This window comes from Mesocricetus auratus, unplaced genomic scaffold, assembly GCF_017639785.1.
Source record: "Mesocricetus auratus isolate SY011 unplaced genomic scaffold, BCM_Maur_2.0 Super-Scaffold_100031, whole genome shotgun sequence".
Taxonomy (NCBI): Eukaryota; Metazoa; Chordata; class Mammalia; order Rodentia; family Cricetidae; genus Mesocricetus; species Mesocricetus auratus.
The window spans coordinates 17,305,664-17,567,006 of NW_024429212.1; the positions used below are offsets into that span (position 1 = coordinate 17,305,664).

General features: G+C 46.7%; 8 protein-coding genes and 2 long non-coding RNA genes across 19 annotated transcripts; 5 read left to right on the forward strand and 5 right to left on the reverse strand.

The window, feature by feature from the left end:
• Positions 1-6,672: 6,672 nt before the first annotated feature.
• On the forward strand, positions 6,673-17,298 carry Dr1 (down-regulator of transcription 1). The gene is made up of 3 exons (XM_005077401.4): positions 6,673-7,163; positions 12,467-12,630; positions 15,310-17,298. Exons 1-3 carry the CDS (start codon positions 6,944-6,946, stop codon positions 15,454-15,456), a joined length of 531 nt encoding a protein of 176 aa, XP_005077458.1. The 5' UTR covers positions 6,673-6,943; the 3' UTR covers positions 15,457-17,298.
• Positions 17,299-26,287: 8,989 nt separating this feature from the next.
• LOC121135121 lies at positions 26,288-30,339 on the reverse strand. Its single transcript, XR_005872301.1, has 2 exons — positions 29,748-30,339; positions 26,288-26,633 (listed from the first exon to the last, which is right to left on the reverse strand). It is a non-coding gene; the product is annotated as an uncharacterized LOC121135121 (long non-coding RNA).
• Positions 30,340-30,437: 98 nt separating this feature from the next.
• On the forward strand, positions 30,438-59,694 carry Pigg (phosphatidylinositol glycan anchor biosynthesis class G). Of its 4 annotated transcripts, XM_005077402.4 has the most exons (13): positions 30,438-30,727; positions 31,680-31,885; positions 33,306-33,515; positions 34,801-34,989; positions 35,923-36,064; positions 41,448-41,660; positions 47,127-47,344; positions 47,790-48,071; positions 49,754-50,211; positions 52,164-52,355; positions 55,051-55,360; positions 56,916-57,079; positions 59,002-59,694. In XM_005077402.4, the coding sequence occupies exons 1-13, from the start codon at positions 30,574-30,576 to the stop codon at positions 59,216-59,218; spliced, it is 2,955 nt and encodes a 984-aa protein (XP_005077459.1). In that variant the 5' UTR covers positions 30,438-30,573; the 3' UTR covers positions 59,219-59,694. The 4 variants fall into 4 exon arrangements, 3 of the variants coding, with proteins under 3 accessions (XP_005077459.1, XP_012974086.1, XP_021087083.1); XR_001196910.3 differs by lacking the exon at positions 55,051-55,360 and having other exon boundaries at positions 59,002-59,141; XM_013118632.3 differs by lacking the exons at positions 47,127-47,344; positions 49,754-50,211; positions 52,164-52,355; ... (1 more) ...; positions 56,916-57,079; positions 59,002-59,694 and having other exon boundaries at positions 47,790-47,964.
• A 16,049-nt stretch (positions 59,695-75,743) lies between these two features.
• On the reverse strand, positions 75,744-77,940 carry Tmem271 (transmembrane protein 271). The gene has a single exon (XM_040733480.1). It carries the CDS (start codon positions 77,893-77,895, stop codon positions 76,771-76,773), a length of 1,125 nt encoding a protein of 374 aa, XP_040589414.1. The 5' UTR covers positions 77,896-77,940; the 3' UTR covers positions 75,744-76,770.
• Positions 77,941-77,959: 19 nt separating this feature from the next.
• Positions 77,960-81,639, forward strand: LOC106021712. 2 transcript variants are annotated; one of them, XR_001196905.2, is made up of 2 exons: positions 77,960-78,533; positions 79,754-81,639. It is a non-coding gene; the product is annotated as an uncharacterized LOC106021712 (long non-coding RNA). The 2 variants fall into 2 exon arrangements; XR_005872309.1 differs by lacking the exon at positions 77,960-78,533 and adding an exon at positions 79,102-79,181.
• Positions 81,640-94,397: 12,758 nt separating this feature from the next.
• Pde6b (phosphodiesterase 6B) lies at positions 94,398-136,551 on the forward strand. Its single transcript, XM_005077404.4, has 22 exons — positions 94,398-94,983; positions 111,468-111,620; positions 112,129-112,218; positions 124,325-124,465; positions 124,548-124,622; positions 125,101-125,165; positions 125,811-125,877; positions 126,082-126,129; positions 127,631-127,780; positions 128,059-128,202; positions 128,907-128,972; positions 129,862-130,008; positions 131,222-131,329; positions 131,567-131,676; positions 131,876-131,963; positions 132,348-132,448; positions 132,550-132,657; positions 132,979-133,042; positions 133,251-133,325; positions 133,911-133,994; positions 135,198-135,354; positions 136,321-136,551. The coding sequence occupies exons 1-22, from the start codon at positions 94,516-94,518 to the stop codon at positions 136,380-136,382; spliced, it is 2,571 nt and encodes an 856-aa protein (XP_005077461.1). The 5' UTR covers positions 94,398-94,515; the 3' UTR covers positions 136,383-136,551.
• Positions 136,552-137,925: 1,374 nt separating this feature from the next.
• On the reverse strand, positions 137,926-139,122 carry Atp5me (ATP synthase membrane subunit e). Its single transcript, XM_013118595.3, has 4 exons — positions 138,968-139,122; positions 138,663-138,717; positions 138,382-138,480; positions 137,926-138,006 (listed from the first exon to the last, which is right to left on the reverse strand). Exons 1-4 carry the CDS (start codon positions 139,001-139,003, stop codon positions 137,987-137,989), a joined length of 210 nt encoding a protein of 69 aa, XP_012974049.1. The 5' UTR covers positions 139,004-139,122; the 3' UTR covers positions 137,926-137,986.
• Positions 139,123-146,555: 7,433 nt separating this feature from the next.
• On the reverse strand, positions 146,556-154,808 carry Slc49a3 (solute carrier family 49 member 3). 4 transcript variants are annotated; one of them, XM_040733485.1, is made up of 10 exons: positions 154,164-154,806; positions 151,300-151,458; positions 150,842-151,079; positions 150,585-150,661; positions 149,987-150,124; positions 149,770-149,886; positions 149,199-149,351; positions 148,781-148,938; positions 148,384-148,493; positions 146,556-147,528 (listed from the first exon to the last, which is right to left on the reverse strand). In XM_040733485.1, exons 1-10 carry the CDS (start codon positions 154,311-154,313, stop codon positions 147,251-147,253), a joined length of 1,578 nt encoding a protein of 525 aa, XP_040589419.1. In that variant the 5' UTR covers positions 154,314-154,806; the 3' UTR covers positions 146,556-147,250. The 4 variants fall into 4 exon arrangements, with proteins under 4 accessions (XP_040589419.1, XP_040589420.1, XP_040589421.1 ...); XM_040733486.1 differs by having other exon boundaries at positions 150,842-151,055; positions 154,164-154,795; XM_040733487.1 differs by lacking the exon at positions 150,842-151,079 and having other exon boundaries at positions 154,091-154,808.
• Positions 154,809-168,954: 14,146 nt separating this feature from the next.
• On the forward strand, positions 168,955-206,613 carry Pcgf3 (polycomb group ring finger 3). Of its 2 annotated transcripts, none has more exons than XM_005077407.4 (11): positions 168,955-169,146; positions 180,325-180,364; positions 180,628-180,768; positions 181,689-181,806; positions 182,922-183,018; positions 185,834-185,889; positions 189,497-189,604; positions 190,765-190,853; positions 200,090-200,227; positions 201,830-201,910; positions 202,546-206,613. In XM_005077407.4, the coding sequence occupies exons 4-11, from the start codon at positions 181,698-181,700 to the stop codon at positions 202,591-202,593; spliced, it is 726 nt and encodes a 241-aa protein (XP_005077464.1). In that variant the 5' UTR covers positions 168,955-169,146; positions 180,325-180,364; positions 180,628-180,768; positions 181,689-181,697; the 3' UTR covers positions 202,594-206,613. The 2 variants fall into 2 exon arrangements, with proteins under 2 accessions (XP_005077464.1, XP_012974094.1); XM_013118640.3 differs by lacking the exon at positions 168,955-169,146 and adding an exon at positions 173,209-173,300.
• Positions 206,614-223,392: 16,779 nt separating this feature from the next.
• On the reverse strand, positions 223,393-248,031 carry Cplx1 (complexin 1). 2 transcript variants are annotated; one of them, XM_005077408.4, is made up of 4 exons: positions 247,884-248,031; positions 246,458-246,560; positions 228,687-228,862; positions 223,393-225,171 (listed from the first exon to the last, which is right to left on the reverse strand). In XM_005077408.4, the coding sequence occupies exons 2-4, from the start codon at positions 246,486-246,488 to the stop codon at positions 224,974-224,976; spliced, it is 405 nt and encodes a 134-aa protein (XP_005077465.1). In that variant the 5' UTR covers positions 246,489-246,560; positions 247,884-248,031; the 3' UTR covers positions 223,393-224,973. The 2 variants fall into 2 exon arrangements, with proteins under 2 accessions (XP_005077465.1, XP_012974113.1); XM_013118659.3 differs by having other exon boundaries at positions 247,862-248,011.
• Positions 248,032-261,343: the final 13,312 nt, after the last annotated feature.

Here is a 261,343-nt window from a genome sequence, read left to right on the forward strand (position 1 = left end):
GCTGGGAGGTGGTGGCACATGCCTTTAATCCCAGCACTCAGGAGGCAGAGGCAGGCGGATCTCTGTGAGTTTGAGACCAGTCTGATCTACAAGAAAGAGACAAAGAACTTCCAAAGATGTAGTTAAATTCATTTTTGCATTGCCCATCTATTTGTGTGTATGCAGCCTAAACTTTAAAAAAATAATTTATTTTTATTTGCATTGCATTGCATTTTGCCTGCATGTATGTCTGTGTGAGGGTTATCAGATCTTGGAGTTACAGTTGTGAGCTGCCATTTGGGTGCTGGAAATTGAACCCAGGTCCTCTGTAAGAGCACTCAGTGCTCTTAACCTCTGAGCCATCTTTCCAGCCTCTTGGTCTACTCTTAAGAGTGGTTTGTTTGCCCAGTGAGACTCCCTTGGATAAAACTTAAGGTTTTCATTTGCAAGTGACTGGAGATAACTTCTGGGTTAGGGATGAGGGTGCTGTGTCCATTTCTTGTTTCAGCTCTAGATCTACATTTAGTGGAGACCTGTGCAGGCCAGTGTGTGCTGCCTCAGCCTCTGACTGCTCATATGTACATCAGCCCTGCTGAGTTCAGGAAGCCCTGCTTTCTTAGTGTCCGCCATCCTCTCTGGCTATTGCACGCTTTCTGCCGCCTCTTCCAAAGAGTTCCCTGATCCGCGAGAGGAGGGCTGGATGGAGACATCCCTTTTACTGCCTAGTGTTCCAAGGTCCCTCACCCTGCATGTTGTCTGGCTGTGGGTCTATGCGTTTGTTCCCATCTGCTGTAGGAGTACCACGTCTTTGATAACGGGTGAGCCAGGCGCAGATCTATGCGTAGAGCAGAATGCTGTTAGGAGTCATGTTATTGCTGTATTACTTTAGCAGAACAGTGGTGTTTGATCCCTGGACTATCTAGTTTCAGATTCTTGGCCACCCAAGCAGCAGTAGGTGTGGGCCCCGTTTTTTGGAGTGGGCCTCAATGGTTACCCCCACAAGCTTCGTGCCACTATGGCACTGGTGTGTCTTGCAGGAAGCTCACACATGTGGACTGAAGGGTGCGGAACAGGGTTGGTGTCTACCTCTCTCCTTTGGTAGTGTGCAGAGTACCTTCCAGTACACAAACCTTAGCTAGGAGGGATGAAGGCTCTAGGTAGGTACCGGTTCCGCTTTTCTGTGTCCAATGAGTTGTGTAGGTGCTGTCTTCAGCAATAGGGCCTTGCAAGCCGTTTGTAGAGAGCCTTGGCAATAGCCTTAAACCAGGGTTGTAGAGACAAACCTTTTTCTTGTCTGCCACTTTGGTTTTTCCCCACCAGTTGCCTGGGCTCTGCCGAGTTGTAGTCCCCAAATAACACACAAGATGCTATATTAATTATGAAGCTGTTGGCCTTGCTTGTTTCTTACTGGCTATCTCTGACTTAATTATTTACCCCATAACTGCCAATCTAAGTATTTCTCTTACCAGAGAAAAGTTTCCGGGCTTCTTATCCCTATGGCGGTTACATCTTGACTCCCTGTGTTTCTCCTACCCAGAGTCCTCCTGGACTCCTAGTCCCACCTATCTTGCTTCCCTATTGGCCAACAGTGCTTTCAGATTGACATATACACAGGACTTCCCCATCACAGGATGACTTATAACCAAAGGTAATCTTCTGTTTTCTGAGTGTTGGAATTAATTACATGTGGGAACCATCAGCCCCAGCTGGCAAAAGTTTGGGTTTTTGTTTGTTCGAGACTAAGCCTTCAGGCAGACTAGTGTAGAAGGAGACTTTTCTCCATCTGGTGTGGGTCCTACTGGACTGGTTTTCTCTCTGCCCACCAGATCCCCTCAGCTGCTTAAGGAAATAACCATTCTGAGACTTAAAATCAGTTATAATTGTTTGGCCAATGACTTAGGCTTCTTATTGGGTAGCTCTCTCTTATAAATTCTATTCATCTGTATATCACCTCGTGGCCTTGGCTTACCAGTGATGCCCTGTATCTTGCCTCCCTAGTGGCTATATGGTGTCTCTCCTTGACCCTGCCTGCTTTCTCTCTGTATCTTTGTTTGGATTGCCGGCCTAGCTAAATTCTGCCTGTCTATTAGCTGAAACAGCTTTATTCATCAACCAATAAGAGAAGTACATAGTCACAGCATACAGAATGACGTCCCCTATCATTTCCCCTTTTCTGTCTAAAAAAAAGGGAGGTTTTAACTTTAACATAGTACAATTACATATAACAAAAGTTACCAAGCAAGAATTATAGTTACAATCTTTAGTCCATTTAATTTAAAGAAAATTATCACCTATCTTATCTTTGTGAGTTTAAAGTTTTATATCTAATTTATCTAAGGAAAACTATAACTCTCTGCCTTCAACTCCATCCAAGACCCCAGAAAGATACACTATTTCCTAAGCAAACAGGAAGTGTGTTGTAAGCAATTTTTAAAACTCTAGAATTGAGGAGGCATCTCGCTGCCTGGTCACCCAAAGCTCCTCTGTGACGTGGGGCATCCATCTTCAGCCCCTAGGCCCACAGCATCTTCTGGCAGGCTTCTCAGAGAAGCAGGGAATTTGAAGATCTGTTCTGCCTTGTACTGGCAAAGTTTGTCTGTTGTTTTCTTCTGTGACCTGTAGAATGTTTGGCCAACTCTTCTGTGAAGCAGAAACCCTGAAGGACCATCCAATCTTACCTTGGCAAGTATAGCAGTTACTTTTCTATGGGTCCTGTATGTCCAGTTTATACAGCATTCAGTCAAGCAGTCCAGGCAAGAGCAGTTTCTTGCCCAAATGGCTATCCATGCCACATTGAAGGCAAACTCCATAATGAGTTTCTTCGATGCCCATCATCTTCTCTGATGCAATTGGTGTTGCCAGGGGCAGATGTGTCTCATTGTCATGAAAAGCCCAAAATTAACAGACCATGTTAAATGCCATGTTCTGTAGGTCTTTGAAAGGTTTTGAGGACTACCTATCCATCTGAAATATGTCTCTGTATATCTAATAAACTTAACTAACATAACTATAAGTTTTGAACATTATAGATGACTATTAATCTGTATTTCTTAATTATACATTTTTAAATGAGCTATCTAAACAAAAGTAGAAATATACATATAAAAACTGACCTTAAATTGGTATCAATAAATCAAAACCCATATATCAATGTAAAGTATTCATTCTGTATCATATTTATCCCTAGATTGACTGAGATCATCAATCATTTGTAATCAACCCTGTTTAAATGAAAACAAACATTTATAAACAATATTTGGGAATTTGGGTGTAGTTTTCTCCAAACTGCTTCCTGCTGTTTGTTGGGCAAAGTATTTAGGGTTCAGAGACCTTTGGGAGGTCTTGGGCCATCAAACCACATTAGCCTGGAAGGAATCCACAGGTTCCCATCCTCTGTGGAAACAAAAGCAGAACCTCTTTTCCAAAACAACAAATCCTAGAGCTAGCCAGTATGAAACCTGAGACATTGGACAAACCATTATAAATAGATACTAAATTTCTGAATGGTTCTGTTTTGCCAGTAAGAAACCTGAGACATTGGACAAACAATTATAAATAGATACTAAGTTTCCGAATGGTTATGTTATAAACTGCTGCAGGGATCCCAGAGGGCAGAGAAAATCCAGTCTAGACCGGAGAAAAGTCTGTATCTATTCCAATCCTTCTGTTTCTACCTCCATTACAGTGATGAGCCACCATTTCTGACTCCTACTAGTTTGTTCTGCCAACAGTTATTTCTCTGACATCTCTCCCTATGACTTCATTTACAATAGACCTTTAATTGTGAAAAGTCTTTACTGACATATTTGCCTTTATGTCTTTGTATTTCTTTTCCATCCTTAAAAGTCTTTGTGCACATTCAAAGTTTAAAATACTGTATTTGTCGGGCGTTGGTGGCACACTCCTTTAATCCCAGCACTTGTGAGGCAGAGGCAGGCAGATCTCTGTGAGTTCAAGGCCAGCCTGGTCTACAGAGCGAGTTCCAGGACAGGCTCCTTTCAAAACAATACAGAGAAACCCTGTCTCGAAAAACCAAAAAACAAAACAAAACAAAACAAAAAACTGTATTTCAGACCTGGGATTGAGCCAGGCAGTGGTGTACTCCTTTAATCCCAGTATTCGTGAGGCAGAGGCAGGCAGATCTCCAAGTTTGAGGCCAGCCTGGTCACAGAGTGAGTTTCATGATAGCCAAGGCTACACAGAAACCCTGTCTCAAAACAAACCAACCAACCAACCTGGAGCTGAAGGTATAAACGACAGTGGTTTTGTGATACTCATCTCTAGAGATGGCTCCCATATTTCCACTCTTACTTTAGATTGTTATTTATATTTCTTCATCCAAAGCTCCCTCTCCTTAAAGCTATCATTTTTCTCAATTATTTATGCACGATTCTCTGATCTCGCTGCAAATTCAATACAAAGATTAACCTTGTCAACTCTGATCTCAAATGCCTGATTTCTTCCTCCCAGCCTTTTATTACTGCACACTCTTTTGTCTGTATCACTAACTTATTTTTGGGATAGCTTAATAACTAGGTTTGTCTCTTCCTATTCCATTCCATTCCATCTCACATGTCAATCCAAACTAATCTTTTTAAACATAATTTTTCTTATGGTAGTGGTGTCATGTACCCTTTCATCCTAATAAGGTCTTTTTCTACACATTTCACATTACTTATACTACCACAGAATCTGTGGTAATGAACCACTACTGGAATAACAATATAGCAGTGTTCTGTTGATCTACACCATACAACTCTAAAAAGCATAAGTGTTATCTGAAAAAGAAGAAAAAAATACTTTTCAGAAACAAGATTTGGATGTGACAACTCTGATGATAATTTTTGCTAGGTAGCTTTTTTAGACTGATAAACTAAGGCCCAAATAAATTTAGGCAATATAATAAATCTTTTAAACAAATAGTAAACTAACAACACTTTATAAAGATGCTACATCTGAACCAAGTTTCACTTATTTTGAAGAAAAAAGTTTACACTTTATATCAAAGATTAAGCTGAATAGCACCGATAATCAAGAATCTATGCTTCCTCGCAAGCATTTTGGAGACAATGTTGAATGAAAAAATTACGGCTGGTTGGTGTTCAAGCTCAGTGGTGGAACTATATCTAACTGTGTGGGCAGAAGAAGGTGGCTGACAGTCATAGTCTCCTGGAAACCACATACCTTATGAAAATACTGAAAACCTCCCACCTGCCAATCTATCAACAAAGAATAAGATGGACCTTAAAGGGGCTTAGCCCTTTTAAAAGTTACAACGTTCCACTTTTCATTAATATAACAGTTTTTCTTTCTCGTTTTATAGTTTTTCGAGACAAGGTTTCTCTGCGTACCTGGCTGTCCTGGAAATTTTATAGACCAGGCCGGCCTTGAACTCACAGAGCTGTGTTCGGAGTGCTGGTATTAAAGGCTTGTGTCCGCCGGGCGTTGGTGGCGCACGACTTTAATCCCAGCACTCGGGAGGGAGCGAGTTTCAGGACAACCTCCAAAACAATACAGATAAACCCTGTCTCGAAAAAACAAAAAACAAAACAATAAAGACATGTGTCACCATGCCCGGCTGTGGGTTTCATTATATTTATTATAATACATATATATACATATATGTATATATTTAGTAATGCAATTTCTGTGATGAATCCGGCACTAGTTATTATTAACCACCCTAGAAGGAAAGAAATATCGAAGTTGCTTGAGACAACCCAATTTTGTTTGTCTTTTCCATCCAAAAGTCGGCCAAACACTTTTCAGTCCATCGGATCTGACTACTGGTTCCCAGCTTAGCCCGAGCCACTTCCTTGAAGGTTTCATTTCTGTCATAAACGAGGACAGGGAGCTCTGACCTGAGCGCCGTTAGCTAGTTACAAAAGCCTTTCCTCCAAGCACACATGGGACGATCCGCTTCCCCAGGTCCCATCCATCCAGAGTCCGCGTTAGGCGTCACTCAGAGCCCCCCGATCCCGACAGCTGAGGAAGCAGGAAAAGGAGGAAGTTCTCAGTAGTGAGAGGGGCTCCTCTGCCACGTGGCCCTGGGCCGAGCAGAGGCGAGCTCCCCTAGGGCCAGACGGAGGAAACGCCGGATCGGACGGCGCGCGGGGCGAGCGCAGCGACGGGCGGAAGCTGCGGGCCGCGAGGACCGGCGGTTCCCTCCCGCCTCGGTTGGGTGGGGAGAGGGGGGAAAGGAAGGAGAGCACACACGGAAGCCCGTCAGGACGGAGGGTGGGACCTGGGGCGCGCGACTTCCGGCGGCGGCGCAAAGCGTGCCGGGATCGGCTTGCGGCAAGCCTCCTCGGCCGGCCTGGAGCGAGCGAGCGAGCGAGCGAGCCAGCCCACCGTTAGCGCTGCTGCGGCTCCCACAGCCCGCTGTCGCCGCGACCTCGGCGGCTTTCGGCCCCGTCGGCTCTCGTTCCCCACCAGGGCAGCCGGCGCTCTTTCGGCAGCGGCCTCGGCAGACATGTTGTGAGGCGGCGGCGGCGGCGGCGGCTGCGGGTGCCCGGAGGATGGTTGGGCCGAGGCGGCGGCAACCGCTACTGGTGGCGGCGGCCGCGGGGGCTGCCCCGGCGCTGTAAAGCCGGGCCTGCTGCTGGGTATCGGTGCGCCCGGGCGGGCGGACGGGCGGGTACTCGTGCGTCGTGCGTGCGCTCCCGTGCCGTCCAGGTCCGGTTAGACGACCGCGTCAGTCCGTTGGAGGCGACACCTGAGGGTGGCTCCTCCAGCCCCGGGGAGCGGCTGTCCCCAGAGCCCTCGGCACCCTGACCGGTCCGCCCGTCCCCGCGGGCTCGCACTGAGTAAGGGACGCACGCAGTGGGGTCTCCCCGGCCCCGACGTCTCCCTCTCCGAGAGGGGCAGCCCCTTTTTGGAGCGAGTGGGGGGTGCCCAGAGTCTCGAGGACTTTAAAAAAAAATAATAAAAAAGTTGGGGCTCGACCCGACAAGGAAGGGGTGCGATGGCTTCCTCGTCTGGCAACGACGATGATCTCACTATCCCCCGCGCTGCTATAAATAAGATGATCAAAGAGACTCTCCCCAACGTCCGGGTGGCCAACGACGCCCGAGAGCTGGTGGTGAACTGCTGCACGGAGTTCATTCACCTCATATCTTCGGAAGCCAATGAGATCTGCAACAAGTCGGAAAAGAAGACGATTTCGCCGGAGCACGTCATACAGGGTAAGCCGTCTGCGTTGGAGGGGGCAGGGGGAGGGTCCCGGGGGTTGTCACAGAGCCCTCGTCCCCTTTCACGAGTGAGCACTGCTCATGGAGAAGTCACAGAGGCACAGCGACAGCTCGTTTACCTTAAGGAAATACCTGTGTGGCATTCTTGGGACACTGCACCCAGCTACCGCGAGCGAGGAATGCAAACGTTAGCGTCAGCACACACACATCCTCAGCCCCTAACTTGTACGGTTTGCGGTCAGGTCTTAAAAGCAACAAGGATTGACTGCCTGCAGCTAAACTCGGGACAGTGACAACCGAGAAGGGAACCAAAAAGTCCTCTCTCGGCAAGTTAAATTTTAGACAGACCTTCAGGCATGAGCTGAGTCAGGGAGCAAGCGCTCTTCCTCGCCTGACCCTTTTTTTTTTTTTTTTAAACCAGCGTGGAGAGAAAGGTTTCATTTTGAACACAGGAATAGAAGAAATAGTCTTGGGCTGTGGATTGTAGGTCAGTGCTGTATCATTTAAATGTCAGGCGCAGGTCCTGGGTTTGATTACCAGCACTGAATTTAAAAAATAAAAATAAAGGCATTAATGTGAGTAAGTGTTCGATGTTGTAAAGTTTGTTGCTTTCAAAAAAAAAAAAGGGAGTCTAATTTTGCTTTTAAGAAAGAAATGGTAAAACAATCATCACCAAGTTACCAAAGAACTCCTGTAGTAATAGAAAGTCAAGTGCCACGTTTTCTCTTTTTGACTCCCTCAGACTTTTGACTGTTTCGTTCTTTGACAATGTTTGAAAGCTTGCATTGAAAGTTTTGCAAAAGGTGACAGCTCTCCCTTTCCCGCCCCGCCCCACCTGCACTGGGCCTTGAATCCACGGTCTGACATAGGCTAGCCAGCACTTCTCAAAGTTTCAGCAGTTTCTTCCTTATATTGGAAAAAGTTTGCAGTAGGGATTTGAGAGACTGCATTTTGATGGTTGCAGGGAAGGGAAAAAGTACTTTTAGGAAGTGCCCTCTGTGGCTTTTCATGCACTCTTAAGAGAAAGTCAATTCCGTTGAGACAGTAACTTCTATTTTGTAATAATCTAACGAAATTACAACAATTTCATGATTACTTTTGAAGTTAAGAAAACAAATTTAACAAACAGTGCAGGTAGTTTATCATTGCCTTTTTATAATTTAACTTTAAAATTTTTTACTTTCAATTTCCTGTTAAGGTCAAGTGGAGAACACATTTGTTCAGATTGACCATATCCATTTTTTCACTGTCTGGATTGACAAAAATATCAAGTGATGGCCGGACGGTGGTGGTGAATGCCTTTAATCCCAGCACTCAGGAGGCAGAGACAGGCGGATCTTTGTGAGTTCAAGGCTAGGCTGGACTGACAGCCTCCAAAACAATACAGAGAAACCCTGTCTCGTAAAACCAAAAAAAAAAAAAAATCAAGTGATTAATTTTGAACCTTTATCCTGTGATGAAGGTAGATTTAAAGTATACCCTGCTGTTTTTAGGATGTCTCTTAAGGCTGAGTACTTATCATGCCAGAAGTCAATCCCAGTAGGGAGTAGAGCCATGAGATGTGTGTGTGTGTGTGTGTGTGTGTGTGTGTGTGTGTGTGTGTGTAAGTAAATAATTGTATTACATACACATGTACTGTGCCATTTCAGTACATAGTAGGTAACCCCTAAAAAAGCAACATTTTGTTTTGATTTTTTTTCTGGGTTAGGAGAAGCAAGATGCTAACAGGATCCTATTGTGTAGCCTAGATCTATGTGCAAGACCGTCTTCCCTCAGTCTCTTGAACACTGGCACTATGGGCATGCTGTAATCACCATTCTCTGCTGCATATTTGAGTGTGTGTGTGTGTGTGTGTGTGTGTGTGTGTGTGTGTGTGTGTGTGTGTGTGTGTGTGTGTGTGTGTGTGTGTGTGTGTGTGTGTAAAACTTAGGGCCTTGTATGTGCTAGGCAAGCACTGGACTACAGAGCTATGTCCCCAACCCACCTTTTTGATTCTTGAAACTGCCCCCCCCCCCACTGGTTTGGTTTGCTGAGTGGTAAGGAAAGTGAAAGCCAGTTGTCTGTTTTTATTTTTATGTTGTATATATGATTGTTGTCATAAGTCTTTGAGAACATTATCTAACAAATAGCTAAAATTCTTTTTTTGCTGTTTTTTGTTTTTTGAGACAGGGTTTCTCTGTATTGTTTTGGAGGCTCTCCTGGAACTCGCTCTGTAGACCAGGCTGGCCTCGAACTCACAGAGATCCACCTGCCTCTGCCTCCCGAGCGCTGGGATTAAAGGTGTGCACCCCCAACACCCAGCTAATAGCCAAAATTCTTAAAGGAAAAGAAACCTGCCTTTGTCAAACATCCACTTTTTAGTGAAAACTGCAAAAGATTTTAGTAGGATCTGCCGTAACATTTGTTTGTACTGGAAGTGGTGATTGTTCCAAATTCTAATAACACAATCTGTCTCCTTGGGGGAAGGTTCGTTTTTTTTCTAGGACATATTTAGAGTTCTGATTGACATCATGATTGAAAAGAAGTGTAACTGTAGCAAGGAATACACTAAATAGTTCAGCTTTGGAATATGCTAGCTTCAGTTTAATACAAGACTCAGTGAATGGCTATTTTCTGTGATGGTGGCAATCTACTGATGTTAAAAAAAACCTGTGAATTGACCTGTTGGCACTTACAAATTTACCTTTTTCTTGTAATGTTGCCATTAAGTGTATAAGGAGTGGAGAGAGTGCTCAGCAGTTAAGAGCACTGACTGCTCTTCCAGAGGACTAGGACTCAATTCCCAGCACCCACGTGGTGGCTCATAAGTGTTTATAACTCCAGTTCTAGGGGACCCCACACACAGACACACATGCAGGCAAAACCCCAATGGGACCAGGTGGTGGCGGCTTATGCCTTGAAGCAGGTAGACCTCTGTGAAGCCAACCTGGTCTACAGAGTGAGTTCCAGACCAGCCAGGACTACACAAAGAAACCCTGTCTCAAAAAAACAAAAGTATGTAAGAATATCTATAGTTTTGCTCCAATTAGTATAAAATTTATGCATTTGTAATTTCCTATTATGTAATCACCTTAAGGGTTTTTTTTTTTTGGTTGTTTTTTTTTTTTTTTTTTTGGTTTGGTTTGGTTTTAGTTTTTGGGGGGGACAGGATTTCTCCGTATAGTCTGGGCTGACCTTGAACTCAAAGATCAGCATGCCTCTGCCTCCCTAGAGCTTTTTAAAATATGCTTTTCTTGCCTATATGACTGTGCAGTGCCCACAGAGGAGGGTATTGGATCCTCTAGAACTGGAGTTGTTACAGATGGTTGTGAACCACCTGGGAATTGAACCCAGGTCCTTTGGAAGGACAGTCAGTGCTCTTAACCTGAGCTATCTCTCCAATGTCCAGAATTTGCACTCTTAACTGTTACAAACAACAGCCATTGTAACATCCTCTGGCACAAGTACTTGAACCATACTTTGAGTAGTTTTGTTCTAACGTCTAAACTACAATGTATTTGGAAAGTAGATGTGAAGTACCTTTGAAATCAGAGAAACTGAGTGATCGCAGAGAAGTAACAGGAAATAAGAATGGTTCATTCTGTGTTGCCTAAGTAATACCAATATTTGAAATTTGCGTTGTAAACTATTACATATTGGTTGCTTTTTACAGTAGGATTCTTTTTATTTTCTGGATTTTACTATTTTAACCCCACTCCCCTTTCCTCTCTCTCTCTCTCTGTCTCTTTGGAGACAGAGTCCCACTCTATATTGCTGGCTGGCATGGAACTCAGAGATCTCCCTGCCTCTGTCTGTCTTGGGCTCTGCTTCCTGAGGGCTGGAATTAAAGACGTATGCCACCATGCCTAGTTTATTATTTTTTTTAATGCTACTAAAAACTGAACCCAGAGCCTCATGCATGTTAGGCAAGTTCCCTGCACCCACAACCCCAGGCTTTCATTTTCCCTCCACTGCCCCACACTTGCTTGCTGAATATTGCTAAGCATTTAGCATTGTGGTAGAAACTGGTTAGATTATAGAAATAGATAGTTCTCAGTCCTGAAGTGTTTCCCAGTTTTCTGGAGTACTATACTGTGAATGTCATGGTTGTCAGGGGTCTTCATGTCAGGCCAGTGAGGCAAGAATCTACTTTGACCTACATTGTCTTGCTGTATTTTAAGTGAAAAATGTGACATTCTTCCTTCCCACAAACAAGGAACTAGAGATTGCTGATTCGTATGTTGTTTTTAATCCAAAATGTATTTGTGGACTGATTCCTTACATACTCTTCGAGGTGCTTTCAGTGCTACTGCTTCCTGAGGCAGCACCCTTCTGTCAGCCTTCTTCTCTGCCTCTGGCTAACAGAGAGGACAGTGGAGCAGCCAGCACACACGAGAGACTAGGATTTACACATGGCTAAAGATGGACTTTGTAACACTCTGGGCGTTTCATATCTGTGACTTAAGAGTTGGGGCTCTCTGCACCAGGTGGTTTGGTTGTGTTTTGTCTCCTCTGGTCTTCTAGAAGCATGTTCTTGCAGGGAGGCCAACCCTGCTGGGAAGGCTGGTTTGTGTACTGAAAAGAGATCTGTACACTTCTTCTTGAATCTCAATTGCTCAGATGCCTACTTCAGCCTCCTCAGCACAGGGACCACACTCTGTTGGTACACTGGAGGAAAGAAAAACCTAACTGTTCTTTCAGCCTATCTTTCTGTACCTTGTTCCTCGCCTACTTGTTTGTATGGGACAAATTATGCCATTAACCAGTAGATTCCAAATATTTGCCTTTTTTTGGTATTCTTTAAGAAACTGACAGACTTAATGATGCTTGACTTACTGTGAGTGGCACAGGAAAGATACTTTTCTTATTCAAAGCGTGTTACTCTTGTAAGCAATTTTAAAAATTAAAGAGGGAAAAAAATAAAGGCCCATGCCTTGAAATGTTCCATTAGCTTTTACCAGTCTGTAGTCAAATATTAAGGAAGTAGATGAGTACAGGGTTGGAAACATAGCTCAGAGGTTAAGAGCATGGTGCTGTTCCTGCAGAAGGATTTTGTTCCTGCACACCCATCAGGTGCTCCTGGGGCATGCTATGCCCTCATGTAGCCTCTATGGGCACCACACTCACACACACGCACGCACACACACCTAAAAATAAAAGTAAAACTTAAAGAATAATGGTTGATAAAAGCATTTTGTCTTAGCCACCTAGTAGTTGCTAAATAACTGCCTCCCAAGAGGAAACTAACACAAAAAAGCAAATGTTACACAAGTGAGGGAGAGCCATAGTTTTCACCTTTCACACTTTCATTTCTGTAGCACTAGAAAGTTTGGGCTTTGGCTCTTACATCAGTGAAGTAAAAGAAGTCTTACAAGAATGCAAGACAGTAGCACTAAAAAGAAGAAAGGCCAGTTCTCGTTTGGAAAACCTTGGCATTCCTGAAGAAGAATTGTTGAGACAGCAACAGGAATTATTTGCAAAAGTAAGTAATATGTTTTAAATTCTTTTCATTGGAAATTGACCAAAATCAAGGGTATTTTGAAAATCACTTCATAAATCAGCATATCTAGAGGATTCTTTCTCCAGCTCATTGCTTATTACAGTCTAATGTTTAGAACTTGACCAGTTTGACTCTGGTTCATGTAAGTGATTGCAACAACCAATTTTCCAGTTTTCTTTCTTTCTCTCTCTCTCTTTCTTCCTTCCTTCCTTCCTTCCTTCCTTCCTTCCTTCCTTCCTTCCTTCCTTCCTCTCTTTCTTCCTCTCTTTCTTCCTCTCTTTCTCTCTTCCTCTCTTCCTCTCTTTCTCTCTTTCTCTCTTTCTCTCTTTCTCTCTTTCTCTCTTTCTCTCTTTCTCTCTTTCTCTCTTTCTCTCTTTCTCTCTTTCTTTCTTTCTTTCTTTCTTTCTTTCTTTCTTTCTTTCTTTCTTTCTTTCTTTCTGTTTTCTTTTGTTGTTGTTTTTAACAGTTTGTGTAGTCCTGGCTGTCCTGGAACTCTATCTGTAGATCAGGTTGGCCTCACCTGCCTCTTCCTCCCGAGTGCTGAGATTAAAGACATGCGCTGCCACCACCCAGCTGCTACTAGATTTTATTATGGGTGGAATACAAGGAAAATCTGATTGACATTTTCTGTGTAGCAAGGTATAGATCTGATCTGTGAAGCTGGTTTTGAATTTAATAGGAATTGCAGTACCAAATGTCATTGCATTTGAGCCTTAACATTATTAAGCACAAGATACAAGTGCGGTTTGGTAAGAATGCATACTGCTCTTCCAGAGGACCTGAGTTCAGGTCCCAGCACTCACATTGGGAGGCTCCCCTTTGAGGGTACCAGTACTCATATGTACATGTTCCCTACAGACACACACACACATAAATAAAATCAAACTAATAAGAAAAAGTTTTACAATATTTATTGAGTTTGAACCATTTGTTAATGATATTACCAAGCAATTTGTATATATTACCTCATTTAACTCTCAAAAAACTATAAAGATTATATAACATGGGTTGGCAAGATGATTTAGCAGATAAAGGGGCTTGCTTGTTTATTTCTGGAATTTTCCACTTAATATTTGATTAGTACCAGGTAACAGAAATCATAAAAAACCAATGAAACTACATTGTACTGTGCTGTGTACTTTGCTGTCTGAAATCCTCATTGGATTCTCTTACCAGTATGGGCTAGAGTAAGTAAACAGGCCTTGCTCTTTTCTTTCCTCTTCCAGGTCCTTTGACCAATCCAGGAACAGTTAGGTATTTATTATGTCTTCTGAGACAGGATTTCCCTTGTAGCCTAGGCTGCCTGTCTTCCAGTGCTGGGATTATACGTGTGTGCCATCACACCCATTGTCCAGAAACACTCTGTGCTGGCTGTACCAGTTTGTCCTGTAGCAGGAACTGAATCCAATGTGCATTTTCTCTGTTACAGAACCAGCCTGAACCTGTACCTTTCTTGGGTGTAGGTCCCCACAGGTGGGTTCTCCCTGCTTTCATACTGTAGCAAATACACCTGCTCTTCAGAGGTCTGAGTTGGGTGCCACTTGATTGTTCCTCAAACAAGTTTTAAACGTTCACTCTTCTTTTGTTCCCAGGTTAGACTGATGACTGCTGCTTGTAGTTGACATCTAGTGTCTTAGTGTTCTTTTGCTTTTTCAGTTGCTTGTTACCGGTTTTGTGTAACAGTCTTTTTTCTTCTTTAAATTAGTTCCCAGAACTAATGTTAATTCTCTTTCCTGAAAACACCTTGACTCATGCGGGAAGGAGAAAATGGTATTTCACTTTCACTTTAAGTATTAGTACAGTTTCATCAGTAAGTGAAAATTAGGAAACTCCCAAGTAGACTAAATATAAAGAAAGACAATGAAAATGTGAAAGTATAGCATACATTGAGAAACATTTTATGCTCTAGGGTTCTTTTGCACCATGAGGGTAGAGAATTATAATAGGAACTCAGAAGAAAATATCAGGGTAGCTGTTGTATTTACTATGGTATTTTTTCCTAACTGTACTGGAGACCTTTTACACCACAAATTATGTTCATATGAAAATTATAATTGAATGGACAGAAAAGAAAAACACAGCAAAAAGAGCCAAAGAGTGACTAATGTGATTCCCCCCCCCATCAGTTTTTTTTTTTTTGGTAGCCTTGGCTGTCCTGAAACTCCCTCTGTAGATCAGGCTGGCCTTGAACTCAGATCTGCCTGACTCTGCCTCCCAAGTGCTGGGACTAAAGGTGTGTTCTAGTGCCTGGCCCTATCAACCTTTTTTTAAAAATGCGTATTTATTTTATTTTATGTGCATGGGTGTTTTGCCTGCATGCAAGTCTATATAGCACATGTGTACATTGCTTGCAGAGGCCAGAACAGGATGCTGGATCCCTTGGAAATGGAGTTGGCAGACAGTTGTGCGCTGCCGTGTGGGTGCTAAGAATTAAACCCAGATCCTCTGAAGAGCAGCCAGTGCTTTTAACTGCTGAGCCATCTCTCCAGTCCCTCTGTAACCTTTTCAGTTTCCTCAACTGAACTAAAAGTATTAAGAATTCTTGATTTCTAGTTATGTCATAGTTAAATAGTACTTGGAAAATTCCACATTTGATAGTAAGTCTGTTAGTTACACTTAACCATGATGTGTACATTGCTTTTTTGTGTTTTTAATTCTTAGGCTAGACAGCAGCAAGCAGAATTGGCCCAACAGGAGTGGCTTCAAATGCAGCAGGCCGCCCAACAAGCCCAGCTTGCTGCAGCCTCAGCCAGTGCCTCCAACCAGGCAGGGTCTTCTCAAGATGAAGAAGATGATGATGATATCTGAAATTCACCATCTCAACTTTTGTTTCCTCTATAAGAAAACAGTGAAAGAAATGCTATCTGTAATTGTGTGTGCATCTTGGTGGACTTACCATTGGTATTCTGCTATACTTGTACAACTGTCTCTTTGAACTGTTGAAAATTTAAAGTTCAGTATAAGATCAGCTTTGAATATGTAATGGTGTTTTTGGAATCTAAGAGCAGTGTGAACCCTTTATTTGGTCAATAAACAGTATTACAGAAAGCGTCAGGTTTATAAAAATACAGTGACATTTACACAGATCTCTTCATCTGTATTTGCGTCTTCTCTGTCCCTTTAGCTGAACTAAAACTGAGAATTTTATATTGAGATGAGGCATGGTGTGAGGCAGAATACATTGAGTCAGGTTGGCGAAAAAGTTCAGTTCCATGTAGTACCTAAATGTTTTTGTCTTTTAAACTGAGTGTATATACAGGCAACAGTTATATATGCTCAAAGAAATATACTTGCTAAGAGAAAAACTCAAGACATTCAAAAACTAGGAAGGAAATATGTTCACTAGTAGTTGTATAAATTTGATGAGTTATGTTTTTGATTTTGTTACTGTTTTATGTAGCAGTAAAAACTAGTTTTATTATAGTATAATTTATCCTGAACTATACTATGCCATTTCAGAGACTGGCTAATCTTGAAGATTGTCATGATTCTTACTATTTCACTCCAGTTCAGTAATTGTTCATAGTATTACTTGCTTCGTTCATTCATGTTTATGTCATTGAGTATATAGGTAGGACTTGTGAAACAGTTGCTTGGGTTCCGTTGGTTTAACTGAGGCTCATGGATATTCAGACCTTTGCTAGGGGAAATAAATGAAAGCTAATGAGTGTGTTTGCTATGAAAGAGGGCTTTAAAAATATTATTTAACATGTAGTTTACTTATTGTTTGGTTTTAGCATAGCATTTACATTTTCTTGACTAGGTAGCCTAAAGAGCCCAGTGCTAACTTTTGATATGACATCATTGTCCCCATCATCATAATTGAGTGATAGCTTTAAAATTTTTGTGTTTGATTAAAAAGTGTCATAACTGACCAGCCCTATATGAAGTGTTAACTTGCTTTGTTAAAAGTGAGCAGCTTTCCTTTGGCTTCAGTGACTAAAGTGTGGTAGTGTTTTGTGAGAGGGACCCAGTGGATCTGTAGAAATGGTGTAAATGCCACCTAAGGTAACAGGAAGTCACTGTGTTTCTATGTCAGTTGCCAAGTCATTTAAACTTCTGTATTCACCAAGCCCCAGAAGAGATTCTAGATGCCAGGATTTTAATTTTATTTGGAGAGCTAAGTAAAGTTTATAAGTATTAGATTTCTTAATATTCATATTTTGCAGTTTTAGAAAAAGGGAAATATTGTTATGCATTAATCAGATAGATATTCTTCCCCAGTATAACAGAAAAGGTAGTAAAAAGGATAGTAATTTTTCTGAATGCTTTACATTGATTATTTCAAGTTATTTCATGGATATGCCCATGAAGTGTTTGGAAAAATAGAAGGAATTTTTCTTTTTTTAAAGGTTAAGTACCAAAGGTAGGTAGGTAGTTTAGTCTACAAAAATAAGTTAGTCACTGTTGGCTTTTCTAATTTGTACTGTAACATTCTTTTACATTGTTTTAAGTGTATGTTTCTCAAGTAAACAATTTAGATATTTTTCCATACCTTTTTCTTTCTGATGCAGACTTCAGGTTAATTAATATTTTACTGCATCTGGTAATGTATTCTATGTTTGAAGCCTAGTGACTTTTCATTTTGATGTTCTTGTGATTTCATATGCTGTATTCTCCAAGCAATAAAATTCTGATGTGTTTTATAAATTGTTTTTGTACTTAATGATTATGGGATATACATTGTTATCATTTTCACTACTTTTGAGAATAGTAAGTACAGAAGACATTGGTTGGCCGTTTAGTATGTAGTACCCCTTTCTCATTACTGCTATTTCAGAAAACATAGTTTACCTTCTTTTTGTAATGTCCAGATACAGGCACAACAAAGCTCATTAAGCAGCACCTTGTTTTAGCATTTAAAAGTCACAATTATTTGTTTCTCTAGTCATGAGAATGGTTTAGTCTTAGAGAAATAAAATCCCTAGTTTTTGAGAAATAAAGTTATTTAGTAAATATTTTCCCATCATAATACATATTTTTTTCCAGCAGATTGTAAAATTGTTATATTAGAAGGTACTTTTTTTTTAAAAGACAAGATCTTGCTCTGCAGGCCTAATTGTCCCCAGAATGGCAATCTCTTGCCTCAGCTTTCCAAGTTTCAGAGTTATGTGTACCACCACATAGTCAAAAGCGGACCTATTTTTTTTGTTTGTTTGCTTGTTTGTTTGCTTGCTTTTTTGAGACAGGGTTTCTCTGTATTGTTTTGGAGGCTGTCCTGGAACTAGCTCCCTCTCGAGTGCTGGGATTAAAGGCATGCGTCACCAATGCCCGGTTTGAGGGGACCTATTTCTAAAACTTTGTATACCATATATGCAGGAGAGGGCACATATTAAAGTTTTGCAAACTAAACATAGTCTTCAGGACATTATGAATACCTTCAAAGTCCTTCCTGTCTGTCTCTTTATCTCTGGTTTTTCAAGACAGGGTTTCTCTGTGTAGCCTCTTTTTAGTGTGTTTGTGTAGGTGTTTTCCCTACCGGTATGTCTGCATCACACTTGTGTCTGGATCCTAAGAACAGTTACAGAAAGCTGTAAGACACCATGTGGATGCTGGGAATCAAATCCAGGCCCTCTGGAAGAGCAGCCACTTCTCCAGACCCACAACTTTCTCTCTCTTTTCTTTTTAGACATGGCCTCACTATATAGCCCAGAATGGACTTGAATTTACAAAAGACCTATTTGCATCTGCCCCACAACTGCTGGGATTAAGGACATGCACCACCCTGGCTGGCTCTCAGTAGGCCTCTCCTTTCAGAGCTATGAATTGTTTTTGCCTAGAAAAAACTTTAAGGTGAATGTATGATGGAGGAAAAGCCTTCTGTGTATATGTTGTCCTATTGGTTGATAAAGCACTGTTGGCCAATAGGGAAGCAAGATAGGTGGGACTAGGCATCAAGGAGGATTCTGGGAAATGTAGTCAATAGTAGAGGGTTGCCATGTGATCCTGGGAGGAGAGGACACATCAGGATGGCATCCTCGGAAAGATAGGTCCTTATAAAAATACATATTAGTAATTATGGGTTAATAATTAAGTCAGAGCTAACCAATAAGAAAACATAGCAAACAGCCAACAGCATTATAATCAATGTAGTGTCTCGTGTGTTATTTGGGGGCTGAACCAGCTAAGGAATCCCGCAACAAATGCAGCCATATATAATCTCTTTGTTTTCCATTTTTTGTGATTGTAGACTTTTATCTGCAACAGGTACTTAGTGACTTAACACAACCCTACAGACCTGAAATCCCAATCCATTTCATTAACCCAAAATCAAGATATCAGCAGGACTGGTTGCTTCCACAGGAGTTTGCTTTGATGCCTTGCCACCGTCTGCTGACTTCCTTCTTTACTAACAGACTCTTCCTCCATGTCAAAAGCCTGTTTTTGCCACCACACTGTTTTTTATAGTCAAGTCTTCCTCTACCTCTGTATATTCCAAGATGATTTTCCAGTCACAAGGTCATTAATTACATATTTAAAGTCTTGTTTCCCAGATAAAGTGATACTCAAGGTTCCAGAGATTAGGACCTGGGATACTCTTGTTCAAAATTTACCCATATTGCTGTATGTAGTTGTTTCATTCTTAAATTGCTATATAGTATCTTCATTAAAAAAAATCTTGCAGAATTTATTTTACCACCGATGGGCAGTCCAGTTTCTAATTCTAGATTATTAAAAATAGTGCTATGGAGGACATTCTCATCTTTGGTGAATGTTTGCATATACTACCATTGAGTATATCTACCTAGGAATGGAGGTGTTGTATCACAACCTGTGTGCATTTCAGTTTAATCTGTATTGTCAGATAGTTTGCAGAGTGCTTGTAATTAGGTACCATCTTAAAGTAGACTTTAGTAATTAGTTACCCTGTAATGGTTTAGCAGCCTAAGAGTATTTCTCAAAACACCTAAATTATAAATAAGTGAATTATACTTCTAAAGCAGGTCTTTGCTATTTAGCACCACGTAAGCGGAAAATAAAAGCAAAAGTGAGCTGGAGAGGTAGTTCAGCAGTTAAAAGCCCTGATAGCTTTTGCAGAGAACCTCCATTTATTCTCAGCATTCACATGGTGACTCACAGCCAACATTAACTACTGTTCCAGGGGATCTGATGTCCTGGCCTCCTTGGGCACCACGTATGCATGAATACATACAAACATGCAGGCAAAACATTAATACACATAAAATTAAAGTGAATACATCTTATAAAAAGAAAAAGCAGGGGCTGGAGAGATGGCGCAGAGGTTAAGAGCACTGGCTGCTCTTCCAGAGGTCTTGAGTTCAATTCCCAGCAACCACATGGTGGCTCACAACCATCCATAATGAGATCTGGTGCCCTCTTCTGGTGTGTAGACATACATGGAGGCAGGATGTTGTATTCATAATAAATAAGTAAATTTTTAAAAAAAATCATGGGTAGTATGGTTCCTTGATGACTTGCGTTATGCAGATATCAACAGACTCCTCGAGAAGCAGCAGCTTCCGACAGTTATGCACTCCTGGGTGATCCTACTAATTCTTTTAAGCCTTCCAGCCCTCTCGGCAATTTTGTCCTTGAAATACAAGTGGTTTCCAGTTTCTTGATAAATCACATTATTATCTCACTTCCTGAATATTAGAAGGCCACTTATTTGGCTCTTCACCCAAAACATTCTTAGTCTGTGGGCGAGAGCAATGTAGAAAGGGTAGAGAATTGAATGGAACTTAGAGACCAAAACCTAGAGACAAAGATTCGAAAGTAAAAAAGTCAGTGCTCTTAACCTCTGAGCCATCTCTCCAGTCCCCACTACCCATGATTTTAAAAGAGATTGCGCTCCCCTGGGTCCACTATAAGGAACCACTGTTAAGCTGCTGTCCAGGTATAGAATCCAACTGTTCAACAAGCTGATGTGGCAGTCTGCTGGCGTTCTTCCCTGAATGCACCACAGGATTGTTTCTTGGTGTTGACAGCCTGGCGTTATGCTGACCCCGCCCCCTGACAACTGGCAGGGTAAGCACACCAGCATTCAGGCAGATACTTGGACGGCTCAAAGGGCCCTGCGTGGCTGTGTAAGGAAGGACTCTGTGTGAATGGGCAAGCTTTCCCTTTTAAGCGAGCGCCTCCCACCTGTTCCCCCCTTCCATCCCTGTTCCCAGCTGGCCAACACTTACCCTCCCTTTGTTCCCTTCCCCCATAAACTCCACGTGGGTTTTGTTGAGTTTTGTGGCTGGTGTTTCATCCCGCAGCTGCAGCGAACAACAGCGCTTGGTACTTTTTTTTTTTTTTTTTTTTTTTTTTTGGTTTTTACGAGACAGGGTTTCTCTGTATTGTTTTGGAGGCTGTCAGTCCAGCCCGGCCTCGAACTCACAGAGATCCGTCTGCCTCTGCCTCCCGAGTGCTGGGATTAAAGGCGTGCGCCACCACCGCCCGGCAACCCTTGATACTTTTTAAGGTTTTCACACTCATGGGTGTTCTGCCTGCGTGCATGTATGTACCACTTGCGTGCCTGGTGTCTGCAGAGGTCAGAAAGGACATGGCATTCCCCCCTGGAACTGGAATTATGGGTGATTGCGAGCCTCTACGCGAGTGCTTGGAATTGAACCCAGGCCCTCTGGAAGAGCTTTTTTTAATCTCTAGTATATGCCTGCAGTTGGCAGAACCCCGAACTGAAAAAGCATTACTGGTAAGGATGCCTGAAGTAAGAAACGCCCGGCCTTCCTACATTCTTGCCATTCATACGTTTTATAGTTCGTGTTGGCTTCTCTGATGCCTGCTGAGGTGTGACTTCTGGCAACAGGTTTTTCAACATTCATGACACTCAGAGGGTCTCTCTTCTGTGTGGGTTCTCTGACACACAGTGAGGGCTGACTTCTGGTAGAAAGAGTCCCCACACTCATTACCTTCGTAAGGTTTCTCTTTGGTATGAGTTCTCTGATGTAAAAAGAGACATGATTCCTGCTTGAACAACTTTCCACATTTGTTGCGTTTGTAAGGTTTCTCTCCCACATGAGTTCTCTGATGCCTGCTAAAGTTTGGTTTTTTGATGGAAAGATTTTCTACACCCGTGAGGTTCATAGGGTTTTTCTCTTGTGTGAGTTCCCTGATGAACACTGAAGTCTCATTTACGGTAGAAAGACTTCCTACATTGGTTATATTCGTGGAATTTCTTTCCTATGTGAGTTCTAGATTGAAAAGTGAAGCTTCTGATCGGGGATGGGCCTCTTTGAGGCTAGAAATTTTTCCTTGGCCTCCGAGTTCTGAGCATTTCTCACTGTGGAAAGTTGAGGCCCCCACACATTACCACTGATGGCACAGACGGGAAAGCTGGTGAGAATCGTAAAGTATGCACGGGTCGGAAGGGTAGGAATGCAAACACACACACCTCCTAGCTCTCAAAGTGCATAGAACTTCCTAGCCCGCTCTCAGGGTTTCTCGTGGCACAACTGCCTTCTAACAGATCTATTTTACAATCCCGTCTCCCCGTCCCTGCCCCGCATCCGGGGGAACCCTCTAGCACACAGGCTCCAGTTCGCACCTGCATTGGAAGCCCCTGTCTGCAAATCATCCAGGTTTCAGCTCCCAGGATCCGCTGAGGTGGGGGCTCCTCTGACAACCTCGCAACCTGAAGAACACACAACTCAGTCCCGGCAACCAAAGACAGTGTTGGCAAGGCTGGCGCACGCGCAGGAGGAGGCCAGAAGAGACATTCCCAAAGCCTGATCCACCACCAGCAGTAACAGCATTTCCCGGAAAACTCTGCCAGGTCAGGTTGGTATCCAGGAGCGGAAGTGTGTTTATGTCGAAGAATTGGGTGCCACCCCAAACCTGATCTCTAGATGGACCTCTGTTTCCAGGAAAGAAAACATGGCTGTGGGAGACACCAGAAAATGCAAATATGGGCAAAGAATTCGACAATCTTGCTTTTTTAAAGTTTTAGTTCTGTTCATATAAACACGACTATATGGTGATTAGATTTATAAATTTTTAGTTACTTCTAAACTGATGTCCACAATTGCATTTTCATTCCCACCAGCAGTGAATCAAGGGTTCCTCCTCCCTCACATCTTGTCCATTTGTCAGATTTCTTGATGTTAGCCGTTCTGACTGGGGTGAGTTTTTATTTACATTTTCCTGCTAACTAGTAACATAGAATATTTTTGTAAGATTTTTTTGTTTGCTTTTATAAAGTGGTCCAGTTTCAAAACGTGCCTTGACCAGCCACAAATGGAGAGAAAACGCCAGACCCCTACTAATGCTTGTTAGTCTAGCTACAGTTCCCCCCCAAAAAAACCTGAATATTAGAATAGAAAATTATTAACAGAAAAGCTTGCTAGCAACCTGCACTCTTGATTGACTTTGAATAAATAGAATGTAAAATACAGAGATGAATCCACATACCGACTTTGTTAAGAAATAGGATAAATAGAGGAAAAGATAACCTAGATGACATGTAAGAGTGATTACTGAGGCATGGGGAAAGTGAGCAAGAGACCTGAATCCGGGTTATTAAGAACTGTTCTCTGTGTTCAATCCGTGTGCCTGCCATTCTGGGCTGGTTCCCAGCTTTGCGAATTCGTAAAATTAGCTATTTTACCTTCTGTGCTCCGAGTCCCCAGCGCTCTCATTATGAAGTGAGGTCCCGCATTTCTTACTTTCTCCCCAATGCATTTTTATTGATTCTTTGGGAATTTCACATCATACACCCCATCACACTCATTTCCTAGTCTTTCCTTGTCCAACCCCCCCCCACCTTGTAACCTCTCCACGTTTCAGTTTGTGTTTCTTCTTTTCAAAACTGGTAATTTCATTCACCCATTTATAGACTGGTAGTTTTATTTCTTTGGTATTTAATTTTTGCAGTGTGTGCACGCGCATGAAAATTCTGAATGTTAGTCCCATCTGAAGTACAGCTGGTAAAGATTTTCTCCTATTTTGTGGGCTGATAGTTTCTTTTTTCTTTCTCTCTCTTTTTTTTTTTCCTAAGACAGGGTTTCTCTGTGTAGCCCAGGCTGTCCTGGAACTTCCTCTGTAGATCAGGCTGGCTTCAAACTCAGAGGTTTGCCTGCCTCTGCCTCCCTGGTGCTGGGATTAAAGGTGTGCACCACCACAGGTGGTTTACTGGTAGTTTCTTTTGCTGTACATAAACTTTTAAATTTCTTATAGCCCCATTATTTCTTGGGAAAAGATCCTATACTGTTGGGAGTTCTGTTCAGAAAGTTCTTGCCCATACCAATATTTTGAAGAGTATTTCCTATGCTTTCCTCCAGTTACAGTATTTTGGGTTTTAAATCAAGGACTTTGTGTTTTATACACAGCAAAAGATATGGATCTAATTCCATATTAGTCCAGTTTGCCAGCACCATTTGTTGAACAGGTCTTTTCCCATTGCATATTCATTACATTTGTCAAAAAAAAAATAGAAAATCACTCCAAAGTATGGGAGTGGGCTTTTGAGCATATGCCTTTCACAGATCACTAAGCTATCCATTAATGGAGTATATTTTCATTTTCATTCATTTCAATGAATTTACTAACGTCCTTTTTTTGACACAGCGACTCACTGTATAACCCTGGTTGGAACTCTTTCCTAGATATATTTGTGTTATTATTTTCTGAGATTGGTTCCTTGTGGTTGGAGCACTTACTGTGCATTATTTCTCTTTTGTACATATATTCTGATTCATTTACTGTTTTAGCACCAAGGTGTTAACGAGGGGCCCGAGGAGATGGCTCTGCGGTTAAGAGCACTGGATCTTCTTCAAGAGGACCCAGGTTCAATCCCCAGCACCCACATGACAGCTCACAACTGTCTAACTACAGTTCCAGGGGATCCAACACCCTCATACAGACACACATGCAGGCAAAACACCAATGCACATGAAAAGAAATAAAATTCAAAAAAAGTAAAGGTGTTAACAAAATACTACATAAAAACACAACTCTTACCTCAAAGGGTATTACCTCAAAAGGAGTAGTTTATTCTGGAACTATATTTGAGTGGCCTGGGAACACATATTCTTGTTACTCCAAATTCCATATTCCAGTGAGGTAGCAATTTTAAGAAGTTTTTACAGAAACAGAACAGAGACTATCATAAACCAGCCAGCACACTTTTCAAAACATTGGTGTATTTGAACATTGGGCAGGTTCGTGTCCTAGTTTATTTTCTATTGCTGTGATAAACACCAGGACTGAAAGTAACTTGGGAAGCGAGAGGTTTGTTTTGGCTTACATATCACTAAAGGACATCTGGGCAGAGGCAGACACAGGAACTTACAGAAGGGAGCTGAAGCAAAGACCATTGAGGAATGTTGCTTACCAAAGACTAACCAGGCCACAGGTCACAGAAAATCTCAGGTGTAAGCCTCAGATGTTATTATCTGATGAATATTCTTAGACTTTGGGTGGTGTTGGTAGGTGTCTGCACATTCCAAAACAGTCACCTGATTGCCACAAATATGTTAGCTCACATCACAGAGGAGGATAATAAATGCTGATTAAGGAGACACCCAAAAAAAAAAGTCCCAAATAATATGGCTCTGGACTTGTGTCCTCATTGGTTGTGTCAACTTGACATAAGCTAGAGTTTTCTGGGCAAAAGGACCTCAGCTGAGAAAATGCCTCTATCTCTATCCATATTGCCTGTAGGCTCGCTCTCTCTCTCTCTCTCTCTCTCTCTCTCTCTCTCTCTCTCTCTCTCTCTCTCTCTCTCTCTCTCTGTGTGTGTGTGTGAGAGAGAGAGAGAGAGTGAGTGAGAGAGAGGGAGAGAGAGAGAGAGAGATTGAGATTTTCTTGATTAATGACTGATGTGGGTTAGTCCACACCACTGAGTGTTACCAACTCTGGGCAGGTAGCTCTGGGGTGTATAAGAAAGCAATCCGAGTAAGCCAGAGGGAGCAAGTCAGTAAGCAGTATTGCTCTGTGGCTTCTACTTCAGTTCTAATCTTCATATTCCTGCGCTGCTTGAGTTCTTGCCTTGACATCCCTCAATGGTGAACTATTACCAAGTAGTTTAAGATGAAATAAGCCCTTTTCTCCCCAAGTTGATTTTTGTCATGGTGTTTTTAACATAGCAATAGCAACCCTTACTAAGATGGGAATTAGTTCCAGGAGTGGGGCATTGCTATGACAGATCTGCCATATTGTTATGAGAGGATGGTGAAGGGTTTGGGAACTTTGGGCTGAAAAGGCCATTGATTGCTCAAATCTTCTTGGAGCAAATGCAGACAGTGTAGGTTTGGCTTGTGGAGTTTCAGAGGGCAGCAAAGACTCCACCGGGGCTGCTTGTGTAATATTTTGCATTACTAATCTGTGGTGTTTGTTGGGTGGTTGGGGTGCACACCTTTAATCGAAGCACTCAGGAGACAGAGGTAGGTGGATCTCTGAGTTCGAGGCCACCCTAGTCTGCAGATAGAATTCCAGGACTGCCAGAACTCTGAGAAACCCTGTCTTGAAAAAGAATAGAAAAGAAAAGAAAACAACAACAGAAAAAAAATTTTGGTGTCTGGTTAACTAGGGCTGAATAATAAGCTATGGTTAACAAGAGACAGGAATGACTGAAGCGAAACCTTTGCTTTATTGCCTTTTAATGATATGATCGATGCTGGTTAGCTAGAGCTGAGAAATTGGTGGTGATTAAGAAGAGACCAGCAGCCGGGCGTTGGTGGCACATGCCTTTAATTCCAAAAACAAAAACAGAACAACACCCGAAAGGAAGGAAGGAAGGAAGGAAGGAAGGAAGGAAGGAAGGAGAAGAGAAGAGACCAGAATCATTGAGGTAAAATCTTCTGTGACTATTTCCTCAGGGTCAGCACAGAGAAGCTGTGATCCAGAGTGGCCAAGGCTGCATCTCATGTTGTCAGCCAATCTTGACAATGTGTGAGATTCAACCAGATGGTGTCCATTTTGAGAGCCCGAAGTCATGAAGAGCAGCTGATGTTGTGGCGGGACTGAAGTCCCTGAAAAAGGCCATTGTTGCGGGTGCAGCCTCAGTTGCAGTGGAGACCCTAGTGTATAGAGACACTAACTAGTACCATGAGACAACCACCCAGAACAGAAGTAGGGTGTGGAGGAGAGTCAGCCTGAGTATACATGCTGTGTGTGCTATGATTGGCAGAGCTGGAGAAATGGAACCTTTAGAGCCCAGAAGACTATGAATTCACGATATTAGATATTGAAGTATTTATACTTTTGGACTTGGGCCTTGCTTTGATTTTGACTTTTTCCTGATTCTTTCTCATGGAGTAAGAAAGCATATAATTAATTTTGATTTTATTAGTCCACAGTTGAGATACTTTGGATTTTTAAAAAATTAGTATAGCATCTTAGGGTTTCAACTGCTGTGAAGAGACACCATAACCATGGTAACTCTTTTTTTATTGGTTTGTCGAGACAGGGTTTCTCTGTGTAGCTTTGGCTGTCCTAGAACTCACTCTGTAGACCGGGCTGGTTTCGAACTCAAAGAGATCTTCCTGCCTTTGCCTCCTGAGTGCTGGGATTAAAGGCGTGCATCATTGACACCTGGCGATCATGGCAACTCTTATAAAACATTTGATTGAGGTGGTGGCTAACACTTTCAGAGGTTCCCTTCATTATCACCATGGTGGGACATGGTGGCATGCAGGCAGACACAGTGCTGGAGTAGTAGCTGAGTTCTACATCTTGCAGGCAACAGGGCGTGAACTGAGACACTGGGTGTGGCTTGAGCATATATGAGACTTCAAAGCCTGCCCCCACAGTGACGCACTTCTTCCAACAAGACCACACCTACTCCAACAACGCTACACTTCCTAAGAGTGCCACTCCCTTTGGGGGCCATTTTCTTTCAAACCACTATAGTGATTTTTTTTTTGCTACTATTTTTTATTCTTCTCTCATACATTACTTCCCAACCACATTTTCCCCTCCTTTCACTCCTCCCAGGCCCTCCCCCAGATCCACTCCTCCTCTATTTCTCTTCGAAAAAAGATTAGGCCTCCCAGGGATATCAACTGAACAAGGCATAACAAGTTACGGTAAGACTAGGCACAATCCCTCATGTCAAGACTGTATGAGGCAACCCAGTAATAGGAAAGAGTCCTAAGAGCATGCCAAGTCAAGGGACACCCTCACTGCCACTGTGAGTCCCACAAGAACACCCAGCCACACAATCATAATGCATGTGCAGAGGACCTAGCTCAGACCCATACAGGTCCTGTGATTGTCGACTGAGTCCCTTGCTTAGTTGATTCTGTGGGCCGTGTCCTCGTGGTGTCCACAATCCCTCTGGCTCCTACAATCCTTTGTTTGGCTGTGGGTCTCTGCCTCTGCTCTCATCAGTTGCTGGATGACCCCTCTCTGATGACGACGGGGCTCTGCACCTATCTATTAGTATAGCAGACTATCATTAAGAATCATCTCATTCGAATTTTTTTCCCAGTCACGCTTGATTCTATCCTGGGTCTCCGGGCTGTCGGGTCTCTGGTTCCTGGCCATCCAGGCAGTGTCCGGTGTGGGTTCCCTCTCCTGGCATGGACCTCAAGTTGGACCAGTCATTTTTTGGCCACTCTCACAAGTTCTGCACCACTACCCCAGCCCATCTTTTTGGCAGGCCAGATCGTGCAGGTACGTCAAAGGTTTTTGGCTGGTTTGGTGTCTCAGTCCCACTGTTAGAAGCCTACCCTGGTTATAGAAGATGGCCAGTTCAGGCTCCATATCCCTCACTACTAGGAGTCTCACAGATGCCAGGGAGTTTCTGCTGCTCTAGGTTTCCACATCATCCCCCAAATGCCCCTCCCCCCCCAACTGCAATCATCTCTCCCAGTACTCTCCCTCCTCCACCCCACCCCTACTGGATCCCTTCCCTTCCCAGCCCCACCAACCCCTAGTCCACTCGCAAAATCTATTCTATTTCCCTTTCCCAGGGAGAGCCATGAATCCCACCTCGAGCCCTCCCTGTACCTTAGCCTCCTGGGTCTGAGGATTGTATAGCATGGCTAACCTTTACTTAACAGCTAATGTTCACTTGTAAGTGAGGACATACCATGTTTGTCTTTCTGGGTCTGGGTTACCTCACTCAGGATGATTTTTTTTTCCTGGTTCTACCCATTTGCCTTCAAATACATGTTTGTTTGTTTTTTAAACATTTCTTTGTGTAAACGTATCGCAATTTCTTTATCCATTCTTTAGTTGAGGGGCATTTAGGTTGTTTCTTGCCATGCTTTCAACCATGATGATAATGGAACAAACCTGTGAACTGTTATAAGTCAGCCCCGACTAAATGTTTTCCTTTTTAAGAGTTGCCTTGGTAATGGCTTCTCTCCACAGCAATAAAACCCTAACTAAGATACTATGTAACAAGGCAATAATATTCTTAGCAACACTTGTGGTGGATAAATATGTAGAGGAATGGAATTGGACCTTTACCTTGTACATACAGAAATATCAAGTCAAACGGACTAGCCAGTAAAATCTATTATCTGAAGCTATAAAACATCTAGAAGAAAAACTTGAGAAACCTTCCTCAACACTGATGCTATTTTTATTTTTAAACATATAAACAACAAACCCACAAAGAAGCCGGGCGTTGGTGGTACAAACCTTTAATCCCAGTACTTGGGAGGCAGAGGCAGGTGGATCTCTGTGAGTTCGAAGCCAGCTCTGGTCTCCAGAGCGAGTTCCAGGACAGCCTCCAAAACAATGCAGACAGCCGGGTGTTGGTGGCACACGCCTTTAATCCCAGCACTCGGGAGGCAGAGGCAGGTGGATCTCTGTGAGTTCGAGGCCAGCCTGGTCTACAAAGTGAGTTCCAGGACAGCCTCCAGAGCCACAGAGAAACCCTGTCTCGAAAAACCAAAAAAACAAAAAAAAACAAAACAAAACAATGCAGAGAAAAAACAAACAAACAAAACAAAAAACCCACAAAGAATGTTAAAAGATTGTACGTGTGATTACATCAAGCTAAACAACAACAAAAAAAACAAAACAGAACAAAAAAAAAACTTCTTGGAAAAAGAAACCTGAATTATATGAAAACAACTTACAAATCAAATATAAAGGTTGCTATCCAAGATATTAAGGAATCCATTCAACAGCAGCAAAAACGTTAATAGGATCCTTGTATTTAAGGCCAGAAGACACACCTCAAAGTTCACCCTGGTCCTAGAGGAAACGTCCTCAGGAAGAAAGAATTCGCGCAAAGCAAGACGAGGCAGGTGTGCCGACTCCATTCGAAGACTGCTTCCACCTTTGTCGCCTGAGCCCCTGCGTCAAGAGTTTTAGTAAGACTCGGCCCTTCACAGTCCATCTCCCATCGGCACCTGTGACCCCCGACGGTGTAACAGGTGCCCACTTTGCGAAGGGCATCTTTCCCAGGAAGGGGAGCTCACTGATCACCAGTCACACCAGGCTCGCTTAATCTGCAGATTAATTTGCCCCAGGAATGGGACTCGAGAGCTGCCAGAAAACTGCAGCCGTAACACCGGGTGGAGGCGAGGGAGGCTTAACTAATAATACACGTGAAAGCCAGCAGGCTAAAAACCGCACGGACTTCGGGAGACGCCAGAAGCGCTCGGCTCAAGGGTCGAAGGCGTGAAAACCGGAAGTCCTGGGTGGGCGGGGCCGGTGCGTGGATCACTGGGTGGGCACCGGAAGCGAGGCTCCCGAGAGGGACCCAGAGGGGACCCTGTCCAGTGGGCCTTTGGGGCGGCCCCCCGAGTGGGCGGGGACAACAACGTGGGCGGGGCTGCTCCCAGGCTCCAGGGCGGAGTCTCTTTGAGGGCGGGTCATCAGGGAGCGACCGCGGGCGCTTACCACCTGCTACGCATTTCCGGTTGCGCTAGCGCGGGTGAGGCACGCCGGGAGGCCGACTTTGACAGTCCCCGGGCGTGGTGGGCTCGGCTGAGCGGTTCCGTCGTCCCTGCAAGTCCGCCAAGTTTCAGGCCACCTCTGCCTAGCGGCTTGGGCAGGATGCGGCTGGGCTCCGGGGCCTTCGCTGCCAGCTGCGTAGCGATTGAGGTGATCGGGGTCGCGATATTTATTCGGGGATTCTTCCCGGCTCCTGTTCGTTCTGCTGCCAGACCGGAGCCCGGTGTAGAAACCCCGGCGCCCGAACCCATAGCAGGTACGGACCCCTTTCCCAGCGGTCCTCGCTTCCGTGCTGCCCCCACATTCTGCCCCCCGAAACGACTCGTCCTCTTGAGCATCGTTTCTGTGTCGACCTTCCACTGCGATATTCAGAGTGACTCTGGCTCCGCACCCCATTCTGCTATGCACCGATCCCCATCCCTTTTCCTAAACATCCTTCCAGGCACTTCCAAGTTAGGTTCCCAGTTCTGACCAATAGGACGTGAGAGGTAATATTTCTTCAGACCTCCTCCAGTTTTATATTACTCCCCAGTTCACCTCCCTTACCCCCCCCCCCGGTAGTTAAGGCCTCTTTCTGCGTTAGAATTTTGTTTTACTATCCTCACCTAGACAGATATAAACACCGGCTTAAAAAAAAAAACAGGTCCACACAATCCAGTCACTGGACATGTAAACAATCGGCAGACCCACCATTTCACTGCCTGCAAGGCTGTGTTTTAGGCCAAGAGATCCCAACGGTTAGATCTCTTTCATAGAGGCTTCCCTATCCCGCGGACTCTTCACTATGCTAAGAGCAATTCACTATATATTCCTGGGATACCTACTCATTGTTAACATACACTCCAGCCTAGCCCAGAAGATGCCCCTCTTAGTAGTCTGGCATCTGCGGATTAGTAACAACCCTTGTTGTCTCCTCTGGTCTCTTAGAAAATTAACTCAACACTGGCTACCAAAACTAGGTATGGTATGAAAGACATAGGATGGCCATTGAGGGTTTTTTGTTTGTTTGATTTTTCGAGACAGGGTTTCTCTCTGTATTGCTTTGGAGGCTGTCCTGGAACTCGCTCTGTAGACCAGGCTGGCCTCGAAACTCACAGAGATCCACCTGCCTCTGCCCCCTGAGTGCTGGGATTAAAGGCGTGCGCCACTAACGCCCAGCTCCTAAATAAAGTTTAAATTTTAATTTCCCTTTTTCTAAACACTTTTAGGAGCCAGCTCGAACTGGACCAAGCTGCCATCACCTCTCTTCAATAAAGTTGTTATTATGCTGATAGATGCCTTAAGAGATGATTTTGTGTTTGGGTCAAAAGGTGTGAAGTACATGCCCTACACAACTTACCTGGTAGAAAAAGGAGCATCTCATAGTTTTGTGGCTGAGGCAAAGCCACCCACAGTTACTATGCCTCGAATCAAGGTACAACATTTAACTTGGTGTTTTATGAATCGTGATTTGGCTCTTTTGAAAGTTTAGAGAGATTATCTAATCTACCTGGGAGATCCTATTTTAATAACATGGAAAGTGTTTTTATGTTGTCGGTTTAACTGGGGTGGTGGGATGCTGAAGTAACCCAATAATAAGATGGAGCCTTCTTTTTACGCCCTGTGAAGCAGCCAGAGTTCATACTTCATGGAAAGGAGGAAGGATTTAGAGCCAGATTGTCCAGGCCACTGTAGGCCAAGAGATACCTTCCTCTTTGGTAGCCTGGTGTGTTCCTTAGTCATCAGGCTTGAGGGATAGTCAGTCTAGTTCATAAATTGTATACATAAGAAAACAAACTCAGGTTAAATTGTGTGTGGGAATTATACAAAATGATCAAACAAATATAAACTGCCCTCAACAATTGTTACTTCTACATAATTGTCTACTTTGGTGAGGGTAGTTTTGAAGCGCATAGTGCTTTATCCAAGAACCGTGGCTTGGAGACTGCTTACTGAGTGACTACTAAGTGATTTGTATTTATATATTTAGAGTGATAAAACTCAACAGTAGATCATTTGCCTAGTATATGTGTATCACTGAGTTCAAGCCCTAGAGCCTAAAAATGAAGAAGTTTGCATTTATTTGCCACTGAAGAAATCTTACGAGAATTCTGTAGGCATCACAAAGATTCCTGTTTGCTTTAACCACAAAGTCATGACTCTTATCTTAGGTGGTGGTATAACTCCAAATCATGACGGTTCACTACCATTACTGTCACCTGGTAGGGTGTGTGATAAAGGTGGGGAGAGTATCGACTCGGCTCTGTATCAGAAAGATGGGCTATCTCACACCAAACGTCTGTTACACGGTGCAACACTGTGGGTGGGGTCTGATGTTCCATCGACGTTCCTGACCCAGCTCACTTTAAGAACTGTATATGGACAGTGTTTCCTCTTGTTTTTTTGAAAAAAGCTCAGATATTAGATTTGCTGGATTATTAGGGTTTGTTTGTTAGAGTTAATGAGCTCTCTCTTGTCCCATAGAGCAAGTTAAATCTCACGTGGAACCCTGACAAGGGGTCTGAGTATACAGATTGATGTTTTTAATGTATAGACATACACATTAGCATTAACCCATAGCTTCTGTGACTGGCACTATGTCTACCTATTATTGTCTCCTCCTTTACTGTCTTACCAGTGAAAGCAGTGCCTGAACCATGTTCATTACATAATCAAATCTTCATTATCGAGTTTGATGTTTCTTGTCCAAGGTCTGTGTTCTGTCTTACCCACTATGATTGACTCAGTCAACAGTACCGGCCTACTGTAGGTCTGTATCCATTTGTTTGACCCCTAAGCGATCTTCCTGTCTTCGGTGCTGTACTTTTTTAAGTCTTGAATGTTTCTTCCTGCAGGCGTTGATGACAGGGAGTGTCCCTGGCTTTGTTGATGTCATCAGGAACCTCAATTCTCCCGTGCTCCTAGAAGACAATGTGATAAGGCAGGCAAAAGCCGCTGGGAAAAGAATGATCTTCTATGGAGATGAAACATGGCTTAAATTATTCCCAAAGCATTTTGTGGAATATGACGGAACGACATCATTCTTTGTGTCAGATTATATAGAGGTCAGCCTGATACTACCATTTTCCACTTAGAGGTGATGCTATTTCCTGTGTGGTACTTACTAATTTATGGAGTGGTATGGCAAGGTTGTAAGAATCATTCATTTATATAATCAGTTTGTAAGTGGAGATACAAACCCTGCTGCAGGTGTGAACCAAGGTGTAGGCCCCCCCAAATACAAAGCAGTTGGGTAGATGTTAAGGTCACAGACAGTCAGGAAGAGTGCCAGAGCAGAGGAACTAAATCACTGAATGAGTGAGGATTCTCCACATGGCCAAAAGGAGAGGCAACAGTGCCAACCTGCAGTTCTTTAACTGTTTGGATGGACAGGGGAACAGAGCCTTTCTCTGGAGGCCTGTGGTGGGTGAAGTAGAGTCTTATCCTGAGAGGCATCTGCCGGTGTTGGGGTGCAGGCTCCAGCAAGGGAAAGATAAGGATTAGATCCAAGTGTGTGAAGGTTGGGCCTGACTGAGGCAGAAGTGATAATCCACAGGTGTTAATCTGTTAAGCACTAGAATAAGAATCTCTGCATAGTTTAGGGTCTGGGGGGCCAGTCCTTGAGTGTGTATAGTTTTACCAATAACTTTTCTAGAGTGGCATACCCTTTCCACAGTTCACCTGGGCAGGCACAGTGTGGCTTTTCGGTAGTAACAAGTTTTCATGCTGTATCATCAAGTGGAACACTTTTCTTTGCGGTGCGTGCTTTAGTGAGGGGGAAATGGGCTCACTGAAGACTCAGGGCTAAGCAGGCTACTGGCCCTATCAGGAACTGTTTACCTACTCACATCGTCATGATGTTGCTTCAGAAATGGAGATAAATGCTGTTGTCTTCCTTCCAACAGTAGCCTTTATGTAGGACTGTTACTTATTCCTAACTGTACTGCATACTGTCTTGGTTGGCTGCCCTTCATTATCCCTAAACAGGCTTCTTGGGCCTGTTTAGCTTGCTAATTTGTTCAGCTTTAGTTAAGACAAGCAATGATCCCATGGGTGTGTGTGTGTGTATGTATGTGTGTATGCCAGAATAGCTTTTTACTCCTTTAGATTATCTGTATAATATATTTTGTTCACAAACTAGAGACATTAAAAAGAATAGGCATAATAAGAGCTTAGTCTAATCTTAATATTCATTTTTTAAATAACTTCGGGACTTTTGTTTTATTTTGTTTTTGTTTTTGTTTTCAATTTTCATGAGTCCTGTTACCTAAGATTGACTCCTGGTGATCCGGGAAAAAATTGGATGCACTGTTTATATGTATGTCCTCCCTCCCTGCTCCCCCTTTGAAGGTGGATAATAACGTCACAAGACATTTGGATAAAGTATTAAAAAGAGGAGACTGGGATGTGTTAATCCTTCACTATCTGGGGCTGGATCACATTGGCCACATTTCTGGGCCTAACAGCCCCCTGATTGGTCACAAGCTCAGCGAAATGGACAGTATCCTGATGAAGATTCACACGTCACTGTTGTCGAAGGTAAGTCTCACTGTTTGTTGTACGTTGGGTGGTGATGGGATTTCATGTTGCCAGTATTTCCTAGAAGGAACAGAAATGGCTGAGAGAGCACTGCCCATTGTCTGTCAGCCAGTCATGCTTCTGCCATGGGCACCTTCTAGATCAATGTTCCTTTGTTGGTGACTATGTGTAGAGTTACATTCTGGGGCACCTTCTAGATCAATGTTCCCTGGTTGGCAACTATGTGTAGAGTTACATTCTGTCCGGAAAGGAAACATGAGAAATACAGTAAGCAATGTAAGTGTGCCAAAACGTAGATGCTGTCTCAGGAAAGCACAGGGGGGAGGAACTAACCCCTGTTCTAAGGAGAGTCTATAATTGTAAATGGTGTATTCAGGACAGTTGTCCTGGAAGAGTATTCCATGTGAACGGAGGCTTGAAGGGAGGAAGGGACAGATTCATACTATCTGTGTGCGTGTGTGTCAGGTAGGGAAGCATTGAGGGTCAAGAGCCTGCCCGGTACTATTGGAGCAGATAAGATCAAATGGCTGGGGTCTGGTTCAAGAAAGCCCATGACCTGTTTAGTTCACTCTCTGGATTCTGTGTGATTCCCTTTAAACAGTCCTGTAAAATAAATGCCTCTAATACCTCTCTCGACAGGGAACCTAGGCAGGAGGAATCATGTGCCCACGGCCTGGGAATGACAGATATTCTCAGAGGTCATAAACACAACCCTTATGTACTCTGTGAACTATGTATTGTTCTCTCTTCACCCGTAACAGGATTGAATTGGCCCCTTTGATCTGACTGTAAGCTTATTGGAAGAGATTAAATGCATTAAGGAGAAGGTCCTATTTAGGACCTAAAGTGAAGTTCTACAGTTACGTTCCCTTCCAAGACCATATATGTTTTTGCCAGACATATACAGCTGACAGGTTCTCCTTTGTCTTACAGGAGAGAGAGACTCTCTCACCCAGTTTGCTGGTTGTCTGTGGTGACCATGGGATGTCTGAAACAGGGAGCCACGGGGCCTCTTCCACGGAGGAAGTAAGCACACCTCTGATCTTAGTCAGCTCTGCATTTGAAAGGAAACCTGGTGAGAATTAGGAATGATTAGCACTTAAATTTTGTTTTGTTTTGTGGTTTCTCTCTGTAATTGCCCTGGCTATCCTGGAACTCGCTCTGTAGACCAGGCTGGCCTCCAGCTCACAGACATCTGCCTGCCTCTGCCTCCTGAGTGCTGGGATTAAAGGCGTGCACCACCAGCCCCTGGAGATTAACATTTTAAACTATAGTTTGATATAAGTTATACCAAAACAATGTGAAATAAAAATTAAAGGGGAGTTGGGCAGTCAGTATTTATAATTCACATTCTTTCCTCTGATTCTCAAAAAAGAAATTCTGTAAGAATTCTATTGCAGGAATATTGCTTGTCTAGGTATGTAACTCCTCAAAATTTGCCTCCCGGGCTGCTGAGATGTCTCAGTTGGTAAGGGAAATGCTGGCCAAGCATGACTGTTTGGATTACATCTCTGGGACCCACCTGGTGGAAGGAAAGAAATCACTCTCACAAGTGTCCTCTGACCTGGCATGCATGTGCCCATACATGTACATATATACACAAAATAAATAAATACATAAATGAATAAGTAAGGGAATATAATACTATTTGCTTTCCTTTGGTTTTTTGAGACAGGATTTCTCTGTGTAGGCCTGACTGTCCTGGAACTCACTCTGTAAACCAACCTAGCCTTGAACTCAGAGATCCGTCTGCCTCTGTCTCCCGACTGCTGGGATTAAAGGGGTGCACCACCATTGCCTGGCTATAAATATTTTAAAAAACGAAAACATGCCAGCAGCTAATATTTAAATGTTTTTAAAAGTGCTCACTATTTAAAATTGTATGATGACAGCAGAGTCAGGTTCAGAGAGAGCACAATGGACCAGCTAAGACCCCATTCCTAGATCAAACATAATACTTTTTTAACCTGTACCTGACTGACCTGGCCTGTCATCCCCTCCTCCATCCCTTCACAGCTGCATGCCCGTCTGCCACCACAAGACTAAAACATGGCTACAGTAGTGTTTCTGCAGAAAAGTTGACACCTGTAGATAATCTCTGGTTCTGTGGTCCTGTAGCCTAATGCATTGGGTTTGCATCTTGGTCAGTGCAAAGCCAAAACAAGTGCAGCCAGGACATGAAGGAGTAGAGAAAAGATGTACCTGCAGTTGGCAAGACCGTGAGAGTCATTTCCAAAGCAATGATCTTTTGGACAGAAGCAGAGGTTTTAGTTAGGGAACCTATACATATTCATATAGAGAGGTTGGCCTCTTATAAACATGCACAATTAAACTGTACACTCCTACTGGCTGGTGGTGGTGTATTCCTTTGATCCCAGCAGTCAGGAAGCAGAGGCAGGCAGAGCTCTGTGAGTTCCAGGACAGCCATGGAGGTTACACAGAGAGACCCTGTCTGAAGAGACTTTTTAAAAAGGCATACAGTCTCGAGCATGCTTAGTTTAAAGTCATGAAGCAGTATGTAGAAGATTAAAGTGATGGGCAGAAATTTCTCTCAGTATGCTCATCTTATCCCATGAGGTTTTTAAAATAAAATTTCTAAAATTAAAATTATATAATCCCCCTCCCTTTCCTTCCTTCAATCCCTTCCATGTACCTTTTGCTTGTTCCCCCTTGAAATAAATCGTGGTCTCTTTTTCTTCATTGTTGTTTTACCCTCTAAAAAGAGAAACATATATATATATATACATATATATATATATATATATATATATATATATATCTTTAGTTGCTTGTAGTTCTTTTCTGAGGAGGCTGTGAGATTTACCCCTTTCATGTTATCATGTCTAATGGTGTTTTACTTGTTCAGGTCTTGTTTAGGCTGCCATATTGTTGAGGTGTTAGGGGTGCAAGCCCCTTGTCATTTCTAGGAAGCACAATATTATAGCAGATTTCCTGATCCTCTTAAAAAATTTCAGCCTTCTCCATGAAGATGTTTGCTGAGCTTTAAGTGCATGGGTTACGTTGCAGATGTGCAGGAGTTACGCTGCAGGTGTGCAGGAGTTATGTTGCAGGTGTGCAGGAGTTACGTTGCAGATGTGCAGAAGTTATGCTGCAGATGTGCAGAAGTTACACTGCAGGTGTGCAGGAGTTAAATGCTGCAGGTGTGCAGGAGTTACACTGCAGGCGTGCAGGAGTTACGCTGCAGGTGTGCAGGAGTTACGTTGTAGGTGTGCAGGAGTTACGTTGCAGGTGTGCAGGAGTTATGTTGCAGGTGTGCAGGAGTTACACTGCAGGCGTGCAGGAGTTATGCTGTAGGTGTGCAGGAGTTACACTGCAGGCGTGCAGGAGTTATGCTGCAGGTGTGCAGGAGTTATGCTGCAGGTGTGCAGGAGTAACGTTGCAGGTGTGCAGGAGTTATGCTGTAGGTGTTCAGGAGTTATGCTGTAGGTATGCAGGAGTTATGCTGCAGGTGTGCAGGAGTTATGCTGTATCAATTGCAGCTGGGTACCTCTTGTTGCCTGCTTTTTGACCAGTGTTCTAAAATGGTCTCCATCTGTTACAAAGAGAAGTCTTTCTGATGAGTGGTGACAGCTACATTTATCTGTGGGTATAAGAATAAATATTTAGGATGCACTTAGGAATTACCCTGGTTTAGTAAAGTGGTGTTATTAAGTTCTCTTCTAAAATCCATGAGCCCACCAGCCCTGGAGAGTTGGTTAGTTTTCCAGTACCAGGCATGATTTCCATCCTGTTGAGTGGGCCTTAAATCCAATTAGAGCTGTTGGTTACCACTAATATATGAGGCCACTATTGCACTCGTAGGGTTATCCTGCTGTGCTGGTCGTCATAGGTTGTCAGTAGTTCATAGGCAGTACAGCTGGGTGGAACTATTGGTTGCTTCCTTAGTGGTGCCCTTGTATGCTGCTGTCTCTATGGCTGTCACCACGCTTGGAAGTTCCACTTTTGCCACCAGATTGCTCTTTTGTTTGAAACACAAAAATAGGTGATAGATGGCCTGTTTTTACCTTGGGGGGCAGACACTCACTCTGTACAACAGAGTGACTGACACTCTTGTGGAGCTGCTGTCTTCTGGAACCTGGGTTCCGGCAGGGGAAGGGAGGTTATAGATTCATGTGCCACAGACTCTTAAAGTTCTTACAAAGCTGCTGTCATGAATGAATGATTCCTCATTTGATAAATGCTCTTAGATAATTCCCAGACTGTAAATGTGGCTGTTGTTTTTATGAAGTTTGGATTATTTGCCATGTGATCTCATAGATTGCTCAGCCTGAGTCTTCAGGCCCCAGTGGGAAGCATGGGTATGGGTCACTCCAGGAGCTGGGGAAAAATAACATACCTCCTCCTGGACCACCATAGGGCAGAGCAGATATGTTGGTTTGGCTGACACACCACTAGGTAGGACTTGGCCTGTTTCATAAACTTGTTTTGTCTTCTAAGCCTATAAAATGGTGCCTGACATCTTTTTCATCAGTATTTGTTTATTAAAGATTTAAAAGATTGCTGAATTAGGGGTGTCACGGGGCAAATGGAAGTGTATATAAGTAGTGGGAGAACTGAGAATAGTTCTCTTAAAGACTGTAGGATAAAAACCTTTATAGCCCGTGTTCACATTGCAAAGCTATAGTTATTAAAACAGTTTGTGCTGGCAAGATTGGTCAGGCCTATCAGTGGAGGAAAATAAAGAGGTTAAAAATTGATTCCAGCCCCCCCATGGAAGGCCTCACCCGCCCTGGGGAGCAAAGTAGGGATTGGGCGGGGGGGTTGGGGGCTTGGAGGGGGAGCGGGGTAGGAGGAGTGGGAGAGGGAGCTGGGACTGACATGTGAAACAAGCTGGTTTCTAATTTAAATAAAAAAAGCAAAAGAATAGATTCCAGCATAAAAGATTTGTTGATAATAGTAGCATCTCACATTAATGAAAAAAGACAGGACACTTAATACAGGATGTTAACATAGTTAGTCTGCCCAGGTAACCTTCTGGTAAGCCATAATGCTGGTTACCCACCTCACTTTTTAAACTAATATAAATCCCAGACCCAAACATTTTAACCTTTGAAAAGATTCTTTATTGTGGAAAATTTCAGACCTGTTAAAGGTAGCCAGTGTAAGTTTCTAGATGGTTCACCCAACTTCAGTAGTTAGTATCCACCCAAGTCCTTTAGGTAAGACCTCAATGGCCTCTCATCCCTCTCTTGCCCTCTGAACAGTATTCCTAGCTGTCATGCCTTTGTCTTTCTCAGGCTCAGTTAGCTTCCCCAGGATACCCTGCTCCTTCAAGTAGAATTGGTTTTATATACTGTCTCAGAGCTAGAAGTGTGAACTTATGCTGGGTCCTGTTAGGTTTCTGGTCAGAACAAGGAAATCTTTATTGTTGTTTTTGTTGTTGTTGTTTGAGATAGAACTCTGTGTAGTCCTGGCAATCCTAGAACTGGCTCTGTAGACCAGGCTGACCTCAAACTCAGCGATCTGTCTGCCTCTGCCTCCCAAGTGCTGGGATTGAAGGTGTGTGCCATCACCACCTGGTGGAAATCTTTTAATATAAGGTAATCTTGAGTTTGAATTGATGCTTCCAGCTCACAGTCAGAACTATGAAATTGCCTCTTTTCTACCTGAGCTTAGAGTCCTGATTATCAGTATTTGGTAGAGTTCGAACCTCACAAGGAGTATACTGATGTGATCCCACAGTAAACATGCATCAGTCTTAGGAGAGTATCTGATAGAGTGAATTTGTGTTGTATTTGCTTCTGTTTCACATTTGTTTTTCAACTCAAAACAACATAAGCCCTGTAAACCTGTCCTGATGGTTCTGGGGTGGAGGTAGGGTGGGGTTGGGGGGTCACATTCTTTACAGATGAGGAATCTCTACTAGGTTACTTTTCACCCAGGGTTGTTTGGTGTACCAGGGCCCTGCATCTGGTGTCTGAACACGACAGCCATTCTTCCTCTAAGGAGCTGGTAGTGCAGGCAGCTACTGAAAGCTTGAAAAGATTGTGTGGACAGGCAGAATCTTACTTCTTAATTGTCCTCATTGTCCTAGTCAGTGGCCATGCCTGTTCAGCTGAGCCCAGCCTCATCCTGCTTTCCCAGGAAAAGATCCTGTCAGAAACCACTGCTAATCCTAACTCATGTTGACTCAACATCATCCAGGTGACCATCCCTTGACTGTTTGTCACTTCCATGTGCAGTGCTACAATCACAATAACTGTATTTCTAAAATTAGATTCTATCCAGTAGATTATAAGTCACTTAAGGGAAGGTAATGCTTGGTCACTTTATTGACATAAAAAGCAAGCAGGTGGTTTCTGTGTGACTCTCTAGTTGAGTGGTTTGAAGACATGGTAGTTTTGACTTACATTAGCTGTAGTTGCTTAAATTCAAGAATAGCTACCATTTTCTACCTTGTAGAAATCTATTGCTTACAATGTTTTCTTTTTTTCCAGGGGATATTCGACACCCAAAGCATGTCCAGCAGACTGACTTGGCTGCAACACTAGCAATAGGCCTTGGTTTGCCGATTCCTAAAGACAGTGTAGGGCACCTCTTATTTCCAGTTATAGAAGGAAAACCAATGAGAGAGCAACTGAGATTTTTACACTTAAACACATTACAGCTTAGCAAACTATTGCAAGAAAATGTACCATCTTATGAAAAAGGTAATACAATTGTAATTCTAACTTCTGTAAGGTCTTCATGATTCCATGGGCCTTATGTTTTCCAAATGTTTTTCTGGTGTGTGATTTGTCATTCAATACTTTGTAGTTGTCACTCTTTAACTATGAATGTTATATTCCTGTTTTCTTAGTCCCTTAACTGTCACTATTAGCAACACCACAAATATTATTAAGCTATTTGAAATCTTTTATACATTTATTAATTTAACAAGTATTTACCAAGTTTTTGTTTATGAACAAGGGGCACCATATTAAAAGTACTGGAGATAAAGCACTGGTATCTCTGTTCTCACAGAATCTTCCAGCATGAAGAAAACAAAAGTATTGTGATAGATGACAGATGGTGACCAGAACCCTAGGAAAAGATGGGAGCATAGATGGGTTGGTATCCTAAGACAAGCCTGGCTTTAGAGTTAAGAGGTAGCTTTATATTCTGAAGGTCAGAGGTCCCAGAGATGAGGTCAGAGATGTCATCAGAGGGCTTTTAGACATTAGATGAACTTTCTCTTTTGTCTAGGTGAAGGAGGATATGACCGAGTTTTCTGGATTTTCAAAGGTTCTTCTTCTGGAAGTTCTGCCTTGTACTGTAGCAGAGCAGGCAAGAAGTAGTGACAGTGTTTAGGTGAGAGGTAAGGCAGCATGGGCCCTGCACAGTGATGGAAGTTATATGTAGTTGCATTGTAGATGTGCTTTTGGAGGCGGTAAAACTACTTTCCGGTACAGTGGGGTATAAGGAGAAGATGGCCTGAGACCAAAGGCACAACCCCAGATTTTCAGCTGTGCAGTGAAAGAATAGGTGACCATGGCGTCTTGGCTATTTCTGTGATAAGACATCATGATTGAGCCGGGCGTTGGTGGCGCACGTCTTTAATCCCAGCACTCTGGAGGCAGAGGCAGGCGGATCTCTGTGAGTTCGAGGCCAGCCTGGTCTACAGAGTGAGTTCCAGGACAGCCTCCAAGACAATACAGAGAAACCCTGTCTCAAAAAAACCAAAAAAAAAAAAATAAAAAAAAAAAAAAAAAGAAAGACATCATGATTGTTTTAGGGTTGGGATTGGAAGGATGTGTTCAGACTTAAGCATCCTTTTCAGATAAGTTTAGAATTTAGGTGGAATGGATATGTTTAGCTTAGGATAAGTAGATTATAACTTAATTATCACCCTCTATGTATATATGTTGTATATGTTTGAGTTTGTATCAAATTTAAATCTTCTATTTAGACTAAAAGGGGAATTGTAGGAGTGAACCCCATAAAGCTATCCGCCCATGAGGGCGGGGACATGTAAACTGACACAGGTAGATATAAAAGGAAGTGAAAGAAAAAGGAACCTCCCGTTTTTCTCCTGGAAGCCAGCCACACTTCTAACTCCTGGTTTGTGTGACACACACTCTCTCTCTCTGGTAAATAAATATATTGTTTTCCTATAGCATTGACTATCATTAATATTATAGATGAAAGTTTATTTGGGACTTATAGTTTCAGAGGCTTAGAGTCCATGGCTATTGTGGCAGTGAGCATGGCAGCAGGCAGGCAGGCAGGCAGGCAGGCAGGCAGGCAGGCAGGCAGGCATGCTGTTAGAGTTTACATCATGGTCTGCAAGCTTGAGAGAGAGAGAGCTAACTGGGGATGGTGAGGGGCCCTGAAACCTCAAAGCCACCCCTAGTGACCCCTCCAACAAAGCCACACCTTCTAATCATTTCTAAACAGTTCTACCAGCCAGGGACCAAGTATTCAAATATATGAGCCTAGGGGTCTACTCTTATTCAAACAGCAGGGTATTGAGAGACTCAGGGACATGGGGCGGAAAGCTATGAAAGTAGAAAGTAAGCATCTGTTGATGCTGTAAAATTAAGGGGAATTGGGAGCTAAATGTTGGTTCTGAGGACATGGAGTCATTAGTGATTGCTGGAGTAGCTCCTGTGCTGGGGACAGCCTGGGTAGTATGGGTACAGGTGGACTGTGGTCTAAGCAGATGTTTGTCTTTAAGCTGGAGACACTAAGGACAGTTCCTATGCCACTAGGAATGATCCCAGGAGAATTGTAAACCTCTGTGAGCCCCTGTATAGATACCGGAGTCTCACTTACAGCTGATTTACTCTGGTATGCCCAGCACATCACAGACGAACACGTCTGTCGCTGGTCTCTTTCACAAGTCTAGAGGAGGTGCTTGTGTGTGAGGCAGTGTTTGACTGGGAAGCTTTCTTCTTTAAGTTGTGATATACAGCTAGCAGGATAAGGAGCATGAGTGTTAACCTGTGGAAAACAGCCCCTGCCTGCCCCTGGGAAATGACTGGGAGTCATGTACAAGGGGAGTAAGCACTCCATATAGTTTTCAGTCTAGATTATACATGACTGTTATTCTTACTTTTTTTTCCCCATAAAATAACTTTTAGTCTTGTAAGGTCTTATTTTCAGGGGTGGGAAGGTGTTAGTTGGTTGGTTGGTTGATTGATTGATTGATTTAGTTTGGGTTTTTTGTTGTTTTAAGTATGGTGATGTTTTATTGTTTTATTTTGGTGTGTATATGTGGTGGAGTTTTCTGTTTTTATTTTTTGGGTGGTTTTGTTTGTTCGTTTGGTTTTATTTTATTTTTGTTTTGTTTTTTTGATTGGCTTTATACTACTGGGAATTGAACCTTATTCTTTGCATATGCTAGGCAAATGCTCTCTCACTAAACTGCATCTCCAGTCCTGTTTTGGTTTTATTTTGAGACAGTCTCACTGTTATTGAATGCAGACTGCCCTTGAACTCTGTAGCTCAGGTTGCCCTTCAGTTTGTGACCCTCCTGACTCAGCCTCTTGAGTAGCTGAGATTATTGGCATTAGCCACCAGGCCAGGCATTGCTTGGTATTTTTGCATATTTTGTTGCTCTTAGAAAAATTCTAGTCTAGCAAAATTGCCAACAAAAAACAGCTACTAAGGATTATCTGCTGTTTCAGAAATGTTAGGGTAGAAAAAAATTAGGAGCCATGTTAATTGGAAAGGAAACAAGCCATCAGGGATTAGGAGACATTCTTGGGGGCCCTTCAATCCTAGGAGGCCTACCCATGTCTACACTGTAGGAGTGAACCCCACAAAGCTATCTGCCCATGAGGGTGGGGACATGTAAACTGAAACAGATAGATATAAAAGGAAGTGAAAGAAAAAGGAACCTCCCTTTTCTCCTGGAAGCCAGCCACGCTTCTAACTCCTGGTTTGTGCGACTCTCTCTCTCTCTCTCTCTGGTAAATAAATATATTGTTTTCCTATAGCATTGACTATCATTAATACTACACCATCAGTACACTGTAAATCCCATAGCAAGGCCAACAGAATCTTCCATAACGTCTAGCCAAATCTGATGCTCTTGCCCTCTGTCTTCGTTCTGATGGGAACAGCCTTTTGTTTGTTGTGTGCACCTTAGGAACTTGAACAAGATGTTCATAGTGACTGGATGTTCTTTCCTAGTTAATTCCTGGGCATCCTTTACAGTCAGTTATCAGACTGTCCTTGCCTTATATTCCTCTTCCAGTCAAAAATCAATTATTCTCCATTACCGGAAATCCCTCCTATCATCTCTTTTCCTTTATAGCATATTTTGTGACCAAAAAAATCTTTTATATGTATAGGTGTTTTGTTTGCATGTTTATATGTGTGCCCTGTGTGTGCATTGCAGAAGCCAAAAGAAAAGAATGTTGGGTCCCCTGGAACTGGAGTTGTGTATACGTAGATGGATGTGAACTACCATGTGAGTTCTGAGAGTCAAACCTGGATTCACTGAAAGAGCAGAGCTCTTAGCCATCTCTCCAGCCTCCAGCCTCCACAGTTTATCATATGTGCCCATGCCTACAGCAGTGTTTAGTTTACATGTGTTTGTATTTGTGAATACTTCTGAATCAGAGCATAAGCAGGCAGGAGTTGTACCTATTTATTTACCATCGTATTTCTTTTTGTTTTTGGTTTTTTTAATTTGCAACCCATTGTGTTTCTTATTCAAGATTCAGTATCTAGGATACAGTCAGTTCTTAGGAAGTGTTCATTTAGCTGCATGAACAGGAACCCCAGGTTTCTATGACTCATTTTATAGAGGCTGTAAGATGTAACACAAATATCCTGTGTTTCTGTGGTTCATTTGTAGAAATGTGTAAAACTGTTGAGTATACACAAAGATAAGCCAGATCTTTGTAACTTATTCATAGAGGCTGTGCGCTAAAGACACAGCTCTATGTCTTTATGACCCTTATGGAGGCTATAGGGATAGATAGAGGTTCTAGAGTTCACTTATAGAGCCTGTGGGGTATAAGCATAGGTGGCCCAAGTCTCTGTGGCTTGGGGTACAGATACAGATACCCCTACTTTGGCATGATGTAGCAGTGAGGGCACCAGCCTTTGACTTACTATCAGAGTTTAGAATAATGCTTTCTGTCACTCACTCTATGACCTGAGCAAATGCCTTAATTCTGTCTCTATTTCTCATCTGGAGAACAGGCATAATTGTTGCAGAAGTGAGTAAGCTGTTCAGAGTGATGCTGGCCAGTCTTTGTCTGTGCAAGTTGTAACGACTGGCAGTCAAGAGAGGTGCAGCCTGAAGTGTTCAGGTTCACATTAAATTGTGCACCGAACCCTTGTCCCCAGCAATGGTGCCTAAGTTCTTTTTCCGCTGTGAGGGTGAAGCTTGAGTTGTAGTCGCAGATCACTGTGCAGCACTGTTGGGGAGTGAAGGCATCTGGCACTGCTGGGGTGTGAGGTGCATTTTAAAGAACAGAGCATCTCAGGAAGAAAAGTCTTGGTCTTTAGACCCACTTAGTCACAAGCAAGCACAGCACAGTAAAGAGTAATAGCCAGGTCTGGAAAGAGGACTGCCGGCTCCTTGCTCCAGCAGCACACCATGCAGAGCTAGAGGAAAGGGGTAGCCTGGGGCACACCCAGAAGCCAGGCCTTCCATGCCAGTGGCATCACCGGCCATTGTAAACAGGAGGCCAGAGAATGCTCTGCCTTAGCAAGGAGGACTGTGAAGAAGGGTCTTAATTAAGGAAGGGAGTGGGAAGACGCAAGAATCAGCCTGTGCAGCGTATGGGCAGGGTTCCTCACACATGTCACGACGAGAAGGGCTCTGTGAAGCCAGGGCCTGCTGATGCAGGACATTTCAGAATTGCTTTTGTGTTTCGCAAGAAGAAAGTATGGGAAGAGACAGAAAGAAGAGAGGAGAGAGATAAGATCACATGAGAGATGTAAAAAAAGTGTCTGGGCCAAGCCGTGGGTGCTTATTTCTGCCTATACTAAGTATGCCGAGTACCCATCCCATGTCCTGGCTGTGTTGACAGTGGGTGGATATGTACGCCATCAGCTGTTACAGTATTACCATAGTGTTGCTGACCCTTCCTGCCTTCATTAGGTATCAGTTCTAAAGAATATGCCAGGAATAATGTGGTAGAATTGTAAGTATGTATAATCCTTCTTTCTAATAGATCCTGGATTTGAGCAGTTTAAAATGGCAGAAAGGTTGCATGGAAACTGGGTCAAACTGCACTTGGAAGAAAACCATTCAGACATTCTGCTTGGCCTGGGGACCAAAGTACTCAGGCAATACCTGGGTGCCCTGAAGACCCTGAGTCTGTCTCTGAGCACACAAGTGGCTCACTATGACATCTACTCCATGGCAGTAGGGACTATCGTGGTCTTGGAGGTACAGACGCTTATGTTATCATGGTTTAGGTGTTAAATTGATTTGCAACTCAGCCAAAACATGATAGTTTTAAATATATATCATTACTGCTGGGCCTGGTAGTATTTGTCTGTAATCATAGAATTCAGGCTACCAAGACAGGAAGGTGTCTAAGTCATGCCAGCCTGGGCTATAATAAGACCTGTGTCTAAAAAGAACACTGGTGTAACATGGAAAATAAGAATTTTTTTATTCTTCCATTGTGCATCCTGATGTGTCAAATGACTTGATTCAGCATTGCTATAAAAAATAAAACTATAAATCAAGCTATACAGTTATAGCAAAAACTAAAAATAATTTTCCCTTGGGTCTTTTTGCTGTTGCTGTTCTTGTATGAGCAATGGGATGGGCTCATTTTGATCGTGCCTGGTCTTCCATAGAGACCCTTGATTTTCTTCTATTTCAGGTTCTCACCCTGTTCCTCCTTAGCACTCCGCATGTGCTGTGCAGAAAGGCTGAACTGGATGTTCCTCTGTTGTCACCTGTGTTTTCTCTGCTCTTTTATTTGATATTTCTGGTTCTTTCGGCCATCCATGTCCTGGTATGCACCTCATCCGAGAGCTCATGCTACCTCTGCAGCCTCCCGTGGCTGGCAGCAGGAGGTGTGATGGCGCTTGTTTCTGCGCTGCTCTGTGTAGTTTTGTCTGCTCTTATCAGGATGGTCGTTGACGGCACTCTGCTGAAGAAGGTAAGGCTGGCTGCTCTTGTGCAAGTGGTCCTTATGGGTGGGCCTTTGCCTTTTTGCCAGATAATCTTTCATTAATAGGAAATTGGTTGAAAATCTTGTGTGGAAACACCACACACCAAATGGACTGGAGGAGAAGGACCTATGCAGTCCTCCCAGGCTTCTGGGCATTTTGGCCTGTGATACTGTGTTGTGTAGTCAGGTCACATGCTTTCACTCTCAGCTGGGGAGAGCTGGACCGGGACAGAGGTGATAATAGGGTTTCTGGATGTGGAAGACAGGAAACATGTGTACTTGAGTCTTAGAAAGGGTTTCTAAGCTGCAGCTGATGGACAGGGAGCAGGTGGACACTCGGGAGGCTCCCAAGGACGCTTGGTCCCTATTAGTCTGTCCTGCCTCACAAAGCTTTCTTTTCAAGGCTTACATTTTCCTGTGGAATGATTGAGGTTTGGCATGACACAGTTGTTTACTAGGTAGGTGATGGTAATGGAGGAATATGAAAGAGATGTGTGGTTGCAGTAGAGTCCACAGCATCTAGAGCCTGGGATACTACTGCCTCTAGCTCTTATCCAGCAAACGCTTTCCTTCTGTCCTCCTTCCCATCACAGGGCCTCCAGAGTCCCCCGTACTGTGCCTGAGTCTAGGCACACACAGTCTGTGTGTGTTTGCCTTGTTAGGGTCTTTCTGGGTTTGTGGTGTTTCTCTGGGTGCCTTACTACACATAGTTGTGGGTTATCAGAACAAAAAGTGACAAGTACTTCATATTGAACTGCTGTGTGTGCGCGTGCATGCACATGAGCCTGCGCGTGTGTGTGTGCATGTGTGTGTGTGTGTGCGCGCGCACGCGCGTCACAGTGCACATGTGGAGGTCAAAGGACAACGTGTGAGACTCAGTTCTCTCCTTCCACTATACGGGTCCTGAGAATAGGATTCAGGTCCACAGGCTTGGCAGCCATCTCATCAGCCCCTGAGCTGTTTCTGAGTTATTAATTTGTGTTGATCAGTCTTTCATCACTGTGAGATCAACAGTTTAAGGGAGGAAAGGTTTGCAGCTCACGATTTCAAAAGTGTCCGTCCATATCTGCCTGGCTCCATTACTGTGGGCCTGGGTTGAGATGGAGACATCGCAATGGAAGGACTTAGCTGAGAAGCTGTTTCCTCGTGGCAGCTAAGCAGTGAGAGGAAAGACAGAACGGAAGAGTTAGCATCTTCTGACCACCTTCATGAGTCCCCACTCATAGCATAATTGGAGAGGTACTATTCTGTTGCCATCTCTTTGTCAGCAGAAGTAGCTGTTATAGTGGGAACTGTGTAGTTCTGTGGAGACCGATGTCATGCAGGGAACGTGACAGCTAGGCCAGTGTATTCTGGGCAGTTTTTTGTGCTCAATCACTGTATTGAGGGCCACTTTCAGTCTCTGACACTGAGCTTGGGGCTTAAAGTCTGGGGTGAGGTATGTCCATGTCCTCATGGTTAGCATGAGAACATCTTGACCTCCTCTAGGCTCTGCTGCAGGAAGAGGGGCCAGTGCTTCCGGTGCAGAGGTCCCCTCCACAGCGGGCAGTTTGGATTAGGGTGGAGGACAGCAAGGCCTTTTCACTGTGAACAGGGGACTCCGGTAAGAGCAGGGTGTTGGGTGTAATTGTCAGGTTATCCTTCAGAAACTGTTTTTTTCCTTTTGACAGAGAGCAGCTCATCCCGGCTCAGGGTGGTCAGAGGTGGGCCTCCTCCTTCTTCTGGGCACAGTGGGCCATGTTCTGAGCCTGGGAGCCAGCAGCTTTGTGGAGGAAGAGCACCAGACCTGGTACTTCCTTGTTAGCACCCTGTGTCTGGTGCTGAGCCAGGAAACCTGTAGGAGTTGCTTTGTGGGAGATGAGTGTGAGCCTCAGCATCGCTTCCACGTGAAACAAGGATGTGTGGACATGCTTCCCGGCACCTGGCAGGACAGTGCAAGCTATAATACCCCTGAGCCTGGCAGGACTGGTAAAACGGTCTCCCTTCCTGAAGCACAAGGAAGCTGCAAATGGTGGGCAGTGCTGGCTAGTCCATGGCTGGTGCTGATCTGCTGCCGGCTGCTGAGGTCCTTGAACCAGACCGGGGTGCAGGGAGCCCACAGGCCTGACTTCAGCCACTGGCTCACCAGGTGAGCATGACCTATGGACTGAAACCCTTGGCGGCTCAGCAGTCACACATAGTCTTCTTTCTCTACAGTTTGTCCTTTAAAAATATCTATTAAGCTAAGGTAATACTTGAGATCTGAATAGAAAATATACCCCATGAAGTTGAAAAGAGGCTAGCTTAATAGATTTGATTTATCAATGCTGTGAGTTTTTAAATGATCATTGTGATAGATATGTAATTCTGGGGTAGAGTCCTTGGTGGCTCATTCTACACTGCTGCCCACGGACAAGGGAACAAGGTCAGGAGGCAAAAGGCTCTGACCTCTGGAGCACTTTCGCCTTCCCTCTCTTCACCCTCAGAAGGCAAAGTATATAGCCCATCTCTCTACATCTCCCGAGCCTTCTACTGAGCCTGCAGAGCCAGGAAGAGATGTGGATGGAGGGTTTTAAGAAGAGTCTTGATGTAACTGGAGGAAACTGAGTCTGACAAAGTCAAGACCAGACTGTTTTAATGTTTAGTTGTCTGACAGCAAAGACTCGAGCTAAAGTAAAAGAACAGCAAAATGAGAGTGTCCAGAGGAACAGGCGGTTGCAGAACTGTAAAATGGCAATGCAGAGGGTAAGAGGTACTCTTACTAGTGCTTGGGAAGTTCCAGGGTGATGCTGTGGCACGGTTTTAAGTCTGTGTGGTGGGGAAACAAAAGCCAATGGTATCCCCAAGACCTTACAAGTGCACCGTCAGCCTGGATGGGGACATCAAAGGCTGCTTTCTCTAACCCAGAGACTCCCATGGAGAATCCCCCTGAATACTAACTAAGCTGTCAAGCTTTCATAGTCCCACAGTTACAGCTGGCGTCTTTGTAATACCTGCCGGGTGCCTGCACAACAACCATGAGAAACAGCACTGTGTCCTCATGGGAGTTCAGGAAACAGAGAGGACAGGGTCTTGTGATAGGCCGTACCACCTTAGCCCAGGTCTATGACGTGACTGACTGTTAGCTGCAGGTACGGACACGTGTTTTTTTCTCTGAAATTGAAGCATTTGGTGCATTTGTATCCTGCATGCCTTCTTAGTACTGCTTCCTGCACCTAGATCTTTTTTTTTCTTAAATTGCTGGGTCATTCAAGTTGTAAAGAGCCATTTTTCAAGTCCCATTAGCTGCCCACTCCAAAGCAGTTTCAGGTAAATACCACTTCTCTGTGTCATATACAGCAGTCCAGAGGGTGCCTAGGGTGTGCATTGTGAAGCACAGCAGAGACCTCTGGGGTGAGACCTCCAGGATGAGACCTATAGTTTCAAATCATCTCTTCCCATTCTGACAGCCGCAATTGTCTCCTGCCCTTTTCTGGTTTGTGTTTTGTTTTCCTTTGTGTTTTTTTTTTTCTCTCTCTCCTTCTCCTTCTCTCTCTGTGTATTTGTTCTGACACAAGGTCTTGCTCTGTACCCTAGACTGACCTCAGACTTGTGGTCTTATATCTAAGACTCTTATTTGTTGAGATTACAGATGTATATCACCATGCCCAGTTTCATTCGCATTTTCTGAAGTCCTCACCATTTCTATGCATCTCTTTCCCACACATGTATCTAACAGCGTTAACTATCTGAGCTGCATGAGCATGGACTGTGTAAGTAATACAAGGGCACCCACCTTGCCCAGAGCTCTTCACACACAGCACTGCTCAGCAGGACAGCCACCTGTCAGAGCCCAGAGCCCAGAGAGTGGGCTGTGTGAGAGAGCAGTGGAGCCAGGGGAGGACAGAACTGTTTGTACCTGGTACCCGCTTCTGACACTGCCGTAGGAGCAAGAAGCGAGACCTCAGCATGCAGCATGGCAGTCTTTGGGATACCTTAAGAACTTTTTTTTTATTCTAGAAAAATTGTCTGATTGTAATATAATTATTTAAAAACTCTTTAATATAATTGTAAGTCACCAGTTCCATTGCAGTAATTTGGGCATTTTCTATCTTATTTCAGCTCTGACCACAAAGTACAACTGTCAGGCCTGGCTGCCCTTTCTCTGATTGTGATCTTCATGTTGGTTCAAAAGGGGTGCTCCCCTGTATCCAAGGCAGCCTTAGCGCTGGGGCTGCTGGGTGTCTTCTGCTACAGGGCAGCCATTGGGATTGTGCTGTTCCCATGGCAACCAGACAACAAAGTCATTTCGAAGTAAGTGAACTGGTGACACCAAGTTTGCTTTTATATGTTTAGTGTTCTCTGTACTAAAAAATGCCTTGCCAATCCTTCTAATACTGAAGATTAGTCTGGACACTCCCAGCAGTTGGGAGAAGAAGCCAGCTTCCCTGTGTTACCCTTGTAAGGTCCAAGAGTTCCTGTTGTGCAAGCCAAAGACTCAACTATGAATCTGGTATTTGTGATAGAGCTGCTGGGGTAGCTGGACAGGGCTGCAGAGTGTGGCTACCATCTTGTACAGTTGTGTCTATTCTCAAAAGTTCCTTCAAGAATACAATCAGAGGGGCTGTCAAAAATAAGACACCCTCATGTCCTTTGAAACATCATTTGTAGTTGAAAAAAAATTGTTCAGCAGCAGTGGCAATTGTCCAGCTCTGTGGTAGGATCTTTTAACTGTGAGACAGTAAGTTTTCATAGAACACAGAAGGGTATTGAGAAGCAATAGGCAAACCCTTGCACGATGCCAGCTTACCAGACGTGTTCTGTGTGTGATCAAGTTTCCTTAACCATATCTAGAACTAACAAGTACTGAGAGCCATGTGCTGATGGGTGTGGGGTGACAGATGGTTTTCAACTGAGGCAATTAAGCCACAGGGGACATGAAGAAGATGGCGATTGAGACTGGGAGCATTTTGTAGAGACACAGCCTTTTCTTGGCTTTGGAGTCTGGAACTTTGGGCAAATGGTTGTATATTACATGTGAGGTTTTTGTTTAATCTCCAAGTGCAGCGTGTGAATGCATTTCTTGTTTCCACCAGATCTGTACACTTGATTTCTGCATTATTCTTCTCAAGACTATGATCCCCTTACTTTCTTCTCTGCTTATAAGCAGCTGTCCTTTTGATGACTAGAAGATAGCCAGTGTGCCTTTCCTCCAAGCTTGCTCCTTCTTCCTACAGAATGCGTCCATCCCTTACCCTGTATCTGGATATTAAAAATGCACTGGTTTCAGATCCACCTGGTTCCTAAAGTGCTGAAGTCTTGAATTCATCCTAGATCCTGACCTATCTGGTTCTGCATCTACTGTGACTCTGTAGTCATCAAGTATCTAAGACCCTTTGCCTGGAAACTTCCTTTCCTCTCCACTCAGAGGCCCAACCTTGTGCAGGGTTAAAGTCGGTTTAAAGCCCTAGCAATGAGAAGCACTGAGTGGTTGGGTCTGGGAGCCTATCTGGATGCTCTGTCTACTGTTCTTTCCTGTCTAGTGCCTAGCATGTCTACTGGGCCAGGGATTCTCTGAAGCAGTTTGATGGCGTTGACATCTGCTGTATTCTGCTTTATTGGAACCCACATGGACCTGTCTTTAGACTTTATATTCAGACACATATGGTCAGGGGTATGCTAGGTATTTGACCCAGCTCCTCAGCCAGCGCCACACTGCCCCACATGTAACACAGTGTCAGCACTGAATTAAATTAATCATAATATAAGAGAATGTTTTTAATGCATAAAATGTTAAAAGACTGTGATACAGGAAATTCATCTTTTAAAAGATACTGCTGTGTTGCAGTTTCATTTAAAATTTATTTATTTTAAGTGGCCATCTTTTCTTTTAATTAATTAATTAGTTTTTATGTGCTTTGGTGTTCTATCTGCATGTGTGTCTATGTACCACGTATGTGAAGAGGGCATTGGATTCTCTGCAGACAGTTGTGAATCACTATGTGGGTGTTGGGAAATCAAACCTGGGTCTTTTGTTTTTGGATTTTGTTTTGTTTTGTTTGTTTTAAACAGGATCTCAATATGTAACCTGGGTCTGGAACTCACTATGTAGACCAGACCAGCCTCAAACTCACAGACTGCCTGTCTTTGCCTTTACCTCCTGAGTGCTGAAATTAAAAGTATGCACCACACACTCCAACATTAAGTGGCAATCCTAAAGTATACAACTACATCATTTATAAAATATATTTAAATATTATGTTTCAGGAATATATAATTAAAAAGATTAAATTTAGTCTATAACAGTACTTAATATTACTAAGCATCTACTGTGTGCCAAATACTCCATGTCTACTTTTTTTACACATATGTAATTCCTAGGATAACCATGTGATATGTAGGAAATACTTTCTGCTTTCATGAATAATGAAGTTGTCAGAGTGTTAACTGTCCAAACAACAGAACTAGTGAGCCACAGAGCCCAGACCAAACAGTTTGGGACACTGCGTGCCATCATTATCCATTTTGTACATGTCAGCATGCAAGTTCTTTTTAAATCCATTTAATTGCAATTGAACGTGCTGAATTGCAGTTAACATTTTGAACTTAGGAAATTTCAGGTACTCAGGTCTTTAACTAGCACTGTGTTTTTTTTTCATTTAACTGTACAAAGTGGATTGGTGATTCTCTTGACACGTTACAAGGGCATAGCTCTCTCTCGTCTTGCTATCAGGTGATCCTTGGACCATATAAGCAAATTTTCCTCAAAGTCAGCTTCATCAGGGCAGTACATTCCAGCATATGCCTGTTGACCTTAGTGGCTGCTCCTTAGAAGCACGTGTAGAAGTAAACATCTCTCTCTCTCTTTTTTTTTAATTAGGCACAGCTGTTTACCTATACTGTCACATTTAGGCATTCTCTAATTAGATACATGTTTTAAATGGAAAAATATGTACTTGAATTTTTCTAGATGGTACAAATGAATCTAACATGTTTTGCTTTTTTTTAGGGGTATTATTGAAGCTCGTTTTGTTTATGTATTTGTCCTTGGCATTCTGTTCACGGGTACCAAAGATTTACTTAAAGCACAAGTCATTGCAACAGACTACAGAACCAAGACGATAGGTTTGTGGGAGATACATAGTGGATTAGTCCTTCTGGCAGCTTTGCTTTTGCGACCACATAATCTTCCAGTGTTAGCATTTAGTCTCTTGATTCAGACTATAATGAGTAAGTTCATCTGGAAGCCCCTGAGAAGCGATGCAGCCGAGATCACTGTAATGCATTATTGGTTTGGTCAAGCATTCTTCTATTTTCAGGTAGGTTTTCATTATTATCAATGGGTAGAAGGCTGGTAACTTTCTTATGTCATGTATCTTTTAGTTTTTCTTTCCAAAAATGTTGTAAGATGGAAAGTTAGATGTGTTCAGTGAAAAAACTGAAAATATATGGAAAATTATACTTAAATCTTATATGGATTTTACTAAAGTACAGTTTGTCATTTTAAAAAAAGGCATCCTTGACCAGGTATAGTGGTATATTCCTTTAATTCTAGCACTGGGGAGGCAACGGCTGGCGGATCTCTGTGAGTTATAGGTCAACCAGTAGTATACAGTGAGACTCTGTCTTAAAAAATTTAAAAAGACATGCTCTATGTGGATGCATCTGTATATCCATAAGACAATGGGTTGTTGCTTTGCAGGAAGGATTGGATAGGAATTGATTTATTACAAACAGTAAAGGAAACACATTAAGTCTTTCATGTGTTTTGTTTTGGGATTGTAGTAATTATACTTCATGTGCCTTTGTTCTTGGTGTCAAGGCTGTTCACACTGGGAACCATTGGGTGTACCCACAGCTAGTAGTCCTCTAAGGCCTGGAGGATCATAGGACTTCTTGTATTCAAAAATCCATCATCAGAAATCCAAGCCTGCCTCAGTTTTGTTGTGTAGAAGAATAGCTGAGCAGATAATGGACCTTAGAAGAATCTGGTTTCTCCTAGCAACCCAAGGAGAGTATCTATCACTGTAGTTTCCTTCACAATTCCACTTTATCTCTTCTTTGTGCACTGGGCTCTCTTCTTTATCTTGTTCTGATAGGTCAGTCTATCTCTTCCCTGTGTTTCTGTTTTGTTCTTGGTTTCGTATGTCCCCAGCCTTACCCATGAATCAACTCTAGGTTGTATGGCTTGCCTTTTGTCCTTTTGTTCCCAAAGGCCAACAGCAGTTGGATTAAATTATAGGAATCTATAATACCTTAAGTACTGTGATCAGACCAAGACCAGCCCTGGGCTGTTTGCTGTGGTGATCTGGCCCTCCTGACTCTTTCTACCCTGGTTTTCCCCATGGACCAGCAGAGCTCGCCCGTAATAGACTCAAGACCTGTGGCTAGTTTGGGCACATGGATATAATTAGTAGAATGTAGGTAGTCACCAAACTGTATACTGTGTGTCATGAATCCCCATGTCCCATGTTGCATTTCAGCAGGGCTGGGCTGTGGCTAACCTGGCTTCAGTAGAAAAGTGGGTACTCAGTGAGCAGTCACCAGCATGGCAGTGTCTAGATGTGTTTTCTGGGCTTCTGAGGACCATATGCACTGTCCTCAAGGAAAGAAAAATCCATGCACTTGTCTTGAGAGCAGGTGATATGTCTGCAGGAAGGAGTGAGATGCCTGTGGTCAGTCAGAAGATTGAAGTATGCAGAATTCTTCTAAAGAGTCATTCTATGTAGGTACTTTTCTGCCACCTCCTGGGTCTGGAGAAATATGACCCATCCAGAGCCAGCCTGGTGGCCTAAGGAGCAGCAGATGAGTGCTGTGACCAGTGCCTCTAACTCCTCTGATCATGTATCCATGCTCACTGTTCTTCTGTTCCAGGGCAACTCAAACAACATTGCCACCATTGACATTTCAGCAGGCTTTGTGGGCTTAGATACCTACATGGAAGTTCCAGCCACTTTCCTCACTGTGTTTGGAACCTATGTCGGGCCTGTGCTCTGGGCCAGTCACCTTGTGCACTTCCTGAGCTCAGAAGCAAACAAGTAAGGCACTTACTTTGTCCTTCAGAACAAATGTGACTGCAGATTATTGGTTTTTAGGAATAATAACATTATTTTATATTCAAGGCGTCTGAACTCCAAATGTTAGAGAATGTCTTTATTGATTTTCTTTTCCTTAAATAAGAAATGTAGCTCATGAACCGGGCGTTGGTGGCGCATGCCTTTAATCCCAGCACTCGGGAGGCAGAGGCAGGCGGATCTCTGTGAGTTCGAGACCAGCCTGGACTACCAAGTGAGTTCCAGGACAGCCTCCAAAACCACAGAGAAACCCTGTCTTGAAAAAACCAAAAAAAAAAAAAAAATGTAGCTCAGTCAAGTCTGAGGGACTCTATTGATCAAATTCAGTTTTTCAGTTCAAACCACACAAGGAGAAAAAAACCCATAAAAAAAGCACTGTAGCAAAACCCGATGAGGAGCAAAGCCAGATGCCACTGACAAAAAGGCAGGAAATGTGCAGTCTGGAGATCACTGAGGTCTGCAGAAGGCGATGTCCCATGTCAAGAGACACTCTTCTAATCAGTCGGGAAATGGGAGTAGGGACTGGGAAACTCCATGCTCGGCTCTGAGCCGCTTAATGTTTTCCTACTGGTTCTTCCATTCTGAGGGCAAGGAAACAAAAGGCATGGCATGGCCTCTTGCCCCCCAAAAAGCTTTTGGCGATCCAGGAAGAATATGCTAGGAGGAGTTGCTGGTGTACAGGTTCTGAGTAAGGCAGTCACCATCTGCCTGAGCCTGTCTAGGCTCTTTTACCCTCCAGCAGCATGGAGGCGCTTCCCAGGATACCGCTTGCTTGAGGTTGCCACTGTCAGGATGTATCCATCCATCCACACATCCATCCACCCATCCACCCATCCATCCACCCATCCACCCATCCATCCACCCATCCATCCATCCACCCATCCATCCATCCATCCATCCATCCACCCACCCACCCATCCATCCATCCACCCACCCACCCACCCACCCATCCACCCATCCATCCATCCATCCACACATCCATCCATCCATCCATCCATCTTCAGGCTTGCTCAACATGTCCATCCTGTCCATGCCTATTTTCTCTACAGCTTCCTCCTATTTCATTTTTGCTTCTAGTTATGTTGTGCCTCTCTTAAAGAAGGCTTCACGAGAAGCTCAGAGTGGTCCAGAGGCTCACAGCCACTGCTGGTAGCTGTACATTCTTGGACCCAGCTGTGCCAGTTTACTTCTTAATGTGCCTAAATCATGGAGAGCTAGCCTCTCTCTGTGACACTGGACCTGCCTCTCACATACTGGACGGGCACAGCTCTGTCAGCCAGAACCTCTTCTATCTTACTGTGATTGGAGGTCCCAGTCTTTTCATGTCCTGTATTCCCAGACTTAGAGGTGAAGTTGAGGCTTTCAAGTCCCCATTCCCTCTTCCTGTTTGTGATTAGAAGAGCGTGTCCTCCTTCATCTGGTAGGGATCCACAGCCAAGCACTGGGCCCAGCTCCTGGAGTCCAGCTGAAGAGAGGGAGGGGCGATTAATATGAGCAAAGAAGGGGTCAAGACTATGCTGGGGATCCCACAGAGACAGCTGACCCAAGCTAGTGGGAGCTCCCAGACTCTGGACTGACAGCAGGGGGGCCTGCATGGGACCGAACTAGTTTCTTTTTCTGCTGTGTGGGTCTTAGGGATTGAACTCAGATTGTCAGGCTTAGCAGCAAGTTCCGTTCTACCCACTGAGCCATCTCACCAGCCCCGTTTTACCCTTCCTGTACTCCCGTAGGGCAGTTATCACTGTGTCTAGTGACCCAGTGAGGACACAGAAGAGAGATTGCGGTATGTTCTAGTCCAGAAGCAAGAGTGTTCGTTGTTATTTTCCAAGTAGAAATCTGAAGTGTTCTTGGGCCACTCTGACATGTGTTCTCTATTTTGTTAATAGTGGTTCAGCACTGAGCCGTGCTTGCTTCTGCTATGCGCTGATTGGTTCCGTTCCAGTGGCCACATACATCGTTATGGTGACATCTCTGCGCTATCACCTGTTCATATGGAGTGTCTTTTCTCCAAAGCTTCTCTATGAAGGAATGCATCTGCTCATCACGGCTGCCCTTTGCGCAGTATTCACTGCCACAAGCCACACTCGCCACACGAGGGCTTAGGCGGAGACGGATACTTGGAGCTGATGTACTTTACAGTCACTGTTGGTACCGTGGATTTGAACATTGGAACTGCCTCCATTCAAGATCATTCTGAGGGGGTGAGGGAAAGATGTGAAGCCTATGAAATTAGTGCGCAACTTAACTTTACTTTGATTGAAATTAAGTAGTAGATTAATAAAGGGCCACTTTAAGTACTTAAATATCACACTTTCCCTCTTGACAATCACTCTGAGATTTCTGACATTTTAATTTCCTCTCGGTGGATTGTGACTATATATGTTTAGATGGATGGAAACAAGGGTTCTGGACCACGTCAGAGAGCCCAGAAGTCCTGTGGGAAGAGGTGTGCCTGCTACAGAGGCTGTGACCAAAGATCTCACACTCCTAAGAGCTCTTAGATCAGAGGTCCCCAAAATACTTATGTGGGTTATGTTTATTAATGTTGAAAAATTTGAAATGAAAACTAAATAACTTTTTTAGGTGTTTGTTTTTTGTTGTTGTTGTTTTGTTTCTCTTAGATTTATTTATTTATCATGTATGCAGTGCTCTGCCTGCATATGTGCCTGCAGGGCACCAGATCTCATTACAGATGGTTGTGAACCACCATGTGGTTGCTGGGAATTGAACTCAGGACCTCTGGAAGAGCAGCCAGTGCTCTTAACCTCTGAGCCATTTCTCCAGCCCCCCAAAACTAAATAATTTCAAAACATTATTCATTAAAAAATAATCTGTTGGTGGACAAGGTGGAATATACTTGGATAATACCAGTAGTCAAAAAGGCAAAATCAAGAATATTATGATTCCCAGACTGCCTGGGCTATATAGGATGACCTTGTCTCAACTCCCACCCACCCCCAAAAACCTCTGCATATTAATATAATAAAATAACTTTATTTTCCAAAAAAATTAATGAGAAAATAGCATTGTTTTTATGTTTTTCAGATGTCTTAAATGACCCACTCAATTGGAGATAATTGGAGTCTACATTTGATCTATTGTAATTTATGTTTGAAAAATAAGAAAGCCAGCCTCACTCAGCCCTGTAGTTAGAAAAGTGTGGAATATACTACTACTTCTCTGTCAGCTTAAATATCAAAGCACACTTTGATACCAAAACAAAAATTAGCAAATGTATATATTTGTTTTATTATTGTTGCTTTTTGAGACAGGATCTCTGTAAGCCCTAGTTGGCCTCAAATTTTTGATCCTGCATCAGCCTCCCAAGTGTTAGGATTATATGTGTCCATCGCTGTGTCTGATTTCAGATGTTAGCTCTTCCAAGTTAGTTGGACTAGAACAGGGGATGTAAGTTGTCTCTGTGTGCAGGTTAAACTGCTGATATGGCTAGGGTCTTCTTTTTCACAGTTTAAATATATTTCAGTCATGTCATATTTAATAGGCCTAGGCTTGAGTCAGTAGAGTTGTTTCTACATCATCGTGGACCCTGCTGACACAAAGTTGATCTGCCAGGCAAGATATGCCTCTAATACAATAGTGGCATGAATGTTATGGTGGTAAGCAACCACTTTATGGTTGGATTCGAAGCCTCTTCTACATCTTGCTGTAAACCTGGTCAAGAAGCCCATGGCCAGAGAGGTCTTAGGCTCCAAGAGAAAACCTACTGTGTTTTGTAAAGTGGATGTGTTATCACACTGTCTTTTAAGTATTTATGTTTATATGCACAGATTAGGACTACTCTCAACGTGGGCTAGAGACGCTTCCATATTTGCAGTGAGCAGTAGTTAATGCAGAGACTTATAACTGGTCCAACTGTGGAGGACAATTGATTGTTGAATGCTCAATCCTAAATGGACCTTCTGTAACACACACACACACACACACACACACACAAACACACACACACACACACACACACACACGAATCAAGTGACACCATGGAAGAACAAACAAAGAATGCAAGGGCTGGAGAATGGGGAGGGGTGTTGTGAAACTCTGTCTTCTGGACAAGGACATAGCTGTTACACCATGAACCGTAGCAGCTGTGGCCAAGTACAAGATTGAGTCCCTCAACATCCTAACATGGATAGGGAAGGGACACTAGAGGAGCTGTTGTCAGTTAATGGATGCTGGAGGAGCAGTCATTTTTCTTCAGAGATACAGCTACTCTGCTAATTGACCGTGATCTGGTATGTAACCACGTGCACATGTATGCAACCCTAATTAAACCCTGTGTGTTGGGGGGAAGAGACATGAACAGAGGAGGGTGTGCTGGGAAGAAGAGTTCCAGAGAAAGCAGGGGGAGTTTGAGAGAGGATGGCAGGGGTAAAAATGACAAAAATACAGTAAATAGATGTGTGAAATTACTGAAGACCACAGTATTTTAAAAGGGTAAATTGGGGTAAGTCTGTGTATATACTAAGGTATATATAATGTAGCTTGGGAGTATAAAGGGGAAAAGAAAGGTCCACAGTATATTTGCTTTATTTAAAAAAATATTATAATTTCACTGTCTAGTTTATTTTCTAGAGGAAACAAGTAATACAATTTTTTATTTAGACATTAAAATGTCATAGGTACTTCAATAAAAAGGCTGCATAACCCCATGACATTAACTTTTGTCTTTTGGCAAATGTTAGGGGTCAAACTCAAGGCCTTGCCCATGTTAATCTCGCAGCAAGACCTGAAGCCAGGCCCTTATGACCAAGACCTCCAAGAACAGTGGGATAACTGGAAAGTTGGAGAAGGCTTTGGTGCCTCAGTCAAACATAGCTGTTCTGACATGCTCAGGGTCTAAATCCACTTCCTAAAAGATCCATGTATCCAACCAACTTGGTATTTTAGCAAGGACAGGACATGGATATCTCCTTGTGGGTCCAATAGACTCCTCTGCCTTTCCAGCCTAATCAGGCTGGCTTTCTTCTCCTTTTCTGATGCTTTGGGACCCTTGCTTTTTCCTCATATTTCTGCTTCCTTTTTCCATCACTTTACCTAACCCAAGGCTTTTGGAAACAGTAGCAGAGAAGTTCGTTTTTAGGTAGGAGGAAAAGGTAGGTGAAAAAATACGAACAGGTATGATTCTGATTTTTTTTTCAGTGTAGTGAAAAGGAAACAAACACATCTCAGTTGTCCTTTAATATACATCATGAATACACTCTGTGTTTAATCTTGTGAACAGTGATGTATAAAAATTCTAAAGCTGGGTGTGGTGATATATGTCTGCAATACCAGGACCCACTCCCGAGAGTAGCTGGGCAACACAAATTCAATAGGTTTTTAAAAGAGCAGGGTAGAGGAAGAGGAACAGAACATGAAGTTGGGTGGGAAGGGAAGTTAAGTGTGGAGCTGGGGTGAATATAATCAAAATACATTGCGTGAAATTTTTAGGGCTGGAGAGATGGCTGGCTGCTTAAGAGCACTGGCTGCTCTTCGAGAGGACCTGGGTTCAATACCCTGCACCCACATGGAAGTGTGTAGCTGTTTATAAGTCCAGTCCTAAGGATTCAATACTCTCTTTGGCCTTTGTGGTACACAGACATGCATGCAAGCACAACACCCATACACATAAAAAATAATAAATTTGCAGAGACTTACATTTTGTTATATTAATTATTTTAGTTTTTCATGACAGAGTTTTTCTGTGTAGCCTTCTAGAACTCATATAGGCCAGGTTGATCTTGAACTCAGAGATCCACCTGCCTCTGCCTCCTGAGTGCTGGGATTCAGGGTGTGTGACACCATTGCCCTGCCTGAAATACTCTTTTAAAAAAAATCAGGCCTTAGGCAATTTTTTCATGAATGTCATCACTAGAGAATAAATTGTGCCTTTTCATTTTTCTGTTATTATAAATACAAAATGACATCCAAATCCATTAAGCAAAGGAATGGAGGGATGGCAAAGTCAGTAACGCACTTGCCCTGCAAGCGTGAGAGCCTTAATTTGGTCCTCACAATCCATGTAGAAACACTTGACATGGCAGTGCACATTTGTAATCCCACTGGAAAGGAGCAAACAGGGTCTCTGGGGCTTCGTAGCCAGCCAGTGTGACCTAACTGATGAGATTATTAAAAAGAAACTTAGGTTAGGCTGCTTAGGAAGTCAGCACATCAGGTCCTTGATAGTTTTCAAGCGAGTACCAAGAAAATACAAAATGTAGCAGTGACTTAAGTAGCTGCAGATGCACCCATGGGGGGGGTTGAATTGTCCCACAGCAGCTCAAAGTCTGCTCAGTACCAGGCCATGCAGGCAGAGCACCTTGAAGAATGAGATAGTCTTACCTATGCAGGGATGTGCCAGGAGTCTAAGAACCTTGGAAAGTGGATAATATGGGATTTCATTAGCAAGAAGTACGGCATGGACATGGAAAATGGTGCTATGCACAGCTTAGAAAAGTTTTTTTTTAATAATGGTGATAAGGTCACAAATGACATTTATATGCAGATGCACACCTAGGCATATAATAGTGAAGAATAAATGAGAGGCGTGCTCAATTATAAAAAAGTAAATTCCTAAGTGAATTAAAGACCTAAAAAAAAAATCCAAAACCAAAAACTGAGTTTCACAAGAAAGGAAACTTCAGCATGGGTTAGTTATTTCAGATGGGCTAGTTATTGCAAGGGTGAGTTAATTGTAAGGTGTGGGGTTTACTTATAGGGTATGAGTCAATTATGACAGAGCATGGGTTATTACAGAATGGTTAATTATTACAGGATAAGTTAGTTGCTATGAAGTAAGTTAGTTCTTGAGGAGTGAGTCGCTGATAATAGCAAATTGGCCTCTTGTTGGCTTGCCGTTCTTCATTCTATCATGGAATGGAACAGCGTGATGGCCCTCTCCAGGAGCTGGTGCCTTGATCTAGGATTTTCCAGGCACCAGAACCATGGGTTAACTGTTTTATAAAGTACCCTATCCTGAATATTCTGTTACAGTAACAGGAAACAGATTGAGATAAGTGGCATATAGAATGTGCAATGAACCCGTGGTGGTATGAATGATAAATACCTCCATAGACTCACATATTTAAACACTCAGAAGGGTTTGGAACCTTTATAAGGTGGAAGCTTTCTGGAGGAAACTTGTCCTGAAAGCAAACTTTCAGGCGCGCTCTCTCTCTCTTTCTCTCTCTCCCCCCTCCTTCTCCCCCTCCCCCTTCCCCTCCCCCTCTCCCTGTCCCTTCCCTCTCCCTCCCCCTCTCCCTCTCTCATTCCTGTGTGCTTATAAAATGTGACCAGCCATGTCTGCTCTCACTGCTACGCCAAGCCTCCCTGCCGTTATGGACTCTAGCCCTCTGGAGCTGTAAGCCAAAATAAACTCTAACTTAAGCTGTTTTTTTTGGCCATGATATTTTTTTAAATAACAGCAACAAAAAGATGTAATTAATACAGCAACTTCCGTAACTAATACGGAAGTCTTATTTATCAAGTGGAAAGAAGCAATTTTTTTGGAAACTAGGAAAAGAACAAAATACACTGAGTGCTCAGTAAAGACACTTCGACAATTACAGAATGAAAGTGAAGACAAGATACCACTTCACAGCATCAAAAAGCAAAACAAAGCAAAGCAAAACTGCTAAGAGAAGTAGGACACACCCTTTTCTGTCTCTATGTAGAAAGCACGGTAATCCCGCAGGACCTGGTGGAGCCCAAACATACACATCCTGACCCAGAAGAAAGCTTGACTGTTAGCAAGACCACAAACAGATGCCTTGGTGTTTCCTGTTGCTGTGACAAAATACGTACAACTGGGTATTTTATGCAGGGAAATGGCTCATTTGCTCACAGTTTTGCAGACCCAAGAGCATGGTACTAACATCTTCTAAACCCTGATAAGGTTTTCATGACCACATCATAATGTGGCAGATGGCATCATAGCAAGTGGACATACAGGAAGAGGTCCCATGGTAAAGCAAGAAGCAAGTATTGGCATCACTATGGTAGACCAGCATCAATCTCTTCCAAGGGTAGGAAATCCCCTAGTTATTGTGCACTAGCCTCACTCTTAAAAGTCACACCACCTCAGCCTCACCACGCTCAACACCAAGCTTCTAACACAGAAAAACTGTGAAAGACACTCTAAACACATCCAAATCGTAGTGATCACCTACAGCTTCTAATATCTTATTACTAAGTTCCTTAAGACTAAAATGCATTTTGAAACAATTTTAATGAATTTCTATTTATTTAGAGTTAGTTGCCCAAGATTTAATGCATTCTTTTTGAGTATCAGCCAGTATTCTGTTAAAAATTTTTGCACTGGGGCTTGGAAGATGTCTCAGTGGCAAAAGCTGTTGCCAAAAGAGCAAGAGAGCTAGAGTTCACTTCCCAGAACCCTTGTAAATACCAGGTGGGTATGGCAGTCTTCCGGCAATCCCGCCCTTGTAAGGAGACAGAAGCTCTGAAGCAAACTGTTTAGCAAGATCCTACCTCAAAGAACAGGGTAGAGGAGTGAGTGAGGAAGATTCCCAACCTCAATCTCAGATTTCCACATGTGCACGCACATGCATGTACCCATACGTAAAAACATGCATGTATATATGCACACATGGCACATGCATACACCTGTAAAAATAAATGAATTTTTGTGTTGATGTTTATGAGTTACACAGGTGTACAATTTTTCTCTCTTGTGATGTCTTTATTATGCTTTGCTCTCCAGGTAGTGCTAGCCTCAAAGAACATGTTGGGTAGTGTTCTCTATTCTGAGATGGAGAAGAAAATCAAACTTGGTTTCTCTCACAACACACAGTGCTTCTGTGAACTCCAGATGTTGGAGGAATTTACCCACACCCCAGCAAGCAATCCTTCTGCATCAGACCTCAGCAGAGTGTCCTCTGATTCAGGTCAAATGTGACACTGCTTGCTTGGAGACAGTCAGATCACACAGGTTGGGGACTCAGTCCCAAACATCCCATTTCTGGTACAAATGCCAAGCCCTAGTCTATTTTACCAGGGTTTCCAACAGACCAGCTGTAAGGCACCTGTATCAGTCTTTTTTTTTTTTTTTTACTGGTATGACAAAATACCAGGGCTCAAGAGATGACTCAGTAATTAAGAGCACTTAACAGCTCTTGTAGAGAATTCAGGTTCAATTCTCAACACCCATATTATTGTTGGCTCACAATGGATTGTAACTTAATTGCAGGAAAGCTGACACACTGGTCTGGCCTCCGTGGGCACGTGCATGCAGGTGGTATATGCAGACATACACATATACACGTACAATTTTAAAAACCCTAGACTAAGCACCTTACAAAGAAAAAGGATTTATTTAGCCTAATCATGGGAGTTCAAGGGCATGGTGCCAGTTTCTTCTCATCTCTTGTGAGGTCCCCCTAGCAGATGTCCTCACAATGGCAAGAGTGCAAGAATGGTCACATAATGAAACAGGAAGCAGCAGAGAGGAACCACTTTTCCTCTTTAATGATAGCTCACTCTGTGGGAACTAATTCACTCTGCAAGACCAGCATTAATCCTTTTGAAGGGCGACATCCCAATGACGTCCTTATCCTGCAATAAACCTGTCTCTTAAAAGTTTCACCATCACTTAATGCTGCTATTTTGGGGACAAAGCTTCTAACACATGAACCTTCAGGGGATGCACTCAAGCTATATCCAAACCACAGCAGCAAGTAAAAGGGCTTTCCCTACACCACTGACTATAATAGTGAGAGAGAAATATGAGCATCTCAGTAGAGGAACAATAAATGGGCTGTTGTTTTACCTATACAATAAAATAAAATGTCAGGAGAAGTGTGTAGTAATATATTATTTATGATTTATTAAAACTTGACTGATGATGCAGAAAATCGAAATCAGCCATAGAAGCCAGGCACACACCTTTAATCCCAGCAGCCAGAAGCTAGGAGGTGGTGATACACACCTTTAATCCTAGGACTCAGGATTCAGAGATAGATGGGTCTCTGTGAGTCCCAGGCCACACAGATCTACAAAAGAGTGAATCAGTCTAAAAGAGAATTATAGCTCACATCGTTAATCATAACATAGGAAAGTATATAAGACAAGAAGCAAGGTTTCAGAGAGATTCATTCTCCAGCCACACTGAGGAGAGGTTATAGTCTGGGGCTTGGTGAGACTCATGGAGACAGGACCAGCCCATTTAACCTGAGGTAGAGGTAAGAAATTAGTGACCAGCTGCTTTGCTTTTCTGGTATTTCCCAATATCAGTCTCTGGATCATTTATTTTTTCATGTTACAAAGTGAGCCATATTTAATGTATTGTTACAAATGAATCTCAGAAACATGAGGAGTACAGAAAAGCATATTCACAAAGACTAAATGCAGTATGCTTATGTAAAAAAATTAAACGTACAAGAGAATCCAACATATGTATGGGGACACATGAAATTATGTACTATCTAAAAACATGCTTAGGGATTGTGTTAGTCACCATTCTATTGCTGTGAATTGACACCATGACCAAGGCAACTCTTATTAAAGGAATCATTTAATTGGGGGCTGGCTTATAGTTTTAGAGGCTTAGTCCATTATTATCATGGCAGAAAGCACGGCAGCAGGTACAGTGGGCATGGTGCTGCAGACAAAGCTGAAAGTTCCATCACGATCTGCAGGCAAAGCTTGGCATGGGCTTTTGAAACCTCAAAGCCCACCCCCTAGTGACAAACTTCCTCCAACAAGGCCACACCTCTTAATGCTATCAAAGAGTGCTACTCCCTGGTAACCAAGCATTGGAATATATGAGCCCATGGGGACCATTCTTATTCAAACCACCACAATGGTAGGTTTATTTACAGTTGGTCACCAGTTGGTGGAACTGTTTGGGAAGGGTTAAGAGCTGTGCCCTTGCTGGAGGAGGTGTCTCACTGGAGATGTGTTTTGAGGTTTCAAAAGCCCTCACCATTCCCTGTTTGCCCTCTCTGCTTCATGCTTGTAGATGAGATGTGAGCTCTCAGCTACTGCTCCAGTGCTGTGCCTGCCTGCCTACTGCCATTCTCCCCACCATGATGGTTATGGACTTACGCTCTGACACTATAAGGCCCCAGTAACTTCCCTCTGTAACTTGCCTTGGTGACATATCTTCACAGCAATAAAAGGGTAACTCAGACAGGGATGACTTACCAGCTTCATAATTAGTATCTCAGAGGGTCAGAGGGAAGACTAGGGAAGAGGAAGAATTAGGGAAGAGCTTTAGATATCATGTAGGGATAAAATAAATAACTAATAAAGGAAAGGTGGACTGAGTTGGGGGAAGACATTTAAAACCGTTTTTAATTTTTCTTCTCCATTTTTTCAGTTTAAAATTTTTGTGCCATAATTTTGATGGCAATATAAATATGTCTCAAACTGTAGATATATACGTGGTTTAATATGCTCCAACTTGTCCTGATTTTCAATACAAAAGGCATGCATAAAGAGTTTGTTCTAAGTTCAGAGGCTGACTAGCTGACACTGCTAACCAGGCCTTGAGAGGTCAGTCGAAATGTCGTTTTTCTAGATTAACATGTGTTCAAGATGCAAAACACAACCAGGTTCTTTGAAACGAAGACCCTGAAACCTCTTTATCCTACATGCCTCCCAAGGAGTGGAGCACACACTTGGATTAGGGAGCAGCAGTTGCAGACACAATAGCCAGCAGGCATCCAAGGCACCTAATAGTGCTAGAGCTGGCTGACACCTTCAGGTGAAGAGAGAATGAGCTCAATCAGAGTGTACCACCCTGGTGTCGGGCACCCTGGAAGGGGTTTTGAGGCTAGGTGAGCGCCTCACTGGCAGAGAGTAGGTATGTAAAGAGAGAAGGGCACATTTAGAACCCTGCGGGGAATCCAGAACAAGTGATGAGGAGACATCTGAATGTCTGTCTTCAAGAATAGTCAAGGCTATGTTTACCTGCATTCTGGGCTGTAAAACTCCCACACATGCTATACAAAGACAAGCTTAAAGTTCTACCTTGTCCCAAGCCCCAGGAAGACCACTGACTCCCCACTTTCTCTGGAGGGAGCAGACAGCTCTGATTTGAATACAGAAGTCGTTTAAGGCTCATCTCCCCACCTGAAAGAGACCATTTTCGAGATAGAGACTGGTTCACATGCCCCCATGTACGCACTCAAGACCAATTAGCCTTGATGCCCCATGCAAGGCCCACCGGTTAGATCCACATGTTGATCAGGTGATAAGTACCAAAGGGCACAGCCTTTTGTGCCAAGACACGCTTTTGTCTCCTGAGAACCTTGAGATGGTTCAAGGTGGGAACACACGAGCCCTGAGCTTGGCAACACCCTGCAGCAGTGTGAGTAGGTGGCTTGCACAGTGGCAGCTGAGTTTCAGCGTGGGAGAGGCAAAGTCACGCATTTAAGGAAAAAATAACCTGAATTACACTTTAAAAAGCAGGAGGGGCTGTCACGGGCAGGCCCCCGCAGACCCTCCCCCAGGGCATTTCCTGTTCCTACTGAGGGGTAGGGTGGGGTACAGTTGGGAAGTGCTGCAGCAAAGGGAAATTGAGGGTGTGGCAATTCAGAGACCTCTGCTGGGGAGGGACTGGGGGTGAGCAGGACAGAGAACCTCCCAAGGTCCTAAGGAGAACCATCTGGGGGTGGTGAGGTTCTGAAGGTCCTGACAGAGCAAGTGGGAGACATAGGAATTTATGTATCACTTCTGTAGATTCCCTAGGGTCCCCTGGCCTTGGCCACTGAAAATGAGTCTCTCATCCAGACCAGGAGCCCTTTGAAGGCCATGTAGGACAGACCATCTAGAAAGAGGGGTAGTAAACGCCAGCCTGAGCTGTAAAAGCACTCAGTTATTTGTGGCTGTCTTTGAAAGAAAAGAAATGAAAATCCTTGCAAATAAGAAATTCCCAGAAAGCTTTTCTCCTTCTGCAGTTACTTTTACTGTTTCATATGTTTCTTCATTTGGCATGTCTTTTCAGACATATGAGCACACACGGCCTACTGTGTTCTTGGTCTTATTGCCCAAAGCTGGGACAACTTCATTCCTGTCCGTACCTGAGATCTCGGGAGCTGGCTGGTTCTACTACTGGAGGGAAAGAATGTTTTCCCTGGAGGCCCTGGGCCACGGGCCACAGGGATGAAAGCAGACATCTATTTCCTGGAGTGACTTTGGTCATCTCTGCACTCCCATACAACACCGAGTCTGCACGCAGTGAGTGCCCCCTCGCGAATGAACACAAGCGGATGCTGCCAGCAACAACAGTCCCCAAGCCCACTGGACCCTTGAGAGCATCACAAAGGCAAGTCCCACCCATTTCCTCCAACCAACACCCACATCCTGCTGCGCATCCTTCTGCCGAGGAATATCTGTTTATGTAAAGATGTGTTGCATCTGTTTAACTATGCAAAGCTGTACTGCATTTGTTTATGCTGCGGAGTATTTGTTAAACCGTGTTTAAAGGTGTGTTGCTGTCTTACCTTGCCTGCCTAAGGCACCTGAATGATCTAATAAAAAGCTGAATGGCCAATAGCAAAGGAGGAGGGTTAGGTGGAACCTCTGGGCAGGGAGAGTAAGCAGGAGGAGGAATTTAGGCCTGGAGGAGAAAGAAAAGAGACACCAAGGGGATGCCAGGGGCCAAACAGACAGACGCAGAGGAAGCAGCAAATCTACAGAATGATAGGTAAAAAGCCCTGAGGCAAAACGCAGATGGATAGAAACAGGTTAAATTAATTTAAGAGAGCTCGTGGGACAAGCCTAAGCTAAGGCCAAACATTCATAACTAATAATACATCTCTGTGTCTCTACTTGGGAGCTGGTTGGTGGCCCAAAGGAAATGCCAACCACATCCTACCACCTATATGTTATTACAGGTATGCTATTGTGTGGATGGCTTCTATCTGCCAGTCATTGAAAATATTCTAGATACATGGCCAGTTCTGCCCGTACAGAGCAGAGGAGGCCAGGCCTAACCCCACAGGTTCAGGGCAAGTCAAATAGCAGGCCAGGGGCTCGGCAGTTTCTATCTATGAGGGAGTAACCGCTGTGGTGACTGCAGGATGGGGTGCAGGTGTATGTGAGAACACAGAGCCTCAGGAGGCACGCAGGCTGAATTTGGGCAAAATGTTCGTATTTCCCAGATGAAGACCATGAAAAGGTACCCTGAGTTGAACAAGAGGCAGGGGAGAAGGGGCTAGACATAGATAGTTTGGCACAGGTTCTAGGAACCGCCTTAGGAAAGGAAGCCAAGCAAGCCTGGATCGTGGTCCTGCTGTAACGGGTGGACAGTGATAGGGACCTCATCTCTGCCTCCTTGAGGGGCGGTGTGCTGGGGTCCTCTGTCTTCTTGTCTATAAACCATATATGTGTTAACAGTGGGAGCCTTGAGAGAACGAGGGATATAAATGGCATGAAGCACCAGGAGCAGTGTAGGGGGTCTGTCCACTGCTGTTTATCATCGCTGCTATTATTACTGCCTCGTTCTCAAGGCCCTCCCTTCTTCCTCTCTACATATTCTCACCTAGGTAGTCCCCCTTCTCCCTAACACATGCGCCTCTTAGAGGAAGATAAACACTGGCTCCCTTGAACTGCCCTCAGGGCTCAGCCATATCTGATAAAAGTCCCTCCCTCCGCACGGGCTTCCCTCACTTGCACTACAGGCCCTTCATTTGCCTGGAACATCATTGTAAGTCCTCACGTGTACTAAGTCACTGGGTTCCCCATTGGAAACCCTCATCAGCTCTTCCCCGTCCCCGGACAAATCATAGTAAAGGTGTTCCTTTCCTTCCGGACTCCTTTCTGGGTAAAACAACACAGTTGGCCAAGTTTCAAGAAAGTGTTGCATCCATAGTACAGATGAACGCCAGGCGGTGGCGGCACACACCTCTAATTCCAGCACTCGGGAGGCAGAGGCAGGCAGATCTCTTGTGAACACAAGAATAGCCCGGTTTACATATCGAGCTCCAGGCCCACTAGAGCTAAAAAATGAGATCCTGTCTCAGAAAAAAAAAAAGGAAAGAAAAGAAAAGAGATGAAGAAAGAGGTCAGTGGGCGACTCAGAAACCATTTCACAGGGAAAACTCTGGGTGGGCCCATCAGGAACAGTAGGGGTCTCACAGAGGTTCCATGGAACCTGGCGGACGGGAGGAGAAGCAGAAGGCCTTGTCTTGCTTCTTCCCTGGCCATAGTTGGCCATGAACAGGAAAGTGGCCACAAAAAAGCGTGAATTTTGCGATGTCTCCTGTGTTTTAAGAGATTTTATTGATCTGACAGTGACATCCCATTGAGGATCAGTGGCTGATAAAGTGAAACATGATCAGGGACTCTGAGAGAGAAACCCACAAGTGTAAAATTTAGAACACAGGGACTGAGGATACCGGGTTGAACGTAATCTGCCACAGGACTACTGCTCATGACTGTCCTCCTAGCCAAACGGCTTCCATCTCTGGAAGTTTGGCCATTCCTGCTTGCAAAAAGTCCCAGCTGGGTTGTTGATTCACTCTCTCTGCTCACTCCACACTACCTGCCATATGCAATTCTGCCTTAATTGCACAGGGGCCTCAAGGAGAGGCTAGAGTATGCATTAGCAGGGGATGATCCATCTATGTGACTGTAAGAAAGCCACCACCCCTGCCGAGTAAAGATTTTCTCCAACGGTGCCTTTTGGTCAAGAGCGCCCATACCCTTACCCTTATGCTTTATTTTTATTTATTTTTTTATTTTTTTGGTTTTTCGAGACAGGGTTTCTCTGTGGCTTTGGAGGCTGTCCTGGAACTCGCTGTGTAGACCAGGCTGGCCTCAAACTCACGGAGATCCTCCTGCCTCTGCCTCCTGAGTGCTGGGATTAAAGGGGTGCGCCACCAACGCCTGGCTACCCTTGTGCTTTATAAGTAAGCTCAGTAAACTCATTGGCTCCCCAGAGTGAACGCTAGTGGAATCACACCTTGGTTTGTTGTTGAACCTTAGGAAGAGGAGACATTGGTTTACATCTCCCCCTGGGAAGGGAGTTTAGCAATAGAATCACCAGGCTTCTCTTCTTATCCCAGGAGCTGCTCAGATCTCAATTTTGAGAACATAAGGAAAGTTTGCTAGCTCCTGTCCTAAATTAATTTCCTTCTCCCCTTTGGGATTTTTTTTTCCTGTTGACTAAGCAGTAAAGCAAGCTGGGACACTGGGCCCTGGAAATCACAGCTGTTGACACAAGACCACAGCAATGCTCTTGGATACTGTGGAACAGGTATATAAGCCACTGGTGCTTATTATATGCCAGATCTTTCTTATGGTCTCTGCCATTTATTACTTTTCTCTGAGATCTCCATGAGAAGAAATACTTTGGGGTGATGACGACTTTGGGGGGTACTGTAGGATGAGCCCAACTTCACAAGGATGTACCTGGTGGTCAACACTAGAATTACTTGTAGCAGGCTCTAAGTAACATGCACAGAGCCTGAGGATTTAGTCTAACAGCCTACCCCTTGCCCAGATCCCAAAATATCTCACCACAAACCCACTGAAATGCCTTGACACTGGTAATGGTACTTAGATATGGCCTCAGAGGCTCCTGTATATTCATTCTATGCCATAATACTGCAGCAGGAAGATGGCAGTGTAATATTGGGGGCCCACAGCCAGGCTACAAAGCCAAGAATGGATTCTACTTGTGTCCCAGGTACCCAGACTTCACTTATCTGGCCTGGCCCCTCAAACACCACAAGAGATTATGTGTAGTGTCATCATGAACAGAACATACTTCTAAACAATGAATGGAAATGTAGGTACTAGTGTCCACTGATTCTATAATCAAACATTGCTTTCTGGGCAGGTTCTCTGTTCCAGTCCACGCCATGTCCTAATCCCTTAAAGCTAAGCTTCCAGCCCTAAGGACAGTGAGCTCCTCCTTCTGAAAAAATAATGCCTTTACGGAGAGTAAGTATTTAGCATGTAAAAACACTAAGATGTGTTTGTGTCTAATTTTGGAAGAAAGGCCAACAAGTGACTTATTTCCCAAGTGACACAAAGAATCAGCTTGAAAACTACTTAAAGCCTCAGGAAAGAAGAGTGGGCACAAATGAAAACTGCTGTGAATTTGACTGCAGAGTGGGGTGGTAACAGTCTTGTGACCCTCCATGCCAGGTTCCCTGAGAACCGCTGATCTTTGCAGGAAACCAACAATAGTGGGATTCTTTCTCCTCGGTAAGCTTTAAAAGTAAAACTTTGCAACCCCACATCTCATACTCACCCCTGTAAAGGTGGAGCCAATAATAACATTAATGAACTTGGGAGTTAGGAACGCCAGATCTCGAAGCATTCATTTAATCCATTGGTCTCGTGGAAGAGGCTTAATTCGCCCAAGTCTAGGGGAAAGCCCCCACCTTCCACATCCCAGGTTCCCCCTGCTGTCCTGGTCAGACAATACGCATAATGCCAGCATCCTCTTCCTTCCCTGGCCTCTGGTCTGGCCCACGTCAGTCCTCCCTGCAAAACTTATTCCAAGAAAAATATGAACTGTAAAAAGGCCACTGACCTTGATAGACAGTTTGAAAGACTCATGAGGCATCTAACATTTTGAGCTATGTGAAATGCACAAGACTAAATAAACACCTTAGGAAAAAAAACCAAAGGTCCAAGGAGGATGGACTGACTTGTTACATCCATGCAGCCTACAGATTGTCTCCACCCAGGCTGGTTGCTTGTGCTCACCCGCAAAGCTGCTGAGTGGACCCACAAGAGTGGCCTAATGCCTACCCATGAGATCTCTGTTCTCTGTTGGAAACACCCGGCAATGTCAAATACTTGGATTTGAGTAGATGGGAGAAAGCATCTTAAGTCAGTCTGTGCTGCCATTTGTAACATTTTTGTTTAGGCTGACGGGCAGTTGGCTACTAACGAGGCACAAGAAGACTAGACTGAATACCAACAGCAGGACGGGTGAAATCACACTTAATCTTTTTTTTTTCACCTTGCCCCCAAGACATCAAATGTCTGATATAGGTGAGAGCCAAGGATCTAGCCATGAGTGATGACTTTTCCTTGGGTGGTTTCAAACAGTTGTCAGGACTGACTCTTTGATCAGATCCTCAAGCTTCAGAGGAAATGTCTATGCATAGGTAAGACCAGTTATCACCACCACAGCTTGGCCCATAGCTGGCGATGGACCTCGATGTTCTTCATGGAAATGTGATTGGGGCACCCTCATCCTCTAGTGCCTTTGCTGTAGAGGGCAGCTAGCTAGGTTCCAGCTAGGGTAGTATGCCAAAGATACAGGAGAGCTCTGGGCAGGGCATTTGGGAATTAGGGAAAGGTGCCATCACACACCTGCAACTGGGAACCCTGCCTCCTCCTTAAACAGGAGGCTTCTTCACAGTTGGAAGCAGTGTTTTGTACATTGAGACACTACCCAGGATTCCGTGCCTCTCCTGGCCTCTGGCGATGGTATGGATATTTGCACTTGAGAGGAACTTCTCCTATCCTCCACATGAAAGAGGCATACCTTTTGGGCCAGGGCTCTGCTCCCAGCTGGTCTGTGAGTCGCCACCTGCCTGGTCTCACTAGTCCAGGTACATGAAGGTCAGATCACCTCATTTCCAAGACTTAGATAAGAGCCTGCTTGACTTTAAGCCAACCCACCAGAAGGATGGAGACACTCTGATCATAGAGAACTCATTTCATTTGTGTGTAAATGGTTACACGTATATTAAACTCACTTAAAGATATGTCCTCCACATTCATTAAGGCTATTAAAGTGGTGTACTTTAAATGAAATGCTATATAATCAAAATTACCAGATTATTGAGTTAACAGGAAATTTATCTTTGCAGAAAAACTAGGACTTTGATTTTTCAAAATAGGATTAAACTGTTCATATGTGTTAACCAAAAATAAAACATACTGCTTTGCAGTAGAAACCACACAGCCAGTTTCCAAAAACAGAAATGCAGGGGTCTGGCATCAGTGACTCCACGCACGCACACACGCACGCACGCACAGCAGTTAGCTCGGAGACGGGTTGGACCGAGTCAACCAGCGAGCAGAACACAGATGTTCTAACTCAGCATTTGTCTGTCCCAATTCAGCCACTCTCCCCCATGCTGATCTGAGCGTAGGCATCCTCTAATTCCAAGCTGATGAAATTCTCCAGTAACATAGCAATCAGTTTAATAAAGGAACTCACCAATGTCAAATTGCAATAAATTTACCAAACATTTTTTTTCACTGTTTATGGAGAGCTTTACAGTAAGAAAGTGTCGACAGAAGCAGGCACATCCGGGTACAAAGTGTTGCTGTTGGTTTGTTCTTGTGTTCCTACAGCTCCAACTGCTTTGTACTCTCAGCCGAGGTCCTCCACACGAAATTCGCCTTCGATAAAGAGTTCTGTTCTTGCCCATTCGACCCAGGACCTCCGAGCGCAGTCCTGGGGTACGGACTTGTCTTAAGAGGAGTGTGATCCGCAAGCCCACCACCCCAACACATTTATTGTAAACTTTAAATGGAGTCCGGATACGAATGACACAGAGGGGAGACACCTCCTCACACAGAAAGGAGAATACCGGAGTGTCCTAGGGTCTCGCAGACCTCACTGGGCCGGGCCAGAAGAGTGCCAAGCCACGCACAGGCACAACGCCAGGCAAAGCCCGACCGCTGCCCTTTCAGGTGTCCCAGGCCGCTCGGGCCTGGACTCAGCAGGCCCGGCTAGGCTCCCAAGGGCGCGCCATCTCACAAGGGGGCCGACAGCAATAGGGGTAGGAGGCATTGAGGTCCGGGTCCGAGGGCGCGTACCCCGGCAGCTCCACCGACGGGTGCCCGCCACAGCACACCTCCACGCCCGCCTCGTCAAACGCATGGAAGACGCCCACGTTGATGTAGGACACAGCGTGGTGCGCCGCGAAGCTCGCGCAGTCTCCTGGGGTGGTGAAGTCGGACTCCTCCGGGGATAGGATGGAGGCCTCGCTGGGCCGTGGCTGCAGCCGCCGCCCCCTTTTGCCCCGGCGGCCGCGCCTGGTCCGGGAGGCTAGCGGCTGGGCTCGGAGCCCGGGTCCGCCCCGCGGCCGCGCCAAAGAGCGGCTTGCCCTCCGCCGGCCGCGCCGGCCGCGCCGGGCCTGCGACGACTTGTAGTTCTTGACCAGTAGAAGGCTGAGCAGGCCCAGCAGGCACTCGAGCGAGTTGAATACAGTGGAGAGCACCAGGCCGCGCTGGTAGTCCTTCAGCTGGCGGCATTTGGCGGACGTGGCGCTGTCCAGGGTGCTGCGGGCGCGCGGCGTGCCGGAGCCCGGGGCTACAGGGCCAGGGCCCGGGCCGGGGACAGCAGCCGGCGCGCGCGGGGGCAGGCAATAGTGGGAGTACTTGCGTTCCACCAGGGACACTGTGTCGCCGTCGATCACTGCTCCCGCAAAGGCGCTGAGGACCCCGAGCATGAAGACCAGGACGCCTAGGAGCAGCAGGTTCTGGCTATTCACCCGCCCCAAGGGCCCGGCAGCCGGCCGCGTCTCTCCAGGAGAGGGCTCCGGAGCGCCGGTTGGAGATGCGGGGACCCCGAGTCCCGGGCCCGGCCCAGCCCCTGACCCGGCAAGGGGCGCCTCCCGGGGCCCGCAGCACAGCAGGGCGGCGCCGAGCAGTGAGAGGCCGGCGGCCAACAGCAACCCCGAGTAAAAGGCGCCGGCGGCCGCCCCTAGCCGGAACGGCTCCCCGCGCAGCTCAGAGCCCAGCGAGAAGCACTTGAGGCCGACGGCGGCGGCGCTGAGCGCGCAGGCGAGCAGCAGGCTGGAGGAAAGCGCGGCGCAGGCCCCGCGGACGCTCCACTTCATCCTCCGCGCCGGAGCCGGCCCGCACCCGGCGCGCCCGCCGCCGCCCGCCGCCGCCCCCGCCGCCTGCGCCTCCTCCCGGCGCCGCGCGGCCGGACCGCCGGCCTCCTCTTCATCCTCCCGCGTCCTCCCGAGCTCGCGCCGCCGCCACTGGAGCCCGCATCCTCCGCCTGCCGCCGCCGCCGCCGCCGCGACCCCGCACCGGGAACCGAGCCGGTGCGGAAAACCGCAAGGCGCGCGCGCCCCCTCCCCAGACCGCGGCGCCGATCCCCGGACGCGCGGCCCCCCCACCCGCGGCTCCGCGCACCTCGCCCTGACACCACCCTCCGCGGCCCCCTCCCGACCCTCCTGTCCCCAGGACTCCCCTCGGGTCCTCCCTTAGGAAAGGGGCCCCTCGCCAAGTCTCCGCCTTCCTGTCCTCCCCCTGTCAATGTCGCTGTCCAGCTCCTGCCGCCTTAGGAATGCCACTCCACCTGGGCCTCCTTCTCCAGGGACCCCCCCTGGGCCCCACCCCCGGGACCTCCCACCTCTGGAAGCCCTGCGTTTGCTTTCCCCAATCCACTCGGCGGAGGCTCGTCTCCACGCCCACCTGACTGGACCCGGAAGCTCGAAGAAGTTAGCAGGGGGTTTCAGCGACAGGGGTGGGTATGAAGAAAGGAGCCCCGGAGAGGAAAAGGAGGAGGAGGAGGAGGAGGAGGAGGAGGAGGAGGAGGAGGAGGAGGAGGAGGAGGAGGAGGAGGAGGAGGAGGAGGAGGAGGAGGAGGAGGAGGAGGAGGAGGAGGAGGAGGAGAAGGAGGAGGAGGAGGATGAGGAGGAGGAGGCAAACGTCCAGAAGGAATAGGGGAGAGTGAGCAGGGTACCCGGGGACCGGAGGACGAAGTGTGTTTCTTTGGGAATTGTTGGCATGTAGGGGTGTGCGTTGTGTGCATGTGTGAGGGGTGTGCATAGGGCCTTACAGTATGGGGTGCGGGAGGGTGGTGTGCGCATACGTGTTGTGCGGTCGGCGGGTGGGGGGGGAGCGGTGTGTATTCCGAGATGTGCGTAGGGCGAACACAGAGTGCAGTGTAGCGCGTGAGGTGTCCAGGAGTGGAAGCGTGGTGTGTGTATTATTATCTGGTGTATGTGCAGGGAAAGGTGTGTTACCTTGGGATTTGTGACGAGTATTGTAGGGGCTTGGGGGTTGTGCCTAGGGTGTGCGAGAGCAGTGGCGGCGTGGGGGGGGGGATTTCTCTCCAAGGATCTCAGCCACGGAGCAGGGCCCGAGCATGAAGTCTTGGGGACAACCTCAGGTGAGTTTCAGCTTTGGGTCCAGTCCCGTCTCCAGTCTGGCTGAAAATTTCCTCACACGCAGGTAAATGAATTCGTCCTGCGCTCAAGTGCGCCAGGGAGAGTGCCAGGGTAGCTCAAATCCGGACCCTCGAGGCCTCCCTCCGGCAGCCCCGCCCCGGCCCGCAGTCCCGGGTGTGGATGATTCAGGCCGCCTGCGCAGCTTCTGAACTGAACGTCGGGCTGCGGTGGTTGTGCCTGAGCCTGGGGTGGGAAGAAGCAGGGTCCGGGCGCAGGGATGGGTGGGGGGTGGCGGTAGAGAGAACGCGCCTGCGCGCCGGCCTTTAGTACAGCAGGTTCCCGTCCGTCAAAGGCCCAGGGGCTTTCCTATTTATTGCTAAAGAACCCTCCCAAAACCAAGAACTGTAATTGCCTGGGGAAGCCGTGCCTGTGTGCTGGGGCTCTCGCCCACCCCTCCTAGAAGCCACTTGCTGGTGGGCGTATGGAGGCCTTCCAAAGACTCCCGGACGTTTGCGTGGGTTTCACTTCGGCCCATGGCTTCAGAAAGAGCGAACCAGCCTCTCTGTATTTTTAGCAGGAGGAGCAGAATTTGAAACAGCATCCTACCGGTCCTGCGCCTGGTGAATGATGACTCGCCAGAAAGCAAAGACGCAACCCTGCTTGGCTCGTGGCCCAGGAGGCTCCGCGAGCCTGCGTAAGGATCGTGGCGCCCACGCTTGAGAGCAGAGCTCAGTGCAAACTTCCACTGGTTCTTCCAGTTTCCAGGGAAACGAGATTTGGAGCTGCTGCGAGTTGCAGAGCTGCCCCTTTGCTCCCCCCCCCATGGGAGCCCTGCGAATGTCTGGGCTTGGGGAGAACGGGGCTGAGGACACCTTCTCCATGAAGAATGAGCTCCGACCTTATGGTGGAAGAATTGAGCAGGGCTATGGAGATTTCTTCTAACGTCAGAGGACTCACAGGAAGCAGTCTGTTCTGGGTTGCTTCTCCTCTAGATGGGCACTGCCAGCTCTTTAACAATCTTTACATTTCTTAAAATCACCACAGGACCCTTGTACATGACGTTCCCACTCCTTAGGGTATAGCCACACTCCACGGTGATCCTCACCTGGCATTGCTTCGTCATTTCTCAAAATGTGTTGTCATTTCCTGGTTGCCTCAGTTTTGTCTGAAGCCTGTCTGTACCAAAAGCCTTCAAGAACTTTCTTGTATTCACTCCTCACAACAAGCGGTGTTCCCTGTTATCTCCAGACGGGCTTTCCATGAGCAAAATCAGCAACTGCTGGAATTGGGCTCTGTGCACAGGCTATGCTCCTCCGGCTGCCTTCTAGACTCCAGCCCCTGCAGCGGATCCCCATAGTACAGGACTTCCCTGTAGTACACATATGTGTTCCCTCTCAGGTGGGTAAGGGAGGCTCCACCTGCGCCTTGGGCTGGCTGTTTGAGCATGTGTGTGTGATGCACTAACCGTTGATCTGGTTCTGCTGAAGCATAGGGCCAGGAGCCTGCATGCAGGTGTCTCTTCAACGTTGGGAATAAGGAAAGTCTTTCAGTAAGAGCCTAACTGAGCAGCAGCAGCAGCAGCAGAAGGGAGAGGGGAATTCTACCGAGAAGAATCCGTAAGCTCAGTCAATTCAGCTTTATTCTGAGGGCGGGGGCACCACAAGATTTCAGGAGAGCATCCTGGTGTGTATTGAGAAGGAGCTCTGCTGGAGTTTGGGAGAGTTAGAGGAGCTGCCTGCCCACTTGCAATGTACTGGACCACTTACCATCGCCCTGCAGTTTCTGCCCAGCATGGAGTCAGCAGGGAGTGTGTGTGTGTGGGGTAATCTGTGGTCGACATCGAAACTAACCTATGGAGGATTTTAGAGCCTATTGAGTTGCTTTGTATCAGAATCCTTTCCCCAAGGAAGAGTTCTACTATGAGCCCTCCTCAGCCTCTGCTTACCGAGTCTGCTTAACTTCCCATGTTTGCTGTGGAGGGGGCCCAGGGTAGTTGCAGTCTATTCAAGTGACCTGCGGGGCTCACAGGCAGGAAGGACAGCAACTCCAGAAAACACATGTAAGAGAGGAATCACATCAGCTACTGAGCAAGTTCCCACAGAGCCTGGACGGGTCTGGCATCATCCTGGGGGCAGTTATCACTGTCCCACACTGAAAACAAGGAAGAGGCACTAAGCCCAGAAAAGACACGGCAGAAATACAACAGTGACTATAGATTAAGTAGTATTTTCCTGTCGCCTTTGAGTTTCAGTTTAATATTTACATGTTTGCTAACATTTAAAACTGCACCTCCTAGAATATTGATTCAACTAACTGAGCTCTTAAATCTTCCTACTCCACCACTGTAAAGAGCTTTTTTTTGTTGTTCTTCATTTTATAATCTATGTCTTAGTCCATCTTCTTTTACTGTAGCTGAATACCATAACATCTACAAAGAACAGGTTGATTCAGTTCACAGTTCCAGAGATGCTTGCAACTGCGAAGTTCTTGTGTTGTACTACGGCATGGTGTGGGGCATCATACGGAAAGACACATCAACCAAAGAGCTCCTCCCATTACAAAGCTACTCAACTAATTACATCCCAAAGGTCCCACCAAACCCCATGAACCTATGACTTTGGGGGTTGCTCTCTAACTCGTGAATTCTGAGGTCAAGCATTCACACATCATACTGGCCAAATAGCTGAAATTTCCACTGTTTGTTCTCATCCCCCCCCCCCCCGCCCCGTGCGTGCCCAAATTTTTCCAAGAATAACCCCAGTTAACTTGTCACTTCAGACAGGCAGTACAGGCAGCTCTGTGCAAAACACCCTGTGAGTCTTCCAAAGAACTCATGAAACCGTGGCCATGAGTTTTCAGAGATGGACATAACAGTGTTTATTATCTTTCTCTCTCTCTATATATTTTTTTTTGGTTTTTACGAGACAGGGTTTCTCTATATTGTTTCAGAGGCTATCGGTCCAGCCTGGCCTCGAACGCACAGAGATCCGCCTGCCTCTGCCTCCCGAGTGCTGGGATTAAAGGCGTGCGCCACCACCGCCCGGCTCTTTCTCTATATTTTTTGCAGGAAGTTTCTTATGTACACTGGTATTTTGCCTGCATGTATGTCTGTGTGGGGGTGTTGGATCCTCTGGAACTGTAGTTACAGACAGTTGTGACCTGGCATTCAGGTACTGGGAATTGAACCTAGGTTCTCTGGAAGGGAAACCAGTGCTCTTAACCACTGAGTCATCTCTCCAGCTCCATAGTGTTTATTGTTTTAAAAGCTGTGTTTTGCCAGGTGGTGGTGGTGGTGGCACACATCTTTAATTCCAGGACTCGGGAGGCAGAGGCAGGTGGACCTCTGAGTTTGAGGCCAGCCTGGTCTACAAAATGAGTTCCAGGACAGCCTCCAGAGCTACACAAAGAAACCCTGTCTCAAAACAAAAACAAAACAAAAAGCTGTGTTTTATGGAATACAATCACAGAAAATATTAAATCTACACATGACATCTTCACGACATTTAAATAAGAATTTATCTAGCTTCATCCAAGATACGAGACTTAGATGTTTGTTAGGAGGAATGCATTCCTAGCCATTATAGGCTTGGCCTGGTTTTGCTTTTGTTTTATTGTTCATTTAACTTTGTACAGTGAATCACAGACTATGGTTGTCCATGTCTGGCTTCTTTTGTCCCACACTTTTCTGTTTACTCTTTTTAAAATTGTATTTATTTATGTATTTTATGTATGAGTGTTTTACCTGCATGTATGTTTTTACGCCAGAAGAGGGCATCAGACACCATTATGGATGGTTGTGAGCTGCCCTGTGGTTTCTGGGAGTTGAACTCAGGACCTCCAAAACTGCAGCCTGTGCTCTTAACCACCGAACCATCTCTCCAGCCCTTTACCACACTTTCCTATGACCTATTTTCTGAAATTGCATCAAGCTAAGCAAAAAATGTTATAGTCTGCTCTGTATCTCCCAACCTCTTGCTCAGTAGCTCCAGGTGATATAGCTTATGATGATTTACCATAGCAGGAAAACTTATTTGCTACAGAAATTAGCAAATGATGCAACTCTGACAGGGGCTGCTTATTTTGCTTGCTTATAAATTGAAGGGAAATATGAATGATGCAGACTGGACTTAAGATGGATTGTGGCCTTAGTCATCATTTTAAGAGCAGAAGGTGTTTCTTCTAGTGTTTGGGAGCCATCACCTGTGCAGTAATAGTACGCACACTGTATACCTCATCACCTGTGCAGTGATAGTGTGCACATCGTTTGCCTCATCTCTAATGAAGAGCATTCCAACATGATTCCCTCTCGTCCTCCCTGGAGCTCATCAACTTATGTGAAGACAGCATTCAAATCAGAGCAGCACCCTCTTGCCAGTGACGGGAGCAAGCACTCTGCTGAGTCAGATGTAATCAGGGTTTATTCATGTCCCAATTTTGCAAGACTGTTGTCAGTGATGGCGTTACAAAAACAGTGGCTTTTGCAAGAAATAGCAAGTCACATTGAAGTCATAAAGTAAAAAGCATATAAATGCTTTCATTTAAAATGTTATTGCCAAACATATAAGGAAATGATGCTTTTTTTTAGTTTTATAATTGCATTCATTTGTTCACTGCGTACATGCATTTGCATGTGGGAATGTGAATGTAGGGGGAGGAAACCTGTGGAGGTCAGAGGACAACTTGGAGCATTTGATTTTCTTCTTCCACCTTACGGGTTCCGGGGACCAAACTCAAGTCATCAGACTTGGTAGCAAGCGCCTTTACCTGCAGAGCCATTCCGATGGCCTGTTAAGTTGCTAATAGAATTTTTATGTTAGCTCAAGCAGTGGCGTGAATTTTAGTAAGGCTGTAAAAACAGTTTCTCATATTTTGATCCACCAAATGCCAATAAAACAGTAATTTCTCGCATTCCTTTTTCCATCTGAAACAAGAGAAAACAGAGATAGGAAAGAATCTTGTGACCTTCAGTCTGGCAACTGCTCATTTTCCAAAGATTTAGCAGACCACCAAGATGCTCTGAGCGTCCGGGAATAGTTACCAGGAAACCCATAGCTCCCACTTCTTGATACAGGCTTTGTGGGAGAGAAAAAAACACTGTTCGGTCAAGGAAATGCCTTACTATTGGCTAAGGCCCTAACGCTTCAAACGTGGTGTACATGGGAAGTGATGTTGTATTAAATGGGGTCAAGGAGAGGCCTACAAGCCTCAACCCTTGACACTGCCTATAACCTCTTCTGAGGTTAACCACCCAGCCTCGTAGTTGTGAGCAACACCTATGTACTGATAACTCCCAAACTCATGGTTCAGTCCAAACTTTCTCCTGGAGCCCCAGGGTGGATTCCAGCCTCCTGTCTGTCTTCATCTGCCCTATCAAGGCCTCATTCTAGCACACTGAGATTTTTGTATTTTTTCCTTAAAGAAGGTCAAGACCCACCCCAACCCCTGCACTCAGTTGAGAAAAGCTCGTTCTTGCAGCTGCTTTGCCAAAAGCCAGAGAGCTGTTTTCACCGTCCACACCCAGGCCCTATCCAAAAGCCTCCAGCACCTATATTTCCCTTTCTCTCTGTGCCTATAGTCATCTTCCTAGTCCTCAAGGAGTCAGCCAACCTTATGGTAGCTGCTACTCAAGTTGTTTTTGCTGTCCTTCAGAGTGCGCAAAAGCAAGTTTGTGCGTGGCAACTTTTATCTCCCTTGCTCCCTGGCTCACTCTGTCCCACTACCTATGTTCAGGGTGCCTTCACGGAAGCCTTCCTCATTCAGACTGCCCTAAGCTCCCTGTCTCTCCTCAGATCTGTTTCCTCATAAATAGTTAACTAAAAAAAATGAGACAGGGTCTATTAATAGCCCAGAATCTGTCAAGTAGACTTGGTTATTTGACCATTGAATCCAGACATCTGAAGACGGGGACATGTTTGTTCACTGACTGTTCTCAGTGCCAGTAACAGCATCTGGCATGGAGGACATGGTCTGTGAATGTTTGTGTAGCCAGTTCTTAAAATTTACACAATTAAAATGTGAAGAGCATAAACTACGAATTACTAGCCATAACGGTCTCTAGCGGTGCTTCTCAACCTGTGGGTTGCCACCCCTTTGGGTGTCGCAAATCAAATATCCTGCAGATAAGATATTTACATTACAGCTCATAACAGCAGCAAAAAAAAAAAATCACAGTTACGAGGTAGCAACAAAAATAAACATGAGTGTTGGGGAAGTCTTATGTTAATAAAGCACTGTCTGGCCAATAGGAATCTAGATAGGTGGGACTAGGAATCCAGGAGGATTCTGGGAAGGAGAAACACAAGAGAGTCAAGATGTAATGCCATGGGGGTAGGAAGCCCGGAACCATTCTCCGGTAAGAGAAATACTTAGATTAACAATTATGGGGTAATTACTTAAGTCAGAGCTAGCCAGTAAGAAACAAGCAAGGCCAACAGCTTCATAATTAATATAGCCTCCTGTGTGTTTATTTGGGACTGATGAGGCTCTAGAACCAGGCGGGTGGGAAGGCTTCTCTCAAGGAAGAGGTTTCCCTTAACATATGAGGAACTGTATTAAAGGGTCAACCACTGGTCTGTGGCTTGGAAAGTTCTCAGGAGACTTGCTGCACTTGAGTCTGGGCCTAGGGGCTAGATTTCATTCTCCAAATGTGAGAGTACATTAGGATGACCAGGCAGGACAACTGACTGGTCTGAGTGGAAACCTTCAAGGCACAACCACAAACTAGTTATTGGTAGGCAATCATGTGACAAAACGTGTCATCTTAGGAAAACTTCCTGGTCATAAAGTCTGGGAGGAAAAGCTACTCAGGCTTTGGTTCCAAGGCTCCCAGAAGTTCCCACCACAAATATTCCCTTGCGGTCTGTCTTGGTCACTGTTCTGTGGCTGTGAAGAGACACCTTGACCACAGCAACTCCTAAAAAGGAAAGCATTTAAGTGGGGGCTTAGAGTTTCAGAGGATAGTCCATTACCATTATGGCAGGGAGTATGGTGGCATGCAGGTAGACATGGCCCTGGAGAAGTAGCTGAGAGTTCTACATCCTGATCCACAAGCAGAGAGAGAGGGGGGGGAAGAGAGAGAGAGAGAGAGAGAGAGAGAGAGAGAGAGAGAGAGAGAGAGAGAGAGAGAGGGAGAGAGGGAGAGAGGGAGAGAGGGAGAGAGAGAGAGAGAAACTGGGCCTGGCTTGGGCTTTTCAAAGTCCACCCAGTGGTACATTTCCTCCAACAAGGTCACACTTACTTCAACAAGGCCACACCTCCAATCCTTCTCCAATAGTGCCCCTCCCTGATGACTGAGTGTTAAATGCGATCCTATGGGGACCATTCTTATTCTAAGCACCACATGGTCCAGGCCTGGGTCCCTAGGGTATTCCCGGTCTGATCTCAGACCAGCTAGTGAATGCCTGCTGCTCTCCCACAAACCCTCCACCTCCATCCTTTGGGGCTGAGTCCCTTCAGCCAGAAGTCGAATGCTGGAATTTAAGAGGGCCCTGAAAGCACTTCTGGTATTCTTCTTTCTCTGTTGAGGTCAGGCCTTCATGCAGTGTCTCAGAGAATCAACTCCTACTGCCCAGTCACCTGTCACTCCTGCCCTAGAGACCCTTAGAGACCCTCCCACTGAAAGACTGACCCCGGGAGCCATATCCCCAGGAACCCTCCAAACCTCCTCCGCTTGTAACTTCCCATTCCTGGGCTCCATAGCTCTGCCCTGCCAAGAGCTACCTGGGTGGGTACCTTAGTGTGTTGTATGCCCTTGTAGATGGACTCTGCAGAGGGATGCCCGGTGGGCTGTAGGTCCTGCCTGCCAATAACTAGTTCGTGGTTGCACCTTGAAAGTTTCCACTCAGGCCAGTCAGTTTTCCTGCCTAAACCCAACACAGTGGCCTCCCATGAGTCATGCAAATGCAAGCATAGTCATCCATTGACTGTCCTAGGCCCACAGGCTGGCAAATCAGGGTAGGGTCCTTAGGGCAAAGGCCTCTGTCGTCCTTAAACACATACAGACTGTCACTGTCTTTCTGTCTCCTGATCCAGGCTTCTCCTTGGAAGGTCGCCACGCTTCCCACACCTGCTTAACTGGAGCCCTGGGATGTGTGAGCTTATCCTAGCACTGACACCAAACCCCAAATCAATCCTATATATGATTGCAAACAGGACAACAATGTAAAGGGAAGCTTTTTCTTTGAGAGAAGCCTTCCCGCCAGCCTGGTTCTAGAGCCGCATCAGTCCCAAATAAACACACAGGAGACTATATTAATTATGAAGCTGTTGGCCTTGCTTGTTTCTTACTGGCTAGCTCTGACTTAAGTAATTATCCCATAATTGTTAATCTAAGTATGTCTCTTGCCGGAGAATAGTTCCAGGCTTCCTACCCCATGGCGTTACATCTCGACTCTCTTGTGTTTCTCCTTCCCAGAGTCCTCCTGGACTCCTAGTCCCACCTATCTAGATTCCTATTGGCCCAACAGTGCTTTATTGACATATACATAGGACTTCCCCCATCACAACAACCTTGGGGGATCATCAGGCACAGGTGGAATTTGGGGAACAAAATGTTATGTTCAGCCAGTGCTATTGCCAATCCAGGGCCACAGAGGCCCGGGAAGCTCTGGGTGCTCTCCTGGGCCCCAGACCCAGGTAATAAATCACCAGGATGAGTCACAGCACTTATGAGTAAGGCCAACACAGAAGGGCAAACTGTCCTGAGAAGCATGAGAAACCCCTCTTGGATGGACCTCAGAGACTGTCACTGTCCACGTGCCTTTCACAGTCTCCTTGGAGTCTAGCTGAAGCACTTAGTGGGAGTCCCTCTAAGTCTCCTCTGACTTTGGTTTTATGATACTACAAAGCCCAGGTAAGCCATGTCATGGGTACACAGTGCTGCCAGCTGTCCATGTCTTAGCAGTGGGATCTGGAATCAGTGGGCCCACCTCTGGAGAGAGAATTGCTACTCTTCATATCCATCGTGAAGACACAGCTGGGCCACCTCTGCAGAGCCTGCGCTGATGCTGGGCCACAAAGGACGGAGACCCTTCTCTGCTTTGGTTTCCTTCAGAAACGGACCTGGCTCTGTCGCCCACATCCTCCAAACTCCCACCACTCCAACTAGGTTGGGCCTTGCATCTACCTGTGGAACTAAAGCAGGGTTGTTGTGCTTCCTGTGTTCATTTCCTCATTTGTAATCATTTCCTGTGTTCATTTCCTCATTGGTAATCTTGCTGCTGCCGCTCTCTGCCACACCATCTCCTTATATCCCAAGGCTGGGCAGTACTGGTGGAAGCCATTCTCCCTTCGTAGACATAAGCAGACACGACCACTCAAGATCAAACCTTTGTGTAGGGCAAACAGGAGCACAGCAACTGGACAATCACCCCAGGTTTTCAAATAAACGCTCACAGAGGTGCTCAAGGATGCTCACTGAAGTCTCACCTGAGGCAGCAAGTCACAAACAGGCAGAGAACAATCACTGGTACATTGAACATAAGGACCCCTGCGGAGACAATAAGAGCAAAGACGCCATTGTCTCCCTCTCCTTGAAATAGCTGCAAATGTTGCACAGAGAAGACAGCAAGCATGGATGTCTGAACATTAAACATGGTAACACAGTAACTGAGTATCAACAGTCAACAACTTTTTTTTTTTTTGGTTTTTTTACAAGACAGGGTTTCTCTGTATTGTTTTGGAGGCTGTCGGTCCAGCCTGGCCTCGAACTCACAGAGATCCGCCTGCCTCTGCCTCCAGAGTGCTGGGATTAAAGGCATTCGCTACCACCGCCCGGCAACAGTCAACAACTTAGAAGTTGTCAGCAATGGTGCCAACTGAAGAGGCCAGGCAGTGTCAAAAGACAGGGTTGAATGCCGGGCATTGGTGGTGCACACCTTTAATCCCAGCACTCGGGAGGCAGAGGCAGGCGGATCTCTGTGAGTTCGAGGCCAGCCTGGTCTACCGAGCGAGTTCCAGGACAGCCTCCAAAACAATACAGAGAAACCCTGTCTTGAAAAAAAAAAAAAGACAGGGTTGATCTCTGAGGACCAAACTAAATGTGTACAAGTTTGATTTTGTCAATTATACTTCACCACAACTGTAAAAACTGTATGCTGTACCATATTAAACGTTAGCCAGAAGCAACAAAGCTGTATCTAATAAATTATCTCTAATTTGGTTGAATCATATACATGTGCTTAACCATATGTAAATGAATGAATTTACAATAACGGTTAGATGAATGGAGGAGTGGCTAGATGAATGCACAGATAAATAGAAAATTAGATGTGAAAAGGGAAGACGTTATCACAAGAACTAGAGTAGAGACTGGAAGTTAAAACTGGAGTTAATGGTTTGCCCTGTGCTAAGGTTGAAACCTCCCATGAAGTTTGGCTTCTAGCAAGCGTGATTCTGTCTCCCTTTGGTTTTTCTCTACGTTTTGTAGTTAGAGGATAGCTGCAATACATCTTTTTTCATTTTGGAACCACAGCTGTGGGAAAAGTCCTTTGTAGTTGTGATATCTCTGTGGACAAAGAATAAGGACAATGGCCCCATGCCATGACAATTAGAAGAAGCTTTCTGGTTTTTTCCTAAATTCCTTCAACAATGCCACAGGTCAGTATTGCAGGGTAAGACTGACTTCTCACTCTAATGTCAGTTTAGACAGAAGCGTTTTTTACCCAACCCTGGAGTCTGAGGTCTCCTCATTCAGACCTGGGTTTTCCTCACAGGAGGAGATTAAGCCAGCACATTCCCACTTTCTGGAAGCTTCATGAAGCTCTTTTCTGGTCTTGGGTATTGTAATGACTCTACATTTTTCTCAGGGCTCAGTATTACTCTGGGTCTCCTAACATTTCTTAAACAAATGAGTGTGTTTCTTAAATAATGTTTCTTAGATAGGCTGTGTTCAAGGCCCAAATCTTCTACCTTCAAGGCTAGGGAGGCTCCCCAGCCCTCACATGAAACTCCGTGGTGGACAGGCAGCCTTCACTATAGAGACAGATGTACCAGGCACCCTGACTACACCCCTCACATAACAACCTGGCCCAGAGCAATGTTTCCTACCAACATACAGATGCCAGATTCATGCTCATCCTGAAAGGATACAAGCTGATAGCTGTGGAGTCATCTTGGGGTGGATGATGAATGACCCCAGATGGCTCAGAGCATCAAAAACAGCAGCTTCCCTGTACTGACCAGTGGTGGCAGCAGGACTACAAAAATCCATATTTCCAACATCTGCAGTCCACGTGACAGCCATCCAGTGGTTCATCTTGTGGGGTTAGAGACCACTCAGGGATACAAGCCCGGAAGAAATGGCTACTTCTAAACAAAGGAAGGTATCCTAACCCACCTGGCCATAATGTGAGGAGGTGAGTATGTAGACTTACACAGACATAATCTAGACTCACCTGAGAAGGGATTTGCAACTGAGGGATTGTCTAGATTGGCCTGAGAGCATGTCTGTGGAAGATTGTCTTGATTGTTGACTAACTGATACATAAGACTCAGCCCACTGTGGGCAGCACCATCCTCTAGGCTGAACTCTGTAAGAGTTAAGAAAATTAGGCTGGGCGTTGGTTACACACACCTTTAATCCCAGCGCTTGGGAGGCAGAGGCAGGCGAATCTCTGTGAGTTTGAGGCCAGCCTGGTCTACAGAGCAAGTGCCGGGCTCAAAACTACACAGAGAAACCCTGTCTCAAAAAAAAAAACAACAAAAACAAACAAAAAAGAGTTAATAAAACTGTATATGTGTTTGTTCTCTCTCTACTCTTAACTGTGGATGGAGTGTGATTAGCTTCTTCAGTTTCTGTCTTGATTTCCCACAAATGATGACAGACTGTAACTTGGAACTGTAGGTGAAAATAACAACCCATTTCCCTCCTAAGTTGCTTTTTGTCAATAAGCAAAAGGTAGCTAGAGACAAGCCTAAGCTGAGACTGAGAATTCATAATTAATAATAAGTCTCTGAGCTGTGATTTGTGTTACAGTCATTGCTGTCTGAGAAAATAAAGCAAGCAGCCTAGATTAAGCTGGACATGCTGGCTCATGCCTGTAATCCTAGAACTCATGGACAGACACAGAGGTGACTTGAGTTGGAGGCCACCCTGATCTACACAGCAAGACGGCTGTCTCAAAAAGAACCCTAGCTGAGGGTCTGCCCATCTTGTCCCCACAGAAGGCCTAGGTCTGTCCCCTGTCTTCCTGCCATGGTTTTTCTCACCCTGCTCTCAGGATGTCACTCGGAGACTCATGTATCTGTTCCTCTGCTCACAGACAGGGTGGGACTCTGGTAGTGAGCTCTGATTTCTCCCCACTTCTATCTCTTGCCGTCCCCCTCCACTGGGTTAATTTTAATTCCAGAACATACTGCTCCTTGTCTAATTGTATCCTTTCCACAATTTGGTACAAGGAGCCAGATTCTCTTCCCGTAACAGCTGGTGGTGACACATTCCTGTTCTAAATGACTCCCAGGATGTGTGACTCATTTTTAAAATTCTGCATTTATGATGAGGCAGAAATTAATAGGAGACTGGTAAACGGAACAGTCCCACTCTCCTTAAGCATACCCCCCGGTTGCATCTGGGGAGAAGTCACCCGGTGAGTCCAGCGACGCCTTGAGCACGCCTGTGTCTTACAGGTGCAGCTCCCAGGTGTACCTCATGGGGTGCTTCTCACAGGTACCTCTCATAAGGGTACCTCGCAGGGGTTTCCCATGGGCTGCCTCACAGGCATGCGCCACAGAGGTGTGTTACAGAAGTCTCACATGTGTGCACCCACTGGTCTGTGCTTTGTGAATTTTTTTTTAGTCCACCCCAATCAGAAGCCCCAAGACGTCACTAAGCAGACGTTTAAGAATGTGAGACAGGGATGGGGCAGTCGGTGAGGTGCCATTGCCTTGAGACATTTATGCAGAACTCCCACCAACGTGAGCTTAAGGCTCCTCTGGCGATTAACGAGTTCTCGACACCCCTAAACCGGCAGACCTACAGACTACACCGTAGCACCACAGTGGATGTTGGATGAGTTCGGGTTAGAGTGTGTGAACTCCAGGCTAAATTTGTCCCGTGACCACTGCTCCTGCCTGTGGTTTCCTCTGTGGTTCCCACACCAGGACGGCTTTTCCTGTGGTAGTGAAACAGGATGGTAGGTCTTGGAACAAGGTGGCCTGGTAGACATTCCCTCTCACCCAGCAGAGATAGCACGCCATGCCTGTTCCAAGCCATTCCAGGATAATGCCAAGCAGGTGTCTGCTGCCCTGAGCCTAGAATTCAACCCTGCAGTGTTTGCCCACACACCTGCTCCTGTCCCGAAGTCCTCCCCTGAGTCCCCAGTCAGAACTCACTATTTTTAGGGGGAGAGAGAGAGAGAGAGAGAGAGAGAGAGAGATACCTCCAAGCAGATCCCTGAAAGGAAGATGTACGTGACTCAGCAGAGGCAAGAATTTGTGGCTACAGGACCCTGCTACACGCAGCTGTATACACACAGCTGTGCGGTTGGACAACCTCCCCTGCCTGGGAGACTGCAGGTGCGAGCACAAAGTCAGAGTTTCATGCTGAGGAACCATTAGACATGTGTACACCAAACGTGTACCTTGTCAGCTGGTGCAGAAAGTCAAAGTTACACGCAAACTCTATACCCTTGTGGAAAGTATAGTGATAAACGGAAGAGGCAAAAATGGGGAAACTCCTAGGTAGTCCCCAGAGGTCCACGGTTTGATGTATGGGCTCACCTGGAATAAGGCCCAGAAACCCTCACAATTAATGCATCCCCCTTCTCATCTTTGAGGTCAGGTTTGGTGCTGTGGTGATATCTTGTTTGCACTCTAACAAATAAAGCTTGCATGAAAATCTGAGGGTGGAGCTAGCCACTAGTTAACCGTAGAGGTCTAGAGAGACAGGAAGGGATATGTCTGGGCAGAGAGAGGAATATAAAGGTGGGAGGAGAGAGTACACTCTCTTTTTGGCTGAGAAGTTGGCAAGGTGGAGTGTGGTGGCTGTGGCTTACTCCTTTGTCTCTCTGATCTTTCAGCATTCACCCCTATATATGACCCTATATCTGGGGTTTTTTTTATTTTTATTAAGAACAATTAGAACCTGTGCTACAGGGTGCTGTGTGTCAACTCACACGGCGGACAGAGTTCCATGTCCTTAGGCTTTCCCTCTGTTCATGAGCACTCACGTGTTCTCATATGAGGCACGCAGACCTGTGTAAGGCACCCACGGCCTCTGCAATGTCCTTAGTGCTTGGCTCACGGGGCTGGCCGACAGCAGAGCATCTGGACACCAGAACAGAGTTTCCGAGATATGCTTCCTTTCATCGCATCGTGACTACCACAGAAGCCAACGCCAGGGCACATATGGACATCCAGAAGCACTTACCCTTTCCTGACTCACAGGTTCGCAGCTGTGGATGAACACGGGTCAAGAATCTAGCAACACCAATAAGTACGCCTGAAAAGTAAGTGTCTATGTTCAAGGGAAGTAGAAAACACTTCCACCCATCTGGCTCACACAACACTCTGTGTAATTCCACTCTATCATATAAACTTTGTGAACCCCAAGGCCAGGAAGGAGCTAGTCCCAAATCAAGACAGAGTTCACAGAGAGGACATGCGGGCCCTGGGGCCTGTTGACGGGTGACATCAAAAAGGAAAGCCCTGGGTTTATGGTAGGCAGTGTTCGGCTTGAACCCTCCTGCCATTGATAACCACCGGGCTGCAGTGTGATGCTACTCCAAACCCGCGTCATCCAAGGAAAGAAGCGAGGAGCAACTTCTCACAAGGATTCTGGGGGACAACCTGCCTAAAATCCCTTTATCTCTTTCTTCCAGGCATGGACCCCCCCTCTTTACACTCTCAGTCTCAGAAGTCAGCTACGTGCTGAAAGGTCAATACTCACCACCCTCCCAGGGTACCTGAGCTCAGGAGGACCACGGACTTCCTGCTGGGCCAACCCAAACCCTTCGGCAGCTCCCCAAGCAAAGAGGGTCATAGTCTGTGTTTGCGGAATTACCTCGTTTGGGATTCAATCTCAGGGCCTGTTTCCCCAGAAGTGACTTGCCTTTCCTTAACTACCCGTAATTCTTGCAACAAGGAAGGAAGCCTCCCCTGGCTTTACTCCAAACCCCATTCCAAATATCCAGTTTTTTTTTTTTTTTTTTTTTTTTGCGGGGAACTGGGACTGCCGAACCTCTGAGAAGAGAGAGGACAGGCCTCTTCTGTGGTATGAGTCAGCGGCCTCCCCCGGGCTCCCTAATCATCCCTAAGAAAGTCTTTGCTGACTACAGTGTTTGCAAGTCCATGTGTACCTGGGAGTGGTGAAAGCCCCCGGGGCACAGCAGCAGGGGCACCATGAGCCTCAGTGAGGAACAGGTACGCAGCTTCCTAGATGGGAACCCCACTTTTGCCCACCAATATTTTGGGAAGAAGCTGAGCCCTGAAAGTGTGGCAGGAGCCTGCGAAGATGGCTTGCTGGTGGACTGTGGCAGCCTGCGGGAGCTGTGCCAGGTGGAAGAGAGCGCCGCACTGTTTGAGCTGGTACAGGACATGCAAGAGAGCGTCAATATGGAACGTGTGGTCTTCAAGGTCCTGCGGCGCCTCTGCACCATCCTGCATGCTGACCGCTGCAGCCTCTTCATGTACCGCCAGCGCAACGGCATAGCCGAACTTGCCACGCGGCTCTTCAGCGTGCAGCCCGACAGCCTCCTGGAGGACTGCTTGGTGCCCCCTGACTCTGAGATCGTATTCCCACTGGACATCGGGATCGTGGGCCATGTGGCTCAGACCAAGAAGATGGTGAACGTGCAGGATGTGGCAGAGGTGGGTGTCTCCCAGACAGGGTGCAGAGGTGTGCTGTGCCTCAGCATTGCGAGATTTCACGGGGACCTCAGGTCCAGGGCCAAGGGTCTTTTTTCTTGCAGCTCACCCTTCCCTGTCCCATCCTTGTCACAGTGCCTAGCCTACCGTCGTTCCCTTCCAGGATCCGGTCTTTCACATTTACAGGGGGAAAAAAAGGGGAGCTCAAAGGGGGCTTTAAAGGGTCCTTAGGTGGGACATTTCGCGCAACTACCTAATGTCGCAGAAACACTATTTAAGAGATGCTCTCGTGGAGGCTTTTCAGACTCAGCCCCTGGGGTTCCAAGGTCAGCCCCCGCTCCTTTATGCGTGGTAAGCACAGTGATGGCCTAGGGTAGCTTCAGCGATCATCAGGTGTGAAGAGTCTCTCCCCTGGGTGACCATAGTTGTCTGCATAGGGCTCTGAAGGGGCCAGGCTAGGCTAGGATGGAAGCCAGCAACCCCAAACACTCAATCGTGGCAGCTCTACTCACAAAGGGAGGGACCACACTGGTCCCGGAGTCAGAGAACCTGGGGTCCAGTGAGAGGCTGGGAATGTGGTGACAAGAGGTTCAGGGGACCGAATAGAAATGTACTTATTGAGAGAGCCCTCATGGAAGCTGCGGGTCTGTGGGAGGTGTAACCAGGACAGAGCTCCTGTGGGTGGGAAGCACTGTGGGTCTGGACGTGCTTGGTGAGATACCCACTAGATATTGGCACGGCGACAGCTGGGGAGGGCTCAGAGAAGAGTAAAAAAAAAAAGTGAATTCCGGGGATTAGGGAGCTTCACAGAAGAGCTGGGGGACAGTTTCCCACTTCCTGACTACTCCCCTCCTGTTTTTGTCCCTCTTTCTTCCTCAAGGGACCCAGGAGACCTCAGCACTTGCTGCATGGGTCAACCGTATCTAGTTTGCAATCCCAGGGAGGGGGAAGGTCCCTCCTAGACAGATCCCCCCAGGGGCAGTCACCACCCTCACTCCTGGCCAAGTCAGAGCGCTGGGCAGGAGGGTGTTGCAATCCTCTTAAACTTATCTGTTATAAACAGGCAGCCACCCAGCGACCTGAATCTGCAGGATTATCTTGGTCTTCCCTTTGCTTCCTTTTTAAGAAATGGGTCATCCATGAGCCAAATGGAGCACAAGTTACCAACAAAGCAAGGAATTTGGTATAGAGGGGAGGACGGGATAGGACATTAATATTCCAGTGCTCATGACCTACCCATCCTTCCTCATTCTCTCTCCTTTCCCCCTTCCTCCTTCCCTTCATTCCCATGCTTCCCTCTCCTCCCTCCGTCCCATCCACCTTCAGACAGTCCTGAGACTGGGACAGGGTCTTTCCTTCCTATTCCCCCATCCACAGCAGAGTAATGATACTGCTCTGAGGATCGGTTCAAGTTGCAGAGCTGTCCTAAATCCTACACCCATGCCTACCCATGTGCTACAGCCTCCCTCCAGTGTTTCTAGTAGCTTCTTCGGCCTCAACACACACCGTTAGTGGTAGGGACACCATGGCTTCTAGTGTGACGGTTCTGTAAACTGCAGGTCGTTCTGGTTTTTATTGATCCCAGATTGTAGGAAAGGGAATAATAGTCAAAGTCAGCAAAATCCAGGTTTCTGTTAGCTGCATCAGGACACTCTTCATTGCTAAGGATGGGATTCTGGGTTTGTACTGGTTTTCAGCAAAAAAACACTGAGACAGCACACAATCTCCCTGACACATTTGGAAACCTCCTTGCAAACAGTGAACCTTTGTAGGTCGTAGTGTTGTTCTATAGTGTGGAACACAGAACAACACGGGACTGATACAATATTTTAGTTGCACATAGGTGCTCACCACACCTGGACACACTTGTCTCCAATTTATGCTGGTGAAATGATGTCTACTTCACCACATAGCTGATATGGTTAAACCAGACTTCTACTAAGCATAAATAGACCCTGAGCCTAGGTAGATACTGAACACATTTAAATGTGAGTACAGCTAGAACTTGAGCACAGGTATACCATGAGTACAGGAATATTTCGAGCACCCAAGGATCATAAGCAAAGGCATGTCGCCATAACAAGGAGGCCATGAGCACAGGTGTACTATAAATATAAATACTTCATCGATAAAGCCATGCATGAGCACAGACAGAATGTGATCATGAAACGGAACACAGATAAACTCTGCCTAGAGCAAGGGTTAGCAAGTGTGGGAAACTGACTCCCTGAGCCACGAGTGTCCATGTTCTTGGCATTGAGGGTATCGGACTGATAATGGTTCTGATGTGATGACTATCTCTGAAGCCTTAGCTTTTAAATAGAAGCACATCGTAGGATGTGGCTCTGTGGAGGAAAAGGTCTGCTTGAGGCTCTGCTTACCTACCTAGCCTGTGGAGAACCTACCTCTGAGTGGAGAACTTGAATCCTTGGCCTGGGACTATCTGCCCCAGGACCCTATAACTGCATATGCGTGTCATGGCTTCCTCCAAGGGAAGAGTCTAAAACCCAAATGATGGATATTCCATTAGGTCTCAGGGTCATCACAATCTTTATAGTAACCAGTTTAGAACTGAATAAGATCTCATACGCCAAAACCATATATCCAAAAGCCCAAAAAGTCCAGAAGGGAAATGCTGGGTTCTCTGTCTTCCCCTCAACATGCAGAATCCAACAAAACAGCATGATCAACTGCCATGCCTAACTGTGTTCTGGAGAAATCTGTTAGCAGGAAGGAGGCCAGGACTGCACACGTGATGTCAATCCAAAATACAAGTAGAGAGAGATTCACCAAAGAATAATGTTTATTATTTGACAATAGCAAACCATTGTAATGGGAACCCACATGCCCTGGCAAACTATTAATGCATTCAAGAAAGTTAAGGCAAGGGGTAGATTTCAAAGACAAAAGAGAAAAAATTATAAGCTGCTCCACACAAAGTTCATTGGTCTTAGGAATCAGAGGCAAGACTTGGCAGCAGTTCACTGGTAGAGGTACCCATGCTGGATAGGTACTCTGTTCAGAGTGTCTTGAATGAGTTGTTTTGATCTTGGGGACTATTGGAAACAAACACTGGGCAGGTGTGGTGGCACACATCTTTAATCCCAGAACTATGGAGGTAAAGGCAGACAGATCTCTGTGAATTAAAAGCCAGTCTGGTTCCAGACTAGCCGGGGTTGTATAGTAATACCCTGTCTTAAAAAAAGATAAACGTTGCTATAGAAATCCGTGCATACATTGGGACTGGAAAGTGTGGCAGAAGAAATATCTCTGGGGTCTTTAGAAAGTCATTAAGGAAGTGCTTGTCTCGGAGAAGCAAGCATTGAGTACCTCCCCCATGTCCTTTCACTTCCTCCTGAATCCAATTATTTCTTGGATCTTACAAGAATTATTTAATCCTTTGATCATTAATTTATATATTTCTCCCTTTGATCAAGAACACTCTTCATAATCATTGCTGATCACCTACCATGCCACTAGCATTATAACCGTGTTGCTGGGAGGGGCCGGTACCGATTGTCTGCACTTGTGGGTGTGTGTTGCTCGGCTGCTGAGGAAGAGATGAACAGCCAGAAATTAAGTGTCAAGACCCTTTCAGTCATATTTAGCTAACAGGGAGCCAGAAGGTAAAGCCCTCAGGACGGGTCCCTTGCATTTTGTCACTAAACTCCACCTCGTCAGGTGCTGGCTATCATCTCAAGGCCCTGGGACAACTGTCATTTTGTTAGGAGTTGGACTTTCAGCCACAACTGACAAACAGCAGGTACGATTGTAAAAGAAGCAATACAAAGTATTGTTAACAATAATGCAGACAATCTCGGTTTTCATATTGTTTTATGAAGAAAGGCTTATCTGTTTAATTAATTAACTAGTTAATTAATTAATTTAGGTTTTTCAAGGCATGGTTTCTCTGTGTAGCCTTGGCTGTCCTAGAACTTGCTCTGTAGATCATGCTGGCCTCAAACTGTCTCTGCCTCCTGAGTGCTGGGATTAAAGGCATGCACCACCACTGCCTGGCACTTTTTAAAAATAAGATAAACGATATAATAAGACAAAACAAACAGGAGTAGGAAGAAACAGTCAAACAAGACAAAGAGTCATAGGGAAAAAACACAAGAATACATATAGATGCAGAGGCACACATTTGCACACACAGGAATCCCATAAAAACCCAAAACTGGATGCCATAATATATATATGCAAAGGACCTGCAAGATTAAAAAAAAAAGTCCTGACGACATTATGAAACAAAGAACCTCCAAAGACGCTGTTTAGTTTATTTTCTGTTGGCCATCTACTGCAGGCTGCAGGGCATGGGGCCTACCCTTAAGAGTGGTTTGTTCCCCCCAGTGAGACTCTCTTGGAGAAAACTGAAACCAATTATTCATTTGCAAGTGGCTGTCAGTTGGAGGTAGCTTCTGGGTTGGGATGGGGACATGTGTCCACTTGTTCTTTAGCTCTAAGACTACGTCTATTTGGAGGGACCCATACAGGCCCTGTGCACGCTGACACGGAGTCTGTGAGTTCACCCGTGTGCCAGCCCTACTATGTCTAGATGATCTCTTGGTGTCCTCCATCCCCTCTGGGTCTCATACGTTTTCCACCTCCTCTTCCACAGAGTTTCCTGAGCCCTGAGGGGAGGGATTTGCTGGAGACATCCCTTCTGTAGCTGAGTGTTCCAAGGTCTCTCCCTCTCTTCATACTGTCTGTCTCTGGGTCTCTGTGTTTGCTCCCATCTGCTGCAGGAGGAGGCTTCCCGTATAATATGAGCAAAATCACAGACCTATGGGTATAGAAGGATGCTGTTAAGGGTCCTATTATGGTAATCACCCCTCGATTACAAGTAGTTGGCCAGTCCAGGAACCCTCTCTGCTATTGCCAGGAGTCTTTGCTGGCGTCATCCGTGCGGATTTCTGGGAGTTTCCCTGGCACCAGGTTTCTCCCTAACCCTCCTCCTCAGTCCTGCCTCCAGTCTGCCTCCCCCCGTCAGACCCTCCCATCCTGCTCTTTCAAGTTCCCATCCTCCCCACCCACCCCCAGACATGCACGCCTGCCCACAGTTTGCCCAGGAGATCTCTTCTGTTTCCCCTTCCCAGAGAAACCCATGCCTCCCTCTTTGGACTTTGTTATCTAGTTCTCTCTGGTGCTGTGGATTGTAGGTTGTACTTTACTCCTAATATCCACTTATGAGTGAGTACAGACTATGTTTGTCTTTCTGGGTCTGGGTTACCTCGCTCAGGATGATTCTCCGTGTGGCTTACAAAGAAAAGGAAAGAGTCATATTATGCAAATCTAAGTTTAGATAACCAACTAAATCAGTCAGATGACCACAGAGGAGTCGGCGGGACCTGCTGTGGTGAGGCAGCCTCTCCCTTGTTTTGTGTAGCTGGGTGTTAAATTCTCCAGAGGAGAAACCCAGAAACAGCACACAGTCTTGGCAATAACAGACTTTTTTTTTTCTCATTCAACCAATGGCTGGTCTAGAGCAATTTACCACTTAACATCCCACAATTAAAAGAGGTATCATTTAGGCCAGGCGGTGGTGGCGCACGCCTTTAATCCCAGCACTCGGGAGGCAGAGGCAGGCGGATCTCAGTGAGTTCGAGACCAGGCTGGACCGACAGCCTCCAAAACAATACAGAGAAACCCTGTCTCGTAAAAACCAAAAAAATAAAAAAGTAAAATAAAATAAAATAAAAAAGAGGTATCATTTAAAACTTCCATTTGTGTAACTTTGAGTAAAAACTTGTCTTGGTGATGCTGCCAAAGTTGACCACTGGATGGTTGGCCCAGGCTCTGTCAAATTAGCCAAACTGGCTATTGGATGTATAATTCTATTAATACCACCATCATTCTCACGAGTAAGGGAAAATTAAAGGGCCAAAGTCTTACGATACATTCTTATTCTGATTGTAGTTTTTCATCCTCTTTGCCATCTCTGCATTTGTCTGTGCCATGAGACCATTTTAAAGACTTTCTGTATTTGAAATTTGCATCAAGTTGTCCGGTTCTAGCTCATAGAGCTTTAGAAAAGAGTAATTATTGGCCTTAATAACGGCAAGCTGTATGGAGACATTAGAGAAAACAAAAAGAATTTAGAATCTAGTCCAGCCAGGCAGTGGTGGTGCACGCCTTTAACCCCAGCGCTTGGGAGGCAAAGACATGAGAATCTCTGCGAGTTCTAGGCCAGCCTGGTTTACTGAGTGAGTTCCAGGACAGCCTCTAAAATTACAGAGAAATCTTGTCTCAAAAAAAAAAATCCAGTCCAGATTGACAAATTAATTAGAGGGCAGTAAACAGTTATAGTGTGTGTGGTAACAGACATTTCATTTTTCTGTAGTTGTAATTCTTTTAGGTACACTCAAAATTTTTCAAAAAGACTTGTCATGTGAGTTTTGTCATACTCACCTCATCAAACCTTAATATGAGGGGATGTTCCTGGTCTTACTACAACTGGATATGCCGTGTTTGGTTGGTATCCCTGGGAGGCCTGCCCTTTTCTGGAGGGAAAGGAGGAGGAATAGATCTGCTGGAGAGGGGGGGTGTCAGGGGAGAGACTGGGAGGAGAGGAGGGAGGAGGAAACTGCATTAAGAAGATAATCTATTAACCACTTAAAAAAAAGAAGATAATCTATTAGAGAAGAATATTTTTTTAAAAAAGACTTACACAAATACAGTTAGAAGAGTTATTTCTCATATAATAATCTCAGACCTAGGGAGCTTGAGGAAAGAAAGCCAAACAGAGGCAGAAACTAGATATAACTGTATTCCCTAACCCCCTGGTTCCTAGGCCTTCTTCTTTAACTTGTTAATTGTAAAGGTAGGGTCCTCAAAGCTGGAATCCTGTGCACAATTTAAAATATGTCATTCAATTTGAATGCCACTTCTATGAGAACACATTTTACTGATCCTCTGAAAAAGTATCCATGGTACCAGAAGAAATAGAAGTAACTACAGATCCTTCTTAAATTTTAGAGAACTGGGGTAAGGAAAAAAGGAAATTCTTCCACTATTGCTTACAAAATTGTTTTTTGTCAAATTGCTATCAGCTATAGAATGCTTAAGCAAATTTTCTTAAATCTGGAAAAATATCTAAGAGAGGAACTATGTTTCAAATAAAACATAAAATCTGCTGGGCAGTGGTGGCGCACACCTTTAATCCCAGCACTGGAGACTTAGGAGCAGGTGGGTCTCTGAGTTTGAGGCCAGCCTGGTCTACAGAGCTATTTCCAGGACAACTAAGGGTCACACAGAGAAACCCTTTCTCAAAACAACAACAGCAAACCTTGCTAAAAGCCATTTTCCTGTATAATAGAAAACTCAATAAGGATACAATACATAAAAAAAATGCCTTCACAAAATATAGGGCTTCTATTTCCTAGAGAAGTCATGAAATGAGCAGGGCATTGGTGGCGCACGCCTTTAAGCCCAGCACTCGGGAAGCAGAGGCAGGCAGATCTCTGTGAGTTCCAGGCCAGCCTGGTCTACAGAGTGAGTTCCAGGACAGCCTCCAAAGCCACAGAGAAACCCTGTCTCAAAAAAAAAAAAAAAGAAGTCATGAAAAGAGAGAAAGAGCCTATGATGTGGTTACCTCTTGAAGGGATGCTGTTAAAAGCCACCTGGAAGACATGTGATGGAAAGGTTTGGGAACCACGAGATACTGGAGGAGTAGATACAAACTGTATTTGTGCAGCACCTGTACATCATGGTGCAGAGCATGCAAGGTCAGTGCCTTCAACAGGGACGTGGTGGAATTATCTGGTTATTCCCCGGTTCAAACATGCTAGGGAAAACCTGTGGTTCTGAACCTTTAAAACAAGCAATTTTAGCATCCAGCAACAATAGCAGAGTCAGAATTGGCCTGGGGAGGGGGGAATCACCAGAGCTGACTAGAAAAAATTGAGAGTCAGTCTCCATGTTAGCTAAGAACTTAAGCCGGGCATTGGTGGCGCACGCCTTTAATCCCAGCACTCAGGCAGCAGAGGCAGGAGGATCTCTGTGAATTCGAGGCCAGCCTGGTCTACTGAGTGAGTTCCAGGACATGCTCCAAAACAATACAAAGAAACCCTATCTCAAAAAACAAACAAACAAACAAACAAAAAACTTAATCAGAAACGTCAGGGCAGAGAAAGCTGCAGGCAGAAAATGGTCGAAATTCTGTTTTGCTTTAGTTAAATCTATTAACATTTTATTTGTTAGGAATTTACTCTTTATTTGTTTTAATTTATTTAACATCCCATTTGAAGTTTCCCCTCACCCTCTCCTCCCAGTCTCTCCCCTACCCCCTTCTGTTCCCACCCCCCCAATACACTCCTAAACAGAATGAGATTTTACAGAAGTTTTTGTTTTGTTTTGGTTTTTGGTTTTTCGAGACAGGGTTTCTCTGTGGCTTTGGAGGCTGTCCTGGAACTTGCTCTTGTAGACCAGGCTGGCCTCGAACTCACAGAGATCCGCCTGCCTCTGCCTCCCGAGTGCTGGGATTAAAGGCGTGCGCCACCAACGCCCGGCCCAGAATGAGATTTTAAAGAAACAATTCAGAACTAAAAGTGAAAACTTCTTGAAAATTTGTACCAATTTGATCAATACTTCCAGAAATGTTGTTGTTTGTTTGTTTTAACATTGTAATGTTGACTCTGGTTTTATGTTTGCTTATCAAAGCTGAGCTTTAGAGAAACTTACCAGTGTTTTAGTGACAACTCATCTGGTGACACTTGAAGTTCATTTGTAAGATGTATCCTTCAGAAACTTGTGGACTACTTTAGACTTTACTCTGCTACAGAGTTCTTTCGCATACAAAAAAAAAAAAGCTCATTTCCTCTGGTCTCCTTTGCATATAGAACCAAGATTTTTCTTTTTACTTGTATTCACTTTAATTTCTACTGAACTAACGAGATAACCCATGAAATAAACTATTTTAACTGTCTACCATGTACTCATTCTTCATGAGACTTTTGAAAACACTATTGTATGTGTGTGTGTGTCTGCATACACACACGAGTACATGTTCACACATGAAAATGGTGAAGATCAGAGGACAACTTGTAGGAATCAGTCTCACCATGTGGGTGTCCAGGCTTGTCATCAAACACCTTCATGCACCAAGCTGTCCAACCAGCCGAGGAAATATTTTTAGAATGACCAGAATCTTGTTTCCTTATACAGCAGTTAATGTATCAGTATTTTTATGACTCGGACGAGTCATTGCATGAGTGTTAATTAATTCCATACACCATAATGTAATTTTGGAACTATTTATTTTTTTACTATTAAGTCTAAATTGCTTATGACAACTGAGATATGGGTCTAGTGTAAAGGTTATATTTTTTTGTCGTTTTTTTTTTTTTGTTTTTGTTTTTGTTTTTCGAGACAGGGTTTCTCTGTGGCTTTGGAGGCTGTCCTGGAACTAGCTCTTGTAGACCAGGCTGGCCTCGAACTCACAGAGATCCGCCTGCCTCTGCCTCCCAAGTGCTGGGATTAAAGGCGTGCGCCACCAATGCCCGGCTTTGTTTTGTTTTAATTACATCCCAACTACAGTTTCCCTCCTTTCACTTCTCCCAGTCGGCCCCTCCCACCTTTCCTCTCCCCCATCCCCACTCCTCCTCTGGGTCTGAGAGCCATCTTATCTCTCCGTCAAAGAATTGCCATAAGCATTTACTATGTGTTACTACTCATAGAGCAATGGACATACTTGCATACTGTGTGTACATAGTCTTGAGTCACAATTCCACACCTGTGTGATCTTAAACTCTAACAGAGAAAAAGTCAGGACACAATGTTGACAACAGAAGATATGTTAGCTTTGACTAAGCCCGTGATACTATATTAGTCTTGTTTATCAAAGGACTATACAGACAGGCACCTTCATAGGTTGAGGCTTTTTTTTTTCTGTGTCAAACTTACATAAAGTAGCAAACCCAGATGAAATCATATGCTGACCACTCTGAAGATTTAATTTTTGTTTTACTGACAAATTTAAGTCAACTTACATATCAAAGATTTATTTAAATCATGTGAATGAAAAACACTTTTGGATTAGCATATTTTTAGCAAGCTTAGATGTACTCAACTTAGGAGCATCCATTTATCTCTAAGCCAATTAAAAATTCCTCTCTTATAAATCTAAGGTAGAAAAATCTCAGGTTCACTACACACACACACACACACACACACACACACACACACACACACACACCACTCTACATAATCACACGCAGAAAGAAATAAAACCCAAAGTTTTCTTTAACTTTGGGAGCTGTGGTGGTTGTTGAATGAGATAACATTGTGCCCTTTGGTCACGTTTATCTGTAAATCTTAGTTCTACAGGTTATACACTTTCTTGGTCTTGATCGGGTGGCATTAAACTTAAGCTGCAGGTGATCAATATTGAAACACAGCACAAGTTCCATGAGGAGTCCTCACTCAGAAATGACAACTCCAAAAGAAGTGTCAGTGAGCTGCAGCTGGTAAATAATTGCTGGCTGATGTTGGGCGTGGCGGCACACATCTTCAATCCCAGCACATAGGAGGCAGAGGTGTGCAGGTTTCTTTGAGCTAAAGGCTAGTCTGTTCTACATAGTGAGTTTCGGGTCAGTTTGTTTTTTTTTTTTTTTTCCAACGCCAATGGCCTCCACGGCAAACAAATGGATGAGTATTTGGGAGGCTGGGTGAGAAAATGAATGCAGGTAAATGGGTGAGTGGTGGATGAAGTAAATGGGTAGATGGCTGGCTGGCTGGATGGGTGAGTGAGGGGGTGAATGTGTGAATGAGCGGGTGAGTGAGTGGGTGAGCCGGTGAGTTGGTGGGTGCCACAGAGAGAGCTTCATTGGTACCTGGCTGGCCAGGGAGAAACAACAACATACCGTTATAGCCAGAACAGCAGCTCTGAAACGCTCAAGGAAGGACAAGACTGAGCTTTGGCACAGCAAAAGCCCCAGGGCAGAAATCACACCGAGGCTTAGGGTCTCCAGAGACTTCTTCTCCATCCTTACCAAAGAGACGAGAGTCCCTGGCTCTGTGCACAGCCTCACCCCTTCTCCTTATTATCATCCCCTAAATGTCACAGAAAGTACTCTCAGGCTTGACCCAGGATGAATTATATACCCGTTAACCCCTTTCCTGTCTGTAGCAGCTTTTAACTAGGGGTTCCATGCAGCCTCGGATTCAGACCAGGACTCAGTTCTGAGTACTAAACGTGGTTACGCTGAAATGTATCTAGGCATGATGGAACCATGTCCAAAAGGAGGAAAGAGTGAGGGGGTGGCATTGTGACATCATTTTGCAGTGATGGAGCACTTGCAAAATGTTGTGGGCTCTGTCCCCAGCACTGCAAGAATGCAGAGAAGCTTAGCATTTATGGGGATCACTGCTAAAACAATGTCTCCGGAAGGGACTGCTCAGTAGCTGGCATTTTCTTTGGGCTGCCAACCAGCTCCCAAATAAAGACACCGAGACTTCTTATTCATGTTGAATACCCGGTCTTAGTTCAGGCTTGCCCCGCTAGCTCTTTTAACATAATCTAACCCTAACCCTAACCCTAACTTTGCTTTGGAGCTTTCCACCTTTCTTTTCATACTGTGTGTCCTGCTTTCCTGCTTCTTCTGTGTCTGACTGGCCAACCTCTGGCATCCCTTTTCCTTTCTTCCCTGAGCCTAAATTCCTCCCCCTGCCTACTCTCCTGGCCCAGAAGTTCCACCACTACCTCCTCCCTTGCTATTGGCCATTCAGCTTTTCATTGGGCCAATCAGGTGCCTTAGGCAGGCAAGGTAAAACAGCAACACTCCTCTACACAGTTAAATAGATACTCTGCAGCACAGCTCTGTGAGTGAGAGATGTTACATACGTTTAACTGGGAAGATTCCACTGCCTGAAGGCCCAGCCCACCCCTGGGCAGGTGTGGCTCAAGATCTTGCCTCCTCACACAGCAAATATCCAGGGTGGACGAGAATGGCTCTAGGGAGGAGAATATAGCGTTACAATGGAGTGATAATGGGCAAAGTGCACTTTAGGGGAAAAAAGGCTGGAAGGTTCGGCTGTTTTAACCTTTTTCCAGGCGTCTTCCTTTGGAGGAGAGTGCAGAGGTCATTTAAAGGGACAGCAGTTTCCCTTATATGCAAATCTGATTCACCCCATAAATTTCTTCCTGTTACCGAAAGAGGCTAGGCTGTGTGGGTCATGGCTTCAGGAGACCCAGAGATGTTTGAGGTAAATAAGGGCATGACAGGTTGGGGGGTCAGCAGAATAGATGGGATTCGGCCCAGACAATGAGCATGGAGAAGTGGATCCTGGAGAAGGCTTGCTGGGCAAGAAGTGTCCCAGAAGTCCACTCTGTCTGTGGTTGGTACGCATTTATCCTTTACAATTTGACAGCGAAGAGTTCATCCCAGAGTCTCCAGGAACCTGAGTGTCTGCCACCTTGACCTGCTTTCGAGGCTATAAGATATCATGAGCAGGAGAGATCACGGGGAGCAGAGAAGTCCTGGGTGGACAGTGGAATGGAAAGAAAGGCAGACAGAAGCCTCCAGAAGCTCCCGGAGTCTCTCTAGGAGGTCAAGGAGGGAGACTGGAGGCTTCGGGGCTACCTGTAATCTTCAGTGTGGAATACACATTTACGTCACATACATAGAAAAGATTAGCATCGTCGGTGAAGTCAAGAGGCTGAGGGGATACCATCTGCATGGGGGGACTTGGGGCCATCATTACAGGAGGTGTAGGGACAGACTGAGGCTGTAGGGCTACTGCAGGCATTTGGAGGCCCAACCAAAGCCTGGCATCCCTGAGTGACTGACACAGGCATGGTTGACAGAGCGATGGAAACCAAGGAAAGGTTAAAAAAAATGGCTCTGAGAGAAAAATAGGCTTAAGGCTATAAGGAGAGCTGTCCAAGGGAGTTCTATATTCTTTTTTTTTTTTTTTTTGATTTTTCGAGACAGGGTTTCTCTGTATTGTTTTGGAGGCTGTCCTGGCTCTCGCACTGTAGACCAGGCTGGCCTCGAACTCACAGAGGTCCGCCTGCCTCTGCCTCCCAGAGTGCTGGGATTAAAGGCGTGCACCACCATCGCCCGGCCACAATGGAATATTATTCAACTGCTAAAAACAAAGGCATCATGAAGTTTGTAGGCAAATAGATGGAACTAGAAAAAAAATCAACCTGAGTGAGGTAACTCAGATCCAGAAAAACAAACATGATGTATACTCACTTGTAAGTGGACATTAGCTGTAAGGTAAAGGATAATCATGCTATGGTCACAGACCCAGAGAGGCTAAGTAACAAGGAGGGCTCTTTAAAACCCTAGCCTTGATCATATTTAGTTCCCTGCAGGGGAAGAAAATGAAGAAAGAGAGCAATGAGTAGGGCAAGGTTCCTTGGTGGAGGCCAGGCCTAGAGAAAGAGACAGGGAAGCCCCAGGCTATTGTATGGTTTCGTATAGGTGTATAGATGAAATAGGTGTTGAAGGGAGGTCTCAGATGTGGGGAGAAATGTGGCAGAAGTAAAGCCAGTAAGAAAAACAAAGCTATGGGCTGGAGAGAGATGGCTCAGAGGTTAAAAGTATTGACCGCTCTTCCAGAAGTCCTGAGTTCAATTCCCAGCAGCCACATGTTGGCTCACAGACATCTGTAATGAGATCTGGTGCCCTCTTCTGGCGTGCATGCACATGCATAGACAGAACACTGTATATACAATAGATAAGTAAATAAATCTTAAAAAAAAAAAAAAGAAAAGCAATACTAGACAACCACTGTACTGCCTGGTTTTGAGTGTCAACTTGGCACAAGCTAGCTAGAGTCATCAGAGAGGAAGCAGCCTCAGTTGAGGAAATGCCTCCATGAGATCCAGCTGTAAGGTACTTTTCTCTATTAGTGATCAAAGGGGGAGGGCTCAGCCCATGGTTGGCAGTGCCATTTCGGGACTCGTGGTGCTGGATTCCATAAGAAAGCAGGCTGAGCTAGCCATTGGGGAGCAAGTCAGTAAGAGGCACCCCTCCATGGCCTCTGCATCAGCCCCTGCCTCTAAGGTCCTGCCTTGTTTGAGTTCCTGTCCTCAATGAACAGCAATATGAGAGTGTAAGCCAAATAAACCCTTTTCTCCCCAGCTTGCTTTTGGTCATGGCGTTTCATCAGAGCAACCTGGTGTGGCCTGTGTGCCCTGCACGTTCCCCGAGAGTCTCATCAACAGGCCCACTGTGCCACATATGTGCACCAAGCGTGCTTCATCTATGGCGGTGGTTCTCAACCTTCCTGATGCTGTGACCCTTTAATTCCTCATGCTGTGGCAACCCCAACCATAAACTGTTTTCTTTTTTTCTTTCTTTTCTTTTTTCTTTTTTTTTTGGTTTTTACGAGACAGGGTTTCTCTGTATTGTTTTGGAGGCTGTCGGTCCAGCCCAGCCTCGAACTCACAGAGATCCGCCTGCCTCTGCCTCCCGAGTGCTGGGATTAAAGGCGTGTGCCACCACTGCCTGGCCATAAACTGTTTTCATTGCTATTTCATAAGTAATTTTTGCCACTGTGAACATCTGAAATGCAACTCCTGTGAAAGGGTCGTTTGACCCTAAAGGGTTTGCAACCCACAGGCTGAGAACCACTGATATGAGAGTCTATGTGGGCCCGTGTGAACCATCTGAGGATCAAGTGTGTGTATCTGTGTGTATCATATAAAAGTCAAATGTGGATCTCTGTGCGTCATATGAGGGTCAAGTGTAAGCATCTGTATATATCATCTAAAGGTAATCTCTTGCTCTGTGCAGAAATGCTTCAGTATGTCTGGGTATAGTGCTTCAAGACTACTCCAGAAGCAACCAGCCCACCGATCAGGATTAGCCTCTAGCAATAATGGTTAGTCAGGAGATAGGCATGCCCAAACCACCAGGTATACAATGGCTACCATGAGGAGGAGCTACTCAGGATATGCTCAGAGAAGAGGGTACCCAGGAAAATTTCTTCCTTGGGAGGATGCACCATCTCATTTCCACATGACCAAAGCCATGTACCTACAATCTAGCCAGGAAAAGTTAGAGCTCTTCTACGGCAAGATGTCAGTGTCTATCTCAGTAACGCCGCCTCTGTCAGGACTTGCTGCACTCCTCTCTTCTCTGCTGTCACTCATACGCTGATTTACCTCCAGCTTGAGGTAAATCACATGGCAGCCGGCTGCCAGCTGCTGCTTCAAGAATCAGGAAAGAGGGAAGGGAAAGAGTTGACACCAGACGCCTATGTCCCAATGGAAGGATAACCCGAGCCCCAGGCTCCTGCCGGCTTCTTCTAAAACCGTGGCCTGGCTAACCTGATACAAAGGAGACAGAATGCCATCAGGGAGTTGCTCAAGCTGTGGAGAATTGTGACAAATCACAAGGGCTGCAAGATAGGGTCTTAAGTGCATCTAAGGAAATCTCTGCTAACCATCAATGGTGGGACAACAGATGTCCAAAGTGTTGATAGCAGTTCATCATCCACTGAACAGGAATGGAAGGGACAGTGAGCTCTAGAACATTCCTTAAAGAGAGGCCAAAGTCACAGACACTCATTCACCTCAGTCACTGCACCAGGGTGCTTTGGCCTCACATAAATAAAGAACAACCAGAAAGCAGAGAATAAGGGCAGAGGCGTGTCTGTTGAGAGTGCTGGGCTCTGACTTAGCACCCTGAGCCCAGTACAAATGACTTGTTCCTTTCAGGGGTGGAACCAAACTCCAGAGGCAGGATTCGTCCTCTTACATCGTGGGGTAGTCGACGTAGGAGCCCTCCACCAGCCCTCTTTGATTCTTCCCTGAGCCCAGAAATAGGTAAAACTCACCGTATCACAGAGTCTCACGGTGGACAGTGGAGCAGAGCTCCCATGCTGGGCTGGTGGACAGACCCCAAGACACAGGGAACGCTCAGCTCCGGCTCCCCAGCCACACGTCTTAGTGAGAGTGTCCCATCACAAGCCACCAATCACAAGACTCCATCCTCCATCCAGCCATAGTTTTCTTTTCAGAAAGAATGTGCAGGAGGTTTGGAGGGGGCTGGAGGCAGAGGGAGACAGTCACCTGGGCTAGAAGTCTGAGGGGGTAGGTAGGGAGTGGGGTAGACTTGAGCATCCAGGAGGCCAAAGTATACAGGTGCTAGAGGACCTTGTAGGGGCTATTTGGGAGGAAACCTTGGGAGATTTCTTAGGCACCAGTAGTGAACTGGGCTGTGGTGACACACACCTTTAATCCCAGAACTCAGGAAGCAGAGGCAGGCGGATCTCTGTGAGTTCAAGGCCAGCTTGGTCTACAGAGCTACACAGAGAAACCCTGTCTCAAAAGACTAAAAAAATTAAAAATTAACTAGGAAGAGCACTGGGACCTGGCTGAACTCTCTTTGCCCATAGGCTGTGTCCTGAGTTCAGAGGTAGAGCTACCACACATCACAGACTAAACCGTGTCCTCCCAGAGCTTAGCTCCCCCGTAAAGGCCTAAGAGAGCCGGACGTCAGACCGTATAAATAACCTCCCTCCTCTCACTGCAGTGCCCCCACTTCAGCTCATTCGCTGACGAGCTGACCGACTACGTGACAAGGAACATTCTGTCTACGCCAATCATGAACGGCAAAGACGTCGTGGCTGTGATCATGGCAGTGAATAAGCTGGATGGCCCACACTTCACGAGCGAAGATGAAGATGTGAGTGCCCAGGAGACGTCAGACACCTGTGTGTCCTCACACGCGTTTGCTCGGCGTGTCTGCTTATCTCCTACCTCATAGCGTGCCTTTGCTCATCTCCATGTCATGTAGTTATGCGAGCCACGCCCCTCGACAAGTCTTGGTCTCATTTGTGTGTGTGTGTGTGTGTGTGTGTGTGTGTGTGGCCCCGCTAATCTGAGCATGTGAGCTGTGCTCACCCAGACGTATAAGCCGTGTCCTTCAAATATCTGTGTGTCTCTGTTTATCTGGGTGTGTGAGCTATGCTTCAGCTATTCTTCTTGGTGCATAGGAGTCATACCACTCTGGGTATCTTTGTGTGGGGGCTTGTGTGTGCAAGCCCTCACCCATGAGCGATGAGTATAGCTATACCGGTATGTTTGCATGTATGTGGCGCTTCCTCCAGGGTCTTTGAGGTTTGTCTCTTTTCAGCATATATGTCCTTGAACATCTGGGTTTCTGACTGAGGCTGTTATGATTGCTGTTTCAGGTTTTCACAAAGTACCTGAATTTTGCTACGCTAAACCTGAAGATCTATCACCTAAGCTACCTCCACAACTGTGAGACACGAAGAGGCCAGGTACCTGCATGCCCCGGCTGGTCCTTTCCCAACCTTCCACCCTTCTAAGCTGTGTTCTCTTCATGAATGGCCAAGACACCGTGCTGTCCGATCAAAGCATGACTCTGGTCTAACAGGTCCAGATGTTCCCATCCATGTCATTGCCTGTACAAAACTGAGTAGGCACAGGGATGCTGTGCTCACCCAGGCAGGCCTAGGTTATGAGGCAGGAACTGGAAAGTCCTCTGGCCTAGTAGGCACAGCTTCTCACGGAGCTGCAGACAAGCTCCACTCTCCTCAGATACTGCTGCAAACCTTTGGAGGAATCACAGAGAATTGAAAATTAACTAAACTCATAATCTCCTTGTGGGATTGGGCCTGACAGAGAATCTAGGATTTGTTTACTTTGCACGTGATAGAAACTTGAGTGTAGCCAGGCAGTGGTGGTGCACACCTTTAATCCCAGCCCTTGGGAGGCAGAGGCAGGTGGATCTCTGTGAGTTCAAAGCCAGCCTTGTCTACAGAGTGAGTTCTAGGGCAGGCTCCAAAGCTACAGAGAAACCCTGTCTTAAAAACCAAAGAGAGAGAGAGAGAGAGAGAGAGAGAGAGAGAGAAATTTGAAAGAAAGAAACTTGAGTGTACAACAGGGTTTTGAAACACATATCAGTATGCCATAGGCTAACAAGAGTTTAGAAGCGATCTCAAGGCCAAGTTCTCCTACCTGAGTCTCAGCCTGTGGGAGCCTTCAAGAAATCCCAAACAAGCTAGGTGTGACAGTGCATGTCTGTATCCTAGCACTCATGAGTCAGAGGCAGGGTGTCTTAGTCAGTGTTCTATTGCTGTGAAAAGACACCATGACCACAGCAACTCTTATAAAGGAAAGCATTTAACCGAGTTAATGCTTACAGTTCCAGAGGTGGTACTGGAGAAGTTGAGAGTTATACATCTGGATCCAAAGGCAGCAGGAAGAGAGGGCCATGCCGGGTCTAGCTTGGGCTTCTGAAATCTAAAGCCCACCCAGTGGCACACTTCTTCCAACAAGGCCACGCTACTCCAACAAGGCTACACCTCCTAATAGTGCCACTCCCTGCTGACCAGACTTTCAAATCTATGAGCCTATGAGGGCTGTTCTTATTCAAACCACCACACAGGGCAATCACAAGCTGGGATACATAGCAAAACCTTGTCTCAAGGAAAGGGGGACATAGAGGAAGGAAAGAATGGAGAGGTGGGGGAAGAAGAGGAGGAGGAGGAAGAAGAAGAAGAAGAAGAAGAAGAAGAAGAAGAAGAAGAAGAAGAAGAAGAAGAAGAAGAAGAAGAAGAAGAAGAGGGAGAGGGGGAGAAAGATGAGAGGGTAAAAGGGAGGAAGGGAGCTATCTTGAATGGGTGAGAGGACATTCTGTGTCTAAAGCTAGGAAAGTCAGCTATACACAAGGTGGCTTTGGAGAAATGTTAGATGGCAAGTTACTTTGTGCTTTCCAAACGTCTTATTCTGCATGTGTGTGCTTCCATACCTTGGATACCCAATGAAGAGATGTGAAACTGTCAGAGAAGAGAGGCAGGACCACGGTTGGGAGCCACTGAGAACGTCTTGATGGCTTGTAAGCCATGTGGTACTGGTCACTTGTCAAGAGATCTCTGGTACAGTTACTTCAGGCCCAAGGCAGAACCTTAATCCATTGGTCTACCAAACTTATGGCCTACAAGGGGGTACAGGACTGTAGGGAAAGATCTACGTACCCATAGTCCATTTGGGCGTGGTCACAAGTATGTAGAACGTATGGGAGGGATAAATGAGTTAGGGGGAGGAGACTCGATCTCTTTTGGGTTCCGGTTGGGTTCTGGTCGAGTTCTGGACTTTTGGAGAAAAAAGGCATAGGGTACCTTCAGTTACAATGGACCCTTGCAAAAAGTAGCAGGCATGCCACTGAGGGGAGGGCAGGGGAGGAGAGTGAGGTAGGGAAGCAGCGCCTGCAAGAGGAGGGACGGAAATCGCAGCTGGACCACAAAAGAGAGCTGGCATGGGGCAAACGCATCAAAGTAGAGAGTCAGGACTACCTGGGCTATCGAAGGGTGGTGGGGAATGGCAGAACCAGTGACGTGGGCTGTCTAGGGGAATCAGGGTTGGAAGCAAGGAGCCCAGACTGTTCTGGGACGGGGGTGGGGGACATATGGGCTAAAACAGGTGGAGCTCTGAGAACAGTTCAGAGAGGGGAAATAATGGTTGGCTGATGGGAGAGGAAAAGGAAGGGGACAATGGGCTTATGGGGAGGGGGTCACAGACATAAGCGGCCATTCCTAGTTCTCAACCTTCATTGTACTGTCAGAAGAAAAAAATCGCGGGAAGGAGCATCGCTCTCTCTGCACCACATCCACCACGTGCCCCACAACCCACAACAGTGGTATACATACAACACAGCACACGAAAGAGACGCGCGCGCGCGCCCCCCGGAGACACGCAACCCGCAACTCAGCACAGCACACACAGCGCAGAGCCACACGACATGCACCTTAGGCTTGTTGTCTGCGCCACCACCTCCTGGCTTTTCCTTTTCTTTTTTCTTTTCTAACAGTTTCAGATTTACAGAGCTGAGCCAAATCTGTACAGCCTTCGCCAACGGGTAGTTTCTTCACTTTGACATCTTTCATTGGTGTCGTGAAGTCGCCACCATTAATGAACCAGCCCTGACTGCTAAGTCCATACTTGGTTTTCACTCTTTTTCTTCTGTCCCAGAATGCCATCCCAAATCCCATGGGATACTCAGTTGTCACTGTTAGGAATTTTGCTCGTGGGGGATCTTGGCAGATTCCGTGGTGGGCTCGAGGTATGACCTTGGCCTTGGGGGTGGCAGAGACAAGCGTGTCAGGTAGACAGAATTTAAATGAGAAGTTTTATTAGAGAGGGAAGAGAATAGTAAAAGGGAAGGGAGAAGGGGGAAAGAAGAGAAAAAGATCGGGAGAGAGAGGGGGAGAGGGAGAGAGAGAGAGAGAGAGAGAGAGAGAGAGAGAGAGAGAGAGAGAGAGAGAGAGAGAGAGAGAGAGAGAGAGAGAGAGAGAGAGAGAGAGAGAGAGAGAGAACGAGGGTGGCAGGAAAAGTATTGTCTGTCCCTTCAGAGGAACAGCGGGAAAGAGAGAACAGGAGTGAGTGGACTTTTTTCTTTTAAAGGGACAGAGTACATACACCTGCCTTACGCAGGTGGGTGAGAGGCCGGGCCAGGTGTGCCTGGATTACAACATTCCTCACTTCTTTTTTTTTTTTTATTAAAAAGGTGAAGAGTTAGGTATGGCATGCTGGGGAATGTAGGCCTTGAGTTCTCAAGACCCGCTGACCTAGGGGGGGGCCTCAACCATCTTGGGGGACCTGAGAAAGCTGGGGTGCTGACTTGTCCTTGGGTAACTGGTTGTTTTAAATGCTGTCCAGGCTGTATGGAACTCTCTGGCGCCTGGCAAGATGTTGGTAGAGCAGAGGACAAGGCTAAGTTTAAGGAAAAAAACATTTCTTAGGTTCAGGCCCCCTTGTTCAAGAAAGTTTGTCGTATCTTCTTGTTTCCCATGGCCTTGATAGAGAAGCCTGACTAGCAGTGTTCGTGGTGTTGGAATTGTTCTGATGTATTCTTGGGACTTGGGTCACTGGGCTTGAGGGGCTAAAGCCTTTTTATTGCATCGCAAGGGGTGCTGCCATCGCCATCATAGGGCCTACCAGACAAACAGGAAACAGTATCCATCCCACCACATGTCTGTCACTTTCTCAACTGTAAAGTCACCTGACCTCTTATCCTTTACTTTCTGAAGGAAGTCGCTGCTTGTGCTATGCTTAGGAGTGAGAGGTGTACCCCTCCTCCTTCAGAGTGGAACATCTGTAAAATTTGTTTGTACTCATCGTTTGTTAATTTACTTGATGATTTATGTCTAGACCCATTGATTTTTATTTTATGCTTTAGGTTGGAATCCAATATTATTCTATTCATTACATTCCCTAAACTGTTACACAAACTGTTTTATCTCTGGCCCTGGCTCATCACTGTGTGATTCCCAGGTTCCTCTGGTATGCTTCCCACCCCAGACCTAGAACCCATCATTTCTCCAAGAAGCCCTGACCCATATGTTAGGAAGCTAAGAACTGAGTACTCAGTATTTTTTGTTGCCCCAAGGCCCCTCTCACTTGACAGAGAAAGATTATGTGTGCTAACCCATATGAGCATACTCAGTATGTATACCATATATAACCATCATACCCGCATAAAGTTAGACATAACTTTTGATTGATGTTTCCAGCCCTGACCCATTGCCACAGAGATCTTTCTCTTCTTGGTATGTACCCTCAACAGAGAGAGTGCTGGCTCCTCTAATCTACGACCTACCCCCAAAATTTAAGAATTTTTTTAAAGTCAGGAATGTTAATTTTCACTCCTATGAAAAGAGAAGAGCACAGAGATTATGCAGTCCCCTCTGTCTTCTATCCTAAAAATAAATTAGCACCTTCTCCCCGCCTCTACAGTGCATGGTACATTTAGATGCTCCTGATCACCTCGTCCACACAGTGAGCAGGGTGAGTTCTAGACTAGCCAGGGACTTACAGAAATACCATGTCTCAAACAACAATAACAAAGATAAATATACGCTGGGCGTTGGTGGCGCAAGCCTTTAATCCCAGCATTAGGGAAGCAGGAGCGGGTGGATCTCTGTGAATCCGAGGCCAGCCTGGTCTACAGAGCGAGTTCCAGGACAGCCTCCAAAACAATACGGAAAAACCCTGTCTTGAAAAACAAAAAAACAAAGATAAATATACTCGTAAGTATTTTGGATATAAGTCCTTTATTTTAATAATCCAAATTTATCAGTCATTTTCATAGATTGTTATACCTAAAACCTCATCCTTAAACCCAAAATTTCCTGGGTTGTCTTTCAGGTCATCTTCTAGGAGTTTTCATCTTGAATTCTGAGTCTAGACTAGTCTAGACTAGTTTGATGAACATTGTAAAGTCTGGGTCTGGGTTCACTTTAGCATATGAATGTCCAGATTTTAATCATTTGTGGAAAGACAACAGTTTCTCCATGGATTAGTTTTCTTATTTGTCGAAGAATAGTTGGATAGATTTTTTGGATTCTCTGGGTTTTTCCCCCCATTGATAACTGTAGGTCCAGAGAAAATCTTGGGGTTAAAAGAATATCAATCTCCCAATATTGTTTCTTTTCCAGGATTGTGTTGGTGATTCTGGGTATTTTTGTCTTTACACATAGGCTTTATAGTCAAATTTTCAAGATTCATGAGTAGTTGCTGGTATAACTTGGATTTTTCTAAGTCTGTGTATTGATTTGGAAAAGATTACCATCTTAAAAATAGTAAGTCTTGGCCCAGTCCTTAGGAGGCAGAGGCAGGTGGATCTCTGTGGATTAGAGGCCAGCCTGGTCTACAGATCGAGTTCAGGACATCCAGGCTTAGCCAGAGAAATCCTGTCTTGAAAAACCAAAAAAAAAAAAAAAAGTGAGTCTTCTGGAATAGGGATGTAGCTCACTTGGTCAGAGTGATTCCCGTACCATACCTGAAAACTGGGTTTAATTCCCAGCACAGCATGAAAACTGATTTTGTGGAACATTTGCCATCCTAACCCTTGGGAGGTGGAGGCAGGGAGTTCAAAGTGATCCTTGATTATACTTCAAACTCAAGGCCAGTCTGAGCTATGTGAGACTGTTTTAGGAAAAAAAATTCACAAGAACTTAATATCTCTGTATTAATTTTTGGTATTTTATTTCTTTAGTCAGACTTTTGAAGTTTCTAGGAGCTGGAGAGACATCTCAGTGTGCAGAGTGCTTGCTGCACACGCCTGAGAATTTGAGTTTGTTCCCCAGAACCCAGGTAAAAGCCAAGCACAGTAGCTTGCACTTGTAATCCCCGTTCTGGAAAAGTTGAGACACATTAATTCCCTAGGAACTCACTGACTAGCTGATTTCCATGGTTTACCTCCACACATATGAGATATGCCTGCACATATATACACATATGCAAAGTATTGAATTTTCTGCATATGTATTTATATATATTTCACTAGGTTTATACCTAAATATTTCATTTTGGAGATGTAAGTGGTATTGTGTTCTGATAATTTAATCTTCCAACTGTTCATTGCTGGTATGAAGGAAAGAAAGTAAGTGTATTGAGTTAACAATCTAGTCTGTGATCTTGCTAAAAATCATTTACTAGTTTCAGGTGTTTCTTATTGATTCTTTGGTATTTTCATATAGACAATCATATCACCTGTAAACAAAAATAGCTTTATTTCTTACATACACACAAACACACACACACAAGTGTTTCCTTCTTCTGATCTTATTGCACAAGTTAAGATTTCAAGTTGGGATGTATTGTATGAGATAATTATCTATATTCAATTAAAAAATATTTGTAGTGAACATTTCTTCCTCATTTCAAATTTAGAGAAAGCTGCCCAGTTTCTTGTCATTAAGAATGATTTCACGACAGGTGTTGGTGACTCACACCTTTAATCCCAGCACTTGGGAGGCAGAGGCAGGGGGATCTCTGTGAGTTCGAGGCCAGCCTGGTCTACAAAGTGAGTTCCAGAACAGGCTCCAAAGCTACACAGAGAAACCCTGTCTTGAGAAACCAAATACATACATACATACATGCATGCATACATACATACATACATACATACATGTATGTGTATATATATGTGTGTTTTTCTTCCTTGTGATATCTTTTTTAAAGATTTATTTTATTTTTTATTATTTGTGGGGTGTGTGTTCATAAGTGTAGGTGCTTGAAGAGGCCAGAAGTGTGAGATCTTCTGGATCTGGAATTACAGGTAGTTTTGAGCTACCTGATGTGGGTGCTGGGAACAAAACTTAAGTTCTCTGCCAAAGGAGTACATGCTTCCAACCACTGAACCATTTTTCAGACCCAGCCATGTGATGTTTTTGTCTGACTGTGCTATCTGGGTAGTGTTGGACTCATAGAGCCTGTTGGGCAATATTACCTATTCTGAAACACAGAAGAGATTCAAACAGACTCTCTCACGACACACAGTGCTTCTATGACCCCTGATGAATGTAAGATTTTAGTCCATCCCAAGCAACCAATCACTTCTGCAGCAGAGTGTCCTCCGATTCAGCTCTACTCTGACACTATCTGCTCAGAGAAAGTCAGATCCCACAAGTTAAGGGTTCAGTCCCAAAGACTGTCCTACTTCTGGTACAGATGCCAAACTCTAGTCTCTTACCTGAGTTTCTGACTGACCAGCAATAAGGCAAATATTGGTTCATTTTATGCTGCTATAACAAAATATCTTAAGCCAGGTATTTAACAAAGAAAATATGTTTAGTTCAACTGTGGAGGTTCAAAGGTATGGTACCAGCTTCTGCTCAATTCTCAAAGGCTTCCTGGTAACGCTGGGCTCAACTCAGGGATTTGGGAGAACACAGTTTAGCCATAACATTTCTTCAGCTGTCTTTTTAAACTTTTTTTTTTTTTTTTGGTTTTTATGAGACAGGGTTTCTCTGTATTGTTTAGGAGCCTATCGGTCCAGCCCGGCCTCGAACTCACAGAGATCCACCTGCCTCTGCCTCCCGAGTGCTGGGATTAAAGGCGTGCGCCACCACCGCCCGGCCTTTTTAAACTTTTTTATGGCTGTTGTTATCTGGGTTTCATTTTGTTTGTTTGGAGTGGGGTGTTTGGTTTTCACTTTTGCCATACCGGCAAAACATACTGGTTGAGAAACAAGGCATGTTGAACAAGTGTTCATCCTATCTCTAAGCTACACCTCTTGTCTGTCTCCTGCTGACTTTGGGAGTCTCTAAAACAATTTCTTATCAGAGCCTTGCTGCTGCATGTCTATGGTATCCTATTAAAATAGAACCTGCCTGTAGAATGCATGCAGCAACCTTCTAATTAGAGCTGTTTCGGTGGCCTTACGAACCTTGGGTGAAGCATGATGACTGGAGAAGTGTTCTCTGTCTAACAACCCTTCCTTGGGACGACTGGCAAGCTTACCCCCAGAGCACACGGCATGACAAGATAGCTCCTTTCTCCTTGTGAAACAGGAGGGCTTCTTTTGACTTTTTTTTTTTAACCTCAAAGTCTGCTGAGTTCCTGCAAGTAAAACCCACAAAAGTGTAGGCCCCCCAAGATTGGGCCTGGACCAGTACTGGCTTTCAAACCCTGGCTACAGTCTTTTCCCATTGCTTACTCTGCGGGTTCGATTGCAGGTGAGCTGGTTTCTCTATGGCTCACCTCACCTCCTTCTCATACTGGTGGAGTTCTGGTGTCCTTGATTTCCCGATAGGCTTAAGTCACTGATTCTCAATCTGCATCCTCCTAACGAACAGTTGATTGCAAACATTCCTGACCCTGTCCTGGAAGTCCCATTCTTCTGTAACCATGAAGAATGTTCTTACACCTACAGTCACTCCAGGTCCTGCTCCCCAAGGGTCCCTGGGCATGCCATGGGCAACATGGCAGACATAGCTTACTAAGAGTTTGTTGTTTGAGCTCAGAGATACCAGAAGGCCAGTGTCATTCATCCAAGCTAGGAGAAACCATCCAGGGGAGACCCAGGCTAGGCCAGTGCAGCCCTATAAACTGGTCTATCCAGTCCACATCCTTTGCTATAAGTAGAGATCATCTTATCTCTCTCCCTCATGACTGCTGTCTGAGAGGCTATCTGAATGCCAGGATTATTGGAGTGAGCCATCATACCTGGCTTTATCTTTGGTCTTAGTATAATATTTTAACTTATAAGTTTACATGATTCGATTTTAATAACGACTGTTTTCGACACCTGACTCCCAAGATTCCTAGATATTTGACAACCAGTTCTTAGTGCAACATGAAGTGAGGGCCACAATACTGATGCGAGAGAGGACCAGGTGGGTGTCTTAGTTACTTTCCTGATGCTGTGATAAAACATCATGGACAAAGGCAGCTTGTAAAACAGTGTTTCTGTTGGGCTTGCAGTTTCAGAGGGTTGGAGTCCATAATAGCAGAGCAAAGGCTTGGTGGTTAGAACAGCTGAGAGCTTATATCTTGATTCTTAAGTGAGAGGCAGAAATGGAGAGAGAGAGAGAGAGAGAGAGAGAGAGAGAGAGAGAATGAGAGAGAGAGAACACACTGGAAATTGCACAAGTCTTTTGAAACCTCAAAGCCTGCCCCCAGAGACACACCTCCTCCAACAAGGCCACACCTCATAATCCTTTCCAAACAGTTCTACTGACTGGGAAGAATATATAAATTCTACCAACTTATATATTCAAATATATATACATATATATGTATATATATATAAGAATATGGAGGGCATTATCATTCAAATCACTACATCTGGCTGAGGAGACTCAGAGTTCAGGCCAATGAGGAAACATTGCTGAATACAGGCCTCCTGTGAGTAAGTTTTGCTAGAGAGATAGACTGTTCTCCTGTTAGGATCATCCAAGAGAATTGATAATCATGCAGATGTTGCTACTAAGGCCCAGAAGCACCACTTATGGGCTCCCCATTGCCTAACCCTGTGACCCACACCAACCATAGATTTCAAGATAGATTACACAGCCATAGTAATCAAAACACCTAGCTCAGTCAATAGGAAGAGAGCCCAGAAATGGAGCAAATCAATTATTTTTTTCACAAAAGTACCAAGAACAGACAACATGGTAGATGTCTATCCACAAACTGCAGGAAGAAAACAAACCTAACCTCAACTCTTGTGTAAGAACCAATCCAAAGGGGATGATAGGATTAAGATTTGGAACTAGAAAATGTAGGAAGTTTTCCATATTTTAAAGTCAAAAATTTCCGTACGAGTATGGTTTCCTAACATCCTCAAAAGTCCAAGTGCTCCTACGACTGCGCCCTGAGTGCCTTTCCACGGAGGCTCTGGTACTGACCACCTTGGACACTCCTGCCTTGCTTACAACCAAGGATGTTCTATTTTGTATTGGGGTTCAGGGTAAGCCTGAGATGGGCTGCCCAGGAGAGGTAGAAAAGAAGAAAAGGTAGAAAGAAGGAAGAAGGGGCTGGCAAGGGCTAAGGCCAAGGGCTCCTCAGGCATAGAGTAGAACAGAGGCTTCAGCAGTGGGTGCCCACCATTCAGGGAGGGAGATGCAAAACTTGGGTGCTACTCCCAGAGGAAGAGCTCCTGACTGGGATGCTGTACCCCAAAAAAGCATGCTGCTGCCGCCCCCCAAAGCATGCTGTGTGAGGCGAGAGTACCAACATTCAGAGGCTGCTGACGTGAAGGTCCCAAGCGCTGTGGTCATAGGCCAGGAAGGCTGTCAGTCAATCCAAGAATGTTGACTACGACAGAGCAACCAACCCTGAGGTCTGATCTGACCCAGGCCATGTCATGTGCTTGATCTTCCTTTGATTACTGTGTGTGCCAGAGACCACTGGAAAGGTAAAACTGAGATCAGGGAGAAAAGAACAGAAGGCTCGTACGATGTCAGGCAGACCACCTTTAATATGCCTCTCCCCTCTGGGCCTTCATTTCCTCAGGGTCTCAACAGACCTTGTTTCCCCAACTGGATAAGTGATGGCATTCACAGAAGGACGTAATTTTTAGAGGAACCAAGTCACAGAGGGAAGGCGGCAGGAGAACTCTAAAGGGGGCCAGCCTTGGACACTGTATTGTGATCTCTTTACTCTGTTCCTCTCCCTGAGAGAATAGTTTGAGCTACCAACTCTCATATGACTCCAAAGTCAAATATATGGTTGAATCTGTCTTCACTGTAGCAGGACAGCCAGCAGCTGTGACAAACACCCTGAATACCAGTTAAGGGTTGGCCCTGGCTACCTAGGAAATAAAGCTGCAGGAATATCTATGGGACAGAGGCGTGGGTGACTCACATCCTTGCTCATTCCCTCACACATACTCATGTGCTCACACTCAACGCCCATGCGCTTACACAGCCACACACGCACACTCACGGGCTTTGCATACTCCTTCTCTTCACACATGCACATACAGGTGCACATGTACATACACATACATAATCAGTCAGGTCTTCTTCTGAGATACAGCAACTCCCCACACGCTAAGGAGCCCGCGCACCACTATCAAGGCAGAGTGGTCAGACTTCGAGGTTGAGGCACTCAGCTTTGTCACGGAGAAGCATGGCTGAGGTGTGTACCAAGTGAGCAGAAATCACCCATGAATGAGTGTTAGAGGCAAAGGCGGCCCTGGGACAGCTTGGACCAAGATCTCAGGGCCAAACACGGTGGTTTAGGCTGCTGGCGTGAAGGTGAAAATGCGGTCCTGAGGCCGCCAAGATTCAAGTCTCCTGGGAAATTGCAAGTAGTGTGGAAAGTGTTGAATGTGAACATGTGGGAGCCAGAGGCCAGGGTGCATGGACTGATAGGGGTGCTTCTGCAGCAATAGGGGCTGGGTCTCCCAATTAAGACGGAGACTGGGAAGGGCTACCTCCTACTGAGAGGGATATGGGGAAATGAGTTCATCAGGTCCAAGAAGAACTGGCAGTAAGAAGCCCCCCAAGGAAGGCCCATGGAGAAGGGACTGTGCTATGGACCAGGCCCACTGTGAGTCAGAGGACCGACTGGGCTGGTGGCATACCTTGAGAGACTTGTGTTGGGGACACAAGTTTTCCTCGCCTGGGCTTGTGAAAGGAGATTCTGACCCCTGGACTGGCCCAGGACCTATGTAGGTATTAGTAGTCACTTCCAACTTCACTTTGCTGAGACTTGGAAGCGTCTGCTGTTTACACTGCAAACCACGGTGCCCCCTGGGCTAGCTGCAGAGTAGATGAGAATGGTTGCTAGAATAAGCTCACAGTGAGTTCAGTTTGCACTCATTTGCTCCTTCACTGAGCATGAAGCCAGCACTAGGTAGGAAGTGTCAGCGATACAGCCTAAGTGAGCCTGGGAACTCATCATCCAGTGGGTTCCCAGGCTCCCTCTGGAGCCAAGACACAGGTAAGCCTGTATTCACAGAAAACTTTGGGTTACACACCATCCGACAGTGTCCTCCCGGGATTCAGGACTAGCTGGGTACCCTGCAGGAATTACACTTGAAGTGTTTGTGATACCAAGACTGAGTGGACTCCAAAGTTTCTGAGGTCAGACAGGTGGGACCACAGACCAACATGTGTGCCGCCCCTCCAGGTGCTTCTCTGGTCGGCCAATAAGGTATTTGAAGAGCTGACAGACATCGAAAGGCAGTTCCACAAGGCCTTCTACACTGTTCGGGCCTACCTAAACTGTGACCGGTACTCAGTGGGCCTCCTGGACATGACCAAAGAGAAGGTGAGGTCTCAAACTCTCAGGCCTCCTTCTCAGTGTGGCCCAGCTCATAGGCTGAGTGTTCCCTTCTCTCTTCTCTGCCCAGGAATTCTTTGATATCTGGCCTGTGCTGATGGGGGAGGCCCAGCCATACTCAGGCCCGCGAACACCCGATGGCCGGGTAAGTCAAGCTGATAGGTGGAAAGCACCCCATGATCTGGCTACCCCGGACCCAAATCCATGAAGAGGATGGGGAGATAGGGTAGCCTCAAACACCTATCTGCTCTCATCAGCCTGGACTGCTCCAGTGAGGATGGATTCTCTAGATATGCTTTGGCTTGCCCCGAGCTCCTACAAATATTGTGACATACTTACGCATGAATTTTAGTGTATGTTTGGTTTGTGGGTCCAGTTGGTGAGAGGCTCAATGGGATATAGGAAAGATAGATCTAAACCTGGGTGTGCAATACACATTTATGAGTATGAGTGCCAGAGAGAGAGAATGTACGGATATATATGTACACACACTACAGGCACACAGACACACATATACAACAATCACAGGGGTTCTGGGCTTGTATCATCCATACCTTTGTGCGTGAATGTGTCTGAGTGGGTGCCGTTCTCTTTTCCCTACACGGATGTGTTTTCTTTCTTAGGAAATTGTCTTCTACAAAGTCATTGATTATATCCTCCATGGCAAGGAAGACATCAAAGTCATTCCGTAAGTGCTGGGGTTTGACAAGTGGCTCTCCCTGGGATGGAACATCCTCAAACCCAACCTCTGGATTAGCCGTCTCTAGAGCGCCTATGTAGAGCCAGCAGGGCCTTCCCAGGACAGTGAGGAGGATCACAGGCAGATGAAGAGGGAAGTGACCAGCCTAAGACACTAAGATATCTAAAGCAGTCAGGTGAGCTGTCCAGGTGGCCCTATCAGCAGCAACTCAACCATCTCAGCCCTGGCAGGTGAAGCCTCTGCATGGTAAGGTCATCGTCATACCTCAAAGGAAAGTCTAGTACAGAGCACGGGCCTAGAGGGACAATGGTCCTGTGACTGTATGAGCCTATAAGCCTGTCAGCATCCCACAGAAGCTCCAAGAAGGGAGTAGGATTCAGGTATCAGAACTGCAGAACAACACTGATTCTCCGGAGGCCAGTTTAAGTCAGGAGCCTCCCTGCAAAATGAGGAGTTCTAACAAGGTACAGTGGAAGGATCCTCCTCCTGTCCTCCTGTCCTCCTGAAATTCTCATCATTTACCTAGCGCCACCCCACCTGAACTCAGAGAAGTGAATAAAGTAAACTCATGCACTGTTTCATCATCTAGCCATTCAAGCATCTATTCCTCTGACCTCTGTTCTTTTCCTACAGCACACCCCCAGCTGATCACTGGGCCCTGGCCAGTGGCCTTCCAACCTATGTAGCAGAAAGTGGCTTTGTAAGCGCCCCTCTCCAGGCCCTGGCCTGTACCTGCCAGTGCTGCAATGCCTGTTGGCCCTGCCACCTCCTATTAGCCCTTCTGCTAGCTGCTGCTCACCCTGCCCAGTTAGAAGCTCCTGTCCTGTAGGCAAGGCTAAGTAGACTAGTGCTCGTGTTTATGGGTTCAGCGGCTCAGAATGGAATTGCCTCTGATCCTTCCCAGATCTGTAACATCATGAACGCTTCAGCTGACGAAATGTTCAACTTTCAGGTAATCTGCCTACTCACTGTTAGAAACGGCATTTTACTCAGAAAGAGGGCATTTTGTTTCTGAAATGGTGGGTTGAATTAGGTTTTTTCCACTTAAGGAACAACGTTATGGGGCTGGGGAGATGGATGGCTCAGTAGGTAAAGTGTTTTCTATGGAGGCATGAGGATCTGAGTTCAAATCCCCAGCACCCATGGGAAAGAAAGAGGGGGGGGAGAAAGAGAGAAAGAAGGAAAGAAAGGAAGGAAGGAAAGAAAGAAAGAAAGAACAGGCATGGTAGCATGTTTGCATAACATCCCAGTGCTAGGTTAGGGGGTGAGAGCAGGCAAGACAAGCTGATCCTGGGGGCTTAGTGGCCAGCTAATATAGCCCATCGGTGAGCTCCAGTTTCAGTGAGACCCTAGATCACGAAATAAAGGGACAAGCAATAGAGGAAAACATTCGACATGAACTTCTGGCCTCCACATGCACACACATGGGCACACACGAAACAGCTTCACTCACATCTGTAAACCCATCACTCAGAAGGCTGAGGCAGAAAGATTGCTGCAAACTAGCCCCAGACCAACCTGGACTACAGAGTGAGATTCTGTCTCGAAAAATAAAAGAAGCAATTTATTTCTCGTTGACAGAGAAACCACCCAGTACATATGTATTTATGCTTCCAAGTCTGCAGTTGAGCTGATTTTATGTGGGCTCAAGTTTCAGCCGATCTTGATTGGACTCAGCTGACCTTATCAGGTCTCAGTTGATCTTGGCTGGACTCAGAAAAGCTTATCTGGGCTAAGTGGATCCTGCCTGGTTTCAGCTGGTCTAGTCTGGTCTTAGTTTATCTTCACGGGGTTCATCTGGGCTCAACTTGTCTTCACCGTGTTCCCGTGAAGTCAGCTAATCTTTGGGCTCCATCAACCCTGGTAGGACTCAGCTGAATTTTCTTCGGTATCACTTGACTGAACCTGGTCTGGTGAACTTTTCTAGGCTAAGACTAGGGAGGGTTTAGAGTTTCTCTGATCTACCTGTCTTTATCTGGGGTTTGGACAAGCATGCCCAGGGCCACATAACACTTTTCTGAGGGAGGTCATGTTAATAGGAACATACTTTGTCACTAAAAGCCTCTTGAAGGAACTGGCCAAAAAAATACTATCTGAAGACATAATAATACAACTATGTAATGTTCAAAGTCCAATGTAAAGTGGAAATGAGGGTCCATTTGTTGAACAATTAGTAAATGCTTTAAGAGCAAGGCTTCGAAGTACTTCTAAGAAGTGCTCGTGGGGACTAGAGCCCTCATGTACCCTTGATGTTTGCTCTGGCGGGGAAACAGCTTCCTCCAGTCCAGAAAATTATGACACGAAGCCTATGAGCATAACGTTCACAGACAAGCGAGAGGGAAGAGATGCCATTCAACCTATGTGCACAGCTTGAGGGCAGAGAAACTGGGGGTCTACCCCCACCCCCAGGCACCAAGTCTTACCAGAGCTCATTCTTTCTCTGCTCCCTGCAGGAGGGGCCCCTGGATGATTCTGGGTGGGTGATCAAGAACGTTCTCTCCATGCCCATTGTTAACAAGAAGGAGGAGATTGTGGGGGTGGCGACCTTCTACAACAGGAAGGATGGGAAGCCCTTTGATGACCAAGATGAAGTCCTCATGGAGGTATGTATCCAGTACCATATGTGGGCCAATGTGTCCATCCGTGATGGTGTGGGGGCATCAGTGAGTGCTGTTCCTCTCCACACCTGTTTAGCACTAAGTCGGGGAGAAGGAAGGGGACAAGGATAGTTTCCAAAGTTCTATCTCTGGAGGGCTCCTTCAGGGGCATCCACTGTACTGTAGCAGTCTGGGAAACTGGCCACTGAGTCACACAGGTATAGAACATAGTAAACACTTACCAGAGTGATTAGTAACAGAGTGACCCTGCCGTCTACCTCCAGTCTCTGACACAGTTCCTGGGGTGGTCAGTGCTGAATACAGACACCTATGACAAGATGAACAAGTTGGAGAACCGTAAGGACATCGCCCAGGACATGGTCCTGTACCACGTGAGATGCGACAAAGATGAAATCCAGAAAATCTTGGTACTGTGCCTGGCGTTCTATGGGGTCCCTCTGTCTGGGGAGACAGGGAGTTCAGTGATAAGAACATATCCCTGGGGCCCAGGCGAGGTCTAACTCTAACACTACACACTGTACAACCCAGACACTGTCCCTGTGTCTCATCCTAAGCAGTGAGCAGGTGTGACCGGAGCCTTCCTAGCCCATCTCATTATTCCATTCTGTAATCCATGTGTCACTAAGGGATGGTACAGGGAACGTAAAGAAAGTTGGAGTTCCCAGAAACTGACCACAAGCCGACTGCTGTCTTTCAATGATCAGGAGTCCTGTGTTCAACACGTTCCAAGACGGCACACTATCATTCTGTTACATTTACAGGGTGAAGGTGATGTTGTCACTGTCACATGGGTAAAGGTGACACCACCACTGACACACTTATGGATGGGCAGGATACTGCAGTTCTGTCACGTGAGGTGAAGGCTAACCGTCACTTTGTCATAGTCATAGGGTAAAGATGATCCTATCGTCTTATCCCTTGTGGGGGAGTGATAATGAGTTCACTGTGTAACGTTTGTGGAATTAAGGGGTTCCTGTCACTCTGTCATTCCCTGGGTAAGGGTGATATCGTCAGCCTATCATTTGGGGTATAGGTGATGCTGTCACTCGGTCATATAGGGTAAAGTGGCACTACCACTCAGTCCCACAATTCACCTGTTGCTCTCTGTTAGCCAACAAGGGATCGCCTGGGGAAAGAGCCCGCTGACTGTGAGGAGGATGAGCTGGGGAAAATCTTGGTGAGAACCTGCTTCCAGTGGACACAAGCTACTCCCACGAGCAGGAGAGAGCCCTGTCACACACAGCATCCCCTCTTGATGATAGTGCTACCTGTGTAGGCATGTCAGCACTCCCCAGCAGAGGTGACAACACTGGCTCTGAGAGCATCCGGCTGGAGTTTACTTGACGTCTGCCCTGCTGGATGTCTCTGTCTGCCTTCCCGCCTTCTCTGTGTTTCCCAGAACGATCCATGTTTTAGCTTCTGCAGGCACAATTTGGGCCAAGTGTCCATCTGTGCTGCCTCCCTACAGGAGTAACCATGTGCCACAGCCCCTAGTTTAGATATATCTGTGCCTATGTGTTTACGTACTTCTGTGTGCACTTGTGTATTCATGCATGTGTGTGTATAGGCACCTACAGACACATGTCTGTGTGTCTCCCAGAGAACATCCCTACATCAACTTGACACCTACCTTTTTCTGTCACCTACACGTCTTACCGGATAGTTTTGGAGTTTATTAATGAATTCAACATGTCCTAAACACCAATGTCTCTGTGTGCTGTGAGTATGCACATATGTGTCCATGTGTCCATATGTGTAGGTCTGAATCCATGTATGTGCCTCAGTCACTTTTCATGTATGCATCTTTATGTTTGTTTTTCCAACATCACTGCTACCAAGTCAGGCAAGCTTCCCACAGTAGGGTCACCTGGTGGGTGGAAACAATAGCACAGGGTAGGTTGGGACAATATGAGTGACCTAGATATAAGTTTGAGTAACTGGAAAACCGACATCACCAGAGATACCCGAGTGTTTGTTTGGACAAGGGTTAAGAAAAAAAGGGAAAGGTTAAGAACCAGTAGGGATGTGGTAGGCCTGTTTCCCTCAGCCCATAATCTCTCTTACAGAAAGAAGAGCTTCCAGGGCCCACCAAGTTTGACATTTATGAGTTCCACTTCTCTGATCTGGAGTGCACTGAGCTAGAGCTCGTCAAATGTGGCATCCAGATGTACTACGAGCTGGGCGTAGTCCGCAAGTTCCAGATCCCCCAGGAGGTGGGAAGATATGGTTGGAGGGGTGGTTGAGGGTTACAAATCCTCTAAGAGATGAAAGGCACGTGGTGCTGGACAGGGTGGTCCATGTGTCCTGAGGAAAGTGTTGGTGGCAAACATGTCCGTCACAGAATCAGCGAAACACACACAGCAAATATGCCTGGAGTAAGTGGATGGATGGATATGGATGGATGGATAGATGGATGGATGGATATGGATGGATGGATAGATGGATGGAAAGTTTATTAGGTGTTCCAAACAACATTTTTATTGGAGCATCCTTTTCCTGTTTATAGAAAAATAGGAAGTTTGTCATAGGATCCTGAGGGAATTGCAGCAGCTGCTCACCAGAATAGAAAACACATAGCATCCTCTAGGTTTGCCTACTGGAGAGTCCTCAGGGATCACCACTGAGAGGAATGGAAGGTTATTCCAGCTCAGAGCCCCAATGTTCTGCTCCCTCCCCGAGCTTCTTACTCTGTCTTGCACCCACCTCCACACCTGTGTCCCCACAGCCCACATGAAGAATGAATAGCCTCTCATGCCCCCCAGAAAACAAGAGCGGCAGAAAAACCCTAAACATTGTAATGGAAATAATAGAGCTCTCCTTAGCCTGCATTCTCTTTCTGGAAGAAAATGTCAAGATGACCCACCTTCCTGCTCACAGACCACACATCTGACCCATTCAGATCGAAAACTAATGTTTTTTTTTTTGAGGGTGGGGTTTCCAGACAGGGTTTCTCTGTGGCTTTGGAGGCTGTCCTGGAACTAGCTCTTGTAGACCAGGCTGGCCTGGAACTCACAGAGATCTGCCTGCCACTGCCTCCTGAGCGCTGGGATTAAAGGCGTGTGTCATCAATGCCTGGTTTAAAACTAATATTTTTGCTTTGTTTTGTTCTTCTTTTTAGTTTGTTTCTCAAAGTATCCCACATCCCAGGGCCCCTCTTTCCATTGTGGGTCTGGGCCATGGAGATAGAGGCATCAAATTTCCCATGGCTGGAGCTGTTCTTGGCTCTACTATGTGAGAGCCCTTCCCAAACAGAAAGGGGCCAATGGGAACAAGGAACAAGGGTTCAGAGGCCAACAAGTTAGAAGCAGGAAAACGGGTGTGGCAAGCTCCACGACAAGCAGCCTTCTAGTCTTGGGTGGATTCTCAAGTGGTGTTGTGTAGACTCAGGGGTGGCTTCCAGAGCCTACATATCCTTCGCTCCCCCAGGTCCTGGTGCGGTTCCTGTTCTCTGTCAGCAAAGCCTACCGAAGAATTACCTACCACAACTGGCGCCACGGCTTCAATGTAGCCCAGACCATGTTTACGCTACTCATGGTATGTGTGTAGATGGGTTGGGGTAAGATGATTCCTGGGGCTGGGGCAAAGACCACAGCTAACCACTTTCCGTCCGAGGAAGCCCAATGTGCTTGCCCAGTCCTGGCCTCGGGTGGAAGGGACCTGGGTGGGCAGAAGAATGGGTTTGGGCCAGCCCCACATTCCCTTCAACCTCTGCTTTCTGGAGCCAGACGGCTGGGCCAGTGGAAGGACCCAGAACTGGACTTCTCTCCACAGACAGGCAAACTGAAGAGCTATTACACAGACCTGGAGGCCTTTGCCATGGTTACAGCTGGCCTGTGCCACGACATCGACCACCGTGGCACCAACAACCTGTACCAGATGAAGTAGGCTGTGCGGAGGGCAGGCTCGTGGTGGGCGTGGTAAACCATAAATCAAGCTCCCTTAGGGTCAGTCTTTGAGGTCTGGCATTCAGTATGTAGAGGGGCTGCCTTGAAGGTACAGTTCCAGGTGGGTCAGACCCCACCCTACTGCCTTCTAACATTGTTTTTGATGTGTCTTCTTTTTAAATAAAATGTGCAACAGATCCCAGAATCCTCTAGCCAAGTTACATGGCTCCTCTATTCTAGAACGGCACCACCTGGAATTTGGAAAGTTTCTGTTGGCAGAGGAGGTTTGTTCCTGATTTGGTGATGGGTCCTCCTCTGGGCTGTGGCAGGCAGGCAGGAGGCCCTGGGCAGCGTGGATTTATCAGTGTGGGGTGCTGCAGGATAGGCTCCCATCTAGAGCTGTTCCAGCTTGGGGTAGAATTGCTTTCCAGGGGAAGTAGTGGGTACAACATCGTAGAAATGGGCAAATATAGCAGACCCAGGACCCTCCCAGGCAGAGGAGATGGCTATCCTTGCTTAGAGAAACAGCCACAAGACTGATGTGGCGTCATGTAGGTGAAGGCCAGGTTAGAGTGAGGGGAGTAGACAGAGTAGACCCTGAGTGTCAAAACCAAGGGTACTACAGGCAACATCTGCCACGACCCAACACAAGCTGATGGTCCACACAGAGCCTGAACATCTACCAGAACCTGAACCGGCGGCAGCATGAACATGTGATCCACCTCATGGACATTGCCATCATTGCCACTGACCTGGCCCTCTACTTCAAGTAAGAAAGCATCAGGGGTGGGAGGGGTGGGTGGAGCCCTCAGCAGACACGGATAGCCATGACCCATATGTCACCTACTCCTCCCTTCCTTTTGGGACCAGGAAGAGAACAATGTTCCAGAAGATCGTGGATGAGTCTAAGAACTATGAAGACAAGAAGAGTTGGATCGAGTACTTATCCCTAGAGACAACACGAAAGGAGATAGTCATGTAAGTATCGGGTCTATTGTTGGCCAGTTAGTCCTGTAGACCTCCCTAACTCCAGGGGTAGGCGACTCCAAAACAAGAGTAGCTCACTAAATTGAACAAAGGCACCGGCACAACCTGTTGTGAGATTCATGGGCAGAGTTCAGAATCAGATAGCCTCCCTTAGGACCCCTGATCAACACTTGCTTCATCCTCAGCCGCCCTTCCTCACCGACAAGGTGGTGACTCGGGACCAGCACTTTCCCCAGGACTGTCTCAGAGATGCTGAGAAAATGTGTTCATCTGTTCTCAGAAGGACATGCAGTCTGCTCTGTCTGTCCACAGGGCCATGATGATGACTGCATGTGACCTGTCTGCTATTACCAAGCCCTGGGAAGTCCAGAGCAAGGTCAGGACTCGTGACCATCTGGACTCAGTAACCCTTCAAAGGCCACCCTGGGTCTCCACCTAGGGAGCTACAGGGAAACTGTGCTGATTTCTGAAGTAATGTCTGGGTACAGCAGTGAGAGGCACCACTCTCTGCCTGCAGAGCTTCAAGGGGAGGGCCTACTGCTCCTTGAACATAGAGCCCCACTAAAACCTTTGTGTGTGTGCAGGTCGCTCTCCTGGTGGCAGCTGAGTTCTGGGAACAAGGGGACTTGGAAAGGACTGTGTTGGATCAACAGCCCATTGTGAGTGTTGCTTCCAGAACTCCCATCATGACATGTGAATTAGAACACTTGCCAGGAATTTAAAGTCCTTGAGTCTTAACCTTGATTTGTGGGTTCCTTTGCATGAGCATGGGTAATTTGGCATCTTGTAGAATAGCAATCATGAAAAATTGGAACATCCAGGTTGCAGCTCACAAGCAAGAGCCCCCAGGCCCTATGCAGCTGCACAGTACATACACTGGGCAGGGCAGTCCAGGGAGGGCATCGTTGAAAAGGACCACCCTAGGGAGAGGGAGAAGAGTAGAGGTAGTAGTTCACAGCAAGATAGACAGTGAGGCTGTTAGGATTAGAGGTAGAACCACTGCTAAGACCAGGGATGCTATCTATCCACAAAGGAACTGGGAACTACATAGGTTTGCGTTGACCACTTGGGGATATGGGAGGCAAAGGTTTGATCTCCCAAGCCAGCTCTTACGAATGTGAAGAACTGATTGGAGCAGGCTTTAGGCAAGGTACAGACCCAGCAAGAAAGAGGCCTTTGCCAGCTAACAAAGTCCCATAAGGAGGAGCAGCTCCCATGTCATCTGCCCGTGTTTCCTTCACCAGCCCATGATGGACCGGAACAAAGCAGCTGAGCTCCCCAAGCTGCAAGTTGGCTTCATCGACTTTGTGTGTACTTTCGTGTACAAGGTGCGCAGCACAAGTGTCCTACGTTGGCTGGGGTGGACTGGCCAAGAGTGGGTAGAGAATGGGCTGGATCCAGCAGGGACCTTACAGGGACATTTGTCTGGGCTCCACGCTTACCTGATATGGTAAGATATACAAGAGTAGTTGTGTATCTTACCCTATCACAGCGCCCATCTCAACCTGCTCAGCCAGTGGTCTGTCCCAAAACTTGTGAATGTCCTTTAGAAGCACCAAGTACGTCCCAGAAGGTCCTTACTCACCCTGAGGTCTCAGAGTGCCACTTTAACCACAACCGGCACACTGTCTTCTGGAAAGTGACTGCAACTTGCCCACTAGGTATCTGTGAAGGCAAGCCTGAGTCTGTCTGTCTCCATGGGCACACCCCATTACAGCCTGAAGAGCATGATAGCAGCCATGGTCCCAGTAGCCGGTCAGGCACCAATGTGCTGCCAAGTCTTTGAGTTCTGTTATGCAGGACATAAGGCAGGAACTTGGAGAGACTCAAAAGACAGAGCTGACTATGCACACGACACCACAGCTCCACACCACTCAGTGGTGACAGACCCCACCCTGTTAAGGCAGATGCCGTGTTGACTCCAAGGGAAGTCAATCCCAAGCAGCCAGGCAAGCAGAAAGAGGTGGCTACCGTAGGGCCCACGGTCTTCCTCAGTCCATCTACATCACCTGAAAGCAGTTGTACGGCTCGATGAAGCTTCCAATCCTGCTGCAGCTGACAGTCTCTGCTCTGTTCTTGGGATGCTCACCCTGTTAGCACTGCATCATAAACCCTTACACCCAACAGCTCCCTCACACAAAAGCACGCCTCTCTTGTCCTCCCCCTTAGGGATTGTCTGGAAAGGGAACTTCAGCGGTTCTTTCCTGTGCTGCTCAACTGTAGGTGACACTGCCTAGGGGTCAGCCCCGAGTGAAATAGGCTGAGGGTGAGGGAACCAAGCTCATGCCGGGCCTGTGGCAAGCCACAGATCACGTGACCTGGGGATGGATAGGAGCCGCCTGACAGGTGCCGGGGCGTGTGGGGCCTCGCTTCACCGTCCCTATGACTTGTGAGATAAAATGTGCTGCAGATGCGAAAGCGTCCTCAGTCCAATGAGTCTGGTGGCAGGGAAGCCTGAGGCCTCGGAGGGCTACTCTCTGGGCCCTTCAGGAGCAGTGGGGCCAGCATAGTGACCTCTCAGTTCCCTCTAGGAATTTTCTCGTTTTCATGAAGAGATCCTGCCCATGTTTGACCGACTGCAAAATAACAGAAAGGAGTGGAAAGCACTAGCTGACGAGTACGAGGCCAAAGTCAAGGCCCTGGAGGAAGAGAAGAAGAAGGAAGAAGACAGAATAGCAGCCAAGAAAGGTCTGGGTCCCTCAGAGGACTGGGATGGGCTCACAGTTAACCCTTAAGTCAATGCCGTAATGAGGCAGAAAACCACCAAGCGCCGGGCGTTGGTGGCGCACGCCTTTAATCCCAGCACTCGGGAGGCAGAGGCAGGTGGATCTCTGTGAGTTTGAGGCCACCCTCCAAAAACAATACAGAGAAACCCTGTCTCGAAAAAACAAAAACCAAACCAAACCAAAACAAAACAAAAAAACCATCAGGCAATCAGAAAGGCAGCCAATTCACATAGCCCAACAGTTGAGGCTGAGGCTCTGGAGCCAAAGAATGCCCCATCCATCTATCATGTCCTTCAAGAGGCATGGTAGCTCTAGCCATGTAGGTAACAGATCAGACCGAAATGTTCTCTTACTGAGACAGGAATGCTGGTATATTCCTATACATGGGGAAGTAAGGTCACTGAACTCCTACCAACTCTTTTGTTCCAGTAAGTAGCAGTTCCTTTCCAGGTATGGTAGCACATGCATGTAATCCCCCTACCCCCAACTATCCTCAGAAACAAAAGAGCAAATCTGAACAAAACACAACAAAAAGGCAAAAACAAAATCGGCAAGTTAAGCAAGAGTTAAGTTGGCACATTACTAACCTGTATCTCAGCTGAACAACCCACTGCGTCCCAGACGAGAAGCCCGGTGACATTATCTTATCTTTTCCAGGGTTGGTTTACCCTGGACCTGGGGTTCTCTAGGGCCACTGAGAGAGCACATTGAAGAAGGCAGCTTCGGGGTCATGGGAGGTCAGGGCTGAAAGTAATCAGGGCACAGTGACCGCAGAGGCTCAAGCAGTAAGGATCAGCATAATCGGCTTGGCTTGGCCACAGAGCTCGTTCAACCCCTGCAGAGAGAATCTACGGGTGCCTAGTAGAGGACACTGGGTATAGAAGGCAGCAGACCAAGCAGCCATTCATAGTCTTGTCTTCTCTTGCAGCGGGCACAGAAATCTGCAACGGTGGCCCAGCACCCAAGTCCTCGACCTGCTCTATCCTGTAAAACCTATCTAATGGCTTCTGGTCCCTCCTGCCACTTTTACTCACCGGAGATGGACTCTGCCTATAGCAGTTTGGTATAAAGCATTAGGAAGCAGAAAAAAGATCAAATATAACTGGGTATCTTGAAATTTTAAAGATTTTGTTTTTCAAATTAAAGCCAACTGTGAATGTTAAATGGTGTAGTCCGTATTTATCTGGTCTGATAAAGTTCCCACAAAGTTCTTTACAAAGGATTTGTGAATTGTGCCTGAAATCAGAGCTCTATTCTTGGCCAGCCTGTTCTTCAAAAACAGTTCCAGCAGAGTCTCCAAAGCTACAGAGAAACCCCGTCTGGAAAAACAACAACAACAAAAATACCCCTCATGGGATCCCAAAGAACTTGTTCTCCTGACAGAACACTAACTGGATGGGGCCATTCCTGGGAAGACCATACATCCAGCAGTTTGCTGGCAAATTTAACCCTCACAGTCCCAGATAGTGGGATACCGTTTAGGGGGAGTGGAGAGGGAAAGCAGCTCTTTGCTCAGCCTGTAAAACCAAATATGGGGCTTTGAAGTATACATATGCTGCCTCTCTCAACTTATTAAAAAAATAAGACTCTAAACCTAGGAAACTTGTGCAAGGCATAAAACTGATGGTTTTTCATTGCTGTGATAAGCCAAGACCTAGAACAACTTGGGGGGGGGTGGGGGGCTAAGGGTTAATTTGGTTTACATATCTCCACCACTGTTAAAAATCAGTACAGGAGCTCAGACAGGAACCATGGAAGAATGCTGCTTGCTGGCTTGCTCAGCTTGCTTCCTTACATAACCCAGGACCATCTGCCCAGGGGTGTGGTACCACCCACAGCGGGCTGGACACTCCCACATCGACCGTCACTTAAGAAAATGCCCAACCCTGGGCAGTAGGACCAGGATCTATCCCTGGTGCCTGAGCTAGCTTGTCGGAGCCCATTCTCTTTGATGGGATGCCATGCTCAGCCTTAGTGCAGGGGGGAGGGGGCTTAGTCCTGCAAGACTTTGTTGACTCCTTATGGGAGCGCTCACCCGTTGGGAGGGTGGACTGGGGGGGAGGTGAGGGAGGGGTCATCGGAGAGGTGAGAGAATGTTAAATGAAATTAAAAAAAAAATATCTGCTAGACAATTCCTCAGTTGAGGTTCCCTCTTCCCAAGCGACCAGTTTGTGTCAAGTTGAAATGAACTAGCCAGCACACCAGCTGCCGGCATACGGTGGCCCTTACGGAAGGGCAGCCTCCTTGAATAGCTCCACTTCACGTTTCAAGACCCACGTTGTTATGAAGGCATCAAGTCCCACCTGCCCTCCTGTGCTGGGCCTGAGCGGCTGAACCACTCTATTTCCTTAGCTTGGGTTTTACCATGGTGCCCCTCCGTACTGCTCAAGTGCTTCTTACCAGCACTCTGTATCTGTGTCAGGTAATGACCATTAATCCCTCTGAACCCTCGATGAAAAGCCAGAAAAACCACCGCCGAGCTGGCTGGTGCCTAGAAGCCAACATCCAAGGCAGTAAAGACAGGAAGCACCCATCACTCGACACAGCTTTTTATTCATCCTCTGCGGCTAAAGAAAGGCGAGCCCACGGGTGCGTCACTTGAGTATGGTGTCACCTTGAGGGCAGAAATCGAGAAGAGACAGTGTCATACGTTATATACACTCGGGCCACCTGCGAGGACTTCAGGTTCCCGGTTTGATTAAAACCCAGACTCTTAATTCCAACTCTGTCACTAAAACCATCCCTTGCATTCCCCACTGCCCCCTCCACCTGACCGGAATCTGCAGGAAGTCAACCGAGAGGGAGGGGTCAGCGAGCCTGCTCAGCGGCAGCCCTCTCTGAAGACAGTGGGGGCAGCACGCCCCCCCCCCCGCCACAGTCCACTGGGCTCCACCGAGGACAGCGCTGGACACATGTGCCACCCGGGGCCACTGGACCGCAGCGACTGTCAGAAAACCTGGGGGTAAGGGGTAGGGGTTGAGAGCCATACTTTCTGCGAGTTCTCTCTCGATCCGTTTCAGCTCATCTAGCCTCTTCTTTTCCTCCGCTGCCACCCTCCTGTCCTCCTCCGCCCGGGGTTTCAGGTAACCTGGGAAGCAGAGTGATTTAATTTCTTTCCCTAAAAATGTTGCGTGAGAGTGCCCACTCCCGAATCTCCGGGTAGCTGTTCCCACCTGCTCCCTCCCCGGGAGCTGCAGACCCCGGGAATCCCACACAGTCAGCTTGTTCCCCCGTCCCCCTCATCCCGCCACTCCCGGTCCCAGAACTCACTGTAGCGTTTAGCGCCGTAGGCCATGCCGAGGACCAGGGCTGAGTACCGGCCGAGCTGCAGAAAGAGACGTTAGAGCAGAAGGCGCGTTACCAGAGGGTAGAGGAGATCGGAGATCGAGGAGCACGGGGAGAGGGGAGCAGGGCAGGGGGCGCAAGGGGAGGTCGCCAGGCCCAGGTTGGGGCGTCGCAGCCCGGACTGCCCGGAGACCACAGCCAGCAGGCTCGACGGTGGCGAGGCGAGGTCACTACGGTAAGGGGCAGACAAGGGCTCTTGGCACCGTGCAGCGACGGCAAGGGGGGTTCACCTTGATGAGCGGAGAAACCTGGACCGGGGGTACCATCTTGTCCGTGACCTTCGCGCCGGAAGCTCAACTGAGGCGGAAGTCGCAGCAAGAGCGCAGGGCTTCCTCCTGAAGCCAGGAAGGCGCATGCGCCACAGCGGCGACGCGCCCCCTGGTGGCCGGAGGGTAGCGGTGCGTCCTCCCTGGGCTGGTTTACCGCTTTGCCATGGCGAACAAGTCATTGGGCTGCGTTTGCAAGGACACTTCAGGAGGGTGGAGACGTGGGGCCACGTGACTTCAGCACAGGCATGTAATGAACGACCAGCTCTGGAATCCGTCGCCCTCCTCCTCTGCACCGGAGCAGGCAAACAGCCCCTTCTTCTCTTGGAACAGACGAGCACACCCGCCCAGGGTGGCCGTTGGGTGTAGGTCTGAGATTACAGATTACAGACCTTGATTTGTCCCCTCTCCCTCCTTCCCCCGTGGAGAAATCGTGAACCTTCCAGGCCTTTACTGCAATTGCCTGCCCTGGATGCATATGCCTCCTGGCCAGCGCAACCGGGTCTCCTCGCTCAGATCCCACAACTTCCACCTCAGGTTTTGAGATCTTACAGGTGAAGGTCATCCAAACGGGGCTGACCCCTGGGTCTCCCTGCCCACACGCTCAGGACCCCAAGCCCTGAGTCCTAATGACCTCTTGGAGAGGGAGTATGAAGCACCCAAACTGCCGACCTGGTTTTCTGTAGGCACTGCCCAGAATGGGTGCCAATCTGGCAGCCGTGTCCAACCTGTGTGGGTCACGATCCCTTTGGCAAGCCTCTATCTCCAAAAATATCTACATTACGATTCATAATAGTTGCAAAAGTACAGTTATGAAGTAGCAATGAAAATAATTCTGCGGTCGGGGGGAGGGGACGGTCACCGCAACATCAAAAGTATTAAAGGGTCGCAGCAATAGGAAGGTTGAGAGTCACTGGCCTAGACTGAAGTTGTCCAGCGATGGGGCAAACAGCAGACAAGCTGACTTACCAGCTGTGTCCGCTATTGGCATGCATTCTCCGTGGATGTCAGACATGGCAAGGTTGTAGCCACCCGTTGGCTGGCCTTACCCCAATGCTCAGTAGTGACTTGACGTCTTCCTAAGGCTGTCTGTGAGTCAACATTCTCCGTTTTACATTGCACCAGGGCTTGGAAGGGTGCAAAGTCCATAGGGATGGGGAAGTTTTACCTGACTCTTCATTAAGTCCATATTTGCAAAGAGAATGTAACTATGAATATAAAGTGAATGAGTAAAATGCAGCAGTGAAAAGCCCCAGAGCTCATAATAGGTGCTCAGCTATCCTGGAAGAGGAGCCGCTGCCCCAAGGCCTGGAACTGTGCCTGCATTTGGTCTGGGGTTCCTGGGCCTCCTCTGTTGGAATCCTAGAAAGTTCCCTGAGCTGGGAACAGAAATACCCAGGCCATATGCCAAAGATACACCACACACTCCTTTCCTGCCCCTGATAACTCTGATCTTTAGTTCCCACCCCCTTCCCTACCTGAGCCTGAGTTAGAAAGGCAGACTCCTCCTGCTCTCCTGGAGCCATTGTTCCCGGAGGAAACTGCCAAGGCAGGCTGACCCTACAAGGCACCAAATAAACTTCCTCACCTCTCATGGACATCTGCACTCTGAGCCCCCTCCCTTTCCTGCTCCTAAGCAACTGGTTAGATAACCCCTAGGTGACCAAACAGGTTTCCATCACTAGATCTTAAATCAGACTCCTCAACAGCTCAGGCCTCCAGAACTGAAACTGTCTCTGGGGCCCAAGAGGAGTGTGGGTTAAGAGGTGAGTGCATTAGAAGCTACCTGCTGGAGTAGAGATAGAAGAGGCACACAACACACACACACACACACAGGCACAGCATGCAAACGAAAGGCTTGGCATTTGGCTTGGCTCAGGATCATTTGTGGGGGCAGCATACATGGTTGAGGTTCCACATAGCTCAGGACACCATCGGGAGGATTCTGCACCTGTTGGAGACAGCTGTGTGCAGAGTCTAAATATTCCCAATGTGCTGCTATCTTTAGTGCTATGCTCAGGCTCAGCCAAGATCCTCCCCGGGGTCCTTGTGTCCCTCTCACATTCAGAGCTTACCACCCCTGCAGCTGGGCTAAGCCCAACCGAGGCCGTTTACCCTCAGCTGCCATTCCCACACCTGAACAAACTCCCAGCTCTGGTAATTCCCCCCTCGAGGTCTGACACGGCGTCTGGGAAGGAGCTTCTGTGACTGAGGCTATGACCTTGGGGTACAGGACAGGACAGGACCTCTGACTATGCCCAGTGTGGGAGATGTAGCAGTTTAGAAACGTACCAGGGTAGGGGTTGCCCGGCTATCAGACGTACACTCCATTCCTACTTGTTCCATCTGTGGCTGCTGAGGTCCCACTTCCTGTTGTCCTTATCTGGCTTAGGTCTCCACTGTATGGGACTGTGGAGATCTCATCTGCTCACTTCATTCTACTTGTGGGACTTTCCTCACCCACTTCCAGCCTCTTACTCTCACCCCAGACATCCAGTGCCCAGCACTAACGACAGAGTAAAAGTCATATTGCTTCCCTGAGCTTTTGCTGTAAGATGAGGGCGTCAGGGGAAGCCCGGGGGCCATGCCAAGAGTGGCTCCATTGCAAGCCGTCTAACCATCTTCAAGGCTCTCCCAAACTCAGAAATGTTTTCGCTTACCACCCAGCTACAGGGCTGCCAGCAGTGGCATCGGAATGGGCCCTGGATTTGCCAATTAATCAGGAAGTAAAAGCAGTGCTGTGTGAGACCCGACGCACACAAAGCAAAACACGAATTCTCGGGCAAGAGCCATTCACAGCACCTCTGCTGGCCTTGGAAAGGTGGCACTCTGTCCTCAACACCTATAGTTTCTTTCTTTCTTTCTTTCTTTTTTTTTTTTTTTTGGTTTTTCTAGACAGGGTTTCTCTGTATTGTCTTGGAAGTTGTGCTGGAACTCGCTTTGTAGACCAGGCTGGCCTCCAACTCACAGAGATCCACCTGCCTCTGCCTCCCGAGTGCTGGGATTAAAGGCGTGCGCCACCAACGCCCAGCTACCACCTGTAGTTTCTGCTGCACTGGCAGAGCCCAGTTGCCTAGGATGACTCAGACCCCCAGCCTTAGGCCAATACTGTGGCACAAGGCCCCGGAGATGCAGCATCCTCGGCAGACTAATAACCTCCTGGTACCTGGGCTAGAGACGGGGTATCTGAGTTACCACCAGGCTACGGAGGCTCACTCAGCAGTTGTCCAGTTCCGTGGTGGTGTTCTTTGCTGCAGCTTCAGGCGGTGAAACGCGATCCACCAAACTCAACAAACCCACGTGGAGTTTATTGGCAAAGGGAGCGAAGGGAGGGTAGGCGTTAACTGATCGGGAGCAGAAAGGGAAAGAGAGAGAACATACTTATAAAGGGAAAAGGAGCAGTTTAGAACGAGGCTCCGCAGCAGAGGTCATTGAAACTGGAGTCAAGGAGCTGCCGTTGGCCCAACTCTGCCACACGGCCTCTGCATGCAGAGTCCTTACGCAGTCACTTAACGCATGCACCACGTAACCATGCAACCTCTGACAGTCTTTGAGCTGCCAGTGAGGAGTGATCACCTGTCGAAGATGGATCCTGAGGCGAGGGAAGGTCGCCCGGAGAAGAGCGATCCAGGGGCGGGGAGAGAGCCCGAGGATTAGAGATGCCCCGTGACCAGGAAAGGTTCCCTAAGGAGAAGGCACAGATCGAGGAGAGGGTGACAGGTGGGTGCTGAGGAGAAACCACAGGGAGGGGGAAGGCGAGGAGTTGGGAGTAGGCACAGGGTCAGGTTGCCCAGGACCTGGGGAGAGGGAGAAGCCAGGATATCAACACCTGAGATGGCAGTCCTCAACCTGCCCTCGTAGGAAGTGTCAACCAAAGTCTGAGCTATCCTGGGGGGGGGGGGCAGGCAGCATCTTAAGACAAACAGGAGCTGGATCCTTCCCCATCAGCATGGGAGTAGGCAGCTGTAAGACAATGTTTACTAAAAACAATACAGTGCCCAGGGCAATAAGTTCCTGAAAAGGGCTCGCCCACTGGAACACCCTGACCTCGACCTTTTCCAAAGACTAACCGCCTCTTTCAGACCCACCCACTGCCACCTCTGGTGTCAGGGTATATAATAACCAGCCAGAGTAGGAATAAAAGAGAGCCTTCTTGAGGAGCCTTCTGGTCTCTGTGTCATCAATCCCGACACCCTCGCCACATTCTGGGATATAGGCTGCTCAGTGGGCGTGGCAGATCCTGAGCAGGAAAGGTTCAGACATGGTGAACAGGCAGCCAGGGAGGTGCTGGGTAGGGGCATTCAAAGGTGTGTGTGCATGTACTTACACATGGGTGTCTATGTGTGTGTGTGTGTGTGTGTGTGTGTGTGTGTGTGTGTGTGTGTGTGTGTGCTCACGTGAACATACACAATGGTATAGGTTTAGAGATAAAGACCCCACAGTTGCCATGGTGACAAACTGGAAAGAATGAGGGAGGGGGGGTCTGGGACTAAAGAAAACTGGATGCCAGGCATGAGTCCATCCTTTTTGAGCCCATTTACTCCAGAGCCCTCCAGGATTAGACATAGTGGGCTGCCTGAACCCTCCAGTGCCACAGTTCCCCCATGGTGTGAACTGTCTCCCAAATCATGGGTTGTCCCTGAGTGTTCCCCCCTAGTTGCCCCAAGGCCCTCATCCTTGGGAATCCTGCCTCTCGAGCCAGCAGGAAGACCAAAAAGGAAAATGGCACCATATACCCAGAAAGCACCCTTTGTTAATGTCATCTCCAACTTTGAGCAGACCCAAGTTCTGGAAGTTCTAGGAAGGGAGTCTGTCTTTGCTCCCTGGGAGCGGCCCACACAGTTGGTACAGGAGGACGCATGTGGCCTCAGAGTGCCTGTCCCTTTAATGGGGGAGAGGGCAGGAGCTGAGGCAAAGCTGGGCCGCCAGCGGTGCGATAAGCCTAGCATTGGCTTCTAGGTCTTCATGCTCATGGGTAAGAACAGAGACAGCTTCACTGACAAAGAAGACTACAGGACACTAACACTTCCCTGAGTAAGTGTGATCTCTTCCTCAAGTATAATAAGGGCATTGCCCCTAAATGCTCAGGCACGCACACACACACACACACACACACACACATACTTGGGGGTGTTATGGTCACCTCTAGGTTTATTTAGTTTTCCTTAGTTACTCCAAAGAACTTTGGTCTCAGGGTCTCAGGGCAGCTACTGAAGGCTCTGGTTTGTTTAGACCTGACAGAGGGTGTTCAGGGTGGGCTTGAGGTAGGGACTGAGGAGACAACCCAGCGGGTGACACACCCAGCCCTGTCCCCTCCCCCACACCTCCCCACTACACCTAGGCTTACCTTGTGGGTAGGCCCTGCTCATCATCTCAGAGCCAGATGCCAGCTCTTCCCCCACCTGCTTCAAGCCGCTTCCGCTGGTACTTAACCGTCCCTGTCTCAATGGCCTACCAAGAGACCCTCCTGAGGTGGGGGCCAGGAGGCTTTCGGTCCCACCTTAGAAACCAGGATGGGGGTTCCCCAGTGTCCACCTTCCCTATATTTGGGAACAGAGAAAGTCCTCAACCCCTCCCCTCCCCTCCACAGAAGATGGTGTCCTTAGATTTGAAGTGACCCGATTGACTCCAGCCTGTATTCCCCACACGTGGGCCAGAGGGCTCCAGTTTATGTCCCCTCTGCCCTTTGGCTACGAGCGCTCAGCACTCTGCTGGAGCCACCCCGTGAATGGCAGGTGTAGGCTGTCCCTCGGGGTTACCTACCGGTGTCAAGGACAGAGTGGGTTGAGGATGGCAGGGGTGGCCCCACAGTGAACACCTCACCCCCACCCATGCTTGCAACAGACAGAACTAATGTCAAGGGCAAGGTGGATGCCATACTCAAGGGGTCCTCAGGGCCCATCAACTTCATCGTGCTCCTGAACGTATCTGGGAGATGGACAGTGAGCTGTCCTGGGACAGCCCTCAACTCAGTCACTTGACAATGTTTATAGTTCCCTAACCCTTAAATCCTCAAATATTTAAAAAATAAAAAATAAATAAAACATAAAACACCTCAAGGTATTTTACAGAGTTACCTGGCATGTCTGAGACCCCAGGGCCTTTGGCCATTAATGGGGTACAAGGCCTTGGAAATGCATCCTGAGCAGAACAAAGCCTCCTAGTGCCTGGGCTAGGGGGAGAGGTTATCTGTGTCACCTCCAGGCTACCTAGGTTCACTCCGTGGTTTCCAGTCCCCTGGGATGGTAACCCTCAGCCAACCTTACACAAAGTGGCAGCCAGAAGTCCGAGCTGTCGTAGGGACATCTCTTGAGAGACCTGTGAGTCCCAACAGTCTCCCATCTACCCAGCTACCTGTAGTCTCTGTCACTCTCAGAGCCCTGGTTCCCAAAATGGAACCCAGAGCTACATGTGGATCCACAGAGTTCCTTGGGGCCCAGGAATAGGGAAGACTCCCCCCATGGCACAGCGAGACTAAGCCCTTGACGCTCTAGGACAAGACAGGACTCTAAAAGCCTTTGGTGAGCAGGCACAAACACAGAGACCACCCTAAATGACTTCAAGATGCTTAACCTTGATGGCAGAGGCAGCATACACAAAGAATATTGAATCTGACTTAGGGGCCTGGGGAATATTTACCCTGAAAACAGACATAGCACCTGATCCCAAACCCACCTCACCAGCCCCTCCAGGGCTTCAAACAGCCACCCTGAGACCCTAAGAGCAGAGTCATTTGGAACAGCTAAGAAAAAGGTCATTCTTGCCGTTTGGGCCTTCATTACGCAGGGGGTCATTGTCTACCCACCTATATTGCTGTCTTAAGCCCTTTCACAGATAGCTTACCTACACACAGCACTAGGGAAGGGAACATTCTGGTGCCCCCAGGCATGTGCTTCTTACTCCATCAGGTACCTACTGTGAGTCACCGTGAGCCCCAGGGACCGTCGGGCACCTGAGCTTTGACGACAGGTGGACAGGTTGTACACACATCGGGCTATCCTCAGGCTTCCCACGAGAGGAGCCACAAGCAGGAACTTCCCACTCTTCCTCAGAGCAGCGTAATCAATCCCTTTCCCAGTCTCGGCATCGAAGGTCTACCGATGTTTCAAGCCAGCAAGATGACGGCAAATGAGGTTTGCCCAACCCCCAAGCCCACCTCTATGGTTTCTACAACTCCAAGTATATCGGAGGGCAGCTAGGGGCAACATTCCCCCAAAAGGATACACCGCCTACTCTGCTGCTAGCCAGCTCAATAGTAGAGGTATCAAACCCGGAGGCAGGAATAAAGGTCCGGGTCCCAGCTTGTCTAGACCATTTTACTCCCCACCATCACCACCTCATTTTTTTTTATTCCCAGTATCCTATCCCCTCCCCCCAAACCCCTCTTACTTACACATTCACTTCTCCCACCCCCCTTTGTCTCACCCCCTTCCTCCATCCCTCTTCTGACCCCACCAAGCACACATCCCTAGCCCCTCCCCTGGCTTGACCCTTGGCCCTCTGTCCCTCTCCACCCCTGAACAGGTCAAATGAGAAGCAGGAACCCATCGAATGGAGTTCATTGCCTGAAATTTACTGTGTCTGGGTCTGGAGCCCAGCAGACTGGTTTCTCCCCCTTCCTACCACCACCAACTTGACGTCCCCGGCAATACCCTACCCATCGCGGGTTCACTCAGGTGCTGGAGTTTGCCTTCATTGATGTAGCTGGGACTACAAGGGTCTGAGCTGTAGACTCTGTCACACAGAGGAGGCAGTTTCTCTATTCTTCAGGCTGCAATCTGCAACCAGCTCAATAAAGTTGAACACACGAACCTGCCTGCGGAGTGTTCACTGGAGGGGGTATGTCAACCTAAGATCCTTCTGCTCCCCACTCTGCTCAGATAAGCTTACCACCTTCTGTGCCATCCTAGAATCAGGTTAAGTGTCTGGTCACAGAGTTGAGACAAAAATCTTCCTACACCTGTCTATCTCAGACTGGCCATGCCACAGCCCTCAGAACTCCCTCAGTCTCCTGCCAGGAATCTCCCACTCGCCCCCTCTGCCCCTAAACAGGACCTCCCTGCAGCAGCCACTACAAATCTGGCTTGGCCAGGGTCCACCCTAACTGACCAGTATTTTCAATTAATCACTGCCTAGCTGAGGACAAAAAGGCCATCCCGTCATGCTCTAGGTATGCTAAGGACTCTGTGTCCCTGTCAGAGCTCTTAGCGTGGCTGGCACAGTCAAAGAGACCCTGGCAAGCTTCTGCTAGAAGCTTCTGCTAGATGTCTCTGGCCATCCTGAGTGTCTTTTGTGGAGAGAAGCAGGGCCAGGAGCCTCCTGCAAGGCCCCAGCTAGAGGTGTCAAGCCAGGAGTCTCAAGGGGTGGCACTTGGGTAGGGCTTATTATCCTTGGCTCCTTGACACATGTTCTGGGTGAAGAGGGTCCTCCAGACTCAGCCTCCAGGCGCCGATATGGAGTGTTGAAGAAGAGCACCAAGACACAGGTGAAAAGAGTACATAGGCCGGCCAGCAGCAGCAGGGACTCTAAGAACACAAGCAGAGGCCTGTCCCTCAACTGCCCAGGCAGTCAAGGAGTTCCCATCTCCCACCATAGCCAAGCCTCGGTAGACCTGACCCAGCTGACCCCAGTGATGGTGACCACAGAGAGGTCTGGAAACAGGCGTGGGTCTCAACCCTCAGGATGTTCCCAGGTTCAGGTCCAACAACTGGGAATCGCCAAGTTATGGGGACATGTGTGCACTACAACTGAACTCTACCCGCTCTCATCTCCAAATCTTTATCTCTGCCTCTCTCAATCGTCCTGTCTCTGGATCTTTTGTATCTCTGACCCTATTCCTATCTCCGATCAACCCCTCCCATCTGGTCAGGTAGATTCTTTGTGTCCCTGTCTCTCCCTGTTCCTGTCTCTATTTCTTTTTTCTTTTTGGTTTTTGGAGACAGGGTTTCTCTGTATTGTTTTGGAGGCTGTCCTGGAACTCTGTAGACCAGGCTGGCCTCGAACTCACAGAGATCCGCCTGCCTCTGCCTCCCGAGTGCTGTCTCTATTTCTATGTAAATATCTGTGTTTCTCTTTTCCATCTCTGTCTCTTTCTCTCCTATTCACTCCAAGATCTCTGTCGCCTTTCCAGCTAAGATCTCAGTCTCTATTTTCCTGGATATTGAAACATGTCTCACGGGGGTGGGGATACTGATGCTGGATTTTTGTCAGGGTCTTTGGGCTACACCCACAAAGAGGGCCCAGGCATCTGACCATACTGCTCCACACCAAGTAAAGAACAACAAGAATCACGATCCTCAACTGGGCCAGGCCTCCTAACACCCCATCTTCCTGGTCTGGTTTTAGCTCTCTGGAGCCAAAGCCTGGGCACAGACACTCACCTGTCCAGTCTAGCGGCTCCTCACCCTGCTGGCAGGTTGAAAAGGATGGACCTGTTCGCCGCACAGTCAGTGCCGTCAGTAGCAGCATGATGAGCACACCTTCGGCCTGCCTAGAGACAAAGGGCCCTCAGCCTGGGCAGCAAAACTCTCTGCCCACCACACTGAACACTATCTTGGGAAGGGAAAAACATCTATGGGCGACCTCTGCGACACCTGTCACTCCTGAGGTGGCATGCTGTCTCTGTCCACACTGACCCAGCAGCGGCACAGGCTTGGCTTGCAAACAGCAAGTACTTAGTACACATGCTTATCCCTGGCCAGGGCAAGCAGGTTCCCAGCTTCATGGATCAGGAGCCGCAAGGGGAAAGAGTCCATGCCGGTGCGGAAAGATACTCACCCCAGGACAAAAATCAAGCCAGAAGAGGCACCTTCACCCACAGGAAACGAGCATTCAACTGCCAGCTCCATGACCACAGGTGCCACTGAGAAGCCAAAGAGCCCGAGGAGGGAGCAGATGGCGGCCAACGCCAAGGTCTGTCCCCGCAGCTGGGACACCTGGCACCAGCAAAGGGGGAAGAGAAGAATGGAACGGGATGGCTGTGACTCATGCCCCTCCCCTATGAGTTCCTAGACTGGGCAACATGGAGTAAATCCAGCCCTACCCAGGGTTACCCTCAGGCAGAAGCCAGGCTTGACGCTGAGGCACCGGCTCTCGGAAAAGCCACCACGGTACCCTCTGTGCCTCACCCACCCACCCACCTGCCATAGTATCCCTCCATCCTGGGTAGGTGGTCTCTGTTCTTGATGAGTCTCACCAGAGCAAAGGCCACGAAAGTCAAGGAAGTCAGACAGAGGCCTATCTTGGTAGCCTCAGTGAAGTGCTTGGTCCGATCCACATACAGGCCCAGAAGCAGTGCCCCCAGAATCCCAAACACGATGAAGAGGGCCCCACAGAGGCCTGAGAACTCCTGGAAGTGGGGGAGGGCAAGCTTAGAACCATCAGGGAGCCAACAGGGCTCCTTAGAGCATGTGTCATCACCAGGGCGGTTCCAGAGGACCAGTCTAGACAACCTTGTCAAGCTGCCTTCTAGGATGGATTTTTTTTCTGCAATGTGAACCCCACTAAAGGGAAAGGATTATCACCACAGACACCCTAAAACCCTGGATGCATGCCTATGACCCACGAGAGACCTACACCCACCACTCTGTCAGGAGGCAGACTCTGACACAGGTATCATGACGCAGGGATGTATAAGAAGCCATTGACGGTCACCTCCGTGAGAGGCTGTCCATCTCATCCCTATCAGGGGTGAACTGAGTGCTCAGGAGCAACAGGAAACCCTGGCAGAGGCACAGCCCACCCCAAAGGCAAGGGCTACCACTTACATTGGAGTAGCCACTGGCACAAAGGATCTGTTCCAGCAGGGCTGAGAAGCTGGAGAAGACACCAATGCCACCACCAAAGCATACGGCCAGGATAACATAGGCCTTATTCTGTATGAGCTAGAGGGGAAAACAGCTCTCAACGCAGGAGCCCAAGCAGGCTTCTGACCACAGCTTCCCTGCCCACCCCCGGCCCCCCTGCAGAATCCATACAACCCACCAGTTTGAGGCCGTGGAGGAAACTCTCTGAAGTAGAGCCGGCAGCCCCTGCAGATGGCGGGCTGGGAGGCACACTCTCCCAGACACAGGTAGTGGCCAAGAGACAGGCAAGGGCAGCAGGGGCAATGTAGATGCCAAGCTAGGGAAAGATTCTGAGTGTCACAAAGAAGCCACACTGACAATGTGTGCCCCCACATGTCTCAGGATGCTCTTGTCTGCCTTACTAGTCTTTAATCTCCAGAATCAGCAAACCCAACTCCTTTAGGAGAGGGGAGGGGACCGGATCTCTCCACCCTCAGCTGTTCTTCATGGCTTCCTGTAGAACCTCACTTTCAGAATAACACTCGAGGATGAATCCCTCCTTGATAACACCAGCCCAACTTCCCAAGGCTCCCGACCTATCCCCACATAAGAAGCAGATAAAATGCTAACACACCCAGGCATGCCATACCAACAAGAACGCATATATACTGTGTGTGTGTGTGTGTGTGTGTGTGTGTTTCTATAGATCACACACCAGCACAATGACCATATATGTACAAGCTCAAGTTCACATTAGCACACATGTCACCATGCAAGATCATCATGAGCCATCTCACCATCATGGGGATGTCCTCGGCCTTCTTGACCAGGGCAGGAGACAGCACATTTGCCACAAGGATGCCCAGAGGATTTGCTGGGTAGAAAAACAGCTATATAAGCTCAGCTGATGCAGGCCTCACCCCAGCCCTTGGGGGGAGAATCCTTCCTAGCTCAGGCACCTTGGCCTTTGGCCCAAGTTGGGGAGCAGAGGACCACATCCAGCAGGGTCTATGAACTGAGCCCAGGTTACAGGGATCCCACCCCCAGGACTCACACATGGTGCCAATCATGTTAGCTGTAGCTCGCTGGTGCTCTGGAAACCATAAGGCAGCCAGCTTGGCTGGAGAAGAGATGACCAGGGTCTGGGCCAGGGCACAGAGGCTCTGGCCACTCATGAAGAAGGCAAAGGGATTGGGGATCCTGACATCCAAGCAGGGCACAGCACGTAGCAAACTCCCAGCAAAATTCAACCACGCACCCAGGACAGTCTGCAGGAATGGACAGTCAAAAGACTACATGCCAGTCTAGATCCTCTACAACCTACATCTCCAGCTGTCTCTCCCTAGTTTATAGGGGTACCCCAATATCTGCTTGCCATCCCCAGCTGCTCTGCCTGAGGAGCATGGCCAGTGGGGCTGGTGGACTCTAATCTGGAGAAGAGACCAGGCTTCTGCACTCTAAGTCAACGGGTCCCACCCTCCCCATACAGGCATGGGATGAGATCTGACTTACTGCTCCACGGAGCCCAACAGAGTCCAGAACCCAGATGGCTGCCATGCCAAATGGGATGGATACCACAAGGTAGACCAGTGACAGCCAGTTGACCTGTTCCATGGACAGGAAGTAGAGCTGTGCGATGGTGTCTGCTACAGGTGCAAAACTGAGCCATAACTGTGGATACACATTAGTCAGCTATATATGGATACACATTAGTCAGCTATATATGGATACACATTAGTCAGCTATGGGTCACAGACACCACCTCGCCAGCCCTGCTCTTGATGAAGCCTAGGATCCCCATTTGGGGCTAACTCAGGGTAGGAGCAGGAGCCTAATAGAAACTTCGGATCACCCTGCTAGAGAACCACCTTCACCCCGTTACAATCCAGGAAAGCAGCCAGGCATGGCCCACAGACTGACCAGCAGTGGACCATGAGCCAGCAGATACAGAGGCCAAAAACCTGGCCAGAGCCTGAAGGACCACTAATCTCATCAGGATCGGTCTGGTTCTCTGAGGGGGCTAAAGGCACTCAGTGGGGATGGTGCTACTGCCTGGGAGACACTGTGTTGAAGGTAGTGGGAAGAGGAGGGACTTATGTGGAATGAGAGACAGAGAAGCCAGAATCTCAGTGGGTGGGATTTCCTGGACACTGAGTGGGTCATAGCACTTAAGGATGTAGTATTGGAGCACACAGGGTAGGAGGGGGAGATATAGGAGTGAGGGCAAATGGTAACCATGGTTCCAAATTTCATGGTTGAGCAATGTGCTGAGGCAAGATGGACAAGGAACACATTTTGGGGAGACTACGAGGCCTGGAGTGTGGAGGAGACTCCACGCCAGACATCCAGATATGGCTACATGATACCTTGGGGGCTCAGAACATGCATGAGGACCAAGGAGGGGCCAAAAAAAAAAAAAAGCCAAGACAGAAGAGTTCAGAGCCCAGGACTTCTTTAGGGATGGGATGGAATAAATGACATCTCTCCCTGCACAACACCCTCCTGTCTGTCTTAGACGTTACAAAGCAGAGGGACTCTGAAACCCAGCTAACAGAAGAGTGCAAAGTGGAGCAAGTTTTTCTGGAGGAAGTAAGGGGAGGTGTGGGGAGAGAAAGGGTCACCCAAGCTTAGACCAGCAGAGAGAATAGATATATGGCCCCAACAAGGGTGTGTCCCAAATCAAAGTTCCTGATGAACCCTACTCAGGATGACACAGATCCAAGCCACACCCTCCACAGCTGAACACAGTGTGTCAGACTTCCCAGCCTCAAAGCCTCAGCAAACACCAAGGTTGTGCAACAGTTGCATTTCCTTCTTTTTTTATTTTCCCTCAGAGAACAATACAAGGAACAGATCCCCCAGGCGTAGAAAGAACTTCATGCAAGCCTAATCGTCTCCTGCCTGGCTTTGTAGAGCAGACAGGGACCAGGTAAGTTTTCAGAACCTGCTGTACTGGGGGGGGGGCGAAGAACCCATCTAGCAAGTCTCACAGGTTTGTCCTTGCTGCTCCCAGAGCTGTGGCCCGCATACAGGAGGGCAGAGATAGCTCAGGCATGTGTAAAGCAACAGATGTGGAGAGGAGAAAAAAAATCCATCTGTCTCACCTACTGTACAAGAATGCTTTCAACCAGCTCTCAGCCTTGCTCTGGCTCACCCTCTGACCTCCTTTCCATGCAAACCGCAGGGTCATCTCTTGGCCTCACAGCAAGCTCTGCTATGCCTGCGCACCTCAGGCTGCTCTCTCAGGGTCAGCTGCTCTCTCAGGGTCATCTCTTGGCCTCACAGCAAGCTCTGCTATGCCTGTGCCCCTCAGGCTGCTCTCTCAGAACCCTGGACCCAGTCAACAGCCACAGACAAATAAGCCAGGGATTCCAGGGAGCATGGCTGAACATAAAGCCCACTCACTGGTCACAATGAGGACCCAACCTGGATCATGACAATTTTCTAGTATCAGGGTAATATTCTGTTTCCTCCATAAGGACAGCAGGACACCACACAAGTGTCCCAGGCACTTTCCACACCTACAAAAGGTGAGATTCAAGTAGATTCCTGCGTGTATCCTCAGACATCCATCCATCCCAAGCCGGTTATGTTTCCTAATGCTAGAAAGGGGGACCTGTGAGCCAAGCCATAGCGGCAAGTCCCAGCTAGCAAAGGCAGCTACCGGGAGAGAAGTTTCTGATACGGCTACAGTAGCAGGTATCGCCCCTACCTTCACTCAAAGCGGCTTCTTCACAACCAGCGCAGCAGGAAAAAAGAAAGGGCGATGCAAGCCAACCGATTGCTGTTTCACATGGAGTGCCCTGGCCACCGTCTACACAAAGGGCTGCACTTCCTCGTGGACCCACACTCACTTGGCACTCTCTGAGCTGTATGTCTTACAACTCACAGCTGCATGGCCCAAATTGCTATCCATTCAGCGAGGTAGCCACATGCAACCCAAAGTTCTTTCACACGTACGAGGGAGACCCAGCACCAGAGAGGTGCAGGGTTGTCTGTCTCTTGAGTGATATATGGTAACAGTTCCACGCTCTCTCTCCACCTAGGCTCAAGTGCCCGTGGACCTGTGCCTAGGGAGAAAGGATCGTCTACAGTCCACCTATGCCTGATGGGATAAAGAAGGAGTGTCTGTGGGCCCCTGACATTAGCATTTGGGGGCTAGGGAGAGCATGAGAAAGTAACAAGTTGCACGGCTGAGACCCTTGAAACAGACCTGTCCCCTCCCCGGCTGGTCCCTCCCAGGCGGGACAGGCACTTGCCTCTTCTTCCACAACCTCTAGAGCTAGAAGAAAGGCCGGTTTACCTCGAGGAGCAAAACAAACTAGCTCCGGGGCTGCTGTTAGGACCCCGCCCCGCCCTTCCCAGCGCTCGAGTACCATCGCGTTGGAGCAGCTCAGGAGGCTGACCACCAGCAGGAAGACCCAGCGGCGCGCATAGGTGCGGGGAGCAGGCAGCTCGTCTCCAGCGGTCCCAGATGTTCCCTGCCTGTCCCTGGCTTCCGCTCTGTCCCCCATAGTCCTGACCATCCCAGTGTCTGCAGGCCGCCCGCTTGCATTTCACAGCAAAACGCAGCGCGTGGGTGGGAGTCCCAGGAACAGGGCCGGCGGAATCATCTGCTTAATCCCCGCCCCGAAGGATAAATTGGTTGGGAGAAGCCAGGGTTACTCTTCGACAGAGGCCAAGGAGGAAACCGGAGGGATAAAAGTTCCCTGTGTGGCTGCACCGGGAACTTCATCCGCGGTGGTAGGTGCCGGAAAGGGGGTCTCTATTTCATCAAAGTCTGCATTTTTGAAAGTTTCCTCCCAAATTCTCGAGGTCCCAAGCAGCAGCTACGGAAAGGCCCGAGGCCAACAAGGAGGAGTGGAGCGGGATCAATTTTGCAAACGCCTCCAATCCAGGACAGTCACTAGACTCCTCCTAGAGGAGGAAGAGGCGGGGTGGAGGGCGAGGAAAGGCTTCTCCTGGCTACACCACCCATGCCTGTGGGTAGGCAGCCTCAAACTCCATTTCTAGGCTCCTTAATTTGCCTTTGCACCTGGGGAACGGCTGGGCTGCAACTCAGGTATGGGCAGTTGCTTTCTGTCATCAGAAAGGAGAGGTCTGGCAAAGAAGTTAGGAGTCACCTGACCCGGGGCTGAAGCAGCTGACAGGAGTAATCTTTGCCACTGTGTTTGACCTGGCCAATCCTAGGGAAGCCCAGTGGGCCAAAGTTCCTGTTCAGACTAGTGAGGAGGAGGGAAGAGCTGTTGGGGCAGGGGCAGGCCGAGTTGTGGAGGGAGATGGGGAGCTGGCCAGGCAGGGGAAGGAGGTGGGTTTCTCTCAGTGAGGAGAGGCTCTTTCTGCTTCAGACACATCCCTATGGTCTTGCCCTCAAGATTACTAGTCCTTTTTGTTCAGTTCTGGGACTTAGGAATTTGGTTTTCGAGCCGGAGTCGCCTCACTGGTATAGCCCAGGCTCGAGCCAGAGCCTCACTGGTCTAGCCCAGGCTAGCCTCCAGTTTCCAGTGTTCCTGCTGTTCATCTTCAGTATTGGATGGTACCACCTGTCAACCACGCAGCCTGAACAAGCTTGCTGTGTGTTCTTCACCCCGATTGCCCTCAGTCTGCCGTTCATAGTCACTTCCACGAAGACCCAGCCTCCCATACTCTCCCCCCACGACCTGGAGCTGCCTTGGCCTGGGGACTCTGACATGCTGACATTCTATCTAGGAGACTGAGAGGGTGGTTCAGGCTTCAGTGTTCAGGGTCCTAGCTTAGACGGGAACCCTGTCTGTCCCCAGCTTCTGATAACCTATGTCCAAATGAGGCCATCACCATGAATACTTCCTGTATTGCCACATCTCTGTTTAAGCAAACCTTCCTCTATCTTAGGGCTCTTGTGCTGAGTAGGTGAGTTCAACGAGGTCTCCAAGCGTTAAGATCAGTACACAGTCAACAGCTGTTGTCTTCCTAAACATTCTGCCAGTGTGGACAACATAGAAACCAAAATGAAAAACAATACATTCATGATCTCATCAAAGATAATACTCAGCTATAAGCTTAACAAAGCAGTTATAGCACTTATATGCTAAAAATTGCACAACACTAATAAAAAAAAAACCAAGGACCTACAGAAATGGACAAGTGTACCTTACTCATATCCTGAAAAACTCAGCATGTTAGCTGATACTAGTTTTCTCTGAACTGACCTATAGGGTTAATGCAGTGTCTATCAAGAGGCTTTTCTACACACAGATGGGAAGAAAATATTTGCAAGCCACATATCTAACAAAGGACTACTACATAGTGTTTTTCAAACCCAGTTAGAATATGGGCAAAAGACTGAAGAGAATAAACAGATGGCAAATAAGGATTAATGGCTAACTTTATTAGCCATCAGTAAGATGCTAATTAAAACCACAAGGAGCTAATGCCATACTTCGTTTTAGAGTGCTAAACAAAATAACCGACAACACTAAATGTTGTCAAGGCTGTAGAAAACGAGTTGGTAGTTGCTCATAAAACTAAGAACGTAGCCGGGCGGTGGTGGCGCACACCTTTAGTCCCAGCACTCGGGAGGCAGAGGCAGGCGGATCTTTGTGAGTTCGAGGCCGGGCTGGACCGACAGCCTCCAAAACAATACAGAGAAACCCTGTCTCGTAAAAACAAAACAAAACAAAAAAACCAAAAAAACAAAAAACAAAACAAAAAAACTAAGAACGTAGTTATCACATAACCCAGTCATTGCTGCCATGAGTATTTATCCATGAGAGATAAAAACCTGTAGCAGCTTTATTTGTTATCACCAAAAAAGTATAAACACTCAGGTGTCTTTCAGTCAGTGAATAGTCAAGTAAACTACACCATGGAATATTATTCAGAAATGAAGAGCAAATATAGTCAGCAACCTGCTTAATTATGCAGAGTGAGGAGATAAAGGCCAGCCCTATGGTTATATATGGAGTGACTCCATTTGCAATGGTTTGGTGTGGTCTGGGTATGTTTCCAAGTGTCCCTGTGCTGTAACCGTTTCTCTCAAAGTGGTGATGTTGACATGGAAGAGGCTTTAAAAGATGGGATCTAGTAGGAACCTTGAGGTATTTTGGGGTGCTGCTTTTGGAAAACACATAATTCTTCAATTTCCACAGGCCACTAAGTTAAGTCTTGACATTATTATTTTAAAAGACAAGCTTGGGTGCCCGGGACTTAGCTCAGCGATGGGATGGTTGTTTAGACTGGGCAAGGTACTGAGTTCAGCCTCCAACACTCACTATGGCTCCCCTCACCATGGCTTCCTGTCTGCCAGTGTAATCATTCCCTCTAAGAAATGCCCCATCCATTGTGACACCATTCACCATTGAGATGCTCACCAGAGTTGAGGTGATGGCTATACCGAACACCTGAACCTCCAAAACTGTATGCCAAACACACCTTTTTTCTTTCTTTTTTTAATTAATTTATTTTTTATTTTCTACATTCCAATCCCAGTTTCCCCCTCCCTCTCCTCATCCCAACTCCCATCTGCTCCTCAGAGAGGGTAAAGCTTCCCCTAGGATGTCAACCAAGTATGTCCCATCACCTCGCTGAGGCAGGACCAAGGCACATCTCTTTTCTTATAAGGTGACCCATACTCGGACATTTCATCACAGTAGCCAAAAATAAACTAACACAATATTTATGTAACATTTTTGTAGAATTGGAGAATGGCAGTGGTTAGGGCTCAGAGACTAGGGCCGGAGAGGAGGATTGTGAAACCTTTGTTATGCTGATGACAATGAAGGAAGTCTGGCATCTTCTTGGTCTTGATCTTCAGGGGCTTGTGGGGACACCAGACCTTAAACAGAGACCCACCTCCCCTTAGGCCTGGGAGCAGGCAACTTCGAGATAATGTTTACTGAAAACAATTCAGTGCTATAAAGCTCTTGATAGGGCTCCGTTAAGGGCTTGCTCACTGAAACACCATGACTTTGATCCCCCTACGGCTAGATGCTTCTTCCTGCTCCCTGCTGTTTCTCCCCGATTCTGGGGCCAGAGATTAAACCACCAGCCAGGAGGGTGAGAAGTCTGTGAGAGCTGTGAGAGGTGTGTGAGAGCTCGGTTGGAGAATTGTGTGTATATGGATGGCAGAAGTCCTTAAATAGGGAAGCGTTTTTTCTTGGGGAGTTCTCCTAAGCCGACTTGGGGAGCATAAAGTTTTCTTAAAGCAACCGACCGGTCTCTGTGTCATCTATCCCGACCACCTTGCTACATTCTCAGATGCAGGCTGCTCAGCAGGTGTGACAGGGGCTGGTTTAACATCCAACCCCCTAATCACGGGGAAACCTAGCCATGGTGAATATTCAGTGTCTTTCCCTCCTTTTTAAGCCAAATTCAGACTTCTTCTAGCATCTCAAACCAACACTAAGGATGGGCTTCTCAGGCCTGTTTGTCTTTCCCCAAATGGTATCTTGTCAAAAATCAAGCAATTGCTATGATGAGAGCATGGAGCAAGGCCCCCTTTTCTGGGATACTGCCAGAAATAAATACTCTCTGAGACCAGAGGAGCCCTGCCTGGTTATTTATTTGGTGTTTGTTTGCTCTTCCTAGAGAATGTTGGGGATGGTGAGGGCAAGGGCCCCACCTGTCTATCCCAGTTATCTGGGTAATGACTGGCTGTGTCTTAGGAAAACAAAGGTGGAGGAAAAACAAGCCCTTCAGCTGTGGGCCACTCCTCTATGGAGGCTGCCAGGCACCCACATACAGCTGCGTAGAGCCTCCCAGACCTATCTGGTTCCAAAGGCATGCCTCCCTCCTGTATCTGCCCAATGACTCACCTGTGCCTCACTCATCTAACCAGGACCCAGCTGCAGGAAAACCATGTAAGATACCCACACCCATCAGGGACCGTGTTAGCATATCAGGATTGAGACTCTCAGGTGCCTCGAGCTAATTGACTTTGGCTTCATCTTGACCGCCACGAAAGGCATCCATTGCTAGACTGTGTACCTTTTGTATCCTTTTTGAGGGAGGTCTCTGATCACTGTTACCTGGGCTCTAGTTGGTCCCTACAGACAGGGCCCCCAGGTGTCCACTTCTTCCCTTTCCCATCCACTCCTAGAGCTTTTATAAGCTCCAAAGTGGAAGCCATAAAGTGTCTATAAAACCAACCCAACTTGTAGCCCCCACCCCAGGACTACATGGCTGCAGCAGAACTATTAATCTCTTAAAGAAGTGAAATCTTAGGTTTTCTCATTTGTATACATAGTATCAGATAGGACTTTTCTGCCTAAGTGTGGTGTGAAATAGTATTGGCTATCTCTGTCTCTCTGTCATCCCCCCTCGTGTGTGTGTGTGTGTGTGTGTGTGTGTGTGTGTGTGTGTGTGTGTGTGTGTGTGTGTGCTGAGGCTTGAACGCAGACCCTTGTACAAGCCAGGGCAGTCTCTCTACCATGCAACCACACCTCCAGCTCCTGTATCTTTCTGTATAAAAATATCTGACATTTGTTCTGTGCATTTTTCTGGACCAAAGCGAGTATTTAGTTTGTGTTAATGCTTTATGCCCTTGCATAATATTAAGGTTCTGGTGTGAGATGTGAGATGGGTCTGTCTTTTGTGTATGTAGAAATGTTTATCTGCCTTTTTTGTTTATGTGTGACCAGGGGTTTCTATGCAGATGTAAAGAGTGTCTCTTAGGGGCTGGAGAGATGGTTCCGCAGATAAGAGCACATGTTCTTGCCCAGGATTCTGGTTTGGTTTCCAGCACTTGCACGGTGGCCAATAACCATTCATAATTTCAGCTTCAAGGGGCACGATGCCGATACTTGTGACTTCAGCTGACACCAGGCATACATATGGTGTCACACACACACACACACACACACACACAGGCAAAACACTCATACACATTGTGGTGGTTTGAAAGAAAATGGTCCCCACAGGGAGTGATATCAAAAAAGTGTGGCCTTGTTGGACGAAGTGTGTTCCTGTGGGGGCAGGCTTTGAGGTCTTATATGCTCAAGCTGAGCCTAGTGTGGTGCTCTGTTCACTTCCTGTTGCCTATAGATTAAGATGTAGGGCTTCAGCTATCTCTGCAGTGCAATGTCTGCCAGCACGCTGCCATGCTTCTCACCAGATGATAATGAGCTGAACCTCTGAACTGTAAGTCAACCCTGATTAGATGTTTTCCTTTATAAGAGTTCCTATGATTATGGGGGTCTCTTCACAGTAACAGAAACCCTAAGATACACAAAATAAATAGAAAAACTCTTAAAGTTTTTAATTATTTAAAAAGCATGCCTGTGTGTAGTTTAGAATGAACATAGGTAAAATCAGAAACATGGAGGGGCTCGATTTTAATTGTTCATAAGCCCAGCTGGCCTGCCAGAGTTTCACATGTGTAAATAATAGGGAACATAAGATTCCTAGGTACAGCCAGGCATTGGTGGCGTACACCTTTAATCCCAGCACTCGGGAGGCAGAGGCAGGCGGATCTCTGTGAGTTCGAGGCCAGCCTGGTCTACAAAGTGAGTGCCAGGACAGCCTCCAAAGCTACAGAGAAATCCTGTCTCGAAAATCCAAAAAAAAAAAAAGATTCCTAGGTACAGATAAAACTTTTGATACCCAAGGCAGAAGCAGCTGACTTTGTATTGATTCCTCAGCTGGTCTGATAGTCCTTGCATACACATTGGGGTACATTTCAAGAGAATCCTGAAAACAAGTGTGCCCTTCAAGCCCTGGGACTGCAATGACTTCCTTATCTCCTTTCCAGAGGGAAAGCCTGATTTATACTCTGGAATCTATGCCTTGCTTGTCCTGGGAAGGAAAGAGCAATCAAGCATACATTCCTAACCTGGCTGAAACTACACTGTTGTGAGGACAGACACCACTGTACAGAAGCATGAGGCGTTCGTGGAGAGTGACTTCCCAGTAGGATCTAATTTGAACTACGTATTGAATTCACTGTGGGAGCATGGTCATGGCTTTTACAGTAAGCTGTGTTTATGGTGTGTGTGTGTGTGTTCTAAGTTGTATATCTAATAGTTTATTTATGGTTTTTAAAAAGGCACTTTTCTTTTGTACGTGTGAGTAGATATCTCATTTTTCAAATGTGTGGCATTTGAGATGGATATCTTCTCGGTGTACATGTGAGAGAGATGCTTAATGTTCATGTGTGTGTGTGTGTGTGTGTTCAGTTCTTTAACTTTATTGTTGTTTCCATAGAAATAAGTAGGCAACACTTCATTTTTTAATCAGTCCTAAATATTTTGTAGTTAAAAAATATATATATTTTAAAGAACAGTTTTTCTGAGATAATAATTCACGAGGCATCCATTCAAAGCACCCAAAGAGGGCCAACAAGGTAGGGAAAAGCCCACGAAAACCTGGATTTGATCCCCAGGTTTAAGCCATGTTAAAAAGCCAGATTTGGTGATATGTGCGCGTGCATGCGTGTGTGTGTGTGTGTGTGTGTGTGTGTGTGTGCGTGTGTGTGTGTGTGTGTGTGTGTGTGTGTGTGTGTGTGTGTGTAATCCCAGCACTTCTGGGGTGATGTGGGAGGCAGACAGGAGAACTGCTGTCACATGCCAACTGGCTTTGTTGAGGTTGCAACCTAAACAAGAGAGACCCTTTCTCAGTCCTGTGGAAGTAGAGAATTAGCTCCTGAAAGAAGTTGTCCTTTGATCTCCACACATGCCCTGAGGGTGTGTGTGTGTGTGTGTGTGTGTGTGTGTGTGTGTGTGTGTGTGTGTGTGTGTTTCACCACATGAATAAAAAAATAATCAAATTAAAGTGAACAGATGGATCTGAGCATGGTGCCAGTGCCTGAAATGTGCTTCAAAAGGTCATCCTCAGCCACACTGAGAGTTGGAGGCCAGCCTGGGCTACATAAAATCCTACCTCAAAAAATTACAAAATAGCTGGGTAGTGGTGGCGCACGCCTTTAATCCCATCACTTGGGAGGCAGAGGCAGGCGGATCTCTGTGAGTTCAAGGCCAGCCTGGTCTACAAAGTGAGTTCCAGGACACCTAGGTCTGTTACACAGAGAAACCTTGTCTTGGAAAATAAAAAGTAAAAAAAAATTTAAATGAAGTACATAAGTTTTAGATTTTAATGCAGTTACCAAACAAATAGTTTTATATTGCCACTGCAAAGAATGATGGTGCTCACTCACAGTTACACAGTTACTCTTGACAATGGCTTATCTATGGATTTGCCTGTTCTGAACATTAAATTTTAATAGAATCATGCCACATGTGGTCTTCTTTTTCTTCTTCTTCTTCTTCTTCTTCTTCTTCTTCTTCTTCTTCTTCTTCTTCTTCTTCTTCTTCTTCTTCTTCTTCTTCTTCTTCTTCTTTTTTTTTTTTGGTTTTTCGAGACAGGGTTTCTCTGTGACTTTGGAGGCTGTCCTGGAGCTAGCTCTTGTAGACCAGGCTGGTCTCAAATTCACAGAGATCCGCCTGCCTCTGCCTCCCAAGTGCTGGGATTAAAGGCGTGCGCCACCAAAGCCTGGCACAAGTGGTCTTCTGTCACACTTGTGTGACTGGCTGTTTTCACTCAACAGAGTGCTTCCAGGCTTATCCATATTGTGACAGGTGCCAGCACTTCTTTCATTGCCATATTTTACTATATGCATATGCCACATGGTATTCATTCATTTACTTACTCATTCACTGATTGATTGGTACATGGGATGTTACCGCTTTAGAACCACTGAAAATGTGGCTACTCTGAGTACTTAGAGGTTTCTGTGTAGAATTTGTCTTCATTTCCCCTAGTTCTATATCCTAAGAGAGGGATTGTGGAGTCTTATGCTTATCTTACATCTCACATTTGAGAAGCTCCAGATGGTCTTTCAAAGAAATTATGCCATTTTTTGCATTCCCACTAACAGTGTATGAAGACTCCAATTTCTCTATATCCTTGCCAAAACTTGCCGCTGCCTGCGTTTTTAGTTATAACCGTGCAAGAGGGTATTGGGTAGTATCTTGTAGTTGAGATTTGTATTTCCTAGTGGCTAAAAATGGTGAGTTTATTTGCCTTTGTGTATCTTCTTTAAGAAACCATCTCACTTGGGGTTTTGGTGGTGCACATCTTTTTAATCCTAGCACTCAAAAGACAGGCAAATGGATCTCTGAGTTTGAGGCCAGCCTGGTCTGCAGAGCAAGCCTCTTTGTGTTTTTTCTTTTTCCTTTATTTTACTTGGTATTACGATGGCTATTGTCTTTTTCCTCTCCAATGTCTTTTAGAACAAGCGTCTTAAGGGGTTTTGATTGGGATTCCATTGAAGTTATAGATAGGTTGAGAAGAACTGATGTCTATTTATAATTTATCTTTCTTATCTGCCTATCTATCTATCATCTATCTATCTATCTATCTATCTATCTATCTATCTATCTATGTAATTTATCTACCTACTTGTATCTGTGAACATGAATTATCTTCATTAAAAATTATTTCACGAAAAAAATATTTTATGTGTATGGGCATTTTGCCTGCACGTTTGTCTATGCATCATTTGTGTGCCTGGTGCCTGAGGAGTCCAGAAGACAGTATAGGATCCCCATGGAACTACAGTTGCAGATGATTGTGAGCAGTCATGTAGGTGCTGGGACTCAAACCTTCTGGAAAAACAGCCAGTGTTCCTTTTTTTCCCCCCAAGACAGAGTTTCTCTGTGTAACAGTTCCAGCTGTTCTCGAACTCGCTTTGTAGACTAGGCTGGCCTTGAACTCACAGAGATCTGCCTGCCTCTGCCTCCCAAGTGATGGGATTAAAGGCATGCGCCACCAAGGCCTAGCCAGCCAGTACTCTTAATAACTAGACCATCTCTCCAGCACCTCCCTATTTATTTTTACATCATTAAACTTGTGTCATTCCTACACACAGATTCTATACACATTGTCCTGAGGAAGGCTCAGAGGCTACCATCCATTTTTATCCCATGGGATTTTAGTACTTATCTATAAAAGATGAGGCCACTTAAAAAACAACCGCAACATCATTATTACATCTTAAGATGGACCTTAGATCTCTGACATCACCAGATGCCAAAACAGGGTCCACTCATCTGATTGCTGCAACAAGTGCTCCGTCTGGCTTGGTTTCCTTGATTGAGTAGCAGCTACTGGAGCTGCTCCCATAGGGAAGGCACCTTAGCTGCTTTTCCCATATCTGTAACCAACCAGATGTGACCACTGCTGCTCCATTCCTACTTCCCTGGTCCAGAACAAAATTTCAGTGGCAAATCTGGGAAAACTTCTTAAGATGGGTGTAGGTGGACTTTTCTGTCCCCCCAGCTGCTCCCCAATAACCACACAGAGATGTATTAATTATAAGTACTCAGCTGATGGCATAAGCTTGTGTTTTATCTAGCTCTTTTGTTTGTTTGTTTTTTGTTTTTTTTTGAGACAGGGTTTCTTTGTGGCTTTGGAGGCCGTCCTGGAACTAGTTAGCTAGCTCTTATTACTTAAATTAATCCATTTCTGTTAATCTATGTGTTGCCCCCAGGCTCATTTACCTCATGGACATACTTCTCATCACTCTGCATCTCAGAGCATCTCCTCAGACTCCTTCCTTCTTCTTCCTAGCCTCCTCCTAGTCTGACTCTCCTGCCCAGCTACAGGCCAGTCAACTCTTTATTAACCAATGAAAATAATAGATATTTACAGTGTACAAAGATTGTTCAACAGCAGGTGGGGTCTGTTCTGGCTAGGTTTATGTCAGCTCAACACGGCTAGAGTCATTTGGGAAGAGGAAGAAAATGAGAAACTGAGAGAATGCCCCCACCAGACTGACCTGAGAGCAAGCCAGTGGGGCATTTTCTTAATTAACAATTGACAGGGGAAGGCCCAGTCTACTGCGGGTGGTACCACCCCAGGGCAGGTGGTCCTGGGGTTTATAAGAAAGCAGGCTGAGCGAAGTCAGTAAGCAGAGTTCCTCCCATAGCCTCTGCCTTCAGTCCTTGCCTCCAGGTTTTTGCATTGAGCTCCTGTCTTGACTTCCCTAGATGATGAACTGCAAGCTGCAAGATAGAATGAGCCCTTTCCTCGCCAAGTTGTTCTGGTCACGGTGTTTTGTCACAGCAATAACAACCTAAGAGAAGCTCAGATGGTCTGTGTTCAGGTGGGATTTCTGGCAAGTCTCTTCCTGGTGACACCATCAGAGGCACACAGCACATAGCTTTGGCAATACTACTGACAGTAACAGTTGTTATATAACACAGCTGTTTTAATTGAATGATTTTCCGAGTGCCAAGCATCAAACCCAGGGCCTTACACGCTGCAGATTGTGTTCAGTAACTGAGCTGCAACCTATTCCCATAATTTTATTTTTGATTTTTAGCTGGATTATTATGAAGAGGAGGCATCACCTACAAGTCTGTGGTTATCTTTAGGTGCGGTTCATGTAGAAGGGAAGATCCAGTTGTCACTCGTTATTTTAAAAATTCTTCACGAGTCCCGTGATGCTGCAATACTGGGCTTTATGCATTCAGGTTTTGAACACGCCAGATCTGTTTCAATCAACTGCTTCCGTTTTTCTTGAAGATAGTCTGTGGCTCTTCTTTTGGCACAGACGTTGTTGTTATGTGGCATCACGGTGTCTGTTTTTCTGTCCATCTTCTGGTTTTCCTCCCACTTGAGCACCAGGAGCACAGGTCAGAAACTGTTTATGTACACTACTCAGCTCTCCAGTGCTGTTTCTAGGAGTACTTGAGAGACTGATTCCCTCCTTAGGGTCAGATTCTGGCTCTGTGTCTCCGGCCGCTGGTGCTAACTAGATGTGGATGCCACACCCTTTCCCTGTGAGTTCTCACCGTGTGCAGCACTGTAAACACTTCTGTGCTGTTAGGGTTAGGGTTTTATGGTAGCAACGCATCACAGACAAGGTCAAGTTACCAAGCACTTCTGCCCCTCCAGGCCTCCTGGCTTTATCAGGCTGGACAGGGCTGTCTTTTTAGATCATCCCACTGCTGGAAGCCTTCTGGATGCCCCTAGAATACCGGGCTACCTGAGTAGTGGGAACAGTGATACCTGCTTGGTGGACCTCCCAGATCTCTGTCTTCTCTCCTTTCTTCCCCAGCAGTGGCAATTTCCCTGAAGGACTAGCAATGCTAAGATGACAGTTTTGAAGCGCTGTACAGATCAGAGTTCTTATCTGGGGTGGTCTATTGGCTTCCCCCAAGGCTTCCCCGACTATTCCTGCTTTCTCTAGGCCCACAATCTGATTGTCTGGCATGTCTGTAAACTGATATTTGACTTATTCTGTTCAGTGTCTTAGTTGTTTGGGTGGGAGGGTCACACAGCCTTTGTATACTCATGCCTATTTTGCAGACAGGGCTAGAGCTGGGCCTACATTTTCCATGATTTCAGCCACTGTAGGGGACACAGCTCCACTAGGGACTTGAGGTGCAGGTGCCTAGTGTGCCCAGAGGCATCAAGGAGAGCCACAGAATTTGTGAATGAACACAAGGACAATGTCCCAAGGGAGTAGGAACCAGCTACAAGACAGGACCTGGGAGGAGTTGTACTCTTTTCTCTGTGCAATTTTTCTGACTAGCACACTCAAGAGCTAATGGGATCCTCTCAGGGCAGCTAGGAGGAAGACATCTCTCCAGGAGAACACAGCAAAGTCAAATACTGCAGGGGTCACTGGTAACAGGCCTTGGATTTAGTTCCAAAATGTTCTGGACAAGAAGCATTTGTTGAAAAGCAAGGCAAAGCCTGACAGGGTTAAGAGAGAACTTGCATAGACACATGGAGTCATGGGGTTGGAGAGATGGCTCAGCAGTTAAGAGCACTAGCTGTTCTTCCAAAGGATCTGCATTTGATCCCACATGACCACTAACTACTGTCTATAACTCCAGTTTTAGGGATCCAATACTCTATTTTGGTCTCCAAAGGAACTGTAGCACAAGTTCTAATACGTCATAATAATAATAATAATAATAATAATAACAACAACAGAGTCAGATACTGACGGGATAAACGCTGAAAGATCAGAGGAGTAAAGGAGTCAGCCACAAGAGAGAGAGAGACCTCTTATCTCTACTGAATTCTCAGACCAAAGGGACGATCCTGTCCCTACAAATCCACAGACTGAATGCCATGAGCATCTGCCTCCTCCTCCTGCCTTATATTCCTCTTTCTGCCCAGCTGTATTATTCCTGTCTCCACTTCCCTTGTGCTGGTATTAAAGGTGTGTGATCCCAAGTGCTAGGATCCCCTTTGCGTGAGCCCTGTTTCTTTTTGAGAATGAATTGCTTTCGTGTAGTTCAGGGTAGCCTTGAACTCACAGAGATCCGTCTGCCTCTGTCTCCCAAGGGATGGGATTAAAGGTGTGCACCACCACTGCCTGGCCTCTATGGCTAACTAGTGGCTTAGCTCCAAACTCTGATCTTCAGGCAAGCTTTTGTTTGTTAGATCACAAGCAAAATATCACCACAGGGAACTGCACACATGTGGTACACAGACATGCATGCAGGAAAACACACACATACATACATACATGCATACATACATGCATACATACATACATATAAAACAATCTTTTAGAACCTTTTAAAAAAAGAAGCATGAGGTCAGTTCATTCTTTTCTCCCATTAGCCCCACTGGGAGTTTGTAGGTGGTGAGAAGACCATCAAAAAGAAAACTCATCACAGAGGATGGACCACATACCCCAGAGAGGCTAGGCAGAGACAGAAATCAGGAGGGAAGTGTTCCCTTCCCTGCCATCCAAACTGAGTGCCATAATTTTGGATTCCTTCACTTGCTTGGCTGAACCCATACATGTACCATTGAACTTAGTATATTACTAAATCAAGACAGTCACGTGATTTCAGGTCTCTTTAAGCTGCCACAATACCCTAACCCACTGGTTTCTGCTTTGGGTAAAGCCTTGGAGTGTTTTGAGCAGGGAACACGTCCCAACTAATGCTTTATGAAAGCCACTATTTTGTGCTGAAAATGGATCAGGGAGCAAGGACAGATACAAGGAGACTAGTTGGAAGCTAGTCACTAACCTAGGGATACAGGGTGAGGATGGGGGAAGGGACATTTGGCTGGATTCTGATGGGTCACAGCTAGAGTTCCTGAGACATCCCTGATGGCTAGACACAGAAACAAGGTGTGGACCCTAGACCTAGAATGACATCTGAATATGGTCTTACCTAAGGCATGAAAAAGCCCACCAGCAGACAGGTGGTTTTGGCGTCTGTCTGTCAAGTTAGATGACTTCCTGGAATCTGTGCCCTAATCCCAGGGCTGCTCAACAGTACCTCTTTGCTATTTCTAATACCAACACCATATCCTCCATTACTCTGGGTCTGTCTCTCAACTCTCTCCCTCATCAATAGCCTCTCTGTGATTGCAAAGGTCGGTCAGATTTCTGTAGAGCATACCTGCCTTGTTCCCGCGGAGCCTTACCTCCAAAGAACCATCCATACGACGGTAGCAGGACTTTCGACCTCACTGCACACATGCACTAACTGGATTCCTTTCAAGGACGATCCCCCGCCCCTTCTAACTCCATCCTTGTCCCACTGACTGTCTAACATACCGCGCTGTCACAACTACCTTGTTCCCTAAGAATAGCCTTCCAGCGGGATGTGGTAGCCTTGAATCCCAGCACCCATCTTTGAGTTCGAGGCCAGCCTGGTTTACAAAGTGAGTCCCAGGACACCCAGGGCTGTTACACAGAGAAACCCTGTCTTGAAGAAGAAAGAAAAAAAAAAGAACAGACTTCCTTTTCTCTGTTTTCTGCCCACTCCCAGTTATGGTGACCGCCGATCACTACGCACAGACGAGCTGTATAGGTTTCCACGGTTCGAAAGTCGAGCAGAAGAAGGGTTTCTGTCCGTGTACACAGAATTCTGCGCACCTGGCTGATTCCTAGACAGGACAGGAATGTAAGAGGAAACCCGTCGTCCGGGTGCTCCGGTTAAGTTCCCGACCCAGACCGTCGCCTGTCAGAAGCGTCCTGCTGTCCGGCAGACGCCGTTTCACTAGACTGTGGCCTCCGACCACGCCTTCTGACCCACCTCTCACCCTGCGGCCACGCCCTTGTGCTCCACCCCGCCTGTCTGGTCGTGCCAGCTTCCTGAGGCGAGCGCGGCCAGCACGCGCCTGCGCCCTCTGGCCCCGCCTGGACCCCACCCCTGTAGGCTCCGCCCTCCAGAGGCCCCGCCTCCTCCCGTTCGCGAGGTGGGAGCCGAGCCGCACACTGCGCATGCTCCAACCGCGGCGCCCCCGACACCGCACTCGGCTGGGTTCGGGCATTTCCGCCTCTTTGTTTTAAACTCCGCACGGCTTTTTTCTCCTCCTCTTGGGGGGGACCCAGAGGGAGCGGCGCCCCCTCCCCCTCCCGGCGAGCCCCCGCGTGCGCCCGCTCGCCCGCCGCCCGAGACGCAGGTCAGTGAGCCCGCCCCGCCCGGCCTGGCCCGCGCGCCCGCTCCTCGGCCGCGGCCTCGGCCCTTGGTCGGCTGAAGGCTGCGAGCCCAGCGCCCTCGGCAGGCCCGGGAGGCGGGACCCTAAAAGCCTGCCAGAAGGCCAGGACTTGGGAGGTCTGGACCCTGGGAGGGCAGAACCCTGGGCTATTCTGGATTCTGTATCCCGGAACTACCTGGACCCCGGGAGGACAGTAACCCGGACCAGGCAGAACCGTGGGAAGACAAGAGCCTGCACCAGGCTGGACCCTGGACCAGGCTGGACCAGGGGTGGGTAGAATCCTAGAGCAGACAGAACACCGAGCCAGGCTGGATTCCAAGCAGACGGGACCCCGAGAGAGCAGAACCTAGGGAAGACGAGGATCCCAGACGGGTTGGACCAAGCACCAGGCAGGATTCCAGAGAACAGGACCCCGGAAGAACAGGAGTCTGGATCATGCTGGATCCAGGGAGATCAGAACCTCAGACCAGACGGGACCCAGAGCAGGCCAGAAATACTGGGACTGGGCAGATCCCTTCTGAGGACAAGTGGAGACCCGACCCTTGGGTTGGTCACTGGGGGAGGGTCACTACTAGAGACCCGACCAGATTCAAGAAAGGTCATTGAGGAAGACTGCATCTCAGGACCCGACAGGACCTAGAAAATGCCAGGATCTCTGAGATGGTCCAACTCAAGATAGATTACAGAGGAGGGTTAAGACCCTGAGACCACCCCCACGGAGGGCCGGGACTCTGGGACAAGGCCACAGGAAGGTCAGGACCCAGGGACAAATCAGCTGTAGAGAGCTAAGAAACCAAGGCTGGCCCTGAGGGATCTGGACCACCATTGTGGTCCTTAGAGCAGTTTGGAGCCCCGAGGATCAACCGTGAAGAGGGTTCAGAGTATAGACAGGCTTCAGGACAAATAGAATCAAAGGTGGGTCGCTTTAGGGTGTAAGCCTTGGGGCTGAACGACGAAGGAGGTCCTCAGGGAGTACATGGATAATAGTTGGGACTTCTTGACAGGGGGTCTTGGAACTCCAGATATATCGACCCCAAAATCTGAAAAAAATCACTAGACACTGGGGATCCAGGAGTGGCCCAGATCTACCCAGTCCACACTGGACCTTTTCGGTGAAGTGCTTACATGTGGGTTCCTGGTTACTTGAGCCCGAGGATTCAAACCCTGCACTTCACACAAGTCCCTGATCACCTCGATGTTATGGAGTGGGTGAGGATCTAAGGATAGTTACAAGGCAAAGTTGGAGCTTATCCTGGCTCCAAGGATTCGAGTATCAAGGGCATGCCCTAGCCTCCAAGTTGCCTCCCCTGCCCTCCCCAGCTCCTACAGGACCGAACCTTTTCCTAGTCTTGGCCACAGGTCACTGGCTGCACCTACTTGAGGGTGTGTACAGAGGCTAGAGGTGTAGCCAGTGGGGAGGAGGCTCTGGAGGAGTCGATAGGAAGGTGAGGTTAATGGGCAGAGGATTGAGGGGGCTGTTGCGTGGATGAGCACCTAGTACCCCGTCTCCTGTTTCACCCCTAAGAAGGGAAGCATTAGAGGACCTTGGGAACAGGTTTTTGTTTCTCTGAAATCTTTCCAGTCAGTCTGTCACGGGGAACACAATGTTTGTGGAAGAGTGAGATGTGTGTTTGCTGCTGTGGGAGACAGTAACAGTGTGCTGCTGTTGACTAGGGCTAGTACTGAGGTGTCCACTGAAAACCTGATTTATTTCAAGATGAAAAGCCGGGGCGGGGGTTTCTGGAGTGTCCTAGCTCCCACACAGTGGGCGTGTTCCCTTGTAGAAGCTCTGCTTGGTCAGGCTGGATTTAAAAGTGCTGGCTACAGGGTGAGTCTAAACTCTGGACTGTTTAGATTTCCAGGAGATACTTGAATCGGTCAGTTCCATGTTTCATTTTGAACCACTTTACTTCTTGGTTGCTGGTTAAGAACAAGTCTGGCTTCCTTAGCACTGATGTCAACTGAGTTGTGCTCCTGAAATGGAAAGTTGTGTTTGCCAAGAGTTCCTACCCTTGAGACCCTTGTACCCAGAGCTTGCTGCTGGTTTGTTCTTTGGTTGTGCCCTTTACCGTATTTTCTTGCGTGAACTTTTAGGAAAGAATGAGAATTTGTCTAGGTTCGAAGATGCACTCCTTCTTCCCATGCTTGAACTTTTAAACATAGAGCAGCGTTGAAGGGTTGGCGTTATTCATGTGTTGCTGTACAGCATATTTTACCCCCAGAATGCAGTGACCTGAGCCAAAAAAAATTGATTCTAGTAGAAGGGGGAAGAGCCCAGGCCTGACCTTGCAGGTCTTGCGGCCAAGTTCCATGGGCCTGTAGTCAGGCCTCCTTTGGGGGGTCCCACGGGAAGTCTCCCAATCCAGGCTCCCTTCTACATTGCCAGCCGGAGACCCAGTTCTTTTCCTGGGGCATCTCAAAAGGACAGTGGAGAAGGGGCCAATGATAGAGCAAGGCAGCCTCTACAGTGTACCCCTGCAGGTGGTGTGCCATTACTTCTGCTGAATTGCTTTTTAAGAATGACACAAGACCCTGTGCACACTCAGGAATAGAAAATCCCACAAAGTGGGTATACCAGAAGGTGGGAATCAGGCTTTGCAATATTGCTGTCAGCCAGGCACTTATCAAGTTTTAAGTATCATATTGCCCATACCCAAGACAATTTCTTAAGTAAATTAAGAGTTATGTGTAGCTCTAGACATGGTAGCCCACACTTATAATCCTAGCACTTGGGAGCTGAGACAGAAGGATTGCAGTGAGTTTGAGTTTGAGGGCAAACCTGAGCTACAGTAGTGAATTCCAGGCCCACTTTGGGCTGCAGAGTGTGATCCTATCTTAGTAACAAAAATAGTTGTGTGCAGAGTGGTGTGTTAGAATGAGGCCAATAAATAACATGTCTGATGTCACTGTAAAAGTTCAGACGATGGTGGTGCATATACATATCTTATTTACGAGGCATCTGTTACAAACAGGAAATGTTCCTGTTAGTTAACTTACAATTTAGAAATGCTCTGGCAAACAGACCCCTGTGGACAAATTGTAGTGTGGGGGCATAGTGTCTAATCTCTGGGCGAGGGATTTCAAGTATTCTGAAAACCCTGCAGTGTTATTCTGAAATAAGTTATAAACCAACCTTCTAGTTTTTCTTAGCCATCTTAAATAAAAGTGTCTTTCCTGGTACATTGGACCCCATGCACTTGGTTGTAAGTGGCCTTTTGAAAATAGTGTGTAAGATGTGAGATTCTGAAAAGGTTGGGATATTTGTCCCTTGAGGGAATACTGTGCTCAGAGATGCCCCACAGACAGGAACTCCTTTTCCCCAGCCCAGGTCCTGTGAGTAGGCCTGGAGGATGGCTCAGGGAACTTTGCTAAAGTCACTCTGGATATTCTTGCCCCTGATGGCCACCTCCCCATCATTTCTGGACTTTGGGAGGTTCCACCTCAAAAGGGTCATTGGCTAGAATTGTTGGAGTTTATTTGTGCTTTAGAACAAGGTTTGTTTGGGTCTGTGTTGTTATTCCTTAATGACCAGATGTATTTTTTGCTGCCTTGTTTGTTTGATGTTCAGAATTGGATTTAAAGTTGAAGTTGTAATTTTTCTTTATTTAGAAAGTTGAAGGTCAGTTTCCTGTTGTCTGTTGTTACCCTAACAATCTTGCCATTCATATTGCAAGAATGATGCACAATACATTATGCTTCAAAAACTGGAACTATTCCTTAGTACTCTGAGTTGATTATTCCTTAAATTTATCTGGGTATGGTAAATATACCAATAAACCTTGCTAGTACTCACAAGACTGAGACAAGAAACTAAGAAGTTGGAGACCAGTCTGGGCAACAGTGTAACCTGATTCAAAAAATAAACTAATCAATCTCAAAGATAGACGAAGCCTTTAAAAATAAGAAAACACTCTTCTCTGCCACGTACCTTTTTACAGATTTAAATTGTACAAAAGCCAAAAGGGTAGGGGTAGTTATAAGCTTGACCCATTTTTTTTGTTGTAGACCACCCATGGAATTGAGCAGACTCCCCCTGACAGGAGCAGCTCTTGCTGGAGATGCTGTCTCTCTCGGCCTGTTGTTGACTATGTTGTATTAAGCTGACTTCAAGAATGGAGGTTAGCCGGGCGGTGGTGGCGTACGCCTTTAATCCCAGCACTCGGGAGGCAGAGGCAGGCGGATCTCTGTGAGTTCGAGGCCGGGCTGGACCGACAGCCTCCAAAACAATACAGAGAAACCCTGTCTCGTAAAAACCAAAAAAAAAAAAAAAAAAAAAAAAGAATGGAGGTTAATTGGATTTTTCTTTTTGAAAGTTCATTGGTAGTTGGTGGACTTTGCTATATTATTGGGTAATCCTACAGTAAGAAGCATATAAATGGTGAGATGTTCATAAGCTTCTCCAAAGTCCCTGATCAACCCCCCCCCGTCTGCGTGGGTCTCAGTCTTGGTGGCAAGTGCCTTTACCTCCTGAGCTGTCTCACCAGCCACCACCTTTGCTTTTTTATCTAAGTGTTTGCCAGAGCAAACAACAACAACAAAAAAACTCAAACACAAAACCCTAGTGGAACAAAAACGCAAGAACTATAATCAGTGGTCGTCTGCAGTGTTGTTTTCATTCCTCCCTGTTTTTAGGTTGACGTTGTTAACTCAGAGATGATTACATGAGAAGTGAGTTTTTAGGGGGACTCTGTCCTCAAAAACAGAATAAATGCCTTATCAAAAATCCTGAGAGCTCTTCCAGTCTTCCTACTTCAAAGGACTTGGCGTGGGACTGGGTCTGAACAAGCCACAAGTCTACTGTACCCTAGCTGCCACTGCTGAGGAGTAAACTTAGGTTGCTCATAGGCCTCCCATTATAAGGTATTTGTGACAGCAGCTTACAGTCTAGGGTAGGACACAGTTTTCTACTTTATAATATCTTTTTTCAATATATTTTTTATTTAAATTAGAAACATGCTTGCTTCACATGTCAATCCCTCTCCCACCCCTCCTCCCTTGCCCCTCCCCCAGCCCTGCCAGCCCCCAACCCAATCCCTACATCATTCCCCAGGGAGGGTGAGGCCCTCCTTGGGTGATCTCCAGAGTCTGTCATTTCATTCAGGGCAGGGCCTATGCCCTCCCCCATGTGTCCAGGTTGAGAGAGGTTCCCTCCATATGGAATGGGCTCCCAAAGTTCATTCCTATGCCGTGGTAAACACTGATCTACTACCCAAGGCTCCAGAGATTGCCGAGGCCTCCTCACTGACATTACATTCAGGGGGTCTGGATCAGTCCCCTGCTGGCCTCTCAGCCTTGATAATATCTTTATCTTTCTTAAATACCACTTTTCTGTTGTTAAAGTATCAAAGAGCAACTTCAGATGGTAGGCTACCTGTTGCAGGAAATGAGAAGGAGAAACACCCTGCTTAAAGCAGACCTGGCTCTCTGGGCGTTGGTGGCGCACGCCTTTAATCCCAGCATCGGGAGGCAGAGGCAGACGGATCTCTGTGAGTTCGAGGCCAGCCTGGTCTACAGAGCGAGTTCCAGGACAGCCTCCAAAGCCACAGAGAAGCCCTGTCTTGAAAAACCAAAAATAAATAAATAAATAAAAAGCAGACCTGGCTCCCACCCCACAACCACCTGCAAGGTAAGGGGCTTAGTATGTCCCACAAATAGTTACCTTCAGGATTTTACAGTTAGCCTTGTTGTCATAAGTAGGTCCTTAATCATTTTTCCTGAGCAGATCCCTGTGTTCTGGTGCTAGGTTGGTTCTCATCCTGACAGCCCAGAGAAGTCTAGTGCTGTGCATCACCCTGACACTCAAGGAGGTGTTAACATTAGATTGATGCCTGTTCTCCTGATATACTTATGGAATTCTGGTGTTGAGTTTTCTGTCCTCCTGATATCCTCAGAGTAGACTTTGGGGTAAGACTTTCCAGGTTGGAATATTTCTTCCTTGTGATATATATCAGACATCTGACTTGTTTCCCTGTTGGCTGGTTTTGTAAGACAAAATGCCTGAACACAGTCAAAGACAAGGCATATTGGTGAGGTCATAGATCTGGACAGGCTTCTGTCCTTAACATCAGTCTTGGGTGACACATTGGAGATTATACTTGCTCCCAAGGCCAATGGTTGTCACTGGAGACTGATAGCATACGCACTTCTGATCAGGTGGAGTACCAGATTGTAGAAAGCCACAGTTTCAGCACAGATTGAAAGGAGCACATAGCTGTAGGTGCCTGGGATGGTACAGTGTTCAAGCTCAGCACAAAGCTTATTAATCTGGGAAAATTCAGATCTGTGTAGGAAACGCCTACCTGCCAATGACTTGCTATAACCTATTGAGTGAAGGATAATGTTCCATCTGTTAACCAGGAGAGGGTCCTCTGCAATCTCCCATGGATGTTAGGAAGTGCTAGAAAAGACTGGAGTGACAAGGGCGGCGAGAGGGTAGTGGTCTTGGATGTAAGAACTACACCAGTGATAACAGCCAACCACCACAGAAGGGGTCAGTGCGTAAGGAAAGCGGTCTGTGAACACAGCATAGTGAACAGCAGGTTAGAGAGCAGAAAGAGGTCACCTTTGGAGTGAGATGGGGAAGACAGTTGTCAGCAGTTGAAGGCTTGTTTGGAAAAGATCTGTTTTGTTTTTAAATTGTTAAACAACTATGTTTTGCTGGGTGGTGGTGGCTCACGCCTTTAACCCTAGCACTCAGGAGGAAGAGGCAGGCAGATCTCAGTGAGTTTGAGGCCAGCCTGGCCTACAGAGCAAGTTCCAGGACAGGCTCCAAGGCTACAGAGAAAACCTTGTTTCAAAAAACAACAGCAACAACAACAAAACAAAATCTTTAAGTATTAATATGTATTAGGCGTGAACTGTTTTGTGACCAGTTTGGAATGTAATCAGATCAGTGGTGCCTAAGACATAGATCTGATGGTGTCTCTACCTAGATCTTACTCACAGGAGAGTAGGCTTGTGTTACTGACTTTAGTGAGGACGGTATCATTCCTTTTGAGGCAGAATCTTATGTAACCCAGAGTGTCATCAAAGTCATATAGCTAAGGATGACCTTGAGCTTCTCTGATCTTCCTGCCTACCCCTCCCAAGTGATGGGATACAGACATGTATCACCATGTCTGACTCAGTGTGGTGCTTGGGATTGAATTCATGCTAGGCAGGCAGTCACCAACTGGAGTCTCAGGACAAAGACAACATCTTACCAGCTTGGATTTAATGGTTGTCTCATCTTCTAAGGCTATGTAAGGAGCACCTGGATTGCATGGCTAGAAGTTTCTGTTACATTATCTGGAGCCAGGATTAAGAGAAGTTTTATTTTCTAGTTTTAAAATCATTTTAAAGTTATATTTTATTTACTTCGGGTGGACATGTGTGGCATTCTGAAGACAACTTGTGGGAGTTCCTCCTTTCCTTCCACCATGTGGGTCCTAGGGATTGAACTCGGGTTGTCAGGCGTAGCAACGGGCACCTTTATGTGCAGAATATATAATGTTATCATTCATATTTTTGCATATCACAAAACTGGGGTAAACTGAGACTCTTACGACGAGGTGTTGACTAAAGTTAGGGCATGTGAACCCCATCCCTGGGGAGGCTACTGGGTAGAACCCACACTCCAGGCAATGTGCAGAAGAGGAAGAAATGTTCTGGGCCCAGATCTGCCATAGCAAGGACACTGTTTGCTTATAAGAAATGTGAGTCCTGCTTTCCCATTTTCTCATCCATAAATGTGCACAGGGCATGTGTGTGCGTGGTTGGGACCTTAGCACTGGGTATCCACCTGCAGTAGATGAAGACAAGTGACCAATCTGCTTGCCTGCCTGCATGGTAGTTTCTACCCCATTGGTGTTATGGTTTGCCTTGTCCACACACTTGTTGTTTTTGTGATCATGGATGTGATGATGTGCAATGTACCAAGAAACCAAAGTAGGTGATTCCTAGGAGGCCTGGAGATGACGCCAGGCTGGCCATTTTTGAGTGCTGGAGCCTTCAGAAAACACTGGTACAGTTTGGCAGGGTGTGTGTTGCCTTTACCACAGAATGCCAACTTTTTCTCTCAATACTGTACACTCGTGGTACTTGTTCCGTGGCCCAATACTTACCAGCACTCTCCATTTTGTGAGTTTCACTGGATTTTTAATTTATACCTCCCAGTTTAGTAATAAAGTTGATCAGCTGAAATCCACTTAATTTGGATTTTTTTTCCCTTTAGTGACTTTGTCTTTATTATTTAGAGCGGAAGTGGACAAAGTTTCTCTTTAAAAAGTTTCTCTTTTCATCAGTGTCATGGCTGGCCCTGTGACACTAAGGACAGCAACACCACTCCATCCTGAGGACCTGAGTTTGCTAAGCCCTGGTCCTTATTGCAATCCTAATATGTTGTAGATATGTGCACCTCAGTTCATAATAGAGCCACATAATGTAATCATGAACTAGAAAAGATAGTAAATACCCCTGACTTACTTGTCATCTGAACATGGCACCACATACTGTGTTAAGTGTTAGCATTTCCTTGCGGGATTGTGGGTAAGTGTGATCTGGTGCCACCCTACCACTAGGAGTATGTCATGCCTGTCCTTTGTTTTAAATTGTAAGATACTCTTTTCATCAGTTTATTGTGTAGTGGGGACTTGAGCATCTGCCTGAGACCCGTGGGCCACCCTTGCTGGCCAGTTCATAGCAGACAGCTCACCCTGTTGGAATCTTGTGTCCCATGAGAATGGAACTGTTATGTTCTTTGTGGGCAATTTTCTCCTCCTACAAGTAACCCTGCATAGCTGGGAGCACCCTTCTTTTCCTCACTTCCAAGAAACAGCCGTTGTGTGGGGCCCCATCTTCTTATGGGCTGCCTGCTGATGGGCAGCCCAGTCACCTTCATCTGAGACTTTTGTGCGTTGGACCTGTGATTGTTCACATCTGAGTTCTTGAGCAATCATGCGTTAGTGTCTCCTTTAACAGGGTTAAAAGTATGTCCTTACAGACTTCTAGGATTTCTAAAAATAATGAATGGATGGCTTATAAAATATTTTTTGGCCGGGTGTTGGTGGCGCACACCTTTAATCCCAGCACTTGGGAGGTAGAGGCAGGTGGATCTCTGTAAGTTCGAGACCAGCCTGGACTACCAAGGGAGTTCCAGGACAGCCTCCAAAGCCACAGAGAAACCCTGTCTCGAAAAAAAAAAAAAAAAAATTTTTTTACATGTCTGTTGGAAAGATCACATGTTCTACTTTTACCTTTTGTCATGCTTTCCCTTGTATTGTTGCCTACCCACACTCCTGATACACCTAACTTGATCCAGAATGACGCTACCTTCATATACTAGATGAGGGTGGTCAGTGCTCTTGCCTTGGGGTCGGGTAGGTCTGTTAGTTTTCTTCCAAGTCTCACCTTGCTAAGAGTTTGGTGTATAGCTAGTAGTTTCATAAAGTAAGTTAGAGCGGCTGGAGAGAGATGGCTCAGCAGTTAAGAGCACTGGTTGTTCCTCCGAGGGCTTGGGTTCAATTTCTAGCACCCACATGGCAGCTCACAACTGTCTGTAATTCCAGTTCCAGGAAATCTGACACCCTCACAAAGACATGAATGCAGACAAAACATGAATACATTAGAATTCTAAAAAAAATTAAATCAAGTGAGTTAGAGACCCTTTGGAAGGTGCATGTTCTGGCCCCAAGTACTTTTACCACCTGAAAGGGTGATTTGCTCTTAGTTTTGGAAGAACCGCAGACACAGTACTTTGTCTGTCTGTCTGTCTTGGTTTTTTGAGACCAAGTTTCTCTGTGTAGCCCTGGCTGTCCAGACCTGGAACTCACTCTGTAGACCAAACTGGTCTTGAACTGAGAAACCTGCCTCTACCTCCCAAGTTGTGGGATTAAGGGCATGAACCACCACTGCCCAGTAACCCATGAAGAAAATTTTGTGACTACTTATTCAGATAGTAGTGAACATTTTGGGTTTTCTTTACTAGTTTCAATTCAGTTTTTCACCCCCCCCCCAGGAATGTATCCATTTCATACAAACTTCATTTTACAAAATTACATGTAAGCCAGGAGTGATGACACATGCCTTTAATAACCCCAGCACCAGAATTAAATACAATTAGCCATGCACAGTGCCTTATACTTAAGCCCAACACTTGAGAGGCTGAGGCAAGAGAATCACTGCAACTTTGAGGTCAGCCTGGGGTCCATAGGGAGTTTTAGGCCGGTTAAAGCTACGTAGTGGAACTCTGTCTCAAAGCAGTGAATGAATGAATGAATGAATGAATGAATGAATGAATGCCACGCTCTGATTCTTTTGTCACAGAAGCCACCAAGTTTCAAGGGGCAGCAGTTTTGTATGGTTGGTGTGACCTCCATACTAGGCAGGGCTAGTTTAAATATTTCCTCCCTTGGTTTACCCGGTAGGACATACTCTCTCTCGTACCTCCTCATTCCCCTTCTTCATTTTGTACAAGTTTCCTAGGTTGATGAGTTAATAAACACGTGTTCTGAAGCTGGAGAGTAGGACTAGTGGTCAAGTGTGCATACTTGTTCTCCCAGACGACCACGTTCCTTTCTTAGCACCCACATCAAGCAGTTCATAATAGTCTGTAACTTCAGCTTCAGGAATCCAATTCCCTTTTCTGCAAGACACCCATACACACATCACACACACACACACACACACACACACACACGCACACACACACACACACACACACACACAGGGGCGGGAGGGAGGGGTGCACACACATGCACACATAAATATAAAAACTCTTTAAAAATGAAGTTCTAGAAAAATTTAAAAGGTGAAATTATCTCAGTTGCATTTAAGACCGAGCTCATTCCAGGGCATGTTATGTTACATCGTTTCCAGGCTGTATGTGATCAGTCCTTAAGCCACTAATACCTCTTCCTGCCTCTTGGGCCCCAAAGCAAGCAACGGAGCCGTCTTTTCTGTCCCTTACACCGTAAACTGTGCATTTGCTCTGGCTTGGGTGGGGCTCAGGAACTCTGGGAGGCACACCTTCTGAACCATCACTCTTGGGTACGCGTACAGCAAGTAAATGAGCGGACGAGTTCAACCAGACAGTACTGAGAATTGCTAGGGTCTTAGGGTGAGACAAGATCACCCATGCTGACACCCGTCTCTGCTTCTCCACAGACTTCACAATGTAGCCCTGATTCCAGGCTGTCATTCACAGGTAAGCGTAGCTGAAGCTGATACCCCTTTCTGGCTACCTATGACTCAGTATGGTAGCCACCTCATATTTCCTTGAAGTTTGGTCTCTAGCAGCCGACTGTGGGGTTATTTGTGGTTCTTGCTTGTCTTCCAGCATTTCTAGTATGCCCTGTCCCCTGATTTAATATATGGAACTCATCTAAGATATAGTACAGGTATAATGTGGGATTGTATGCAGGACCGGCATCAGTGTGCTTTGAATTAACAGTTCCATTTTTGTGCTAGAAAATGGGAAAGGAACAAGGGACAGAAGGAAGGTGCAGAAGCCAGCCAGAACACAGAGTAAGGAGGGATCATCACATCCACTTGGTGGCCTGAAGCCTCCATGCCACCGGGTGAGGAAGGACTCACAGACATCCAGAAGAGGTGAGATCTGGGATTCTCCTAAGGGGCCATGCCGTCTAGGATAGGGAGGTCTGGGTTCTGTCTGAAGAGTAAGGAGTTTGACCCTGTTTTTACTCTGCATGCTGTCTCTCTAGAGTGCCACTGGTTCAGGGTGGGGCAGGTGCATTATATCCATCAGTCATTTGCCTAAGAGAGGTCCATAGCTAGAAGGTACCATGGCCCAGATGGGCTTTTCTGGGGCTGTATGACCCTGCTATCGTGTTGACAGGCCATGTGACAGGTCCAGGTCCAAGTGGCTGCTGGTGAAGTTGGATCCACAGGGTCTAATCTAGCTTCCTACTGGGCTCTGTGTCTTTCTGGTAGACAGTGTGGTGGCTAGGGACAGTCCCTTGAGTTGCGGTTCAGACTCCACTTACCACTGAGGCCTGAGGTAGGTCACTCATTATTCGATGATAGGCTGAGAAGAGATGGGCCATGTGTCTGACAAAAAGGATGGGAAGGGTTCTTACACTTGCTACATCTGTGGGTAGAGGGAAGTCAGACTGGGAAGGAGACAGACACCTAGTGTATTAGTCAAACAGACTGTGGTCCAGCCGGTCTAACAATGACTGACTCCCAGCAGCAAGTTCAGGAATCCAGTCGTTTTTTAGTCCGTGAGGCTGGATATCTTAACTGGTCTTCAGTATACACTAGAATCCCAAAGAAGTAGGTTCCAGAGCCAGTGAAGGGATGGATTTGCTAGCAAGATAGACAAAGAGAGCAGGCTTCCTTCTTCTGTGTCCTTGCTGCCTCAAAAGAAAAATGGGTCTTCCTACTGTAATTAAGAAAGAAATTCCTCACAGGTATACACAGCCACTTGAGTTTTATAGTTAATTCCAGATGTAGTCAAGTAGACAACCTAGATTAGTCATCACAGTTACTTCAGTGTATTTTTCCTGCAGAAGCCAAAGATGTTGACCAGGAAGATTAAACTCTGGGACATAAACGCCCACATCACGTGCCGCCTGTGCAGCGGCTACCTCATTGATGCAACTACAGTGACTGAGTGTTTGCACACATGTGAGTACAGCCAGTTCTGCTCTGATCTGAATGGGGTAGGGGCTGCTCCAGCACAGGGCCAGAAAAGAACAGAGGTCTTGAGGGGTAGTTGGAAAACTTATCTTAAACTAGGGTTGCCATAGGTAACTCTCTGGAGGGAAGTTTCTGTCAGGAAAGTGAACAAAAGAAAACTGTTTTTCTTGTTTCTGGTGTAGTGATACTCTTTTCTAGCAGGGAGGTACATGTGAAATTTCAAGTGAAGTCTTTTCTTTTTAATAGTCAAGCATTTGTGGGATTTCAAGGTTCAGTATGGTGCCTGTTGCCTGTTACTCATTCTGCTTGTCGAGCCTGAACCTATTCAGGATAGGTTTTTTTTTCCTTTATATTGTTGTCATTATTTTAGTTATTTTATAATTTTTATATCTACGAGTGTTTAGCCTGTGTTAATGTATGTGTACTACATGCTTGCAATACCAGGAGAGGCTTGGAAACGAAGGGATTGGTTCCTGTCCAACTAGAGTTGTGGTTGCAGACCACCACATGGATGCTAGAAACTGAGCATCAAGTATTCTTAACCACTGAGCCATTTCTCCAACCCCCCTAAGATTTTTTAAAAGTTTTTCTGTCTCACTGGAAGACAGACATCCTGTGTGGATCACTTAGAGGCGTGACTGCTGCATGACAGTGCATACAGTGACCAACACATAGAACTTCCATCCTATACATTTTGCATTTTGAAAATGTCTTCCATTTTCAAAGAATTTTTAGGCTACGATTAATTGAATTGTTAGAAATTGGTGGTACAATTTTGCTGAATTTTACCTAGTTTTGATGTATTAGACAGTTTTATCACCTTTTAGGCCAAAATGCAGATTTTTAAGTATCAGTTATATTCTCATGATCTTGCCACATAGTGACTTAGACAACCACTCCTTGGTGTTTCTTCTCCAGTTAGTTCCCAGGCCAGGAGTGTGTAACAGGTGGTAACCGCACAGTGCGGCCCAAAGGCACCTTCTTTTCAGAGGTCAGGAACTATGTAGAGGAGGTCGTTTGTGTGAGTGCCCTCTTAATTGACTGGGCATGGTACCAACTGGCACCTCTCTTCTGGGTTGCTGTCGTCCTCTCCCTTTGGATAGTCTGCAGGAGCTGCCTGGTGAAGTATCTGGAGGAGAATAACACCTGCCCCACGTGCAGGATCGTGATCCATCAGAGCCACCCACTGCAGTATATTGGGTGAGTGATACCATGGCTGGTGCTCCCTAGCCGTCATGTCCATACATCTGCATACTAGTGGCCGCCTTGGCCTGGGCCCCCAGATGCTACACCGCAGGTGACCAGGGCCATGCCACTGAATATCTAGTAGCACCTGCTCTGGAGACCATGAGAACTATTAAAATCTTACAAGTTTTCCCAAACTAAAAGTTTGAAGTAGAAGGGACCTCACACCTCCCTTTCTTTAGAGTAGTAACTTCCCCCTGGGCTAGAATTTGAGCCGAGGAAGCAAGGGCCTGTAAGTGGAATTTCTGATTTCAAAGGTCACTCTGAAGGAAATATGACATGAGGGAATCAGAGAAAATGAACTAAAAGGAAAAGGTATTTGCTTTTCACTTTAAAGTTGTACAGCATGTCAACTCAGTAGCAGTTCAAGTTGAGTTGTCTGATCTTGGAAGCCCCTCTAGACTTCCAGTACTGCTGACGCCACAGTTTCTGCCTCCCTCCCTGAGATGAGAGTGTTTTCTGTGTGCCTAACTTTATTGCCAAATCATCTGTTTATAGAATCACTCTCTGGAAAAGACCTCATGGTCTACATATCCTATGTGGTGAACATGTGGAAATGTCTAGCAGTTTGTATTAAGTACTGTCCTGAGTCCCTGCCAGTGTCCCACATGTAGAATGGGTGGGGACATCTGATTTAAAGAACTTCTGTCCAGCCAGGTGTTGGTGGCACACGCCTTTAATCCCAGCACTCGGGAGGCAGAGGCAGGTAGATCTCTGTGAATTGGAGGCCAGCCTGGTCTACAGAGCAAGTTCCAGGACAGCCTCCAAAACAATAGAGAAACCCTGTCTCAAAAAAACAAAAGCAAAAAAAAAAGGAACTCTGTCCAGATTCCCATTGTCTCTTGAACCAAATTCCTATGCTCTGTGTTCTGGCTAATCCTGTATCAGGGGTACATTTTTAGTTTTGTCACCATGATGACTCTAGGCACATCACTACCATAGTTATCCCTAAGCCTGGTGCCTTCCCATGCATCAACTCACTGTTGGGACTTCCTTGTGATGCCACCTGTCTCTGGGCTCTGTTCTGCTTTTTCTGTCCTCATGAGATAGATAGATAGCATAGGCTGTGTCACCGTCTTTCTCTGGGGCGCAGTTTCCTGTAGAGCTCAGAAGCAGGGTCTCCAACCTGGTGAGGGGGCTTCCTTGGGGCTGGGGAGGCTGCTGCCCTCTTTAGGGTTGCTGGAGTTTGCTGAGGAGGCAGAACACTAAAGAGCTATCTTGTGGGCAGATCCTGTAATGCAAGCTTAGATTGTCGTGCAGACACGAAAGAGAATTGGGGGAGGAGCACAGCAGTGGACCAGGTGTTGGATAAGTAAAGGAAGCAGGGAGGTATCTTGGCCTGAGTGTCATGACTTATGTTATGATCTAGATAGCAGCTATTGCCTGCCATAAACCCTTGACCTCTAGAGGCTCTTAGCCTCTCTCTGTCTCTCTGGTTTTATGTAGTCTTGAACTTTTGATCTTCCTGCTTCTGCCTCTGAAGAACTAAGATTTTTTAAGAATGTTCTACCATAACCCTGTTTATGCAGTGCTGGGGATCAAACCCAGAGCTTTGTGAATGCAAAGCAAACATTCTACCAGTTGAGCTTTATCCCCAACTCTCTTAGCCCCTCTCTCACTGACAGTGTCTGGGTTCCGTCTGAAATTGTCTAGGGTGATACCGCTGATGGTGCCATGCTCTGCTCCTGACTTTGTTTCACCTACTGAAACCTCTTGCCTGATTCTCTACTTCAGCGGGGAAGGAGAGGAAGCCCTATGGTATTATGTAGATGGGGCTTTCTTGGCTTCAGCATTTACATCTCAAGATTTAGGGTAGAAAGATGTGTACCCAGCAGTAGCAGGGATGATCCAAGCAGGTGGTGGAGACTTGCAGAGAGTGTTGAAAAAGCCTCTGTCAGTTTGCAGTGTGAGGATGCTCATTTTGAGAAAACAGCTCCACTTTAAGAGCCTTCCATCCAAAAAGTACCTTCTGTTGTGTTTCCCACTAGTCCCCTTTAGGCCTCCACAGTAGACAAAGCTCGGCATCATTGCTTGGTACTCAAGTGTGGAGCTCTGACTACCAACTCTACTCAGCATGGTCTTGATCTGTGAGCTCTAGCAGAAGCTAAATGGGTGTGGTAAAGTATGTCATGGGCATCAAATTTTTGAAGGGCCCTGTATTAAAATGTACAGTTGGGCCTCATAGCCAAAAGCTTTCACAGCACAAGAATTTGGTTCATGCAGTGAGTGATGGCCTTACAGCAGTTAGATGGCTACAGTTGCACTACTAGGACTTGCCCATGAGTAGCCACTGGACTGAGCCCAGGTTGATTAGATTCCTGTGTATTTGTTGAAATGTAATCATTGACCAGTTACTAGATTCATACAGGTGTATACAATAAGGATTAGAAGTTAAAATGGCTTTGAAAATTAGGCAATTCTCTCACTTTATTGAAGAAATTACTTGACATTTTTTATGTTTAAAAATAGCAAACTATAGTAGGAGCCATATTGTAGATAAAGCAGCTCTGCACCTTCACATTTGCCTGTGCACAGGAAGTTGAGCCTACCCTTTGTCCAGCAAGCTGATGCATCGATTCAAGTCCTAGATAACCTTTTTTTTTTTTTTTTTTTTTTTTTTTTGGTTTTACGAGACTAGATAACTTTTAGAACATGTTTGTCATTGCAAACTAGAAGAAAATCCAGCCTGGAGTTGTTAAATAGAAGATGTAAGTAATTATAGCATCTACATTGGTTGACCCTGCCCTGCCAACCTCTTCTCTTTTTGCAGTCATGACAGAACCATGCAGGACATTGTTTACAAGCTGGTACCAGGCCTCCAGGAAGGTGAGTTGAAACACTGCTCAGCCCAGGTCCATAGCTAGGGCTTTGGCTCTTGGACCCAAACCCCTTCCTCAGCAGAGTCCCCATTTCCAACATGTCTGTTCTTAGTTCTAGATTCTCCATTGTCTTCCTGAGATACATAGGCTGTGTTAGTTTTGGGAAACAGCAACACCTCAAGATAAAAGGCTGAGATCTTCAGAAGCATTTGCAATAGAATTTTATAAGGATGTAGCCAAGTACATGAAGGTCTCTGTGCTGTGATCACTGATTTTTGTTTGTTAGTTTTGTATCCTGCTACTTTGCTGAAAGTGTTTATCAGCTGTAGGAGTTTCCAGGAAGAATTTTTAAGGTCAGTTATGCATACAGTGGTATCATCTGCAAATAAAGATACTTTGACTGCTTCCATTTGTAATCTCTTGATCTCCTTTGTTTGTCTTATTGTGCTAGCTAAGACTTTTGGTTATTGAGAGAGTGGATAACCTTGTCGTATTCCTGACTATAGTAGAAATGTTTTGAGTTTCACTCTGTTTAGATTGATGTTGGCTGTGGACTTGTAAATCGCCTCTATTATGTTGAAGTGTGCCCCTTGTATCTCTAGTCTCTACAGGACTTTTATCATGTAAGGGTGTTGGATTTTGTCAAAAGCCTTTTCAGCATTTAATGAGATGATCATGTGGTTTGGGGTTGAACCATCCCACACACCTCACTGGTAGCGCTGACCACACCTGATTAGCTCAGTGGGTAGAGCATGAGATTCTTAATCTCAGGGTCATAGGTTCATGCCCTACGTTGGGCACCAGATATGTACTCAAGGATCAAGATTCACTGGGCTAAGATCAATTAGGTTAATATAATTTTATCTGGGGAGAAGGCACTTACACAGGAAACAGATGACCACTGCAAGTTCCGGCTCCAAGGAGGCTGCTCTCTGCAACCCGCCTGGAACCAGGAGAGCAAGCTTGGTGGGGGTGTGGGTGGGTATCTCACTACAGTAGATGGTCTGTTTGATGTGTTCTTGGATTTGTTCTGCAATTATTTTATGTATAGATTTTGCATGTTCATAAGAGAAGTTGCTTTGTTCCTTCTGTTCCTATTTTATGGAGTAATTTGAGGAGTATTGGCATTAATTCTTCCTTGAAAGTCCGGTAGAATTCTGTGCTAAAACCATTTGGCTCTGGGATTTTTTTGTTTTGGTTGGGAGACTTGTAATGACTGCTTCCATTTCACAAGGGGTAATAGGTCTGTTTAAATTGCTTATCTCATCTTGATTTAACTTTGGTAGATGGTATATATTGAGAAAATTATCCATTTCTTTCACATTTTCCAATTTGGTAGAGTACAGGTTTTAAAAGTATGTCCTTATGATTCTCTGCATTTTCTTTGTATCTGTTTATTTGTTTGTTTTGGTGGGGTTTTTGTTTGTTTGTAGATAGGGTCTGACGAACTCTGGCTGGCCTTGAATTCATTGAGATTCACCTGTGTCTGCCTCCCAAGTGCTGGGATTAATAGGCTTGTGCCAACATTCCTGGGAGTGTTTCTGTATCTGTATATACCTGACATTGGATATTAGACCCTCCCCTTTTTTTTTCTGTAACCAACGCCCCAGAGAACTAGTTTTGTTGTGCTGTTTAGGGTTTTGAGTCCATGGTCATCTGGTTCTATTATTTGTGGGCCATGGGGAAGCAAAGGAGTATCATGATGGAAGGGTGCTGGCAGAGCAGAGGTGCTGACCTTGTGGTGGCCAGGAAATGGAGGAGCAAATACAGGCAAGAAGGACTAGGAGCAAGCTCTTTAGAAGCATGCCCAGGGACCTGCTTCCTACAGCGAGGCCCTGCCTTTTACACCTCTCAGTAATGCTCTCAGATTACCCATTGAAGTTAGAGCTCTCCTGAACCAGTCTTCTCCCAAGAGCCCCACAGCTGACAACCTTAAGAATGAGGGAGCCTTCAGAAGACATTTCTGATTCAAATCACACACTGGGGTATTGTTATTTTCATCCCTTTTATTATGATAGCTGAAAAATAAGATAACAGGCAGTGAACATGGTGACAGAATCTGAGCTGCTTCTGCTTTTGGTGTTAAGGTTGCAGCTCTTCCTCCCTTTGTCAGAAACTGTCCCATGCTCCGGTTTATATGTATACAGTCAGATTTTGCAAAGCATCTGTTCAGGCTGGACATGTATAGAACGTGTTTTAGGCTCTGTAGGGGTTTCAGGTCTCTTGGGAAAGACAAATGTACAGATGAAAAGTTTAGAAAGGCCAGTCATGATGGAACATGCTTTTAACCCCAGCATTCAGGAGGCAAAAGCAGGCTAATTTCTGTGACTTAGAGGCTAGCCTGGTTTACACAATGAGTTCCAGTGCTACCTAGTGAGACCCTGTTTCAATAAATAAGTAAAAATTTAAAAAGTTTAACAAAGCATTTCTTGGTTGACTACATGTAAAGTATCTTTTACAGTTACTTGTAGAATTTTGGTTTAAACAAATCATCTTAAGTTTCCTTTGCCATCTGTGTGTTCTGTGAAGTGGACAGGATCTGATGCATGCCGTTAGGGTCTTGAGTTTTAGGATCTGATGGATGCATGCCGTTAGGGTCTTGAGTTTTAGGATCTGATGGATGCTGTTAGGGTCTGAGTTTTAGCCTCGTGGATAGAGCTTTTGCTGAAAGTCAGAAGCTGCTCTCCTGTGGGTGGTAATTTCTTCCAAGGACAGGTATCAGCCTGGTCTAAGCAGTTGTGTGTGTTGTACGCTGACCATCTGAGGACAGACCGTGCTGCCGTGTTGGATAACACAGTCATCTGAAGCCCTGGGCATGACGACATGCCCGCCTTTAAGAATAAAATTTCTCTGTATGCTGGAAGCTTCTGTTTACTCTTTTTCTTACATTTCTTTCATGGCCACTGCTTCCCACAGCCACAGGGGGCAGTCTTCACCCAGTTCAAGGAGACATGGCCACTGGCACTGCTGTAGTCTCTGATGTGATCAAGGGACCTTGGCACACAAACCCAGGCTTCCAGGACATGGTTCTGGGTCTGTCCTGGTCTTCCAGGTGTTATCTACTACCCTCAGCTTAGTAAGAGCTCTTCTGCACTTAATGGCAGCCAGATGGTTCTAGATTTTGACCATTATGGCGATAGGGACAGTTGGGAACACTTGGCCGCATGTGTGGATTGCCAAGCTGTCTGTGCCAAAATGGTATATAGTACATAGGATTGCACTAGCAGCTGCGTTGTCAGTGTGATGGGTGAAGGTCATCTGAGCCACCTCCTCAGGATCTGTCACACTCTGGGGAGTCCCTCAGATCTGGCATGCTCCAGGGGATGAATAACCCCATGCCTTCCTAGAGGGCTGAGGGGGTTGGGTCATAGTTCCTGCAGGATCCCCACAGCTCCAGAGCCTGCCTTCTTACACCAGCTCTTCCCACTTGTATCCTATCTCCGTGTTCTCGAACATTGCAGTAAGGTTCCTGTTCTGACCTGTGCTTGTTTTCTTATTAGTATCCTTCAGACTCATCATCTAACTTGGCAAGTTTATTTGTATGACGTTAGTGAGCAGTTTTACTATTTAAGTCCTATCTTACTGAATATTAAAATTGTCTCCATTCTTAATAGCGGAAATGAGGAAACAGAGAGAATTCTATCACAAACTGGGCATGGAGGTACCAGGTGACATCAAGGGGGAGGCGTGCTCAGCCAAACAACACTTAGATCCCCGCAATGGTGAGTAACTGCATTAGGCCACCGTGCAATTCAGAGGCCCATTTATCAGGCTTTCCCTCACAGAGTACTTTATCTCAAGGCTTAGGTGGTTTTGACTATATTATGATGGTTGTTGAAAAGGCTCTTCATCAACCGTGGTAGCTGGACATGTGGGTGAGACTACAAGAGATACTAACTAGAAAATTCCTAGGGGTCATGTGGAAAAGAACAGAATTGGACAGGGGGCCTAAGAGAAAACTGTAGAAGGTAGATAATCCTTAAGATAAGATTCTAACTTTACTTGCTTTTTGGTAAAGAGCCCAAATGCCAGTTGGATTTGAGCATAAAATTAATTTGTGCTTTTAAGCCTATATCTAATAAATTATTCAAATCTTGAGTACTGGAACTTTGCTAGTGGGACCATGAAAGTTCCTAAGGTATCTCAAGACCACCCTGTATATCCTTAATAGCCTGAGGAGAGTTGGTGCCCGGGTCCCTGTGAGAGCCTGACTAGGCTTGGGTGGGGGTGAGTAGGGTAGATGGAGGTAGAAATCTGGTCTTGAGTGTGTGTCCGAACAGTAAAGGTCAGTGAGCCAGACTACTTAGAGAAGTAGGTGGCTGTGGTGAGTGCTCAGTGATCCTGGAGGCTTGTCTCTGCTGTGATCACCAGTTTTGGTCACTGTCTCCATCTCCTGAGTCCCTTAAGACACATTAGTCCAAATCCATTGAGCCACTTGAGACACATAATCCAAAACCTGCTTCACCCAGCTGCAGCCATAGGGCCTCATACCACAGGGTTGCTTAGTTCCTTAGCAAACATGCAGAATGGTTTTAACTGCTATCACTGGGCTCTTTGTATGTATGCTCTCATTAGAGTGAATGTCAACATCATTTTTAGTATACTGTGAGCGTTTACAAATACAACATTTTGGATTTCTTAATATGGGGTTCTGTTTGTCCAATATGGTTGGAGCCAAGTGTTTCAGAATTGGATTTTTTTTTGGAAAAGTTGAATATAATATTTTAATTCTGTCTTTTTCTACTTACAGCCTGTCATATGGGGTTAAGTATAAAAGCTTATACTTATACCTCAAAAAGTTTAACGTACTAGAACTTTTGATTAGAGAATTTTGGATTAGAGATATTTCAACCTGTACAACATTTTCTATTTGTGCTAAAAGGTGAAACCAAAGCAGACGAGGGTTCCAATAAAGAGACAGCAGAAGAGAAGCAGGAGGAGGACAACGACTACCACAGGAGTGACGAGCAGGTGAAATGCCCCCTCTGTAATGTCTCTGGCGTCAGCTCATTCCCATGTTGCCATACTTCAGTGTCTCATGAAATTGTAGCAGGGTAAAACGTCGTAGAGCTTTCCTCCTATTAACTCCTTGACCTTTGTTTATATTCCTATTGTCTGTTTGTTTTAATTATCCAAGCAGCACATCGTGACTACAAAGCATGTCAGACATGCAGAATCATGGTTTACCATCGGGTTCTATTTTCTACAGCCACTGCAAACACTCTTGGTGGTTTGGTGCCTTCTGTGCTGTGCCCCCAACCGAAGTCACCCATCAGCATGATGAAGGGAAGTGGGCATGCAATGTTGAGGACTCTCCATGTCTCATTTGCCACATTATCGGCTGAAAAAAAAAAAAGCGAAACCAAGTCAAACAAACAAAAACCATATCATCACATAAGTGCCATAGTCCCTGCTGACATAACTTTCTAATTTGTGAGTTCTAACAGTTGTGATACTTTTAATGAAATAGAATCAATACCTTATTAAAGCAAGGAATAAGGAAATGCCATGACTGATTGACTGTCACTGTGTTTAGAACTCCTCTCCCAGCAACTGGGAAACAAGAATGAGACACTTAAAGAGGAACAAAGATGCTATTATTCCTAGGTAATGCTGTCGTACATAAAACCTAAGAGAATCTGCTGAAAACAGGACTTACTTTGCTCCATGGCTGATTCGATCAGCATGTAATAATCAGTCATGTTGGGAATAGACAAAGAGCCAATGCATACCACCAAGAATTTTAGCATGATCTCCTTGGGAAAGAGAGGTCCTTTCTACAGTCTGACATGAGACATAATGCCAAAGTTGACAGGAAACAGCTACTGTAGAGCTTACTGGGAGGTGAATGTGTGTCTATAGCCATAAGATTGCTGCACATAGTGGGGGTGATCTTGACCCTATCAGAAGACATAGTAACTGAAACAGTATATTTGGGGCTGGAATGGTGGAATCTTATTTTTAACACGTCCATTTCTGCAGTTAATGATAGTCAGCACCACAGAATAGGGATAGGTTTGCAGATATATGTGGGATAAGTGTTCTTTCCTGTGGTGAGTGAAAGCATCAGTAACAGAGGTGACAGTCGATATTGTCTGTAGGTATCTTGGAGCAAATCTCAGGCAATATCTCCAGGTTTGACAGGCCCTGCCCTGTGGGCCATGTGCCTGCTAGCCTTCCTGGAGCAATAGTGTCCTTGCCTGGACTCAGTCCTGTGCTTTTGGAAGCCATGGATAGACCTTGCCCAGGCCTGGGCAATGCTTATGCCAGTTTGCTATAGATTGGCATAGAATTGTTTAAAATATTTTCTTTAATCTTTATTTTGTAGTTTAATTTTTTTCTATTGTTGACTGTTGTTAATTTTTGCCTTTTCCTTTTTATACCAAATATACTACTAGTTTTACTGTTTCTTAAAGCATATGTGGGGAGTGAATTTTGTTTTGGTCTGGCCTTTGGAACTAAACTCTGTGTATATTCTTGATCTCACACAGGCTGTGAACTTCCTGGGTGCCTTGGGTACAATCCCTGGCACTGACAAGCTGTGCCTTACTACTATTTCTGGAGAGGCATGAAGGCCGTCATCTTGCCTTTCTAGACAGTGTTCTCAAGTGTCCACCTGCACACCCTGCTGTGGCTATAGTATTTTCTACTTCCTTTCACTGGTATTTAGAGCATGTTGTCTGCTGATCTTGGCATGGAGTCCATGCTCCTGCTGTGGTCAGGTTCTAGTTTGCTTTTTTTTGTTGTTGTTGTTGTTGTTGCTGTAATAAACATAACCGAAAGCAGCTTGGGGAGGAAGGGATTTGTTTCATTTTTCACTTTACGGTCCAACATCAAGGGAAGCCAAGATAGGACCTGAAGGCAGAAACCTGAGGCAGGGATTAAATCAGGGACGCAGAGGAACCCTGCTTATTGACTGGCCTTCCTTCATCTGGCTTGCTTATCCAGCTCCCTTTTTCTTTTTTCTTTTTCTTTCTTTTTTTCCATTTTTGGTTTTCGAGACAGGGTTCCTCTGTAGCTTTAGAGTCTGTCCTGGAAATTTCTCTGTAGACCAGGTTGGCCTCAAACTCACAGGGACCTGCCTGCCTCTGCATCCCGAGTGCTGGGATTAAAGGTGTGCACCACCATTGCCTGCCTGCTTATCTAGCTTTCTTATACAACTCAGGATCACCTTAGGGTAGCACTGTCCACGGTGGGCTGGGCCTATCTCCATCAATTATTAGTCAACAAAATGCCCCACAGACATTCCCACCAGCTAATTTGATGTAGGCGGCTCCTGAGTTGACGTTTGCTCTTGCCAGATGTGTCAAAAAGACAACCAAGATTAGCCATAACAAGTGCGCTCTTCATCAGCTTGACATACAAACAAATCACTATTAAACGATGACCTTTGCTTTTTTGTTTTCCCAGGATCTTATGCTGATATGAGAATATAGAATGCAGTACAACTTTAAAGTCCCACCGCCATCAGTTAGCAATAATGAAAACTCCCTACAGATGTGCCCATAGAACAGTTGAGGGAGGCGGCAGTTCCTGGGTTCAGGTTCCTCCTTTCCAGGTGTGTCAAGTTCACAACCAAGATAAACCATCACAGTCCAGTTGTGCAGAGAGCCCAGGGAAGCTATGCTTTAAGTCACTGATTGGTCTGTACTAGCTGTAGTTAAGCACGTGGGACCTACAGCCCCGTCTTCTCAAGGCCTAACCCTAAGCTTAAGCTGCAGTTACCTTCATAAACTGTCTCTCTGCCTGTGCCTCAGTTTCCTTGCCTTTGAAATGGTTGTGTTTATGTCTTCCCAAGGCTTCTGTGGGGTACAGTTGAAGCCTGTGATGGACAATAAGGCATCAAGCCGGCTAAGGAGGAATTAGAGTTGATTTCACACTTATTTCCTCTTACCAGGTTCCCCTGAATCATCACTGCTTTCTGGTCTGTTTCTCTCTGGCCCTCGCAGTTGGACTTGTCGTAGGGAACACAGGCCGTGGCTGGCCCACACTCTGGGCGAGTGTGCTGTCCCCAGCTGAGTTCTTTTCTCTGCCATTTCTTTGCTTTGGTTCCTGAGTTTTCAGGCTTTGGTGCTGCCACTTTGCTTGGTTTCTCTCGAGACCTTGCCGTGTGTGATGCTTTAGTATGTAATGTAGGCTTTATGTTGTGTTTTTAACTGAAGATCCTATCTAACAATTGTGATGCTTTAGTATGTAATGTAGGCTTTATGTTGTGTTTTTAATTGAAGATCCTATCTAACAATTGTGTCCATAGCTGTCTTGCTTTTCCCTTTACTGTTGACCCGTCCTCCGGTTATTCCTTCCTTCTCACCCGGTAATCTGGAGATACTGTATCTTTTCAGTCTTTCATGGTGCTCTTACATTTTCGAAGATGCTTAAGTTTACATTTTTAAGTAATGCTTTTTTTTTTCAGAAGATTTTTTTTATGAATCAGAGTTGGATTTAATGAGGTTATTTTAATTTTAGTACAGGCTTAGGCTCAGAAGAAAGTAAGACACATCCAAAAGCTTGAGTGTGGTCTTTCAGAGAGTCATGGTCATTGTCATTTGTAATTTTATTTCTCACTAGTATCATAAATTGTTGCTCATTTTTATAAAAATTTTGGCATAACCTGGTGACTCAACACTTGTGGATGGCTGAGACGTACAAAAAGTGTGTATCAAGCCAGGAATGGTGGTTTACACCTTCATTTCTAGCACTTAGGATGCAGAGGATCTTTGAGTTCAATGCTAACCTTGTCTAAATATAAAGTTCCAGGCCATCCATAGCTACATAATGAGATCCTGTCTCCAAATTAAAAAAGTAGATAAAGTTTCTATACTGCAAATCCTGTTTTCTGAAGAATTGACAGGGATGGAAGGGTATCTTCCTGTGGGAGCCCCACCTGTCTTCAGTCTTAACTCTTTTGGGAGTTTCCAGCTGTCTAGGAACCTGCCTCATGGTTGGTGTAGCCGGACCACACAGGGAACCTCCTTCCTCATTTCTTCTTCCTCCTCTCAGCTTTGCCCCAAGTTGAATCTTTCCTAGGTCCTTTTTTCCTTTCTTTTGCCCTTGTTCATAGAGTGAAAAAGCCATCTGGACAGAACCGTCAACTATGTCACATTCTTTGTCGATGAGGCATGTGTTGCTACAGGTCTCTTTTCCTAAGGCCTGATTACTTCTTTTGGGACAGCCTGAGTAGCAGGCAGTTGGTGAGTGGAAAGGTGATTCTAATCACGTGTGTGTGTGTGTGTGTGTGTGTGTGTGTGTGTGTGTGTGTGTGTGTGTGTCTGTCTGTCTGTCTGTCTGTCTGTCTGTCTGTCTCCCACTCTCACACACACACACACACACACACACTGTTTCTCAGGAGATGCCATCTATAAGATATTCTCACACCCAGAAACCCCACCTGTGGTCGAGGGGCAGCTGCTAGCACAGGGGTAGGAATGTGAATCTTATTTCCTTAGCTCCCCCGTGTCTGCCATGGTGGGGCTTTGGGTATTGATACTATTATTATTTTTTGAACATCCATTGTGGGCTCTGGGGGTCTCCAGCTGACATTGATTCCTGTACAAGCGTTGTCCTCTTCATGGGGCTCTTGTGCAAGAGTGGAGGGTAGTCTGTCACCTCCTGCAGGGACACCAGGAGCACCAGGTCCCTTTCTGTGCCCCCCCCCATTGTCTCAAGCTGATCTACCTCCATCTATTGTCACTCTGAATTCTCCTAGAATTCCTACCTAGAGAGACCTTTGCAGAGCAGCCTCTGTACACCAAGTAGCTTTTTAGCTGTTCTCCCAGGGGACAGCGGTGACCGTGCTGCATTGACCGTTGGGGAGGCAGCTTTCTGCCTTTGGGTTTCTTGCAGCTGCTTTAAAATCCAGATCAGATGCTACAGAGCAAGACGGGAAGTCGTCAGAGTGTGGAGCAAGAGCAGGAGGTAGAGGAGAGACAGGAAGTAAAAGCCTGTGGCCTGGTTCCCTGAACAGTCTCTGTTGCAGACAGGAAATTCCCATGTTACCTGCAGCAAAGCATGGCCTCCACCCTAAGGTCTCAGCCTTCCCCACATATGCCTTGGGGTCTGGACAGCAGCAGCGGTGTGGGGAAAGACTCTTATCAGTCACCCTGACCATCTTCCTTGATGGGCTCTACCTCACCCTCTGAGCCTTACAAAGACCCTGGTGCTGTGGTGCCACCTTCCAGGGCCTTAGGAAGCCACACAGCCACCTCCTCTTGTCTCACAGATGGCTCAGACCCATAGTCCCATGGAATGAATGCACTCTGCTGTTTCTGCTCCTCACATTGGAGTAGACTGTGTGCATAGGTGTGCTTCGGGCCTCCCTGGGGCTCTTTGTCCATGATCACACCTTTCCTGACCACACCTGAGTCCTCTAGCCAGCGTTAAGCACAGGCCTACATACCTCACAAAGATGCAGACTCTGGCCCACAGCTGCAGCCATTTGGCTAAGTAGGTGTCAAGGGGGGCCACTGCAGTCCATCCACAAAGTTCACTAGGTGTGGGCAATTTTCTTTTAATTCTTGTTTCATGTATTACATCCCTACCACAGTTTCTCCTCCCTCCTCTCCTCTTGTGGTGGTTTGAAAGGAACTAGTCCCCAAAAGGAGGTGTGGTCTTGTTGGAAGTGTGTCACTGTGGAGGTGGGTCTTGAGCTCTCTTGCATGCTCAAGCCACACCCAGTGAGACACTTCATGTTGCCTGTCTGGCACCACGTCTGCCTGCATGCTGCCTTGCTTTCCACCATGGTGATAATGGACTGAACCTCTGAATTCTAAGTGAGCCACCACAATTCCGTGTTTAATTTTGTAGGAGTTGCCATGGTCATGGTGTCTCCTCTCAGCAATAGAAACGCTAACTCAGACAACTCCCAAGCCCTCCCCTCATCTCCCCTCTCCCCCGGATCCACTCCTCCGCTGTTTCCCTTCAGAAAAGAGCAGGCCTCCCAGGGATATCAACCAAACATGGCCTGTCAAGTCACAATAAGTCTAGGCAACCCAGTAGGAGGAAAGGAATCTCAAAAGCAGGCAAAAAGTCAGAGTCAGCCCCTGCTTCCCCTGTGAGGGGCCCACATCAAGCCGCACAGCCGTGACGTGTGGAGGACCTAGGACCCATGCAGGCTCCCTGATTGCTGTTCAGTCTCTGTGAGCCCACATGAGCCCTGGTTAATTGACTCTGTGTGCTATTGTGTCCTTGACCCCTCTTCCTTCCTCTCTCCCACAGGATTCCTCAAGCACTGTCTGATGTTTGACTGTAGACCTATTGCATGTCCTCCACTCAGTTGGTTCATGTAAATTTATAAACATTTCCACCCTTAGGGAGTGTCTTCTTAGGGACATTATTTCTCTTAAAGTTTGCCTTCTCTCTTATTAACCTAAGCCATATTTCTTTTGGTTAATATCCTAGTATTTCAGTTTTTAAATATCTTCCTCTAATATCTAACATCAACTAGATTTTATTTAATTAAACCAGAATTATTTTTCTTTTTTAAAGATTATTTTTATGTATATGAGTGTTTTACTTACGTAGATGTATGTACACCATTCTTGTGCCTGCAGATTCTTGGAATAAGTTTTAAGATGATTATAAACTGTTATATGAGTGCAGGGAACTAAACCTGAGTCTTGTGCAAAAGCAGCAAGTGCTCTCAATCACTGAGCCATCTCTCTAGCCCCTAGAAAATGTAGATGGCAAGTTAGTCAAATTTCCCATGACCACTGATAAATCTGAGTTGATTTCTGCTTTAACTTAAAATGTTTATTTTTTTTCTTGTGACTTCCCTTTTTGGCACTAGGTAGGGCTGGTGGCAGAGTATGTTTTCCTTCATTTTTTTTTTCATGTCTATGCTTTACAAGTTCTGTATTACTTTCCTGGTTACAAATTGCTTAAATGAATACATACGTTTCCAAAATCCATAGCTGGTATAAGTAAGCACCTTGCCCCTAAGATTCCTCCAAGTCTCCTTGAAAAGCCTCACCACCAACACAGCAATCCAAATCAGACCAAATCAAACCACCCTCAGGAAAGGGAGACTGGAAAACCACATGTCTGTTTTCTGAGGGGGCAATTTAAATACCTGTGGGTGTGGTCTTGAGCATCTGGTGGGGGGTCGTCATTTTTATGGCTTCCTGATATGAGGTAGGGTTTGGAGAGAGGTGAGTGCAAGGGGGCTTGGGGTGGAACTTCTACCGGAACATTCCAGGCTCTCTAGGTATGTGGATGCCAGGGGCTGGAGTGGAGCTTTTACCAGGACATTCCAGGCTCTCTAGGTATATGGATACCAGAGGCTGGGTGGAGCTTCCATCAGAATACTCTTTCCTATCTGTCTTCCTGAATCTTTTCCATAGTTGTTTGAAAGGCGCTCTTTTTCATTCTTGCTCTGTAATGTGGAATGGTAATCTGTTTTCTGATCTCTTGAGCGGTGTCTCCTTTCTCTCATTCTTGTTTTTTTGGGGGGGGGTTCTTTGTTTTTGGAGATGGGGTTTCACATAGAGCAAGCTGTACTGAAAATATCTGTAGCTGAGGTTGATCTTGAACTCTTGATCCACCTACCTCTACCCCCCCCCCAAGTACTAGGATGACAGGCCTAGGCCACCACATCCAATAGATGTGTCTTAGCAATGCTCTACCTCAGCCTGTGGTGTTTCTTTTTATCTTTTGTTTGTTTGTTTTGTTTTTTGAGAGAGAGTTTCTCTGTAGCCCTAGCTGTCTTGGAACTACCTTTTGTAGACCAGGCTGACCTTGAACTCACCGAGTTGCACCTGCCTCTGGAGTTCTGGGATTAAAGGTGTGTGCCACCAGCACCCAGCTTCTTTTCATTTTTTAAGGTACATTAAGAAATTTGTACTTTCCTTTAAGTTGCCCCCTTCTTCTTCCTCATCTTCCTCCTCCTCCTTGTTTTTGTTGTTGTTTTGTTTTTTGAGACATGGTTTCTCTTTGTAGTCCTGGTTGACCTAGAACTCCCTCTGCAGACCAGGCTGGCCTCGAACTCACAAAGATCAGCCTGCTTCTGCTTTCTGAGTGCTGGGATTAAAGGCGTGGGCCACAACTGCCTGGCCTGCGTGCGTTCGTGCGTGTGTGCAAGCTACATGTGTGCAGGTGCCTGTGGAGGCCAAAAGTAAGCATTGGGTACCCTGGAGCTCAAAGTTACAGGTGGTTGTGAACTGACCAGCTCGGGCTCTGAGAACTGAACCCTTCGTCCCTGGAAAAGCTTCACATACAGTACCCATGGCCACCTCTCCAGCGCCTTTGTTTTCATTTGATCGTTTGCTTTCCTGGCCTGCAGGTTCACCTCTCTCATCCTTCAGGGAACTCAGTTTTAACTTCTGGCTTCTCTTGTCCCTCACTCTATGCAAGTCTGGAATTCGCCCATCTGTCTTCCTTAATTCTGATACTTTAATTAATTCAATCTTTGCCTTTAAATTTAAATTCTCACTAGTAATTTCCTCAAATGATATTTGAGAAAGTTTTTTTTTATCTTGAACAGTTAAGGCACCGAATATTTTTAGCTTCAGTGAATGTATTTACTATTTTTAGAAGTTATATTTTATTTTTATGCCTGCATAATGTTCTTTAGTCAGTACCTTATATTTTTAATCCTTCCTTTTCTATCTCTTAATACAAATTTAATTATTTTACCTGAATTTTCAGGAGTTTGAGTGAACCCTTGTTGGAGGAACTTTCTCTGCAGCCCTTATCCCAAGGCTTTGTCTCTGTGCAGCAGATTCCGTTTGCTCTGCCTAGAACCCTTGACTTGTTAGGGCCCAGCAGTGAACTCCACTTGCAGGTTCCATGCCACCGTGGAAAATAGTGGCCCACCCAGAGCACCCTTCTTAGTGTCAGCTAAGGCTTTTCTCATGGCCTTTCTATGGCAAGAACACACCTGTTTCCTCTACAAACCTTGCTCAGTACAGGACTTGTCTGGACAGGGGCAGCCACTTGAGAACATGAGGGACTCAGTGCCCTTGGCATATACAGACACATAACTCTCAGGGCGATTATGAGTTAAGAAGACCAAGATGGCAGGCTAGAGTGTTTCTCAGCATCACAAAGACTCTAAGGAGGCTTTAAAAGGAGGTATAAACTGACTGAGGTGACAGTCCTTCTGCAGTGTTGTTCTGGTTTCAGAAGGCCTGTGCTCGTAGCTGTAGGAGCTAGTGCTCATCCAAGAAGACTCTAAGAGTGGCAGTCCCGACCTCATGTCCTTTCTCTTCCAGGTCAGCATCTGTCTGGAATGCAACAGCAGCAAACTACGGGGCCTGAAGCGCAAGTGGATCCGATGCTCAGCCCAAGCCACAGTGCTGCACCTGAAGAAGTTCATCGCCAAGAAGCTCAATCTGTCCTCCTTCAATGAGGTAGTGTCAGCCAGAGAGTGGAGACGGGGCCTTCTTCCCTGCCTTGTTTGTTAAAATAGCAGCCAGACATGCACACACACCCCCCCTTTTAGTAGTCTTGTTTGGAGATTCTTTTTAAAATGTTTTAATTAGATTTATTTGTGTGTGTGTGTGTGTGTGTGTGTGTGTGTGTGTGTGTGTGTGTGTGTACATATGCAGTGGCATTTCATGTAGATCAGAGGAGAGCTTGCAAAAGTCAGTTCTCTTCCTCCTTTTTGGAAATCCCTCTATAGACCAGGCAGGCCTTGAACTCATAGAGATCCGCCACCTCTGCCTCCCAAGTGCTAGAATTAAAGGCACAAGCCACTACCACCCAGGAGAAATTAGGTTGGTTTTTCTTCTTATAAAAAATTTACTTCTTCTTTTATATGTATGAATGTTTACTCACATGTATATGTGCCCACAGAGGTCCAAAGAGGACATCAGAGCCTCTGGAACTGGAGTTACAGACATTTTTTAGCCACCCTATGGGCAAGGGGTACCAAAATGTTCTTAATCACTGAGCCAATCCTCTCTCTAGCTCCTTGTTTGGAAATTTTAATAAGGAAAAAAAATTAATTTGTTTTTCCTATCCTGCCAGTTAGTATGGAAGGAAATAACAGTGAAAATGTATAAAACACAGAGAATAGATTATTTGAGAATAAATTACAGTTGTACATAATAAATTTCAGTTTTATATGTGCCTGTGAGCAGCATGATAAGGCCAGAGGAGGACACTGGGTATCCTGCTCTTTTCCTCTCCGCCTTATTCCTTTGTGACACACTGTCACTGAATCTGGAGCCGGTCTGGCAGCTGGTCTCACAGTCCTCCTATCCTCCTGTCCCTGTTCTTCCACAGCTTTTTGTTTTTGTTTTTTGAGACATGGTTTCTCTGTGGAACAGTTCTGGCTGTCCTGGAACTTACTCTGTAGACCAGGCTGTCCTCAAACTCACAGAGATCCGCCTGCCTCTGCCTCCCGAGAGCTGGGATTAGAGGTGTGCGCCACCACTGCCTGGGTCATGCCCAGATTTTTATTTAGGTGCTAGTCTCTGAACTCAGGGCCTTATGTAGAGCAAGTACTCTTAACCACTGAGCCATCTCTGTAGTCCCAGAGCTTTGTCTTTTAATTTAGTGAGTGAGTAGGTGGGTGGATGGATGAATGAACAGGAGACGGATATGACACTCACTTACAAATAAATAACTGAAAACAAAGTAGACCCAGAAACCCAGGGCTTGTTGTGGGGGTTCGTGGCAGAGACTTGTGAGCATATGGGCTCAGAAACCCAGGCTTGTGTGGCACTTGGGCAAGAACAGCAGGAGCTAGTCCTGCTCCATCAAGGAAGGGTCAGCGATTTCAAGTGTTGCCTTGAAAGAGTTCTGAGGTTGTGTAGAAAGGACTGAGCGGGCACACTGCCCTTGTCAAGACAGAAGATTCAGCATGTTGCAGCAGGTACATGTGAGTGGTTGAGAATAGTTTAGAGTAGTATATAGAGCTGTACTAGCCATTGTTCAGACTATCACTGTTGGCCTCATTCTAATGGTAGGTTGAATATGTACCTAATTGAAGCCTCTTCTCTCACTAGCTGGACATTTTATGCAACGAGGAGATCCTGGGCAAGGACCACACTCTCAAGTTCGTGGTTGTTACAAGGTGGAGATTCAAGGTGAGCCTGGGTGGTTCTTTTGGATGCCAGGTTTTAGATAGATTCTTGATCCTTGCTTGCCATGCATGTCTTCTATTTGCAGACATTGCTGTGGAGTAGCTGTCTTTCTGGAGTCATCCACTCAACCAGGGCCTTTACTCACCACCCCACTCACCACTGAGTGTAGGGGACCAGATGTGGTAACTGTCACAGTTAGAGCAAACTCTCAAGCTGTAGGGTCAGGGAACTGGTGTTGTGGTCCCTGCTCAGGACTGGAATGCATTCTTTCACTTCGAGCCCTGTTTCTGCCTAGGAAGAAGGGGTTGGAGACAACTGTGCTAGTCAGAGACCGGGATGGCCAGTAGTTGGTGCTGACCAGAGCAAGGTTTGGAAGAGTTAGAAACTGCTTAGGAGAGACCAGAGCTAGTGGAGCAGGCAGGAGTTGCAAGTCGAGGTTCTGATTTCGCAGGTCCTATCATGAGTCCCAAACACCACACAGGTGACCACTGAGTCACCTGAGACCAATGACTTTTACCCCTTGTCCCCAGAACTGGATTCAGTAGTGGCATTGCTGGTACAGTGTGTACCTGTGGTGAGTGCGCAGTGTAGGCTCCTTGTACGTTCCTGAGCCACCTTTGTCTTTCTTTGTCTTGCAGAAGGCGCCCCTCCTGCTACACTACAGACCCAAGATGGACTTGCTGTAAGCCCAGCCAGACTCAGCCCACACCCAGCGCTCTACACGGCAGAACGAGCCGTGGAATGTTGCCTCTGGGTGCCATGTGGACCAGATTTCTGAATAGAGAATATTTATAACTTTTGTATGAGAGAATCCACTCCCAACAAGACACTACCAGCACGCGTTTACAGAGGATGAAAACACTTCGCAGTTCGCTCGTCTCTGCTTCAGGTCCCCAGGCCAGAGAATAAGTGAAATAGTGACACGTTTCCACACCACGACTGAATACAGCACCTCTGCTTGCTTTCCAAGTCTTGAGACTCTGAGTTCGTTTTGATTTAATTCATGAATTAGGTTTCATGATAAGCCTCAAAAATACTTGTACTTTCATTAAGTCCTTCCTAAGTTATTGAAAGTCTTTTCGTGGTATATATTTATGTTGCCTTTAGCTCCCTGAAGACGTAAGAGATATATAAAAATTTAATTTAAAGTATACCCAAAGAGGCTTGCAGTAATACTGTTATTTAGCCATGGTGTTTCATTTCCCGCTTTCTAGAGTACAGGAGAGGACCATTCCCCAGTTTGATTGAGCCTTGTGCTGTGCACCTGGGATTGGCCTGTGCTGGGTGGGTAAGGCAAGACCCTTCCTCACTCCCAATGTCGTGTGGCTGCAATTCCGGTACCTTCAGTAAGGCAAACTAGAGGCGATACGGCCAGTGCAGCACTGGCTTGTTGAAAGTTCTTGAAGTAATTTTCCTTGGAAAGGCCATTACTGAACTTCCCGTCTTTCTCTGTTTGTTTTTCTTCTGCTGGCAAGATGTGGTGGCGGCTATGTTTGTCAATTAACAAACAGCACAAGCCATCCTTTGGGGAGACCTTGTAAAGACACTTGGGAGGGGGCCTCTAGCCTCCATGTTCCTGGCCGTTGGTATTCCCAGGCTTGCCTTCCTGCTCACGGGGTTAACATGCATTCATTGGGTTCCTTTTTCAGGACAGGTAACTGAGCAACCTGTTCAGCAGAAGTTGCTTTTTTTAATCACAGACAGGATACTATTTGTTAGCCTGCTCCTTCACATGTAATTTTGTTTCGTTTTGTTTCATTGGGCCAGAGAATAAGATGCCAGCCTATCCAACTTTATTCTCTCTTAAGGGATATGAAGGCAAGAGTAAGGAGAAGGGGTTCTGCCCTGGGCCTCCCAGGGACCTCTCTCAGTCTGGGTGCCCTCTTAGCTCCCCCACTTCCTGCCCTCCCAGACCCCATGGGAACTGTAGAACCCTGTGATCCCTGCGGTACCTCTGCTCTCGGCGGGCAGATGAGGGTCTTAGTGTGTCCCTTAGGGCCAGGCTTTCAGAGTCTTCGCCTTAGCAACTGGAATTTTTCTTGGATTTGCTTTGACAGTTGGGATTGGGTTTCTCAATACCCTCTTTTCTTCTACTTCCTCTTTTACTTACACAGTGTCAGAAGCAGCGACTAGTGAGACCTAACGTTACTAAAGATAAAACATCCAAATTAGCTCAATCGTTAATGTGTGACCTTCTAAAACAAAAGCAAGTTCTTTGTTTGGAATTGATCAAAATTCACCTCTCTATTTAAGCCCAGGACTGTTTGGATTATTCAGTTTCCTGAGTTTGCTATTCATCCAAATCATTTCTAGAGTTATTATTCAAGGGTTTATGCGTAAATATTACCTGTCTACCTCAGAACACAAGTGCTGCTGCAACATTCTGCAAGACCGTGTTCTCACAATGCAGTTACATTAGAATTTAGGTATTTTCCCCATGTGGTGAGATTAAAGAAGAGTTAAACAGTTAGAAACCTCCAAATTAAAATAAAGTCAATTTACAGTTCAGATCAAACTTAGTATGGCTGTATGATCTCATGATATATATTTGTAACTTTGTAGCTACTTTTAGAACCACTTGACTTTGCTATGGTGCTAAGTTGATAGATCTAAGTATTCAGCGAGGCAGACATCGCACCTGATGTCCTAGCTGGGCGCCACTGCCCCAATAGCCCTGCTTCTGTCACCACGTTAAACCTGATAAACCTCAGCAGCAAAAAAAATACCTATTTTTCTAAGATTCCATCACGCGCCTGTCTGCACTGCAGGCAGTTTCCCAATGCCCTTCCGCCCTTTGGTCTGACCTGTAGCCTTACCTCGCTCATAGATGAAGCAGAGTGCTTGCGTCAGATGGAAGCTTCCAGGCGCCTTGTTTCACTCCTGCAAAGCTCCATGTGACACCCAAGGCCAAATTTTATTTTTTTCCAGCATGAACACTAGGATCAGTTGGTGATTGATCCTGTCCAGCTTTCTCAGCAGGCGGAGCTCCTGTGAAGTTGTTTTCATAGCTGCCGATGCTAGAAATCGGTGCGTCCAACTGGCAGCCCCGGGACCAGCCTCCCAGCACGTGGTCTCGCTCAATACCGTTTTCACGGAAAATAGAAAACTCAGATAGAATATATAATATTGAATTTAAGATTTGGGGGGTTAAAAAAAGAAAACTTAACTTTATAAAATTATTTATTCTATTTTAAGCCTTCTATCATATTTTCCCATCCAGTTGTTTGGTTTCTGTGGTCCAGCTTTATTTACAGGCATATAAGATAAAATTGTGAGATGTTTTGCAAGCTTCTTTTACTTTTTGTAGCCTTTGGTTTGTATGTTTTTATAGGGATGAAGAGCATTTTTATGCTTTTGTGCAATAGGCTCCAACATGCATTTACTAGAGTGTTTAAATTGTGATCTAGCATCGATTCTACTAAACTGAAAGGGAATATGGGTGGAATTTCAATATCTGTGCATTCAGCTATTTGGTTTTGCCTTTTCCACTGTTATAAGAATGCTGTAAACTGGGATTGCGTGAGTGTGTGTGTGTGTGTGTGTGTGTGTGTGTGTGTGTGTGTGTAGATATGTTCCATCGATATTAAAAGATAAGCAGCCAGGCAGGAAGTGATGAGATGGCGCCATGTTAGGCTTGGCTTCGACTGTGGGTACACCCAAGTCCTTGAGCTGAGTATGTGGCTGAGCCATCCTGGGAGTTGGGGTTTCATTGTCTCCACCTATAAACCTGGCAGTGCTGCTTTTCATAGGCCTACTGGCCCCTGATGCCTGCCCTGGCATCAGGATCTTTAGAGGCTGGTGTGTTTTGTTTCTGAGGGCATACAGGGTGGTGTATCACAGTGCTCTGAAATGTATCATTAGATTACATGTTCCAGGAATGAGCCAACTGAGTTCTACTTTATGTATCAATATATAATGTGCTCCTAAAACACTTAAATTTAGTGCAGATAGTGATCTCTCTCTCTCTCTCTCTCTCTCTCTCTCTCTCTCTCTCTCTCTCTCTCTCTCGCTCTCTCTCACACACACACAGACACACACACACACACACACAGTATCTGTTTCCTCAGGAAATCATTTAAGCCCCAACACATCACAGGTGACCTTAACATGAAAACAAGTTTTCTCTGCCTTGATCTTAAATATACCAAGTAAACAAACTGGGATACACAGATTAGAAGAATCACTTACTTGTACCACCACAGTCTGCATATCTTGCATTCCTCCGGGCAGGGAGTACTACCATTCAGGCCCCCAACAGGAACAGCTGTGTGGTGCCGTGGCTCGCACAGCCAGTGTTCCTAATGTCACTTACTCCCATCCAAGAGCACATTTGGAGAAAGACGTGTGTGTCGCTTTAGCACGTCAGTTCGAGCTCTCAACATGACACACTTCTCCCAAGTGAAAGTAACATCAGCTCACAGACAGCAGTACCACTGAGCTCTCTGACCTTGGAATGCAGCCACAACTAACAATTGTCATGGTGTATGAAATGATGCAGATTCAGATTTTTGACTGTTTAATTTGAAAGTTTACATTTTTTATGATTGTGTTAGTGTGTAATTTTTGTACCATCAGTGGCTAGTTTTTGTCTGAAATCTTTTTTGGAATATTGCTTAATGTTTTGATTTCATGATAGTGAAGCTTGTATTCAGTGTTTTGCCAATTAATAATTATATGCTTGTAATAAAAGCAGAAGAAAAACTTAACTAAAATCTCCTGGACTGTAAATGTTTTACCTGAAGTATCTGTAAGAGCTTACGACAGATCATGATGTTACAGAGTATAATCACCCCTCTCCGTTTGTAGTTTCAGTCATCAAGGGATGGAAAATAGTCATAAAAATACACAGATTTTTTTTTATTTGATATGGTTTTAGCTTTTGGGGTTTTTTTGAGACAGAGTCTCTTTAAGTAGTTCTTGCTGCCCTAAAATTCTCTGGGTAAGCCAGGTGTTGGTGGTGCACGCCTTTAATCCCAGTTCTCGGGAGGCAGAGGCAGGTGGATCTCTGTGAGTTTGAGACCAGCCTGGTCTACAAGAGTTAGTACTAGACAGCCTCCAAAGCCACAGAGAAACCCTGTCTCAAAAAAAAATAAAAAATAAAAATAAATTCTCTGTGTAGACTGAACTGGCCTCTAACTCACAGAGATCTCCCTTCCTGTGCCTCCTGAGTGCTAGGACAAAAGGTGTGGGCCACCATGCCTAGCCACAGTGTATAAAAATTAGCTGTTTTATAAAAGGAAATTGAGCCGGGCGTTGGTGGCGCATGCCTTTAATCCCAGCACTCGGGAGACAGAGGCAGGCGGATCTCTGTGAGTTCGAGGCCAGCCTGGTCTACAAAGTGAGTTCCAGGACAGCCTCCAAAGCTACAGAGAAACCCTGTCTCAAAAAACCAAAAAAAGAAAAAAGAAAAGAAAAGAAAAGTACCATAGACGCTCACCACTGAGGCCTGCCTAGCCGAGCTCAGGAGCACATGCTCACTGAATGACAGTAACTCCAGAACACATGAGCGTGCTGTCTGTGGCCCTGGGTTTACTACCCCTTCCTCTGTTCTATATGTCACTTCTAAAACGTTACTCTGGATACAGGACTTCATTTAAATTGACCCAGCCTGGGGTACCAGAGTTTGACAGAAACACATGTGAAATCAAGTGTGATTTGTCCAAGAGGAGCACTGGTCAGACATAAAGTTTCTAAAAGTTAAGTCATGCAAGCCTGAGGAAACTAAAGTTGGAAGGCAAGAAGTTAGTGACAAAATTAGGTTGTGATGGCCTTAACTAAGGTCTGTGTGGTGTGTGTGTGTGTGTGTGTGTGTGTGTGTGTGTGTGTGTGTGTGTGTGTGCGCGCGCGTGCGCCAGGGGAAGATGTTAAATGTCCTACTCCGTCACTCGCTGCCTTACCCTTGAGACGGGTCTGTCACTCAATCTGGAACTATGGAGTGGAGTGGCAGGCAACCTCTTGTGGTCCTCCCATCTCCCCCTCTCATTACTGGAATTGTCGGCATGCATAACCACATCTAGCTTATGTGGGTTCTGGGGATTTGAACCCAGGTCCTCGTTTGCTTTCACAACCATGCTTGTCGGCTGAGCCACCCCCTTAGCCCCTGACTTAAGTTTCTTTTTCTTGCTTTTGGCCAGTTATTACACATCTTAACAGTTGTCAGGATATAGCTATACTGTAGGCAAACAGGGAGTAACTGTGTTAATTACTTTTCTATTACCATGACAAAAACACCATAACCAAGGCAACTTATATAGAAGAAGAAAAAAAAAAGCAGGGCTACAGACTAGAGGGATGGCTCAGTGGTTAAGAACACTGGCTGCTCTTCTGGAGGTCCTGAGTTCAATTCCCAGCAACCACATGGTGGCTCACAACCATCCGTAATGAGATCTGGTACCTTCTTCTGGCCTACAGGTATACATGGAGTGCTGTATACATAATAAATAAATAAAATGCTTTTTTTTTAAAAAAAGGGGGGGGAGCCAGGCGTTGGTGGCGCACGCCTTTAATCCCAGCACTCGGGAGGCAGAGGCAGGCGGATCTCTGTGAGTTCGAGGCCATCCTGGTCTACAAAGCGAGTTCCAGGACAGCCTCCAAAACAATACAGAGAAACCCTGTCTCAAAAAACCAAAAAAAAAGGGGGGGGTAAGCATTTAATTTGAGGTTCAGGTTCAAGGTTCCAGAGGGTAGTGGAGCACATATGACTATCATGGTGTGGAGCATGGCAATAGGTAGTCAGACTTGGTGCCGAAGCATTAGCTGTGAGCTTACACAATTAGGTAACAGCCCTAAGTGGAATGGCATGGGCTTTTGAAACCTCCCCCAACGAGGCCTCACCTCCTAATGTTTCCCAAACAGCTCCACCAACTACAGGACAAGCATTCAAACGTGAGTCTGTGGGGGTCCATTCTCATCCAAACCACCACAGTAGGAAACGCAAATCTATAGATCCACGTTGGTTGCTGCCACCCACTTTCCAGGTGAGATCAGTGGTTGGCAGGGTGTGAGATTGCTGTTGGGAGCTGCTGTACACGACAGGGAGATGGTGTCTGTCCCTTCAGAGGTCCTCAGTTGCCACATGGGTGCAGGCCCAGGGTGCCTCTGGCATGGTAGGTAGACTTGTTTCTCTAGAGCTTTGCTGTGTGCTCTACCTGGCCACATGTGGCATCATGGAGTCAGATGTGGTCTTGTGAGCATCAAATGTGACCACCCTGACATGCAATAGGCAGGTGAAAACGGGTGGTGTTTTGATGGGGTTATCAACAGGCATTGCTCTTCAAAAGCACGCTTTTCCTGGGGAGACGTTTACACAAACATCTGTTCACCCCAGAGCAAAGTACAGGTACCACCGAAGTCCAAGTTGATGAACGGATGCATTTCACTGGGTTTTACTTCGAAGAGCAGAAATTACTCAGTCAGCTGCCTCACCAAAAGCCCAGCCCAGCATGGATGACAGTTTATAAAAGCTGGAAAAACCTGGAACACACTGAACATCCTACAGTCAGCTCAGCGGGTTGCAGGTTTGGTCCTTTCCTAGGGATTCTGTTGGTCTGAACTTCTTCAAGGCAGCCCAACTACTCTCTTGTCTTTGCTTCTTCCTGGAAGCTAAGCTGATCTGAGAGAGCAGTCTTCACTGTTTAAATACTCATGGGGAGGAGGGGGGCTAGCAAATCTGATCAGTTTCAGGGACTTCCTGAAGCAATCTTGAGATGCTATCTTCCTGGCTTTAAGGAGCTTCTCTGTAGGATGGAGCATTTCACCACCCCACCCCACCCACCCCACCCCCATAGAACATCCCCATCCTAAAAAGATCCTGTTGTTTCGCTTCTCTTTTAAATCCTATGTCTAAAGTTTCCCTTCAAGATGGAAGGCTTTAGCCTTGGAAGAAATTGCTAAGCAACAGGAGCATGCACTTTCCATAGAGGCCCAGAAGGTTTACTGATTCCCCAAGACAGGTCTTCGTCTAATTCTGGTTCTTAAGACTAAAGACATTCCATTTTCTTCAGCTTGGCCAGTAAGGGTTTGGGGGAGGCCAGTGTCGGGGGAAAAATCGCTCCCCAGCAACTGGCGAATGTTCCTTCTACTAGAAAGATTTATCTTATTTTACCAGCATGTTGCTTTAAATGTGAGTTAACAGTGTCTTGTTAGCCCTGAAGAAAAGAATGAGGCCAGGGGTGGTGGTGGATCATACCCGTAATCCCAGCACCGAGAAGGCTGAGGCCTAGACTGCAGCAAGTGTGAGGGATCCTGGACTTCAAGGTCTTTTAAAGGAGCGTGGGGGAATGGGATGGACGGAACTGGAAAGATGGTTCAGTGGTTAAGAGCACTCAGTTCCCAGCACCCACATAGTGCCCGCCAACCAGCCATCTGTAACTTAAGTTTCAGGGGTCTCCTGATCTCCGTGAACACTAGACACCTACATGGTGCTCAGACACACAAGCATGCAAAACACTCAGACACAAAGATTGATCTTTTATATGTTCCAGGACAGCCAGAGCTGTTACACAGAGAAACCCTGTCTTGAAAAGCCAAAGGAAAAAGAAAGAAATTTGTACTACTTGTTTATTAAGTTAAATCTTCAAATAAAAGCAAAACTGTTAACTTTTTTTTAAACACATACAGATTCACTATAATCAAGAGACAGAAAAGTTCTGTCACCTCAAGGAACCCTTTAATACAAATCCACTGTTATCACATCCTAGGCTATATCCTCTTCTTGAAAATGCCATTAATAGAATTGTCTATATATAACCTTTGCAATTTGATTTCTTCGCTCTATCTGTGAGATACATCCTATTGATTACATCAGTACTGCTCACTTAGATACCGAATGGCATTTCCCCGGGTGAGCACAATAGATTGCTGGGAACCCGATGTTATATTTTCATTTCAGTTGTTTTAACCTTTTTAGGTTTAACTTACATACATGAGTGTTTTGTTTGCGTGTATGTATTTGCATGGTGTGTGTGTGGTGCCCACGGAGGCCGGAAGGCAGCACTGAATCCCTAGAGCTGGACCTGCAGACCATTGTGAGCCACAAAGTGATTGCTAAGAATTGAGCCTGGGTCTCTTAACCACCCAGCTGTCTCTCCAGCTCCCAGAGCTTCTTTTTTTTTTTTTTTTTTTCTTTGGTTTTTTGAGACAGGGTTTCTCTGTGGCTTTGGAGGCTGTCCTGGAACTCGCCTGGTAGTCCAGGCTGGTCTCGAATTTACAGAGATCCGCCTGCCTCTTCCTCCCGAGTGCTGGGATTAAAGGCGTGCGCCACCAACGACCAGCCGAGCCTGGGTCTCTTAACCACCCAGCCGTCTCTCCAGCTCCCAGAGCTTCTTTTTTGTCCACTTATTATATGGCTGCATCTTTTGCGCAGTGTCTGTCCAAGTCCCTCCCACTTTTGAGTTACTCGTTTTCGTACTGTTGAGTTTTAAGAAGCCCTTGCATTTTCTGAAGCCATTTGGGTGAGTGATTTGCTAATATTTTTTTCATCATCTCCACTTGTCTTTGTTTTCTCCTCCCCCCACCCCCGACATTTCTGATAGATCTTTCTCTCATAAAGTCACATTTATAAGTCTGTGTTTCTTGGATTCCTTTGTGGATTTTTTTTAATGTCACATCTAAGATCTCTGCCAAATGCCGAGTCACAAAAGTATTTATCCCAAATGTTTTATAGTTTCATGCTTGTTGCTTATATATGATGTATTCTGACCTAATGGTGTAAGGTGTGAGGTTTAGATCAAGGTTTTGGTTCATATCTGTGGACACTAGTTGTTGAGAGGACTGTCCTTTCTCACTCGTCACTCTGTATTGCTGTGAAAGACCCAGAGGCTTTTCATGTACAGCTCTGACTCTGATCCCTGGCCTGTCTGCTCCTTGCTGACTGAGTACCTCACTGCCTCCATGGTTGTTGCTCTAGAAGTGTTAACTGTGAAATAAGTGATTCTTCCAACACCAGTAAGCCACACCCTCAACCTGTTCTTTTGAAATTATTATTATCATCATCTTCATTATTATTAATTATTGCGTGTGTGAGAGAGTACAGATTGCACATGCTGCAGTGCACATATGGGGCTCAGAAAACAACTCACAGGAACCAGGTTTCTCTATCATGTGGGTTCAGAAGGGAATCCAATTCCAATCATTGGGCTTGCTGGCAAGTGCCTTTACCTGCTGAACTATCTTGCCAGAATTGCTTTGCTTTTTTTCTGAACTTAAGAAGAAAACATTCTCCTTGATTATTTTCCTTGATTATTACACAGTTGTACATGTGTAAAAGTTTATAGAATTGCACACTAAAAATCAGTTAGGGGCTGGAGAGATGGCCCAGAGTCTAAAAGTACTTACTGCTCTTTTCAAGGACTGGAGTTCAAATCCTAACACATCAGGTGGCTCACAACTGCCTGTAATTCTTACTCCAAGGGATCTAATATTATTCTCTCTGTACCTATACCCAAAGACAGATGACACACACATACACACACACATAAGTAAACAAAATAAAATTTTTTTTGGTTTTTTCAAGACAGGGTTTCTATTGTTTTGGAGGCTGTCCTGGAACTAGCTCTTGTAGACCAGGCAAATAAATATTTTTAAAAATCAGTCTTAGTGTAACTTTTAAAATTTTAAATACAACATCTACAGAAGTGCACAATTGGAAATAATTCAGAATTAAAAATACAATATCTCTGGGCATACATACACCACGCACAAACAAAAATAAATAAATGTTTAAAAAAAGCAGAATATCATTTATACTAGCAGTAAAAGGGTTGCCTAGTGGACCGACAGCCTCCAAAACAATACAGAGAAACCCTGTCTTGTAAAACAAAACAAAAAAAAAGATGTACATCTTACAAAATATATACAAGATCCAAACAAGGAAAAGTATAAAAACTTCAATGAGAGGAATAAAGCAACTAAGTAATTGTACAGCTAGCTGTTCCGTATTGATGGCTAGGAAGATTCAATATTGTCAGAATGCTAGCTCTTTCCAACTTGTAGACAGCCTAGCCAGCAAATCCTAAACAGAATCCCAGCAAGTTTGATAACGGATATTGTGAGAGTTTGTATGCTCATTTTCAACTTCACAGGATCTGGAATCTGTTAGGTATACCCAGAAATGAGTTCAAGCTGGGCTATGGACGGGTTTCTGATGGTTAGGTAAAAGCCAGCATTCCTGGGGAACTTGTGGGACTCCTCAAAAGGATTCCTTCCTCCCAGGTACTTGTCCTCCTTATAATCTTCAAGTTGTGTTGTCCATCCTCCTGTTCTCTGTGCCCTACCTCCCGCTCTCCCCCTTCCCTACCCCTAGCCATGTCTAGTCTGCTTTCTTTTCTCTCTGCTCTGGGACTCTTCCAGATGTGTTTCTCTCTTTCCAACAAGAAGAAAATGAGCTGATACAAGTTTTGGTCACTCTCTGCTTCCCAGCTGTGGATGTGATATGTATGACTAGCTGCTTCAAGTCTCTGTCCCATTGAAATCCCTGTCATGGACTATACCCATGAACAAGCAAGCCAGGATAAACCCATTCTCCCTGAAGTTGCTTTTATCAGAATATTTTTTTCCCACAGCAATAAGAAAAGAATTTAAGGCATACCAAACTGTCTGGGATTCATAATGAGAGCCAAAAGACTCAGAATAAAATGCCCAAAACTGAAGGGGAAGAATGAATTTGACTCCCAAGGCTTAGAGTAATCAAGACAGTATGATATCGATAAGAGAAAAAAATTAAACAGATAAATAGAATGGAACGGAGATCTTTATACACACTGTTAGGAACATAACTTAAAAACCATTTTGTGTCACTTAAAAGTCATTTTGTGTGCCTTGGAATAATATGATGCCTTAACATGCCACCAGGTAGGTAGCTCTGGTAAGAGACAGGCCCTTAAAAGCAAGCACTAGGCAGGCCACCCAGAAGATCAGTTAGAAGACTAGCCCAGGACAGGCCTTGATATGCTAAGGAAGTAAGCCCAAGGTGCTGTGAGTATGATGGTGAACCAGCCCCAGGCTGTGAGCTACTGTCCAATGAAATGATAGAAACTGACGCTCTGGGAGTGGTCTCTAGGACTGCACAGCTGTACTCCCAAGATGCGGGCTTCATTGGTGATACCCATCAGCAAGAAGGCTCTGGTCTCAGTGATGAGCAGACATCCAGCACTGCCAGGGCCCACACAGGCCTGCCCGTCAGTACTAGCCCTTGGCCTAGGCTCTCAAGGGTTTTCTGGGACCTTCATCAGTACTATCCTCTCACAGCCTGCCACAGTGACTTCACATCCGAAGTGGGCTGAACCTGCAAGTTTCTGAAGCATCCTCACTAGACAAGATTCTCCCAGTAGAACTCTGCGGCAGCATTTCTACCCAAACAACTGTTCCCCGCTTGGTGATATGTCTGCTGTTTAAGTTTATATTAGCGTGGTATTATGAGGAATGTTTGTGTGAAAAAATGGAGCATCTACAAATCTTGTGGAGATGTACTAATTGCTGAGCACCTTATGACCCATAGGTCCATTCTCTCCACACAGACCCATAAAAGTGCAATGACAATTTGGTTTGGAATGTTTAGACTTTTAAGAACAGGATAGCTGCTGGGCATTGACTGCACACACCTTTGATCCCCACAGGAGGATCTGTGAGTTCCAGGCCAGCCTGGTCTACAAAGCTACATAGAGAAACCCTGCTTCGAAAAAACAAAACAAACAAACAAAACAAGATAGCCACTTATTGAAAAGTAAAACTCAACACAATTCTCAAATCTCTAACTTAGATCAAAATAGATCATCTTCTTTAATCTGAAACACAAGGCTATATAACCTCTAGAAGATAACATAAGAGATTAAAAACCTTGGTGTCCTTGGGTTGCTTCCTGGTGACCAGAAGGGAAGCAGCTTCTGCCTTATGTTCTTGCATAAATGATCAGCCAAACCTTAAGTGAAGAGTAATAGATCCAGATAGGCTTGGATTGAAGTTTCTGAAAATATGAGCCAAAATAAATGTTCCATCTTTTAATCCATTTCTCACAGCAATGAGGGTCTCAGATAAGACCCAAATTATTCAGTGTCCTACATGAATGTAAGTTTTCAAATTTCTATAGCACTTTTCATAGCTATCATAACCTGGAAACAACGAAGATATTCTTCAAGAGGAATACTGTAGTCTGATGCAGATACCCAAATCTTGGGGAATCCTACGGAAGAGGGGAAGGAAGGACTGTAGGCGTCAGAGGGGCCAAGGACACCACAATAAAACCCACAGTATTAATCTGGACTCATAGGAGCTTACGGAGGCTGAACCAACAACCAGGGAGCCTGCTTGGGACTGACCCTAGACCCTCTGCATGCATGTGACAGTTGTGTAGCTTGGCCTGCTTGAGCTCCTAACAATGGGAGCAAGGGCTGTCTCTGATATGTTTGATTGATATCCCTGGGAGGTCTTCCCTTTTCTGAATAAAAACGGAGGAGGAGGAGGTAAAGGGGAGGTAGGGGGAGGGACTAGGAGGAGAGGAGGGAGGGGAAACTATGGTCAGGATTTTTTTTTTTTTTTTGGTTTTTCGAGACAGAGTTTCTCCGTATTGTTTTGGAGGCTGTCCTGGCACTCAATCTGTAGACCAGGCTGGTCTTGAACTCACAGAGATCCGCCTGCCTCTGCCTCCCGTGTGCGCTACCAATGCCTGGCATGGTCAGGATATTTTAAAAAGTCACTAAAAATAATAATGAAGAAAAGGATAAAGAGATTAATCGTATAAAAATACTGTAGCCCATTAGATAATAGAACATTATTCAGCAATAAAGAGAAATGAGGTGGTGCTGGAGAGATAGCGCATGCTTAAGAACACTCCTGTTCTTTTAGAGAATTCAAGTTCAATTCCTATAAACCCAGCTCCAGGGGCTCCAAGGCCACCTTCTGGCCTCCACAGGCACTCACATGGCATGTACACACACACACACACACACACACACACACACACACACACACACACACGTACACACAGGGATAAAATTTACTTTTTACTGAAAATATGGGCCCCGGGTCCAGTCTATTTTACCATGAAGGAGGAAGTAGAAAGGAAGGAAAGGAGAGGCAGAGGAAGAAGTAACCAAGGGTCCCTGACACACACAGCATAAATGCATACTACTAGCAAAAGGAAGCCAAGCTGAAAGCCTATATATACCTGAGTCCAACTTTATGACATTCTGGAAATATGTTGATAGCTTAAAAAGGCGGGGGGGGGAGGGTGGAGGATGAGGGTGGGGTGAGAGGGATAGGGAGGGGGTGAGCCAGGCAGTGGTGTTGCATCCTTTAATTCCAGCATTTGGGAGGCAGAGGCAGACGGATCTCTGTGAGTTTGAGGCCAGCCTGGTCTACAAAGTTACACAGAGAAACCCTGTCTCGAAAGACAGAAGAAGAAGAAGAAGAAGAAGAAGAGGAGGAGGAGGAGGAGGAGGAGGAGGAGGAGGAGGAGGAGGAGGAGGAGGAGGAGGAGGAGGAGGAGGAGGAGGAGGAAGAGGAAGAGGAAGAGGAAGAGGAAGAGTGAGGATGGGTGTGTGTGGATGGTTGCCAGAGCCTTGGGAGCCTTGGGCAGGAGAGAAGAACAGGAGAGCACTGGCAGGCTTTGGGGAAGTGAACTGCTCTGTCACTCTAATGGGGCAGGAATGTTGTAGCTCTCTGAGTCCACAGACTGTCCAACACAGAAGTAAGTCCTAAGGACTCACATTAGCCAGCGTCCTAACTGGCTCATTGTAAGGAGTGGAGGAAGCATGCTGAGTGTACTGGTGACCTGGAGCAGCCATGGCGAGGACCAAAACCTTGGACCCATGGAAAATTGGCAAAGCTCTTCCCCATATATTGGCAAAGCCTTCTTTCTCTGGTGCAAGTAACCTTTCGTGTTTTCCAATTATTGATCAGTGTGTACAAAAACCAGCAGCTGAAGATTCCTCCTCCCAGATGTTTGCAGCCTGAGATTGCTTGCCTGCAGAGACTCCTACCAAGGTTTGCTAAACCTGCGCGCAGGTTCTGGGTGGTGGTGGTGGTGGTGGCAGGAGAGGCTCCATCAGACCACACACAAACCCACCTGGCCCCAGTTTTCTGTACATGTCTGTCTGTCCGTGGATTCTTCACTTTCTTTCCGCCAGAGTCAGATTTCCAGAAAGGATGTAGGTTTCTGCTTTTAGCTGTTGTTTTGGTTTGGGTTTGTCTGTTGACGTGAGGCAAGGTCTTCCTATACAGGTCAGTGTAACAGTCCTCCAGCCCCTGGCTCTCGAGTGCTGGCATTAACAGCGCATACCACCATGCTCAGCACTTGGGTGACTTCTGAAGATCCATAGGAGTCAGAAAGGGAGAAGCACGCCAGTCTTTTTTTTTTTTTTAAAGATTTATTTATTATGAATACAACATCCTGCCTCCATGTATGTCTGCACGCCAGAAGAGGGCACCAGAACTTATTATGGATGGTTGTGAGCCACCATGTGGTTGCTGGGAATTGAACTCAGGACCTCTGGAAGAGCAATCGGTGCTCTTAACCTCTGAGCCATCTCTCCAGCCCGAAGCACGCCAGTCTTAAGCTTAAGTCTGTCTGTCCAGGTAGCCCTTTGCCAGCATTCCTAGGCTCATCACTTCCCCCTATTCCAAAATGGCTAACCCATATGCAGAAACCCTGGCAGCTTCAAATGCATGTGCCTGGCTGTTTCACTTGGCGTCTATATAAGCCAGGCCTCCGTTCAAGTTGCTATTCCTGTCACTATCACAAAGCTCTTGCTACCTTTGTGCAAACTGGTTGCTGGAGTTCTTGCTCTAGCTCCCCTGCCTTTGACACTTGCAGTCTGCCGCTGTTAGCTCTGGTGGTACCCTCCCCATTAGACTGTTTGCACAACTCTGAGCCCCAAGGTTGCAGTTAGAGGCACCAAGCTCTCCTCTAGGTCCTAGATGCCTTTATCCCTTCCCTAATTCTTTGGTGTATTGGTACTATGAGTGTTTAACTCCAGCACCTCCCAAGCTATGTTGTGAGTCTGAGTTTTGGATGAGGTTCCATCCCCTGACATTATCAAAGGGTCAGGTACAAAGTGGCTTGTAGGTATCTCCAGTACCCCGGAGCCGCCAGAACACACTTAAGCAGGTCCAGCACTCAAATCTGACTCAGTTTCTGATCCTAAGTGGATAAAAGCTTTTTTATTTTTAAAATTTTTTTTGTGTATACCGAGTGCTTGCCTGCACATATATTTGTGTACCAAATGTATACCTGGTGCCTATGGAGTTCAGAAAAAGGTGTCAGATCTCCCGGAACTGGAGACACAAATGGTTATGAGCCCCCATGTGGGCTCTAGGAACCAAACTCTAGTCCTGTGCAAGCGCACTTAACTGCTGAGCCATCCTCTCAAGCCACACGAATTTACTTTAAAAAAAAAACAAACAAACATTTGAATAACGTATGTGATGGAGGAGTCCTGGACAAATTAATGAAGAACCCATCCCTTTTCTTTTTTTTTTGAAAAGGCAATCAGGTCATGTCTGCCCAGTTAAAGCTGCTCTCTCTGTACACCGTTCTGGAAATTAACCCCTACAGCAACAGCTGCCTGTGAGTGTGTCAAATCCTATGGGTATTTAAATATCTCACTAGGGAAGGGGCCACTGTTGCCAGGAGGGCTAAACACTCGCCTTATGCCCTCCAGCAATGGGTAAGACTGGACTAGGATTGCCGAGGACGCAGTGTCAGGACGCTCAGGGGACACAGACCTGCTCCAGGCTGAGGCCTGCACATCTCCACTTCCTGCCCCTCCAGTTACGCAGCTCCTAGTTGCAGTCAGCGTGTGTTCAAGGCCCAGGTCTAAGCCCCAGGGGTGGGGAACCCACTGAGAGGTGCTGCATTGTGTTGCCAACCCCTCAGTAGAGAGGCTCAGAACTTTGAATTTTACTGGATTAGTGTTACTACTATGTTCTGTTTCTCCAACCGCTTGCCCTTGATAGGTGCCTGCTTACCTGTCTCTCTGGCCGCCTTGCTCGGTTTCCCTTTTTGTTTTTTGCTCTCCTTCAGAATGGAGTTCCCACTTGTACTGCGGTAAATTCCGACTCTCCTCGAAGGCTTGTCGCCCTTGTCTGTCCGGAAGGGGAGAAATTCAGGACGGAGGCCTACCCCAGCCGTCCATCTTCCAGGTAGCTACAACCCCGCTGGTGACTGGACACTGAAGGGTCGTACTTCCCACCCTACTCTTTCTATCATATATGTGGAGTTGAGTAACAACTCTTCCCAGCTAGCGAATTGTTCTTGTTGTTTGTGTGTTTTGACACACGCAAGTGTGAACAAGAGCCCCTGGAAAGAAGCCATGTCTGCAGACTGACTGACTAATTAGAGCTGCCGTGACGTGGAGAGACTGGAATGCTTCCTGTCCAGGTGTTTATTACCCTATCCGGTAGCTCTTTAGTTCCCCCGAATAGCCCCATTCCTTGTCCATCTTTGTTGGAAGTAATATCCTATGGCTAATAGAAAAATTCCTTTGAGCTGGGCGTTGGTGGCGCACGCCTTTAATCCCAGCCCTCGGGAGGCAGAGGCAGGTGGATCTCTGTGAGTTTGAGGCCAGCCTGGTCTACAAAGCTACTTCCAGGACAGCCTCCAAAACAATGCAGAGAAACCCTGTCTCAGAAAGAAAAAAAAAAAACAACAACAACAAAAAAAGAAAAAGTCCTTTGAAATCTATTGCCTCCTTGTACAACTTGTGTCACAGAGCCCTGACTAGGAAATGAAGAAATGAAAGACACTAAAGAAACGACAGACACATGGACACACAAACTGGGATTGGGGAGTCTAGGCTCCAGGATGGAGAAGCTGCAGCCCCCTCAGAAACTCGGTGTGTTTATTATACGCAGTTGAACGCGCAGGAGATGTTTTTGCACATGGTTGAACAAGGAAACAGGCTTAGCCAATCTCAGCTGTGAGTAGTCTTGAGGCCGTAAACCCAGGGTGCTGGCGGGGAAGCTACAGCGAACACTTTCTGCTCACACTGTCAACACTCCCACCAGGACCAGAAGGCTTTGCCTGCTGTGGGAGGGAGTTAAGGACTTTGCACCAGGCCTGACGGACAAACAAAGGAGACAGACGCTGGTGCCACTCTACCGGCCGTGGGACTTCACCGAGCTTCGTCACCCAGCACAGCCTTCTCCACCTCCCTACCACACCTTTCCCAGACACTGGGTACCTGTGCAGTGCTAGGCCCCTCCCCAGTTTTGTCCTTCAGAAGTGTGGGCCCACACCGTCATAAGGCATGGCCGCCACCCAGAAAGCACTTGGTCACACACATACCATATCCATTACCCACGGCCGGCACGGGTAGTGAGTCCCTGGCTTGTATTCTTAGCCTGATCTGACCCACGTCAGCAGGTGAGGCCAAAAGTTAACAGGCCACCTCAGGGTTCACCTGAAGGCTGAAAGAGGGATTCCTGGGGCCCAGAGACCTTCACCTGCACAGTTGTAACTGGACTTCTGAAATGTCCGGGACTACTCACTGCTCACATCTGTCCTCTGGCATCCTAGTTTGCCTGGTCCTTGATCAAAGTCATTGTGGGGATAAAGGAAGGGAACAGTTCCTGCCGGCAGGGAGCCTTTGTGTGTGTGTGTGTGTGTGTGTGTGTGTGTGTGTGTGTGTGTGTGTGTGAGAGAGAGAGAGAGAGAGAGAGAGACAGACAGACAGACAGACAGACAGACAGAGACAGAGACACAGAGACAGAGAGAGACAAAGACAGAGAGACAGAGAGGAGAGGACAGGAGAGAAAGAAAGATAGACAGACAGACAGAGAGAGAGAGAGAGAGAGAGAAGGGAAGGGGGGGATATCTTAGGGGAAGCAATGCTGCTTGGTACAGGACCCTGTCCACCGGCTTTTCCGCCTGACCCCCGCCGCCAACACTACCCCCATTTATGAGGGGAAGACTAGGATGGGTGCGTTGGAATCTGTTGTGACTGCTAAAAGACAAGGCTTACCTCACACCGGTCAAGAGTCAGACAGAGCCACATTAAATTTGTTTTAGAAAAGAGACCTCTGTGGGATGGAGCTCTCCACAGTGATCACTTAGCCCGTACTGTTGGGGAAGGAGGAGATAGGGACACCTAATGCAGAGGTAAGGTCCTGGAAACGCTAAGATAGGCCATGCGTAGGCGGGGATGGAGATGGGGGCGGGGGTGGGGTGGGGTGCGGCCCCGATGAGGCTGGGAGGCGGGACTGGGAAGAACACCCACCACCACCACCACCACCACCACCCACCCACCCATCCCGCTTCAGGGCCCCACCCCCGGGAGGGTTGAGGAGGTCCGACAAGGTCCTCTAGACAATTGCTTCTTTCTAGCTTTGATTGGGCAGGATCTGCATGTGATCATCTTGGAACCAATGGTGGCGCCCCGCAGTGGAGCACGATGATTGGACCAACCCTCTTCACTGATTCCCCGCCCTGCATGCTAAGTCCCACCCTCTGCACCTTGCAACCTTATTCCTGCGCCCCGGTGGAACTGGCATGGGTCACGGGTACCCCTCCTCCGCACCTGGAGGAGTCCTGCCATTTTGCTCCGTTCGCTGATCCTCTGCCCTGGTCCTCTTTCAGAACTGAAGTCGTCTGATGACCTGAGAGCAGCCAGTATCCAAAACGTGTGGACAGGTGGCGCAGACCCAGGGATCCTTAGCCCTGCTGGTTTCGTGGTGGACAGCAGGATTTGTCTAGCTGCGGATTAGCATGGGTAGACAAAATGATCCTTAATTGCAGGTCTTTTTTTTTTTTTCTGGAATGCTTCGATGGTTAGGTAGCTTGTGATTGAAAACAGCTCTGCCTCTCGGAGTGGAGCACACAGGTCAGAGCAAGATACCTGCCTGCCTGCTGGGACTAGCTGTCTGCAGATATCAGGGAGAAGCTGTAATCACAGACTGGAGGTAAAATCAACCAAGAGTGTTCATGATGTGTCAACATCGAGAAGGTCGAGATACCTCCAATGTCTTGGGTCTAGGTTGGCAGGTGGGGGCTTTGTAGGAACATTATGCCCTGCAGCTTTAGGGCAGCTTTTCTCTGGCTTCAGTTTAGAACACCCTACTCCATGCACACACAAGCACATGCATGGAGAATGCCCACAAGGCTCCTGGATCCCATCCTCTGATGATGATGATGATGATGATGGTTTTTAGAGACAGGGTTTCTCTGTGAGTTCTGTAGACCAGGCTGGCCTCAAACTCACAGAGATCCGCCTGCCTCTGCCTCCGGAGCGCTGGGATTAGAGGTGTGCACCACCACCACCCGGCTCTTGATTTCTTATGTGCCACCCCTTCTCACAGCCACCACACCCCTCGCAAATAGCAAGCAGTTCCAGATTCCCGTCACTTCATATCCATTTTTCACCAATTACAGTGTATATTTAGTACTTCTCCCATCACATACGAACATGCACACACACACACACACACACACACACACACACACACACGCCTATAAGAGAAGGGACCTCAATTATTCCAGGCTCGGGAAGACACTGTAACAAAACCAACCAGGATCTAGCCCATTAGTCCTTGGGTGACCAACTGATCAAGTTCTCCATCAGCTAAAACATTCAGGTCACTGTTTAGGTCCAAGAGGAATCCAGACAGCTTCGACAGGTGGGTAGACTAGATGAATGGACGCTCTGATAAGAGCATCCATTCTGGGTGCCAGCATTCAGCCAAGCTCCAGAGAGTCTAGACCCAGAGATTAGGATCTTAGGTACACCTCAGCAGGTAGGATGTCATCTGGATAATTCTGTGGTGCCTGGAGGTAGGGCATGCCTAGGTCTCTTCCTCCAGAGATAGTGAGAGGCATGAGAGATACCTCTCCTGTACTCGGGGGCTAGCAAGATCCCTCTAAATCATCCCCACTCTCTCCAGGTCTCTCCTCATCTCCACCCACCCCTTTCTGCTCAGACTAGCAGGTTTTGCTGGATGGAATTTCCACAGTTACTGTCTCCTAGAAGAGGGGCGCCCCAAAAGGGAGATGAACAAGGGCACTTTTAGGACCAGTGTGGCCACAGCATCTCGGGTTGGGCTAAGCATGGGGCCAATTGGGATTGCAGATCCACAGTATGAGGTAGATGGGCTACTCTTTAGACTAGGGTCTGATCAAATAAATATGCCGGGACAGAGAGCTGGCAAGTCCTGTGAGCACTCCCCTCCCATTCGCAAGAGGTGACAGTAATCCCAAAAAGTGCTAGTGCCTCAGCACCCTGGGCAGGGAGAACAGAGCTGTGGAAATCCTGGTGGGCTCGGGCCTGGGAAGCAGTATAGTCTAGATTTACCAGAACCTGGCAGAACTGTGAGGAAGAAAGGTTTTGTAAACCGGAGGCTCACCCTGCGTGCTGGATCCTGAAAGGACAGCTTTGCCCTCTGGAGAATAAGTTGGAGCCGTAAATCTGAGTCAGGACCTAGGGGACATCCTGTATTTGTCCCAGCCTCCCCTCAGCCCAGGGAGAACAGTAGTAGCCTTAGAAGGAGTAGCCACACGGTGTGAAATCACTGTTTATTGGCTGTGATTCCCTCAGAGAAAACATGTGAGGCCTCTGACATGCAGGAGGTGCAGGCACAAGGACAGACAGACAGGTAACACATGGGCAATACTAAGCACGGCGGCCCGGTGTCCCATGCGCTAGGAACAGGATGCAGGGTTAAACTCAAGAGAAGGCCACCTGCCCAGAGCTGGCTTCCCAGTTCACGGAAAGCAGCCAAGAGGTGCAGAGAGTGGCCCAGGTGAGCAAGGTATTGTGGGCCGAGCATGCTCCATCTCTTTGGGCAGAGGGCGTTCTGATTAGTATTGCAGTCTAATTGTTATGGCTTCTCTAAAGAGCTATGTAAGGTCATGAAGGTCAATGCCAAGCCACACACCTGGCCCAAAACTCATGGACACGTAATGCAGTTTTAATGTGGACAGGAAGGGTCGGGAAGACCAGGCTGGCCTTTCTGTCAAGGTAAAACTTATCAAATACAGACCTCATTTACCTGAGATTCAACATATTATAATGTGAAATTAAACAAATATGAAGAACAATGGCTGCTGGCTGGGCAAAGGGGAGTAGCTGGGTCATATTGCCCTTGGGCCACGGACAGAAGAGAACACCACAGCCCAAGCCCAGAAGCTAGCGTTTACTGGCCACTGTCAGCCCTTCAGAGGAGGAATCGTGGAGAGGGTGAGACACCTGATCCTGAGGCCCTCTGCTCTGCACACGGATCCCCAGAGCCCTGGGCTTTTAGGCAAGTGGGGCCTTTTTGAAGGTAGGTGTCTAGTGGTAAAGCCAGGAGTTCCCTAGGAGACTGTCTGACCTCCGTGAAGAGGACAAGAGGCCGCCAGGGAGAGAGATGGGTCTCTGGAAAAAAAGTGTGCATTACAGAGGATGCTAAGGGACTCAAAGTGTGTCTGAGACCCACCCACGCCCGCCCAAACTATTGCTTTGTTTTCCCCTGGCTGTGGCACTCTTAAGAAGCCAAACCTTGCAGAGCAACAGAGAAAGAGACAGCTGGACAAGATATGCAAGGGCCGCCGGTGAAGACTAGGGTTGTAGCGCACAGACAGGAAGACAGAGCGAATGGTCCAGCAGGTCCGACAAGTCCAGAAACAGGGGCAATGGGCTCAGGGAAGGGCTGGGGCTCCCAGGCACCCACTGCTCATTCCCCAAGTCCCACCCCGCTATGGCTGTGCTCCTGAGTTTAGGCCCTGACTGGTGGCCAGCCACAGAAGAATGGCACCCCAGGGGTGGTCAGGGCTGGCCCTCGGGGGGCCCGACCTTGGGCAGGCTCAGTGGGGATGGTGAACTCAAGATTAGTAAGGAGGGGTCCAACCACCCAAAGGCAAGGATGCACGGCACAGGGGCCTGAGGGGTCACACCCTTGCCTGGTGGGGTCAACGATGGCAGTGCGGGGAGGGGCGGCCAGAGGCTCCCGAGGCGCGAGGGGGACATGGGCAGGATAGATCTAGGACTATGGCTTATTTTTGCAGGGGGGGGCTGCATCTGCTCCCAACATCCCTTGAGGGGGGGGTGGGCTCCGAGGGGGTCTGTACAATGGGCAGGGCTCCGGGCGCTGACCCAGTATTGTTACTTCTTGAACATGTCCTGCAGTGGCCCAGGCAGGTACTTGATGACAGTGTCCAGGATGCTCTCATCTTCCTCCTCTGGCTCATCCCCACAGCCTGGTGGGATAGCCTTCTTGGGTCTAGTCAGACTGCCTTCTGAGTTGGCTTCCATGGCTGCCTGGGCCTCGGCCTCACGTTCCTCCTTCTTCTTGATGCCGTACTGTGAAGGAAAAGGTAGTCAAGGCAGGACTTGCCATACCCCCTCCCCAGTCCCCAGCCTGGGTGACACTGATGATGCAATACCCAGAGAGGCCAGGTCCCTCCTGCACTGGAGAAACCAACCGGGGACCCTGAAAGGTGGTACTCATGGCCAAGGAAGACTCCAGCTGAGTCCCATTCTATTCCCCAGGGCTCCTGCTCAGGTTTTTGGAAGACCACCCAGAAAATGGGACAATTAAGAGGTGCCCTGAAGGACACGTGGGATGTAAAAGAGTCTGGGGGGTGGCTGGAGAGATGGCTCAGCAGTTACGAGCACTTGCTGCTCTTTCAGACTCGGGCCTGAGTTCGATTCCTAGCACCGGTGCCAGGTGGTTCATAACTATCCTGAAACTAGGTCAGGCCAGAGCAACTTCCAGCCAGGGGAAGAGCAGCAGGCATAGACCAGGTGAGGTCTATGGGCAATCCCTGACCCTAAGACTACACTGGGAGCCAGCGTGTGATCAGACAGGTATAACTACTGCTTTGGTCACTTTTCCTGAAGGCCAGTCTGTCCATTGACGTTCAAGGTCATTTTGAGGCTACAGCCAGTTTGAGCTGTATCGTAGGGAAAGTCACGGTCATTCTGCTCAAGAATGCCACCCAGGCTACATCCCAGAGCCAGACTCCACTGGTGTGGCCTGTTCTGATCTTCTGGACTCCAGTGATAAATGCCAGTCTGACCCATGCCAGGTAGGTATTCATTATTGTCAGGTGTGTAGAAGCAAGCTTCTGTCCAAGGACAGGACCACAGGAAGTGTCAGTCAGGTGTGTTAGAGGCGTACCCTGGGGAGCTTCCAGAGCCAGGTGAAGACTGGAGACTGGGTTAAGGGGTCTGATATATAGAAGATAACAGAAGACCTGAGAACATTGTTTTGTTTTTGTTTTTAGTTTTTCGAGACAGGGTTTCTCTGTGGCTTTGGAGGCTGCCCTGGAACTCACTTTGTAGAACAGGCTGGCCTCGAACTCACAGAGATCCGCCTGCCTCTGCCTCCCAAGTGCTGGGATTAAAGGCGTGCGCCACCAATGCCCGGCCGACCTGAGAACATTGTTAAGAAGAAGCCTACAGCGGCTATCAGCGGTAAGAGCCAACAGCTCTAGCTGGTAAGTACGTGCATAGCTTTCACCATCACTGAGAGTGGGGGCTAAAACACCCCAGCTCTATACCTGGGCCTTCTGGCTCAACAGATAGTTCACTGTGGGGGGGCTGGAAGCAGGCACAAATCAGGTGGGACATATGCAAACCTGAAGGTGTGTGTGTGCAAACCTGTCTGTGTGCACAAACAGATGGTGGGTACGCAAACCGAGCACCCGCTTAGATGACTTCCTAATGGGTACGGACATTTCTTCAGGAAACACCCCACCTCTTGAGACAACCCTGAGCCATTGGCCAAACAATTACAATTAATATTAGCCTCTGAGTGCTTACTCGGGAACTGGAGGGCCGGAAAGAAAACTCCATTTTACAAGTTTCTCCACAATTTCCAGGAAAATGTGTGAAAACAGAGAAGCGGAGAAGGTGCCCTGTAGAGTCTGCCTTGAATCCCAGCATGTTTATTTGTTTGTTTGTTTGTTTCTGAGACAGGGTTTCACTGTGTAGCTTTGGAGCCTGTCCTGGCACTTGCTCTGTAGACAAGGCTGGCTTCGAACTCACGGAGATCCACTTGTCTCTGCTTCTTGAGTGCTGGGATTAAAGGCGTGCACCAACACTGCCTGGCTGAATCCATTTTTATTTTTATTTTTGTAAAACACTGGGAAGGCAAAGCCTTTGTGGGTGGGATGGTATCTGGCAGGAACTTCCTCGGGGGACTTGGGCAGTCACAGGACTCCCCTGTATCCAAAACCCAGCCACATCCCTGGAGTTGGGGGTCACCGCACACCTGACGTCTAGCATAGCACCCTACCCCAAACTTGCTTTGTCCTTCCTGGATGGCTACTCCCTCTAAGCTCTGGCTAGGGAGGAACCTCTGTGACTCTTGGCTCTCTGTCCTTCCCTCTAAACTGTTTCCCTCTGGGAACTTCTGTGCCTAACTCTCCATCTCTGTATTTCTCTTGTTCATCCTCATCCTCACGTATTACGGTTAATTTAGGGGTCTGCCCCCACGTCGCTCGAATGGCCCACAGCACATCTTGCTAGCCACAATGCGTAACTCACTGGCTCTGGAAGGTAGAGTCAAAGCAAAATGAGCGGGCACTTTCTACAGGGCCCAGGAAACTGTCCAGTGACAGTGCTCCAAGGCGGGTGTCAGGTGCGCAGCCCGGATCCCATAAACAGCGCTCGGCACCAAGTGTGGGGTGAGGGCGGAACGTGGGTGGAAAGGGGAGGCCGGCCACCCGTTTGTGAGATCAAGGACCCAGTGTGTCCTGCGACCTAACGGCTGTCTCCCTCTACTTACCTTAGGAGATACGGCTTTCCTTTCCCACCAGTCTCAGAGATCGGTCCCAACCACTGACTCCCCAGCAGGGAACCCGCTGTGGATGTATGCGCACAGTCAGGGAAGGGCCTAGAACCTGGGCTGCCCACTCTGCAGTCCAGCATCTCATCAAGTCCAGGACTGGAGCGTTACGCGGCCCACTCTCTGCTTCTCGCTCACCCGAGCCTGCTGACCCACTCCACAAAGCCAGCAAGGATCTAGATAGATGATGTGCTTCTTCTCACAGTCTGGAGCCTCTCTCCTGTGTGGGCTATAACTGTCCCCACTATGCACCCGGCCTGTGAGGGGGAAGGGCTGCACATTGTCTACAGTGGCTCCGCCCTCCCCAGAAGCGCAGGACAGGAGCCTGGGCTCCTCTGCAGGGTCCTCCCACGGGCTGCTAGTATCACTGACAAACAGACAACCATTTCTTCAGGGTTCTGTCCAGTCTTTACTACTACCTGACTAGCTACAGTAAGACCTGAGGGAGAAGAGGGCAGAGGTCATCCTCTTTTTTTTTTTTTTTTTTTCGAGACAGGGTTTCTCTGTATTGTTTTGGAGGCTGCCCTGGATCTCGCTCTGTAGACCAGGCTGGGCTCGAACTCACAGAGATCCACCTGACCCTGCCTCCCGAGTGCTGGGATTAAAGGCGTGCGCCAAGAGGTCGTCCTCTTGAAAGATGTAGCTGTACGGGAGCCTCAGTTCAGGATTCCATGTGGGACCTGTTTTCCTACCATGAATAGATAGGCACAAGGCTCTCTGGCTGCCCCACCCACAGGAGACAGTCGCTAGGGTGACCGAGAACGGGGAGGCTGCCACCCGTTCACCATGTGTGAGTCTTGGAAGCAAAGGTGAAGGGGAAACCTCCGGCCCCGATTTCCCCGACCCACCACGACTTCGAGCTCAACCAATCCCTGTCCCTCTCTCAGAGCCTTCTTTCTGGGTTAGGGTCCAAAACTCTAGGAGAGCAACCAGTCCTGACGCGTGGAGTAGAGAAGGTCAGCCCTCAGAAGGCTGCTGCGGCCGCCACCTGCGGCTCCCTTCCCCGCGCCCTTCAGATGCCCACCTTGTCTCGAATGCCCTGCCGCATGACCTCACGCTCCGCCTCCATCTTGGCATACTTGGCTTTGCGCTCCTCCTCCGCCTGCCGCAGCGCCTCCTGCCGTTCCTCCTCCTTCTTGGCAGCATCAGGGTCCTTCTCCTCATCACCCCCAAGCATCTTCCCCATGTCCTTGGTGGCCCCTGGGAACAACAGCAGAGGTAAGGCAGGGACAGTCAGTGCTCTCAGCCCTTTCTGGAGCCATGGGTCCCGGGGTGCCCATCCCTTGAGGGAGGCAGTGGGTGTGCACTTCCGTCTACATGCGTGAGCGGTTGGGCTGCAGCTGCATGTTCATATGCCACTTGTCTGTGTAGGAGCAGGTTATTGTATGCGCGCGTGCTTGGGTGCCCTGGGTGTGTCCGCTCATCCATGTGCTCCTGAGAGAGGGAGGCGTATGTCCTCCCTGGGGTTTGTGTCCTGCAGAGGACTGGGCTCTGGAAGGTGGTAGAAGGAGAATCCAGATGTGTAGAACATGGATGATGAGCTGCAGGGCGCAGATGTCTGGTGGGCAATATTGTTCAGTGAAGTAAGCAACAGGCATGCATCCATGACCCAGACTGTAGCAGGCGCTGCCTGTCTTCAGCACCAAGACCCTAATTGCCCCTGCGCTAGGCACCACTTTTCTCATGAGTCCCTGAGTCACAGGCCCTACAAAACCACCCCAAAGGCCGTTACATTTAGCCTGTGGGACAGAGGCTATAATTACACACTAAAGCTTGGCCCAATGAGCAATCCTCAGCCTGTTGCGCCCAGACACCGTGTCACCCAGGATGGGGACCTGGCAAGCCCCACAGGATGTCAGCGTGGGTGCTGGTTCACTGGTTTTTGTTTCTCTAGAGTACCAGCTAACCCTGTGCACCATGACAAGCAAGAGCAGAGCCAGCTGTCTTCCCTCCTCTGTGTGAGATATTTTGGCTGCCTGAAACTCTACCACAGGTGAAAGGGTGTGAGGAGACCAAAGGCATATCGTTGCCACTGTCAGGGCAGAGACAGAGAACCAACTCGAAATGATAGGCATCTGCCGAACAGAACCGATCATGAATCTTACTGAACATTATGAGCTTCTTGGTCAGTCTTCGGCTGATTCTAGAAACTTGCAAAGGAGATTCTGGGTCAGTGACTCGAGGAAAGTTGGGTCAGGGAGTGATCTTCCAACAGTTTTTCCAGGTGAGTCACTGGAGACTGTCCGCCTCTAGCACAGCTGTCTCTGGCTGGTGTTGGGGCAGTCAAGGACAAACCTAGCAATCCTGATGGCTTTCATGTAAATTTTGTTCCCTACTAGAACAAGCTCATTTACATGCAAGTGAGAGAGGCTCATAATTATTTCTCCCTCCGAGAGGTGCTGGCATCCTAAAGCAGAGAGAACTGAATCTGGCATCTATATTTATTCTTAGAGCAGTGGTTCTCAATCTGTGGGTCACAACCCATTGTGGGACGGGGGTCAAATGACCCTTTTACATGGGTCGCTAAGACCGTCCATCAGAAAACACAGATATTTATATTACAATTCATAAGAGTAGCAAAATTATGGTTATGACGTAGCAATGAAAATGATTTTTTTTTTTTGGTTTTTCAAGACAGGGTTTCTCTGTAGCTTTGGAGGCTGTCCTGGAACTCACTTTATAGACCAGGCTGGCCTCAAACTCACAGAGATCCGCCTGCCTCTGCCTCCCGAGTGCTGGGATTAAAGGCGTGCACCACCAACGCCCAGCCAATGAAAATGATTTTATGGTTGGGGTTCAGAACAACATGAGGAACTGGTATGTATTGAAGAATCACAGCACTAGGAAGGTTGAGAACCACTGACCTAGAGGAAGATGAACAGTGTGGCTGGAGTGTGACATTGGCAGCAGTGTGGCTTGTGGCTGCCTGTTGAGGCCTGTCCCGCATCCCACCCATCACATAGGCTGCAATCTCCATTTTACTGAATGTCAACTATGTGCTACTATGTAGCAGTGTGCCTGTTGGGCCTTCCCTGGACCTTCCTATCTGCCAGGGATTCCTGCTTGGGCTCAGGGCTCTAAAAGAAGATCTACTTTTTGTTAAGGGACCTCAGACCATGGAGGCAGCTCTGGAAGGCTGGGTGACCCCAGGCGCTGTGGTGCATGCACAAAGTGACGTTCACACACTCATACTGACAAATGGACGCACGCACACACATGCATAGGTGAAAAAGGTTTTTTTAGCAGATCTTTTACCAAGGAACTTATGCATATGGCAAATAAGTATGTCGAAAGGTACAACTGGCTGTTGGAAACGATGCTTAGTCACAGGAATTGCAGCTTAAGTCACCAACAAGTAGAGACTGGCTGTGCAGGTTCTGGATACAATGTACAAACAGCAACAAGTACTGGTGGGAATGCCGATGACACAGAGGACATGGATCAATGTCAGTTTGCTCTTTCTTTGCCTCCCCCCTGCCCCTGCCCTGCCCCCCAGTGCTTGGAATTGAACTTAGGACCTCGCATGTGCCAGACAAGCACTCTGCCATGGAACTATTAGTTTCTTTTTTTTTTTTTTTTTTTTTGGTTTTTCGAGACAGGGTTTCTCTGTATTGTTTTGGAGGCTATCGGTCCAGCCCGGCCTCGAACTCACAGAGATCCGCCTGCCTCTGTCTCCTGAGTGCTGGGATTAAAGGCGTGCGCCACCACCGCCCGGCGGAACTATTAGTTTCTTACAGTGTTAAATACACCTATAATGCCATTCAAAAAGTATAGTGCCAAGTGTTTACCCAACGGAGATAAAACTTAAGTTCACATGTACTCTGGGACAAAAAAGTTATGGCAGTTTTATTTGCAATAGTTAAAAAACAAAATAACTTGCCGGGAGTTAGTGGAGCACATCTTTAATCCCAGCTCTCGGGAGGCAGAGGCAGGCGGATCTCTGTGACCAGCCTGGTCTACAGAGAGAGTTCCAGGACAGCCTCTAAAACAATACAGAGAAACCCTGTCTTGAAAAACCAAAAAAAGAAAAAAACAAAATAACTTATCTGTCCATCAGCAGGCAAATGGACAATTAAACCAGGGAACACACAGTCGAGGAAGTAGACCATTGGTTGACACACCCAATAACATGGAAGACACTCAGACTCTTTGATGATGGTGAAAAAAAAGTCAGAAATGAATGACTTTTATTTATGTAAATGTAAGTGTGGGCTGATCTATGTGGTGAGAAGCCAACATTGGGATTGTCTGGGGTGGCAACAGCCTTGGACCTATGGAAGTTAGTTGACCAATTCCTGTAGCAGTTATATATGTACCCCATAAACACCAGACATACCACAATTCAAATGAGCATACAATTTAAAAGACTGAAACCAGAGGTGGTAGAAACCATGTTTCCTGGTTCCAATCTAAAATCAAGCTACAAGCTCTAAACGAAAGATCAAACTTACAGCCACAGAGGTTCAAATATTAGAAACAAGCCTGTAGTTTGCCTTTCAACTGAAGTGAACATTAAAACTGAAGGTGTAAAAAGCTTGAAAACAGTAAAAAGCAGACACCCTGCAGTTGTTCTCTGGCTTTTAGTGAGTCACGGGACCCTGCATGCACCTGGTAGTGTTACATAGGGCGTTAGCACATCCCCCTCCCCCAGAAGCTACAGAGAAAATCTGGACGTTTCGGTGTAGACAAAGGGATTTTTATCCCAAATTCTTCACTCCATGATTTGATTAGCCTAATCGAACAGATTATTTGCCTAAAAATAAGATCTGTGACTAAAACTGTTCTGGAAGAATAATTGCAGCCTCTAATCATAAAGAATGAAAAACAAAGTGGAGGGGCTTATAATCATCCTAAGAAATAACAAACAAATTAGTCTTGCCCGGGTTGTGGTGCACACCTTTAATCCCAGCACTCGGGACACAGAGGCAAGTGGATATCTGAGTTCAAGACCAGCTTGATCTACGGAGCGATTTACAGGACAGTCAGGGCCACACGGAGAAACCCTGACTTTAAAAGTTAAAAAAAAAAAGAAAAAGAAAATCCAATGTAATATTGGGAGAGAGGATCTTAAACTCATTATTTAGTTAAGACTGGCCTTGAACCGATGAACCTCCTGCCTCCACCCCTCAAGTGGAGACTGCAAGTGTGCCTCACCACTTCTGGCTTGGTATTTCCATTTGTCGGACATTGCTTCTGCCATGAGAACTTGAGAGGTGGAGGCAGGAGGCTCATGAGTTCAAGGCCAATCTTAAATAAATAATGAGTTTGAGGCCAACCTGAGCTGCTTGAGACCGTGGATCAAAGCAAAGCAAAGCAAAACAAAACAAAAAGGACTGAAAACACAGAGTTCTAGAAAGGCCAATATAGTGATAAATAATTCCAAGGTGGTCATGTTGCAGATGTTTTAAATGTCATCATGTCCACTGCTGGGGAAGGTGCACAGTCAGTACTTGGAGAAAGAGGGTTAGTGGCAGAGGCTTGGGAAAGCAGTCAGACACCATTATGCACATCCTTCTACCTAGGCCTCCCACCGTAGCCATCTGTCAAAATGGCTCTTGTTGGGACATGGACCCCCAGATATCTACTATCTCAAGTCTAGAGACAAGGGATGTTTTGGGCACATGACCATATAAAACCAGGGAACATCTGGGGCTACAGTGCACTTGGAGATATGGAACACCTAGAAAAGAACTGTCAGCACCCTAGAGGAGGTTGAGGGGCTGCCCGGTGCACTCTAATAGGCCTGCTGTGTGCACTAAAGTACACCACAGACTCCATTTTTGAAAGTAAGGAGAAAACTTGATGGGCAGGACTTAGGAGGCAGAGGTAGGAGGATCTCTGTGAGTTGAGGCCAGCCCGGTCTACAAAGTGAGTTCCAGGACATCCAAGACTACACTAGGGCAGGTATTACAAAAACAAAAAACAGGGAGTATTGGTGAAGATGTGGGGAGAGTGGAACCCTATGCTGGGAATGTGTAGCGAGTGTTTCAGCCCGTGGAAGACAGTTTGGTCGGTCCTCAAAAGGCCAAGCACTGGGACTGAAGAGCCAGTTTAACAGTTAAGAGCACTGGCTGCTCTTACAGAGGACCTGAGTTCCCAGTACCTACAATGGCAGCTCACAAATGCCTGTAACTCCAGTTCCATGGGACCCAATTCTCTCTTCTGGTCTTTTAGGGCACTGCACGCATGTGGCTTACATGGGCACTTGCAGGCAAAACACTTCCATATATAATAAAAAGACCAGACACGTAATTACTACATGACCCAGTAATTCCACTTCTGAGTGGAAAACAGGAACTCAAGCAGACATTTGTCCACCCCTGGTCCAAGCAGCATCATTCACGACAGCCAGGAGGCAAAGCAGAAACCTGCCAGTCCACAGGTGAATGGAGAAAGAAAAAAAAATAAAGGGTCTGTTCCCAACTTACATATTGTTCACTTTTAAAAAAGAAGGAAGTTTTAATACAAGACAGTATGAAGAAACCCTGGGGACATTATCCTGAGTGGAATGCTCCAATCACAAAGGACAGCTGCTGTGAAGTCCTTAGGGACTCACATCCACGGAGCAGAAAATAAAAAGCAGTTTGGGGGCTGGGAGACATAGGGAGCTAAGTGTTTCCCCGGGACAATTTCAGTCTGGTAAGATGAGGAGCGCATTCCAGAAGCAGAGGCGATGGCTGAACGACAGTGTCATGTATTTAATGTCACTGCTTTGTGCTCCTAAAATTGATTAAGATAGTGAAAGTCGTATATATTACCACAATAAAAGGAGAAATATAATTTTAAATTACTTATAATCTCATCCTCCTGGTAGGTTTCCCAAAGCATACACGAGGTTGGGACCAATGGAGCATGAGCAGCAATGGCACCGCTATACAATGAGGGCCGTGCAAATGTGACCTCCCTAGCAGCAGATGGGCTGTGGATATTAGAAAATAGTCATCGCCAACACGGAAACTAGAGGTAATGAGGTCATGATATAGGCTCTAGAAAGCAGCTGACTTGCAGATTCCTGAACATGGTCCCTGAACCCATGAGGGACTGCAGGATGAGGTATGCCTCTGCCTCCGTCCTCCACAGTCAAGAAGGCAAGCAAGCCAAAGCAGAGAGGAAATTAAATGACCAAACAGGAGCTGGAGGAGTAGCTCAATGGAGACCTGAGTTTAGATGCTAGCATCAGTGTAATAACAGGCATGTTAGAGGTGGAGACAGGATTGTTCCGGCTTGCTGGAAGTCAGCCTAGCTTCAGGTACAGCGAGAGTTGCTGTTCTAAAGGAATAAGGTGGCAGTCATATAGATGAACACTCAGCATCCTTCTTTGGCCTCTTTACACATATGCACACACATCGACACACTCACACACGCTAATAAGCAAGCAGTAGCCAAACGGTACAGTGAATTTTCTATCCTCATACATGGGGAATCTTGAATGAAATCCATACCTCAAAATATTCTTTTTATAAAAAGCTGAGAATAATGTCTAGGAATTCACAGATGGGATCTTTCAAACACTGAAGAAACAGATAATTCCCATGATATTTAGAATGTTCTTGGGGAAAAAAGAAGGAAACCCTCTGGGTTATTTTTATTAAATTAGCATGAAAGCAACGCCAGAAGTCATGTTGAAGGAAAGGGAGGAATGGATGGAGGGAGGGAAGAAGGGGAAAACACCCCCCCACAAACAGAGAGAGAAAGGGGGGGGGAGAGAGGGAGAGAGAGAGAGCACTAGAGCTTCCAAAAGACTAGGACCAGCACACTGGTCATAGCAATATTCAACAAAAGGGAAACCGTCATCTGTCATTTTCTAGGGAAACCTACAGGAAAACCCAACCTAAGTTCAGCGGAGCTCATTTGTAGAAGGTAGCGATGCCCCAGCATCAAAGCATCAGTCACGATGCAGATGTCAACCAGAGGCACAGTGGCCTTTGTGTACCTGTGTTATAAGGTGCCGTTCTTCTGAGCATCTGTGTGTTCCCAGAACCTTCCTGTTTCCTTCCCCCACAAACAATGGGTCTCTGTGTCCCTGGGGTAGCTATAGCTTTCATCCCCTTTAGAGAGGGCCTAGAGTAACAGGAACTTGCACCACATCTGACTACTGGCCTGCCTCCGTCATCTTGCTTTGCTTTGTGGCTGGAAGGTGGAGTCTACACACATAGCCACAACATGACCATGCCACATTGAACCCACTACTAAAGCACAATGGGGGGGGCGCTTATCAGAATATATAAATCTGTGAGGCCAAAGACAGGCTTCTGGTAGCCGTAGTGCCTACTCAAGCACCCAGATGACCTCATCTTCTTTCCCACAGAAATTGTTGTCTGGAATTTTAGATCAGTAGAGCCCCACGGTATATAACTTGGGGGCTTTACTGCTACCAAATATATCTTTGGTTTATTCATTGCTCCTATTTTTATTCACAGAATACACTTTTAACTCCTTGAGCTATCTCTCTAGATTCTTACGCTAAAAGCTAAAGCGAACTGTTTATAGCTTATCTTTATTAATAGAGTTTCATGAAAGAGGTTTCCTTCTAAACACTGCTTTAGCCAGGTGTGGTGGTGTGCTGAGGAGGATGAGGCTGGATGACTGTGAATTCTAGACCAGCTTGGGCTGTATAGGAAGCGCATCTCAAAATACCAGGGAATGTTTAATGTTCCCAGTTTCTTATATGTTCTCTACATATTAACTTCCTCCTAAAGTATAGTTGGCAAGAAATTTCTCCTATTCTGTCTTTTCACTGTGTTGATAGTTTCCTTTGCTGTGCAGAGGCATTTTAATTTCATATGATAATATCATTTGTTCATTTGCTATTTATGTTTTTTGTTATTGTTCTGTAGCCCTGACTGTTCCGGAGCTCACTCTGTAGATCAGGCTGGTCTTGAACTGCCTCTGCTCCCCTCCTCCCCTCCCAGTGCTGGGACCAATGGTTAGAAGATGAAATGTTGGAAATATCCCAGAAAACAGAATAAAAACTATAGTGAAAAACAACAACAACAACAAAACAGAAGAAACCAGAGTGGAGTCTACAGCTGAGTTTTTAGCGCCGAAGAAGAAGAGAAGAACAAAGAAGCAACAGGAAAAAAACTCCCAGGAACTGAGCTCCAAACCAGCATGAATTAAACAAGACACATAGAAAGTTCTTCACTCCCAGAAATTCCTGGTACTGAGATCAGAGAGAAAACCCTAAAAGTCTATGCAGCAGGCTGGAAGCAGACAGATAGGGACTTTACCTGATACCTCATAAGCTGGATCAACCACCACCACCACCACAACAACAACAAATGCCTTCAAGTGTATATGGGAAATTCATTCAAATCTGGAAATTTATACCCAGCCAAACTGTTTCTAATGATGGAGAACAAAGACACCTCTTCAGCTCCTTGTAGCGTTCTCAGAAAGGCCCCTGTGACCGTGCCAAGTAACTGTCCAGAAATCTACCAATGAAGACAGAAGGGAAGGCTCCGAGGAGAGAAACAGGCCTAGCAGTGTGTCTGGCATGGCCACACTTATATGAACACACGGTGCTGAGGGCTGCTTGGGGGAGAGAAAAAGACCAAGTGGGCCGGGCGTTGGTGGCGCACGCCTTTAATCCCAGCACTTGGGAGGCAGAGGCAGGTGGATCTCTGTGAGTTCGAGGCCAGCCTGGTCTACAAGAGCTAGTTCCAGGACAGCCTCCAAAGCCACAGAGAAACCCTGTCTCGAAAAACAAACAAACAAACAAAACAAAAAAAAAAAAAAAAGAAAAGGACCAAGTGGAAAATGAGAGTTGTATTAACTACAGAACAAACAAAAGGTTTTGTAAGAAATGCAGTCCTGTTTAGTTCCTCCGGGGGCAAAGCTTACCATGTGTGACACAAGCACCAGATACTGAGATGACTCCCCAGGAGCACAGTGCCACATGTTGTAAGGGAAAACCAGAGGTGACAGCAGCTCCAGGTAGGTCTCTACGTAGGAATGTGCGAGGAGGCTTGCAGACACCTCCCAAGAAGGCAGCTGCAGCAGCATAAACTGACACGGTCTCCTCTAGTTAGCTAAAATGGATCTAAAGGGCGCTGGATTGGAGAATCTGTTGACTCAGTGCACTGTCTGTGACACCCCCCAGGCCTTTGTCAGGAAGGGTGGAAGGGAGGTGGGAAAATGTACAGATACTGCTTCTGAAGCTGGGAGCTTAGGCTACCATTCATTCTGTATCTCATTACCAGCAGGTTGAATGTTTGCCTAAGCCAGCCTACCACGCAGAGTTCCTGACTACTCGCCATTCACAGGTGCTTCCAGGAGGGAAATGAGACCAGATCCATGTATTGAGACCAGAGTCCTATCATGGACCTTCCCACATTTCAGTACCTACCTGCTCATTTATATCGTTTATGGGTGGTTAGAAAGATGCCTGGCAATTAGAGTCATTGGCTGCTCTTGCAGAGGACCTGGATGCAGTTCCTAGTACCCACACGGCAGCTAACAGTCATGTACAATTTTAGTTCTAGAAAATCTAATGCTCTCTTCTGGTCTCCACGGACACTATGTATGTGATGCACATACATACATGGGAGTCTGTTTTTCACATCTGTTCTTCATAGTTGCCTGTATTGTTTTGTTACTCTGTACTACTTTGATAAGAAAATGTACTTTTCTTTTTAAGAAATAAGCTTGTTGGCTGTGTGTAGTGGTGTATGTCATTAATCCCAGCACTTGAGAAGCAGAGGCAAGCAGATTTCTGTGAGTTCAAGGCCAGCCTTGTCTACATAGTGAGTTCTAGACCAGTCAAGGCTACATAGTGAGACCCTGTCTCAAAAACAAACCAACAGGAGCAGGAGAGATGGCTCAGGGGTTAAGAGCCTCAACTGCTCTTCCAGAGGTCCTGAGTTCAATTCCCAGCAAACACGTGGTGGGTCTCAGACATCTATAATGAGATCTGGTGCCCTCTTCTGGCACACAGGCAGAACACTATACATAATAAATAAATCTTAAAAAACAAATAACAGCAACAAAAACCAAAGCAAAACTAAATGAAACAAATTTAAAGAAACAAATTCATAGGTATCACAAAATCAGATGTGAACATCAAAATACTTTTGTGTATGAAGAAAACAGAATGTTAGCTCAGCCCTCTGCATCTAGCTCAAAAGACCAAAAACTAGGAAAGAATAAGAAAGAATGAAAATGCAGGGAAGTCCTGCATCTGGGAAACATCGGCAGAAGAGTCCTGAGCTTGACCAGCCTGTGCTACTACATCATAGTGAGACCTTGTCTTTATGGGGAGGGGTCAGGGAAGTAAGTGGGGAAATTTTTGAACATGGTGTAACAATCATGTACTATGTACTTGTGTGAAACGTAGGCACTGTACCTGTAAATATGCAAAATTACTAAAATGCCTTTTTTTTTTTTTTTTGGTTTTTCGAGACAAGGTTTCTCTGTGGCTTTGGAGGCTGTCCTGGAACTCGTTCGGTAGACCAGGCTGGTCTCGAACTCACAGTGATCTGTCTGCCTCTGCCTCCTGAGTGCTGGGATTAAAGGCGTGTGCCACTAACGTCCGGCCTAAAATGCATTTTTAACCATACACGGAACCCCTATAGTTGCCTTGGCAAGGACTTTTCATTTATGGATCAAGCAGTTGGGACTGAAATAATGTTATTTATTTTTTGAAACAGTATCTCACTATGCTGCTCTTGCTAATCTAGAGCTTGGCAGGCCTCGAGCTCATAGAAATCCACGGGCCTCCACCTCTCACTAGGTCTCAGGTACTGAGATTAAAGGTATGCTACCACATCCTGATTTTTTTTACATATTTATTTATTTACTGTGTCTGGGGGAGCATGTGGGTGTGGGTGTGGGTGGAGGTTAGTGGATAACTTTTGAGAATCCGTTTTCTTCCTCTTTTATGTGGGAATCCAGGGATTGAACCCAGGTAGGTCATCAGGCTCGGAAATAAACACCTCTTCCCTCTGGGCCACTTCTTTGACCCTGAAAAATGATGTATTTAAAGGGCATGTGGTCTCCAGAGCACCAAAAAGGGTTTTTGATTCTCTGTGTTTGTTTTTGAGGTGGGGCCTCTCACCGAATCCCTGAATGGACTGAAACTTGCTACGCAGAGTAGGCTCACATGTAGCAAACTTCCTGCTCTGCCTCCCGGGTGTGCAGCAGATTTTTAAAAAATATTTAGTCTCTGTATTAAAATGAAACAGTGAAACCTAAAGGAAGTACCTCTGAAAGTCAGGATGGTAGAGGTCAGGTCCAACACACTGCTGTGATGACTCATCACTAACTGGGTGCTGGCCCTTCCAAGAGAACCGGCCCTGACTGAACAGCAGCAAAATTGGCTCCAGGGTTTTGGGGTTTTGTTTTCAACTCATATATTTATTGGTTTTGTCATTTTTTAAATTTAATTTAAATTAGAAACAAGTTTGCTTCAGATGTCAATCCCAGCTTCTTCTCCCTCCCCTGGAAATATGCATACATATTTCCCATGGCACATAGGAGAGGGGGTCGCACATTCAGGACCTGGTAAGAAAGATCTTTTTATCCTTTCTGGTCAATGAATAAACTTCTTTCTAGAGGCAAGGTTCCAGGTTTCTGGACTGAGACGCTTGCTGGACATGTGTCTCCAACCCCTCAGCCCAGGGGATAAGTAGTATTTTGATGTCACAGGAAGCTGGCTTTCTGCTCTTATTCTTGCTTCTGTAGATACATCCATGCTTCTCTTGAGTATTAAAGATCTGGAGAGAAGTCCCTGATCCCACCATGCTATGTCTTCAAGTCAGAGAGGCATAAAGGTCCTGGAAAGATATCTATGAGCTGGGCTTTGCCCTGACCTGGACATCTACTTGAGAACAATATTCAGGCTTTTGGCATCATTGATTCCTTATGGCTTTGCCTTGGGAAGCAGATTCAGGGACCCACCAGGGTCAGTTTTAATTTCAGATTCATTCCAAGCCTTGTGTCTTAGCTCATGTCCTGGGATAGATGGGATGAATATACTCAGTTTCTGCACTGTTTACCTTGATTTGCAGCCTGATACATCAAAGACTACTCCTCTGCACAACTCCTTTTGTGGTTCTATGAGCCTTTATAAGCTGGCTGGAGCTCACATGGTTGCCTTGCTGGACAGACCCTTTGGGGGAGGCTGGAACCGCCTGCTATAGCTACTGGCATTCTTTCCTATGGAGTGAAATGTCAGGCAGACAACAGTATCTGGTCTTGGCTTTTGGGGAAGGACAGACAGAGAGGAAACAGAGATTAGATGAAGTCACCAATTAGTAAATTTGAGGAGTCGGGCTCTGTGACAGATGGCCCAGTCACCAGTCTTGAATGTGATTGTAATCCCTGCCCTCTGCTCAGTTATTCTGCCCGTCACTAGGAACTGATCCAGTCCACTGCCTCTGTCAGGTGCTCTCCCCAACCAACCTCAAGGTACCAGAGGTGACAATGCGTCTATTCTCTGTCGAGAGAGACAAGGGTCAGGGATAGTGAGGTAGGACCCAAGGAAAGGGCCTGGGAGATCCTCCGTCCTGCTTAGAAGCCAGAGTCTGGCATTTCCATTAAGTGCAGCCACCTCAGAAATGTCAGCCTGAGACAAAGGCCAGGAGCAGCTGCTGCAGACAGCAGGGCACCAGCCTCCCTTAGAGCCTGTGCTCCAGCTGCTGCCTGCCTGACTACTCCTCCACCTCTGGGCATCAGTCTGTATGGATACCAACTCCCAGTAGCAATGCTCAACACAAGTAACTGAGTGCCATCGGCCTCAGAGCCCACCTCTCTCCCTATAGAACCATGGGCTGCCCTTCTCATCCTGCTGAGATGCAGGTCCAGCAAAAATGAAACAAGAAGCCCTGGAACCTTAAGAACGGAGAACGGTGATGCTTGCCCTAATCCAGAAGATGGTAAAAGACTGGCTTAGCAGTGACACTGAGTATTCTTTTTTTTCTAAGATTTTATTTATTACTATGTATACAGTGTTCTGTCTGCATGCCAGTCAGAGGAAGGCACCAAATTTCATTATGGATGGTTGTGAGCCACCATGTGGTTGCTGGGTATTGAACTCAGGACCTCTGGAAGAGCAGTCAGTACTCTTAACTTCTGAGCCATCTCTCCAGTCCCAACACTGAGTATTCTTAAGACCACTGGCTGATAAATGAGGATAACATTGGAAAACTAAATTATGTGGAGCAAAAGCAGTTGATGATGGCTCTGGAGAGATGGTGAGACCAACTGGATACTTTCCTGTCCCCCAGACAGAGTCTCCTTCTTCCAGAGGTGCTCTAGGCACACAGGCCTCTCCAAGAAGTCCCTGGCTAATAGTGAGAAATCTCAGACTCTGGGTTTCTGCAGAGCAGGGTGCTTACCCTTCTCTTCCTATCCCGTGGTATTAGACAGAAGGGGGTCACGGAAGAGGGTACCCTGTGGGAGAGGAGCCATGGGGGAGCCTGCAAAGCTGCCTCTTCTTTCTTGATGTCTGTTCCAGCTCGGGTTGGTTGGGCTTTGTTAGGCTCGTTAGCGTCAGGCAGCAGTGACTCACTCGAAGGTCTTCTTGCAGTTAACCTTCAGCACTAGGCGGCCTGTCACAGCTAGCTCTGCAATGACCAACCTTAGCCAAAGCTTCTGAGAACTAGTGTCCATTAGGGCTGTGAGATGTCCCTTGAGTCCCAGCCAAGACCTCTTGCCAACCAACAGGTCAGAACATGAATGACAATCAGTGAAGTGCTCAGCACCCTCTTCAACCCCAGTCAGGACTAAGGCGTTTTCAGTCGATCTGCAGCCTAATCAACCAGGAGTATCCTCTCCTAAGGAAAGGGCTGCCTTTCAAGGTTTAGGGAGAGAAGCTGCTTCCCTGAAGTGTCCTTCTAGTCACTGAGAGTTCTGGGGTACAACCTGGATCTGCCGCCATGCATTACACTAGTGTCCTCTGAGTGCACAGGAGTGTGGGTATTTTGTCCTCAAGTGTTTGCTAGCTGCTTGCTCTACTGGGTGAGTCAGGAAATGGGGAGGGCTATCTACGGAGGGCTCATGGTTAGCAGGCCTCGCATCAAGACTGCCCAGCCAAGCTGAGAACTATCCACTCAAGCCCTGCTCTGGTCTGGAGTTCATGTGTGTACAATGGCCCTCATCTTTTGTAGCTGCTTCAGCCAGTGGTGCCTAGCGGAAAGCGTCCACAGGATTCCACAGAAACATCTGCCAACCGGGGATGTTGCTTGGTTTCTACCCAGAGTGATACGGGAATAGCAGCAGCCACTTCAAAGCTGAGGAGTAGGGTAAGTGTGGATGGGCGAAAAGACAAGGGTAGCACCAGGTCCTGATGGCATCTCTGAGCCACCTCATCCATTTTCTGCTTCCTACACTCAGTGTTCTAGGAGACCTTTAACCACAGATCTGTACAGATGCGTCATACCCAGAGGTGACAGCAGAGGTGCTGACCATTGTCTCCTTCCTTCAATGACTGAGCACTGGCAGTGGTTCACTTAGGGTTTGGAGTATCTTGGTAAGGTCTCAAGGATATTCTCTTGGAAAGAACAGGCTTGTCAATAGGGGACAGCTTCTTTCATGATTCAGCCCTAAATAAATGCTCCCTCAATCCTGCCTGGCTGGCATGGACACTCACAGCCATGCTGTTGCTCGTCACGAAGTGGGAGCTTGGTATCTACTTGCAGGGAAGAGAAGAGGATGGGACAGTTGGCTGTGCACAGGTTGTTCAGACAAGGTCTCTAGCCAAGGCTCCCGCTGCCTAAACCATTCCCTAAGGGCCTGTAGGATGGTGGTCAGTGAGCCATGGGGCAGGCCATAGGAGCAAAGGGCCGGGTAATAAGGGAGAAAGAACAGCAGGGTCAGCAGCGGTGGCTCAGCCTCCAGACCCGCCCGAGTCGAGCCGCAAGCGCGGCGCTTCCTGGCACTCCAGCGGTTCCGGAGCAAAGACAAGGGCCCGCTGCTGGTGGTCCTATCTTCACAAGGCATAGCCCAGACTCCTAGAGGGCTACACTGGGGACAAAGAAGACCAGACCCTGCGATTAGCAGCTTCAGGCGCAAGAATCCCAGGGACCAGTGCTGCAGGGGTCAGAAAGAGGCTGGGGGATCATGGCTAGGCAAGGCAAGTGGGGTGAGGAGGGCGGGAGAGACTGATAGAGAAAGCTGTACCGGTGAGACACGATGCTGGGCATTTGCAGCGGGGGAGGGGGAGAGGGGGAAACAGCCCAGGGAAGATGGAAGGGACACCCGGATCCTCACATCTGGTCAGGCTCCTCCTCACTAACACTCTCCAGGCTTGCTCAGCTCGTCACAAACCACACAGCCCTGGACGTTTGTCTCCCTAGCCCAAGCCGGGAATCTTCCTTTTCTCACGCAGTAGGAGCTCCAAGCTTGTGTCCCGCTCCCAAGTTACCTTATGGTCTCCAGAGAGGATGAGACAGATGGCACTAGACTAGAGATCCTCTGGCAAGCGGCGGAGCCGCGGCCGACTGAGCCCAACTGGGCCACTGGCGTTGCGCGCACACAACAGAACTCAGGCAGGCGTCTACAGGAAATACCTGAAACTATCTAGAACTTCACAACTATCCGAGGCAAATTTATATCTGAATTGAGAGTCTGTGAATTTGGGGACGTTGCTCACTGTCCCACAGCATTCACGCACAAGCCTTGGTTTCTCTGAGTCTCATCTCTGGGATGCCACTGTGGCCCAGGCCCGCCTCTCAGGAGGAATTGGGGACATGCCAAAGGGGGTGGAGGACACCTGTAAAGTGCTGCATGCTTGACGCCAGGCTTCATAGTGGGGGCCTAGGCACGGGCCTAGAACGACCAGGCAATGACAAAGGCATGAACCACACCCACATCTTGCCAGACCCCAGACCTAACCTTCTATGATCTAGGGCCTTGTGAAGCAACAGATCACAAGTTCCTGGACCTGCAACCCTAAGTAGACATGGCCCAGTTCAAGAACCATATATCTGTCTCTGGGCTATTATTTTCTTTCTTATCCCCTCTCTCTGGCCCTTTGGCCCTACTAGTTTCTCTATGTGGGGCTTGATCTGTGTCTTGGACTCCCTGTTGCTTTCTGACCCTTATCTGGAACTCATTCCTCTCCTCCAACCATTTACATTTGGGTCCATTTTGCCCATGCACACTCTAAGTCACCAAAGGTGACACTAGAGAGAGAGAGGAGCTTGGGGCCCATGACAAGTTTGAAAGTGGGGGTGGGGAAGTCACTACCAGCCCCACCAAACATCATGGGAGCCACATTCCTATCTCTTCAGAATGAATGCAGAGCAAACATGGTCGTGTTTTTAGTGATGTTCAGCCTAGTGTGTGGTTGCGACGTTGTAGCCCGCTGTCTGCTGGTTACCCCTCCACACAGGCAGCTTTCACAGCACTCCAAGAAGCACACCCCGCCGCTGGTGCAGGAGAAACTTTGGGCTGGCGTAGAACAAAGAGGAAATCCAGACTGGCAATTACCCAGCTAATTTCAGCTATGTAGACAGCCAAATCAGATATTTCAGTTTCTTTAAAAGCCCACCTCAGGGCCTGAATTAGCCACCTAATTAATTATCTGTAGCAGCCTGGGACTCTCTGGGTATAACACAGGCCCCTTCTAATGCAGGATGCTGGCTTGTCCCTGAATCCTGTCCTGGTGATGTAATCATTATAATTAGATTCAACCTGAGTCTACCTCAGCCATGGACTCTCAGCAGGCATGCTGGGTCTAATTTTCATCACATATGAGTGAAGTCACAGACACCCCACCCCGGGAGACGCCTATCCCTGCAGACCTCTCCCTTTCTTAGCCCTGAGGCCCCAACCAGCTTCCTCTCTGTAAGCGGTCCCCTCTCCCTTCTCCACATCAGCAAAGGATGCCTAACACATTCCAGCTGAGACATACACCAGTTAAGAGGCTCCCCTGAAGGCCACAAGGACTCTCCAATAGTAGAAATGGCGAACTCTTGGTATTGAGGCTACCCAAGCATGCTTGGGGCACCCAGAGCACGCAGCTCTGAACAAGCACGAGGTCTGCCTAGGGCAATCTCAAAGTCTACAGGCCCGAGCTGATCAAACCGCCGAAACTCATTCAGCAGGCCAAACGGGTAGCAACCCTTCAGCTCACTGTTTTAGCACCTCCTGGCCAGGAACTCAGCCCACTGTTCTCTCCCAGCCTCTAATCCTACTGCTGCTGGTTACAAAGATGGCTTTGGGCCAAGTAGGGATGACAGGATTACCTTCAAATAGTGGCTGCCCTCCCTCAACAATACAAAAGGGGTCGTATTTTTCTCTGCAGGAGTGGGTTTGGTTGCACAGCTATCTTTTCCTGTCCTTGTGAACAGAACTGTCTCTTACCTGGGTGAAGCCCATAGGTCCCAATGCCACAGCTGGGGTCTCCCCAATCCTGTTTTCCTAACCCAATCCTGGTGCACCTATTGTTCCCAGAACTGCCACAGTGAGGGGCTGCTCACAAGCCTCCTGGGGGTATCTGCCTTGATCCATGCTGCTCGGCTGCTCTTCATCTGCCTCAGCATGACCAGTGGGCTTCACTGGACCATGGCATGAGAGCACAGAGCCATCATACAAAGCACATCCTCCGCACGTCTAGTCTGCAATCTCAAGGCTTGAGTCCCCAGGGAATTCAAAAGTATTGGGACACTGCTCTGGGTTTACTCAGGTGGTAAGCAAGTGCCCAGAGAGGCTGTGTGTGAGGTCAGAGTGGTCATGCAGCCGTGTATTTATGTGCCGCCGCCGCTGCCGCAGGGGTGGGGGCATGTCTCTGAGTACCTTGTCTGTGTGTCCATAGTGTCCCGACCCCAGGCCCCCCTCCCTGGCCCCTCCTACCTCCTAGGGCTTGTTTCATCACGAACTCCATGATGATGGCTTGGTTCCTCAGGAGCCACTCCGGGGTCAGATCTCACATTCAAGTGTGGTCAGCGGCCTCTGCCTAAAGAGAGCAGGTGGTCACAGGTACCCTGACCAGGCTTCCCTCAGACCCTGATCTACTCCTTGCTCCTTTCTCCAGCATCCTGAGAATCCATTGTGGGTCACTTTGCCCCCATACCCAGACCAGGATGGCAGGGTCCAGAGCCCAGCCAAACCAACAGCTTTCTTGCTGCTTCTGGGGGTTCCTGAAGGAAGCTTTTAACCGCCACTGCAGCTCACAACTTGGGGCCACCAGTTACAGGCGTCTGGCACCAACCTCCTCATGCGGGGGCGGAGCCCAGGGGGCGTTTGAAGGTCAATGCTCCACTGTGGCACCCAGGTTCTGGCTGCTCAGGTTGCTTGGCAGTTCTGGAGCTGTGGGGTAGGGGGCCCCTCTGGAGAAGGCTTGGGAAGGCAAGTCCATAAATGTTGCCCCTCAGGAAAGGTCCTTATAGCCTCTGACTAGCATCAACTATATCTGTCCCTAGGGAGATTCTGGACCCCCCCCCCCCGCCCAATGGGCCCAGAGCAGAACTGGGCCCGGATCAGAGCGAGAGATAGCCGGGTACTAGTCTTCCAGGGGGAGTGGAGGCACCCACCTGCCTCTGCATGGGATATGGTGACCCAAACCAGAATGTCCAGCCTGGGCTAAAGCACCAGCAGCGTTTGGGAAGGTGGTTCTGTAATGCCAACAGCTGCAAGAGACATCCCTCTTTGTAGGGTCTTTCCTGCCAGGGCACCTAGTTCCTGGGGATCCAGTGTTTCACAGGGTTCCCTCTGCGGAACGAGACCCCAAGGAACTATGGAGGGATGTCAGGCAAGGATAGTGTCCCAGAAGCTAGGGGTTCAGGGATGCTTTTTTGCCGCAAAGCCAATTGCCTTCTAAAGTTCTCTTGTCTCCCGGGAGTCGGGGGATGGGGGCTCCGCAGGGCCCGCCGCAGAGAGGTTAGGACGCTGCGGAGATTCCGCAAAGACCGAAGCGTCCAGTTCTCTCGCGGCCGCCGCACCCTTTGCTTTGCGGGCGGGCGAGGTGCCCGGCCCGAGCGCGGCCTCAGGCCGGAGCGCGCCTCTCTCAAAGGAGAAAAAGAGGGAACCAAGGGCCGCTTCAGCACCTCGCGTTGGACAGCGCCCTGAAGGCTGGGCAACCTTGAGGAAAACCCCGGGGGTGATCTGATGAGCGTGGAATCCAGAAAGAGCCAGGGAACCCAGGAGCTGGAGAGAAGACCCAAGGGCTAGAAAGCGGGGATCCGGGAAGGGGAGCCCAGGAGCAGGGAGGGAGACTGGGCTGGGAAACGGAGAGGAGGGAGCCGGTTAAGGACGCACCGGCTGCAAGGGCGCCGGTTACCTTCCCGGGCGGACGATCAGCAGCAGCGCGCTCTGGGGCCGGCGGGGTCCATGTGGCGCTCTGTGCTGCGGCGGCGGCGGCGGCTGAAGGGCACCGCGAGGAGGGCGCGTCACTCCGAGGCGCCCCCGCCCGCGTCCCGCATGACGAGGAGGGCGGGGCGCGGCGGAGCGGGGCGGGGGGGGAGCAGCCGCGCCCCCGGTCCCCAGATCCTGGCCTGGCGCGCGCGGCGGCGGCTGCATAGGCACCCCTCCTTGGTGCGGGCCGCTCTTTCCACGCCGGCTTGGAGACCCTTGAGAAGTCCTAGCTTGCGGGCTCAAGGAGAACGAACACAGGGCTGGGGTCAACAGCCCTAATCTACCCACCGCGTTTTGCTCCTGACCCGGTTGCCTTCTGTCTTTGCAGACAGGGCAGGAGGAAGCGAGCAGAGTCCGAGGCACCCCCCCTACCCCCCACCCCCGATAGCGCTGGATAGGTCCATACACCCAAGCATGTCCTGTGTGCAGATCCAACTGTGGCTTTGGTGGGACAGAAACCCCAGCCATTCAGGGACGCCTGAAGGTCACTGCGGACATGGCTGGGCGGGGGCTCCTCCGGGACAGCCGCAGCCCCGCCTCTAGGCCGCCCCTTCCCCGGCGCCAGGATTTCAACCCTGCTAGGACTGCACTGCAGAAGAACCCGCTTGCCACAATGTTGGCCTGGCATCCCTGCACGTATCCTGGTGACTTCTGTGTGGCAATCGGCTTCACAGAAGCCTGGTCATTTAGGGACTCCTAAGCAGTTCTGGTTCTGGCTAGCTAGCAAAGGGTGCCTCTCAGCTCACAGGGGCTAGTGCTGATGGCCATTGCCATTAACTGTTACGGTTCCTCCTGGCTGAGTCATTCCGTAGGATTAGGTAGATCTTGACCTTCATCCAATTCGGGGAGACTTCTCAACTAATGAGTATTCCTCCCTCACCAGCATCCCAAAGCTGCTTCAAGGTGCTTGGCAGCTTGAACTCACAAAGGTGGAGAGAGTCCATCACTGACTTGCTTTTTTTTTTTTAAATCAATTCCTGTTCTTTTGACCTGGCAGATTCAAAGTAGAAGAGACCAGAAAGGGGACTGGAGTGGAGAGAGGAAGAGAAAGCCCCCAGTTCAGCCTTGGAGTTAGGGAACTCTGTGAGCCTCTCAGTACGGTCTGTTTCCGTTGGTAAAAGTGTCTGCACTGCACCTAGGCTTATGCCAAGGAAGAGTGCTCTGTGCTAGGGCAGCTAGCAAAATCAAGGGCCAGAGCAAGACAGAACCGTCACTTCTCACTGGCTTTTCTTCTCTCCCACACGCCACTAGATGGACCTGACCCCCTGCAGCAGCCCCATGTTGAACTCCTGAGCCAGAGCAGGCCAACTTCATCCATTTACTACTCACAGCCCCAAGACTAGCTGAGGTCATTATAGCAAAGGACCCTAGGACTATCAGGCTTCTACTTTTATTTCATCTCTGTTTCTCCCTGGCTGTCTCTTGTCCTCCTGTGTCTGCCTCTGTCTGAGTCTTTATCATCTCTATATCTTTTGTTCTTGTCTTTCTGTCTCTATCTCTTTGATTCTCTGTCTAGCTTTTTTTTTTTTCTCTTTTTGACCATATGGGAATTTTGTCTGCATGTCTGCGCACCCCATAGGGGCCAGAAGAGGGTGTTGGGACTGGAGTTACAGATACCATGTGGGCACTGGGAATTGAACCCGGGTCCTCTGAAAGTGCAGCCAGTGCTCTTAACTATTGAACCATCTCTCCACCCCCCTAGTTTAATTTTGCATATATGTTGTTGTTGTTGTTGTTTTGAGACAGGCTCTCATGTGTTGCAGGCTGGCTTTGAACTTGATGTCTAGCCAATGGATGGCCTTCATACTCCCGCCACCACCTTCTTTTTTTTTTTAAAGATTTATTTATTTACTACATATACAGTGTTCTGCGTACATGCCGGAAGAGGGCACCAGACTGAATTGTAGATGGTTGTGAGCCACCATGTGGTTGCTGGGAACTGAACTCAGGACCTCTGGAAGAGCAGTCAGTGCTCTTAACCTCTGAGCCATCTCTCCAGCCCCCTGCCACCACCTTCTTAGTCCTGAGGGTACAGTACACTGCCCATGCACAGACTCTGCTAAGAGAAATAGGCGAGGATAATGACAGTCTCAGGTTTGAGTGACAGAACCCTGGGAGGCAGCAGCTGCTTGGGGCCTGAGAAAGCTTTCAGGGCAGTGCTACCTTGGGGAAGAAGGCTCCAAACGGCCTGCCCAGCTGGGGTGTGGAATATAGCTAAGGCTGGCTGCTACAAGTTACCTAGACTTCTGAACCTAGGATAGGAAGAGGTAGCGTGGCAAAAGGCCTGTGCCTAACCGGACATCCATCTAGCCACACCTGGGGCCGACATGGCCTGAAAGCAAGTAGGCCAGGCTGGCCTCAAACTCGGATATCCTCCTGCTTCTACCTCCCTGCATACACCACCACTCCTGACTGCTTCGTTACTATTGAATACCCTTGTTTGAGATATCTCTGTATAAAAGTAATATTGGAGCTAGAGAGATGGCTCAGCAGGTGTGCTGTTCTCGCAGATGATCCAGGTATAGTACACAGGCCTCCAGCTGTGCAGAGGATCCCAGGAACCTAGTGAGACAGACTGGTCTGTTGAAGATCCAGGAAGTGAGAGTTCCAGGGGTCAAGAGTGCGTGTCTATTGGGACATGCAGGAGACAGACAATGATAGGAAAGGGGAAAGTGTACACAGGGCTAGATGAGACAGTCATTGTGGAGAGGCTACAGCTGGAGGCAGCAGGTTCCCACCAAGAGGCCCGCCATGGACAGGTGCTGCAGAGGCTCCATCCACCAGAGAGAGGTCACAGAGTGTGAGACTTGAAAGGGCCCTCCTAAGGTTGGCAGGGAACTCCTTCGAAGGGCTCTCTAACAGGTCTGACATTGTAAACATGGTGCCATCAGGTCTTACCCCTTCCTTCTCCCTTGCTAAACCATTAGATCACTTACCTAAACCTAGCCCTAAAGCAAGGCCTATTTCCTTATTTGGCCATTTCCTTATGCCTGACTAAAACTCCAACATCCAGCTATCAAAACACCAAGGTTCAGCAATCCAAATTCATATTTTGGCTACACTGGCTGACAGGTCCAATCAGGACATACCAATTCACCCTAACACAGATTCTACCCCCCCTTTCCTCTTAAAAGCCCACACCTGCTGTCTGTCTTTGTCTGATCCAGAGATATCCCCCTATTCCATCCCTACAGGGTAATAAATCTCCTTTGTGCTGAGAACCTGGTGTCTGTGTGTCTGTACCAACTCTGAGGGGCCCCCTTATCCTCTCCACTTAGGTTCCCCTGCAATGCAGGTTGCTCAAGAGGATGGGAAGGGAGGGCTGCCCTGCTTCAGTCCCACCCTGGTTTTTGGGGCCTGATGATCTGTTTAAAAGTGTTTGAGAAGGGGAGCGTGGACTGAGGAAAGAAATGGGCAAGAGACAGAGACAGAGTCAGGAGGGCATCCAGTGACTACTAGGATCAGTTCCAAGTTTATTACTCAAATCTCTTACACACCCCAATCAAAAGGTGTGGTGGGGGCAGTAAAAGACTTCCTTACCAAGATCCAAAGAACAAGCAAGTGTCATTACCTTCTCAACACCCAAAACACCAAGTAAACACACCCTAAACCAAATATCCTGTTGTTAAGAGAAGATACACAATAGCCACACCTTAGGTCAAATATTCTATTTTTTAACCTTGAAAGAGCAAGAGTGGGTTTGAACTCTCTGACCTTAAGTCAAGATGAGCCATTTCTATGGGCCCTGACACCTGGTCTCTCTGGAAACCTCTGCAGATCACCCTCTAGGGAGGCTATTCACCTGCTTAGACAGAACCTGAGAGGCAGATACCCTCCCTACTCTGGGCCCAGAAAGGATCCGAGAAGAACTTTTAGGGTTCTTGGAGTCATCTTCAGTTCTGGTGTGAGGTCCAGCAGCAGGAGACTGTTTGGGGAGGGTATCTCTGTCACATGACTGATCCTGTCCAAAAATGCATTGGTCCAGGAACTTTTAACACAGGCTTAATAATTTAGTGTCCTGAATAATGCAGTCCAAGGGCTAGCACCATCTGTGAAGATACTTCCTGCTGGGTCCTGTGGCTGTTCAAAAGAGCAACACGTGAGAAGCAAGATGGAGAATCGCAGTTTCCCATGTGATCTGAGCAGTCGCCAGGGTTGTGGGTGGAGGGGACTTTGGGAAGGGAGAACTCTGCTGCCTCAGAGATCTCCATGGGCCTCCTGATGCTACCCTCAGTCCAGTGACTGGTTAATAGAATTCACCTACTGGGCCCTAGATGTCAATGTCTGGGAATTTATCCTCTGAGATTCTAGGATCAGAAGTAGGGGTGCTGCCCTCACTGGTGGCCTCTTGCCAGAGATCCGACTCTGGCTTCTGCTATTTCCAAATCATATGCTTCTGAAACTGTCTGACACTAAGAAGCACGGTGGCTGCCACCAAGGCCTTGAGTCAACCTTGCTCAGACCCAGAGCCTAGTCAGGGAGGCCTGGGGCTCCTCTCCAGGCTTAGAGGCAGAATCTAGTCAACAGACAGAAGGGACATCTAGCTGGGCGGTATCTGGAATCATCTCAGGTCTCAGCACCCTGGCGCTTAACACCAGTGGTTACTTCTTCCAATCCCCTGAGAAGCTTTAAGCTGCCTACTAGAGGCTTCCAAGGACATGGCTCCACAGGCTTGCTTACACCCTCTGAGAAGGGTGACCTGCCTTTCCTCTACCTGGATCTACCTTGTCAGCTCAGCCTGTGAGCTCAGGGACAGAGCAGACAGCTTACAGAAGAGCCACTTCTGTCCCTAAACGATTCAGGCTCACCGATACAGCTGAGTGGTTGCCTGAGGATGTAAGTGTGGGGAACTAAGGCTGCATGGATCCAGGCAGCTCCTACCTTACTAATGCCATGGAGGCCTGGGACAACCAGCATGTTTTAGCATGATCTGTATCACACCCTACTTCCCTTCTGTTCCCTGAGACCTGAACCCCAGTCTCAGGAAGATCCTGAGCTGAAGCAGGATTAAGAGTGAGTCATAGGCACACGCTGGTGGGGGCAGGGAAGCCTAGAGGGTCTGGAGCAGGCTAAGCATCCCGGTTCCTGGCTGAGGTCTCATCCATTATAGCTAGGACACTTCAGGTCATACCCCATGACTGTTGTTATCTTTTTTTTTTTTTTTTTTTTTTTTTTTTTCATATTTTATTTATTTATTGTGCATACAGTCTTCTGCCTGCATGCCAGCAGAGGGCACCAGATCTCATTCAAGGTGGTTTTGAGCCACCATGTGGTTGCTGGGAACTGAACTCAGGACCTCTGGAAGAATAGTCAGTGCTCTTAACCGCTGAGCCATCTCTCCAGCCCTGTTGTTATCTTAATAACTGTTATTTTCTTAATTTCCAATACTCCATTTGCTTCAGGCTCAGGGCTGACACAGGCTCAGCAGCTTGCCTAGGCAGTAAGGCTTGGTCTCTAGCTGCTCACCTGAGACTAGAGCTTTCTAGCTGCAGGGAAGACCCCTGGGCTGCTTAGCACTTATCTTGGGGTGCAGTAAAGTCGCCTCCTTCAATGAGGTGATTTTCTGGCTTTTGAAGAGTAGGCTTCAGAGAGACTTTCTCCAGACAGGATGTGGGTTGGTCTGATTCTGAGCCTGGAGAGGAGTCTGCCTGATGTTGACTGTAGTGAGTGATGGAGTCTTCTTGTTTTGGTGTTCTAGACCGGTCTTATAAAGATGCAGATGGTTGGCAGGGTAGGAGAGGCGAGCTAAGCCTTTTTGGAAGGCATATACTTCCTTCTGCTTCTACTCGGGTAACACACAGATTGAGGCCATGTCACATGCAAGTATTTCTGGATTATCACATATCAGAGAAGCAGGGGTGTGGAGCTATTTTGGCTCTGCTGCAGCAGGTGAAATGTTATTTCTAATTTATTAAAGCTTGCCTGATGGAACAGAAAGCAAAGCTAGCCACAAGCCACAGAGCCAGGCAGTGGTGATACACGCCTTTAATCCCTGCAGCCACACTAGCAAGCCATAGCAGGCAGTGGTGGCACACACCTTTAATACCAGGACTCAGGAGACAGACAGATGGATCTCTGTTAGTTCAAGACCACACTGAGCTACATGAAATTGATGCAGTCCTAAAGAGAAACAGCACACACAAAGGTGATCTCAGCACCCATGCCTTTAATTCCAGGAAGAAGCAAAATCAGTCTTAGAGAATTAGTCTCCAGCCATGCTGAGGACAGGACAGCCCTTTCAGTCTGAGGTAGAGGTAAGAGTTAGTGCCAGGCTGCTTTGCTTTTCTGATCTTCAGCTTGAAGCTTGAACCCCGATATCAGTATCTGGGCTTTTTAAATCATGTTACAGGACCCTCCACAAGTCTGCTGCTCTCAGATACTGATGCTCCGGCTCAGGTCTGGCTCCTCACTGGTGCACATGGGCATAGATCTTCTTTCTATTGGGCCATGATGGGGGATGTTCTTCTGTATATATGTTTCTCATGTTGGTTGACGAATAAAACACTGTTTGGTCAATAGAGGCAGGAAGATATGTGGGACTGGGAGATGAGGAGAATTCTGGGAAAGGTAGGCAGAGGGAGACCACCAGGAGACACCATGTAGAGACCAGGAAGATAGGATACCCCAGGCATTCTCTGGTAAGATAAGGCCATGTATAAATACATAGATTAGTAGTTATGGGTTAATAACTAAGACAGAGCTAGCCAATAAGAAGCACTAGAAACTGGCCAACAATTTAATAATTAATATATGTCTCTGTGTGCTTATTTGGGGCTGGAGGGCAGCAGAACCTGGGGAACAGGGCCACATGTCTGTGGCATCAGTTACTGGATCCAGGTCTTGTTGTGTTATATTTAGGGTATACAAGTCAAAGTAGGAATGAATGGGAGGTATAGAAAAGCAGCTTGCTTGGGCAAATGTGGAGGGTGCCTTCTCCAATGAAGGGAGGGCATCCAATGTTGAGACTCAGCAACTTTAAATTAGCTAGGTGGGAGATCTGCTTTGCAGAAGCCAGGGAACAGGACCATCCTGGGTTTTCTTTCTTTCCCCTCATCCCAAAAAGCCAGTTGGTGGCTGTGCCAGTATACCACCGACACCACAGAAAAGAATATGAAGACAAGTTGGAGGGATATTTTTCAGTATTGGAGATTAACTTCTGTGAAGTAACCACTCTACAAACTGCATTCCCAACCTATGGAGTTGGTTAAAAATTTTAACATAGATTAGCTTTCTAGTAGCTGGGGTTGATAGAAAGAAAGGCGCTGAAGAAGAGAATATACACCCAAGTTTAAGTGTCTCTAATAGCTACACAGATAGATGGTGACTTCTGAAGTTATTTTTAGGGTGGCCAAGGAACCTTTCCTTTTTCATAAATGAGATGATATGGTGGTCCATGAGGTACACTGGATATGATTATAGCTGATAAAGTAAAAGCATAAGTGACAGAAGTTGCTCAAGGGAGTTGTTTTTATTATAAACAAAGTTTATAGTCTTGTTTGGGAGATTTCCAAAAAGCTGCAGGCTTATATCATTTTGGAAATATTACACACTATATGCTTAGGATTTAAGCATGGTTATTATGATTTTAATTTTATTGTAATTTGTGTATCTATATGCACCTGTTTGCCTGTATGTACACCCTGGAGGCCAGAAGAGGGCATTAAACCCCCTGAAACTGCAGTTACAGTTGGTTGTGAGCTGCCTGATATAAGTGCTGGGAACAGAAACCAGATTCTCTGCAAGAGCTATTAACCACTGAGCCATTTTAATAGCCACAGCCCTTTCACTACTCTTTAATGAGACAGGGTGTCCCTATGTAGCATTGGCTTGCCTGGAGCTTTCTATGTAGAGCAGGCTGTCCTCAGACACAGAAATCCTCTAGCTTCCACCCCCACAAGTGCTGGGAGTTAAGGGTATATGCCACCACTCCTGATGCTTCATTCCTATTTTAATGTACTTGTTTTAGACATCTCTATATAAAACGAATATTGGGGCTGGAGATATGGCTCAGCAGGTAAGAGAGAGCGCTGCTCTTGCAGATAACCCAGACTCAGTTTTTGGTACCCACATAGCTGCTTACAACTACTTGTAATTCCAGTTCCAATGGAGCTGATGTCCTACATATGTGCATGCAGGCAAAACACTCATATATACAAATGTTTTTAAAAAACTAAAAATGAATAAAAGAATATTGTCTTTATGTAGGTAAACTTCACAGCAAATTTTGTTAATTGCCCTAGAATTCTTTTTTTTGGGGGGGGTGTTTATGAGACAGGGTTTCTCTGTATTGTTTTGGAGGCTGTCGGTCCAGCCCAGCCTCGATCTCACAGAGATCCTCCTGCCTCTGCCTCCTGAGTGCTGGGATTAAAGGCGTGCACCACCACTGCCCGGCTTGCCCTGGAATTCTTGCCTCTCAGCTCACAAGGATTTCAACCAGATTCCAGGGTAATGGGTTCCTTTCTCTTCCTGTATGTCTTAGGGTTTCCATCGCCATGAAGAGACACCATGGCCACAGCAACTCTTGCAAAGGAAAAACCTTTAATTGAGGCTGGCTTACAGTTTCAGAGGTGGATCATGGCAGCGGAGAGTTCTACATCTTGATCCACAGGCAATGGGAAGTGAACTGTGTCACTGAGTGTAGCTTGAGCACAGGAAATCTCAAAGCCCATCTCCACGGTGACACACTTCCTCCAACTAGGTCATACCTACTCCAGCCAAGCTACACCTCCTAAAAGTGCCACTCCCTATGAGCTTATGGGGGCCAATTATATCCAAACTGCCACACTGTGCTCCCTTAGTTTTCCTCACCTTTCATCCTAACTCACAGAAATGATTAAGAATTATAATCTTGGAGTGGATAGCTTGGGTCCTGCTCCTATTGGGGCACCCCCCTGGGTTACCTTTTGGATGTCTCCAAGGTCCCTCTAGGAAATTACCCAATACCAGCACTCATTGCCACAGGCTGAGAGTCTAGCTACTTTCTTGTCCTCAGCCACCCTATCTACCAGCAGGTGTGGCTCAAACCTGCCCATTCAGCTGCTCATTCATCCATCAATTCACTGAGCCATACAATACATTGTAGGCAGAGTTTCTCTGTGTCCTGGCAGCTGGTTCCTAAACAACCACCCAGAGACTATTTAGTAATTATAAATGCTTGGGCAATAGCTCAGGCCTGTTTCTAGCAATCTTTGGAAGGCAGAAAGCAAGTTCATCTGGTGAGGGCTTCATGTTGGATTTTTACAGGGCAGGAGGTGAGCCGATTCCCCACCCCCATACCACAGCATTGTCATTATGGGTTTAGAGCCCCAGGATCCAAACACCTCCCTCCAGACCTTCCAATGACTTCCCAGCCACAATCTTTGGGGATGCTTCCGAGCTAGAACAGATACAGATGGGAATGGGTTCAGGAACCTTCCTGTGGGTCATACCCTTGTAAGACATCAGTCCAGAAGTAGGACAATTTGAGGTCCTCCAACATATTCTGGCTATTAGCCCAGGCAGGCAGGACTCAAGACAAGTTCAAAATACCACCTGTCCACTGGCTGCTTGGAAACATACAGAGTAAAGAACTCCTTAGGAGATGTGGAACAGAATGTTTGAGATGGGTATTTATGAGCTGGGGACAGAGGCCAGCCCTATACCAGGCTCTAGACAGGGGAAAGATGCAAAGCCATTTTCTGCCTGGAGATAAAGACATGGTCATTCAGCCCTGCTGCCATGGAAGCCCTGTTGCCTGAGGCTATTAGGTGTGGCCTTGTTGGAGGAAGTGTGTCATTGTGGGGGTAGGCTTTGAGGTTTCCTATGCTCAGGATACTGCCCAGTGAGTCAGTCGACCTCCTGTTGTCTACAAGATATAGGACTCTCAGTTACTCAAGCACCACGTCTGCCTGTAGTCTGCCATGTTCCCCATCAGGATGATAATGGACTGAACCTTAACTAAGACAGATTGTCATTCAACCTTAGGTGATGAGGAGGCCTGAATTCTCTAACCCAGTGCCAACGTCTTTTCCATTCTTCCTCAGGACTCAGCTTACTTTCTAGTCACTTAGTGGTTTTTTGTTTTAGTCTATGTCATATTCAGAGTAAGGCTCATCATCCTTTGAATGAGGACTAGGACCCTAGGCTAACTTCCACATTGTTGCTCTTAGAACACAGTTTCTTTCACTCCATACATGGTCTTTGTTGGGCTTTGTATGTGGGATCAAGGTCAGAATTCCAATGAGGGGGTCAAACATCTTAAGTGAATAAAGAAATGTGTAAACGTTAAGCACAGCAGAGGATACTTACAGCCTGGCCCTAAGCAGAACTGACACTCTCATCAACTGGGCCCAGACAGAAGCCTATCCCCTCTGTCCTGATAGGCATGGGTAGCATTCCTACCTGGAAACCAGCATCACATCCATGCAACCTTGCCTGGAGGTAGGGTTGGGTCTGGAGTTCTGGGTTGAACCTTTTAGTTCCAGTCAAAGGCCTGAGGATCACAGTGGTAGCCTCAGCCGACTGCCGTGTGAGCCAGAGTCCCCTTCTGGCTAACATAAGGACAACTTCAAACTTGGCAAGACCTCAGTGATGTTTCTGGTATTCCTGTGCATTGGGCACAGCCCTAGAGTGGCTCATGCTCAGGGAGGTGTCTTCCTTGAATCTCAGCAGGGATGCTGTGAAGGCTGGATGCAAGACTGTACTGAGCATCAGACTCACCCATCCTGTTGTCATGAACTGGGGCTCCCTCTGGGCCCTCACCCTTAAGTGCCGTTTGTTGAAGGAGGTGGCAGACCATCAATCAGAGCATTTGTGGCCCAACACCCTACCCACAGCTACTGGCCAATCTGCTTGAACTTGGCCACCTCCATGCTGGCACTAGAATCATGAGCTCCACCAGGCTGTGTATTAGTGCAGGGATGTGCTATGTCTCAAGCCCAAAGAGGCCGTGAGCATCATATAAAGGGCTGCTGGGTCTCTATGGGGGCCAACTAGCATAATCTTTTAGTCCCCAAGTTACCAGCTAGACTGGATATACCCTACCCCACCTTGGAGCTTTTGCTGACTCTGTACCCCAGGTGACTTTCAGAGACCTTCCCACCAGGTATAGCTACCCATCTACTACTTTTTAGGTGGGCTTCCTGTTCATCCTTCCTGCCTGAAGGCCAGGGTCATAAAAGCAGGCCCATGTCTGCACCCTAGATCCCTTGAAAGTAGTTCTCTCAAAATCTGGGGTATTATCACTTATGAGGGTGTTTACAAAGTAATGTGAAAACACTGTTTCTATCCAGCCATGTGCTATGGCCTTGCTGGACAGGCCTGTCAACCTAGGAAGCAAAGACAGTTCTTGGCTGGCAATCAGGTAGGAGATTACACCATTCAGGAGTATTTGAAGAATTAAGTGTCTGGACTGTGATTTGTTATTTGTATACTTTTCTCCATATGTAGGCGCTTCTAAAAACTCATGCATGAGCCTCAATTCCTTTTGGGTGCCAGTCCTCTTGGGTGGAACTTCCTTATTTTGCAGTCAGTTATCTCTTCTCTTTTCCCTTCCTCATTCCGCAATGACCACAACCTCTCTACAACCTCTGGGAGTTCAGGTAGGTGACCTGCTGCCCCTTAGCTACAACCATGGTTCATGCCCCAAATGAGGGCTTCCAAGGGTGAGGGCAGGCACAGAAGGACTTGGCTTTCCCCAACTCCCAAGGAGGGGAGATTTAGTGATATATTATTTATAATTTATTAAAGCTTGCCTGAGGGTTCGGAAAGGAAAGCTAGCCACAAGCTATAGAAGCCAGGCAATGGTGATACATACCTTTAATCCCAGCAGTCATACTAGTTAGCCGTAGACCTAGGCAGTGGTGGCATGCACCTTTAATCCCAGGACTCAAGAGACAAGCAGATGGATCTCTATCAGTTCAAGGCCACAATGAACTACATGAAACTGATCCAGTCCGAAGGAGAAACAGTTCCCACAAAGGTGATCTTAGCACTTGGGAATACATGCCTTCAATTCCAGGATTTGAGAGGTATAAAAAGAAGAAAGTCAGTACTAGGCATTCAGTCTCCAGCTACACTGAGGATAGGATTGCCCTAGCCTTGGCAGAAGTAAGAACTCTCTAGTAGTTGGCTGCTTTGCTTTTCTGATCTTCAGCTTGAACCTCAATATCTGTTTCCTGGTTTTTATTATTCATAGAACACGGAGGTGTTAAAACCAATAAACTGTTGGAAGGATCTGAGGTCTAACATTCAGGCCTGGGGTAAGGAAGGTTTAGGAGCACTCCATTGTGGGGTTGGCAGAATGGGAGCTGTATATACCAGGAGGGGTGGAACAGAAATGCAGATGAACGTAAGGCCTAACACAACCAATGTCAGTGGAGAACCAGTAAGGTTTCCAACACTAGCCTGTTGGGAACCTTTTCACAGTTCCAAGGACCCCCAGAGTCCACATTTTCCCCACCACTGGACCCCACTAAGTCCACAAACCCCAGCTTCAGGTCTAGGGCAGCACTGAAAACTTGGGCCCATCTGGATATTACTCAGCATGATCAAGGAGCTCCACCATCCCCTGAACTGGGAATCCTGAGCAGCTTTGAAGTAAAAAATCTCTGCATCTATTCAGGTTCCTCATTAATTTTTAATAGAGCTGAACACTAAAAATAGCAGCAACACATAGGAAATGGGAGTCATTAAACAAGGGAATGGCAGAATGAAGCTTGCAGCCTTCAGGACCATATTAAAGAGGATAGTGGTTGGTGTCAAGTATCACTTATGGTGCATGCAGGGTGGGCAGTGCCCCCCATGCCCAAACCAAGACTCTGGGCCTGCACTGGGCTAGGCTGAGTGGCAAGGAGGGAGGGCTAGGTCTGCTGAACTGGGGCTCCAAGCACCAACTGATATGGTAATGAACCAGAGCCATTATGGTGTTCTGGGTAACAGCAGCAAACTTCTAGCTTCATGGGACTGGAGCTGGGCCCACTTGGCATCCGCTCTGGTGGTGGTGCCTAGGGTTTCCAACACTATTCTACTAGGATATCACACTTGCTTCCAGTGTCCTTCGAGTAGTGACTACAGATAAAAGAATAACATCTTCCCCTGCAGAAGACCCACAAACTGACTAAAGTGATATGATAGACCTGAAATGGGGCAGCTCATGGGAACAAAGAACAACCTTTATAACGTACATGCACTTTAACTGGTCATTTGACTGGCAGGGAATGGCTCCTTCTCAGGCCTCCATCCCGATGTGGGGTTAGATCCCATTGCTTGCATTAACTAGCAGCCACCTTACCACCTCTTATCTGCTGTTGCTTTGTTAGCCCAGCCAAATGCAAACCCTTATTTCTGCAAGTCAAGAGCAATGGACAGGCTTAGCAGCTGATAGATTTGACGCTTCTGCTGAACGTA

Coding starts and splice junctions, on each gene's coding strand:
- Dr1 (XM_005077401.4), top strand. CDS start 6,944: ATGGCTTCCTCGTCTGGCAACGACGATGATCTCACTATCCCCCGCGCT. Junction 7,164..12,466: donor GCCGGAGCACGTCATACAGG/GTAAGCCGTCTG, acceptor TCATTTCTGTAG/CACTAGAAAGTTTGGGCTTT. Junction 12,631..15,309: donor AACAGGAATTATTTGCAAAA/GTAAGTAATATG, acceptor TTTAATTCTTAG/GCTAGACAGCAGCAAGCAGA.
- Pigg (XM_005077402.4), top strand. CDS start 30,574: ATGCGGCTGGGCTCCGGGGCCTTCGCTGCCAGCTGCGTAGCGATTGAG. Junction 31,886..33,305: donor TTACTATGCCTCGAATCAAG/GTACAACATTTA, acceptor TTCTTCCTGCAG/GCGTTGATGACAGGGAGTGT. Junction 50,212..52,163: donor TTCAGCCACTGGCTCACCAG/GTGAGCATGACC, acceptor ATCTTATTTCAG/CTCTGACCACAAAGTACAAC.
- Tmem271 (XM_040733480.1), bottom strand. CDS start 77,895: ATGAAGTGGAGCGTCCGCGGGGCCTGCGCCGCGCTTTCCTCCAGCCTG.
- Pde6b (XM_005077404.4), top strand. CDS start 94,516: ATGAGCCTCAGTGAGGAACAGGTACGCAGCTTCCTAGATGGGAACCCC. Junction 94,984..111,467: donor ACGTGCAGGATGTGGCAGAG/GTGGGTGTCTCC, acceptor CTCTCACTGCAG/TGCCCCCACTTCAGCTCATT. Junction 128,973..129,861: donor ATGAGCTGGGGAAAATCTTG/GTGAGAACCTGC, acceptor TCTCTCTTACAG/AAAGAAGAGCTTCCAGGGCC.
- Atp5me (XM_013118595.3), bottom strand. CDS start 139,003: ATGGTACCCCCGGTCCAGGTTTCTCCGCTCATCAAG. Junction 138,718..138,967: donor AGGTTTCTCCGCTCATCAAG/GTGAACCCCCCT, acceptor CTCTTTCTGCAG/CTCGGCCGGTACTCAGCCCT. Junction 138,481..138,662: donor CTACGGCGCTAAACGCTACA/GTGAGTTCTGGG, acceptor TCTGCTTCCCAG/GTTACCTGAAACCCCGGGCG.
- Slc49a3 (XM_040733485.1), bottom strand. CDS start 154,313: ATGGTCAGGACTATGGGGGACAGAGCGGAAGCCAGGGACAGGCAGGGA. Junction 151,080..151,299: donor CTGTTGGGCTCCGTGGAGCA/GTAAGTCAGATC, acceptor ACTGGCATGTAG/TCTTTTGACTGTCCATTCCT. Junction 148,939..149,198: donor CTTTCGTGGCCTTTGCTCTG/GTGAGACTCATC, acceptor TGCTGGTGCCAG/GTGTCCCAGCTGCGGGGACA.
- Pcgf3 (XM_005077407.4), top strand. CDS start 181,698: ATGTTGACCAGGAAGATTAAACTCTGGGACATAAACGCCCACATCACG. Junction 183,019..185,833: donor CACCCACTGCAGTATATTGG/GTGAGTGATACC, acceptor CTCTTTTTGCAG/TCATGACAGAACCATGCAGG. Junction 190,854..200,089: donor ACCACAGGAGTGACGAGCAG/GTGAAATGCCCC, acceptor TTTCTCTTCCAG/GTCAGCATCTGTCTGGAATG.
- Cplx1 (XM_005077408.4), bottom strand. CDS start 246,488: ATGGAGTTCGTGATGAAACAAGCCCTAGGAG. Junction 228,863..246,457: donor GATGAAACAAGCCCTAGGAG/GTAGGAGGGGCC, acceptor TGTTGTTCCCAG/GGGCCACCAAGGACATGGGG. Junction 225,172..228,686: donor GGCAGGGCATTCGAGACAAG/GTGGGCATCTGA, acceptor TTTCCTTCACAG/TACGGCATCAAGAAGAAGGA.